Source organism: Hippopotamus amphibius, chromosome 9, assembly GCF_030028045.1.
Source record: "Hippopotamus amphibius kiboko isolate mHipAmp2 chromosome 9, mHipAmp2.hap2, whole genome shotgun sequence".
NCBI classification, from domain to species: domain Eukaryota; kingdom Metazoa; phylum Chordata; class Mammalia; order Artiodactyla; family Hippopotamidae; genus Hippopotamus; species Hippopotamus amphibius.
The window spans coordinates 61,528,504-61,781,227 of NC_080194.1; the positions used below are offsets into that span (position 1 = coordinate 61,528,504).

At 36.3% G+C, this 252,724-nt stretch overlaps 2 protein-coding genes across 3 annotated transcripts; both read left to right on the top strand.

The window, feature by feature from the left end:
• The first annotated feature begins 84,262 nt into the window (after positions 1 to 84,262).
• On the top strand, positions 84,263 to 239,694 carry NOX4 (NADPH oxidase 4). Of its 2 annotated transcripts, XM_057750659.1 has the most exons (18): positions 84,263 to 84,415; positions 85,120 to 85,215; positions 107,172 to 107,282; positions 108,850 to 108,934; positions 113,204 to 113,301; positions 116,691 to 116,718; positions 124,080 to 124,152; positions 126,055 to 126,135; positions 142,173 to 142,386; positions 146,060 to 146,224; positions 146,347 to 146,409; positions 161,658 to 161,718; positions 187,192 to 187,273; positions 220,740 to 220,859; positions 222,413 to 222,521; positions 226,500 to 226,568; positions 227,957 to 228,057; positions 237,480 to 239,694. In XM_057750659.1, the coding sequence occupies exons 1-18, from the start codon at positions 84,359 to 84,361 to the stop codon at positions 237,598 to 237,600; spliced, it is 1,734 nt and encodes a 577-aa protein (XP_057606642.1). In that variant the 5' UTR covers positions 84,263 to 84,358; the 3' UTR covers positions 237,601 to 239,694. The 2 variants fall into 2 exon arrangements, with proteins under 2 accessions (XP_057606642.1, XP_057606643.1); XM_057750660.1 differs by lacking the exon at positions 220,740 to 220,859 and having other exon boundaries at positions 84,331 to 84,415.
• LOC130860152 (RNA-binding protein FUS-like) lies at positions 143,228 to 144,961 on the top strand. Its single transcript, XM_057748017.1, is given in 3 exon segments — positions 143,228 to 143,238; positions 143,284 to 144,359; positions 144,362 to 144,961. Coding segments are annotated over 3 exon segments (1,587 nt in total). The 3' UTR covers positions 144,862 to 144,961.
• Positions 239,695 to 252,724: the final 13,030 nt, after the last annotated feature.

Consider the following 252,724-nt stretch of genomic DNA (forward strand, 5'->3'; position numbering starts at 1 on the left):
AATATATCTGATATATTCCAGAAATGTAAATTACCCACAGTTTTCTAGTATCTGATGTATTTTTAGCAGGTATTTCTTCAGTAAGCTCCTTGGATGGAATGAATAAAATAATAACAGCATTGGTTTTCCACACAAAAGTTTGGAATATTCCCTTCAGACACAAAAGTATTTTTTTCTCATTCTCCCTTGTAAGAAATCCACCATAGTAGTGAGGATGAGTGTTTCTTTTAAGGGCTTATTACATACATTCTGAGAAGTCAAAAGAGAAAGGACAGTTTACAAAACAAACTGTACTACGATTTGCATAACAATCTGTACTAAATTATAGTGTGCAACACACATAAGCCCAAATCGATTTAACAACACCATAGTCAGATGCATGTTCCAAAATAAGACCACCAATGAATTGGCTTACCCTGTCTCTGAACGCATATATTTCAAAGAGAAGACCACTGATGATCAGTAATTTGCCTTGTTTATAAATTCTGACCAATCCCTGCCCAGACCAGGCTTACTAACTTCTGCTCTAAAACTGCTACCTCTATCTCCTTCTCTCCTAAATCCTATAAGTACCTTTCTCTAAAATTTCCCTCCTGAGAACTACGGATACTCTTGCTAATGTTGTGCTCAGCAAGCTTAATAAATTCAGCTTTGAGTGATCAACAGGTATCCCTGGTGATCTTTATATGGGGGGCTGTATCGTTCATACGCAGTGGCATTGTTTTCCACATCATCAGTTGCGATACCCACACTGTGCTCATTGCTCGTAGAATTTAAATCCTGAAAACGGGAAATGTAATATTTAATCCCCTCCTATTGGGGAAGGCATCTGAGAAGAGATGAAGACCAGGGACTTATTCTTGTTCAAACTCCATATTCTTTTACTGAGGTCAATTAAAACCAGATGGTAACCAATCCTTTTAAGTAATGACCCTGGTTCTACAGAAATTTAAAAGAGCCGCAAAAAACAATGACGTACTCATGTGCTCTCCACAAGCAAGCAGTAGCCGCTGTTGTTGTTTCTTAGAGCATGCTCCCAAGATTGGAACAAACGAGAAATGTGCAGAGACCACATAAACGGGGCCCAGAATAGCTACGCAAGCAGTTTGCAACTTGATTTGATCAGCACGTAAAATCTTCCTGCTGTGAATTACTATCCTTTTCAATATAAATAACATGCCACCTCCATCATGACTTGTGGGGTTGGGCTACATGTCTGTTAGGTCCTTTCCAAACTCAAGTCCACTTGAGGTCAAAAAAATTGCAAAGTAGGTAAACTTTGACTTTAATGATTATTCAGCTCATCTCTTTTTCCCCCCACTCTCTTCACATTGATTATGTTTTGCTACTCTTCACCACTGTTCACTGATGTTCTTAGAGTTTTCCCATTGTCCTCATTTATCCAGGATCTTTATTTTAAGCCCGCATCCAAGAGCGAAACATCATTCTTATTCATGTGATTTTATCTCCTGTGTAGGAACTAAAACAATCAGAATGAAGTTTTAATAGTCGAAGGTTATAACTCTAAGGTATAATTGATTTTATCATGATATTCCTGAAAGAAACAATCACTGGATCACGTAATGGATGTTGGTATTCCATGTATCATCTCTATAGCAGTGACCTACTTTTCATCTGCATCAGGTCAGCCCTGTGCAATAGTATTTTCTAATTTACATGATGAGCACATCAAGGACTCCATCAAACATTATGTCTTTCAATCTATTCCCCAGCAGGTATTTGCCAGCCATCATATTAAAAAACTGCCCATAAAATTAACTGACTTATAATGAACATAATTATGTGCTGAACTATGTATTTTACATGTATTCTCCCTCATAAATTCAAGCAACTGGGAGAGAACAGATTTACAGCCCCCGTTTTCCAGGTTTTAAGAGGTTAAGTAAATTGCTCAATATCACACATTTAGTAAGTGTTAGACTTTGCTCTCAAGAAGCTTTCAATCTGGCTGAATAAATAACAGTAGTGGTGGAACAGTTACACAATAACATGAGAACAAAAGACATGCCACAAGACAGTACCTTATTAAATGCTCCCTAACCAAGTTGTGAAATCTAAATTTCCTGAATTTAAAGAAAGGAGAGATCATGATGAAATGGACTCATCTTCCTAAAGGAGGTGGATAATTACACTGGATTTCTAAATATGTACAATGGCAGAATGTTTTGTGAGGACAGAAGTTGTGGCAAGTAGAGGAATAGCACATTCTTGAAAGAACAATAATTTGGATTATCAAATTACCAAGTTAGTTTTCAATAGCTAGTGAAATCATGATTGTGCATGGAGTAGCTATTAAAATAAAGAATAAATAGCTATTAGTGTTAAGGGAAGTGAGAAGTGTAATTTGCAGCCACACTATCCCTTCTCTCCCGGAGCCACTTGGAGCTATAAAGAGATTGGCAACTCAGGTTTATTCTAGTGGAATTTATTTGTACCTGCCCTAAGAGTTACAAGAGCTGTATTGTTAAATAGAGAAAATTTAGAAGGATAGCCTGGCAGCTTCCAAACATCAAGCAGAATCATTTGTTTATGAATTTGTCAATTTGTTTATTGATTGCTTTTTTCAGTCTTTTGAGAGGTAACAAAATGGAAATATGTACAGTTGGGAGTGCAAGAAAGAAAACTAAATAAATATATGACTATATGTGGATATGGTAAATGAGAAAGAAACTGGTATTTATAAGTGGATCGCAGACTGTGGATCATGAACTGTGCTAAGTTTTTTTCTTAATTTTTTTTAATCCTCACAACAACTGTAAGAAGTTGGTGTTATTTACTTTTTTTTTTTTCCCCAGAGGGGGAAGCTGAGCTTTAGGAAAGTTTAATACCTAGCTGAAAGTCATATAGTTACGATGTAATAAAGTCTTTATTTTAGCCAGATCTCATTGATTTCTAAGTGCATGCATTCTCATCAAATGAACCTCATCAATAAACAAAAACTCAAAATTTTAGTGAGCAAGCATCCTTAGGAAATTTAATAAGCAAAATATTCAGATAATAATTCAATTAGTGTTTCAGTTATATGTTGCTATGTAACATACTACCCAGTATTTAGTGGCTGAAAACAACAACTTTTAATTACTTTTCATTATTCTGTGTTAACTGGCCTCAGCTGGGTGGTTCTTCAGCCATACTATACCAGATGTCAGCTGGTTCTGCAGTCATCTGGAGGTACTGCTGGGCTAGAATGTCCAAGACAGTTCACTCAAATGGCTGCATTTGATGCTGGTTGTTGTCTTGGGTCTCAGATGAAGATGGGGCTATGGACCACACTATCATGATTCTCTCTCACTCGGCCTTTCCACATGGCTTGGACTTCTCACAGCATGGTAGCTGAGTTCCAAGAGGGAGCATCCAAGTGCTCAACAGTATCAGCTGTAGATCTCTTTAGGTTTAGTCTTGATATTAAAACAGGGTTTCTACTGCCAGATCCTAATGGTCACAACAAGTTATTGGGTCAGCCTAAACTCAAGAGGTAGGGAAAGAAATTCCACCTCTCAAAAACAGTGGCAAGGGATTTGGGGGCACTTTTAATCAACTACAACTAAATTGACTGTTGTGATAATGGAAGTGGGACCCCTCTGCAACTAAATGTCTTTAGTTAATTTTCTGTGTGTATGTATATTCAACCCTTAATATTATGATTTTTACTCTGTGGGGGTAGGAGCACTGCACCTGCTTTCACAGCACTGTATTTATTCTTCATGCTCAATAAATGCAGTTGATTTGCCCGCAGATTCAACTGATGCAGACTGTTGTAAAATAAACACTGCTCAAAAGAGGTCTCCCACATATATATACTACCAACTGTAAAATAGATAGTCAGTGGGAAGTTGTTGTATAATAAAGGGAGTCCAACTCGAGGATGGAAGATGCCTTAGAGGACTGGGGCGGGGAGGGTGGGGGGGACTTGAGGGGGGGGGAGTCAAGGAAGGGAGGGAATATGAGGATATGTGTATAAAAACAGATGATTGAACTTGGTGTACCCCCAAAAAATAATTTAAAAAAAGAAAAAAAAAGAGGTCTCCCTCCCATCCTAAGCAAAAGTAAACAGAATGAAATCAGTCAACCATTTTATTTCACAAAGATCACTGTCGAGTTATTTCAAGCAACAGTCTTTTAGTTAGTATCTTCTGTGCAGAAATCTTCAGCCTAAACCCAGGTGAAAAGTTTTATTCCTCATTGACCTATCTCAGGGACAGGCAACCACTTGCTGAAGAAGCAAGTTCTTATTATTAATTAGTAATTCATTATTGCATGGTTGCAAAGGAACCTTATGACCTCTCGAGACTTAAAATGGGCACAGTCATCAATGTTTCTGTAATTTCAGAATAAGAAACAATTTTAGTCTAAAGTGTGTGATTTCTGGAATGTATTTCCAGATACTTTTTTAACAACATTTTTGAAAGCCATGTTAAAAATAAAACTTTTGGCTACTTTTAGCCTAAAATGATTACTTTTCCCAAATATTGACACTTAAGCAGTGTTTACTACAGTATTAACATTTGTTATATTTTACTATAAACAAATTTAATTGAATCAGAAAAGGTCAAGCAACAAAAGTTTAAACTCAATTCTTTCAATCTTAACAAGATTGTAACAATGGAAAAATTTTGTTAAATGTGGTATATGTTTGGCAGGGTAAAAGCGAATGATTGTTTATTCACTACTGAGAAAATAACTAATTGTAATCATGTGGAATCATAAGATAGGAATAGGAAGCATGAGAGTAGATACAAGAAGTAACAAGGAAAGCATTTGTTATGCTTTTTCATAAGTCAGAAAGCAAGTTGCAATGAGAAAAATAAAGTTACTGATGATTGTGTTTTAATATTAAAAATCATCATAAAGTATACTGAAAATGTAGCTATCTGTTCTTATGTCTTCAAAATCTAAAAGTAATACACATCCAGGGACTTCCCTGGTGGTCCAGTGGGTAAGACTCCGCACTCCCAACGCAGGGGGCCTGGGTTCGATCCCTGGTTGGGGAACTAGATCCTGAATTCATGCCACAACTAAGAGTTCACATGCCACAACTAAGAGTTCACATGCCGCAACTAAGACCCAGAGCAGACTAAATAAATAAATAAATATTTAAAAAATTAAATAAATAAATAAAAGTAATGGATATCCCCCCCAAAAAAAACCCTAATAGGAGAGTTATTTATATTGATATACATATATAGGAATATTTGGTACAAATCAATATAAACGTATTATACTATTTGATAAAGTTGGACACATAAAAATAGTTTTAACTGCTTAACTATTCAACTAATTATTAACTGATTTGTCTCCAAAATTCCAGCGAAGTTGTTGCTATGACACTAATCCAATGGTTCTATTGGTTCTTGCTCTATTTGACATTTCTTTTTCTTTCCCACCTCTCTTATTCTCCTCGCTTGGTTTAATATTTATTTAATTTATTTTTTATGGCTCCATTGGGTCTTTTTTTTTTTTTTTTATTGGCTGTGTTGGGTCTTCGTTGCTGCACATGGGCTTTAGTTGCGGCTAGCAAGTTGCGGCTACTCTTCGTCGCGATGTGCAGGATTCTCATTGTGATGGCTTCTTTTGTTGGGGAGCACGGGCTCTAAGGTGTGCGGGCTTCAGTAGTTTTGGTGCATGGGCTCAGTAGTTGTGGCTCGTGAGCTCTAGAGTGCAGGCTCAGTAGTTGTGGCACATGGGCTTAGTTGCTCCACAGCACGTGGGATCTTCCCAGAGCAGGGCTCGAACCCGTGTCCCCTGCGTTGGCAGGCAGATTCTTAACCACTGCACCACCAGGGAAGTCCCTCCTGGATTTGTTTTTAAGTATTTTATTGATATGAGAATTTAATTCATAAATTATTTCATTCCTATTCTTCCAAACATATTATAATCTAATTGTAGAGGTTACGACCTACATAGTGACATATTGAGAGGAAACTCTGTATCATAGCATGGGAAAAGTGTGGGCTCCCTGGTCATAATGAGCTGGAGCTGAATATCAGCTGAGTGATTTACTAGCTGTATAAAGTTGGCGATTGATTTAATCTTTCTGAGTCTCAATTTCCTCATATGTAAAATTGAGAAAATAATTCTTATCTTTCTGGGTTATTTCCTGAGTGGCAAGTAATATATGTAAAGTTCCTGATTCATAATAAATGATCTTCAAATAGTAATTCTTGCTTGGATCTCTTTTTTCTAAATCCTTTATCTGAGCCTTTCCCAGCACTCTCTTTTTTTCAGTAAGATATGTAAGTGGCTTAAGAAAATTGGCTCATACAATAGATTTTTAAAAAATCTAATTTTCTCATATATCTTGTGACTTAATCTTCTAAATCTAAATCTGTCTTATATAGCGTCACTCAGAATTAAATAAATAAGAATAGATTGTCAAAGCTATAAAATTATTTTTATATGATTTAAATTTAAATTATTTAAATTTATCCTTCTCGTCAGTCAAACTTTCTCCCCTTGGCAACAAAGTTGACTGCAAGTAATTGCTATGTTTTATATATTACAACTTGACCCCTAGAAAGAGTTACTAACTCTTGCTATATCTAGTTCTAAGTCAAAACATTTCAGAGAAGGGAATCATTTGGTTAGCTTGGATCATGTACCCAAAACTGGACCAATGATTGTGACCAAAGATACAGTTGTGTATGAACATGGAGAATTCATAGACTTATAGACTGTTGGAACTACAAGGCATATTAAACATTACTTTTCAATGACTTTATTTTATAGATTAGTCAACTGTGAGAGCAAATGTTTGGAGAATTGCCCAAGTGACAAAACCTAGATTGAAATAAGAATCCAGTGGTTTTCTGATTACTTAAAGGTATTAAGGGGACAATGAAAATAGATAAGGAGGAAAGAAAGAGGAAAGACAGAAAAGGACAGGAGAGGAGGAGGAAGATGGGGGCAGAAGGAAAAAAATTTGGGGGGGAGGAAAAGAAAGGAAAGAGCAGCTGTGATCATACTGATGGAAGCAGTGGGGGAAGAGGTTTATAATATACGTGCCTGAACATGGAGAATTCATAGACTTACAGACTGGCAAGCAGAGCCATATTTGCCCTTTACATCTACCTGCACATATAGGCAATGAACAATGCTTTATGTGGTGTGTATAACAAGTAGAATTAATAAATGTTTCCATTTGGTTGCAATTGTCATATCCGTGCCTATTTTTTTCTCAGTTTTGCAGTGTATGTGCTTCTCCATTTTAACCTTTCATTCATCTTCTCTTTTATCTTAATACAGACCTGTAGGTTGCTGCTCATAAAATTGGTTTTTGGGTGAATAAAGCTCTTGTAGTGTCACAAAGGGAAAAAAATTATTTGGTTCTGCCCAGTTTGGGAAGTCAGTGTAAAGTATAACACTTATTACAATACACTTCAATTCCTTAGCAGGCACTTAGCGTCATCAGAAATGTAAATTTCAGTTATTGCTAGCAGTATCTTTAATGACTCCTTGGTATACCAGGTAATTACTTGAATTATTGAAGCACTGCCATAGAAACACTATGTTTTGGGCTTCCCTGGTGCGCAGTGGTTATGAATCCACCTGCTAATGCAGGAGACACGGGTTCAAGCCCTGGTCCGGGAAGATTCCACATGCTGTGGAGCAACTAAGCCTGTGTGCCACAACTACTGAGCCTGCACTCTAGAGCCCAGGAGCCACAGCTAATGAGCCCACGCACCGCAATTACTGAAGCTTGGGTGCCTGGAGCTCACGCTCCCCAACAAGAGAAGCCATGGCAATGAGAAGCCTGCGCACGTCAACGAAGAGTAGCCCCCACTCTCCACAACTACAGAAAGCCCATGTGCGGTAACAAAGACCCAACACAGCCAATACATTAAAAAATAAAATAAATAAAATAAATAAATCTATTAAAAAAAAGAAACACTAGGTTCTGTCTTCACCAAGGCTTACCTCTAAACGTACGGACCTCTGAGGTAGTACTATTTATGTATTGTGGTATTTTTCTTGGAGCTATTTGAGTATGGTGAATGATTTATTTAATAAAATTGACTTCTTGCCTACTAAGTCCAAGGCAGATATTTAAAAGTGCAAAGAAAAATAAAATAACTCGACATTTTATAGTAGCATACTAAATATTTGGGAAGCAACTTCTGGCATAACATAAAAAAGTTGAAAAAAATGACATTCTTAAAGTCATCAGATAGCTAAGAAAGTAATAATTGTAGCATCAATCTCTGAAAGAAAACAGAAATCCAGAGAGAAACCTGGCTTTTTGAATTGCTTCTGCTCTGTGGGCATTTGCCAATCCAAAATAGGTGTCTGACAGGTTGAGCAGTGCTTTCGTAAGGCTTCAGGGTCTATAGAGAATTAAGTTGGAAGCCAGTGTTACCAAATAAGGTGGCCCTGATAAATCCCCTGTGATTGGGGTTGGAATCAGAGGGGATACACTTTATGTCCAAGGATGTATCAGAAGTAAAACAGCTAGTTTGAATCATTTGGGTGGCCAAGAAAATTTCAGTTTCTGAAACTTGGTAAAGCAACAGCAATGGTAAAATATACAGGTAAATCTAAGTGAATATTGAATGTATAAAATAATAATATATTATGTCATGGGGATTAAAATATACACAAAATAAATGAAAAAATGCATGTAAGTTAAAGGGGAAGTGTTCTAAGGTGCTTGCATTGTCTGGGAAAAGAGTAACTATCAATTAACTCAAGTACATGTTATAAGTAAAACTACTAAAGTATACTAAAATAGATAAATAGAATTAATTTAGGGGGAAATAGAGAATAAACTTAATTCAAAAGATGTCCAGAAAAGACAGAAAAAATTATAAGACTAGGTAGGACAAATAGAAAATTCAGAGCAAGACTGTAGATTTAAACCTAAATATAAAAAAATACTGAATGTAAATAGACTATGTAACTAAGAGACAATTGTTATCTGCCTGGATAAAAAACAAAACTCAATTTTATACAGTTCAAAAGAGATACATGTAAAAAAATACAGATACGTTGAATGGGAAAAGATAAGTAAAACATATAAAAGGCTTGATTTCATTGGCATGTATAAAACATAACAACAGAATAACACACAAAATGAAATTCTGCAGAAGGCGCATTATTTTTACCCCCACAAGGAGCACTTAACAGCAATTAACTATATACTGGCAATAAAGCATACTCATCAAATTCAAAGGATTGAATTCATACGGACATGTTTTTTGGCCACAGTTTATATAAGCTAGAGATCCTTAGCAAAAACAAATTAAAATAAGCAGTAAAACAAAATGAAAATGTTTAAAGCTTTAAAAAATTCCCATATATACAGAAATTAAGCAATACACTCCCAAACAACTCATGGGACTAAAACTAAATCAAAGTAGAAACAAGAAAATATTTTTAATGACCTTATAATGAAACTACGATACATTATACTGTGGCATATAGCTAAAGCAGTGTCTACAGACAATTTTATAGCTTTGAGTGTGTGTTTCAGAAAATAGAAAAGATTGATAAAACAATGAGCTAATTATTCCTCCTCAATACATTAGAAAAGTAACCAAAAGTTTAAAGAAAAGAAGGTATGTAGTAATAAAGATGAGCAGAAATTATTGAAACAAGAAAAATATATAATAAAGAAAACAAACAAAATGAAAAGATAGTTATTTACAAAGACTAATAAATTGATAAAATCTAAGTGAGACTGAAGGAAAAAAGAAAAAGCACCAATAATCAAAATCAGGGGTGAAAAGTTATCATTAATACTATTCTGCAGACCTAAAAAGATAAGGGAAGATTCTTGAACAACTTTATGACAAACATTTCAAAATTTAGATGATAGGCACAAATTCTTTTAAAAGATACAGCATTCCAAACTGACACAAGGAAAAAAATGAAAAAAAAATCCTCATGGTTTTATATTTATTAAAGCAATCCAATCCATAATTAAATAACCTTCCTACTTAGTGCAAGAACAAACTGAAAATGGAACAGAAGAGAGAGTCCAGAAATATAACATCACCTGATGTTTCAAAAAGTAATACTGTGCTATAGTAGAAAAAGATGGTCTTCAGAATAAGTGGTGCTGGATCAATTTGATAGCCATTTGGGTGAAAAATTCTTATCTTGGGGTTATCTCACACCATATACAAAATTTTTTTCTAGTTAGAAGATTGAAAAGTGGAGGTAAGCCATATGTGGTCTAGGCCATGGTCTGAAGGTTTGTGTCCCCCCAAATTCATGTTGAAATCTTAATGCTTTATGTGATGGCATTATAATGTTGTGCATTTAGAAGATGATTAGTTCTTAAAGGTGGAGCCCTCATGAATGGGATTAGTGCTTTTGTAAAAGAGATCCCACAGATATCCCTAGTTCCTTCCACCATTAAAGGATAAAACCACAAGTCTGAGACCCAGAAGAGGGCCCACACCTGACCGTGCTGGCATCCTGATCTCCAGAATTGTGAGAAATAAATTTCTGTTGTTTATAAGCTGTGCAGCCAGTGGTATTTTGTTATAGCAACCCAAGTAAACTAAGACAATATCCACAGGCAATTAAAAATATGAAAAGATGCTTAATCTCATTAAGCAGCATGAAAATGCAAATTTAAATCACCATGAGATAATGCTCTGCACCTGCCAGAATAGGTACACTGAATACTCCCCAGCAATGAGAATTAACAGTGTACAGTTACATGCAAAAATATGGAGTAATCTCATGATCATAATTAAGCAAAGATGCTGGACCAAAAAAAAAAAAATGAAGAGTATGGAATCTGTGATTAAATTATATAAAATTAAAGCAAAACTAATCTACGCTTTTAGAGGTCAGGATAAGGATTAACTCTCCATCCCCTCTAGTGTAAGGTAGTGTCTGGAGGGAGTATTGAGCTATACACATTGGGCTGAACTTTTTGTACATGTATGTGTATATATATGTATATATATATATATATATATTACAAATATGTTGATTTAATAAAAGCTTATGAGCTAGAAAAGAGATTCTATTTTGATATTGATATTGATAATAAAAATAACAGCAGCACTAGGTATATGCTACCACTGTTTAAGCATTTTAAACCCATTATCTCATTGAAGTTTTCCAATAACACTTTTTTAAGTCTATTTCTCCATTCTATTGCAGTAAATAGAATGCAATCTATCTTAAATCTTGGTGACTTATAACAAGGAATTTTATAAGACTTTTTTGGAGAAGTTTTAGTTCACAGAAAAATTGTGAGGAAAGTACAGATATTTTCCTTATAACCCTTGCCCCCCCCCCCCCCCCCCGAAACATGCATAGCTTCCTCTACTATCAGCATCACTCACCAGTGTGGTGCATTTTTTTTTTTTTTTTTTTTACTAAGGATGAATGTACATTGACACATCATTATCACCCAAAGTTCATATTTTACCTTACAGTTCATTCATGATGTTCTCCATTCTATGGACTTAGACAAATGTATAATGACATGTATTCATCCTTGTACTATTGTACAGAGTATTTTCACTGTTTTAAAAATCCTCATGCTTCACTTGTTCCTCCCCTTCTGTTCCTCAACCCTGGCAACCACTGATCTTTCTACTGCCTCCAGAGTTTTCTTTCTCCAGAATGTCATATACTTGATGTCATATGTACATATATATATTTTTAAAGGCTTTATATATTTTTTAGAATAGTTTTAGGTTCACAGCAATTAAGTGGAAGGCACAATGACTTCCCACACACCTCCTGCCCTGACACATCCACTGCCTCCCCCATTAGCAACATTCCTCTTCAAAGTGGTACAGTTGTTACCATTGATAAATCCGCATTGATACACAATAGTCATCCAAAGACCACAGTTTCCATTAGTGTTCACTCTTGGTGTTGCATGTCCCTTGGATTTAATTAATTTGCTAATGCAGCTCCAGAATTCAGAGAAATATTTTACCTACTAGATTATTGGTTTATTATAAAAGGATATAACTCCGAAACAGCCAGATGGAAGAGATTCATGAGGCAAGATACGTGGGAAAGGGCATAGAGCTTCCTTGCCCTCTCCAGTGTGCCACTCTCTCCACATCTCCACGTGCTCACCAACCAAAAAGCTCTCTGAACCCTGTCATTTGGGGATGTCATGGAGGCTTCATTACATAGCCAAGATTGATTAAATCATTGGTCATTGCCAATTCATTCAACCTTCAGAGGTGGAGTGGGAGAGGTGGTTGGGACTGAAAGTTTCAACCCTTTTTTTTTTTCCAACCCTTTTTAATTAAACCCAAGGAGAGAGATGTGAAAACCTCTGATCTATAGCTAATTAGTCAGAAGTACAGGTAACAACCTGGTCTTGCAATTGGCAGCTGAAGGGGGTGGGGGAGGATCCTGTAGGATTGAATCCTTAACCTGTTGAATGTGATGCTGTCTCCAGGCAGATAGTGTCAGAATTGAGTTGAATTTTCAGCAATCCTGCTGGTGTGGGATTTCACTTTTCCCCCACAAACACACACTTATGGAATTGGGTCCAGAAACCCAAAAAGAATGGGTGATAAGAAATATGGGTTGCAGGCTATGTAAAACTTTATACAGGAAAGGGCCCACTATGTAAGCTGAGAGTGAAAACAAGAAAACTAACTCAAAAAGTTTCTCATTTGAAATTGGTCAGCAATCCCAAATTACCAAACACCTTAGGTAATGAATGTTGGAAGGCAGGATCAAGATGGTGAAGTAGGAAGGCCCTGAACATACATTATCCCATGGCCACACCAACATTACTACTTACAGAGTAACTACCTATGAGAATGACCTAGAGACTAGCAGAAAAGATTTTCTACCACTAAAGATATAAAGAAGGAGCCACAACAAGGTGAGTAGGAGGGGTGTAGATGTGGTCTGGTCAGTACCCACACCCTGGGGCCAGTGGCCCAAAAATGAGAGTGATATCAACCTCAGAGTTCCTTTCTGAGGAATGGAGGGTCCAAGCCCCATAGTGAGCTCCTCCAGCTCAGGGCTCTACCCTTGGAAGAGGAGCCACCAGAACATCTAGCTTTGACAACAGGGGGCTTACATTTGGAAGAGCCAGATGGTTATAGGAAACAGATTCTGCTCTTAAAGGGTGCACACAAAATCACACACTCCAAGTCTCAACACAGAGGCAGTAGTTTGAAAGTTGCCTAGGTCAGACATGCTTGCTGATCTTGGAGCCCCTCCTGGAGAGGTAGGAGGCAGCTGAAACTCCCCTGGGGGAGATGCTCATGGCATTCATTTTTATGTTCTTCATCTACCACCTTGGCACTGGCACTGGAAAGCACTATTTTGGAACCCTCCCACTAGCCTATTAGCACCAAGGGGCTAGCCTGCCCAAGACTGGGATGTGGGAAGAAATAGAATATATTAACAGACCAATTACTAATAAGGAAATTGAATCAGTAATTTAAAAATCTCCCAACAAACAAAAGTCCAGGAACAGACAGCTTCACGGGTAAATTCCGCCAAACATTTACAGAAGAGTTAATACCTATCTTTCCTAAAGTATTCCCAAAAATTGATGAGGAAGGCATGATTCTGTACTCATTCCAGGAGGCCAGCATCATCTTGATACCAAAGCCAGACAAAGATATCCCCCCAAAGAAATTATAAGCCAATATCACTGTTGAACATGGATGCAAAAATCCTCAACAAAATATTAGCCAAACAAATTAAACAACACACTAAAAGGATCATACACTATGATCAAATGGGATTTACCCCAGGGATGGAAGTATGGCTTAATGTCCACAAATAAATTAGTGTTAACCACATTAATAAAAAACTGTTGACAAAATTCAACATCCATTTATGATAAAAACTCAATAAAGTGGGTATAGAGGGAACACACCTCAACATAATAAAGACCATTTATGATAAGCCCACAGCTAACCTCATACTCAAAGGTGAAAATTTGAAAATATTTCCTCTAAGATCAGAACAAGACAAAGATGCTTATTCTCTCCATTTTTATTCAACATAGTGTTAGAAGTCCTAACCACAGCAATCAGACAAGAAAAAGAAATAAAAGAAATCCAAATTGAAAAGGAAGAAATGAAACTGTCACTGTTTGCAGATGACATGATACCATATATAGAAAATTCTAAAGATGACACCAAAAAATTATTAGAACTCATTAATAAATTCAGTAAAGTTGCAGGTACAAAATTAATATACAGAAATCTGTTGCATTTCTATACACTAACAATGAACTGTAAGAAAGAGAATTTAAGAAAACAATTTCATTTACAACTGCATCAAAAAGAATAAAATATCTAGGAAAGGAATAAATCTAACTAAGGAGTTACAAGACCTGTATTCAGAAAGCTATAAGACAATGATGGAAGAAATTGAAGATGACATAAACAAATGGAAAAATGTATAATCGTCATGGATTGGAAGACTTAATATTGTTAAAATGACCATACTACCCAAGGCAATATACAGATTCAATGTCTTTCCTGATCACATACCAATCACATGCTTCACTGAACTAGAACAAATAATTCTCAAATTTGTATGGAAACTCAAAAGACCCTTGAATAGACAAAACGATCTTGAGAAAGAAGAACAAAGCTACAGGTATCATGCACCCTGATTTCAAACTATACTACAAAGCTATAGTCATCAAAACAGTGTGGTATTGACACAAAAACAGAAATATAGATTGGTGGAACAAGATAGAAAGTCCAGAGATAAACCCATGCACCTATGGTCACCTAATCTATGACAAAGGAGTCAAGAATATACAATGGGAAAAAGCTTCTTCAATGAATGGTATTGGGACAACTGGACAGCTATGTACAAAAGAATCAAACTGGACTGCTTCCTCAGACCATGCACAAAATAAATACAAAATGTATGAAAACTTAAATGTAAGATCTGAAGCCATAAAACTTTTAGAAGAAAAAAGGCAATATGCTCTTTGACATTGGTCTTTGTAATATTTTTTGAATATGTCTCTCCAGGTAAGGGAAACAAATGCAAAAATAAACAAATGGACTATGTCAAACTAAAAAGCTTTTGCACAATGAAGGAAACCATCAACAAAATGAAAAGGGAGTCTACTGTACCAGAGAAAACATTTTCAATTAATGTGCAAAAGAACTCATACATCTCAACATGAAAAAAAAAAAAAAAAAACTTGATATATAACGGGCAGAAGTCCTGAATAGACATTTTCCCAAAGAAGACATACAGATGGCCAACAGGCACATAAAAAGATGCTAAACATCACTAATTATCAGGGAAATGCAAATCAAAATATTGGCTTACACATGTCAGAATGGCTATTATCAAAAAGACAACAAATAACAAGTGTTGGCAGCGATGTGGAGAAAAGGGAACCCTGGTGCACTATTAGTGGGAATGTAAATTGGTGAAGTCACTATGGGAAACAACATTGAGATTCCTCAAAAAATCTAAACAGAACTACCATATGATCCAGCAATTCCACTCCTAGGTATTTATCTGAAGAAAACACTAATTCAAAAAGATATATATATCCCTATGTTTGTTACAGCATTATTTACAATAGTCAAGATCTGGAAGCAACCTAAGTGACCATCAATTGACTGGTTAAAGAAGAAGTGGTATATATGTGTATATATAAAGGAATATTACTCTGCCATAAAAAAACCTGAAATCTTGTCATTTGCAAAAACATGGATTGATCTAGAGGGTAATTAGGCTAAGTGAAATAAATCAAACAGAGAAAGACAAATATCTAGTGTCGACTTATATGTGGAATATAAAAAACAAAGGACATGAGCAAACATAACTAAACAGAAACAGAACCGTAAATGTAGAGAACAAACAGGTTTTGCCAGAAGGCAAGGGGTGCAGGGAGGAGTGAAACAGGTAAGGAAGATTCAGAGGTGCAAACTTCCAGTTGCAAAATAAATGAGTCATGGGTGTGAAATGTACAGTGTGGTGAATATAGTCAGTAATTATGTAACATCTTTGAATGGTAACAGATTGTAGCTAGACGTATCATGATGATCATTTTGAATGTATAGAAATATTGAATCACTATGTTGTGTAATAGGAACTAACATAGTTGTTGGCTAACTATACTTCAAAAGCAAATGAAGAAAAAAGCCATTGAAAAAGATAAGATTTTTGATTACCAGAGGAAGGGGGGAGAGGGAATTGGATGAAGACAGTCAAAAGATACAAATTTCCAGTTATAAAATAAGTATTAGGGATTTAATATACAACATGATAAATATAATTAACACCGCTGTATGTTATATGTGAAAGTTGTTAAGAGAGTAAATCCTGAGAGTTCTCATCACAAGGGAAAATTTTTTTCTATTTATTTAATTATTTTATCTATATGAGATGATGGATGTTTACTAAACTTACATGGTAATCATTTCATGATACATGTAAGTCAAATCTTAATGTGTACACCTTAAACTTGTACAGGGCTGTATGTCAATTATATCTCAATAAAACTGGAAGAAAAAAAGGAAATGGAATGGCAAAAATATACACAAGAGAGATCAAATGAGGTTGGAGTTGAGATTTAGAGGGAGAGATAGTGATGAAGTTGGAGTATGTCAATCTCTCACAGAGTCATTGCTCAAGCTCAGAACCTAGAAGCCAGGGCAAAACTCAGAGTGGCATGAAATCTCCCTCCCACACACAAACTATCTCTCCCATTTTCCTAAAGAGTAGAGACTTCTGGTAATTTAACAGGCAGGTATTTTAGGTTGTTACCAAAGACATCAAAAGCTAAACAAAATTAAGGTAAATCATTTGACTTTACACAGCACATCTTTACACTGACAGCCTCCTTTCATTCTTTTGTCTTCATAAAGCCTTTTCCTTAATCTCATCCAGATCCCTAGTTTCTACTATTCTCCCAGAATACCAACCTTTTCATGGCCTTTCTCTTTTCCCTACTCCACCTTGATTGTGGCTCCACAATTAACTATTTGAATGAAATTCTTGCTATTGTTGAATCTGTTGTTTGGTTTTCATTTCTCCTCACTGCTTCTCTAAAAAAATTTCAACTAAAGTTGAGTCTAACAAGTTATCTATTCCAGTATTTATAAAGAATAATGACCAATTCAAGATTGGAATTTAGGTTTTGAGTCCCAGTCCAGAGCTCTTTCCATTAAAGTGAACTTTTATTTTTCAATTGAGTTTGCTCACAAATGAATTTGATATGTGGCTTCTTATACTTTTTTTCTTATGGAAACCAATGGATTGGAAGGCAGTGTGCTGATGTGTGACTTCAAGTTGGTTATTGGAAGTCCATCATAGGAGCACTGTCACCTTCTGCCAAGGCAAGCACACTGCCTCTAGCTAAGCAATCTTCCTTATGAAAACATCTATGGGTTGCATGAAGGTGAATTAAACTAATCTGCAAACCTGGGAATTACAGTGTTGAGGTCTTGATTAAATTTGCACAACCTCCTCCATCCATAAATGTATTTATTACATGTAAAGACATAAAATTAGGCAGTAGCCGAAAAGTCAATTTATTACCTCTTCTTTCGTGTTAGAGCAAGGAATGAATAACCAATTCAATGCAACAATTTTTGCAACCAGTAAGGAGTTAATTTCTTTGAAAATTAATTGTCTTTCGAGGAATTAATTTCTCTTTGTGGTTATCTTTATGGCTCTGGAGTTTCAGCTCCAATGTTCAAGCACATATGAAAGTCTGCCAAGTTTATCTCATGTCTCTAACTGGTAGAATGCAAGTGTAGCATGTAGGCACACTGAACTTCAAAATGGTCCTCTTTGTTTCTTCACAGTGATCTTTGCTACAAACCAGAGGTCTAACTGCTTATCTATTCATTGTAATTAGTTTTCAATTTCTAGCCCTTCACTTCATTTCATGCCTTCATTACTTCTAAGATGATTCTTCTCTAGATTCTTCTCAAAGTTATTGTCAGTGGTGTATTCATTACTCATTTCTTTGACTAGAAGTCATTAGTGCCTTCCTATCTATACCTGACTGACTCAAGATTAACGCTTTTACTTCATATGCTACTTAGATGGCCCTGGACTTATTTCTCTATTCATTCATTTATGCAAAAAGTATGTAGGAACCATGCTAGCTGAAAACAGAATACGGAAAATAAAACATGGGAACACTTTAGAAAAGATTATGATCTTATAATAGAGGCAGGATCATAAACAAATAAATTAAACATAGGTGAAAAGTTCCATAATAGCACTAATGCCACAAGATTATGTATGAAGGAGTAGTCTATTCTACAGGGGATATCGGGAAGGGCTTCATAAAAGAATTCAACTTTGAGCTGGGCCTTAATAGATGCTAAGGAGCAAACCATAGTTTCATGTGGTTAACTCTTAGACTTCATGAAGGTAAAAAAAGGGGTTAGAAATTGAGACCAAGATTTTATGAATTTTATTAGTGATATTAAATACTTTAGACTGGAGGTAACAGGATCAAACCAATAGATTTTAATCAAAGAGGAGAGAAATATGGACAGATTATTCATGTTAGCATTGGTGGGTGGGATAGATAGGAATAGGCCCAGAATATAGATAGGGAGATTTATTAGCTATAAAGGAAAACAGTCCAGAATCTCTGCAGGTTAGAACTAAATAGAAAATGAGCTTTGGTTTCCAGGGAGATCGTTTTCTACTTGGAGTTGTCTTACTTCAGTTACTGCTGCTACTACCAGGCTGGCTTCTCTGTTCTTAATTCCTTACCCCAGACACAGACAAAGATCTTTTCCCCTTTTCCTTTCTTCACAACAGCTGAGATAATATGGAACTTTCAAAGAGTCTTTGCTAAATACGAAGAAATAGTCTATACCCAAATTAGCATACTCTTGGGCTTTGGAGTTCTATTCTACCTGCTGTCTTGAGATATCTTTATTACCCCAGAGGACAAAAACAAATTGACAACCCCTTAGGCCTGATTTTTTTTTTATAACTTACTCTTTTGTAGGTGAAGGAATTTACTGAGAAATGGCACATGAAAGAAATACAGAACATGAAAACATATTTGTAGAAGAGGAAGAAACAATACCACTGAGGAGCAACTATACCCGAAACACCACTGCCACTGTCATTTGGCATTTGTGATGCTAGAAGCTCCAGAAGCTCCATGCTTCCCTCAAAGAATATTTCCCTCCACCATATCTCTTTTTAGAAGATTAAATGTCCTACATGCTACCACTTCACGTTGCTTATATATACAGGTGATGAATTCCTAGGACAGAGTAGTCAGTGGTGGAATCAGTAAGAGGTTGGAGAGAAGGAAATTACTAATGAGGCTATTTTCATGATTTGCGTGTGAAGTCAGTAAAGTCCTAAGCTCCTGAACTTGGCTAGTGATAATGCAAAAGGAAAAGAGAAGAGGGAAGGAGAGGGAGGAGGGAAGAGCGAATAGTTGGATATAAGAATGTCATCAGGGGGCTTCCTAGATGGCACAGTGCTTAAGAATCTGCCTGCCAATGCAGGGGACATGGGTTCAAGCCCTGGTCCAGGAATATCCCACATGCTGCGGAGCAAACTAAGCCCATGCGCTACAGCTACTGAGCCTGCGCTCTAGAGCCCACAAGCCACAACTATTGAGCCCATGTGCCACAACTACTGAAGCCTGCAAGCCTAGAGCCTGTGCTCCGCAACAAGAGAAGCTACCACAATGAGAAGCCCTCGCACTACAATGAAAAGCAGCCCCCTCTCTCTGCAACTAGAGAAAGCCCGCACACAGCAACAAAGACCCATCACAGTAAATAAATAAATAATAAATAAATAAAAGAATTTCATTAGGATTTCTTGATTAGCTGAGTGCTTGAGTGGGTAAAGAAGGAGAAGGCTGGGGAAGAGGGGTGGATTGCCTACAATAGCCTTTTATTCTTCTAAGATTTTATATGAATTGTTCTTAGAAACACCTTTCTAAGTTCTCTGCCCCAGCCACTGGAATTTTACATTCTGCTTCCCACATGAAAGCTGCTGTGGAATTTAGGCATGGAAAAGTTTCCTAGGGTCCCATTCTTTCCTTTGAGTCTTTCTAATTTCCCCCAAGCCACAACTGTTTTTTTATTTTTCAGTTACTTATCTCATGCACACTTACATCAGTATTGCTATTGTTTTCACCAGACTGTATAAAAAGAAATCTTTTCAGTTAATTGAACATTAAGAATATTTATCACACAAGTGACTATAGCTGCTTATTAATTAATGTCTTTGATGAAGGTGTTCTAATGGCTAGAGGTTTTTGGAAGTGACTCTTTTTTCTCAATCACACTCACCCTGTTGCTGTTTCTCTAACAAAATAGGCATTGCCTCAGTTCATCTTGTTCCTGACCACTTTATGCAAAATAACAAAGGCCACAGCTCACCCTCCTGCCACTCTAGATCCTGCTTTGTCCTGATGTTTTTTTCCAATAGCACTTATCACCATTCTTTATAGTTACTTATTTGTCTGTTTATAATCAGTCTCTCCCACTACAATGTAAGCTCCACAAAGATAAGGATTTTGCTTTGTTCACTGTTGTACCTTTCCAGCACCAAGGACAGTGTCTGGTACAGCATAAATAGACAGTTATTAACCAAGTGAAGAAAGAATATATCTATAAAACTTATGCTGTACAGCAGAGATTGGCACAATATTGCAGATCAACTATACCTCAATAAAAATTAAAAATGAGAAAGAATATATCTATAAAACATAGAGGAAAGAATTTCATATGAAGAAACTGAAGCCAAGAGAAATTAATCAACGTAATGAACATAACATGAGTCACATTAGCAAAGGTTACTATCATTATTTTAGCTCCATTTTGAAGAACCTGTGTTTTGACCATCCTCATTAGCTCCAATCATCACAGCAATGCTGCAAGAGGGATATCCGGGAGAGTTACATAGATTGTACTAACGGGTAGAGGAATAACTTTCTGACAAAATAGTAATTTGTTATATTCGGACAGAATCCATGCTTCCTCGCTATTTACCTGCTGGGTTGCACTCTGTCTGCCTGTGTCCCTTTGCTTCCTTCAGTCTTCTGCTTGCATACTGGAGCAGCACAGAATGTCATTGTGGCTTTGCCTATTGATTAAAAGTATGTTAATTCTTTATGAAATGGTCATAAGAGGTGTTGAGGGTAGGCTAGAACAAATTATAAAAGATAGGTAGTATGTTAGTTTCCTAGGGATACTGTAACAAGGTACCACAAACTAGGTGACTTAAAACAACAGAAATTTATTGCCTCATAATCCTGGAGAATAGAAATCAAATGTGTCAAAATCAAAGGTCCAAAATCAGTATATTGAGGGCCACACTCCACCTGAAACTGTAGGAGAGAATCCTTCCTTGTCTCTTCCTAGCTTCTGTTGGTGGCAGTCAATCCTTGACATTCCTTAGCTTGCAATTACAGCACTCCAATCTCAGTCTCTGTGATCACATTGTATTCTCCCTATGTCTTTATCATCATGTGGCCGTCATCTCTGTAGGTAAATGTGTCCAAATCTCCCTTTCCTATATAGACACCATTTATATTGAATTACGGCCCATCCTAATTGACTTTATCTTAATTTGATTACATGCAGACTCTACTTCCAAATAATGTCATATTCACAGATACCAGGTGTTGGGACTCCAGCATATATTTTGGGGGAACACAATTCAACCCATAGCAGGTGGGGAGCATGAGCATGGTAGGATTGCTAGTAATGGGCTTAATACATTGAGCTCTTTCTCAGTTCAGACACTTTGTGTATCGCCTCCTGTGTCTGCAATTACTTTTGAGCCCACTCTTTGCTCACCTTCCAATTGTGTGCTTAAGCCAGCTCACACCAACTCGTGAGAGATACTTGGTAAATTTTCAGAAGTCAATTCCTAAAAACAGCAATTATTAAATATTAAATTATATAAATTAGCTGTAAATGTACAATTAATTAAATTTAAAACGGAGGCAATAAATTCTCAAAACTGATAATTTTCTAATTATTTTACTACATTTGACTATTATCTATGTTTTTTAGGTGATTTACATCTATTATATCTGTGTATTAGAAACATAAAATAACAATGTTCACATTTCTTCCAAAGTCCACATTCAGTGACATCAACTTAGTAGTTTGGAATTGGCCACAGTGGGAGTATTTATACCACAGAAAGCTATTAACTCTACAAATCAGGGCTTCTGTTTCCCATGGAAAGTCAGCTGTTAAACACTTACTGGCTATCAGTAAATCCTATAATTCCTATACTTCCTGTAGGCCTCGTCTTCATTTTCTCAGACTGGCTTTCCATAGCATTCAAGTTACACTCCTTCCTTCCATTATTCCCACTTTCTTAGTTCCTTTTTCTATTCCTTATTTGTTATTGTGTGTATGATATATACCTAGGTGAGGGGTTCCTAGAATGTAGTAAATTTATTCTAATCATAGAATCTGGAAATAGATGAAAGGAATGTAAATTAGCCCATGACATGAAAACCTAGTTGCCATGTGTCCCTGGGAATCCTTGGGTGACCTCAATGCAAGAAGCTGCATGAAACGAAGATGGGGTAATCATATGCATTAGAACAATAAATACCTTCTCCAAAAGGATAGGTCAACACACCTGAGGTGCTCTTGGGCTCCTACTGAACCCAGGTGATAATGTAGGGACAGCAGAGGAGGTAGGCATTATTGCTGGCTTCCAGGTAAGTACTTACTAAGTACCTACTTGCAGGTAGTGTCACCTTTGTTTAGGGAGCAATTCATTCCAAACAAGACTTAGTTACCGAAAACCCAGCCTCAGAAAGTGTGATAGAATGTAAAGAGCAGGAGCGTTGAAAGTAGAAGCACTAAGAAGTTAAAATCAGCTCTGCATTCACTAAGCGGCCTTCAGAAATTTACCTAATCTCTTCACAGCTTAATTTCCTTATCTCTTTTTTTTTTAATTTTATTTATTTATTTATTATTTTTTTGGGGGTACACCAAGTTCAATCATCTGTTTTTATACACATATCCCCGTATTCCCTCCCTTCCTTGACTCCCCCCCGCCTCGAGTCCCCCCCACCCTCCCCACCCCAGTCCTCTAAGGCATCTTACATCCTCAAGTTGGACTCCTTTTGTTATACAACAACTTCCCACTGACTATCTATTTCACAGTTGGTAGTATATATATGTCTGTGCTACTCTCTCGCTTCGTCTCAGCTTCCCCTTCGCCCCCCGCCCCCTCCCAAACCTCGAGTTCTCCAGTCCATTCTCTGTATCTGCTTCCTTGTTCTTGTCACTGAGTTCATCAGTACCATTTTTAGATTCCATATATATGAGTTAGCATACAATATTTGTCTTTCTCTTTCTGACTAACTTCACTCTGTATGACAGACTGTAGTTCTAACCACCTCATTACATATAGCTCCATCTCATCCCTTTTTATAGCTGAGTAATATTCCATTGTATATATATGCCACATCTTCTTTATCCATTCATTTGTTGATGGGCATTTAGGTTGCTTCCATGAAAAGGGAACTCTCCTGCACTGTTGGTGGAAATGTAAGTTGGTACAGCCACTATGGAAAACAATTTGGAGGTTCCTTAAAAAACTACAAATAGAACTACCATATGATCCAGTCATCCCACTCCTGGGCATATACCCAAAGAAAACCATAATCCCAAAAGAAACTTGTACCATAATGTTTATTGCAGCACTGTTTATAATTTCCTTATCTCTTAATTGAGAGTAACCGGACAAACCTCATGGGGAGGCAGAGTCACTGCTAACATTTAAGGAAGTTTTCTGTGAATTAGTAAATGGCAACCCACTCTGAGCTGATGCACTGCCTCTGGCTTGGCAGGGAGATGGTCCTTTCTCGTAACGAAATAGGTATCTCTTCCTTCTAGTAGTCACAGTCAGAGTACGAGACTACTAACTCCAGATACAGGAAGCAGACTGCACAACCATTCATCATAGTCCTGGGGTTGAAGTAAAGATTAAGCAAGATCGTATATTACCCTGAGCTTTGTCTGAAACAGAAAGCTGTCCCACCCCCAACAGTCCCTCCTCCCCTTTGTCCCTCTCCTACCTCCCCATGGCAAGTATCAAATAGGATTTTCAAGTCAGATTTCCTGGCCCTTAGAGACAGAAACGTCAGCCCTTTTCCTCTACAAAAGTCTCTGCTTCGGAACCTGAACTGGATAATTGAGAGTCACATACCCTGCTCTCATATAGGTTCCCCCTCCCCGAAGGAATAATTCCAAATTGTTCTTTCCTTTCAGGGGTATCCCAGATAGATACTGTGGGAGACTAAGTTCAAGTAACATAAAATACTACCTTTCTGCATGTGCCAGTAAACCTGGTCAGTCCCAGCTGTAGATAAAAAAACGAGTAAAACCTATCTTTTTCTTGTTCCTTAAATTGTGTCAGTACCTGGCAGTTGTTTATGTTTAAAGAGTCAACAGAAGGCAGGCAAGGGACCAGGGAACATGATAAGTGTTTAAAGGATGCGATTTACTACTCAGAGATGTGTCAGTGATGTAGCATGAATTAAAAGCAAGAAGTCTTCCAGGAGAAAAGATTTCTATAGAGACGTAATTAATTAACCTGGCTTGGGTCTCTTCTTTCCCAGAGAAGTAGTTGTCAGTGAAGGGCTTCCAACACTGCCCTGGCTGTAATTGGTATTCAAGTTCATGCTGCAAAGTCATTTTCACTTAAGAATTCTAGCAGTCACCACTGAAAAATTCATAGGTTAGGCTTTTGTATTGCCACACACCTTGGAACTGATCCTTAGAATTAAGAAGCAATTACAGCCCACAATTATTTTAAACATTTGTTTTCAGAAATGAATTTTTCCCATATTTGTCAGAATTGGCTCAGAGTTCTTTTCCAATTTAATCTTTGTTAGCAGCATGAAAAACTGTTAAATGTTCAGGCATAAGCAAGTCATTACTCCATATCTGAACTCTAGAGAGCTCCTGGTTGTCATGGTAATGTGACTGCACGTGTGAAGTTAGCATTGGCAACCTCACATTTTCATTAAAATATCATGCACATTTGCATGAACTCCTGCCCAGAGCATTGTTACTGTGTTTGATTCCTCCCCCACCCCCACTGTCCCATAATGGTGCCAAGAGATTTCATATTTCAAAGCCAAGCTTGCTAGAGTTCACTGCATTTATTATTGATCTGTCTCGGATGGAAGTTGAGCTGTAATGAAAGCTCAACATATATGAATAGAGAGCTGACTAGATATATATATAGTTTATCCTGTCAATCCTACTCTTCCCCTGAACCCTGTTTTTTCAGTGAATTTTTTAAATTAATTTCTTTATCTTGCCTTCCCCTATACTGGAATGTCTTCCTTCAAATTTCTCCCTCTGGACTTGTAATGTTGCTATTGCTCTTGAAGATGTAGGTTCCTTTTCTGTTGTCAATCCCCCACCCCCATGCCTCCCTCCAAGGACCTCCATCATGTTCCTTTTGGCTTAGGGCTAGACTCATACTTATTCATCCATTTGATCATTTTGTTTTATTCAGTTGATAAATTTTTATTCTATATTTACTATATGGTAGGCTAAGTGCTGGATCCAAGGTACACAAGGGCAATAATTAGTTAATAAGAAATATAAGCTTTTACTAACTGTCCTGTTCTTGATCAAATAATCTGTATATTTCAGAAATGACAGCACCTTCACAAAGGTTTTTAGCACAGAAAATTTTTGTTGAGTCCCACAGATTATCAAATACCATGAGTTTACTTTTTGTTCCCATGTTATTATTTAAACATTCTTTTGTTGAGCTAGTCTTGAATAAATAAACCACCACTAGGAAGTGTCAGAGCAGCATTAGTATGGCAATATGCAGATTATAAAACTTATTAAATATTATGTAATGCATATCTACTCCCCCTACTTATACGCGCATACGCGCACACACACACACACACACACACACTCACACACTAAAGCTAAGACAAGGCTACTTATCAATAATTGAAACATTTCACTTTGGAGAATCTTAAAGAACTTCTATTTGATGTCTCACTGTACTTCTGTATGTACCTCTGTTCATCTGGTTCCTTATACTTGGCATGTTTTTCCCATCCCCAATTTCCATAGAGCACTTGGGGAATACCTTGTCTTTTAAAATTCTATTAAGTATCACTTCTTCTCTGAAGAGTTTTATAACAATAATAGGAAATAAAAGGATAATAAATAACACTGAAAGCATTTTTAGAACTCTAGAGGTAAATTTCAGCACATACACACATACATATATGTATATGATGTATTAATATAAAGAATGTATTGGGTGTAAAATGTATTTGTTGTCATGGTTTATGTTTAAAACAAGTCTGACAATGCAGTGTTGTACAATACATGTAGAGCCTTTCACAAGTTACTAACACATAGGAAGAGAACAGGGTTTGCTACAAAAATCATAACAGGAGAGTTTCAAGCATGGGCTGATTAATGGTGTGAAATACAGCAGAGTTACAAAAGAGGATGAAATCAGAGAGGAGGTTATTGTTTTAAAAATAATTAATTTGTAAAAAATCAAAGGTGATCTACAAAACATAACTTTGCAAATATCTATTGTTAAAAACATATGCAGTAACAATGCTTTCTAGTGCCAAATGCTAGTAAAAAATATAAAGAAAAACTACAGGTGGAAAGAAACAGACAAGGTGATTTCTACACAGAAATTACAATAAATAACGAACAGCGGCTCTATCCTTGTAAGTTTGTTCTTTAAAAGGAAGTAAACTACTTACATTATGTATTTAATGTAAGATAAAAACAGTCTTGGAACTTGGGACACATGAAACCTTTATGAGACTCTTTTTTTTTTTTTTTTTTTTTTGTGCTGTCTGATACAGATTGATACTTTGGTTGAATTCCCAGTGGGGCAAGTGATTCTGGAGAAAAGCTTTATGGTTTCTCCAGCAGGTGTCTGCAGGCTACAAACACAACAATGGCTTCCAATTCACTGTGTATCTCTGCTGCAGCTACATTTCCACCCACATTTTCATAAGAATACTGGAGTTTGGTGAAGATTCTTGAGCTGCTCAAGTAAAATTAGTCTCCAAGTGTCTGGAAGGGGTGGAATGGGAGGACAAAGCAGGAGAATTTGCGTAGGTGGACAGAGAAATCAAATACTTCACTCTTTCTTACAACATTAGAGGGAAGGCCTCACTGTGAGGGTCCCAGTGCACCTTCCTTGTGCCCCCAGTACGCTGATCTCTTCTCTACATACTCCGGATATTCTTTTTTTGCTACTAAATTCCACCTGTTTCCATTTTCTCTAGAATCAGTCATGCTTTCCTACAAAAATTATCTATAATGAGTCCCCCTCTGCCTCATCTTGCAAAATTATCAACTCCAGAAGTTAAATTTCTAAGCTTTTTCTCTGTTTAGTTATTTATACTCTGTGGGAGGGTAACCATGTCTCTTTGTTCATAACTCCCCCACCCCTGTCCTGTGGAGATAAGGTGATGAGAAAGACCCATATATTCTTGGTCCCATACATAAAGGGTACAGAGAAATAATGGGAATTTTTTGCTGCATACTATAGTTGTACTCACCCAGCTGTGACTGTCAATGATGGCTGTGTATTAAGATTGCCTGGGAAGCTTTAGACAATACCCATGTCTAAGCCCATCTCAAACCAATTAAATTGGAGTGTGGGTTCCAAATATCATTTGTTTGTCCGTTACATCATTTTGTTTCTAAGCTGCTCAGGTCATTCTAATGTGCAACCAAATTTGACAACCATTGTCCTAGACAGTGCTTCTCTACCTTTAACATGTGTGTGAATCATCTGCAGATCATGTCAAAGTGCAGATCCTGATTCAGTAGTTCTGGAGCAAGACCTGAAGATTCTGCATTTCTAACAAGCATCCAAGAGATGTGGATACTGTTGGTCGAGGAATCACACTTTGAACAGCAAGGCCCTAGGATGTTTAAAAGTAATCACTAGGTGTGACAAATATATACAATGGAATATGACTCAGCCATAAAAATGAATGAAATTGAGTTATTTGCAGTGAGGTGGATGAATCTATAGTCTGTCTTACAGAGCAAAGTAAGCCAGAAAGAGAAAAACAAATACCGTATGCTAACATATGTATGGAATCTAAAGAAATGGTACTGATGAACCCAGTGACAGAGCAAGAATAAAGATGCAGATGTAGAGAACAGACTTGAGGACATGGGGTGGGGGTGGCAAAGGGGTACCTGGGACAAAGTGAGAGAGTAGCATTGACATATACACACCACCAAATGTAAAATAGATAGCTAGTGGGAAGCTGCTGCATAACACAGGGAGATCAACTCGATGATTGGTGATGACTTAGAGGGCTAGGATAGGGAGGGTGGCAGGGAGTCACAGGAGGGAAGGGATATGCGGATATATGTATAAATACACCTGATTCACTTTGTTGTACAGCAAAAACTGGCACACCGTTTCAAAAAAACAAAAACTGGCACAACAGAGTAAAGCTATTATATTCCAATAAAGAGCTTAAAAAATTAAAAAATAAATAAATAAAACTAATCACAGCTCACTTAAATTGTCTTCTGAATATGTCCTTCCCTACTCAAACTCCAAGCAGGAGAAGTTATTATTCGTTGAGCGTGACCTGGTTTTAGATACTGAAAAATAAATGCTAGAAAATAAAGAGCATCTCACCATGTCAGAAAATTGACCTCATCTCTCCTCTCCTGCTTACTGTGGTTCATCCAAACAATTAAGTTCAGTTAACTAAATTAACAATATTTGTTGCCTTCCCGTAGTTCTGTGGAATAACATAGGGCATTAGGAATGCTTTCTGTGTGTTCCACAAAGAGCAAATCTAGTAAAAAGCATCCTAGATTAGGACTTGGGAAACTGGATTCTAGCCTCAATTCTGCTGAACTCTCCTAATGAAGCTTTTGGTTTTTCTAAGTTTCTAATATTTATCTTAATTTCTCATTATGACTTCTTTGAGGGTCATCAAGCCCACTGGAGTAGATCAAAGGAGGCTTTTAGAGGAGGTGATTCCTTAGAGCAGGTAAATCCATAAAATGAATTGGAGTTAGCCAGAAAGTGAAGCAAGAGGACAGAATGAAAGAACACATAAACGTTCAAAGGTAAAGAGACAGAGAAAAAGCATTACAATTTCCACAAGGAGTTTGGTATGGTTGGAATGTAGCGGGTGTTTAATGAAGGGATGAGACATGAGGCTGCAAAGAGGAGGGCCAGCTCATTAAATGCCAATAATTTTGAACAGCCATTACAGACTTAGTCTCTCAGAAACTTTGCTCTATGCTTTATATACATTATTTCATTTCACCCCCACACAAACTCCACAAGATGCAAGTACTGAAAAAAATTCATGAAATGGCTTAGAAAACATCAGAAACTGAAAAGATTATGTAACTTGACTTAGATCCTGTAGCTAATACATGATAGAGTCGTCTTTACCTCTCTCTTGAATCCATGCTCAAATCCATGCAATCAGCTTGAATTGAGAGTCAAAGACAAATTTTAAACACAGAAAAAATAGATAATTTTTTCATTTCTGAAAGATGATCCCAGCGGTGTGTAGGATAGATTAAAGAGGATAAAAATGGAGGCTTGGAGACTGATTAGGATTCTTTCTCTGAGTTGTTCTAGTATCATGAGTTTATCAATATCATTTGAGAGCTGAGATTGTCTTATTTTTCTTTTGATTACCAGCACTCAACACAGTGCCTGGAATAGAGTAGATATTTATTGAAGAAATAAATGATTACTATTATAATTATGTAAAAGAGAATTTATGAATGCCTAAAGTAAGACAGTGACAGTGGGATTAGAAATGGAATGGATGAAAGAGCTAGGTAAATAAATTTCTGCCAGTCAAATAAATTGATGTTACTTTTAATAGCAAAAATGTTTGAAATTCAAAGGGCTTTTCTAATACTTTTAATTCAAAGGACAGACTCAGTGATGCATATATCAGATGCCACTGGAAGACCAAAGAGGAAATAAGGGGGTACAGGAGTCTACGGGTGCTCCTTACACGATTCCATGAAGGCAGCCTTGACCCTAAGGTCAAGTAGGTGGGTACAGATTAGGAAATGTGGTGTGAACTCTGATTCTCAAGTAGAAGATTGGTTTCAAGTCTCTTTTTTGCAGGAGTAGGGATATGACATTGGTTAAATCAGAGCCTCTGATTTTTCGTAATGATATTGGAGTAGTGCTGCAGGGAATAGAAAAAATACTAATGATGCTAGTCCTTTTAAAACAGTATTTTTGCTATCTAAATCTGAGTAACGATTAGCTTGTGTCTGGTGCGAGAGCAACATTGTTTCAACTGTATTTGTAACTGAGTTTTAACATGTAAGTCTGATGAATTTTGTCATTTGTAAATTTCCCTATTGTGGCAATTTGGAGTTATTAAGACTCCATATAGGTCTATTACAAAAGCTATTGGAACATTATTTATACATTTTGTGTATTTAAATTTTTCTATAATGACTATAAATTATTTTTATAATCTACAGAGAGTCAAGATTGTCATTTTTGAAATCTCTGAAATTATATTTGCTAATCATTTTTATGTAGGAGTTGCAGCGGAGGAGAAATCCATAAATTGAAAGCAAGAAGAATCATTTTTAGTGCTTTAATAGGTAGATTGCCAAATTTAGACTCTGAACATAATTTTCCAAAGGTTTCTAAACTGGACAGAAGCAGCCTCATTTCCACAATGGTAGTCCAAGCAAGATGTACACAGAACTAAGTGCACGGCACCTGAAATGATGACCTTTTGCTGAAAAATCATTTGGAACAGCATTTGTTTTCAATAACTGTCATGTTAGGTACAGACAGAAATAGGACAAAAATGAAAGCTATTTTAGGTTTCTTCCATTCAACTTACAGACCACAACAGCAAGAGCACAAATCTAAATATAAAAGTTTATGAGACTTTGCTATGTAAATATCCTGTTAGAACACACCACACATTTGGACTGGGTGATATTGCTCTCAAGCTCTGGGTATTTCAGTTAATTCAGTAATTGAGTAGGGTCATAGGATGTATATTTTCTTTTCTGGCAAATTTCAAAGCATCATAAAATTATAGGCTTTAAAAGAGAGTTTAAGGACAATGTGCCTTTAAAATAAGATAGATATGAATACAAATTCAAGTTCTAAATCTAGCTGGGTGATCTAAAGCAAACTACTTAACCACTCTCAGCCACATATTGCCTTCACTGCAAAGTCAGGGTAGTTATACACACCTAACAGCATTTTGTAAAGATTAAAACTGACTGGGTATGTAAAGAATCATTTCTTCTAAAACTCCTTAGGTGTGCAACACACAGTTCCTCAATGCAAGAATCCCAGACAGATGGTCATCTAGAGTCCGTTTGAATGCTGTGTGTATATTACTCCACAAAGCTGCCTATTCCATTTTTAAACACTTCCTTTACTTTGTGATTTCTCTTTGGTCATTTTGTTAAAGTGTGCCGACCCTCTGACCTGCCTAATAGTTTTTAGTTCTGCATTTGCCTGATTTTGCATATAAGAAGTTGCTTTGACACTATTCTGAAGAAGGAAAAAGCTAAAAGGTATTAGTCCTTCCCCTCACAGAGTTTACAGTCTAGGCAAGAAGGACAGGCAATGCATAAACACATAAAATGGGAGGAGAGACCAGGAAGATGTAACCTAAGCGAGGGTGTGAGTAATAAACTCTCGAAGAAAAGTTAAGCAGAGACCTAAAGGAAGAATAAAACAGCTTTAACACAGTAAATATTAACTTAACAAATATTTGTTTAATATTAACATTAGAGCTTAACAAATATTTGTTGAAATGCATTGAGATACACTTAATCAAATCATTGCTTATGCCTGGGCCAGAAATTTTAGAAACATAGTCTTAATGTTACGGAACAGTCTGCAGTATTAGAAAAATGGCACTTCTGATGACTTTTTTATTTTGAAAATAATGCATCTATAAATTTATAAATGAAAGCACAGAAATATATAAGATGAAAAGGAATAGGTTTCCCTTCTCCTTTCCTCTCCAGCCACACTCTCTGGAGGCAATGACATTTAAGCATTTCTAATTTTATTTCTCTTAGTGATCATCTCTATTATTATTAATAAAATGTTGATAATTCTATTGCTTGATCTATTAATTCAGATAATGTCTATTTACTTTACACAATGGGAAGTGAGTTGTTAACTCATGCTGCCGTCTTATATTTAACAGTTATAATTGTATTACTATATATCATCATTCTTCAACTGCTTATATAAATTCTTATAACATACTAAATCCTATCTCCTATTCAGTGTTTTTCACAGCTTTGTGGAGGCACATTGACAAAAAATGTGTATATTTAAGCTATACAGTTTGATGTTTGGTATACACATACATTGTACAACACTTATCACTATCAAGTTAATAAACATATCCATCACTTCACATAGATATCATTTTCTTATATTTTCTTTTTTTGTGTGTGATGATCTATCTTTTTAGCAAATTTCAAGTATGCTATACAATATTGTTAAGTATAGTCACATTGCTGTATATTAGATCACCAGAATGCCATCTATTTCACCCCTATTAAATAATAAGCCACAGGGATGTAATATACAGCATGAAGAATATGGTCATATAATAACTATGTATGGGGACAGATGGTTGCTACATTTATTGTGGTGATCATTTCATAATATATGCAAATATCAAATCATTAAGTAACACACCTGAAATTAACATAATATTGCACATCAACTACATTTCAATTAAAAAATTAAATTCACTTATGATAAACTGGAGGAGAAAACAGGAAATATGCCTATTTTTAGTACAATTCCTTATATAATAGAATATATGTAAGGGTGTTTATAAGCATTGTATAATAACACAATTAAAGGGATATTTTCCCTGAAAATATGAGTATGCTTTTTAAAATGACATCTTATTACATATTTTAACCCCCAATATGAAAAAATCAAATAATATATTCAGTAGGTCATAATGTTTGCATAACATCACTCTAGAACATTGTAAAAATAAAGCAACTCCCAGTTTTGACTAAGGACGTTGGCTGACATTTTACTTCCAACATGTTACATTCTGTTTTTATATTTTTAAACAATGGCAAAAATTCAGAATATGAAGGGCCAAGCTGCTCTTGTTGGCTCTGGATATGCCTTGCTTTTTTGGGTTTCAGTCAAATATTCGACACCAGTTCAGTTTACTTTTTGATTGTTAATTTCAGAAGTAGACATAATCCCATTTATGTAGTTTACATGTACATCTCCAAGTTCTTCAAGATCTATGTCATTGTGTGCAAAATGACACCCCCTTGCACAACACACCCTTCTCATTGGTAATGGTGATGGTATGGAAGAAAGAACAGGTTTTAAGTCAGACGGTCTGGATTTGAGTTCTTGCTTTATAACCTTTTAATCTTAGGCAATTGACTTAAACTCTCCCAGTCTTCTTTCCTTTAGGGAAAAATGGGGATGATAATACCCATCCTATGCCAGCTATAGGATCTAGCAAATCCTAATCATAACCATAAGCTGAGTCATGATGATAATCCTAATGAGGAGGAGGAAGAAAAAGCAGTAGCTATTGAAGAAGGAGGAATAGTAGCAGCAAATAGTGCTAATAGGGCTAGAAGTAATGTGAATAGTATTTGCAGTAACGTTTATTGAATTGCTTTTAATGTGTCAGGTATTAAAGTATTAGAATGTCAAAATCGATTTAATCCTTGGAGCAATCCTATAACCCTAGATCTTTAGGTAACTGTTGTGGGAGTGGAAAGAGGAGGCAAGGGAGAGAGATCGTGAATTATTATGAAACTGCAGAGGTAGAGAAGGACCAGATCAAGAAAAACTGCTGAGAACACTGGACTTTATTGAGTGTGTGACAGGGTTCTGTCCAAGGTGGTTAAGCAGGACAGTAATGTGATTAGATAGATAATCTCCCGAGCAGCTTGAATGCAATTTAGTCAAGTTTTCCAGATAAGAAAAAGTTCAGGTCTGAACTAAGAGACTGTGAGGTGTTCCTTCACACTCAGTACTTTCATCTTTGAAAATTAATCTTCCTCCATGGCTGGAATAAATATGCTCTTCTTTTTTTCTATAGATTTTTCAATGTCTTTTTTAGAAAAAAATTATCTGTAATATATTATGATGTAGTATGGCTATAATTTTTTATGTGGCTCCTATCTAGTTTCTAAAAAATTTGTTGAAGTTGTTAATTGTCTCTTTAAATACTGTAATATTTAGTTAAAAGTTTCTTTAAATTCTGTCTTATCCATCTCTTTATCTTCAGATATTATTAGCACAGTGTCTACACCTGGAAGAGAGAGAGAGAGAGAGGGAGAGAGAAAGAGGGAAGTGAAAGAAAAAATACAAAGGAAAGGAGGAAAGGCTGATCATGATAATAATGTACCTTAAGGATCTGATGAAGATTTGTGTTATAACATCTGGTGTTTCATCGTTATTCAGATCCTTTTTGAGAGCAGTAGAAAAAAAAAATCACTTCTCCCTCCTTTAGTGGATAAACTACTGCTGATTATTGGACAATTATTTGGTTTTGGGATCACTACAAAGTCAGTAAGAACCCTCTTGGAGAACTTATGTGTCTCTTGACTCAGGCATTTAGGTGAAAGGCAGCTGAAGAGCAAATAGTCAAAAAACTAAAACACCAAATTGTGTAGGAGAATGAGTAACAATAAAATTTGGTAACACAAACTATGATTATAATTCTATTTGTAACATCTGTGTTCATTTAAAAAATGTCTCAAAGACAGTAGAAAAATGCTAACATTTCTCATTGTAGCGTGCTGAGATTGAATAATTCTTGTATTTGCTAACTTTTCCCCCTGCAGTGTGTTCACATTACTTTGATAAAGAAAAATGTAACAAAAATTAAAAAATTCTAGGACTGAAAGATCAAACTAGTGTAAATAGAGCTCTATTTAAGTCACTTTTCAGTTTTATAAAATTAGACTCTAAATTCAACACATTCAAGTTGGGAAGGAGTTAAAATCAAAGACCGTACATAGAGACCTCTCTCTCAGAATTAATAGTTACCAGCTACTCCTATGTACAAGCAGGCATAATGCAAACACTTCTATGAGCAAAATATAGTGGGACTGAGCAGGAAAATCAAAAAGGATAGAAGCATACTTAAAGAAAATCCAGTAAGGACAGCAAAACCTGCCAAAACATCACGCCCCAAAGGTTCACCTAGCTCATTTCCAGGACAGATTCCTGGACACCCAACCTAATGGGTAAAATTATTCAAAAAAGCAGAATCTGAGAGAACTCTGAGACTATTGTAAGTTAACTTCTTTTTTAAACAAGATTTTCACTAACTCAGAGAATTAGATCTATCCCCAGGGAGAAAGCTCTGGAAAGAGCTGAACAGAGAAACCTGAACTAAGTCCTATGGGATGGGATATAGGACAAAACAAGATTCTATGGGAAATCTGACTATTATGAGAATGCACCACATCGATGTGGTGTGGAGATGGCAGTCATTTGTTGAAAAGGAGGGGCAGTGGAAAGGGAGATGGGGAGAGGAAGGAGAAAAATCAAGATCATAGACTGTGCCAGTACAGATAAAGAAGAATCAAAAAAACACTAAATCAGAAAAATAAGGTCTATGCTTACGCCCAGAAGAAAAGCCGTTCTTCAGAATGGTTAGGAAAGAGTCTTCCTGTCTAATCTAATCACAGAGCAGCGTCACTGAGAGTGAACATGACCAATGTGTTTTTGGAGAATTAAGAAAAGGATAAAAACAGAAGTTGAGACTTAGAGTACTTGAGAAAGTAGAATTAAATCTGCTCTTTTTGTAAGAAAGACTTTGTTCTATTTGTCCTCCCAACATAGTTGGGCAGCTGGAGACAAGACAGACACTGTGAGGTGAGTCAGGTGATACAATCAGACATCACCGTGGGGGCCTATGTTGGGAAAGGGTGTGGATAGTGGTGAGAAAAAGAACCTGGAATGATCAAAAGGAAGGAGTTAAGGCAAGCTGTCTAGAATTAACAACCTTTACAGCAAACAATAGTCAGGAATCTGTGCAGGAAAGTGGTTCCTGAGTCTACATGCAGGAATTTGTAACCCGGGGGCTTGTGTTCAGAGATGGGGCTCTGGTTCTTGGAGTACAGTTAGTCAAGATAATTAACATTCATTGTTATAACAAAGAATTCCTGAATCTTAACCCCTTAATGGAAAATAATTTTATTTCTCACTCACAGTGAACTTGTTGGAAACAGATCTAACAGCTCTCCTGAGCAGCTTTTCTCCAAATAATGATTCAGGGAACTGGGGAACCAGGTAATTTTCTCTGAATTTCCAGTCTAAGTGAGATATTCCTACCTGTGTCACCTTAGCACAAGGGCCTTCCTTTTATTGTTACACCAGCCTGCCCTGTTGTATCTCTGTAGAGATTTCTCCCACTAGACTGTGAACCCTTAAAAGCAACAACTATATCTTTAGTTTGTGTTTCAGGTAATCAAAGATATTTGAGGGGGAAAAAAAGAAAGGAAGGAAGAGAAAAGAAAGGAAGGAAAAGAAGGAAAACTCTGTTTTAATGGAAGATCATATAACAATTACATAGAAAATCAACTTAAGGAATTCACGTAGATGTTAATGACACATTAGCAATAGGGTAATAAGGTTGGAACTGTGACAAGTAATAGAAAAATACCATTTATTGAGTGCCTACTATTTGTCAGACGTGTTTAGCACTTCACATGTTTGTTTCTAATCCATACAACCATAATTTGAGATCTATCGTATTATCTCCATTTTAAAAAATCTAAGGTTTAGTGAGACTAAGTAGCTTTACCAAAATCGCTCAGGCAGCTGGCATCTTGGATTCACATTCTGGTCTGATCTACCCAAAGTTTGTGTGAGTCTTAATGCTGATTCTTTTGAATTAATGCTCTAGGGATCTTAAAATCAGTGTTGCCTAGGAACAGGTTTGGTCCTCAGTATATGGGTGGGGCCAAATGTGTGGCTTCAGGGGTCTGATAAAGAAATGCAGAGTTAGAGATTTACCCAGATCTTTGTAAGGAAAAACTTAAGCCCCTGGGGCAACTTGATCTTTGAGGTCAGTGAAATTTTGCCTGTTTATCCTCTTGATGAAAATCAACTCTGGCACATTTGGTATTAGAACTGTTGGATTGCAATAAAGAAAGGCAACTGGAGCTAACTTAAGCAAAACAGGATAATAAATTATAGTAGAACAAAACCCGTCATAGAACCCAAGAGGAAGAGTGCAGCTGGGCCGCAGGAAAAATTGGGATTTGGTTCTGGAAATAGAAAATATTGAAAGCCCTGGCAGCAATCTCTCTATCTTGCTTCTACTTCTCTTTGTACATATATTTCTTCTTTTTCTCTACACTTTGGCATCCTCGGCTTCCCAGTCTACAAAGCTGCACATGTTGCTTCTTAATTTTACTTCTTGGTCACTAATTTCACTTCTTTGTCATTAATTTCAAAAAGCCAGAGAAGAGACCCCAATTAGCTCAACTTGTATCAGGTGTCTAGTCATGAACCAATAAACTCTGAACAAGAAGGAGAGAAGTGGTATATATGAAGTAATGAAGTAAATGGCAGTCTAAAAGAAACAGTTTTCTAAAAGAACCAGTACAGAATAAATATGAATGTGTGTATTGTAGAGGAAATGAGAGGAAGGCAGTTAAGGGGTCTTTGTGTGCTAGAATGACATTCTGAAGGGTCTACCTCATGGACCATGCCTATAGCCTGTGGATGAAAAGAATATGGGATTTGGAGCCAAGCAGATCTAAATTTGAGTATTATCTCAACAACTCATGTGACTTTGCATAGATCATTTTAACTCTATATTTTTTATTTATAATATTGAGTTTATAACTCACATTTTCATATTACTGTGATGTTTGACAAGAGTATGTGAAACAACTAGCATAGAGTGGGTGCTAAAGACTATTTGCTGTTGTTAGTTCTTCTGCTATATTTTTATTTCTTTTGTGTGTTCTGTCTATATGAAAGTGAGCTCCATCCTCCACAAAAAAGATAGGTTTTATAATAACTTCAAAATCCAAGAAAATGGGAGCCATTGTGCTATAAATATTATCCCCACAGGTTTCTTTATCATGTCCAATATTTGTACATTGTATCTAATTTGGTAAACAACTCTGATTTATTTTCCAGTCCTGGATATATTTACCAGTGAAAGATTTCCAGCATGTCATTGAAAAAATGAAAGCATTAAACTGTCTGCAGACAGGATATTAGAGTTTGTATATTCCCTCTTGTCACAGTTTATCTTTTATAAAGTGATTGGTGGTTGATATTTTGTGTTCTGTTCTTTTGATAGCCTCTTCAAGAATCTTGAGTTTCTAAACATCTCAGGAGATACTCTGGAATTAACATGCAATAAAGTATCTAAACATCTATTAACAAATAATCCTTAGCTTCAGGGCTGTTTAGGATCTGTTCCCAGGTATTTTACCTGCTTAAATGTTTTCTAATATTATTGTTTATTTGATATATTGAAGAATCATATATCTGATCTGCTTTCCCTGATTTCCCCAATGCATTTTTTTTTTTCTTCCATCTCTTGCACTGACATTTTGGTTTTAGTTAACTTGATTATGGTTGTAAATTGAATATACTTGTACTTTCCTGTTCCTACCTTAAAGCCATCCTCACCACAAAGTCACTTAAAAAAAAAGCTACTTCCAAAAATCCTTGAAAAGAATGTACGTCTTTACTAAGGGTCTCTTGAGGACACTGAGAAAGGGGTTAGATGGTACATCAAACACAAAACTTTCAAAAGCACGGTAATAAATGCCATACGTATATTTTTTTCAATAGTATGAAGATAAAGATATCAGTCTCTCAAATATGTATGTGTGTGTATATATACATATATAAAACATCATAGAGAGAGACCAAAATTCATGGAAACAAGCTCAATGTCATATAATTAGGAAATAGCAAGATAGGATTCCAACTCAGGTCTGTATGATTCAAAACTCCATGTTCTTAATCACTATATATAGTTCACATTCACATTCAAATATGAAAAGGTGTAGAAAATATTTACTGCCTTTAAATTTTACTCTAGAGATTCCCTTACAAAAGAAATTCCTTTCCCCAAACACCTTGATCAACTCTGGAGACATCAGGAGGGCCTAAGTACTCAGTTGACTGCAACTGAGGCTTCAAAGAGGAAGAAATATATCATGTGCTGAATATTTCTATTTGGAAGAAATTTTCACACACACCAGCTTCTGGCTTCATGTATTTCAAACTTTTTTTTCTCCCTACTATGCACATTGCTACCAAATTTAGAGTAAGATCACATCATAGTCCCTTTGACCCTGTACCTTCAGGTCACAAAGTTGAGTATATTGGCACATATTCCTACAACAGGAAAGGCTACAATAAATAAACTATAAATGAAAGTTAACTATAAAGGTATTTACCACTAAGTTCCAACCATATGAATCCTCAACTCAGTGTTGCCTTAGTTGGCTAGAAGACATTGATGAAAGAAATTGAAGACGACATAAACAAATGGAAAGATATACTGTACTCATGGATTGGAAGAATTAATACTCTTAGAATGATCATGCTATCCAAGGCAATCTACAGATTCAATGCAATGGCTATCAAAATACCAATGTCATTTTTCACAGAACTAGAACAAATAATTCTAAAATTTGCATGGTAAAACAAAAGACCCCGAATAGCCAAAATAATCTTGAGAAAAAGAACAAAGCTAGAGGTAACATAATCCTTCATTTCAGACTATTCTACAAAGCTATAGTAAAGAAAACAATATGGTACTGACACAAATACAGACACACAGATCAATGGAACAGAATAGGAAGTCCAGAAATAAACTCATGCTTGTATGCTCAGTTAATCTGCAACAAAGTAAGCAAGAATATACAATGGGGAAAAGACAACCTCTTCAATATATGGTGCTGGGAAAACTTGACAGCTACATGTGGATGATTCAAACTGGGCTTCTTTGTCTCACTATACACAAAAATAAACTCAAAATGGGTTAAAGTCTTAAGTATAAGACTTGAAACTATAAAACTTTTGGAATAAAACATAGGCAATACACTCTTTAACATCAGTCTTTGCAAGATAATTTTTTTAGATCTGTCTCCTCAGGCCAGGGGTTAAAAACAAAAATAAATGGGACTACATCAAACTCAAAAGCTTTTGTACAGTGAAGAAATCTATTAACGAAAGAAAAAGGCAGCCTACTAAATAGGAGAATATATTTGCAAATGATATATCTGATAAGGGGTTAATATCCAAAATATACAAAGAAATCATACAAGTCAACGTCAAAAAACTAACAACCCAATCAAAACATGAGTGGAAGACCTGAATAGACATTTTGTAAAGAAAACATAAAGATGGGCTATGGACACATGAAAAGATACTTAACTTCACTAATTATCAGGGAAATGCAAATCAAAACCACAATGAGATATTACCTCATACCTTTTAGAATGGGTATCATCAGAAAAACAACAAATAACAAGTATTAGTGAGGATGTGGATGAAAATTTACAATCCCACCCTTGTGCATTCTTGGTAGGACTGTACATTGTTACAGCCACTGTAGAAAACAGTGTGTCTATTCCTCAAAAAGTTAAAAGTAGAACTCCCACATGATCCAAAAGTTTCACTTCTGGATATTTAACAACCCCCCAAAAACCTAATAAGTTGAGAAGACATATGTACCCCTATGTTCATTGAAGCATTATTTACAGTAGCCAAGACATGGAAATAACCTAAGTGTAGAAGATGTGGGATACACACACACACACACACACACACACACTAGAATATTACTTAGTTGTAAGAAAAAAAAAATCCAATCCTGCCATTTGTGATAACATGGATGGATCTAGAGGGTATTATGCTAAGCGAAATTAGTCATACAGAGAAAGACAAATATGTCTGATCTCACTTATATATGCAATCTAAAGAATAAAAGGAATAAACAAACAAAACAAAATGAAAACAGACTCACAGATACATATAACAAATGGGTTGCCAGAAGGAAGAGAATTGTGGGGGGGGGGGAGGCAAAAGTGGTGAAGAGGTGTAAGAGGTACAAACCTCAGTTATAAAATAAATAAGTCATGGGTATGTAATTTACAGCATAAGGAATAGGACCAATAATATTGTAATAACTCTGTATGGGAACAGATGGTTACTAGAGTTATTGTGGCAATCATTTCATGATGTATGCAAATGTTAAATCATTCTGTAGCATACCTGAGACTAACATAATATTGTATGTCAACTATACTTCAATTTTTAAAAATTAGAAAATCAAAAAGTTAAAAATAAAATTTCAATAGCATTACTAAAAAATGTTAATTTTCTCCAAATTGATCCAATGGTTCAACTAGGTCACAATTACAATTGTAGCAAGATTTTTTGCAGAGAAATTGACAAGCAGATTTTAAAATTTATGTGAAAATTCAAATGATCCACATCAGTCAAAATTTTTTAAAAGAAAAAACAAAGCTGAAGGATTTATACAACTTGATTTCAAGACTTACAACTGTGTATTAGTCAAAACACTGTGACTTCAATAGAAAATAATATACAGTATCCAAAATAGGCTGACATATGTATGGTATATTTTGGACAAAGATGCCAATATAATTGAATGGCGAAAGAGAATATTTTAAGTAAATGGTGCTAGAATAACTGAATATTTCTGTGGGAAAAAAAATGAACATTAATCTTCACCATATACCACACAGAAAAGATCAAATTGAAATGGATTTTATACATGAATATGAAGTCTAAGATATAAAATTTATAGAAGGATATGTAAGAATAATTCTTGAAATCTTATAAGTATATCTTTCCTAGCAAACAAAAATTATAAGTCCCGAAATAATTGATAAATTTAACTAACAAAATATAAAACTTTTGCTCCTCAAAGACACTGTTAATGAAAAGAAAGTACAAATTATAAGAAAAATATATTGAGGGAGAAAAAGATGGCGGCGAAGTAGAGAGACGTGGAGTGCATCCCTCTCCACAGATGCATTGGGAATGCACGGAAGGACGCAGTCATTCCCACGCAGAACCAGCTGAACACCAGCAGACGGCCTCGGACACCAGAAAGGGCTGCGGGCAGCCCGACATAGCCGGTAGGGAGGCATCTACGAGGGCTCAAAGAGGGTGAAGCGGCGGAGCTGTGGCAGACGGGAGGGAGTGAGAAACATTCGGAGGGTCCGCAGCGCAGCTCAGCGTTCCCGGACCAAGACATCGATCCGCGGCTGAACGGAGGGTCCAGGAGCGGGAGCGTGGGAACCGGAGAGCTGGTTCAGGGTGAGAAACATTGTTGCCGGTGGGGTGACGGACCGAGAGGACAGGAGGGAGGAGGTCCGCAGAGAGGAGTGCCGGTCCCTGAGAGCTGCCCGGCCATGATGGCAGCTGGAGGCTGCAGGCTCCCGGGCGGGGGGGAGGAGCCACGCGCATAGCCTCTCCCTCTCTTTCGGTGCCTCTGCAACAGGCAGTGGAGAGACACCCGGTGCTCAGGGATAACAAGCACCCTCAGGCGCTCGGGCGGGGCTAGATTAAAACTCCTTGCAACGCCAGCAGCAGGGAGGCTGCCGAGAGAAAAAAAAACCAGCATCAAAAAGAAAAAACCCCGAGAGAGGCCCAACTCTAAGACTTTCTGTGTACGCCTGAGCCACCAGCGCCCTCTGCAACAGGCACCTCCAAGCCTGACTGAAACAACAGTGCGCCACTGCTCACTCACTCCCAGGAGAAGGAGCCACTATTGTACCCTCTCCCTCCCCACACACCGACGCTTACAGACGAACAATAAAGGAACCTCTGCTGGTCACAGAATAACGCAAAAAAAAAAAAAAAACCCAAGGCAAGGAGAAGGACACTTACAGCTGAGACGCTAAGGAAACAGAAATAGTAGTATCAATACCTATTGAACTGGTCCATTCTGGGATCAGTTCTGGATTTTTTTTCTTTTTTTCTTTCTCCCTCTCTCTCTCTTTTTTTTTTTTTTTTTTTTGATTTATTAAATACGATCTTAGCCCTAAGGGATCTACAAGTTTTACAACATAATTTTTTAAGGATATTTTTTATTCTTTTTTTTTTTTTTTTTTTTGCCTTTTTATATACTTCTATATCTAGCTAAGTTTTTGGTAGTACGGACAATGTATCTTCCATACTTTCCTTTCATCCCTTTCTTTTATACACTTCTATTCCTTTCTTTTTCTTTGCATATTTCCAACCACATTACGCTCTTCTGTTCCCCTTTCTTCCAGCCATTTTAAGTGTATTTTATCTTAACATACTTATAAGCAACACTATCGGTCTGCTCAGACTCCTTGCTCTATTCTCCAGATGATGCACTGCCTTGGTATTAATATTAGGCTTTTGTCTTTATCTTAGTTCTTAGTACAGTTGTCTAATTACATTCTGAGAATCTCCATTCTCTCTGGTGGTACTCCAGCTCATTTCTATATCTGATCCTAGCTTACAAAATCTCCCTGGATTGATGTTTGTATGTGTAGGGTGTTATTTGTTGTTTGTTTGCTTTTGCTTTTGTCTCTGATTTGTTCTGTTTCAGTTGTCAATTTCTGCTGGGTTTCTCTTTGAATATCTGATAGCACACTGGGGTTCTGTCAGGTCTTTCTAGAGCCTTATGTCCTAACGGATTCAATAATTGTGTGTCTTATACATGTATGTGTTTCCTAGACTGAATATTCGTCTAATCCAATACTTGGACATTAGTCTGAGGCTTGGACAGTCTTCTATAAACACCTCTATCACCAGGACAAGCAACCCCAAAAGCTTGGACAACCATGAGGAAACAAAGAAACCCCATGCAGGCAAAAGAGCAGGAAAAAAACCCACAAGACCAAATAAATGAGGAGGAAATAGGAAAAATGCCTGAAAAAAGAATTCAGAGTAATGATAGTAAAAATGATACAAAACCTTGATAACAAAATAGAGAAAGTACAAGAAACAGTTCATAAGAACTCAGAAAAACAAACAGCAATGGATAACAAAATAACTGAAATTAAAAATACTCTAGATGCTATAACCAGCAGAATGACTGAGGCAGAAGAACGAATAAGTGAGTTGGAAGATAGAATGGGAGAAATAAACGCCACAGAGCAGGAAAAAGAAAAAAAAATAAAAAGACTAGAAGACAGCCTCAGAGACCTCAGTGATAACCTTAAATGTACCAACATTCGAATTATAGGCATCCCAGAAGAAGAAGAAAACAAGAAAGGGTCTGAGAAAATATTTGAAGAGGTTCTAGTGGAAAACTTCCCCAACATGGGAAAGGAAATAATTCACCAAGTCCAAGAAGCACAGAGAGTCCCATACAGAATAAACCCAAGGAGAAATACACCAAGACACATATCAATCAAACTAACGACAATTAAACACAAAGAAAAAATATTAAAAGCAGCAAGAGAAAAGCAACAAACAACATATAAGGGAAAACCCATCAGGATAACAGCTGACCTTGCTACAGAAACTCTTCAGGCCAGAAGGGAATGGCAGGATATCCTGAAAGTCCTGAAAGAGAGAAACCTACAGCCAAGAATACTCTGCCCAGCCAGAATCTCATTCAGATTCCATGGAGAAATCAAAAGCTTTCCAGACAAGCAAAAGTTAAGAGAATTCAGCACCACCAAACCAGCCTTACAACAAGTGCTAAAGGAACTTCTCTAAGTAGGAAACACAAGAAAAGGAAAACACCTACAAATACAAACCCAAAACAATTAAGAAAATGGTAATTGGAACACACATGTCAATAATCACCTTAAATGTAAATGGATTAAATGCTCCAACCAAAAGACACAGACTGGCTGAATGGATACAAAAACAAGACCCTTCTATATGCTGCCTACAAGAAACCCACTTCAGACCAAGGGATACGTATAGACTGAAAGTGAAGGGATGGAAAAAGATATTCCATGCAAATGGAAGTCAAAAGAAAGCTGGAGTAGCAATACTCATATCAGACAAATTAGACTTGAAAGTAAAGACTATTAAAAGAGACAAGGAAGGGCACTACATAATGATCAAGGGATCCATCCAAGAAGAACATATCACAATGGTAAATATCTATGCCCCCAATATAGGAGCACCTCAATACATAAGGCAAATGCTAACAGTTATAAAAGGGGACATCGACAGTAACACAATAATAGTGGGAGACTTGAACACCCCACTTACATCAATGGACAGATCATCCAAACAGAAAATCAATAAAGACACACAAGCTTTAAATGACACATTAGACCATCTCGACTTAATTGATGTTTATAGGACATTCCATCCAAAAACGACAGACTACACTTTCTTCTCAAGTGCACACGGAACATTTTCCAGGAGAGATCACATCTTGGGTCACAAATCAAACCTCAGCAAATTCAAGAAAATTGAAATCATATCAAGCATCTTCTCAGACCACAACGCCATGAGACTAGATATCAATTACAGGAAAAAAACTGCAAAAAATACAAACACATAGAGGCTAAACAATTCACTCTTAAACAACCAAGACATCATTACAGAAATCAAAGAGGAAATCAAAAAATATCTAGAAACAAATGACAACGAAAACACAACAACCCAAAACCTATGGGACGCAGCAAAAGCAGTTCTAAGAGGGAAGTTTATAGCAATACAGTCCTACCTTAAGAAACAAGAAAATGATCGAATAAACAACCTAACCTTACACCTCAAACAACTAGAGAAAGAAGAACAAAGAAACCCCAAAGTGAGCAGAAGGAAAGAAATCATAAAGATCAGAGCAGAAATAAATGAAAAGGAAAGGAAAGAAACCATAAGAAAAATAAATGAAACTAAAAGCTGGTTCTCTGAGAAGATTAACAAAATTGATAAACCATTAGCCAGACTCATCAAGAAAAAAAGGGAGAAGATGCAAATCAACAGAATTAGAAATGAAAAAGGACAAGTCACAACGGACACCTCAGAAATACAAAACATCATGAGAGACTACTACAAGCAACTATATGCCAATCAACTGGATAACCTGGAAGAAATGGATACATTCTTGGAAAAATACAATCTTCCAAGACTGAACCAGGAAGAAATAGAAACCATGAACAGACCAATCACAAGTACAGAAATTGAGGCAGTGATTAAAAATCTCCCAACACACAAAAGCCCAGGACCAGATGGATTCACAGGCGAATTCTATCAAACATTTCGGGAAGAGTTAACACCTATCCTTCTCAAACTCTTCCAAAATATTGCAGAAGGCGGAGCACTCCCAAACTCATTCTACGAGGCTACCATCACCCTGATACCAAAACCAGACAAAGATGTCACAAAAAAAGAAAACTACAGACCAATATCACTGATGAATATAGATGCAAAAATCCTCAACAAAATACTAGCTAACAGACTGCAACAGCACATTAAAAAAATCATACACCACGATCAAGTGGGGTTTATCCCTGGGATGCAAGGATTCTTCAATATATGCAAATCAATCAATGTGATACATCATATCAACAAATTGAAGGATAAAAACCATATGATCATTTCAATAGATGCAGAAAAAGCTTTTGACAAAGTTCAACATCCATTTATGATAAAAGCTCTCCAGAAAATGGGCATAGAAGGAAATTACCTCAACATCATAAAAGCCATATATGACAAACCAAAAGCCAACATTGTTCTCAATGGAGAAAAACTGGAAGAATTCCCTCTAAGAACAGGAACAAGACAAGGGTGTCCACTCTCACCACTGTTATTCAACATAGTTTTGGAAGTTTTAGCCACAGCAATCAGAGAAGAAAAAGAAATTAAAGGAATCCAAATTGGAAAAGAAGAAGTAAAATTGTCACTCTTTGCAGATGACATGATATTATATATCGAAAACCCTAAAGACTCTACCAGAAAACTGCTAGCACTCATTGATGAGTTTAGTAAAGTAGCAGGATACAAAATTAATGCACAGAAATCTCTTGCATTCCTATACACTAACAACGGAAGAGCAGAAAGAGAAATGAAGGAAACTCTCCCATTCACCATTGCAACAAAGAGAATAAAATACCTAGGAATAAACCTGCCTAAGGAGGCAAAAGATCTGTATGCAGAAAACTTTAAGACATTGATGAAAGAAATCAAAGATGACACAAACAGATGGAGGGACATACCATGTTCCTGGATTGGAAGAATCAACATCGTGAAAATGACTGTACTACCCAAAGCAATTTACAGATTCAATGCAATCCCGATCAAATTACCAATGGCATTTTTCACAGAACAAGAGCAAGAAATCTTACGATTTGTATGGAAACGCAAAAGACCCTGAATAGCCAAAGCAATCTTGAGAAGGAAAAATGGAGTTGGTGGAATCAGGCTTCCTGACTTCAAACTATACTACAAGGCCATAGTGATCAAGACAGTATGGTACTGGCACAAAAATAGAAAGGATGATCAATGGAATAGAATAGAGAACTCAGAAGTAAGCCCAAACACATATGGGCACCTTATCTTTGACAAAGGAGGCACGAGTATACAATGGAAAAAAGACAGCCTCTTCAATAAGTGGTGCTGGGAAAATTGGACAGCAACGTGTAAAAGAATGAAATTAGAACACTTCCTAACACCATACACAAAAATAAACTCCAAATGGATTAAAGATCTAAATGTAAGGCCAGACACTATAAAACTCCTAGAGGAAAACATAGGCAGAACACTCTTTGACATACATCAAAGCAACATCCTTTTTGACCCACCTCCTAGAATCATGGAAATAAAATCAAGAATAAACGAATGGGACCTCATGAAACTTAAAAGCTTTTGCACAGCAAAAGAAACCATAAACAAGACTAAAAGGCAACCCTCAGAATGGGAAAAAATAATTGCCTATGAAACAACGGACAAAGGATTAACCTCCAAAATATACAAGCAGCTCATGCAGCTTCATACCAAAAAAGCAAATAACCCAATCCACAAATGGGCAGAAGACCTAAATAGACATTTCTCCAAAGAAGACATACAGATGGCCAACAAACACATGAAAAGATGCTCAACATCACTAATCATCAGAGAAATGCAAGTCAAAGCCACAATGAGGTATCACCTCACACCAATCAGATTGGCCATCATCACAAAATCTGGAAACAACAAATGTTGGAGGGTGTGGAGAAAAGGGAACTCTCCTGCACTGTTGGTGGGACTGTAAGTTGGTACAGCCACTATGGAAAACAGTTTGGAGGTTCCTTCAAAAACTACAAATAGAACTACCATATGATCCAGTCATCCCACTGCTGGGCATATACCCAAAGAAAACCATAATCCCAAAAGAAACTTGTACCATAATGTTTATTGCAGCACTCTTTACAATAGCCAGGACATGGAAGCAACCTAAATGCCCATCAACAAATGAATGGATACAGAAGATGTGGCATATATATACAATGGAATATTACTCAGCTATAAAAAGGGATGAGATGGAGCTATATGTAATGAGGTGGATAGAACTACAATCTGTCATACATAGTGAAGTAAGTCAGAAAGAGAAGGACAAATATTGTATGCTAACTCACATATACGGAATCTAAAAATGGTACTGATGAACTCAGTGACAAGAACAAGGAAGCAGATACAGAGAATGGACTGGAGAACTCGAGGTATGGAAGGGGGCGGGGGGTGAAGGGGAAACTGAGAAGAAGCGAGAGAGTAGCACAGACATATATATACTACCAACTGTAAAAGAGTCAGTGGGAAGTTGTTGTATAACAAAGGGAGTCCAACTCGAGGATGGAAGATGCCTTAGAGGACTGGGGCAGGGAGGGTGGCGTCAAGGAAGCGAGGGAATATGGGGATATGTGTATAAAAAGAGTTGATTGAACCTGGTGTACCCCCCAAAAAAAAATAATTAAAAAAAAAAAAAAAGAAAAATATATTATAGAACTTATATCTGATGAAGGACTTTTATCCACAATACATGAAGAACTCTTTCAACACATTAAGACAAACAACACAATATAAAAATGGGCAAAATATTTTTTTAAAGCTCTTTATTGGAATATAATTGCTTTACACTGTTGTGCCAATTTTTGAGGTACACCAAAGTGAATCAACTGTATTTATACATATATCCCCATATCCCCAACCTCCCGTGACTCCCTCCCACCCTCCCTATCTCTGTATCCTGACCCTCTAAGTCATTACCCATCATCGAGTTTATCTCCTTATGCTATGCAAGAACTTCCCACGAGCTATCTATTTTACATTTGGTAGCGTATATATGTCAATGCTACTCTCTCACTTCGTCCCAGCTTCCCCTTCACCCCTCCCCCATCCCACATACACATAATTTATTTAAGCTCGTTATAAATGATGCTAATATAAAGACATGAAACTCTGAGTGAGGTCTTCCTCTTACCCAAGAGCACAAGTTCCAGAGATATCTAGTTTAATTTTCTTAAAAGACTGTTTTTTGTTTTTCCCACTTTCTGGGTAACTGGCTGTTGAGAAGTTACCCTGTAATAAACTGTAGATAAACCACTACGGATTGAATCTATTTTCCTTAGTAGTTATTATTGTTACATTCAAGAAAATTAGAAGTTTACTTTTATTTTGTGGAAAACATTTTAAAATCCTTAAATCAATTTCTTAAGTATTTTTAATGGTTCTCATTCAAAAGCTCTAATAATTTTCATATCATCTTTTAGCATTTTTCAAACATTTTCATCCCCCATTTTATTTGTAAGATTTAAACCGTTCTTTTACATCTGGAATGTATGTTTGTGTTTGCTGATGAGCAAGATACATGTTTTGGAATATAATTCCTAAATATTTTGTTTTGGTGGGGTTACAAGTAATGAAATGTTATTAAATGCTAGACCTTTGGGGGAATCAATAGTATGTTTCTTTTTAAGTCAGTAAATGTTTATCAAGCACTGACATGGCTGTACATATTTTCACATGTAGCAAGGGGGAAAATAAGGCTTTTTACCAAATTTTTTCCCTCAAATCCTCAGGGCAGCAACTGTAGGGTATAAGTATTTTTGTCTACCCAGAATCACCCTTCTATTAGAGCTACCCTTCCCTCAACACTTCCCAGTTCTAAAGACACCATCAGTCACAAGGCACTGTCTGTAGTAATCCTGTTCCTTACTTTAGGATTTGGTAAGTGACATTTTTGGCCAATGCTTGGCTCTGGAAATTTTGGCTTAATAAATCTCTTCTTTCTGGAATGCTTCTCCTTCTCTCTTGAATATCAGCTGATATACCACAGCTTCTTTAAAGATGTCCTTGATTTCTTTAGTTGGAGGAAATTTCTACTTTTAAAATGATAAAAATTTGTATAGGTCATTCTTTATGTCACTTTTTACTTTTTATCAAATGCTTCATTTATCTACATTTTATCTTCTGTTCAAAACCACAATCACCTTGAAACTAGGGTGTTTTTGTTGTTGTTGTTTTGCATCTGCAATTCTCTGCATAGAACATAGCACAATTTCATATAGAAGATATCATCTACCTTGAAAAACTTTCCCTAATTTCCTGAAAAACAAATGAAGTGATTTTCTTTTGTGCTTTCACAGTACTTTGCATTTATTCAAATCATAGCACTTCTCATATGCTTCAAAATATTTTCTTATAATTTAATTGAAGACTTGAAATGTGTTGATTATCATTTTATGCCCACAGCCTAACTCAGTACCTAGAAACATAACAGACAGTAAGTATTTATTGAATTAATGAATAAGTGTAATGGAGTGTTATCCTGTGTTAGGACTACAAGTTATTCTTTGCCACCTTGTAATTTAAAAAATTTTACTCAAATACTCATCTTTTTGGTAAAGTTTCAGATCATAATCACAGGTGGATCTTTAAGTGGAAAATTATTTGAATAACAAATTAGGAATAAAAAGCAGAATATGTATTAGGTGCCATCTTGTTGAGCCTCCTTGATTAGCCAATGAAAGCACAGAAGCCCTGCAGTTTAGTGAAATGTTCCATGTCACACAGTTCATTAAGGACAGATCTTCTCATTTCCTTTTTCATTTCTTCCTTTATCACACCATACAGCTTTTTGTTTATTATTGGATTATCCAATTTGGCAAAAATACTGGGCAGGGATTTCAGGTGTTTTTTTCTTAGTGGTGGGAACACTACTGTGAACTTGTGTGTGTTACCAGAGTGTCAAAGGGATAGAGTTAACCCAGACCAAAACATCTTTGACATGATCTTGCAAGGAACACAAAGATGGCTACTGCAGATCTTTTTAAAACAATATATATGAGAATCACTAAGACAGAATCTCAAAATAATCATATTATTTTAGTTTGGGTAGCTACTAGTTCTGATTATGTTTTCTTCTGATTTTACTGTTTATATCATCGGCAAGTAACATTTTTGCCCCCAACTCCTCATCCTACTAATTTTCCATAATCATAAGAATTTTGATAATTGAATTCCTGTGATTATTTTCTATAGCTTTGCAGAAAACATTTCCAAATTTTACTGGTATGAATTATGATCTGTTCCTATTAAAACACAAGGAGTTTATTCTTATTAAATGCTTGTCTCTTCCCCAAAGACCTGTTTTCTTTTTTCTTATTTCCATTCTTTACTTATTTATTCCTAACTGAAAACTCCTAAGTATGTCTCAATTTCCATGTTAATTTTCTTCCAATGTTAAAGACAAATCTTAGCTCTATTTAGCCAGTTCATTTAATCTTTATTATTTGGGGATTTTAAATGCAATGTGATTTAAATTCAAAAGCTTCTATACCATTGATGTTTGTTGGAATTGCTTCATTGAGGCTAGAGATAATTTTAACTTCAAGCTTCACAAATAGTTTGCCAGTGATTTTATATTATTCACTCAGTCAATATATATTCAGCACCTATTATGTTCTAGCCACTGTGCTGGGTGCTGGTCATACAGTGGTGCACAAAACAAATATAATGCTAATTCTTTTCTGCTTATATTGTCATGAAAACTATATATATATATATATATATATATATATATGTATATATATAGTGAAGTAAGTATAAGGGAGATAAGCACTAAAAAAAAGGTACAAGTGCTTTCAAAGCACACAAAGGAAGTAAGAGAAGGATTACCTTTAATCCTGTAATTACAGGTAATGTTTAACCAGACATCAATATGTTGATGTGGTCAATCAAAAAACTTGAAAATTTGATGAACAACTGGAGTTGTACTTAGCAAATACATAAAATTTATAAACTGGGTCAAATATTAAAAATTATTTAAATTCTTAGACATTACAAAGAACAAAAGCTAATGGAGCTTACTTTAGAAAAACTACAACTGAAAAAGGACAAGAAAGGCAGGTTTCTGGTAGAGGGCATTCCCCAACTCATACACAAATATTTGTAGCAGTTTTTTTCATTCTGACCAAAACTTAGAAGCAAACCAAATGTCTGTTAACAGGTAATGCATGAAAAATGTTATGTTATTCCCATACAATGGAGTAAAAACAACAAAAACAAATGAACTATTGGTACATGAAGGAGCACTGATGAATTTCAAAAATAGTATGCTGGTTCAAAGACTAGGAACAAAAGGAAATATGCTGCATGATTAAATATGTATGACACCTTAGAACAGGCAAAAATGATATATAGATGTATTCAAGAAACGCAAGTTTGGTTTATCATATGGAAATCAGTCAATGTAATAAACACATCGCTCTAATAGAATAAAGAACAAAAGCCATATGACACATCACAATAGACACGGAAAAAGCATTTGACAAAATTCATCACCTCATCATGATAAAACAAAACACAACAAAAAACAAAGCAATTTATCAAAAGTTTAGAGATAAAGGGAACTGCCTTAATCTGACTAAGGGCACCTATGAAAAAACTCAAGTTAACAGCAAGTAAAAGACTGAATGTTCTCCCTCTGAGATCGAGACTATGACAAGGTTGCCTTGTCTTGCCACCTTTGATAAACATTGCACTACATTTTCTAATCAGGGGAAAAAACAAACCAAAAAATACAATAAAAGGCATACAAATTGTAACAGAAGAAGGAACATTATTTCTTTTTGCAGATTATGTGGCCATGCATATAGGAAATCCTAAGGAATGCACATAAAAACTAATAGAGCCAATAAATGAGTTCAGGAAGTTTGCAGGATAAAGTATCACTATATAAATATCAATTAAAATTCCATAAACTAGCAATGAATAATCTGAAAATGAAATGAAGAAATCAATTCCCTTTACAATAGCATCATAAAAATAAAATGCTTAGAAGCACATCTGTACACTAAAAATTATAAAACACTGTTGAAAGAAATCAAGGAAAATCTAAATAAATAGAAAGATATTCCTGCTCATGCATCAGAAGACAATATTTTTAAGAAGACAATATTCTCCAAATTGACTTACTGATTTTATGTGACCTGTATCAAAATCTCAGCTGGCTTTTTTGCAGAAATCGATAAGCTGATCATAAAATTCATATAGCAATGCAAGGGACCTATTACAGTCAAGACAATTTTGGAAAGGAACAAAACCAGGGGGCTCACACTTCCTGAATTTAAATCAAGATAGTGTGGTACTGCCATAAGGACAGACATATAGATAAGTTGACTAGAAGTGAGAGCCTGGAAATAAATTTATAGGCAGTTGATTTTTAACAAGGATCCCAAGAAAAATTAATGGGGAAAGAATATTCTTTTCAAGAAATAGTGTGAAGACACCTGACTATCCACACACAAAAGAATGAAGTTGGTCCTCTTGTTTATACCATATAGAAAATTTAATTTGAATGAACCATAGACCTAAATCTAAGGGTTTAAGGTTATAAAATCTCTTTGAAAAGAGTAAATCTCAATGACCTTGAGTTAGACAATGGTTTTGTAGACATGACACCAAAATCACAGTGGTAAACATACATCCGTATGTACATGCAAACATACATACATACACACACATACATAAACGTACATATATACATAAATTGAACTATATCAAGTTAAAAACAAATGATCCCATCATGAAAGCACAAAGGCAGTCCATAGAAAATATCTGATAAGGGACTGATGTCCAGAATATATAAAGAACTTGTACAACTCAGTAATAAAAAGACAACTAACTCAATTAAAAATGGGCAAAGGTTTGAATAGATATTTTTCCAAAGAAAATATAGAAATGACCAAGAATCACACGCAGAGATACTCAACATTATTATACATTAAAAAAATGCAAATGGGATTTCACATTCAGTTGGTTGACTATAATAAAAAAGACGGATAACAATGTGTTGGCAAGGATGTGGAAAATTGGAATCTTCATACCTTGTTGGTGGGAATGAAAGTGATGTAGTCAGTTTGGAAATAGCTATAGCAGTTACTCAAAATATTAAACATAGAGTTATTATATTACCCAGGTACCACTATAGGTATCTATCATTAATTTTTGGAAATTCACAGTCATTAATGTTTCAAATATTTCTTCTGCTCTTTTCTCCTTTTTTCTCCTTCTAGCATTCCCATTACGTGTGTGTCACACAATTGTAATTGTCCCACAAGTCTTGGATATTCTGTTCTGTCTTTTCCACTCTTTTTTTTTTTCTCTTTGCATTTCAGGTTGGAAGTCTCTATTAACACTTCTTCAAGCTAATTGATTTTCTATTTCTCTGGGAGTGTTTCAAAAAGGCAACATTCCCCTTCCCCCTGCTAGAAGTATGAGGAAGGATTTTCCTTCATTGTTAGAACTTCGCAAGCCTTCTGGAGGTAAAATTTATCCAAATGTGGGGATTCCCTTTAAGACTAGGACCTCTTGAAGTTTTTAACTTTCAAACTTGTCCAAACTGAGCCTCTAGCAATTTATCAATTACGATTTAGGTTTGGTACCTAACTGTACCTGGTACCAGTTCCCAAAGGTTTTAGCTCATGGATTTCTGCTCCACTAAATTGTGATTCTCTATATCTGCATGTCTGTCCCTCCAAATTCGGAGTTAGTCGTTTCCTCTGAGACCTCAATTCTCCAGTGGATCCAAAAGAGTTGTTAATTTTTTGTTTGTTCAGCATTTTTCTTGTTGTGTGGAGGGAAGTGACAACTTCCAAACTCCTTACATGATGGACAGGAAACTGTAAGTCCCACTCTGAGTATTATACCCTGAGAGAAACAAAATATATATGAATGTTCATAGCAGTATTATTCATAATAGTCAAAAAGTGGAAACACCTCAAACGTCAACAAATAATGAATGGATAAATAAAATGTGATATATCTATACAGTAAAATACTTCACAATAAAAAGGAATGGAGTACTGATACATATAACAACATGGATGAATTTTCATTTATAGTAAGTGAAATAAGCCTGTCCCCAAAGACATACATTATATGATTGCATTTAGACGAAACGTGCAGAGTAGGTAAAAAGTAAACTAGTGTTTGTTGAGGCCTGGGGGTGGGGAGGCTAGGGGGAAAGTGTAAAGACAGAGACTAACTGCTGATAGGTATGGAATTTCTTTTTGAAGTGATAAAAATGTCCTAAAGATAGACTGTTATAATTGTGGCACAACTGTGTGAACATGGTAAAGACATTGAATTGCATGCTTTAAACAGCTGAATTTACAGAGTGTGTATTACATTCAATAAATATGTAAAATTTAAAAAGTGAAAAAGTAAAATCATCTTAATGGTTTCCCAGAACCAGGAGCAGAGGAGGATGGACTGCAAAAAGACATGAGGAAACTTATGAGGGTGCTATTAATATCCTGGAACTATTGTCCTGGAAATATCTTGATTGTGGTGATGGTTCTGTGGGTGTATGCATTTACCAAACTCATTGAACTGTACCATTAAGTGAGTGGATGCAGCTTATTGAACATAAATTATATCCCAATAAATTTAATTTTTAAAAAACCTTTTGAGTAGCAGAAAAAAATTGAACATATTGACAGAAACACAGATTTATATCATGGCATATTTATTCAGTGGTCTTGGGTAGATTACTTACCCACCTTGTGCTTGTTTTCTCCTCTGTAAAATAGGAATACTAATATATACCTCATAGATTTGTTCTGATGATTAAATAAAATAGAATTTTAAAAGTGCCTCATTTATTTTATCTCAAATAGGAGGACTTACAAATTGTATTTTTTTCGCTAAGAATGTCAATTTGTATTTCAGGACAATTTATTTTTAATCAGCATTCAAGTTATTGCAAAAATTAAGAACTTTAATCAGGTACTTTGTATGATGATGGATGTTAGCGTGACTTATTGTGGTGATCATTTCCTAACATATACAAATATTGAATCATATGTTGTACACCCGAAACTAATATAATGTTAAATGTCAATTATATCACAATAAAAAAAACCTAGAGGTTCTAACTTAAAATGAACTGCTTTAATAACTGAAAACACATGGAATTTCCCTGTCTGCCGCCATAAACTTTGTATTCTTCAGAAAATATGTAATTGAGTTACGGAAGCCTTAGACATGACTTGACAGTGATATTCTTACCAAGAAGTTTTTCAGTTTCCCATATGCAATGACTAATGACTTTCTTAATGAAAACGATCATACTGAAACTTCACAGCCAAGTTTGAATAGCATTAATACAAATCGTTATATTGATGGTTTTCATAAAGGCTCCAGCTTCTTGGAAAAGGAAAGTAATGAGAAATTTTGTCTGGTATTTTTATAGTTGATTAATATGTGGTACCACCTACACCTTATATATCACCAAATTATCAGCCTATACCTTGTGATCGGTCATTTGTATACACTGCAGGGAATGCTGCAAGGATCTAGGATTTCTTGAACCAACCCTCTGAAAATTATAGTTTTTGTGATCCAAATGACCTGTGAATAATCAATATCACCTAAAGGCATATAATATTACCTGCCACTATGCTCCTTAAACCTTACTCTAATGAAGCAGTTCTTAACATTTTTGGCTTAGAAACTGAGACAAGGAAGCCATGGACTTTCTCTCTAGTAAAATGTACTTAGACACATTCGAAATTTTCATTCAGAATTTCAGGAGGTTTATGGACTTTATGAAACTAATCCATGCCCCTCTAGGTTAAAAAAATCCTGTCAGAAAGAAATTTGACCATTTATTTTCTCTAAAGATAGCCCTTAGTTGGACAAAATACCTGCTCTGCAGTCTTAAATCTATTGGCCTATAAATATGTAATTATCCAGAACCTAAATAGGGGTTTATAATGTCTGAAAAGTCTGCATTTCTTTTGCAGCCTATTTTTTTTTATTCAGCCGACTGCATTGCAAAAAACTGTTTTGCTTATGTTTGAAAAATTATAAGCAGATCCCTTAACTTTGGTGGCATGTCATTGTAAAGTCTCACTGGCTAGAGAGCTTTTCATTGTTTTGAATTTTTGTTTTGTGTTTTGTTTTCAATGAGATTTGAAGTGATGTTTCCTGGGGGACCCGGTGAGTTAAGACAAAGCTCTTTTGGAATTTCTTTCATGAGTATGATAATATGATAACAAAGAGTTTAACAAATATTCCTCCAAAAATTTCAGTAAATTCATTTATTCAACATATTTTCAGTGCCAAGCATGTTCCGGACACTCTGCTAGATGCTGGTCATGTAGTGGTGCACAAGTCAGGACAGAGCCCTACCCTGAAGATACTTGTAACCTGCTGTATAGCACAGGGAACTATACTCAATATTTTGTAATAACCTAAAAGGGAAAGGAATCTGATGGTACTTGCATATCTGTGGTGCTTAAACACGGACCAGAACTGCAAGTGGGATTAGTGGGAAGAATCACAGAATGATTTAGGAACACAGGGTAGGTTAGGAAAGGATGCACTGGTCAAGGGGTGTTTAACTTAAGATTGAAATGAACATATTGGTTTAATCAAGAAAAAATAATACAATATATGATGAAGTCCTACAACATCTCAAGCAAAAATTTTTTTAGAAAAGTGCTCTGTTGAGCTCAGGGTCAAGCTCAGCAGTACAAACACCTACTAATAATATAATCTCCAAACAAAGAAGATCGATGGTCTTAGTGAGAAGGTGTTCCTTTAATACATTTATGAGTTCAGTAAACTGTGATGATCTTAAGAGAAGTAGGGTCTGTTTGGAAACAAGTCTGAGGTATGTGTGGACCCCATGAAAAATCTGGAGAGTGGTTCTTCTCTTTGGAAAACTTTACTTTGTCCAAATAAACGCAAGCCTCTGAGAATACGAATCCTGGAGAATACTTTAAGTGGTTCTAAATCCTCAAATGTGCTTCAGAGAAGCAATTTTAGGAAGGCTCTACTCCAGCTTCAAAGTTAATCAAATTCAGTATTATTTGAGAGAGGACTAAGACTGTCTTCTGATAACACAGGTGTTTGTAAACAGGATCCTATCTTTGTCATCATGTTTGCAATTAGACAGCCTGAAAAGGACTAACGTTAAACAATAACCCTTATTTATGAAGTTTATACCAGAAAAACCTTCCCTAAATGCTGCACTAAAAGGCGATGTGGACTCCAAAAGAGCCTTGGTACCATTGCTGTACACTAACATAACACAAATAGTTATTTCTAGAAAAAATGATGCAATGGCAAATAATTTAAAAATGTTTATCTGGGACCAGTGAAGCAGCAGCAGAAGGACTGTATTAAAATTAGAAGAGACTTTATCTACCCTGAGATACTGAAGAGAGTGACTACAAACCCAAAGAAAGGCAATCACTTATAGATGTCTTTTAGGAGTGAACAAAGTTTAAATCCTGGGGTAGAATTTTTATAAGTTAAGCACTTTCTGGGTCCAAGTCAGTATTTCTCAAATAACATGCATACATAGCATGCAAACTAGAAGCATATTACTGCTAAGATGGAAAAATGAGCCTTTTTCAGAAAAATGATCAAACATTTCAGGTTTATGGAATGTTCTTATTTTTTCATTTTCTCTGAATTTTTCTTAAATTGTTGGTGTCTGCTATTATGTATCAACACTATACTCAAGTATAAAACATCTGATTCAATGCAAAATTACACAGGTTGATAGCAATTAAAAATATAATCTTTCATGTTCTTTTGTAGGAAGTACTACGACTTTGGGGCACTCTCCCATCTGTACAATGTTGAGAAGCATTGATGTAGAGGTGTACTTGTCTCAGTCTATCACACTCATAGGCAAAATGCGATCTCAGGATCATGGAAGAACATTTCGTAGCCTTCATTTTTGCCTAGGGTAAGTTTACCTCTGTTTAGCCTAGGCAAATAGAAGCTACATCCTGGGATATTTTTCATTTCTCAACAGCAAACATACGCTTCTTTGCTCTACATGATTTATAAGGAATGTTCCTTGTCTTCTTCCCTTAAATATTTCAAATGGTCATTCTGTGTAGAATCTTTTTTAAAAAATTTTTTTTCTTTAGATCTTTATTGGAATATAATTGCTTTACAATATTTTGCTAGTTTCCGCTGTACACCAAAATGAATCAGCTGTATTTATACATATATCCCATATCTCCTCCCGCTGGAGCCTTCCTCCCACCCTCCCCATCCCAACCCTCTAGGACATCACCAAGCATCAAACTGATCTCCCTGTGCTATACAGCAGCTCTCCACTAACCTTCTGTTTTACATTTGGTATTGTATATATGTCAATGCTACTCTCTCACTTTGTCCCAGCTTCCCCTTCCCTGCTGTATCCTCAAGTTTGTTCTCTACATCTGTGTCTTTATTCTTGCCCTGACACTAGATTCATCAGAACTGTTTCTATAGATTCCATATATATGCATCAGCATAGAGTATTTATTTTTCTCTTTCTGACTTACTTCATTCCGTATGACAGACTCTAGGTCCATCCACCTCACTACAAATAAGTCAATTTCATTCCTTTTATGGCTGAGTAATATTCCATTGTATATATGTGCCACATCTTCTTTATCCATTCATCTGTTGATGGACAGTTAGGTTGTTTCAGTGTCTTGGCTATTGTAAATAGTGCTGCAGTGAACATTGGGGTACCTGTGTCTTTTTGAATGATGGTTTTCTCAGGGTATATGCCAAGTAGTGGGATTGCTGGGTCATATGGTAACTCTATTTTTAGTTTTTTAAGGAACCTGCATACTGTTCTCCATAGTGGCTGTATCAATTTACACTCCAACCAACAGTGCAGGAGGGTTCCCTATTCTCCACACCCTCTCCAGCATTCATTGCTTCTAGATTTTTTGATGATGGCCATTCAGACCGGTGTGAGGTGATATCTCATTGTGGCTTTGATTTGCATTTCTCTTTGATTAATGCTGTTGAGCATCTTTTCATGTGTTTATTGGCCATCCATATGTCTTCTTTGGAGAAAGGAGGGCGCCTCCTAGGATAAACCCAAGGGTGTGATCACTTTGGCAAGCCTGGCCATCTCTGTCCATGCTAGAGGTCCAATAGGTGCATTGCAGGTGGCTCTTCTGATTAAACCAAGACCTATATCTTCCAAAGGATCCACAGGTTCCTAGGAAGAAAGCAGGAAGCTGTCCCTCTAATACTCTATAGATTCTAATTATCTCTGTTACAGGAGGTTGTACACATTTCTAATACCAGTGACCCCCATGTCATGTCTTTGGTTTATGAGACTTAGCAGAGTCTGGCATAATGGAGGTAGAGAATTGTGAGTCAACATTGTGAATCTATATACAGAGTGACATCAGAGAAGGGCAGTTGGTTGAAGTCAGGAGACACTGACACATCCATGGGTTAGTTCCCCCTCAATCCTTGAATAACTGTATGCCTTTGGGCAGGTTACTGAAACTTGCTAAGTCTAAAATGGTTCACTTTCTGTCCCAGGGATTTCTTTCTCCATGCTTTCAAGGCTGACTCTGACCAATACATTATTTCTTCAGATACAGTTGTAAAATTTAGTTTACATTCAATAAGAAACAAAGTTCCAAAGGTCATGATGGTTCTCCTGGGTGGTTTTTACACACTTCTATCCTGAATTGTTATATACTTGTTTTACATTTGCTACTCTTTTCCCTAGGGGGTAAATTCTCCATGTCCCACCCCATTTTTATCTCCATCTAATGTAAGTTAGGTCTCCTAGATAGGCAGAGCTAACACTAGGCAGAAGGATTTGTCTTGCTTTGTCATTCCAGGCAATTGCTGCTTCTACAAGAACGATTACAAATGGCAGTTGGGGTTGAGCTAGGCAGGCAGCCCACACAGGCCCCTGACATTATGTGACACTGACCTTTTGTTCCTTTGTAGTCAATTTTTATTCAAGATTGAGACTATTTTCAATTAATTGTGTTAGTTAATGTCTAAGAGACACTATCTGTTATATTAGTAATCAAGATATATTGTGTCTTTTGTACTTCCATTATCTTTTGGCCATGTAATTCTGTTGGAAGAAAGAAAGTAATTAGGTTTGCTCAGAATGATTTATTCTTTACAAATATATTCTGCTTATTGTTTCTGATTCTATTACTTTTTTTTTGAGGAGCAGAATCATGTCATTCATCATTTAAAAAAATAAAAGCAGTATGAGAGACATATTTTCATAAAGTCCTCAGTGACATCATGATATGAATTTGAATCTGAATTATGCTTCTTGAACAATATGAAAACACTAAATTTTTCCTCTGTGCTGGATCTTTCTGTCTGGGAGTTTGTATAGTATGGTAGAAACCCTGTGCAGTCATACAATCCTGGGTTTAAATAACAACAATGTGACTGTTGCTTTCTGAATTTGGCTAGTGGCTTAACATTTTAAAGCCTCAGTTTTTCTATCTATAAAATAGGGTAATGTCCTATAGATATCTATTAAATCAAGCTGGTTTATTGCATCATTTAAAGCTTGTGTTTCCTTATTAATTTTCTGTCTGGATGATCTGCCCATTGGTGTAAGTGGGGTGTTAAAGTCTCCCACTATTATTGTGTTACTGTTGATTTCCTCTTCCATAGTTGTTAGCATTTCCCTTATGTATTGAGGTGCTCCTATATTGGGTGCATATATACTTATACTTGTTATCTCTTCTTCTTGGATTGATCCCTTGATCTTTATGTAGTGTCCTTTCTTGTCTCTTGTAACATTTTTTATTTTAAAGTCTATTTTATCTAAGTATCACTACTCCACCTTTCTTTTAATTTACATTTGCATGGAATATCTTTTTCCATCCCCTTACTTTCAGTCTGTATGAATCCCTAGGTCTGAAGTGTGTCTCTTGCAGACAGCATATATATGGGTCTTGTTTTTGTATCCATTCAGCCAGTCTGTTTCTTTTGGTTGCAGCATTTAGTCCATTTATATTCAAGGTAATTATCGAGATGTATGTTCCTATTAACATTTTCTTATTTGTTTTGTTTTTGTAGGTCCTTTTCTTCTCCTATGTTTCCTACTTAGAAAAGTTCCTTTACCATTTGTTGTAGGGCTGGTTTGGTGGTGCTGAATTCTCTTAGCTGTTGCTTGTCTGTAAAGCTTTTGGTTTCTCTGTTGAATCTGAATGAGATCCTTGCTGGGTAGAGTATTCTTGGTTGTAGGTTCTCCCCTGTCAACACTTTAAATATATCATGCCACTCCATTCTGGCCTGCAGAGTTTCTGCTGAGAAATCAGCTGTTAACCTGACTGGAGTTCCCTTGTATGTTATTTTTTATTTTTTCCTTGTTGCTTTTAATAACTTTTCTCTGTCTTTAATTTTTGTCAGTTTGACTACAGTGTGTCTTGGCGTGTTTCTCCTTGGGTTTATCCTGCCTGGGACTCTCTGTGCTTCCTGCACTTGGGTAGCTATTTCCTTTCCCATGTTAGGAAAGTTTTCAACTATAACCTCTTCCAATATTTTCTCGGGTCCTTTCTCTCTCTCTTCTCCTTCTGGGATACCCTATAAATGCAAATGTTGGTGCATTTAACATTGTCCCAGAGGGCTCTTAGGCTGTCTTCAGTTCTTTTCATTCTTTTTCTTTATTCTTTTCCACAGCAGTGATTTTCACCATTCTATCTTTCAGGTAACTTATTCGCCCTTCTGCCTCACTTAATCTGCTATTGGTTCCTTCTAGTGTATTTTTCATTTCAGTTATTGTGTTGCATATCTCTGTTTGTTTGCTCTTTAATTCTTCTAGGTCTTTGGTAAACTTTTTGATCTTTGCATCCAGTCTTTTTTCAAAGTTCTAGATCATCTTCACCATCATTATTCTGAATTCTTTTCCTGGAAGGGTGCCTATATCCTTTTCATTTAGTTGTTTTTCTGGGGTTTTATCTTGTCCCTTCATTTAGTGCAAAGTCCTCTGCCTTTTCATTTTCGCTATCTTTCTGTGGCTGTGTTTTTCAATTCCACAAGACGAAATACTGCTGATACTGCTTGACTCTGCTGTCTGCCCTCTTGTGGAGGAAGCTGTCTAGGAGGCTCGTGTGTGCTTCCTGATGGGAGGGACTGATGGTGGGTTTGGCTGGGTGGGTGGAGCTCAGTAAAACTTTAATCTGCTTGTCTACCAATGGGTGGGGCTCTGTTCCCACCTTGTTGGTTGTTTGGCCTGAGGCGACCCAGCACTGGAGCTTACAGGCTCTTTGGTGGGGCTAATGGCAGACTCTGAGAGGTCTCATGCCAATAAGCAGTTCCCAAAACCCCTGCCACCAGTGCCCCTGTTTCCTCAGTAGCCACAGCTGCCCCCCACCTCTGCAGGCAACCCTCCAACACCAGCAGGTAGGTCTGGTTCAGTCTCCTTTGGGGTCACTGCTACTTCCCCTGGGTCCTGGTGAGCACACTATTTTTTGTGTGCCCTCCAAGAGTGGAGTCTCTGTTTCCCCCAGTCCTGTGGAGGTCCTGCAATCAAATCCCACTGGCTTTCAACGTCTGATTCTCTGGGGATTCCTCCTCCTGTTGCTGGACCCCCAGGTTGGGAAGCCTCATATGGGGCTCAGAATCCTCACTTTAGTGGGTGGACTTCTGTGGTATAAGTGTTCTCCAGTTTGTGAGTCACCTACCCAGCATTAATGGGATTTGAATTTAATGCAATTGAGCTCCTCCTACCATCTCATTGCAGCTTCTCCTTTGTCTCTGAATGTCTTTTTTGGTGAGTTCCAGTGTCTTTCTTTCGATGATTGCTCAGCAGTTAGTTGTAATTCCGGTGCTCTTGCAGGAGGTAGTGAGTGCACGTCCTCCTACTCCGCCATCTTGAACCGTCCCCACATATGTTCTTAATGGCATCTAGAATGGTGAATCATTTCCAAGAGGTTTTCAAGTTACTTTGCTCATATCCATCAGAGGAATCACTATCTATGACAGCCATAGCCTTATGTAATGTAAGTCTAAAATAACAGGAATTGAAGGTCCAAACTACTCCTTGATGCATGAGCTGCAGCACAGATGTTGTGTTAGCAGGCATGAAAACAACATTAATCTTATTGTCCATCTCCATCAGAGCTCTGGATGATCAGGTGCATTGTCAATGAGCAGTAACATTTTGAAAGGAATCTTTTTTTTCTGAGCAGTAGGTCTTAACAGAGGCTTAAAATATGCAGTAAACCATGTTGTAAACAGATGTGCTGTCATCCATGCTTTGTTGTTTCATTTATAGAGCACAGCAGACTAGATTTATCATAATTCTTGAGGGTCCTAAGATTTTCAGCATAGTAAATGAATACTTCCTTCAACTTTAAGTCACCTAACAGGAGAGTCAGTCTGTCCTTTGAAGCTTTAAAGCCAGGCACCGACTTTTTCTCTCTAGCTATGAAAGTCCTATATGGCATTTTCTTCCAATGGAAGGTTGTTTCATCTACATTGACAATCTGTTGTCATTAGCACTTACTGCTTCACCTTGCACTTTGATGTTATGGAGATGAATTCTTTCCTTAATCCTTACGAACTAATAACCTCTGCCTTCTTCAGATTTTTCTTCTGCAGCTTCCTCACCTTTCTCAGCCTTCATAGAATTGAAGAGTTAGAGCCTTGCTCTGGATTAGGCTTTGGCTTAAGGGAATGTTCTGGCTGGCTTGATCTTTTATTCAGACTACTAAAACTTTCTGCATATCAGCAGTAAGACTATTGTGTTTTCTCATGATTTGCATGTTCACTAGAATAGCATTTTTAATTTCCTTCAAGAACATTTCCTTTGCTATCACAACTTGGCTAGTTGGTTCAAAAAGCCTAGCTTTAGGCCTATCTTGGCTTTGACATGCCTTCCTCCCTAAGCTTAATTATTTATAGGTTTTGGTTTAATGAGTGATGTGCAACTCTTCCTTTTACTTGAACATTTAGAGGTCATTGTAGAGTGATTAATTGGCCTAATTTCAATATTTTTGTGTCTCAGAACATAGGGATGCCCAAGAAGAGAGGAAAATATTCAGGAATGGCCTGTCAGTGGAACAGTCAGAACACACACAACTTTTATTGATAATTTTTGCCATCTTGTATGGGCATGGTTCATATTCCTCAAAACAATTACAATCACAGATCACCATAACAAAAACCACATCAAACTGTTATCATTATTATTCTTGTTTTTGTTATGGTGATTTGCATATGTTACAAACTCCACACTATAATTTTCATGTTTTTGTTCAAAGTATCAACTTATGTTTTAAGGAGATTTAAATAATATGAAAAAATTTTATATACTTACCCACAGAGTTCTCATTTGCAGTGATTATTATTCTTTTGCATAGACTTATATTTCTATCTGGTATCATTTTCCTTCTGCCTGAAGGCCTCCATTAACATTTACTGTGATGTGGGTTGGTAGTGATAAAGTCTTTCAGCTTTTGGGTATCTGAGAAGGTAACTATTCCAAATTCATATATGAAAGGTTTATCTGCTAGATATAGACTTGCATGCCTGGGTATTTTATATTAGATGCTAGACATTGTATTTTACCTTATTTGATGTTGGACAGTTTTATATTCCTAAACATATTCTTGAGGATTTTTTTCAAGGTCACAGTTAAGTTACATGGAAAGAGTGATCCTTTTGAAGATTGATTTTTGTCTTGTTTTGTGGAGCAAAATGGCATTTAACCTAAGGCTAATCCACAACTGATCCTTATGTGTACTCTACTCAAAATCTTCTGAATATTTTCCAGGCTGAATGGTGGGAAGAGGCACTATTCCTGGCTCTGTTGGATCAGTGGATATTGTTCCCTTTTATCTGTTTGTAGTTCTTTTCCCATTCTCAGGTGGTTTCTTCACATGGCATACACTGATGAATACTCAAGGGTGCCTCTGAAGATTTCTGTAATTCTCTATTTGTGCATCTTCTCTTCTATGTGAAACCCCTTGGTCTCCCAGACTCTCAGTTTCATCCTGTCAGTTCAAGAAGTCTCTTGGGCTCCATCTATGTCCTCACTCCCCACACCTCAACCTAGAAAACTCTCCGAAGGGAATGGCTGAGACAATCATAGGATAGACCTTGCATTGTTTGCCATTTTTAGGGATCACTATCCTTCATCACCTCATGTCCAGTATCTTGAAAGCATTGTCTCATATATTTTATCTGGTTTTTCAGTTGGCTCAGCAGGAAAGCTAAATCTATTCCTTGTTTCACCATCTTGACTGGAAGCAAATGTCCAATTAACTGTATTTTAATATTTTTACATTAATTACAAATGGTGACCCTATTTGTAGAACTGCTATCAGTCAAGTTTTTGTTGCACTTACTAGTAAATTATCCAGTTTCAAGATCCCTCTGCTTTCCCAACATTACACTTCCATCAAATAACACAACATGCTCACTCTCTTCACTGAATATTCCCTCCAGTTTCCTAACTAGGTGAACTCTAGCCATATTAACATGCTAAACCTGAGACCTCTCCCATGCTGCCCTCTCTTTCTGGAATATCCTGAATTCAAATTTTCACTAACTAAATTCTACTTAGTCTCAGCTTAAATATAGGGTTTTTAGAGAGACCTTTCCTGACCCTTTCTTCCTATTATTCCCATATTATTCTTGATCAAGCATTTTCATTTTTATTAGGATCTATGCCGTTTCTAATTTTATTTTTGTTTGTTTACTCATTTAACAATTACCTGTCTCATTTGAGTTTAATCTTTTTCTACCCAGTGATTTTTTTTGTCTTCCCCCCTTGTGGGAGGACAGACATTAACAATTTCTAATGTAAAAAGCAGCATGAAGGAAAAAATTAAGGTCATACAGGAGTTTATAATGAGGGGACATAATCTTCCCATGTTAGGCTTTTCTGAGAGAGTAGTAGGTAATCTAAAAGACCTAAAAGATGAGCAACAGCTAGTAGAGAGTGACTGAGGAAAGGAAGAAGGAAATCCTATACTTAGCCTGAGGAAAAGATGCTTGTTGTGGAAGCAAGGGGCATAGAAGGAAAGGTGATATGTAATATTTCTACCTTGTTATATTTGAATGGTTGCCATGTCAAAGAGGAATTATTCATAGTCTCTATTGCTTTGAAGTTCAGAGACAAGACAAAGGAATTAAGATAATAACTAAAGTTAGGGGATTTTGACACAATATCAGGAAGATCTTTCTAATGTCTGGAAATGTCCAAACCAACTGTCTTTAAAATGTAACAAATTCTCTGAAATTGGAGGTGTTCAAATATTGTATGATCATTACTTAAAGGTATAGATAAGCATAGTTTTGCAGTAGTTCCAAATGTAATATTCTAATCACAAGTACCCTAAAATATAATTTATGCTAGGGCTTAGACTAGCAGTTGAATTTATTCATTCATTTATTTTACAATTATATAATAAATACCTCCTAGACACCAAGTATTGTCCTAGGTACTAAGTGAACAAAGGAGTTTAAAATAAGTCTGGTCCCCATTCTTAAACTTGTAATCTAGGAAGTATCAGTCCAGATATAATAGGACGGCTTCACTTTTAATATTCCTCATTTGAGCACTGTTTTGAAACATCTTTGTGTTGCTCAGAGTGGCTAGTATAAAGCTTTCCTTGAATGGAAGAAGAGTTTATGAATGAATACTGGAGTTGACTCTCTCTCACATGTCTGTTCTTTTGTCTGGACCTTTTCTTTACAACTCCTTTTACCTTACTAACTGGTACTTACCCTGTAAGACTCAGCTCACATGTCACCTCCTTCATAAAGTATTCACTGAACAACTGTCAATACTCTTGGCAGATACTTTAGTGTTTTCTCCTCCTTGGTCAGTGTGTTTCCAGGACAAATGGTCATCCTGAGCAGGATGATTTGGCATCATTTCAAAATGAGCTCTAAATTTTTGTTAAACTTTTGTTTAAGGCTAGGAGAGACTGAGCACTTCATGAGGCAAGAGTAGAGACAGAAGATCCTCCTCTTATCCAGTGGCGTTCTTTTCCATTTCATTGCCACCCTTACTATATCTACCAACTGGGCATTTATACCACTCAACATTGCTCTAAGTAGAAAAATTCTAATTCTGTAATCCTCTGACCACAATCTCCAATTGTTTTGGAGATTAGCTTCCTAATTTTTTTTCTTAAATAAATTTATTTATTTATTTATTTATTTATTGGTTGCTTTGGGTCTTCATTGCTGCACAGGGGCTTTCCCTAGTTGTGGCAAGTGGGGGCTACTCCTCATTGTGGTGTGCAGGCTCCTCATTTTGGTGGCTTCTCTTGTTGCAGAGCACTGGCTCTAGGCACAGGCTTCAGTAGTTGTGGCACATGGGTTCAATAGTTGTGACTCATTGGCTGTAGAGCGCAGGCTCAATAGTTGTGACACACGGGCTTAGTTGCTCCATGGCATGTGGGATATTCCAGGAGCAGGGCTTGAACCCATGTCCCCTGCATTGGCAGGCAGATTCTTAACCACTGTGCCACCTAGGAAGTCCCCTAATTATTTATATCTCTTCTGCTATTAAGAATTCTACAGTATCCAGTTAATTGTCCTACTTTTTACTTATCCATCAGCCTCCCTCTCTTCACTTATATACATAGCATACATTCTTTAGTCCCATTTCAAGCACCTTTGCCATCTCTATATTTCCTTGCCCCTTTGCCCAGAAAAAAAATCACATTTGAGTTAATACAATTCTCTTCCTGGGTTAATGGCTCCATGTTCCTGAAATTCATTTAACTTCAATTGCACAGCAAAGCAGAGAGATTAATTCATGACTACCTATTTTAACTGTCTCAACAGGGACTGGCAGTATTCCTGTGTTTCTCTCATTAGCTGTCTCTCCTACTTTCTAAACCTACTATTTTAAACCTTTAAACTTGTCCTTTTCAAACTTCTGATCTCTTCCCTCACTTCCAGCAATTTCAGCAGGTAAAACTTTTTCTATTTTGCAGAAAAAAAATGGAAGCCATTATAGGGAGACCACTTCAACTTCCTATTTCCAACTTTATAAATCTTTCTGTGTCTTTACCATCTTTTCCTCTTTTCCTTCTGTTAAAGGATATATCCTTCCCCTAATTAAACTCTACCTGCGTTATTGATATCATACTCTTCTATTTTTTTAGGAACATTTTCTATCAACTAGCTTCTTAATCTCTTCTCTTTTTTTTTTGTACTATCTGCCTTCTATTGGATCCTTTACATTGTCGTTTAAACATATCCTCCCATCATTAAGAAAATAATCCCTGAATTTTATCACCCCTTTCAGCTACTGTCCAATCTCTCTTCATTCCTTCATAGCCAAATATCTCAAAAAGTATCCATCTCCATTTATCTTCAATTAATTTCTCAGTCCACTCACTTTTGTTTTTTACTACCCAAACCAGACTACTCTGCTAAGCACTCCAATGATCCCTGTGTAGATACCTTCAGTTCTCACTTTATTTGACTTTTTTGCAGCTCTTCATTTAATTGACTGTATACTATTTCTAGAAGTACCATCTTACTTTGGCTTCTTGAAACTAAGTGCTTCTCTTCTACCTTTACCCCCACCAACTTCTGCTACCTCTCTTATTATTTCTCCACTTCCTTGGTTTTTCTTCCTCTTTTCTATGAGTCTTTTTTTTAATTTATTTTTTATTTTTATCTTTATTGGAGTATCATTGCTTTACAGTATTGTGTTAGTTTCTGCTGTACAACAAAGTGAATCATCTATATGTATACATATATCCCCGTATCCCCTCCCTCTTGAGCCTCCCTCCCAACCTCCCTATCCCACCCATTTAAGTCTTCACAGAGCATCAAGCTGATCTCCCTGTGCTCTGTAACAGCTTCCCACTAGCTATCTATTTTACATTTGGTAGTGTGTATATGTTAATGCCACTCTCTCTCTACGTCCCAGCTTCCCCTCTCCCCTGCTCCCTCCGTTGTCCTCAAGTCCATTCTCTATGTCTGCATCTCTATTCCTGCTATGAGTCTTATGTTAAATATCCTCTGTGCTCTGCCATGGGCTTTTTCCCATTCCCTTTCCCTCTCTCTTCTCCTCTCTTCTCTTGTTATGCTTTCTTCCTTGAAAATTTAATCCACTCTCATCATTTTAAACACCATATATGTGTTAACTGCTAACTTTACAATACATAAAACAATGTGTATTATATACCCCCAAAATGTCTATTAACATTTAGACCTCTGTATCCAAATGCTATTCAACATTTTCTTTAAGTATAGCATAGGCAGCACAGACTCGTTATTCCAAACTGAAATCCTAATTCCTCCCTTCTCCACAGTGACCATTTCTCTGGTGCAATCTAGTTTATGTTATGCAAATCTGCTGGCTGCTGAAAGCTGAGAATATAGTACGACCTTTGAAATCTCATGCTTCTTCAATACCAATATCCAAATTAATCACAATTTTGGTAGTTCCTGGCTTCTAAATATATCAAAAATCTATTAATTTAATTCCATTTAAATTATAAACCCTGTTAAATTCCTCATCATCTCTCACTTATCTGCTACAGTAGCCTCTGATCTGACCTTCTCGTATCCAAAACTGCCACCTCCAATATTCCTCACTGATAGAGTAATGTTTTAAAAGCAAAACCGATCACATTACATCCTTACTTAAAACCCTTCTATCTCTTTCTGTATGTCTTTGTAGTATCCAAAAGTCATAATATGCCTGTTTTTAAGATTCCAAGTGACCTGACCTTGCCACCATCTCCAATCTCATTTTGTACCACCTTTGCTTTCACTCTATTTGCTCCAGCAACACTGGCTTACTTTCAGTAACTTAATTGGATGGAGAACTCTCATCCACCCCAGGGAATTTGCTCACGCTGTTTCTTCTGTCTGTACTTCCCCTCTGATCGCTCTCCTTCTTGCCTGGCTATTATCCGTCAGGTATCAGCTTAAATATTTCTTAACCTGAGAAGGCTCCCTAGCACTCTAGACTAGAGTAAGTTTGTTTATTTTATATCTTACAGTATTGTCTACCTTTCTCCATAGAACTTCCCACAAGTGCAATTAATTAGTTAGTGTTATAATTATGTATATATTTTTCTTTCCACTTGACTGTAAGCTCCAGAAAGACAGAGATCATGTGTATCTTGGTCCTTTATCTTCAGCTTTGATATAACATGGTATCTAACACAAAATATATTAATATATGTTGGAGGAGTTTTTAATGTTATGGGATAGATAGGGAAATTTATTGAATCAAAAAAACTGTAGATTCAGAAAATACCTTAGTAATCATCTAGCCCATCCTGCCAATCTTATATATTAAGAATATAAAGCTTGGAAAGGTTAAATTACTCATCCAAAGTCTTCTAACTGCAAATTCGCTGCTCTGTCCAATGTATTAGACAGTCTTCCTAACATAACATTTTCAGTTTCACGATCTATTTTTTTACTTACTGAGAAAAACAATACCACATCTAATACTAATGAGCTTGAAGGAGGAAATACAATTTGATAATAATCACAAAAATGAGTGCACTTTTCCTTCCACTGTGTTCAATATTGTGGCCCAGTTATCTTATTCCAGTATTCTCCACACATATTCCTTATTTATAGTCTGTTAGAGAACATATTAATGAGTATTGCCACTCAGATAATTATCACAAGTTGAATTGGATGCTTTTCTTGTTTGAATTAAGTCTGTGTGGGAGAGGTTATTTGAGGACTTATTTCTGTGTGACCTGATAATATTTTGGAATATTGAACTCTAGTGTGCAATTTGCCACTGAAAATTTGGCTGGGAGGGGGTTTGTAAAAATATAAGAAGGAAGTTTTAAATCTTCTGCTAACAAACACATCTTCACAATTATCAAATACTTAGCGTATTGTTGTTGTTCTAAATTTGCTGTTAAAATAAATGATTAGAATTTTATAGGACAAATAAGTAAGGATCAAGGGCATTTTTCATTTAGATAGGAGAGACACGGTAAGTAATATAATTCAATTCAAATCTAACACAGGCTAGACACTAAGGAAACGACTGCAATTAACAGGTACAGGAGGCAGAATTAACATTAAAAAGCTGTTTGAATCATACAACCATTCTTACTTTGCTACTGTCATTATGTGAATTATTTAATTAATAAATGAAAAAAAAGTGTGTTATAATGTCAAGCAATGGGATAAATATTAGGAATAGGAAGATTACAATGTAGTCCCTTATTTATCAATAAATTAAAATGTAATGGGAACACTTAGAATGTTAATATGGCTGTGTTTCTCAACATCAAAAATATTCCTCCACTATCAATCCATATTTTTACAATCCAATTATAACACTTAGGGTATAGACTCAGCTACTGCAACAAAAAACTCTAAAAATACAGTGAATTCATCAAGGTAGTAATTTTTTTTCTCTCACATATAGAGTCCTTGCAATCTTGGCTAGCAAGGATTTTGCTCCAGGAGGTCATTCAGGGGCCCAGTTTCTCCTGTTGGGTTATTCAACGATCTCTTAGAGTGTGGTCCTCATTCTCCTGGTGAAAAACAGTTCATTGGCCCATTTTGTTCTAATTCTGTGAAAGGGGAAAGGGAGAGGAAATGAAATGGAAGTGATTTTCTATTTAGTGAATGTGACTAGAGTTTTAATACATTACTTCTAAGAACATCAAATTGTCCAGAACTTAGTCACATGCCCTTTCCTACCTCAAAGGTAAGCTGGGAAATGTAGTCTCTTGCTGGACAGTTCAATGTTTGGATAAAAGCCTGGAGGTTCTGTTATTAAGCGGACTAGGGGAAACTGAATGCCCATGGACTATTAGCAGTCTCTGTCTCAGTTTTCTCTTTTAGGTACCCAGGTATCTGTGCATTCTCATCTTTCCTCACACACATACTCAAACCCTCTACAAGGGAGCCCACCTAAAATCCTATCTAGTAACTGCATGCAGGACCATAGGTAGTCTTTTGTATCAGGTTCTGGAAATGGCTCCTTTTAATCTGATAACCCATCAACTAAACACAACTTTTATGTCTTCTCTAACTCCACTATACAATGATAGGATAGGAACAGGATAACTGAAATAAAAACACCCCAGTTGTGATATCCTGAGAAGGACCACAACATCACTTATGGAAATTGCAGCCAAGAACACACACAAAGGAATATTATTCAGCCATAAAAAAGAATGAAATTCTGACGTATACTACAAAGTGAATGACCATTGCTAAGGTTGAATTATGCTAAGTGATGCTGTGAAAGAATTATGCTCAGTGAAATAAGGCAGACACACAAAGACTATTATTGTATGAGAGAAAGGAAGTAGAATGGTTGTTACCAGGTTCAGAGAGAAAGGAAGTAGAATGGTTGTTACCAGGTTCTAGGGAGAGGGGAATGGAGAGTTCTTGTTTAGTAGGTACAGAATTTCAGTTTGGGAAGATGAAAAAGTTCTGGAGATGGATGGTGGTAATGGTTGCACAACAATGTGAAGGTACTTAATGCCACTGAGTTGTACATTTAAGGATGGTTAAAATGGTACATTTGTGTTATGTATATTTTCCCACAGTTAATTTTTTAATTAAAAAGGGAAGAAAGAAAATCATCTTTTCAGAAATGGAAAGCTCACAGTAGTTTTTGTCCACAGCAGATGTTAAATTATCCTGAGCAGGAACTGTGAAAGCTTCTTGCAGATGGAGTGGGTTCCTTGGTTAATTCATCTGCCAGCCCTGAAGTGGCTCCTCTGCTCATTGACACCTGTAGCTTTGCTTGTGTGGGGTGGGGAGGTTTTTCCCTGTCCGCTGTCTATATCAGAAGGCAGCAAGAAAGAGTGTGCTCCACTTGGGGCAACTTTAAGAGACTGAGTATTGTGTTAGAATTTTAACAATCATAGGCTCTTATACACCAGGCTTATGGTTTCTTTGGTAATAAAACTCCCTCAAAACCTTAGTAGAGAAATGAAAACACTAACTCAAAAAGATTTCTGCACACTCAAATTCATAGCAGCATTGTTTACAACAGCCAAGATATGGAAACAACCTAAGTGTCCGTTGACAGATGACTGGATAAAGAAGTTGTGGTATATAGATACAATGAAATATTATTCAGCCATAAAAAACCAAGGAAATCCTGCCATTTGACATAACGTGGATGAATCCTGAGGATGTTATGCTAGGTCAGAGAGAGAAAAACAAATACTGTATGATCTCATTTATACATGAAATCTAAACAAAACCAAAACACACACACAAAACAAACTAATAGAAAACCCATGGGTTGGGGCGGGGGCGGGTGGCAGGGAGGAGGAGGAGTGGGCGTTGGCTGAAGGTAGTTAAAAGGTACAAACTTCCAGTTTTAAGATAAAATAAGTACTAGAGATATAAGTATGGCATGATAAATATTATTAAAACTATATGTATGTTATTTATGAAAGTTGTTAGAGTAAATCCTAAGGGTTCTCATCACACACACACAAATTTGTTTTGCTTTTTCTTTGTTTGTTTGTTTGTTTGTTTATTATTTTTTGGGGGTACTGCTTTTTCTTTTTATTGTATCCATATGAGATGAGGGATGCTAATAAACTTATTGCAGTAATTGTTTCAAAATATACAGTAGTAAAACCATTATGCTATACACCTTAAACTTATACAGTGATGCGTGTCAATTATATCTCAATAAAACTGGAAAAACACAACAAAATCTTAGTAGGCTTTTTGTTTTTAGACAGTTCCATGTGGATTAGCCATCCTCAAAGACATCTTTTGGACAAATTTCTATAGAGCCTACAGACACTTTTTAAAAATTTTATTGTCTCCTTTGCTCTGCACAGCTCTCTTTCACTTAACTTAATGTCAACCACCCTAATGCTATCTGAAACTAAAATCTTGGCAAGTTGGTTGGAAAGTTAATACTCTTAAACTGATCTTTGCCCTTTGGCTGGCTCTGATGAAAATGCTATATCATGCTCTTTGTGGAATAGAGGCAGTTGACTTATCCAACCTTGTAAGGTCCCAAATTAATGGCATTTTATTCCATTAAAGTGCAGGTCAAGGGTAGAAAGACTCTCCATTAGTAGAGCTGTATGCCCTTTCATCTCCATTTGCAAATGGGCCATTTCTTGTCTAACTTTATCACATGTCTTCTATAGCACTTTGCTAGAAATTCCAAGTAGCAGCCAACATGCACCAAAATTTTGACATTTTTTTAACCTATTCCTCTAGAGCTGCAAGCTTGGTAGTAATGTGGTCTGTTTCCAAGTTAGCATCTATTTTTGAAAGGCATAACAAAAGGCACTTCTTTCTAGCCTGACTATCTCTTCACCTGCAACACTATTTGCTAAACTAATGCCCCATATTTTGATTTTTATGATAATGGTATCCCACTTCCAAGAGCCAATTTCTACAATCAAAGTGTGCAAGCTAAGCAGATGTAACTTACAGTGTGTCAGAATTTTATTTCTTTCTCTCACAACAATCAAGAAGCAAGCTATAGAGCTTCCCTGGTGGCACAGTGGTTAAGAATCTGCCTGCCAATGTAGGGGACACAGGTTCGAGCTCTGGTCTGGGAAGATTCCACATGCTGCAGAGCAACTAAGCCCATGCATCACGACTACTGAGCCCATGTGCCACAACTACTGAAGCCAGCGTGCCTAGAGCCTGAGCTCCGCAACAAGAGAAGCCACTGCAATGAGAAGCCTGCATACGGCAACAAAGAGTAGCCCCCGCTCACTACAACTAAAGAAAGTTCGTGTGCAGCAGTGAAGACCCAACGCAGCCAAAAATTAAAAAAGAACAAAGGAAACAAATAAATGTTCCCTTAATTAAAAAAAAAAAAAAAGAGCTTTAAAAAAAAGAAGAAGAAGCAAGCTATATAGGCAGGCAGCTGTGACTCACCTACAAGGTAATCCAGCTTCTTAATATCTTATTTCTTTTATTGTTCAAAGTATTTTATGTTTGAAGTGTATTTCCAGCTGCGGGAAAGAGGAAAAAAGAAAGTGGAGTGAAAACAATTGCATTTGTGATAGGGATGTACACATCCCTTCTGCTTGCGTCCCATTTGCAGAAACATACTACCTACTACTGAATGCAAGAGAGGCTGAGATGTGTAATTGCTAGCTGGATGGGTTTGATCCAGCTGAAAATCAGGGCGATTTATTATGAAAATGAAGAGAATAGTGGAAGATTTGCAGACTCTGCCACTCCAATGAAATCCCATTGATATGGAAGTATTTGGGTAGCAAATAATTGCATCACAGTTCAATAACTGAACATATGTAAATAATTGAACATATGTAAATCTGAACTAAGGACTATGAAAGACTAGTGAAGGCATAGTGATGCCTTCAGGGGGAATTTAATTCCAAAGAGGCTCCAGATAAAGAATTGATAGAATGTGGAGAAAAAGGGAAAAGGAATTAAGGAAGCAAATCTTTCCTCTTCACCAAAAGTTTCAATTGTAGAGCATGAATCTGGAACTCCAAGAAGTCAGATCATTTTGCTTTTTAACATTTGGTCACACACAATATTTTTCCAAGATACCGATTACTTCTAATCAGCTAGGCTATACATAATTTAAGTTGCTTTGTCGGTATAAGCAAGAGTGAGTCAGTAGGTGACCATGAGAATAAGAACAAGAAATGTTTTTGAAATTTCCAGCCTCAGATTCTTGAAGAGTAGCAAAAGAGTTTGTCTGAAGGTTAAATTCCGTGTTGTTGAGGAGAAAGAAAAGACAAAAATCAATTTTTTTTCTTTCATGTTCCTCAACTTGTTTTCTGCCAAGTCTAGCATAAAACCTTTGCTACTGTTGAATGAAAAAAAAATGCACAACCTAAAAGTTAGGAATTCTGTTTTATTCGGCAGATTTTCTGAGGACTTAAGCCTAGAAGACATCTCTCAGATCTACTCTAAAGAAGTAAGGGAGGAGCCAGGATATGTAGTGATATATAGGAATTCACTCACACACACACACACACACACACACACACACACACACACACACACCCCAGGTAGTTGACCATCAAAAGACTACTGCTAATTAAAGAAAACCAGACATCTCAAGTTAATGAACTTAGTGCTTTTCTATGTATGGGAAGATGCAAGAGTCTGGGCTCATTGAAATCATTACTTTGATATGCACCCTAACTATCTAGGGACTGTATCCTGCTTTTCTCCATCCTGAATCCCCTCAAGGTGCACAGTGGCTACTGGCTTGATGGCCACAACGTCCTTTGTTTACTGACATGGCAGGCAACACTTTTCATCCACACTACACTCTGGGCAAATAGAATAAAATTTTGTGAGTGCTGATTTTCCATTTGGAAAATAACCTAAAGTGTTATTGCATGCTAGAGTTTCATTCATTCATTCATTCACTACATATATTTTGAGCTCTTACCATACACCAGGGTTAAGGCAATAAAGAAAAATTTTCTGTCTTCAAAGTGCTCACAGTTTAGTTGGAGAAACAACCGAGAAAATACATCAACAAATTCAGCCTGATAACTACCCTGAGAGAGGGCTACACACAGTGGACACAGGCTCATAAACAAGAGGTTCCTGATCCCACTGGGAAGAATCCATGTGAGCCTCTAAAAAGGAAGGATACTCATCTTGAGTTTGGAAACTAAATGAGTATCCTGGCATGCCAGGATGCAAGAACAGCACGCACACATAGATGAGACTGTGAGAAGAGAGGATATGTTTGGGAAGAGAAAGATTTAGAGAAGTATGAAATCCCATGTCAGTGTACAAAAGGAAATAGTGTGTAAAGATTATTGGAAGAGAAGCTGGGAAACTTATTTTTCTCCGGGCTTTCATTTCTTTCACTCAAAATAATTACTGAGCACCTACTCATGTTTCAAACCTTGTACTTGGCTCCAGGGAAATAAGAATGATGAAAAACAGAAATGTGTTTACCTTTGGTGAGTTCACATTTTATGAGAGAGATAGACATTAATCAAATAAACTCATGAAAAAATATATAAATACAGGCTATCAGGCTGTGCAATGGCCCAGTGGTACAGGGGTTGAGGGGGGCAGGGTGGGAGGCTGGTGAGCTCAAAGGGCTGGGAAAAGAGTGCCAACCTCCTCTCTAACAAATTAAGTGGAGGTTATAATGCTCTCCAAAGCCTTTCCTATTCTGAGGTTTTTTATGACTTTAAAACTCATTTTATTTAACATGGATTGCAATAGTTATAGCTTAAGATTTTTATGATATGTTTAGAAAGTGAAGTGAGACTAGGAAAGAAGTCCAATCTTATTTCCTCAACATTTCAAAGCTGTTTGAGGATGCAACCAGAAACACGGAAGCAGGTGTAGTTCGCCTCCTGGGACACCTCTATTTAAAGACGTAAGAACAATAAAATCAGGCAAGCATCCAGGAATTATTGTTAATGGCTGCATTCAGGAAATGCCACACAATAAAAAGACAAATAACGTAAATAATAGACAAGACAATCTTCTGAGAATGTGCACTGTCTTAGCAGCATGCTGGTAAGTTCCTACACACCTGAGATTATTGGGGAGAGTTGCCAACCATGGCTTCATTTGGGGTCTAAAGTTTCACAGCTCAGAACGCATGGAAATTCTACTTCAGCAATGACTAAATGGTGTAGAGGAAGGAGCATGGGTATTGGCTTCTGGGAATCTACTGCTTAATGCCTCAGAAACCTTAGGCACATTTGTTACTGACCATGTGTTTCAATTTCCTCATGTATAAGATTAGGATGAAGTTAAGAATGGACCTACTTATTTTACAGAATAGATTTGAGGATTAAATAATGAAAAATAATCAGAGGGGAGAGAGAGAGAGGGAGAAAGAGAGAGGAGGAGAATGTGATAAGTTTCCATAGAAGCTGAAGGTTATCAGTATTTCTTACAGTTATTTTTGTGTTAAAAGTAATTTTTCTTTAATGACTATGACAATGGTATTTTTGTTTGCTTTTCATTTTAAAAATTGTCCTTACTTGCAATAAAAAATTGCATAGTCTGTGTTGGTTTCCATTTATTTTTGGTTTTTGAAATTTTATCCATTTGTGACATTCAGAAGTTTGGAAAAGGGTTCTATGTAGGGCAATTCTGAACAAAAGTTTATTATTATTCAGTTTTGTTCAACAAACTTTTACTGAGCCTCTTCAGTCTGGTGTTCTTAAATTGCCTTCACATTAGCAAGCCTTATTTGCCAACAAAGTATCTGATCCTTGAGGGCTTAGGAAGCTCTCCAGGTTCTTCAGTATTTCTCAGGGAATTGACCCAGCTGTGTGAGTGCACGGTAGACATTCCTAAAGGCTTGGATCAGAAGATGGTCTACACTTGTTTTTGTGTAGAAATGACAATGAGTCACACTGTCTGGAACTTGTCCCCAGACTTGTGAATGTTAAGCCTTTGGGCCATTTCTTGCTGGTTCCCTGGGGGGGAGGGGGAGGCTTCTTCCTTGCCAAGGGTCCCAGGGATAACGTGTAGCTTCCTTTTCTCTTTAATAAGGCTGTCAGTTATTCACATCTTTAGGATTCTTTTGCCCACTTTACCGGTTACACTGCATACTGGAACAGAAGTTTCCTACTTTCTTCTTTACGTTTGTAAGAAAAATACACAGGCTCTTTTCCATTTTTGAGTTTAATACTAATGACTCCTGATAATCAGATATAGGATACCTGAAATATTAAACTCAGTCAAGTCACAGAGGTTAAGAAAACTTACTGAGTTCTATCTGGCATGATTCCTGGTCTATAATCGTTGACATCTTGACAGAAAAGCTAAGTAGGAGTTCTAACTTTTATGTCTTAAGGTGAATTTCCTCAAAAATTCTTCTCTCAGGCTGCCATATCTAATCGGGGAAAGAAAATTAACATCGATTAAATTACTTTAGGTGCTAGAGTAGGCTGAATAATGACCACCCAGATACATTGTGCCCTAATCCCAGGAACCGGTAAATATTACTTCTTATATAAGGCAAAAGAGTTTTGTAGATATAATTAAGAATCTTAATGTGTAGTGATTATCTTGGATTACCTGTTGGGCCCTAAATACAATCACAGGAGCCCTTACAAGAGAGAGGCAGAGGGTGTTTTGACGTACACGCAATGGAGGAGGAGACGACGCCACGTGATCACTGAGGCAGAGAGTGGAGTGACGCAGCCAGAAATCAAGATGCGCCAGCAGCCAGCAGAATCGGGAACAGGCAAGGAACAGATTCTCCCCAAGACTGTCTGAAGGGATTACGGCCCGGTCAATGCCTTGATTTTGACCCAATCTTCTGATTTCGGACTTCTGACCCCCATAACTGTGAGAGGATAAATTTCTGTTGTTCGAATCCACTAAATTTGTGATAGTTTGTTACCACAACCCCAGGAAGCTAATATAGGTGCCCCTTTGTCCCAGCTGCATATCCTATGACGTGCGGTGTAGGTGACACCCATGGCAAGAGTCCTGGCCCCATTGGTTATTTTCTGGTAGTTAATTATCAAGCTAAGCAGAAACTTTTCTTACATCATTGGAAAGTTACACCTGAGCAACTGGAATTTGAGAGAGGCGCAAAAAGAAGGATAATATACTTAACGACTATTCATTCATTGATCAAACATTCTGAAGTTCCTGCTATGTAACAATCTTTGTCCAAAGTCCTGGAATAAAAACTGAATAAGACAAGATCCCTGTCCTTGAGGAGATCAGTTGATGAGGGAAATTAGACACACACACACACACATACATACAACTAAAATAATAGGTGGAAAATAGAGTAATGATCATGTGTCTGGAGTATTATAAACACACTGAAGAATGCACAGACTACGGGATGAGTCTGTGTGAGCATAGAGGCAGGGGGACCAGGGAAAGCTTCATGGCAAAGGTGTGACTCTGAGCTGACACGTAAAGGAGCCGACTAATAAAGCAGATCAAAGGGGGAAACTTTTATCAATTTTCCCCCATGGATTTCATATTTGAAGGGACACTGTCTAGCAAAAAAGAAAGCTTCTGTATTTATTAATTAATAAATAATAGACCAAGAATATCTCTAACTGCCAGAGTTTATAATCAATGTAGGATGATCACTACTGTTTTACCATTATTTCAGCCAAAAGCAAAGGTATTTGTCATTTGATTTTTTTCCAGGTAAAAGTGTGATTTTGTTGTTGTTGTTGTTATGATTTTTGGAATACTAATACAGCTACAGGATTTTCTCTTCATTACTTTCAAGGACAGCCTTCCTTATCTTGGGAAAGATAGTATCAACTTGCACTAACCAATCTGGCCTAGAAAAAATTATATTGAAAAGAACCGCATTAATAAGAGTTCCTGCACAACATGGCGATAGCTCTGTCCCCTGGGGATAGCTTGCAGTATTGTTTCCTTGTAAGGCAACATAACAGTTAAGACCTAGTCCCCTTTTACAGAACTCCTATAAAAGAATAGTGATAAATATAATAACCAATGTTTGTGTAACATTCTATCATGGTATGAAAGAGTTTCAGAAAAGTATCTGATTATGGATTTTTTTGAACTGTAAGCAAAATCCTGTTTTGTCATCTCAAACAGGTTTCTCTTCTCTTTTAATTTATTGTTTTTCATCCTTATTGTGATGTTCTTATTCTTCCAGTTAACATAATGTTTTCCCAGCTTTGTTGAAATATAAATGACATGTAACATTGTCTAAGTTTAAAGTGTACATCGTGTTGATTTGATCCACTTATATGTAGGGAAATGATTGTCATCCAAGCTTTAGCTAATACTTCTATCACATCACATAGCTACCATTTTTTTGTGTGTGTGGAGAGAACAGTTAAGATCTATTCTCTAAGCAGCTTTCAAGTATATAATGCAATACGGTTAACTATAATCACCATGCTGCATATTAGATCTCCCAAAACTATTCACCTTATAACTGGAAGTTTGTACCTTTAAACCAACGTCTGCCCATTGTCCCCACCCCCTCAGGCAAGTTTCTTAATCTCTTTTAGCTTCAGTTTCCTCAACTCAGAAGTAAGGGCACTGACATCCACATGGAGAGCTATTATGGGAATGAAGTGAGACTTTGTATATGAAGGACCCAGGACAATGGCTGACAAAGTAAGTACATAATAAGAGCTGGATCCATTATTTTTGTCTTTTTTTCTTCTGGAAGTATATAAACTTTTAAAAAAAATTGTCTTGTATTCTACTGTTCTTCAGTTGCTTCACTCCTCTCAACTCATGACAAGAACCAAACCATTCTGCCAGAATCTCCCTACCTCCAATCGATTGAAACGGTGGCTGGAGGATGGTTTCTTGAGGGTGGAACTTGAGGAATATCAGTGTGTCCCAGAATATGACCTGCCTCCAGTGGTGACACCCCTCGGGTTCTCCCTGTGCTCTTTTTCTGGTCCTACAGGTATCACATGGTCAATAAAAACAGGGTGTTATTTATAAATAATATGCTCCCTAGCCCCAGAAAGATTTGAGGCAGTTTTCAGGATTAGATCATGCATGAAAAAGGAAAGTTGTATGTCAAAGAAATGACAGCACTATTAAAGCACTTTGTGAATTATAACTGGGATTTGGGATGGATTTATTCATGTTTTGAACTGGAGGGGGTTGCAGTCATTAATCAGATCATGAAATTAATTGAGATAAGTACATTGCATGTAGCAAAGGAAGTATGATTTTATGAAATTTTAATTTTAGTTATATATTATAGCACTTGTTGTAAAATGCATTTTGCTAAAATAAAACGAGAGTTTGAAAGTCATGAGATTAGGCTACTAGTGGTTTACTTTTTCTGCCACTTATTAGTTGTTAGAGTTGAGGAAGTTCCTGATTTAACAAACCCTTATCCAACACTTACTTTGCATCAGTCATTCTTTCATACGCATGAGTTTTTGTTTCTTCTCTAATACTGATATGTTGCAGTGTAGTATAGGTAGCCCGTGAAAATTCCACTTTAATCACCCTTCACCGGGCCTCTGGTACAAGTCTGAGAGGATTCTTATTACTTAACAGACCCTGATACCAGGTAGTAAAACGCACATTTCTAAATACAGTGAATCTGAGCTTCCCTAAAGCCCCTGAAAATTATGTCAGTTTTAATCATTAGCTCCCCTGGACTCTTTATTCAGAAGTTTCTTAAAAGTTTTGCATCCATGGGCTTCCTAGGTGGCGTAGTGGTTGAGAATCCGCCTGCCAATGCAGGGGACACTGGTTCAATCCTTGCTCCCGGAAGATCCCACATGCCGCGGAGCAACTAAGCCCGTGAGCCACAACTATTGAGCCCACGTGCTGCAACTACTGAAGCCCACGTGCCTAGAGCTTGAGCTCTGCAACAAGATGAAGCCACGGCAACCAGGAGCCCGCGCACCCGCAATGAAGAGTAGCCCCTACTCACCGCAACTAAAAAGAAAGCCCGTGCACAGCAAAAAAAGACCCAACACAGACAATAAAATAATAAATACATAAATAAATAAAAAAAATAAAAGTTGTCAGTGGTTTAAAAAAAAAAAGTTTTGCACCAGTGGGGTAGGAAGGGGGACAAAAAGGGAGGTTTGAGGTAAGGGCTGTGACGGGGGCGTTTGTTTGGGGGTGGGATGAATTGCTGAGGGTGGGCGCGAGAAGGGGGACGCCGGTACACAAAAGACTATTTCCGGCTCAAATTTCCTTACCAAGGCTCTCTGAGAGGAAACTTTTGGGAGGGAAACGACCATTCCAAAAGGACTAGGTGTGTGTGACTGTGTGCGCGTGTATGTGTGTCCAAGGGGGCAGCGAGGGTCCCCACTCTATATCTGAGTACCAATCTACACCTCTTGGTGGGTCTTTCGGAGCGGGGCAGGCCGGGCTGAGGCTGCGGGGGGACGCCTCCCAGATCCCAGCCCAGGACATCCTGCACCGCGGCAGCCACAACAACAGGCTCGCCCCCAGACAAAGGGGCCGGCGCGGCGGGGCGGACTCGCGCAGCCGGGGAGCGCGCGCTCGGAGCGGGGGTCCTGGCTGCCGAGGGCGCCGCGCAGACCCTGCGCGGGGCCGGGTCGGCGGCGCCCGGAAGACCCGGCTCCGGGGCGCACACCCCGCCCGGGCTGGCGCGGCGCCGGCTCCGGGCTTCCACTCAGTCTTTGACCCTCCGTCCCCACCCGGCCCCCCCGCAGTCCGCACCACGGGAACCGCTGCCCCGGCGGCCGCCGCTGCTTGTCGGACCGGCGGGCGGAGAGCGCGGCGCGGCGGGGCCGGCGGCATGGCTGTGTCCTGGAGGAGCTGGCTGGCCAACGAAGGGGTTAAACACCTCTGCCTGGTAGGATGGCGGGCGAGGCTCTCCAGGCGTTTTGTCTCGGGGGCAGCGATTCTGATTCATTCTCTGAGCGAGCGCGGGTGGGAAGCTGGAAGTTTTGTCTCTAACGCAGACATTCTCAACTAACAAAAACTTTCTGCCGGGAATACCTAGAGATAATAACCATCCCCTCCCTCCCTTCCTCCAAATGCTGGGGAACTTTCCTACACTTTGATAGGAGAGCGGATGTGGAGGAAGGGAGAAGCGCTCACTGCTAGTGAATACAGGCTTTTCCTTAACCCTTGAAACATGTTTATCCCCTTAGCTCTTTTCCCAGATCGCTTCTGTTGGATTTTACTTTATACAGCCAAGTCCTATTTTTGCATTATCTGTTGTTCATACAATTGATATTTTTGAAGTTTAACAACATACAACGCTTGGGACTTGGTGATGTCGCTCATGTCTTAGTCTCATTTTGTCCTGCAGGGGATATCTGCGAAGACCTGTTTGCGTCCCAAATGCTTAATCTCAGGTGTGCAGGGGCTGAGTGAGGTCAGATAGGTTTTCCTCTGAGGAGTTTTCAGCTTGCAGGTCAATTGAGAATGCTTTTTTGTAAATGGCTAATTGAGGTTCCATTGAAAGTATTGTGTCCAACGAATGTATGCGTACTTGAGGTTTCCATTCATCAGGGAATTTGTTTTTTCTCTCTCTCCCTTCGTATGATTTAGCTTATCTGGCTCTCCCTGAACGTCCTGCTTTTCTGGAAAGCATTCCTGCTGTATAACCAAGGGCCAGAGTATCACTACCTCCACCAGATGTTGGGGGTAAGTGGAACTTGGGCAACGTGTGGAATGGGTTTTACGTGGGCAGATGATGCTACCAGGCTTGGTCAATTTTTCCATCATTAAAGAAACATTGGGTGGGTTGTTCACTTAAGAAGCATTTGTTATTCTCTAAAGTGGTCAAGTTTTCATGAGTTATCATTTACACTGGTCCAGATTAAAATGATTGACTCTTTTAAGACCCAAAGATAGTATCTTCTAAAGTGAACGGTTAGGCTAGTGGTACCTGAGAAAAGTTGTTATTGCTTGCCAGCTGCAAAGTGCCCTGAGGATAGCCTTCACTAGGAGGACCAACCAACAGCAGACTTAGTTTTCACTAATCAAGACTTCAGTCTGCTCATAAGCTTATCCGGAGAATTTCCACACTGTTTCCTTTTACTGTCGGTTCTCACAAAGTGTGTGTGTCTAAGGCAGTTATTCATCCTGGGCATTTCTTAGCTGCTTGCCCTAGGTTAGTGGCTGATTCGTGTTCCAGTGTTCTGGTCTAATAGGAGAACAATATTGTGCAAAACTTTGTTCTGATTTATCTCATGTTGATATTTTTCTTTTCTCTGTTCCCTGACGTTTCTGTTCTCGTTGTTTCTCTCCTTCCCCTTCCTACTTGTCTCCTGAACAAAAGGCAGTGGCACTGAGGTCATCTTATTTTGTATAAGGAGACAGCTTTTTCTAAGCGACAAGCAAAAAGTATAAAACATACTGAAGAGTCTTAGGGCATCTGAAAAAGCAGATTTTGTCATTCCTTTTCATTGGGGAAGAAAATACATTCTAAATAGGAGATGCATCATTTCCTTTTTCATGGTTTAATGACTATTCAAAATTATGATTAGTTCAGATGAATTCAGTGGAACCAGCCTTCCATTTCCTGCTTTGTAGTTACAGATCTCATTTATCTTTAAACCTCAATTCCTGTAGTAGTGTTTGGCAATAAATTGCCATAAATTGAGGCCGAATTAATTGATTTATATTTCATTTTATACAGTAAGGTACTATCTTCATTGTCTGTTGTTCACACAGTTGATACTTTTAAAGTTTAACAACTATTTTGTTAAAGCATTTTTTTAGAGTTTTAAAGTTCACTGTAAAATTGAGGGGAAGGCACAGAGATTTCCCATATGTTCTCCTATATGCAGGCATCCATTATCAACATCCTCTACCAGAGTGATACATTTGTTACAATTTGATGAACCTACATTGATACATTATAATCACCCAACATCTGTATTTTCAACTAATAGATTGATAAAAATAGTCTTAAAGATTAAATTCATTTTATTGTAAATTCCTGTCTGAACATTTCTTTCTTTCTTCCAACCAACCTTCCATCCAGCCCAGAAAACTGTCATGAAACCTTTACTTTTCAAATGGGCATATAGAAAGTAACACCTCCCCTTTGTCCTCAAGTTGTTTACAATCTAAAGGAAACTCCAGTAAGTAAATACTTAAAATTCAATAAACAAGTTAAGAAGATGTTTTCTCTAAGAAACACATGAAGGTTTACTGGCCTATCATGTTATTTTGTTTCCTAGAAATTCCCCCTTAGGTGTAAATTAGCAAACATGAGGTTTTTCAGTGGGACATGTATCTGACTTATTATATAACTTGATGAACAACTTGGAGAAAACTCTTGAGAGTTACGATGGAATTTGTCTTCAAAAATGGTAAATGTTGATCAGGACGTAGTTATAATAATATAAACTCTAAGCCTAGACGACTTTGAAAGCCATAATTGAACTTTGGATTTCAGATCTATGACATAGTATAAGCTGAAATGATAACTTATTTAAAAATTATGTTGGCAACCAACAAGTTAATTTTTTGTGAGTTTGGATGCTGTGTAGCAACTTCAAATTTATTTTGGTGACAAATCAGATATGAAGAATACACATGCACGTGTGTGCGTGCACACACACACACACACACATAACCCAGCTAATTAAAAAAATATGTTTCACCTCTCTCTACCTCATCCCACTTTAGTGGTTTTGTTTGAGTAATATGACAGTCTAGTGAGGTTCAATGGTGAGGCCTGCAGAACAGCTGGTACATAGTAGGGGCTCAATAAATATTGATCAGATGAATGAAGACAAAAATAATAAAAGGACTAAATGGAAGACAGTGAGTAAAAAGTGCAAGAGGCAGACTGAAGAAGAGAAGGGTCATTGTAAATTAGTTTTCATGGAAACATAAGAATGATCGTAGTAATTTGAGCCTTAACCCATGTAGTCAGGAGTCAACATTTTATGAAGAGTCACTTTGGAAAGAAACAGCTTTTCTTCTTGGCATCATGAAGAAAGAAGAAAGGACTTCTAAACGTCTCACTTTTCAGTAATCACCTATATGAATTTTCTAGTCATTAATTTACCTATACTATTTGGAATACATATCATCCATCCTTTTAGTGAAAAAGGAATTCTGTCTGTAGTTTGACTATTTGCTTAATGAAGGAGCATTTAATTTTGTCTTAGGCTTATCCTTTCTAACCTTTGATGATTATGGTATTTTTTTCGTAGTAAAAAGCATCTGCAGGCATTTTTCAAATTGTAGAGAAATACAGCGTAATAATGAGATATAATTAATTTTAAAATAAATCTTGCATGTTCCCAACTTTTACATGTTTAATGACTGTATATGATGAACTTACTGCCTTACAGCAGTTTTTCTTAGAGCCTACCAAACACTCACAAGAACATGGTCCTACCATGATAGAACTGTAGAAATCCTGAAAAGGACATAGGTAATTCTGATATGATAAGTCTCTTTTAGGTAAATTTTAAGTTCATAAAAATCACCATGGTATTTCTGGAAATGAATTTGATTGTTACCACTTTAAAACACAAATGGAAACAGTACTTCAATTTATTGAACATTTTGATAATAGCCTTTAGTCCAAGGTTGCTGTTATTCATCTGTAAAATGTAAGGTAATAATAAAGTTGGACTAGTATTATAGGAAGACAGGGTCCACAGGGTATAGCTCATTTGCAGAAAGACATAGACATTGAGAATCAGTAAATTCTTTGTAGTGGTCTGAAATCTCTGCTTTCTATTGAAATATGATTTATTCAGCTGTTTATACTGATGATATACTAGTCACTTTACAAATATAGTGTTTAAGCTAGGAAACTATTCTTTGCATTTGCACCTGGGGAGGTATAGGCTGAGGAATCTGAATGAATGATTTCCTCAAGTATCTTTGGATGGTCAGTGTCAAAGCTAGGATTTGAATGCAGTGCTGTCTGGCCTTTTGCTTTTTCCTCATACTACACAAATTTTCTAAACAATTTCACTGGCCCATCTCAGATACTTATGTCACTGGTTAGTATTACTCTTTATCAGTGCTGCCCAGTAGATATATAATGTGTTATATGTAATTTAAAATTTTCCAGTAGTACTTCAAAAAAGTAAGAAGCCAGTGGCATTAACTTTAGCAAGATATTTTATGTAAAATAATATATCCAAAGTGTTGTAATAGATTGAAACATTTGACATGTGGTCAGTATTTTTTAAATGATTAATGAGATATTTTACATTATTTTTGCCTATTTGAAATATAGTATGTGTTTTACACTTATGTACATCATAATTCAGTCACTAAATTTTCGTCGGAAATACTTGGCCCATGTTTAAATTTCATAAAATTTTACAGATGAAAAAGTGGATTCACGTGTTGGCTGTCAGGGAGACTTTCCTACCTTCATGGCCAAATGCACTTATGAATTCGCTTTAAGGCGAACAGCTAGTCACCAGTCAGCCCAATAAAAAGACATCAGGATGTGGGTAGTCCTCTTGCTTCCTCTCTCCTGAACAGGAGTTAATATTGGGTAGGAAGTTGTGCACTCTAGTTATTGGCATGTGATGATAAAAATATCTCTGACTTCTCCCTAATCTTCTGAGCTTCCTGGGGGTGGGAGCCTTTGAGAATGAAGGTAAAAGTATTTAAGTCTCAGAACTGGAGTATCCATTTTTATTACTAGTAGGCTAGGTCACTGTTCTCAGACCAAAATTAAGGGTTAAAAAAAAATTACATAAGAACTGATAGGGAAAAGAAGATCTTAACTGCTGGAAGATAAAATAATGTTGGGATTTAATATGTCTTACTAGGAGTTTTCGTCAGAATTGTTTTTTCCCAGACTGGTCTGATCCAGGCCTTGAGGCAGCATGGTCACGGCTGGTTTATGCCTGAGTTAATGTGCTAATCAGACTGGGTACTTCCTAGGAGATGTTTAATTATGACATGCTGTGAGTGCTGGAATCTTAAAATTAGCTGAGGGAAAAAATGTCTTTTGAGGAAAGCCAAAACAAACACACAAGCAAACACACCAATGACTTTCTTCACCTTCCCATAATGATGTTTCAGATAAAAGACTCTATTGATTACTTAAGATGAAACCTGCCTTTGCTTTATTTATTTTCAAGGAATGGAAATGTATTTAGTACTTTAATAACAAGTGCTAACGTGTTGTGACAGACTCTGAGAAATTTCGTTTCCTAAATTTTTTGAAATGTTGGGGCAATTTAACTCAGAATAGTATTTATAGAAGCCTTCATATTCATGTTCATCTATTTCTGAGTTCTATTTCTGGCATTTTAACAATTAAAGGATATAATTTCATCTATATAAACGTTTTAATTTGAGAAGAGAATGCAGTTTATGGTACTAGATTCAATGTGTCTTCGTTTTATGTATTTTTCCCCAAAGCTAACATTTGTGTATGGATCGTTCAGTTTCAACCTAGCTTTTCTCATGGTTCCATGATGAGAATTTAATTTATTTTTGCTTCATCTAACAATTATTATTTTAGATCTGCAGCATGGTCATGAAGATTTTTTTTTTCTTGTTTTTTAAACTCTTATTGAGATACCTAATGTCGACTGGAAGGAAGTTGTGAGCATTGAGGCTTTTTCTAGTCTTACAGTGATGATCCTTCTTTGGTCAATCATTATCCTTCAAGTGATTCAGAAACATTAACAACTTACCCTCTCAAGAGTCCTAGGAGTTGTATCATAGTTAACATTTTTCAGAGACAGAAATCTGATGTCATGTGAGTTTCTTAAGGTCGGAGATTGGAGTCCCTGGGAAAACGGACCTAGGATTTTAAGTCAGTGTTGGTTTTACAGCTGGCCTAGGCAGCTTTAATTCTGCTGAGAAGGAGTATATGCCTCCTGTCAATTTCAGAAAAGGCTTGATCATTAACTCTTTCCTTTTATTGCACAGAATATTGTGGTTTCAATTCAGAGGATACTTTTAAATAAGTTGGTTTTTGTTTGTTTACTTGTGTTTATTCTTAACATTCTGCTAACTGAAAACAGTTTACTTATCTATTGACAGGTAAAATGAGTTACATTAAATTGATGCAATCATTATGTACTTAATACATTTACAATAGATACTCATATAATTTTAGACTGGAAAGAGAGCTTTGAAATCTTTACTTAGATTTCTTCCTCATTTTCCCAAATAGAAAAACAAGGTGGAAGTGATTTGCTGGTAATCACCCCCTCAGGGGCTTGGTCACCATCCTGGTTCATTCCTGCTCTCAGTCCAATATCCAGCCCATTATAATTAACAGCTCTGTAGATATATGCAAGACCCATTTAACCCCATACTTTGTAGACCACTCGTTTTTCATCTTATGTGAAATGATATTCAAAGATGTTTAGCAATTTAACAAGTTATGGAAAATTATTGATTTTCACCCAAGATAGCATATATTTCCAGCATTATGGTTGCTTTAGACTTGTTTTAGACAAATTGTTAAGGATTATGAGATTTATTTTTATTTTTTTCTGATTCCACGATGTTTGGCAGAATTTTAGCACAATGTTTAATCTCTTTGTTATATTCAGCTAAATGCCCCACTGTATAATTCTCTTTTATCAATACCATCCAAAACAGCATAGAATTGGAATTTGGAATTAATTTCAAACCTACTTCCTTCATTTCATTATTAATAATGTCAATAGCAGATTACATTTATTGAGGACTATGTACCAGGCATTAGTCTAAGAGCTTTGCTTGGATTAATTTATTTAATCTTTTCATCCATCCTATGGAGTAGGTATTTCTAATTTTTAATTTTGCAGCTAAGAATTGAATTAGAGAAGTTCTCTAACTTGCTAGTGAGTGACACAGCCAGATCTCTAGCCCACACATCCTGACTCTAGAATTTGTACTCTTAACCATTGGGCTCTTCTGCCTCTAAGCAATATTAGTATTACTGTAGGCTGAACCATATGGAATTGCCATTTTGATAAAACAAAAATAATCATATATCAGCCATTGTATGTAATTCAACCTAATAACAACTATAACCATTTGTTAAGCACATATTGTGTACCAGACACAGTCAGTTCTTTGCTCTTTTCTATTATAATCTCATTTAATCCTTACATATTTAACGTAATCCTTATATTAACCCTGGAGGATTGGAATGATCACTTTTTACACAATTGAGAAACAAATCTGAGTGGTTAGGTAACTTCCCCCAGGTCACACAGCTAACAGCTGGAGAATTTGAGCCCACATTTTTTCTCATACTAAAGACCACACTTTCAATCACGCTGCTCCTCCAGGGAAGTTCTGAGACACAGAGGGTTAGAGCCTGGACTGTTCTACTCTTGTCTAAGGTTCTTATGCATCCCACCACAGTGGCTCTGGGTCAGACTGTTTGTATGTTTTTGTATTAATAAGTAAAGGTAAGAAGATACTGTACAGATAGCTCATAAACCTGAAGCAGACTTGTACACCTCAGCCTAACTGATTCCTACTGCATTAATCTGCTCAGGTTTCCATAACAAAGGACCACAGACTGGATGGCTTTAACAACAGAAATTTATTTCCTCACAGTTCTGGAGGCTGTATGCTTTCTCGTAGGGAACACCCAGCCTGGGGGAATGAAGCTTGCAGAACTGCAGATTGTTATAGGTACCTTAGGTGTTGTTCTAGTTCATTTATCTCATTTGATAGATGGAATTAGTAGGGAAATGCCTTCTTTATGGACTCAGTGGAAAGTTGAATTGGACAGTAGGTCTTCTGACTCTGGTCAGTGTTTCTAGTGCATCCTGCTAAGCACTGTGTCGATCATAAAACTGATTGGAAAAGCACCTAGGTAATTCTGCAGAGGAAAAGCAATCCTCCTTAATTCTTTATTCACAAGATCGTAAGTTTGGAGCTATATGGATATGAGTTTGAATCCTGGCTCAGGCATTTATCTCCCTTTATGATTTTGGCAAATGACTTCCCTGAGACTAAGTTTAAGTCATCTATAAAGTTAAACTTAAACCTTCCTCTTAGGTTAGTTGTGAAGATTCCATGAGAAAATGCAAGTGAAATTTTTAGCAATTGGTGCATATGTGCTTAGCAAAGGATAGCATCGCTGTAAATATTAAGTAATATTATTTAGCAATAATGGTATTCATACTATTAATAACAGTAAATAGTAATATATATTTTTATCAATAAAAATATTAAAAGGAATTCAGAGAAATATAAAGATGGAAGGAACCTGCTGAGTGTATGACAGATGGCCTTTAAGACAGAGAGACTTTTCCTTTCCTTTGACTGACCTCTGGCTGCCCCGCCCCCCCCCCCCCCCCCATCCTTCTGGGTGAAGGAAGGCTATCCGTTGCTGTTTATAATTGGCACAAAATTTGTAGCAGCTTGGTTAGGATTACTGAGTGGAATTTCATCTTGAGGTAGAACATATTTTATTTAGAAAAGCTTTATTAATCTTCGTTGAACTTTGGAGTCTTCAGCAGATAAACAAGGGAAATAATGCCTGTCTCACAAGATTACTGTGACCCTTAAAGAAAATTAAAAGAAATAGTAACAATAATAGCTAGTGCTGGCATTCACGGGAACGTCCTCATGGGCCAGACATGATAAATCCTGTATACATTCAGTGTCAGAGTCCTGACTAATCGACAAGGGAGGTTCTGTTACAAAAGAGGACGCTAAAGCACAGAAATTGTAAATAATTTGCTCGTGGATTAAAGTACCTTTCACAAAGCCTTTTATGTAATAAGAGTTCCAAAAATGCCAGCTTTCCTTTTCTTCCCTTTCCTCTCATCCTTCATATTCACATACAGCAATTCACTTCACTGTTCTGTCCTCCCATTAAAACATGATGAAATGGTCCTACTTATCTCAGGGTGTTGTACTGAGGATTAGGTATGACTTCACAGCTAGGGAACTACTTTGAAGAATTGAAAGCATCACAGATATAAAAAATAATGGTTATTATTACATATTGTTTCTGTCCCCTATTCATTCCTCCCAGCTTTTGAGGCCCCTGCCATTGGTATTCTAACAGAGCTCCTCTGGGAGTCATAAAGGACAATTTGCACAAAGAAATGAGAAGATTTCATTTCATGACAGAAAAGTGACAAGTGGCCCTTAACATCTAAAATGCTTTACATTTACAGTATTGATTATTGAAGTGGAATCCTAAAGGACTATGGCATGTTGTAATTAATAACTGCCAAGGCATGAATGAAGAGTGAAACTTTAGTGTAAGAGTAAATTACCTAGATATGGAGTGAGCCTACCTTACTTCTTTGTATCCATGTCTTGATGCAGCTTTGTGATGTGATAAAAGTCGATGTAATAAATAGTTAGTTTTGTGAAATATAGTTTCTTTTCGGTTCTGGCAATGGGATTAAAGAAAAAGTAGATAGATTAAGAAGAAAATGATGTTTCCATGATCAATAGAATTTGCATTTTTAGAAATTGGAAAATTGAATTTGACAGTGGCTCCTATCTATGGATAAATGAATCTAACATGTATATTTTCTAGGGAAAAGTTGCATGCTTTGATGATTTTCATGGATTTGGAAACTGTTAAATGTCTCCAGACACATATCAAAAGTATCAGAGGTCTGATATAGTTTAAGGCAAGAAGAGATGAATGATGTACACAAAGTGAAAGCATCTAATATATCTGAGATTTTTTTAAAAAATGGGTACATCAACACCAAGATAAATTTAAGAAATGATCTATGGTGAATGCCTTTCTGACTATAGTTGTTTTCCCTATGATAGTATTATCAATAGCTGATTTCAGATTTCAAGTAATTTTCTTTAATATAATCTTAGAAACTCTGGTCCATTGGAAGGATCTGCAGTGGTAATAATCCAAACAAGTTTCTCCCCTCCTCCCTCCCCCAACCACTGCACTATACTTTTGGTGCTCTTTGTTGATGTCCTTTCCGCCAGTATACCTTCTGTAACGTGCCTTCCAATCAGCATTTTATCCTGAGTGAACTCCCTGTCACGCCACCTCTTATAGGAACATGGATTTCAAGGAGGCCCCAAGAAGAGACAGTTGTGGAGCAAGAAAATAAGAACTGTGTATTGAAAATACTGATGAGATAGGGTGATGAGAGTTTTTACCTCTCACTGATTTTCCTTGGCCATGTTGCTTTAGCTAAGTTACTTTGAGCCTTTGAGCTTTGTTAATTCTGTTGGTTTGAAAAGCACAGGCTCCAAAGCACATTTGTAAAGTGCTTAGAGTTATGCAAACAAACGTGAAGATACATTTTTCTTTTCTTTTTTTCCCATAGCTCAGAATATGTAAAGGGAAAACCAAGCAAATATCATCAGTGGTCTATACTAATGGATTCCAACTGGGGAAAAAAATGACTCATTGAACCACAAGAATGTAGAGCTTCAGTAAGAAAGTTCTTCTGCCACTTGAGAAATGGCATTTGTTGTTCCTCATTCTCTATATTACATTTGTTACCTACAATAGAATTTTCTGGAGTTTGGGCCTTGGCTTGGATTACCTAGAACCCATCATTGAACTATTCAGCTATTTTGATCTTGTACATTTTTTTAAATGCAAAAGAGGGAAGAATGAGTCAAATGAAAATCTTGAAAAAGTTTATTATCCTGGATCATAGTGGATCTACAAGGTTTGTTTAATTTTGGTTTGCCTGAAGAAAACTAGTCTTAGACTTGTACTGGTTTTAAAAGCTTCAGTGTGTCATGCTTAAAGAAGGAAATATACTTTGTTCAACCCACAGATTTTATATATATGAAATTTAATTTGTTACAGTCTTATGTGACATTCATTCTAATTCTTATTAAAACCAGGTGCCTGCTATTGCCTCTTCCTAAGCATGGAGCAACTATTAGCTTAAATTTCAAATAAATTAATATCTGTAAAAATTTCAGAGTATCAGTGGCAACAATATACTGTATTGAAAAGAACAGGGATTTTGTGGACAAATTGCCCTGAGTTGAAATCTTGACTTTACCTCTCAATAGCTGTATCTTTATTGAAATCTTCAAAGCCTTAGTTTCCTCAGTATTAAATTGAGAATTGTATTATTAAATTGAACTACATGAAAATTCCAATATTGAAATATTTTGACTTATAAAAATGGCAGTTTGGCATAGTTTAACCTAATTACTCTCTTTTAGGATTTTTATTATTATTGTTATTATTATTATTATTATTTTGAGGAGAGGATTAAGTAAGATGAGAAAGAAATGAGTGTGAAGACCACAGCTTGTGTTACTTCCCTTCTTTCTAATGGCAAGTTATACTAGACAAATTCATGACACTGCTAGACTCATTTCTTTCAGGAAATGCTGTTGAAGCTAAGAATGTTTTGATATTGAAGTATATTTGTGAATGTTTGCTGATGACTAAAAGTTTCCAGTAACTAGGAGAAGTTAATGCCTAATTTTGTGCAATGTATAAATTCTGAAGTATTTAAAAAGATAGTTTGCAAATTATAGTACACATTTTTTCTTCATTATGGTTTCAAAAATATTTAAGCTCACAATTAATTGCTTTTCAATTGGCAGTAGTTTTCAAATTTTAGCCCCAAATTCTTTGGCCTTTTATAAACTTTTCATCAAGCAAACCAAAGATTGAGGTTCATGTGAAGAGGACAAATTTTATAGAACACTAGCAGTGAATCCTCTCTGTAAAAACAAAGGATTTAGAGAACTATGTTTCTGATGTTAGGTACAGAGTGTTTAAACATATACCTCAGTTCACAGCACACTGTCTTCATGGGTCTGTGCAAGGCCCCTGTTTGCTTCCTTTTTTTTTTTTTTTTTTTTTTAGCTCTTTTTTGGAATATAATTGTTTGGCACTGTTGTGCCAGTTTTTGAGGTACACCAAAGTGAATCAGCTGTATTTATACATATATCTCCATATCCCCTCTCTCCCATGACACCCTCCCACCCTCCTTATCCCAGCCCTTGAAGTCATCACCCATCATCCAGTTGATCTCCCTGTGTTATGCAGCAACTTCCCACTAGCTATCTGTTTTACATTTGGTAGTGTATATATGTCAACGCTACTCTCTCACTGCCTCCCAGCTTCCTCTTTGCCCCGCCCCGCCCTCCCATCCTCAAGTCTGTTGTCTACATCTGCATCTTTATTCTTGCCCTGTCACTGGGTTCATCAGTACTGCTTTCTTAGATTCCATATATATGAGTTAGCATCCTGTTTGCTTTCTTCATCATTTATTTGTCTACTAATTTATTAATCACTCCCCCAGTGTTGGTGACTTTTCCTCTCAACATTGGCAACTTTTTCTCCCAATGTTGGCAACTTTTTAAATAATATGTGTACATATTGAATGATACAAAATTAGAAACTTCTCCACTTCTAAGAGATAACCAACTGTATGTATAAAATCTATGTCAATTTCTATATCTATATTTGTGCCAGTATATGTAAACATTTATATACATGCATATTATTAATTCAAAAGTATATCACAGATATTATTTCATTTCCATTACACAAGTTTAATTTATTTTATTTTTGATGGCTACATTATCCCATAATATGTATGATAATATTTTTTATATTTCTCCACTGTTGGTCTTTTAGTTCTGTTCTTTGTATCACAGATTGTACTGCAGTGAGTATCTTAGAAATTTACCCTTGGTTTCCTATTTGTTTGCTCTTTTACTTTTTTAAGAAAGTCCAAGATGTGATATTTTGATCTTGCTTGATGTTAGTTTTTTAGGGAAAAAAGATTAAACTTTATTTACATTTTCTCTCTTATACCAATATATCATCTTATATTTTATTTCATGTGTTGTTTTACGAGCAGATGAACCAGTGTGGCTACTGTAAGTTGACCAATTAAACACTGAAGAGTTTGTCAGAAGAGTCTGATGCTTAAATATGTGTGCATCAGGAAGTCTTAGTAAATGATCTGTAACAAATGATCCATTCATTTAGTCCAGCTTTACTTTACCTACTCTGTTAGGTATTTGGGCCATTCTTACTCTTAGAATTGATAACTTCTTGGAGACAGTGTGTGTGTGTATATATATATTTTTTTCTTTTTTTTTTTGAAGAAAGACTAGAAGAAAGTCAACTTGATTCAGACTTGGAAGTTATGGTTAAAAGATGCTGAGTTAGCTAAAATTGCTAGTATTTCAAAGACAAAGACAGAACTTAAACACACTTTTATACATTCAGTTAAAAATGTTATTAACTAACAGGATTGAATTTGGTAGTTGTACAATAGATATGTTTAAGTAGGTTATGCTTGACAGACATGCAAGAAAAATCTTAATATTGAATCTTATATTTAATATATGTCATTATGGATAGTCTGATTAAAATTCTAACCAAGTGAATGGGTACCATTGCTACGAGTATTGTTTCCTTCCAAAAATTACTCCTTATGCTCAGGTTACTAGTATATCTGTTTTGGCTTCTAAATTTTAGGAGGAATATTGAGAAATTGAAAATGGTGGGAGGATGAGGAAGAAAGATACAAGAATGATTGTTTCTGATGAAGAGTAGCTAAGAGGTGACTGAATACTCAGTAATTGTGACCAGATATGCTGGACCTGTGATGCAGGAGAAACAAGGCCTTTCTCAGCTTTTCTAGCAACCAGTCTCTGCAAATACATTTCACTCCTGCTTGTGCCTGTGCCTGGATCATTCCTGTAGCAGGAGGAAAATGTAAGAATGACGTACAGTCAAATGCTCTCTAACTCTTGAGAGTAGGTCCTTGTTGTTGGGCCTCAGAAAGGAGTAGAGGAAAAGGGATAGGTGTGAATATCCACAGGAACGTCATAGGTGAATTTTTAAAATTCCATTTTAATTATGGTTTTCAGCTGAAGAGGTCAGATAATTTTTACTTCATATGTTTTTACCTTTTAGAACAGTTCCATGATGGAAAGTGGAGGACATTTTTACTACTGTTCTGTTAAATTCTTCAATGTTAGGTTTTGGAGACAAGTGAGCTTGGTAGAGGTCACAGGTGTTAGCTGTGGTAAAAATTTCATACCTTAATCCCACTGCTGGGCGTATACCCAGAGAAAGCCATAATTCAAAAAGACACATGCACTCCAGTGTTCATTGCAGCACTATTTACAACAGCCAGGACATGGAAGCAACCTAAATGTCCATCAAAAGATGAATGGATAAAGAAGATGTGGTACATATACACAATGGAATATTACTCAGCTGTAAAAAGCAATGAAACTGGGACATTTGTAGAGACATGGATGGACCTAGAGACTGTCATACAGAGTGAAGTGAATCAGAAAGAGAAAAACAAATATCGTATGTTAAGACATATATGCGGAATATAGAAAAATGGTACAAATCAACTGGTTTGCAAGGCAGAAATAGAGACCCAGATATAGAGAACAAACATATGGACACCAAGTGGGGAAAGCGGGGAGTGTTGGGGGGGAATGAATTGGGCGATTGGGATACCAAATAGTACAATCTAAATATATGCAGCTTATTGTATGTTAACTGTATCTCAATAAAAGTTCTTAAAAAAACATAAAAGAAAAATTTCATACCTTTTAATCTGGTGACTATTCACTAGACAGCATTGCCTTTAGAAACCCTTGAAAGTGTTCATATGCAGTTCTGACTGCCATTTATGTTGAACTTTAACTTTTCCAGATAGACAAATCGTCTAGAAGTGAATCTGTTCTGCTCTCTGAGCTTTTGGCACAGGAAAGACAAGGTAGACAAAATCAGGACAGAACGATCATGTATCAATCTTGCTTTCTTCTCTCTGTTACAGAGAGAGTAGATTTCTAAGTAAAGACCACATTCCCACTGAAAACAGAAGAAAGTTCATTTCTAGGAAGGGTATAATGAAGGATGATGACATATAAAAGGAAAGATTTGAGTTAAGCATAAGGATATCTGGATAAAGTATCAGTATGGATACTATACTTTTGGTGGTCCCTTTAGTTATATGGAAAAAAAAATTCCCCAGCTTCCTTCTTTTGAACCCATAGCTTCTTTTAGAGACAATGTTTAAAAAAAAAAAAAAAGCAGTTTATAGATGGAAAGAAAGGTCAACTTGAGTCAAAAATTACATCATAGTTAAAAGTCTCAAAAAAAAAAAGTCTCCAGGGCAATTAGTTGACAGAAACCAGCTAGGATCATTTGGAATGAATTAGTTTTTTATTATGGCATGAAGGGACATTCATGAACTTTTGGATATACCCCAAGAGCACCAAACTGGTCATTTATATTGGGATATTTTTAAGAAATAATTACTCCAATTATTATTAACTGCTTTCTGGTTGCTCATGACATGTTATTCCTTGTTGCCATATGTAACCTTATCATAATATGTAACGTAATCCACTTTTGTAGTAGCCCTTTATTGAAACATTTTTTTTATTTTAAGTGCAGTCTTGCTCCCATGAAATATTTATCATATTCTAAATTCATATTGCTATCATAATATATTAATAGTACAAACTAAATATTTAAATTAGAACCACAGTTTTGAGTTACAGATGTAGGAAAAATAAGTTGTTCTGATTTTCTTCCATGGACCCATTTGGTTACTATAAAGACAATAAAAAATGCCTACCATTGCCTTGGAAATCATATAGACTTCTTTATGGGGTTGTCACTTGCTTATGTATTTGTCTCATGACTACTTTCTTTGGCTTCCACTGCTAAAGGAATATTTTCCTGAAGGAGTATTTTTTTGAAATAATTTTCTTCAGTATTGTTCATGCATTTTCAAGGTTCCCAAGGATAAGAGGCAGTGTTGGGCTTTTCCACTTAGTGTGCTGCCGGGTAAAGATATGATAAATAGGTAAGCCACTAAGATGTAATGAGTTAAGTGTTCCAAAGGAGGTATGGTGAAAGGCAAAAGGGAAACTTTGAGAAAGAGGCTCCAAATTTTTCAGAATATGTGAAAGAGGGGAAAATTTGGAGGTATAAATGAGGATACTGTTGGGGTTGTGGGCCCTAGCAAGGCCTAAGAGAGAAAATGACCCTTGGGCAGCGACTTGAAGAATAGTAAAGAGTTCATGTGGTAGTTAGCATGGAAGTGGTTGGAAGAGGTGGAATGCCACCACAAATAGAAGGAATGGCCACAGCATGAGCAGTGAAAGCTTGGAAATAGCTGGTCTGAATAATGCATCCAGGAGCTGCACTGAGCCATGTAACACAAACGTATAGCTGAGTGGCCTTTTGGTATCATCAGTTTGCTTATTTACAGGTTTCTCATACAAGCTGGATCAAAAAGAAGGTTGGACTACATGACCTATACAGTGTCATCAGAAAGTTACAGTGGCCCTGAGGGTTTTCTTCAAATTGGGTGTTGCTCCGTTCTACAGAGTAGATCCCAGTCTCGAGAATGGTGGGTGTTGGGGAAGTGGGGGCAGAGTTAGTATCTTGGTAAGTGTGGTTTGTTGGAGAGAGCTGAGTTCTGATCCTGGATGTGAACTACATCTCTTGGGTAATCACTTTTGGTTTTGATTTCTGCAACTAGACCTAGTTTGTGGATGGCCAGGGACCAGCATAATGGTAATAGCTTCTGTTAATGCTTACTATATGCTGGGTACTGCACTTAGTATATATATGTTTCAGTTAATACAGTTACCCTTTGGGCAGATTATTTTTACTTTTTCATTTCATAGATGAGAAAAATGAGACAGAACAGGTAAGAAAATTACATAAGGGTTACACAACTAGTAAAAGTGCTTCAGACTCAGGTTTGTCTGACTTCAAAGTGGATTCTAAAACAGTGATTGCCAAATCTGGTTGTACCTCCTGACGGCCCCACTCCAGATCTAAGGAATCAGAATTTCAGGAAGTACAACAGAGATATGTTTATTTTTAAATAGTCCATCAAGTGATTTCAGTGTATAGTTATCAATAGATGAGGGAAATCTTAGATAAAGATTAATAGAAAATGACAGGAAAACCTACTGGTTGGATAAGAGGCTAAGAAATGGAAAGAGTAAGAAAGTATTATGGTTTGGAAAGAGCTATACAAGGCATCTGAATCCACACATCTGTTCTGGGGGGTGACCTGTTCTATTCTGTTCTGTTCTGTTCTGTTCTATTCTGTTCTGTTCTTAGGGAAGTAACAGAAAGCATAAAGGGAGGCTTGGGTTCTAGTCCTTGTGTCTTTATGAACTAGCAGTGCAAGTATAGGCAAAAAGATTGGCCTGAATGATATGTAAGCCCGTGAAAGAGCTAAGTTCTCTGATTATAAAATATATGAGAATTAGGTGTTGTGTAAGCTTCATTTGGTTTGATTAAAAACATTTCCTTGGAGGAAAAGAGTCAATAAAGTTGACCTTAATGAGTACAAATTTACATAATTTTTGACAAACACAAAATACCAAGTCAGAATATAAAAAATCTTAATAAACCTCTGTGATAATATTTATTGTTATTTTTTTCCTGGAAGTGACTAATTGTTGACTCACCAAGAGTAGCTAGAAAAATGGCCAGTTATTAAAGCTTACTGTTAATTCTACTCTGGCCTTTTCAAATCCCTTTGAACACGAGTTTTGCATGGATATTTACATGTAGAATGTCATTTTATATTTCCCTAAAATTGCTGAGAAAATTCACAGTTGAGAGCAAAATGTTCATTTGAAAGTTAATTTACCAGAAAAGGTAGTTTGCAAGTCCTCTCCAGAGTCAACTATTTCAACAGAATTTTGTTAGAGATTAATAACTTTGTCAAGAACTTGGATGAACATGGGGAAAACATGAATGTAAAAGTTTCAGCTAAGGCAAAATTGGGAAGGAAAAATATCAAAATACAGCATTCACACCCACTATAATATAATGGGCTAACACCAATAAATTCTTACATTTATGCATCTGCTCTGTCACACTTCTGTTTCTTTTTCTTTTTTCTTTTTTTCACTGTAGGATAGAGGGGTTGTTACTTGATAGCAATTCATGTGAGAAAATTGTTGTAAACACAAGATGAGCCGTTGTGCAACATAGCTGCCCCACAACATAACACGGTCTTAGAATCAGCAGACTGTGTCCTTAGTGAGGGAGAGCATGGTCTTAAGTACTATATTCTGGTGAATTGGAAAAGGTCACTGAGATGGTGAGGGAGTCTTAAATTTATGTCAAGAATTTTAGAGGCATAAAGAATTGTGTTTAGGCTGAAGAAAACAAGATTGAGCTAGGAAACCATCCTACTTTTATCTTCAGTTTTTTAATGTCTATTTTAAGAATATTGTTATCCAGAATAGCCGGGTGGGTAGAAGTTATAGAGACACAGATTTCATGTAAGTGTAAGAAAACAAAATAGAAGTTTTTGACAGTAGAACAGTCTGCTGTCTCTGGACACATTCAACAGAGGATGGGTTACCTTTGGTCAGGGCTGTCGTAGAAGAGGTTAGACACTGGGTGGATAGCAAGATGTGGGTTAGACCCTTCTAGTTCTCCAATTTTCGATGTATGTTTTAGGAAATTATTTAGCAAAATAAGTTTATTGATGAATGAAATATTTCAATGAAACTGAATCCCTTCTATATGTAAGGCACAGATATAATTACCGTAAAAGGTAGTTCCTGTCTCAAATAAAATTTCACTTTTGTGATGATTAACTACACAAAGTACTATTGTTGCCCAAATTACATCCTTCCAGTTTGTTCTCCACGCTTCATTCAGAGTTATCATTACCAAATACTAATCTCTTCTTACCACCTCCCTGCTCAAAATACAATGCTCTGCATTGATTTTTAGGATAAAGACACACAATCTTAATATGACCTACAAAGTCCAGCAAGATCTAGCTTTCCCTGCTTTCTCCAGTTTTATGTTGTACCATCCACCATTTCCAATCCAACCAAATTGTCCTACTATTAATTTCTCATGTATACACCATGCTCACATTTGTCATATATCAGTTATGCTGTTTTTTTCTGCATAAATGTCCTTCTCATTCCTAGATGACTTCTGCTTACCCTCCAGATCTCAGTTCACTTTTCACTTAGTCAAGGAAGCCTTCCTGACCTTCCTATTTAGATCACATTTCCTGTTACACGTGCTCATACTGTGTATTTTTCATTCACAGCATAGGTCACTGTGTTTTGGTTGCAATTTACATTTGATTATTTGGTTAGTATCTGTTTCCCCTACTGCAATATAACATCCTAAGGAAGACGGCATTTTTTGTTTTTAGTTTACTATTGAACTCCTGGTGCCTTGTGATATGTGCATGTCATAATAAATATATAATATCTTGAATGACTAATGTAAGTGGAATAGATAATATTTACTATGGAAGTACAGAAGAGACCATTTAGAGAAGGGATGTGATATGGTGACCCTAATCAATAAGTTAATTTTATATAGTGCTTGCACTTTTTAGACCAGTTTTACTTTTCACAAAATTCATGAAAGCTAGGATTATTATATCATATCATGTTAATTTTATGGATAAAAAAATTTTATCCCTCAACTTTATGGATAAGGACAGTTAACTAGCCCAAGAAGAATAGTTATTAGGTAATGGGTTTAAGACTAAAAACAAACAAACGTGTTTGAGATTTTAGGGAAATGACCATGCACTTGTTATACCCAGTTATTACATTCTTTTATAACTTGCTTCAAATGGCATACTTTCTTATAGGATTGTCTTAGTTCAGGCTGCTACAACAAAATACCATAGACTGGGTGACTTAAACAACAAGCATTTATTTCTCTCGATTTTGGAGGCTGGGAAGTCCAAGATCAAGGTGCTAGCAGATTTGATGTTGAGAGCCGTTTCCCTGGTTTGCAAATGGCCGCCTTCTTGCTGTAATCTTACATGGAAGAGAGAGAGAGCTCTGGTCTCTTCCTAATAAGGGCACTAATCCCATCATGGGGCTCTACTCTCATGATCTTATCTAAACCTACTTACCTCCCAAAGGCTTCACCTCCAAATACCATCACAGGGTTTCAACATATGAATTTGGGGAACATAAATATTCAGGCCATAGCAAGGATCAGGTGATGTATTATTTATGTATACTCATCTGAAATATATTCATAGCTTAAAAAATTACACATGGAATTTTCAATTTATTATGTTTGAGACCTTCACAGGTAAGATTTGAACTGTGAAAGTAATGCTGCCATCTAGTGATAACTGACCCGAATGAGACTGGAAAACCAGAGTAGCAGGTTGAGCTCTCTAGGAACCTTAGAACATGTCACCCACATAGAATGGGCTGGGCACATAACTTAGGCAGTCATTTCTTTTTAGTGGACATTTGAAGTAGGTGATTCTTATGAAGGTCATGAATTAATAGTGACTAAATATAAAACAAATCTTAGCTGTGGAATATTACCCATGTAATAAGTAGATAATATAGTTTCCTATGATTGTGCCACCTAACTGAGATCTGTCTCCATTTCCTTACTCTCTTGACTGCTTCTGAATGAGGGAGTTTTGTACTCTGATAACTTAATAAAAAGAATTTTCCGTCGTGATTTAAAGAGCTAGGTATATTCAGGAACAAATATATATGAGGAAATGAGTCCTTGGTAAAATTTCCAGTTAGATTTTGCAGCATCATAAGGAAGAAGTGGAATGCCAAAATAAACTCCATTCATCCTAAGGGGACACTTAAAGCCACTTTGAATTAAATTACTTTGTGAGTTAATGCAAACACAGCAATAAAACACTTCTGGACATGTGATAAATGGTTAGAAAATGCAAAAATGTAAGAATTCTCTTTAAAGCACTAAACCACATAGATAATTTGGATAATTTATTTGTATCTATTAAGTCATGGATGTATATGGTAGATTTTAACTGATACATTTTAAGTGAGTTATTGTCCTAGTACATTAAAATTGCAGATAAAATTATAATCTAAAATCCCTTGAGCTAAAATTTTCTTATCATATGGAAATACCAGATCAAAAAGAGATAAGTTATTCTTTCTCTGGAAGCCTAAACAGTGAAACCTGTCACTGTGAAATGATAATGATTTTGCTTATTGAGGTGAGAAAATTATGTTTAACATTTTTTTTAGATAGTCCAGAGAGGATTAGTTGTATTGGTCCCCTGACTGGTATACTCACTGAACTGTATTCCTGTGGTGTTCAACTCATGGTGTAGAAATAGACTAACTGGAAATATTAATTACTTTTTATATAATTCAGTGAAAATTATGGCCTTCCTGACATGACTTATTACCTTGTCTCCCCTTCAGGAATAATATTTCATAAGCTGACAATAAATACTGTGTAACAGAGTTGCTATTTTGCCAGGAGTTAAGTTGGGAATCTCAGGGGCATAAACAATTTTAAGATAAGAAAAGCATCTGACTTACACCTATTTCTTAGTTGCTAGTCTTAATAAAGTAGTTTTATGTTTATCTCAGGACAAGTGCACAGATATGACCCCATCTCTTGTTTTTGTGTGATACACTATTCATATGAAAAAAGTGAATCATACCAGACAACAGCAGATGTCGATCTAGCAAGAACTTTATCTAAAATTAGTTGCCAAAATGTACTGGATTGTATCAAAGGGGACTGATTCTTTGAAAAATATGTTGTACAGTGTGGTTATGATCAGCTTTGTGTGAGGCACAGCTGATCTGGGATCTCTCTTGGTTTTGGATCAGGGAAGAACTTTTTCCCAAAAATTTATTTTATTTATTTTATTTCTTTATTTTGTTAGTTGATTTACAATGTTGTGTTAATTTCTTCTGTAGAGCAAAGTGATTCATTTATGCATATATGTTATACATATATATGTATTCTTTTTCATATTCTTTTCCACTATTGTTTATTAAAGGATATTAATATAGTTCCCTGTGCTATGGCAGTAGGACCTTGTTGTTTATCCATTCTACATATAATAGTTTGCATCTGCTAGTCCCAAACTCCAGTCCATCCCTCCCCCACTCCCCTCTGCCTTGGCAACCACGAGTCTGTTTCTCTATGTCAGTGAGTCTCTGTTTCGTAGATAAGTTCACTTGTGTCATATTTTAGATTCCACATATAAGTGATATCATATGGTATTTGTCTTCCTCTTTCTGACTTACTTTACTTAGTGTGATAATCTCTAGGTCCATCCGTGTTGATACAAATGACATTATTTCTTTCTTTTTTATGGTTGAGCAGTATTCCATTGTATATGTGTACCACATCTTCTTTTATGGGTCAGGGAAGAACTTTAGAGGAGGAGTGCTTAAGAGGAACCCTGAAAGATGGGTAGAGTCAGTAAAGTGACAAGCTTAAAGGCAGGTGCTAGCGTGAAAGGGAGTTGTACAGAGGCTCAAAGTGCTCTAGAGAGAGCACGAATGAAAAATTTTGTTTGAAATTTTGGTACATTATCAGTGAACAAAGGATTCAACACTGCATCTGTGTGGAGATACAGGATATACTGAAGCTTTCCAGGGCTCTTAATACCCAGAACAGTATAGTGGGGGTTGAATAAGAAATTGACCCGGCACTGAAACAACGTAGTCAGGTGATTAGAACACTAGTTAGAACACTAGTTAGAACACTAGTAGATATGAGAGGAGGCTATTTTATGGCAGTGCAAAACAGAAAGAGACCGGTTTCTCTTTTGATGAGAGAGAAAGTGGAGGAGCCCTGAAGGAATTGGCATTTGCCATGATCCTATGGGGTGAGGTCTACAGCATGTTTGTAGTTTACTTTTGTTCTTGACTGTGTTTTGACCCTTGCCTTATTTGTTCAGCTAGGATTGTGTCTAAGCAGAGCCTCTGCATCTGTTCTTAACCTCAACTGCAGCCTTATCCTCTTACCCATGTGCCGGACAATCTTGGCTTACCTTCGAGGATCCCAGAAGGTAAGAAAAAAAATCCTAGTCACCGATTCCAGCATAAAAATCAAGTGTAAAAGTGTCATGTTAGTCCAGCTTAGTTTTCATGGTCTGACTTTCTGCTGGAGTGGTGTCTTCAAAGATGGTAGTAAAGACCACGTCACTTGTCAAGGTGATCAGTGAGCTATTCTACAACAGTAGATAAGGGCGGTGGAGAATAGAAAGAGTATCAGGCACTGTGCTAACATATATATTGATAGAATTCACATATATTCTTGTGAACCCTCACATGATTCTGTGGCTATTGCAGATGAAGAACCTGAAGCATGGGGAGTTTAAGTACCTTGACCAAGACCTTGAGACTGGTGAATGATAGAGCTGAGGTCAGCCCCAGTTCTGAGCTCTCTCCACTCTACTATTCCTCTTGGAGATCATGTAGTTTTATTTAATTAAATTCAGATGAGCTAACTAGAGCCCTGTGGACTTTGATTAATACACAGGATGACTGCTAGTGTTGGTGGCAGTTTCTTTCTTAAAACACATACCTGTTTCGAGCCGTGTAAAAGGCTTGAAATAGATTTCTTGATTATGATGTGATTTCATGTATGATATTTAGTGTAACAAAGGATTTAAAAAAAGAGAAAAGCCCTTTGAAAGTTAAATTTCAACTGCAATTGTTTTTGTCTTCTCATCCACGTGTGCGTGCGTGTGTTATTTAAGTATGTATTTATTCCTTTCTTTATTAGTATATTTAGGTACTGCTGGATCGATACTGATCTTTTAAAAGGAGTTGTTAACATGAGGTCATTTTGATGTTCTGTGAAGTTCATGTGAGCAGATTTACTGCAGTAAAACTTCTCAACCTTTTTATGTAATTATATTTAGAAACCCTTTCCTTTTAATGCAGTAATTTGTGAAAATAACTCTTTCCGTAGGTTGCCAACTATTGTGAAATGCTAGGTTTTGATCCCTGTGGCTGGCCATTGGCTTGGTGTGAAGAGAGAGAAGATAAATGGCAGCAAATGATAGCGCCACATAAGTCTCTCAGTATTTAATGTCTTAAAGAATTGTCCCCCAGTGTGAAACATAGGTATTCAAAGATGCTTGACATTTTATTTTTGTATAAGATCAAGCAGGCATTTAAACCTGTAGATGAAATTGCTTCTTTTAAAAATAATCTTATTTTTTGACCACAAAAGGAAATCATATATATTGTAAAATTAAAACATTCCAGAAATATGCAAAGTAATCAGTGAAGGGTCCCCTTAATGTTACTCTGCCAGAACAACCACTGTTTGAGATAAATGCCTGCAAATATGTTAACATATGTAATGCTGATAATTTTAAACAATATAGGATCATAGTGTAGTTTATGTTGTAACTTTTTTACCTAACAATATATCTTACATATCTTTCCTTATCAATGATAAGCCTTCTCACATTCTCTTTAATGATTTGAATGTTCCATTGACTAGATATATCATTCTTCATCTCACCAGTTTTTAATTGATAGGCCTCTGCCATATTTCCAAAGCTTTGTGCATTTATCTTATTTGCTGCATCATTTTTCTCATATTAAATTATTTTTATTTAGGTTCCAAGCAGGAGAACCAGAAGATTGTTGGATAAAAGCAGAACATTCCATATAACCTGTGGTGTGACTATCTGTATTTTCTCAGGTGAGAAAACCAAAAGATGTTCAATATTGTGTTAGAATAGCACGTTTTATGAATGGTATTTTTATCATTTATGGTTTTCTTATTATATAGTTTAATTTTCTCTTCCATGTGTCTAAAGAGACTTCTCTAGTGGTACTTCAGAAAATGGATGTGTCATATATGTGTGTGTGTGTGTGTGTGTGTGTATTTTTTTTTGCCACTAAGCTGGTAATGATTGTTTTCTAAAAGTAAGTAATTTCATTTAGAAACATTAGAAGGTAATTAAAAGTTTTTAGCCTCTAAAAGTAATGATATTTTAGAAGTTTAAATGCATGAAAATTAGAATGTGAAATGTGCACTCATAGAATCTGATTCTATTAAAATTATATTAGTTAAGTGTTTCTTTGATATTAATACTTGGGCAGAAAAGCAAATGTCAAAATTTGTGGAAATTTATCCTGCTCAATTCCAAGTTAAAATATACAGTGAGAATCTTTTGGTTTTTAAGAGTCATTTTAAAATTAATTTTTATCCTGAGCATTTATTTGACACTTCAGATTTTTGAAACAGAAAGTAATAAACATATTAAGTACGTGGACTCCAGAGATGAATTGTAGAGGCTCTATCCCCAACTGCCCTTCTGTCTTACCGAGTAACATAATCTCTGATCTTCGATTTATTGTTAACTGTGAAATTGATTGACAGCAGCACCTATCTCACGGTTTTAAGACTAAAATGAGAGTATGCATGTGAAGTTCTTAGGATAGAATTAGTTATTATAATTTATAACCTCAGGGGTAAATTATCTTAGTGGCATAGTACCTGACATTCTCATCTGTTCATTATTTGATAGGATATAGGTGTTTTGATACTGGGGACATTTGGTCTGGATATTTGAGTATGGCCATTTTTATTTATTTATTTATTTATTTATTGGCTGTGTTGGGTCTTCGTTGCTGCACACGGGCTTTCTCTAGTTGCAGTGAGCGGGAGCTACTCTTCATTGTGGTGTGCGGGCTCCTAATTGCTGTGGCTTCTCTTGTCGCAGAGCACAGGCTCTAGGCGCGCAGGCTTCAGTAGTTGCGGCACACGGGGTCAATAGTTTTGGCTCATGGGCTCTAGAATGCAGGCTCAGTAGTTGTGGTGCACAGGCTTAGTTGCTGTGCAGCATGTGGAATCTTCCTGGAGCAGGGCTCGAACCTGTGTCCCCTGCATTGGCAGGAGGATTCTTAACCACTGCGCCACCTAGGAAGTCCATGTATGGCCGTTTTGAATCAGGACTGTTTTAGTATAGCTATTACCAGAAATCATTAAGCTTTCAGCTTTTTAAAAATTGTCTAGTATTGTTGAAACAAGCATCTTCCCAGTGTTTTGTCCCTGAACAACTTCCCGTTGGTTGTTCCCACCCTGGAGGTGAGAGAAGGGGAGAGGCACAGGGATGTGCTGAAGACTCCAGTATAGCTAAAGGCTGGGGATGGAATAAGAGTCCAGGATGAGATGAGGACCAAGGGTGTGCTCAGTGTTAGGGTTGGGTTAGAGCTAGAGAGAGTGAAAGGTCAGAAATGGGGGAGGATCAGGAAACTGTGGTACATTCATGACTTGATTTGTTCTAAACTGCAGTTGTGTCCACATATTCTGTTCATTTGGAGAACAGCCAAGAGACTGAGATAGTATAGAGTATTGCCACGAATGAGCATGTGTTCCAGAGGGTTTGCATTCTGCCACTCGTTAGGGCTGACCATAGCCAAGTTACCTTTCTTACCCTTAGTTTTCTTGTCTGTAAAGCAGGCATGATTCTACATATCCCATTGTTTTGTTATGAGAATTAAATAAGGAAACCCGTGCAAAGTGCATTGCCTTCTCTCTGCTGCCTAAGATTAGAATTCTTTTAACTTAAAAAGCCTTTTAAGGAAAATGAATGTATCCTTTAAAGATGTATCTCAAACAGCTGTTACCTAGGACTTCTTTTCAGGAGAATTCAGAAAGAATGGCAATTCTTCTGAGGATGCCTTGGCACTTTTGAGCCATAAAATATGTAGTTTACCTATAAATCTATCATTTAAAATGAAGGGATTTTTTTTCCTATAGATTTTAGAAGTGCTGAAGCTATAGGACAGTTTTGTTTCGATAATGTTTTATACCTGTACCATAGTTGAGTCTCACCTAGACACCCTTTGTTTATTTCTTTGGAATTCTCTCCCTACTTGTTAGTGATAGTTAACCCACTTTCAGTTTCCTATCATTTGTTTATGGGACCCTTTTCCCTCCTCTGATTTGGTCACTGGCAGGAGTTTATAAGTCCTTTAAATAACTTTTAGGTTATTTAGCATTCTACTTTTTCTCTCTCTCTTTCATTTGTGTTTGTAATTCAAAACTCTTGGCCTATCTACATACATTGCGTATGCTAGGTTGGAGGGGTTGTAGAGTTTTCTAGTTTCCAGGCCATGTCTTCTTTTGAATCACAAAACTCCATTTATCAGTATAAACTGTAATGGTTTCCTAAGCAATTTCAGTTCATTTATCTCATTAAGTCTCTTATTTCTGTCATCACCATTTTACAGAGAAGTAAACTGAGGCATTAGTAGGCAAGCAAGGTGGCCAAGAAAACAGATTTTCTAACTAATTAAATGTTGTTCTTTCTAGTACTTTATAATGTGCTGTTAATTTTAACCTTATTTCACCTACAAGGAAAGATTGGGAAGGGAGGAGGGTATTACAGTTCTGTGCAAAAGCTCATTTGCTTCTTCCTTGTCTAGCTTCTCAAGATAATTTTCTTTTCTGTGACCATGCCAAAATGAATTTGTCTTCAACTCTCTAGTAATTTCCTAACAGTTTTACCTTTGGTATAAGCTCTGAGCCAGTGGACTGCTCGTTACTGTACTATTGTAGGTAAGTTATTAAACGGTGATTATTATCTTCCTGAGTTTTTGTCCTATGAAGTGGTTACCAGCACGTTTGCTATTGGGTTTAAACACTGTGACTTCAATCAGTGGATTGTGAAAAATGTTAACTGGTTAAAAGCCTTTTCATGGGCCTATATTTTAGGCTGAGTGTCGGTGAAGTACATAAGATATAGGTTTGGAGCTATGGGAGAGGCAAAAGATGTGGAAGATCTAAAACACAGCAGTTCCCTCTTATCTATGGGGGATACTTTCTAAAACCTTCCCTGCCAGTGGATGCTTGAAACTGAGGATAGTACTGAATCCTATATATACTGTTTTTTCTTATACAAACATACCTATGATAAAGTTTAATTTATAAATTAGGGACAGTTAGAGATTAACCATAATTACTAATGATAAACTATAACAATTGTAACAATATACTCTAATAAAAGTTACATGAATGTGGTTCCTGTTCTCTCTCAAAGTATCTTATTGTACAAATTTAATGCCTTTTCCATCTTAACTAAACATGCACTGTGTCTGGTAACTTCTGCAGTTTGGGGTGTGACAGCAAAGTGAGCACTAATTTCTTTTTCCCTTCCCAATTCCCAGATAGACAATTCACTCTTACCATGGATCTTAGCAACCTCAGCATATAAAATTTTTTTCCTTTCTTTATTGAGTCAAGAACTTTCACTTAAAGCAAGTGCTTTATAGCTTCCCTTGGCATATCTGAATTTCCAGCTTCACTACTCTTGCAGTTTGGGACCATTATTAAGTAAAACAAGGGCAACTAGATCACAAGCACTGTGATACCTTAGACGGTTGATCTGATAACCAAGCCAGTTACTAAGTGACCAACGGGTGGGATGTGCTGGACAGAGGGATGATTCATGTCCCGGGTGGGGTGGAGTGGGCTGGAGATTTTATCACACTCAGAACAGCATGAGATGTAAAACTTATAAACTGTGTATTTCTGGAATTTTCTGTGTCTTGTTTTCAGACCACAGTTGACTGCAGGTAACTGAAACTGCAGAAAGTGAAACAGTGAATAAGGGGGTGTTACTGTATTCAGGAGCTACTTAAATGAATAAATAAATTCCTATGTTACTATATACATACATGTGTGTGCATATGTGCCAGCATGTGTGTATGTGTGTTTCTACATCTTACTTACTAGTGTTATTTTATTGCAGCCTTTGAAAATCCTGTTTCTTTACATGATTTCTCATACTAAAACTGTCTATAATTAAGATTCCTTGTGCTTTTAAAACTTTCCTTTTAATTGAATATTTTGTTGTGCATAGAGCTGTCAAAGTGTGACCCTGTGTTTACTTAAGGAGAGGAACTGACTCCCCTTTATAGAGCATATCTGAAAATCTCACTGACTGGTGTGATTCTGTAGGTGTGCACGTGGCTGCCCACCTGGTGAATGCCCTCAACTTCTCTGTGAACTACCGTGAGGATTTCGTTGAGCTGAATGCAGCAAGATACCGAGATGAGGTGGGTGGTCTCTGTCTTCTCATTTTCCTTTCACTTGTCGTGAGATGACTAATGAGGGTCTGTGATTTTCACAGAAAATTTGTACCTTGCTGCTCCTTTTGAGTGCTTTTAAAATGTACTTGTCAAGTTGAATTTTATTCCTTTGCAGTAGAAAATATAGATAATTACTATTTCACAGTCTCTCCTGCCGAAAATGAAAGTTCGGAAAGTGTCTACTTTTTATACTCTTCAGTGTTCAGATGGTTGCCATTCAGACCTGCCTTCTGCCTCCCAACAGCTTTTGTCTAATTCCTCTCACTCAGTGGAGACTGTTGACAGTGCCATTACAGGGTAAAAATCCTTCAGTAACTCATACTGTGCTTGGGGGAAAAAGGGCAGAAAAGAAGGTTGTCTATTTGAGGATCTTGGACCATCAACTGATTTGACTTAAAAATATTATTGTTTTAATGCTTTACTCTGTTTTATTTTGTTTTTAATCCTTAAAATAGGTGACTATGAGCTGAATTCTGTAGTGGGCAGCATCTCACTTAGGGGTGCATTTCTCCATGTGAAGCTGTGCTTGAAATGAAATTATATGTGCAGGGTGCCAGGCTGGACCAACGAGCAGCACATGCGCAGCCCTGGTTAGGTCTTTGTTGCTCGGCATCCTCATGGTGTCCTCAGGCTGCCTTTGATTCCCAAAGACAAGACTGCATCAACACGGGAGTGTTCAGGGTCCCGTGTGATCAGAACTCCACCCTGTTCTGCTCAGTCTAGTAGTGACCTAATAGATTGTTCTCCATCTTCCTCACTCCATCTTCCCCTTGCATATCACCAGAGTTCTCTAGGTTAGTACTGCTGTGACCATGTGCTTGACCTTCCTCCCAAAACAAAACAAGGTCAAAGTAATAACAAATAAACGCAGACGTAAATCACGAAACCAAAATAGCAAGCAGCTCTGGATAAATCCCTTAACTATACCAGTATCCTTTAAAACACCAATGTGAGTTTATGGATTTGGGTTAGGGTCAGGCACTAATATTTTTAAAAAGCTCGCCAGGTGATTGTAGAGTGCACCTAGCATTAAGAACCATGGAAAAGTCCAGCTTCTTAGCAGGCCAGTGGAAGCCCTTCACATGCGATGATTTCAGATCAGACCTCCCTGTCTCCCTGTCTCCACCTCTCCCTGCCTCCCATCACTTCCCCCATTCCTCTGTCCTCCTCTGCCCAAATCACATGCGGTTACTTGCATCTTACTCCCGCCATGCAGTTTCTTTTTTTATCTCTTGCTTTTTTGCTTCTCTCTTTTGCTTTATAATTCATATGTCTTCAATAACTATAATAATCTTATCATTTTATTATAATATACTTTTGCTTAATATTCTGTTTTAGTCATTTTAAGATTTCTAGTTATTAAATTTATTTCACTTTAAGAGAGATATAGGCTCAATGTAAAACATTTTAAAACTCCCAAGTAAATGAAAAGTGAAAGCTCCTTTTTCAAAAATAACTTCAGTTAATGATTTTATGTTTTCTTATAAGATATTTGGAATGGTATTTTATGATATATATTCTTCAGCGATTTGTAAATATATGTATTGTGGCTTGCTGTATCAGAGAGTATACATCTACCTCATCCTCTTCATATGAATATACCGTAATTTATTTTTAGCCTTTTCCTTATTCACAGATGTTTAGTTTGATTCCAAGTTTTTGTTATGAACTGCATGCCAATAAATTTATTTTTTTGTACAATTCTGCTAGGAAGATTCATGGCAGCAGAATTTTGGTTTCAAAGGTATGCACATTTTTAGTTTTGATGGACAAATTATCTTCCAAAAAAGCTTTGCCAGTTGATACCAATTTTATCAGAATGCTTATTTTCACACATCACTAGTTTTTAAAAAAAGGTTGCCACTCTGATGATTGAAGAATGGTAACTCATTTCAATTTACATTTTTCTCCCTCCCTCCCTTCCTTCCTTCCTTTCCTCCTTCATATCTTCCTTTTTTCCCTTCCTCTCTTCTTTGTTTTAATAAATATTTTTGAGGACCTAGTAGGTACCAGGCCATATGCTAGAAGAAAATGAAAAAATACACACACACACACACACACACACACACACACACACACACAGATATCACATACATAAAGAGTTATGTATATAATTCTGTGAATTGTCTTTGAAAAAGATGAGTTTATGCCATGCACCTTATTGTTCTGCTTTGTGCTTTCAGTCTGTCTTCTCCACCTCTCCAGTGACCGCCCCCCCCAGCCTTTAGTTTGTAATGGCGGTGCCTCCCTGATGGCCTGGCTCAGTTGGCCTCATCTTGTCATCTGTGACTCAGTCTCTTACTCTTATGTTCCATCTTCATCCCCTGGCAATATTAATTGTTCCATTTTCTGAGTTTCCATCCTTATTTATTCATATTTCTGGTATTACCACTTTGTTCAGCCCATCTTGTATTTTTATTAGTGGTTTACATACTAGGTTACTCTAGATTAGTCTTTGGTCATGTTTCTAACATCAGTGGTAGAAATCATTTGACCTAAGCTGGTTGAGGAGCTATTCTTGGGCAAATGGTCCTTATTTAAGACCCCTGAAATTATATCATATAAATGGCTTCCTAATTTGTATATAGCCTTGCCTGACCCCAGATTCAGTGGCGGGAAGAGGAAAGAAGTTTAGAAAATATAGGTACCATTAGGATAAAAAATTAACCCACATTCTACTGGGAATTGATCTAAGTTTTCCAGAGACAGAAAGGGAGGTGACTTCAATCCGTTATACCACAAGGATGTAGCTTAAAGGAAATATTACAATAACAATAATAATGTTTTGTATTTCTGAGTAGCAGGAACTTGTCTTCCTTATTTGAATATTATCACTACTTTTCACAGTAGCATTTGAAACATTTTAGTTCTCAGTTAGTATTCTCTGCACTGAATTTACACAGTACAACTCCCCTCTCCCCCACATATTTTGCCATTTTTGATTCTCACTGTCTTGACGCTTGGTAGGTGCATTTTGGCAATTGTGGTAGACAGAGTATACATTAATGTTTCCACATTACAGCTAAAGATATTGAGTCCCCAAATGGTCAAAGGGTGGGCTTCAGGCCACTGCCACTAGCTTATAATTGGCCATTAGGATGAAAGTCTAGGCCTTCTGACTCCTCATCCAATATTCTTCCTTTTTCAGATGGATAAATTTCTTGGAATTGGAATTTGTATGTACTGTAATCTCTGACATCTTAAAAATATTATGAAACTCAATTGAGTCTTATTTCCATTGGGAAAATAGTATCTTACGTCCCTAATATGTGGCTCTTATCTCTCACAGACTCCTTCCGGAATTTTATGTTATCAGTGTTTTATTTTTCAGTCAACTTTTTTTCTCTTTTTCTCAGGATCCTAGAAAACTTCTCTTCACAACTGGTAAGTTGTTATTCATTGTTGCTTCTGAAGATTCAGGAAAATCTTTGCAAATAAGCATCATCAAATTATACAGCATTTAGTTATATGCTAAAATATAACATGGAAAATTTGCATATCAGAACAAACAATTAGGAGTTCAAGCATAAAGTTGCAGTGAAAACAGAGGGACAGGGCAAACAGTCAGGGTTCAAATGAATGAAGAGTAAAAGTAAGCAAATGCATTTGCCTTTCATGTGTTCTTTCAATGAAAGTAACATAATTCTTGAGGGCCTACTATGTGCCCACTGCTAGGGCAAATACTATTGGAGATAATACATTTGGACTAGATCTCTGTCCTCAAGGTGCTGGAAAGAAACACTAAACACTCTGAGTGTCAGCATAGTTCTTATAATTCAGTAATTTAGTAGGATATTTTATGATCTTAAAACCTATTAAAAACAAAGGAGAAACAGTCATTAAAATAACTTATCTTTCTTGAAATGTGTCTCCTTTCTCATTTGTAATTTATTTTTCCTTCTCAAACATATTGTCCATGAAATCTCAGTCTAGACTCTTCATTTGTTAAGGCACATTTGAATATCTCAAAATTTTGCCTGGAGTTAGTACAGCTCACTATTTTTTTCTCTCTCTCAACTTTACATTTATAATAATGAAAAGGAAACTGTATTTGAGGGATTTTTAGCATGTATTTCAGGGACAAGGACAATTGTGTAGTGGAGATAGTCTATTTTAAAGGCTTGGCTGTACTACCTTAATAAGGATGAGAATTGCATACAGGGCTGAAGCGTGGCTTTGTCAAATGCATTGTTTATCTTTTGTATCAATTTTATGGTGAAAATAATAATTCAGGTGTTTTCCCCCTGCATGTCACAACTACATATTTAGATTTAGAATATACATATATTTTCTGCCTATCGATATATGATATTTGCATTTACAAAGTACTCATTTCACAGTTTTCTCTTTAGGAACATAATTTAGTTTTGTTTACAGCTTTCCTCATTGAAAACATGTTTTTTTTTTTAAGTCTTAAGAATTGGATAAGAAATAGAAGGGAGAAGAAGCAGAAGAACAAAACCTTACATATTTTTTGGCTCATATAAATCAATTTAAGAGAAATAAACAAGAACTTTGTTTTAATATTATCTTGTACAGCATAGAGTATTGTTAAAGCCTTGGAACATTTGAGATACTTAAACAAGTTTAATTTATAAAGATACAAGAAGATTTCTTATATGATGAAGATATTACATTAAAAAACTTAGTAAAATTAATACTTCTTTATAAGTAGGTGATCTTTCCACCTAGCATGAAATGCCATCATCCTATGTTCTTTCCCAGAAGTTCCCATGAGTATGTTGGGCTAAGTAAAGATGAAACTTAAAAACACAAATTCCTAATTCCAGCCTAGAGAGAGTCCCAGTTGGGGCCTGGCAATATGTTTTATTAATCTTCCCAGTACTGTTCTGCCCTTTAGTGAGCATCTCATTAGACTCTTGAGCATAACTTCTCACACTACCTACCTCTTCCCTACTCTCTTACTCTCTTTTTTTCACCAGTTCAACTCTTGCTCATCCTTTAAGTCTCAGTTGACAAGCCCATCATGCACAGATTTCTCCCTAATTTCACTAGTAGAGCTGGTCTCTTCTTGACCTGGATCTCTAAAGATATATAGTGAAAACACTATGAATAATTTATTTCCTTGCATATACTGTAGAAAAATTTATTACCTTACATATACTGTGTTTTCCACTTGAAAGTGAGCTTCTCCAGGGTGGAACAGGAATGCCCATAGGGCATGCAGAGAAAATATTTTGTGTGATGTTTCTGTCAATACAAACAACTTGAATTATGCAAAATCAGCATGTCGGCATCACTTTGGTGCCCCAGTTCCATAAAATTTCACGAAAGAAATACTGTGCCTACCATCAGGAGCCATCTCCTTCTCAGGGGTAAAGATCCCCCTTAAGTATGAGTCTAGAGCTCCTCAGACAACTGGTTGACCCCACTGAATAGTAGCAGGTGAGAGAGCAAAGCAGAATCTAAGGATGGTAATGGGACGGGTGACACTGTTTTCTATGAATTCACTTAGTCCAACTTTGTGTTATGAATATATCTCTGACTAAATCTATTTCACAGCTATCTTTGAATATTATCAGGTACAGCACCTAGGAAGAATAAAGTTGCTGATGAAGGAATGCATGAATGTTTTTAGAAGTTCTGGTGATGAAGGATATTTTCTATTACCTGATAAAGTTCTTGAATTTTAGGTTGTTACATAGTATCTTCTCTGTCTCTGTCTTTAAAAGTTTTTCCCTGTAACTTAGGCATAAGAAATAAGGTTGTCTTGTAGAAAATAAAGCCTGTGGCAGCACAAGTGACATAAAATATGGTATTTAGACTCACTAAATAAGAAATGTTAAAAACATTCCAATTAAGAATTTATAAAATGTGTAATAGATCAAAATTCTTCAAACATTTTGTAATGCTTACTATATATCTCCAAATTTGGTAGTACTTTGTATGATGAGAATAAAATGCACAATATCTAATTTTAATTAGAAAAACCCTCATAAACAAATATAATTATGTCTCCAATTATGTTGGTAAAAACAGGATAGTGAATACAATATGGTGTATTTCTGACTACATCTGGGAGTGGATGAAAATGATCTTTCGGGTTCATCTAGAAATGGCAACATAGTACAATCATTCATTTTAAGGGCTATTAATTAATTAACCTAATATGCATAGATGAAAACCAGTAAGAGTAAACGTAACAAGCCTATTTTTTCCTAGGGAAACAAGTATAGGTTTTGCTTTGTAACTTGAAGACTGGAAGTTCACAGTGTGCTTCACTTCGGCGAGTAACTTTGCCCAGTGAGCTTAGACTAGCCCAATAATTTCTAACCTGTGCTTCCTGACTCTTGGAATATGTGTGGGAAATAGAGGCTAATATATTGGGACTTGTGAACTGTCATTCAAGGCTCGGTTAGGATGGCCTTTGATGTACTTTGAAAATACTCTATGCTTAGCACTCTTTTGTTGCAATTGCCAGCTTATGCTGTCTCTCACACTGGACTGGGATTTCTTTTAGAGCAGGATTCATTTTTTCCTCTAGCACTTAACAGTACAATACAGATGTCTAGAAAATATTCACCAAATGGATAAAAGTCATTTGCTTTTAAACTCTATTACTTTTTACATAGATATTCTTTACAACATTCCAGATAATTGGTTGGCCAACCTCTGTTTGTTTAATTCCAGTAACAGAAAACCATAGCTTTTTTTTTCTTAACTGAAGTGTAATTTACAATGTTGTGTTAGTTTCAAGTGTTCAGTGAAGTGATTCAGTTATGCATGTATATATAGGTATATTCTTTTTCAGATTCTTTTCCATTATAGGTTATTGCAAGATTTTGAGTATAGTTCCCTGTGGTATACAATAGGTCCTTGTTGTTTACCTATTTTATTCAGTATATGCGTGTGTATATGTTGAGCTCAAACCCCTAATTTATCTCCCCACCAATATCCGCTTTGGTTTTTAAGTTACCCACTTTACCTTTTTTTTTTTTTTTGACCACTGTAATTGCAGTTTTTTTCATTGCTAATTATAAGTCAGTTTTTCTTCTTCATTGCTCTGAACTCCATTACCCTACAAATTACAAACCCTGTTCCTTTTGTACTTCTGGGAGGTAGAAAGGAAAAATGAAATCTTTAGATAAAAAAGATAATTTAATAAATCTGAAAGAACCTTAAAAAGCATTTAATTGATGCTCCTTAGTTTACAGATGAGATTCAGTGAGATTGGGGGTTGTCCTGAGGGACAGTAAGAGAACTGCAATCCCAGAATGTACATACATACCCCAGGCTGCCTGGGCCCTCTACTGCGTGTTGAATTCGAATGACTGAGATCAACTCTTTCACCCTCTCTAAGCCTTTCCAGTGTGCTTTCCATGTTCTGCTCTAAAAGGAGTGCTCTGGTTAAATGTTTGAGGAAGTATCTGTTCAAATTTAAACTGGTTTCTTGACTTCAGTACTTCCCAGAAGCTTTACATTAATGTGCCCTGTGATTCTTCAAGGAATGGTTATAACATTTTTGAGTAATATAAATTAATACCTCAAGGAATTAATGTTCAATTAATACCTTTGGAAATTATACCTTTATTTTAAACATACTCCATTTTTTCAGGTGTCTTGATCAAGCGATTTGCAGACATTCCGTAACAAATCTTGGCGTGTTCAGGACTGCTTAGGAAACCTTGTGTGTAGACACAGTAGGCATTCATGAAGCCTCAATGAAATTACTGGAAAGGCCCCTCTAACCACAAATTTCACATTTTAGTGTAATTAGTTGAAGCCAGAGAGACAGACCTCCTCCTTTTTTCCCCTTCTTTAGATTTATTGAGTTATGATTGAAGTACTCTAAATTATACATATATAAAGCATGTTATTTGATTGGTTTTGATAGAGGTATACACATGTGAAACTGTGATCAATATCAGGATAAAAAATATGTCCATCATTCTAAAAAGTTTTTTATGCCCCTTTATAATGCATCCCACTCTCTACCCCCTCCTAGCTGTGGATCTGCTTTCTATCACTAAAGAATACTTTCAATTTTCTAGAATGTTGTATAAAAGAAATCATAGCACTTATGTTCTTTCAGGTTTTTTTGTGAGGGGGAGGGGAGTCCGGCTTTTTTCACTAAGTCTAATCATTTTGTGTTTCATCTGTGTTGTCATATGTGCATAGGTATGTATCAAAAGTTCATGGTTTTTTTTAAGCTGCTGGTTAATTTTCCAGGTACAGATAGACAATTATTTATCCATTCATCTGCTGATGGGAATCTGAATTGTTTACAGGCCTTGAGTATTAAAAATAAAGTGGTTATGTACATTTTTGAAAAAGTTTGGGGTGCATATATATTTGTGTTTTGGGGGGATAAATTCTTGGGAGTGGAAAGGCTTGGTTATTTTGTAGGCATGCTATTCTTTTTATTTTTTAATAAATTTATTTATTTATTTATCTATCTATCTATCAATCTATTTATTTATTGGCTGCATTGAATCTTCATTGCTGCATGCAGGCTTTCTGTAGTTGCGGCGAGTGGCTACTCTTCCTTGTGGTGTGTGGGCTTCTCATTCCGGTGTTCTCTTGCTGCAGAGCATGGGCTCTAGGCACATGGCTCCAGTAGTTGTGGTACACAGGCTCAATAGCTGTGGCTCACGGGCTCTAGAGTGCAGGCTTAGTAGTTGTGGTGCTCGGGCTTAGTTTCTCCGCGGCATGTGGGATCTTCCTGGACCAAGGATCGAACCTGTGTCCCCTGCATTGGCAGGTGGATTATTAACCACTGTGCCACCAGGGAAGTCCCCATGCTATCTTTTTTGGGTAGTAGTTTTCTGTGCTATTAGTCCTTTCGTGTGAACTAGTGTAGTTATCTTGCTCTTCTGTTACCCCTGGGAGTAAGTACTCACGTGGGGCAATGGGAAAGATGATGGGAAAAGGAGTCTTCTATGAAAGAAGTGTAGAGAAGAGATGATTTGGATTAGGCACATCAGGGAAAGGCAAGTTTTGTTAGGCTTCCCAATCTGTGCATTAGGAAGAGTGAAAAGGAGCATGTCCTCAAGTATTAAGTTCCGAAGACCAACCCCCTTATTTCTCATGTGGCCCTTTACTAGTGTAAACTTGTTTCTACTATACTGGGATTTCTAATGTTATTTTCCAACGATTCTAAGCCCTCTGTGATCCTAGCAATGCATGTCAGTGTTGCTCCTATATCGTCTCCAGCTTGTTTGCTTCTGCTGGTGGCTTACCCTTATGCGCCTTCTGTTTCATAGGTGGTTCCTTGTCAAGAAGAAGAGTGGAGGGATGTCTATACTTTTGGAGACAGAATTGTTTCAATACCTTTTCTACAAAGATTTAAGATGGAATCTCTCAGCTAGGTCATTTAGTACTTGTTGCTTGTATGATTGTAGGAGTAAATAAAGGTAATTTATAAACAGAATATTTTATTTGGTAGTAATAAGATAATAAGAAATGAGTCTGTTGTGATTTTTACTCTTTGATAAAGCATATTATCTATTCATTTTGGACGTGTTCTATGAGCTAACACTAGATGTGTAGCAATCTACTATGTCAGTATTAATTTTAAAAATTGACATGTTTGCACACTTTCTTTTTTAAAAATGAGTGTTATGTAATATCAGACGCACTGATTTCAAAATGCTTTCCATTTTAAGGGGAAGCATGTTTGCAAGTGTTCTTAAAAAATCAGCACTGTAACTTTTTTCTTCACATTCACCATTTTTTGTTCTACACTCGAAGCTGTGGTTTTTAGAAAGGCTCAGGTTCTGTTTATTTTTCTTCTTGTAAATTATCCTAGGTAGTGAAGCTCCAAAGAAATTATTTGACACTGAAACTGAAGGAACTACTAGCTCCATAAATGGGGAGGTGAGAGTAAGGAGGGCTTAGTATTATGGTGGAGAAACCCAGAACGATAAGGATGTTGAATGTCAGCTCTGTCCTGTTGCGTTAATTATTGACATTTGCTATAGTACTGTCAGCTTAAAAAAAAAAAAAAGCACAACGTGAGAGTTGCAAGTTAAGTTTTATCTGGGGCAAAATGAGGATTGCAGTCCAGGAGACAGCATCCCGGATAGCTCTGAGAAACTGTTCCAAAGAGGCAGAGGGGAAGATCAGTAAATATGTGGTTTTGGTGAAAGGGAAAAACATGCAATCAAGCACATATCGTTTACAGAAGGTTTCTGCTAGTCTCGTGCAGGTTACTGCTAGTCACGAGGAGCAGACGTCACCATGAAGGATTTTAGTGTTTTTCTGGATATGAGGAGATACAAGAATTGGGCTCATAAAGTTGGCCCCTGAAAATATCTGACTATGTAAAGGCCTGTTCTGCTAGTTTTTCCCAGAGCACAGAATGCCTCATTTCAGCTCTCCACCCTGAACACCTTTCGGGGGGGCACTGGCAGTCAGCACCTACGCAGCCCATGATTTAATCTTTGTAGAGGGAGATGGCATGTGCCAATGGCGAGTGCCAGTTGCAGTTGACAGTATGTACCTGTAAAAGCATGCACATATTCACCATTCTGAATGGACTATTTGAAAATACCGAAACGGGCTCTTCTGTTAAAGGTGGAGAAGACTCTGCTTTGTCCTAAGTACCTTGAAACTAATGCTAATTCAAGAAAGGCTTTTTTTGAGAGGGAACGTACAAGGAAACATACGGTTTGAACTGGGCTTCCTACAAATCAGCCCAGTACTTTGAATTTTAAGGTTATAGTCATTTGTACTTTTTTTCCTCAGTCTGATAAGTTAAAACATACTCATGTGCATTTTTATAGTTCCTGGCCTGACAGGGGTGTGCATGGTCTTGGTACTGTTCCTGATGATGACAGCTTCCACGTATGCGATACGGTGAGTCTCAGAGCCATTATTTTGATGTTTCTTGGTCAGATTATTTAGATTTCCTTAAGATTATCTTCATTTTCACATGTATAACATGTCTTGATTAACCTGAATGTTTAGGTAATGCAATATTCTGGTTACTGGACTGATCTGTGTAACGAAGAGTGAAGTAGAGGCATTTCTGTGTATCATTTCCTGTCTTTGAAAAATCTTTTTCTTTCAGTCAAATATTCTAGGTTGTAAGGAATTGTGTATGGAGACTTCCCAAGTACATGTTCCAAGGTGGAATAAAAGGGAGTGGAATGGCTTACTAAACATTAAAATGATTATACTTCAGTAACTTAAAACAGGATAAGGAATTACTATATTGTACACCAGAAACTAATACAATGTTGTAAGTCACCTATACATCAATGAAAAAAGAAAAAAATCAAACAGAATAGAACTTACTTGCAAAAATGACCAAGTAAGTCCAAGTTTATCATTGGACTAAGTGACAGTTGATAGAAAGCCCTGTAAAAGACTTTGCTGTAAGAACCTGCTAAATAACAAAGGTGCCATTACAAACTTATGAGGAAAATAAGGCTTAAGTGAAATAAATTCTAGATAAATTACAGAGTTAACTGTAAAAAATTATACCACTAAAGATTTAGAAGAAACTTTAAGTGGATATTTATGAGCTCTCATTACAGACAAGGAAAAATATAGGAAATATTTGGCTACCTAAAAATATGAAAACTAAAATTCCCGAATGTCAATGTACATTATAAAAATTGAAAAGTAAACATACTATTGGAAAAATCTGAATAGTTTAACCCACAACAATTGAGAAATATGCTATAGAAATGGGTAATTATTATAAACAGATAAGTCACGGAAGAATTCAAAGTGAGTAACACACAAATGAAGTAATACCCAGTTTCACTTATGCAAAATACTGAAGATGTACAAAGAGGTGTCTGGGTTTGGGAAAACAGGCACTCCTAAACTATGATTGGGTTCGTAATTGATAAATGTTTCAGAGAGCAGTGGGCAGTGTGTATGAAAAGCCTTACAAAATGTGTGTCCTCTGATGTCATAGATCCACTTCTAGAAATATAGATTCAAAAAGAATCAGATCTGTGCAAAAAGACATATGTTACAAGGATGTTAATGATCTTGTTTATGATAGCAAAAACTGTGACTATTGGCTGTTGCCTAAATTGGGTGTTCTAAATTTTCTAGAGGTTGTATCAGAATCATCTAAGCTTTTACGATTACCTGCCCTCCACCTCCAAGTTTCTAATATGTGAATATCTACCCAGATATATGAAATAAAATAACTGTTAGGCTTTTTACTTTTCTCAAACATTCTATGTTGTGTTTATTATACCCCTTCCTGTTCAGACTCTTTATCCTCCCCCAGGGCAATAACACAAGGTGTTACTTTAAAGTTATACACTGTCCAGGAAAATAATATAAAAATTTAATGAGCATTTATTTAATTTATCACCATTTGAGTTTCCTTTGAACTACTCTCCAAATATATACTGGGATAGAAATATTGGTTTTTTTTAGAAATCATTTGAAAATTGAGAATATTGGTAGAAAGGACAGCAAAAGTACATATTAGCAGACTATTGCCTGTACCTTCGTCTTACATCGTAATAACTTTAATATAAATACCTGATTTTAATTCTTCCTATGTATCTTTATTTGAAATGCAAAGAACCTTCAAAATGGTAACATGTTACTTATAATTTTTGTCAGTTCTCTCTGCAGTGGTATGTTAATACTTTGATATTAATAGATATATCTCAGATGTACTCATATTTTAACTTTCAATTGTGACATGTATTTGAAAGGATGCATGATTTTTTTAATGAAATAGAATGTAAAGTGGAATTGAAATTAAGTTATTTGTTTTTTCAGAGTTTCTAACTATGACATCTTCTGGTATACTCATAATCTCTTCTTTGTCTTCTACATGCTGCTGATGTTACATGTATCAGGGTAAGTTTAAAAAAATATTTTTTAAAACTGTGTGTATCTAAAAATGGGGTAATGAAAAATAAATCTATAGAAGGTTTCATAGGAAATGGTAAAATTATTTGATTACTTGGAATTGAAGGTAGTGTTAAGAGTGGAATAAATAGTTCTGTTTTTGACATAACATGTTTTATTGAAACTAGTATAAAAGTATATTAAAATGGAAAGACAGGGTTACTTCTCCTACAGTGTTGTAGTTTTTAAAGCCCCCTATAGTTATATGCTGATAAGCTCTAAAAGAAAATGAGTGAGAACTGAAAAACTTCAAGATATTTAGTGTTTGAATTTTCAGGAATTTTTTATATCTTGCTGCTGCAGAGTTTGCAACAATGGAGTTACCAGTTTTTAGTTTACAAAGCCCTAGGGGCACTAATATTTGCAGAGAAAGCCAAAGATTTACAAGGACCAAAGACAAGGATCTGTCAAAAACATAAAAAAATCACAAAGGAAAAAGAGAGAGCATCTCAAGTTATTACAAAGAATATACTCCAGATACTCTGAAAAGTATGTGGGCCCAGGCACCATACTCAAACGTATGGTGCTTAAAATAATCCATTAGGTTAGAGGAAGGAAATAATATATGAGCATGAGTCAAAAATCATCCGCCCTCTGGCTGTAGAATTTATTTTAATTAATTTTTAGAAAAGACAAATACATCATTTTTGACATAATCTCCTTGCTTTTCAATACACTTTGTCCATCTGTCAACAAGCTTTCATATTCCCTCATTAAAAAATGTTTTACAAACATTGTATGCTAACTCATACATATGGAACCTAAAAAAATGGTACTGATGAACCCAGTGACAAGGTAAGAATAAAGATGCAGATGTAGAGAACGGACTTGAGGACACGGGGGGTGAAGGGGAGGCTGGGATGAAGTGAGAGAGTAGCACTGACATGTATATACTACCAAATGTAAAATAGATAGTGGGAAGTTGCTGCATAACACAGGGAGATCAACTGGATGATGGGTGATGACTTAGAGGGGTGGGATAGGGAGGGTGGGAGTTAGTCACGGGAGGGAGGGGATATGTCTATAAATACAGTTGATTCACTTTGGTGTACAGCAAAAACTGGCACAACAGAGTAAAGCAATTATATTCCAATAAAGAGCTTAAAAAATAAAAATAAAAAAGAATTAAAAAATATTTTAGGCTGAGCTGCGAGCCGTGATTGCACCATTGTCTTCACTTCATCAGAAGTGAATCTTCATCCTTGTAGGGCTGCTTTCAGGGGACCAAACAGGTGAAAGTCCAATGGAGCAAGATCAGGACTATAGGGAGGATGCTTTAACACCTCAAAATGAAGTTTTAGCAGAGTGTCGACAGTGTGGGCAGAAGTATGCGCACGTGCATTGTCATGCAAGATCACAACAGCCTTGGATAGCAGTCCTCTGCGTTTAATCTGGTTTAGGCTTCAGCTGTTCAATAAGCATCTCACTGTAAAGAGCACTGTTGAATTGTTGAAACTTTTTCCTGATAATGTTCTAGCACTGTCCCTTGAGAATCTCAGAAAATTGTAAGCATCAATTTTCCAGCTGATGGTTGACTTTTGAATGTTTTCTTGGTTGGCGATTGAGGATATTTCCATTCTATACTCTGCCATTTACTCTCAGGCTCGTAGTGATGAATCCATGTCTCGTCATCAGTAATGATTCTCTTTAAGAAACTTTCACCTTTCTCAGAGTGTCAGTCCAAATTTTGTTTGCAGATATCCAAACGCTTCTGTTTATGCTCTTCCGTGAGTTTTTTCGGTACCCATCTTGCACAAACTTTTTGAAACCTAAGTCTGTTGTGGATTACTTCATTTTGAGGTGTTAAAGCATCCTCCCTATAGTCCTGATCTTGCTCCATCGGAGTTTAACCTGTCTCGTCTCCTGAAAGCAGCCCTACAAGGATGGAGATTCACTTCTGATGAAGAAGTGAAGACAGTGGTGCATTCATGGCTCGCAGCTCAGCCTAAAACATTTTTTAATGAGGGAATACGAAAGCTTGTTGACAGATGGACAAAGTGTATTGTAAAACAAGGAGATTATGTTGAAAAATGATGTATTTGTCTTTTCTAAAAGTTAATTAAAGTAAATTCTACAGCCAGAGTGTGGCTAATTTTTGACCCACCCTTGTATTTTTGTGGATGCATATGTCCACATGATCACCAGAGTGGACTTGTGATGTTGTTTTGACATACACTAATAGGATGCAATAGGCCATTGTCTGGCATCAGGTTCACTTGGTTTAGTAGACAGATACAGGACAGGAAACATAGAGTGTCAATAGGATAATGTCAGGTGCTTCTTCAGTGGAAGTCTCTTTAGATGTTCAGGAACCATTTACCACCTCTCTCCCTTACCTCCCATGTGGTAACACGGTTTTAAGATGAGGAGACCATATGGATACACAAGGACTACCTTGCCTTGGGTAAAGCTCTTGCTTCACAGGAACCAGCCTCTTGGTACAGTCCAGGTCTCTTCAAGGGATGCCCTCAGTTGCTAGAACACACTGCTTCAGGAAGCTAAGGTCACTCAGGACCCTCCTGGTCCAGATGCGTTCTGTCATAAACAATGCTGGCTGATAACACAGCTGTTATTCCCCATTTATCTTAACCCAGAATGTCCAGATCTGCTCTTAATTTTTTCTTCAGAATGTTTTATAATGTACTTTGTCAGTACAGTAAGTCATGTACATAAGTTATATATTTATTTCAAGGTGCGTGTTCAAAATGTTTTTCCCTTGGTTTTGGAGGCTGCTGGTTTAGACGTTAGTATTATATGGATCTCTCTCATGTGTCCTGGTTCAACTTGTTCTGTACCATAGTTCTCGAACATATTGTAGAGCACTAGAGGCATGGCCACACATATCCCGGCTTCCAGCTATCCATGCCTGCCACACAGGGAAGAGGGCCACAGTCAGTGGAACTTCTGGGTTCTGTTCTTTCCCCTTTGTGGGGCTAACACATTTTGGAGAGCATTAGGACACTGAGAAAACCCTTGGTAGAGAAAATCTGCTTTATATTCTGTTCCTTAAATGGCTTGTTTGCCTGTCCAGGGCTATTATCATAAACATGGACCATGAGTAAATAGATGTGCTACTAATGATAATAATAATTTAAAACATTTACATAATGCTTACTATATGCCAAGCATAAGTTCAAATGATTTAGGTGCTTTATTTTATTAAAGGATTATAGTTTTATAAGGATAAATAATATTGTTAAACCCCTTTACAGCTGGGAAAACAGATTTAGAGAGAGTACATAACTTGCTGAAGTTTACTTAACTGACGTATCCTGGATTCAAATCCAGGCATTCTGACTCAAAAACTCATATTGTAGTACTGTTTTTTGGAGAGTTCAGTACTTCCAAGAATTTGGTCTTAAGTTTTTTTTAAAAGGTTAATATCTTAATTTAGCTGGAATTGTTCTCTCTTCCTCTCTCTTTCTCTCTAGCTATAACAGATGAGAGAAAAATGTAATAATTTGTTAGTATGATTAGTTATGTATTCTTTTGCCTTTATGTTGTACTAAATTAAAATTGAAAAAATCTGTGTCTTCGTAATTCAAAACAGTCATTTTTCAAAGGTTCAGGAGTTCAGACAGACTTCTGAAGTTGAGAGTATTAAGAGATTTCTCCATTTTTTTGGAAGTAAAAGAAGGTATATTTAAGTTTTGATTTTACTTTTGAAGAATAGGGATCATAAACAGAAAGTGACTTCATATAAAGAAATAACCAAAGGCATCTACAGAATGAGTTATATATAATCAATTAGACTAACTGAATTAATAGTTCTTTACATATTATCAAAAGATGTGAAGAAAAGTATTCTAATACTGAAATAAGTGTTTTGCAACAAATATACAATATTCTAATCATTCTATAGTGCACATTTTTGTACAGTTTACCTTTTTAAAATTGAAGTATAATTGGCAAATGAAATTGCGTATATTTAAAGTGTACAGGTGAATTAACACATCTTTCGCTTCACAGTTACCTCATTTTCTTATGGTGTGAGCATTTGAGATCAACTCTCAGTAAATTTCAAGTATACAATACAATATTATTTACTGTAGTCATTGTGCTGTATGCTAGATCCTTAGAACTTACTCATCTTGTAACTAAAAGTTTGTAACTCTATGAAGTTTAATTTTTAATAAAGCTACATATATTATGTTTCTGGTGTGGGAAAAATTACTACCGATAAATCTTACAGCTTCCTCAAAATGGAACATTTCTCAAAATGCTCTTTTTTATTTCTAAAGGATCTATCTATAAGTGAATATATTGAAGCTATTATTTGTACCAATTTGAGGACTTAGATATATCCTTATTTACGAAATACCTTGATAATTTCATTCTCTAACTTTTGATTGTACAAGTAAAACGCAGCTATTCAAAACAAGCTTCTTGAACTTATATTAAGATTTCTGTTAAATAGTATGGTTTAGGTTTGAACAGAAAATCACTATTTATTGGTCAGTTGTTTCTTTCTCCATCAACATGGTAAGCACTATAATAAGGTATAGAAGAACAATATAATATATGATCCTTAGTCTCCCAGCATTAGTACTTAGTTTGACATTGTAAAAAAAAAAAAATCGGTTGAAAGAGCTAGAGGCAATTTTAAACTGCATATTTTATTTTCCAGGATTCTGGTAGCCCAGAAAATTGAAGGATCAATGTAGGCTAGAAATTTTAGAAAATTTTTGACTTCAACAGTGAAGCAATTTGAAATTGTTAACTGGTTTCCTTACATAAGCAGACTTTTGTAGTAAGGAGAAGCAATTGCTTCATATGATTTTCTAAGTTCAATTTTATTTTTATAGAATCTCAAATTTTGAAGGACGCTCAAAGATGGTTTTGACCGAGATTCTCTGAGTCTCCCTACAGTATATCTACGTAAATATCTAATTCTGAAAAGCCCATCCTGTTTTTGAAAAAGCTCTTATTTTCACAAAGTTATTTCTCTTTTGAAACAGAATCTATTTTACTTAATTTCTATCCAATAATTTAAAAGTCTGTGACTCTGGAGGCCATGGAAATTGAGTTCTCTAAATTCTGTTCCTCTGTTACTTTCTCCTTTGAATAAATTAATAGTTAATATTCATTAAGTACTTATCTTTCTAATGGTTGATTTCATTAAATCCTCCCAACTACTCTGGTAAAATATGCTGTTTTATTATTATTATTATTACCATCATCATTATTCCTTTTGTCCAGGTGAGAGAACAGAGGCACTGAGAGCTGAACTAACTTGCTGAAAGTCATGCCTAGTAAATGGAAGAGCTTGGGTTTGAACCCTGGTGTCAAATTCCAGAGCCCACATCCCTAAACCACTAAATCAAGCTGGCTGCAATTTGGCATGGCTCCCCTGTATCCCTTTTAAAGCTGGAAACCAAAATTAAATACGGTGCTCTTGGGGTATGCCATCTATATTGGCAAAGCGGAAGTCTTACCTTCTTTGTTGAAAATATTACACTCAGTATTATTTCGGATCCAATTATCTTGTTCCACGATTATGCATGCATTTAGCTTAACCTAGTTTTCATTCCTATTACCTATGTTTTAGATTTTTTTCATTATTTCAGTATTTATAAGCAATTCTATTGTATGGCACCACAAAAAAACACATTTCATATACACTAAAGTCATATTTTTTTATCAGTGTTCAAATAGATCTTTTAAGTACATTAATTTTTTTTCCCTAGGAGGTCAGTGTAACATGGCAATTAGGAGCTACATCTCTTAATAGCTGTGTGACCTTGCCAGATAATTTGTCCTTTCTTTTTTATCTATTTTATGGGATTAATAATAGAATATCTATATCATAGGGTTGTCTCAGGTTTAAATAAGTGAATGGCAGCAACGTTGGCAGAATATAGATATACTCAATAAATGTTAGCAGGAAAAAAATTTATACTGGTACTAATACTAATAGCTGCGTAAGGAAGAAACTCCGCATTTAATTTGTTGAAGAATCATTTTTTTGATAAAGACACTGCACTTTTGAAGAGTCCAGAATTTCCTATCAGCAAAGTAAATTGATGAACATATAATGAAAACTGCTTACCAGATCAAGAGACTATTCCTTGAAAGGGCAACAATTTTTATAATGTGTCAGGTCTCAAAGATTCAGTTGATTTTAACGATAAAAGTTTATTTTGGGACTTTCAAGACAAGCCTTCTCCTGAGGAATTTTTTTTTTTTCTGATTTTTAATACACCTTTCTAGGAGGTTGCTATTTGTACACGGTATTAAAGATATTTCATTTCAGAAGACATTCAGAAAAAGTTTTTAAAAGCCAAAAATATTTCCTCTTTCCAGACATGAATGTAACTAGATGTTTCTTTCTTCATTTTCATTTGAAAAACTCATCAAGAGGAGAGATTCTGCCATTCTCACTTACTGATAAAAGGGATATTGGAGGGAAAAGCAATTATGAATGTCAGCGTCTCAGGCCAGAGCCTAACCCTACTCCTTTGAAAGGCCTGTGGAGGGAATGCATTGTAAATGAAATTTGGCACCCTAGCCTCTCAATTTTAAGGCAGTCAACACCCCACTGGCTTTAGCTCTCAGAAGTGTTGCGTGGGTAGTAATTGTATTTTATTTTCTATTTACATAAGAGGAAATATAATGTGAGAATTCTGGAAAAGAAAGGGGGAGGGTCCTTCTCAAATGTATGGATGGCAGTGAGAGCCAAACAATAGTAAATAACTGAGCCAGCTGGACTTCCCAGACCATATTTTATTACATAAGTGAGACCTGGATTATTCTTTTAAACAGAGCTTTCTGCTATTTAGGACTGCTTGTTGGCAATAGTTCATTGTAGAGCATGATTTATATTCTGCTTGAATCGTTTTTTTTTTCCAGAGGATTTAAAAGGAATGGTTTTCTATGTGCATGTTTCTGAAAACATTTGTTCTTTAAACCTGAGGAACACAGTGAGCAGCCTTTGTCAACAGTGACAATGAACCAGAGGCATTATCAGCTTCATAGGAACTGAAACTCAAGAAGTTAACCCACGGTAGACAAATGCTTGTGAGATTAGGCTTACTGTGTTGATTTATCTTCCCCCTACTATGCTCTTGGGAGGAGGAAATACTGTTGGGGGATGAGGTATTTATGATAGTTAAGTATTAGAAGTTGCTGATTCCCAAGAATCTTCTCTTTTAGAAGTACTTGTTCTGAGGGCTCTTTTCACCCGCACTGATGTGGAAGGAGAGGCTTGTGGGATTTTCCTACTGGGGAGAGGCACCTGCTCTTCGTAGAATGTCAACTGGGAACTTGGTGAAGCCAAGGGAAAGGAAGGCCCAGAAGCTGCATATTAAGCCAAAAGTACAGAATATTAAACGCTGTATAAAACCTTAGGCGAAAGGGAGAAAGTCAGGCTATAGCTAGAGTTGTAGTTGAATATAGAAAATTCCAGTGTTCTCTGCAGCCTACCCCCATCATGCATCTGTGAGTTACAGTATGAAAGAGAAAAGAAAACATAGCAGAGTGATATATCCTAGGTACATTATAGTGTTTTTGAGGGTACGACTATTTCTTTCTCATCATTATCAGTGGAAGTCCTTTTACAAGTCATCATTCACTCACTATTTGCTAGATTTCGTGGAAGTGTATTAATTGGCTTTTAGCTGGGAATGTGTTGTCCTTCTAGGCCCTTCCAATTTTCCTCAGATATTAAGGTATTGCAGATAACAATAAAAATAATCTGTGTATTTGTTTAAATGTAACTTGGATTTCCATTTTGAGCCTGTCAGTTATGTTTAGTGTTATCTAGGTAATAAGTTACTATGGCAACTAGAGTATCAATTCCTGTGCCAGAGGAATTAACTTTTGTCTTGTCTATTTTGGTTGTATTGTAGACTGGCATATTTTTGTTGGAGATTTTTGTGTGCTTCTGTGGCTAAAAATTCTTTGGGTCATGGAGGAAAAATTTTCATTTCTTTTTATTTATCTTTTTTTCACTTCTTGGTTTTTTAATTTTTCACTTAAAATATACAGGGTGAATACAATTCCTGAGGAATTAAGTCTTTGTTATATGGAATCCAAAGTTCCCTCCCATAATATTTATATATTTTTCATATGTTAATAAATATAATGTTGTATACAACTATGATCTTTAGACATGTATGTGTTTTTTCCCATTTCTAATTTCCCATTCATAGGGTTAATTTTACTCTTATGTAAAAAATGATTTTTCTATGTAATAATTCCTGACTAAAGTCTTATGATTTATTTACTTTTGCTGATATTTTATCCTGAAAGCCAGGCAGGGGTGGGAATTGAGATCATGGGGTATTTTCTCCCATAAGGATGCCATATATATAGATAGAGATATAGTATATATGAAGCATTTTCATGTAAATGAATTAATTGATGCTATAAGCTATACTTATTAGTGAATTTTTAATCTTCTAAACTGTGAGTTTACTTTCTCCCCACTTTGAGGATAGAAATAGTGAGCTTCAGACCAAATACCTTTCTCACATAATTTTATCTTCAGTTTTTCTCCTGGGACATTATTTATAATAATGGCTCTGGCTGGAGGTACAGGGTGAGAAAGTTGGGGAGGAAGGAGAAGGAACTAGGGCTAAATTTATGTAAGAAATATCTTCAGTACATCAGTGTTTTCCTGAAATGTGGAATAATCCTTTTATCTGCCACTGCCCTTTCAGTAAAGCCTGAAAGCAGAGTAAATAGTAACAAATATTGAATGCTTACATATTTTTTCCTTCCCAAGAGATCAAAGTCCTTTCCTTTATATACCTGTGAAGTACAGAGTAACAGGCACTATCTCTCTCTTTCAGTTGAGAAAACTTATTAAAATGACCTACTTTACTTCACACACTTAGGGAAGTTTTGGATCTTGATCCTATGCTCTTAGACTCCAAGGCTTTGTTTTGCCATCTGTGTAGTGTCTGTGGCAGGGTACTTAATTGCAGGGTTCACTGCAAAATGAAAATGTGGGGTCCCTTGATAAAAAATTATTAAGCATTTCAAGATGATGGCAACAGAGTATTGAACCAATTACAATGCCATTCTGACATCAGGGTCCCATGAAACCACACAGGTCACACACCCATGATGTTGGCCCTGTCTGTTTTGCCCGTCGTACCTTGGGCATCCCCACCAGCAAGACCTAGATACCATACGTACTCTGATCAAGCTGCAGGATGCGAGTACACTCAGGTATCCATAGCAAGAGCCCAGCAAAGAATGCAGAGGCAAGTATCTGTCAAGAATCTGGCTAGACCAGACACAAGTTGGGAGTGAGAATAGAGGCTTTGGTTGGATGGGTATCCAGATGCTTAGGGTTTTCCTAAGGCATGCTAGATCCTTAGCTAAGGAAAGCACTCTATTTCTAGATGCTGCTAACAGATAGGCTTGACTCTCTTGATGACTTGTCTACTTAGGTCAGGATGGGCTTAGGTTCAGGGAAGGGCTGAGATCTTAGGTTGGACTTCGCAGTACTCAAGGGTGAAGAGGGATGCTATAAGTTGTAGACTGATTTAATGCTATTCCCTGCAAAGTTGAAGGTACACACATGGTTTATTTTACTAAATGCAATTTGCTAAAGTCTAGATATCTTTATTGAGTTCAAACTAACTTCTGTGTTTGTTAAAACCAGATGACTCCTCAATAGTGTATTTCAATAATAACCACAACAAAAAATTGTTTATATACTTCTAGACATTTATTAATGCATTCAATGAATATTTATTTAACACTTATTACAGATCGTAGGCACTGGTCTAGACAGCAGAAAAATAGAGGCACAGGACAAATCTTTGACCTTAAGTAGTGTATATTCTAGTGGATTCCACAGAATCCAGTGAATTCCAGTGGGTTTTGCAATATTGAATTTGGATGTATTTTCTTAAGCTCTTTTTTTGTACTTGAAGCAAAGTAAAAAGAATGGTCAGAAACAAGTTGTTATATTTTTTCTGTAAGGAAAAGAAACATTTTGTATGTTATAGAATACTAGGTAAAAAATAGATTTCTCGTGGGACAAGGATTTTTTTCTCTACTTAAAAAAGGATTAAAATCACCACAAACATAAAGTTCTCATAAGCGACACTGCATTTCTTAGAAATCTGTAACATGCAATTAAAGTAGAGATGATTTTGTGATTCTCATTTTGTCAGGCATGGTGTTTTGTAATATTTAACTTTTGCCATAAAATGTTCTTATGATTTCTATGTTTTAACTTGCTAGGATTTATATTATTTTCTATGACTTTGTCACAGCCAGGCATTAAAAAAGTAGTAGTATAACTATAATGCCTCTTGAGGAAAAAAGGAAAAAAAGAAAGAAACCTTTTTTGTGGAAATACTGTTGAGTATTGAAAACCTATCTTGAAATCCTTATGAGTGCAAAAACAATAGTGTCCACAACCGTGTATTTTGGCATACCATAAAATCCTTGATTTCTCATGGTTGAAGAACACTAGACATTCCAGAGATACTTCAAAATCTCTCTTTTAGAGCATAGTGTGCTAGAGTAATACCTTCTGCCAAGAGGAAATTTCAATTCATAAACCTAAGGAGAAAGACACTTGGCTTTTTAAGATAGACACTGATGGTTTGGCTTTTGGGTTTGTTCTCCAGATTGGAGCCAGCACACTTGAGCACGAGGTTAAGGTCAATATGGCAAGCTGGCCTCATTACACTGCTTGGAATCTTGTTGATAATAGTCAATTAAATACTTACGAAAGAAACTGAACAGATTTGGTGCCAGTCTCTTCATCAGCTTGGCCAGAAAATGGTGTACCCATGGGAAAATTCACTGGAAGCCAAGGTGATGTAGAAACAAGAAGTAGATATTGGTGGGAGACAATTCTCTGTGGATTTCTCATGTCTCTGAGTATCTCACAAGCAGAGGCGCTGTCTTTTTCCTAACAATCTTTTCAAGAGTATTTATAGAACAAATAGTCTTGAAGATGGAGTAATGTTTCTCTGAGAATAGAGGGCAGGTTTATTTACTATCCAGGATAATAAAGATACAGTCTCCCTCTGGGAAAGGCTTGCTCCCAATATAAAATATTCAGGTTTCCTAAACTGCGGAATCCTCTCCTGTCATGTACTCCCTGGATGTGCAGGCATCATCTAGCCATGTTTATATTGTGGCCTCGGGTCTGTGGCTCAGAAAAATGGAGCAAATGCTACTGTTATGAGTAATAAAGTCTTTTGTTTCTGATCCCAGAGTCTCTTCTGCCGGTACCCATGAAACTGTGGTAGGCTGACTTGTCAGTTTGCAAGCAGAGTAAAACTTCAGACTTCAAACCCTTCATTGTTCTTGCTACTGTACAATAACCAAAAAAAAGACGAATTTAATTGTATAGGTGTTATACCTCATTAAAAAATATTTAACAGAGAAAAAAAAGAACATAGTGCCATGTACCTAAAAAAATTAATAATGTGTTCCTATTCCCACATAGTCTGTGTGCCTCCTTCCCCTACCCCTACCACAGCACTGTCTTAACTCGGCAAGACTCTGCTTGCCATTCGCTAACATCTTTTTTTTTATTTTATTATTTTAACTTTCAAATGATTTTTCACTTAATTACGAAAGATACAATATAAGAGTGTTCCCTTTATTTTAACTTTTAGATGTGCTTGCTATATCCAAACAAATTTTGTAGTTATTATCTGCTTTGAAAATCAATTCACTAGAAATACATTGAAGACTTACTACATGCAAGAAACTTGCTGGCGGGCTGATGAGATTTGGCAGTTAGTATGGTTATGAGGGGGATATATAAATGTACAAGGTATTATCCCTTCTACTAATTTGGGATTAAACAATGTGCTTTTGTTCATCCTACTCCCTCTTGTTGGAGTACCATTTCCCTAGCCTCTAACATTGGAATCTCCACATCCTTCAGTTGTTTCCCCCATGAAGCCCTTTCCACAATGTCGTAATGAGCTCGTCATCTCTACCTACTCTCCAGAGGTCACTATACATCTATACAGCATTAATCATTTTGTTTTTTTGTTGTTATTTTTGCTTTCATGTCTAATTATACCCATTAAAGTTGCGCTATTCAATTTAGAGTAATTGAAATGAAATAATATGAACAATTCCATTTTTTGCCTGCACTACCACATTTCAATTGCTCAATAGCCACATGTGGCCCATGGCTGGACAGCACAGATTTAGACCATTTCCTCCACCACAGAAAGTTCTGTTTTATAGGAGTGCAGTAAATGTTAAGCTTCTTAGAGACAGAGGCCGTATCATTTAAATTAAGTGTCAGAACTTAAACGATAATAAATGTGAAGTAGGTATATCTCAGTGGTGATGTGGGGCAAGGACGAAGAGCAGGATTCTTCGGCAGAGAGAGCCGTGCGTTATTTAAAGTGTTCCTTAAAGTGGACTGTGTTGTATTTGAGAATATTGCATTAAACTCAAAAGAAGGACAAGTATATTATGAATGCTGAAATAAATATAGGTACTAGGGATTCAAAGAAATCATAAAGACCACACATAATATTGAACTCAGTTTTTAAAAATGTGGTCACAATGAAATAATTGGATTAAAAAGATATCTGATTTTTATCTATCAATCCAATATCTTTAATATCTAATGTACATTCCTATTCAAAATTCTTCAGAGTGAAATTATTTTATGGATGTGAAACACAATTTTTAAAGAAATATTATATTCTAAGGTTGTATATTCTAAGAAGTTCTGCACTAGTACCAAAGAATGAACATTTCTATTTTTCACTAGTACAGTGAAAAAGTAAGTTATTGCATTTAATTGAACTTGAAAAATAACAAAATTATTGGTTTGGTAGAAATATGCTACCTCCTTTTCAGATATATAACCATGTAGTGTCATAAAATTTATTCCTTGCACACATTGGCCTTCAATTTCAGAATATTGTTCACAAGTAGAATGGAGATTCTGCAGGGGAAGGAGGCCTGGTACACGGGAAGGAGCGTGGCCTTGATAGTCTGACTTGGCCACTGACTGACAGTGTGGTCTTGGGCAGGTTACTTAACAGTTGCCAAATGTTTTCACTCATTCTAAGATGAGGCCACTGATATTTACCACACAAATGTATTATGAAGTTTGTGGAAATAGATATTGAAGCATCAAGCACCTGTCTGACATGTCCTATCTCTCCTTCCAATACAAAGTTCAAAACCTGCCAGTGTCCTTCATTTTGAACCCATCAGTTCTTTACCGCCTAATTAAGCCAGAACCCCCCACAATTCTGTGCTTGATTTTTTTCTGATGAATGATATTTTTTGTTTGTTATCATTGTTAGCCTGTAGATTTTTTCTCTCTCATCCATGTTTTTACAATGGCAACAATAACAATCTGAGACAAACACTTTAATGGGCATGGGCAGAGGTAACCTGTGCCATTAAGCTTGAGAATAGCTTAAAATAACATAAAACTCTCAAAATTAAAAGGGATTTTAGGATATTATGTGCTACTTTATATACCAAGAATGGCCTCATTGTATATTTGATTGCGCTGGTCTGAAGATTTGCATGGTAACAGCATTTATCATCCGAAGGACCATTAGCAGGTCCTTCTGGGGGAGTGATGTACACCTGAAAGCTGTTATGACTTCGGAGAAGGAATAAACAACATTTCTTTGCCTGATATTAAGCAGCCCCTGCGCACACACACACACACACACACACACACACACACACACACTCTATCTGACCTAATTTCCAGGCTTTTGTTAGTTTTGAATCCCTTTCCTTGATGTCTACTTCTTTAACCAACTGATTTGCTTTGCATGATATAGGTTTTTGGAGTGAGGGAGCTCAGGTTTCTAAATCCCATGCTTTGACTACTACTTAATTAATCTCTGACCTAAACAATAGTCTTGGGTTTCTCATCTGTGTAATGGGAATAAAAACACCTTCTATGTTATTTTCTTTTGAAGTTCAAGTGGAAAATAGATGTTTATAAAATTCCTGACTTACTTTCTTAAACATTGATCTTCTCCTTCCTTACCTATTTCAAAAGTATGTTGTGACGATCCAATGATCCAATGAACTAACATGCTGTATAGTAGGAGGTGAAGAGTATAGAATTTGAGTCAAAATCTTGACTCTGCTACTTATCAGCTTTGTGACCCTAGGTGTTACCTAATTTATTAAAATAGTTTCTTAATTTGTAAAATGGGGATAATAATTCCTATTTCATGTAGTTGTTATGAGGATAAGGTGAAATGTATATAAATTTCTCTGGACTGGACCTCGTGTCTACTACTAGATCACTGTATTCAAATTATTATTTGTGGTCTGAGTTATGTTTAGCTTCTCCAAAGATATATTCTGAACTGGACTTTAAGTTTCTGGAGGGTTAGGGGCCAGATTTGATTACTTTTTTTGAACTCTGCAGCACCTCCTAAGACAGTGCCAGTTGTGTTATGCCAGTGTTTGTTTAACTTATGGCCAATAGAAAAAAATGCTTGCGATTTTTTCACCTGTCTGTCATTGCCCTCGGGATGGTTAATGGGAGCAACAGTTTTGGGTAACTCATTACTTGTAATCGAAGCTGCATCAAATTAATGGATTTTCCAAGGATAACATCATAACAATTGTATTCAGTATTATATTACTAGAACTCTGTAAAGGATCATGTACTTGGCTCACATTTATATAATATCCATCCATTTATTGCATACCTAGGCCATATCTATTGCATTACTTTAAAAGACTGTGTGTGTGTCCTACCATGGATGTTATGTAATACAGCCTACTACTTAGATGCTCCTGACATGTACCATGTGCTCGCTAATGACTTCATAATGACTAGTTATAGGGAAGAAAGTAAAATAAAATGAAGAGAGAAAGGGAGTTGAACATAAGCAAAAGTAGAAAAAGGGAGAATGATCAGGTTGAGTAGATGGTACATTCCACCAAAGACTGCTTTGGGCATTGCTTTCCTAACTTTCATGTATTGAATCTATTTATTATCATTATTTTTGTTATAGTTTTTGTTGTTTTAACATATTATCTTTGTAAAGTCATTTGTAAAATTATTATAGCTGTGGTGTACTTAAAGATGTACTTTTTCAGTGTACTAAAATTAATTATTTGGGAACAAAAAGGGTAATTTAAAAACACCCTCTAGCCAACCAGGAAAAATAATTTTGGAAACGAAAGTTTTAATATCTTCAAAATTAAAATAAACATTTTCAGTGCTTTTCAAAATCTTACTGTTTTCTTCAAGATTTACTTATGTGAAAAAAAAATTTCTATGTAATCTGTGGTTTGATGCACTAACCTTTGTGAGGTAGCTCTTAACTCCTTATGATAAGAAATACAGAACACAGAAAGCTGGAGCCTTATCTTAAATCTCACAAAATATGAAACAATCAGAATGGGATTTTAGGGTTTTAAGTTCTCTTTCCTGATTCATTCTTTTGAGCCTTTTATGTGGTCCTATTTATGGAGAATTGAAAAGTAAACAGGTTTAGGGTCTGATTGCTGTGCATTAATTGTTTTCAGACCATAGGAGATGCAAGCTTCCAGTTCCTGTTATTATGTTTGTTTAACATTTCTCTGTAAATCAGCAAAGCTTGTTTTTATCTAGTCTCAGCCAAATCAAATATGATCCCTGTACTTTTCCATTTGTGTTTGAAATTATAGTGAAAGTACTCATCATTACAGTGTTTATTGAAGTGAAAACTTGTATGTAATTGTATGAATGCCTAATAGACTTGAAGTAAAGGCTGTCAAATTCAAGAATGTTGGGAAGATTGCATGTGTCTTCCCTACCATATATTTGTCTCATATTTTGGTGGTGGGGGGGGAGGGGACTCAATTTTTTTATTTAGTTCCATAGTAGAGAATTTATTAAAAATTTTAGGGTTTCTCAATTGCTCTTAAGTAAGATATATGAGAAGCACTTTGGGGGATAAATGCTATGTAAAGTGAACAAGAAATAAAGGTTATTTTCTTGTACTGTGCCCTCTGATTTCAATCTCCTTTTCTTCTCCTTGTTTTTATTTTTTTAATTTTAGAGGGCTGCTGAAGTATCAGACTAATTTAGATACCCACCCTCCTGGCTGCATCAATCTTAATGGAACTCACTACCAGAATATTCACTTACCAGAGTACCTCTCAGATTTTCATAAATCTTTCCCTGGAGGATTTTCAAAACCAGAAGAATTTACCCGGAATACATTTGTGAAGATTTGTATGGAAGAGCCCAGGTTCCAAGCTAATTTTCCACAGGTCAGATTAATTCTATATCTTTACTGGTCTCTGCAAAATCCATGTTCCCATAGCAATTGATCAACATTGTATTTAAACATGTTTTTGAAGGTAATAAAGCAATTATTCTTGCAGAAGAGAATGTTTCAGGACATTTCAATAGCAAGTTAGTACCTATTGTTCCATTGTAGGCAACTGACAGTTCAGTGAGAAAGCCCTATGATATTAGAGAATATAGAAAATTCCTGCTTAACTACTAATCATATGATCTTTGCATACTGTGGCACTGGTGCTTGCCATAAGAAAGGTGGCAAAGATATTTTCCTTATCCATTGAGGAAAAATAGGTTGAATAAGAAAACCAATAGTGAAAGAACTAGTACTACTACTAATAATTATTATAGTATGGTATAAAATTATGCTACAGTATTATATATAATATCATAAATACTAAGTTGTAAAATCAATTTATTGAATGCTTGATATCATCTGCTAGGAACTGTGCTGAAATATATAATTTTTTAATATTCACAATAACTCTTTGAAGCAATTACTATCTTCCTTAATTTTCTCATGAGGAAATTGTGGCTTAAATACATAAAATACCTTGACCAAACTCTACAGACTAACCTGTGGGAGGAGTAGAGTGCAAAACCAGGTTGTTGATATGCTCTTAGAAAACTTCTTCCGCAGATACCCAGCTAGCAGTTTGCTAAGGGTCCTAATCTTCCCTTGTGGCCATGGGAACTGCCCACGTGTTTATTACGCCCTGTACTCTTTGTTTATAGCAAGTGGAAGTCAGGGAATAGTGATGTTGAATGTTTTACGAGAAAGAAAGGGGAGTCAAAAGGTAGAGTTTGTAGATGACTTTGGAGTGAGTGTGTTAGTCCTGTGTTTATTATTAAGAATAATCCTCTAGTCCTCGAGGCGTCGGTGCTCTGTGGTGTTGGAACTTTGTTGCTTGTCGGCCTGTGCGCGTGTGCGCGGACGTGGCCTCAAAGGACTATAGCCAACAAGCGACCCAAAGCTATGGGGCCTACCCAACCCAGCCTGGGCAGGGCTATTCCCAGCAGAGCAGTCAGCCCTATGGACAGCAGAGTTACAGTGGCTACGGCCAGTCAACGGACACTTCAGCCTATGGCCAGAGCAGCTATGGTAGTTCTTATGGACAGACCCAGAACACAGGCTACGGCACGCAGTCAACTCCCCAGGGGTGTGGCTCAGCTGGTGGCTGTGGCAGTAGCCAGAGTTCTCAGTCGTCTTATGGGCAGCAGTCCTCGTACCCTGGCTATGGCCAGCAGCCAGCTCCTAGCAGCACCTCGGGGAGCTATGGTAGCGGTTCTCAGAGCAGCGGCTGTGGGCAGCCCCAGAGTGGGGGCCATGGCCAGCACTCTGGCTGTGGTGGACAGCGGCAGAGCTATAATCCCCCTCAGGGCTGCGGGCAGCAGAACCAGTACGACAGTGGCAGCGGAGGGGGTGGAGGCGGTGGTGGAGGTAGCTATGGCCAAGATCAGTCCTCCATGAGTGGCAATCAGGACCAGAGTGGCGGCGGCTCCGGGGGAGGCCAGCAGGACCGTGGCGGCCGTGGCCAGGGCGGCGGTGGTGGTGGTTACAACCGCAGCAGTGGTGGCTGTGAACCCAGAGGTCGTGGAGGTGGCCGTGGAGGCAGAGGCAGCATGGGCGGAAGTGACCGTGGTGGCTTCAATAAATTTGGTGGCCCTCGGGACCAAGCATCACGTCATGACCCTGAACAGGATAACTCAGACCACAACACCATCTTCGTGCAGGGCCTCAGCGAGAATGTGACAATTGAGTCTGTAGCTGATTACTTCAAGCAGATTGGTATCATTAAGACAAATAAGAAAACGGGACAGCCCATGGTTAATCTGTACACAGACAGGGAAACGGGCAAGCTGAAGGGAGAGGCAACAGTATCATTTGATGACCCACCTTCTGCTAAAGCAGCTATTGACTGGTTTGATGGTAAAGAATTCTCTGGAATCCTATCAAGGTTTCATTTGCTACTCCGCGAGCAGACTTCAATCGGGGTGGTGGCAATGGTCGTGGAGGCCGAGGGCGAGGAGGACCCACGGGCCGTGGAGGCTGTGGAGGTGGTGGCAGTGGTGGCGGTGGCCGAGGAGGATTCCCCAGTGGCGGTGGTGGCGGTGGAGGACAGCAGCGAGCGGGGGACTGGAAGTGTCCTAATCCTACCCGTGGGAACATGAACTTCTCTTGGAGGAATGAATGCAGCCAGTGTAAGGCTCCTAAACCAGGTGGCCCAGGAGGGGGACCAGGAGGCTCTCATATGGGGGGTAACTACGGAGATGATCGTCGTGGTGGCAGAGGAGGCTATGATCGGGGTGGCTACCGAGGCCGAGGAGGGGACCGTGGGGGCTTCCGAGGGGGCCGGGGTGGTGGGGACAGAGGTGGCTTTGGCCCTGGCAAGATGGACTCCAGGGGTGAGCACAGACAGGATCGCAGGGAGAGGCCATATTAGCCTGGCTCTTGAGGTTCTGGAGCAGCTTTCTTCCTGTACCCAGTGTTACCCTCATTATTTTGTAACCTTCCAACTTCTGATCACCCATGGGTTTTTTGTGTTGGACTGTGTAATTGTAACCATACCTCTGGTTCCCATTAAAAACCATCATTTTAGTTAAAAAAAATAATAATAATCCTCTAGGTTTCTATTAAATTTTACAATCTTCACAGCTTTTCTGGGCTTCACATAATGCTATATATTAGGGAGGGCTGGTATTGTGACTCCCATTTTACTTGTGTGGGACCTGATGCTCAAACGGTAAGTGACTGTCCCAGAGTTGCAGAGCTTGTCCTGTGATGCTTACTCTTCACACAATTTTTAACTAATAGTGAGGAAGAGGCATGATCTTCATGGAAGAAGGAAGTCCTGGAATAACTCGGTATATAAGGTTTAAAAAAATGGCCATGAAAATAAGTTTGGGTTGAGGACCTCCAGGTGTTGAGGGAGATAGAGTGAACAGTTGTAGGAGAAAGGGTTGGCCACACAGGCTATGCAGTTATCCTGGGATCAGGGCTGTCCCTCCAGCACAGATGCAAAATTGTCATGGTTTCCAAATTCTAAATATTATCTTCTGTTCATATGATATTATGTAAAAGTAACTTGTAAATGACACACATAGTTTACCCAAATTTAAAAATATGTTCATATGCATATTTTACATTGGGTATACATTTTATATATATACATTATGCATATACATTGTATGTGTTAATATCTAGGGTTCTCATTTTTTTTAACAAACATTGGACTGGTACATTTTTTTCTAAAATCATCTTCATATTTATTTGAGCTTTTACTTCCTGTTCTCTCTTTAGAGAAAGATATTGTATATATAAACACATATTTCTTGTGTACACAGAAGGATATATGAAACAATGTATGCTTACTTGTTAATGGTAGTTACACCCTTGGTAATTGCTTGAGGATAGGGCCTTGATATTACTTTCCCTTTTATTTTATACTTTACTCTTGTTTAAGTTGCAGTGAGCATCTGTTGTTTTTCACTCATTTTTCTTTACACTTTGTTTTTAAAATATAGATTAAAATATTATTACTGCATTTTTACTGTAATGTGTCAAAGAAGCAGTTGGGCAGGATATAAAGATTCATATAATACAAGTATTTCTTAAAGTGTATTTCAAAAATTCTCCATTAGACCTGGCTTTGGATTTCTGGACCTTTGTGCCTGTATTGTGCTGAAAGGCTTTATAGGTGTATTCGGAGCAATAAGCCAGTCACCATCATCTCAGTCATAAGTCATCCCTCAGATGTCATGGAGATCCGAATGGTCAAAGAAAATTTTAAAGCAAGACCTGGCCAGGTGAGTCAGTGTCCAGCAACTTTTAAAACACCCTTTATCTTTATATATTTTTTAAAAATTAGCATCATTAGAATATTTAAACTTCTTTCTTGGTCATTTAAAAATTGTTTGTTGCTTTTTAGTATATCATTCTACATTGTCCCAGTGTGTCTGCATTAGAAAACCATCCATTTACTCTCACAATGGTAAGAAACTTGTTTTTTGTTTTTTTAATTTTTAGAATGAAATGTGTCTTTTTCTTTTTGTGTGTGTGTGTACTCCATCTCATTCTAACAATCATTCAAGGCTGTCACAATATCCTTAATGTTTAAGTAAGCCATCTTTTTACAAAGCAATATAATTATCTATTCAGAAACTTTGTCACTATTTATTATTACAGCTTTATACTTCAGGAAGTAGTATATTTAATTTATTAAACCTTGTTGATTCAAAATGCAGAAAATTTCCTAAATATTTGGACTCTTCCTTTTATGAAGTATGTACCAAAGTATAATATGTGCATAATTTTCTTTAGAGAGATTAAATTTGCAGAAAATGAAAGTACTCTGGATTGAGGTAGAAGCATAAGGAAATGTTTAGAAAAGAAAAAGCCCAGTGTAATTGGCACCCAGGCTGTGTATGGAGAAGGGAAAGAAAAATAAAGTCATAAAAATAAAATGGAATAAATAATGAGGGGAAATCTAGCTAAATTAATGGCATCATCAAATATTGTTAGTCCATTGTTTAACATTATTTTTTTGTATTATGCAAATGGCATGAGCCCATTATAAAAAAGTAAACAATCACAAGTGTATAAGATTACATCATAACTTTTCATTTCCCTACTCCCCAGTCCTTATCTTGGGTAGCAATTCTTTAAAAAGAAAGAAAAAATTTTTGCTTGATTTGCTCCAAATTTTGCATTCTGTTTGTATGTAGCAAATTTATTTAATTATTTTTAATTTTTAATTTTTCTTCCAGTTTTATTGAGATATAATTAACATAGAGCACTGTGTAAGTTTAAGGTGTACAGCATAATGATTTAGCTTACATACGTCATGAAGTGATTAGCACAATAAGTTTAGTGAGCATTCATCATCTCATAGGGATACACAATTTAAGAAAGTAAATATTTTTTCCTTGTGGTAAGAACTCTTAGGATTTACTCTCTTACAATTTTCATATGTAATGTATAGCAGTGTCAATTATATTTATCATGTTGTATATTACATCCCCAGTACTTATTTATCTTATAACTGAAAGTGTGTACCTTTTGACTGCCTTCATCCAATTCCCCTCTTCCCGTACCTCATCCCGGTTCATCTGGTAACCACAAATCTGATCTCTTTTTCTGTGAATTTGTGGGTTTATTTATTTTGGAAGTATAACTGACCTACAGCATTATGTTATTTCCTGTTACCCAACATACATGTTTCTATGCATTTTAAAATGATCCCCATAGTAAGTCTAGTTACCATCTGTTGTCATACTTAGATATATCAACCACAGAGAAGAGAAGGGTTTTTTTTTTTCCCACAAAAATATTTTTCAACATACACAAAGGTAGAGAGGAGAGTGTAATGAACTCCCACATTCCCATCATGCAGCTTCAACAAAAACAGAGAAGGTTGTTTACATTTTAGTATATATTCTGTCATTGAAAACTTTTATGCTCTTTCAAAACGGAAAATCCAAGGGCTTTTCACCTGTGGTACACACTGAGTAGACACTTCTAGATTTAGTCTCTTTCAGTTGTCTTAGAACCTTTTTACAGGGCAAAGTAGAAGTTTAAAAAAAGTGTTGTGCAGAATCTGAAGGGCTTTAAGCATTTGCTTTGTGTGGCCCGATCTGCTTCCTTTAAGCTGATTAGGTGAGAGCTGTGATAACCCTGTAGCTGGCTTGAGGCACAGATGGGAAGAAAAGAAAAGAGAAAGAAGTGAATGTAGGGAACAAGCAGAAGAGCAGGAACTAGAAGTAAGAGAGAGAGCTGAGAAAGGGAGAACAAATTATGTGTGAAGTAAAAAGTAGTAAATATTTATACAAAGGGCATGAACTTTAGAATTCAGTCCCAACTTGGTCACTTATTAGTTCTGTCTGTGAGTGGGTCTCTGCTGAGATCTTTGCATGTTGATGAGAGATCTCATGGTGAGATCTTTGCACATCAACTCCCAAATAATAGTGTTTGGGTACGAATCAAAAGAAAAGATAGGGATAGCAGTCTAAAGATAAAACAAGTTAAAATGATAGAAGAATTTTCTCAGGTACTTTACATTTTGCCATGTGAATGAAGGATTATTACACTTTCCCCCCCATGGAATCCTAAGGTGTGAGAATAGGAACAACAATACATTATTCTTGGAGAAAGAATATTAGTTTAAGCGACTACTTTGAGAAATAAGATGTATTTGTCTGGGTGGGGAGATGGTAGAGCTTCTCTTCACCTCAGTGAAGCTCTATTAGGTATACAGTTCTGCTGAGTCTCCTTATGAGCAGCTTTCTATAGCAAAGAACCATCACCCTAATCCTAGAGGAGATGTGGTAAGTCCTCAGCAGCAGGCCTCTGTGTCCAGTGCGGGTTTGTTTCAGAAGATTCGGGTTCAGAGTGTGTTGGATGGAGGCAAAGAGGTTGGATGCCTGGGATTCTGTGTCCAATAGAGTTTTTCTTCTCTCTTACTTTCTTCAATTAAGAAAAGATTTCTTCCTTATTCCTTCTGCTTCTTCCAGGGCACTTCTTTAGTTCTCTTAAAAGGACATGGTTATCTGAAAATTCTCTAAGAAAAACAAAACAAAACAAAAAGACCTAAAATAATTTGGAAAATAGTGCTTAGTATATATCTCTATATATACTTTAGTGTACATAAAATAATGTATATCCCATTAAATTTTATTCACCCATTTATTTAACCCTTTTCTACCTTCTCACTTTTAGATCTTTGTGTAAACTAATCTCTTTGCCCTGAGAACCAACCACTTCTTCCACTTATTCACTCTCCAAATACCACATGTTCTCTTGACCTTTTCCCCTTATAAGACCCTGTATATTCTCTTCAACAATTAGTGCCATTGTTTAATGGCTGTCTTCCTCTAGAACATAAGCTCCAGGAGCCCTTTCAAAGATACATTCATAGCACGGTGTCTGGTACACAGAGTAACCCGATGTATACCTGTTGAAAGAGTGAAAAACACTTAATATAATATATAATTATTTTTTGGTACGTACCTTGAGAAATACTTCATAGGTGGGTTGTCTTTTTCTCCCATCTCTTACTTGGAAGGCAAAGCCAGAGAGAAGGAAAAGCTAGAGGGTTTAAGGAGAAAGAGGAGATGCAATGGCTGGCGTGGCTCTCAGTGAAAGAGCAGACTTCCCGCCAGGTTCTGAGTCTAATCTTCAAGGTTCTGATGACTGTTTCTCTTTAGCTGAGAAGAGGAGTGGGAAATGTACTTACAGCGAAGGTAGATGGGGGAAGAACCACCAAAGACAAAGGGAAACAGTTTACTGAGAACATCTGTTTAGAGACAGCAGGTCACTTTTCACCTCCACTGCCCCATTCTCAGGGCTGACAATGGAAAATTACGTGTTCCTAATTTCTGTTGCTTATTTGACAAATGCTATCAGTATTTCTTAGGTTTGCCTAGCAACCTGTAGGTCAAAATGGATCTTGACTTTGCATGTTTAGGTTTCGTATTTACATTTATCCTTATTTTAAACATCATTTTTTGTATGTTTTGATTATGCCCTATTAAATCTCAATTAAAAGTTTGTTTTAAAAAGAATTATATCTCAAATATTTTAAATTGCAACAATAGTTGTCTTCCAGAAGAAATTTTAAGGCAAAGGAAGATTCTTTTCATCAGGCCATCTGTGTAGCATGTACTCTGTGTAGGCTTAGGAAGTGGTTGGTAACCCTCCCAGATTTGGGGAGACTACTAGCTGCCTCACTCATACCATCCTCCATGGGAGTCTCTGTTTTCATAAGAGGGAAAGAGGTGAATTGTACTGCTGCCTGGAAATGAATTTGAGTAAAGGAAAAACATTTCTAAGCTAAATTTTACATTATGCTATTATGTTAATTTACTGTCTTTTCCTGCCATTTCCTTCTTTTTGGCACTTACATGTAAAGTTCATGCTTTTCAAGTGCTTTCACTGGATAGTTCCCTTAAGGGTTCCTTTGAGACAAAACAAAGCAAAACAAAGTGACTTCCCATATGCTAGTTCCCACTAAAATTTTATACACACCCCAGCTTTCTCAAGGATAATAGTACCTACTAATTAAATGCCTAAGAGGTTCCTTCATAAACTTTGAAAATATTATATTATTTAATCCTACTATATTCCTATGAGATGTATATTGTTAACTCTATATAATACAGAAAATAACGTGACTTAGAAATATTAAATACCACACAACTAATTAGTGACACAGGTGAGATAGAATCACAGACCTGCCTGCCTGAAGGGTGTGTTGTCAGCTATTCTGCCTTGTCTCTCTCCTGTCTCACCACCCGGCCATGTTCAGGGCGTTCATATTTTTAAAACTGCTATTGCTTTTGGACAGACTTGTTGGAGTCAACAAAAAAGAATTACCATTTAAAAAAGAAATTTACTGAAACTATAAAAATGTATTTTCAAGAGAAATATGCAATTGAAAGTTTTGTATTGCCCACACTACTAAGCTCTTCAAATATTGTGGAGAGCTGAAAGTCAAATTCCCCTGCTAGAAAAGTCTAATACTTATTTTAATATACTGAGCCAGTATAAGGAAAAATCAAATCTATAAAATATACACTGATCACAAATTCAGTAGCTTGAATTTCAACTCATTTTTTTAAAATGGAGATTAAGCTTTTATAACTGAGAATACAAAAAAAAATGTTGGTGCAAAGATAAGGTACAACAGCACTGTGATATTTTCATAATTTCAGTCAAGGTAAAGCTAGTGTTGAGTACTGATTTAATTAGAAACTCAGAGGTTGAAGTTTTCATGACTTAAAGGGCTTCAGCATTTCTTATACTTGACAATGACTTTGCTACACATGGAAGCCATGCTAATTTGGTGGGTTTTCCCAGAAAATTGTGATTGTTTTCTGCTGTAGCACTTGCATTCTCTCAGGGTGCAAACAGCAGGAACGTTTGCTGACAGTGGTTGATAGAGATCAGAACGCATTGTGCAGTATTAGACCATAGATTTTGGAATCTTGAACAGCTGGGATTGGAGACCCTGGATCCCCCACTTGTTAGTACTGTGGCCTTGGAAAAGATAATTAACACGCTTACCTTTGGTTTACTTCTTTGTAAAACGTGGATAATAGTAACTTCTCTATGAAGCTCTGAATATGAATTTAAAAAGACTTAGGTGCTAAGCATGGTGCTTGGCACACAGTAAGTTCTCAGAAGTTGGTGTTCTTTTTTTTTTTACTCCAATCCCACAATTTTTTTTTTTTAAATTATTGGAATATAGCTGATTTACAATATTGTGTTAGTTTCAGGTGTATAGCAAAGTGAATTAGTTACACACACACACATCTCCACTCTTTTATTTAGATTCTTTTCCCATATAGGCCATTACAGAGTACTGAGTAGAGTTCCCTGTGCTGTACAGTAGGTCCTTATTAGTTATCTATTTTATATCTAGTAGTGTGTATATGTCATTCCCAATCTCCCAATTTATCCCTACCCCTTCTTATCCCCTGGTAACCAGAAGTTTGTTTTCTACATCTGTGACTCTCCTTCTGTTTATAACTAAGTTTATTCGTACCCCGTTTTTTTAGATTCCACTTGTAAGCTATATCATATAATATCTGTCTTGTGGTTTTTATTTCCAATAATGACTGGACAATCAAAACAGGATTAAACTGAGTTTTTTTCTTCCTTCTCCAGTGTGGAATAACTAACTAAGCTCTGGCCACAGTCTGGTTTAGAAACAGTCATTTGGGGGACTGATGACTTGCCTCTTGTGGTTTACTAGCCCTTAGGATGAAGGATGTTTCAGGTTGGGTTTCCAGGGAAACAGACTGGGAGTAGAGATTTGCATGCCAGAGGTTTGTTGGTTAGTATGCTCAGATCAACACCTGGTAAGGAGTGAGGGACTAAGGAGGCAAGGCAGAAGTTCAGCTGTGATACAGTCTCCACAGAGGCCTCAGCAGCTCACACAGGGGCTCTGCAGCTAAAATCATAGTTCAGAGTTGCCCTGTCTTGACATCAGGAGGACAAATCTTTGTACTCCCAAATTGTAGTTATTGGATTTGCACTTAGATATGGGTGGGGAAGCAAGTCTTCTGTGGATGGCAGTTCCTGGGGAGGGTCTCAGAAGTGAGCTTTCAGCTGGCAATACTTTCAGCAGCCGGGAGATTGGGGAAATGACTGTTTTAATCCTAAAAATTGACAGAAGGGAGAAGGGAAGAACAGTGCACCACAGTTTCCACTACACGTAAACTTAGATGTACTTAAATGTATATATTTATATGTACATTTAATGTATGTATTTATATACATTTATATACTTATAAATATATAAAAGGTATATTAAATATAGCTTTTGTAAGAATTCTATTTTTAAAGCTTAAACTTGAGACACATATAAATTATAATAGTTTATCTAAAGATATTGAACTTTAAAAATTTGTAGTCCAAACAGCAGATTTACTTTTCTTTGGCTGTTGTGAGGGAAGGAAGTATCTAAAGCATAAATGGTTTGAAGGATCAAGGAAATGAAAGTAACACAACTGATGACAAAGTTGGAACCAAAATTCAAGTTTTCTGATTCTTCTCCTTCTTAAACCTTTATTGGCTTAAAACCTGAATAGATTTTTCATTTTGTTTTTTGATTATGTAGTTGATCTCTTAAAATGTTTTCTAGTTGTGCTCTGTAATTACCAAAGTTTGAATTTTCTGCCAAAACAAATGTATTAAGGTATGCTCTCATCTAATTTGACATGTAAATCACAGATGATTTTAAAAAGCCCAAACTTCAGAAAGCATGAAACCTACTGCTTACTACAGAATGTAACAGCTCTTAGTATTTAACTGAGGTAGATATTAATTATGTTTATTAAAATTTTATGTGGATTGTCAAATAAAGAATGCAGAATCTGCTTTTTTATGGTAGTAATTGATTGAAGTTTGCATAAATATCTGTATCCTTTCATTATTATTTGTATTCAGAAAAACACGTGCTTTCCTGACATCTGTATTCTAAGTTGTATGATTCATTATTTTTAAGCTTGGATAACCTGATTTCACAGATTTTTCCATGAGTCACAGGAAAGTCCAGTTGTTAGTTTGTTATTGTCTGTACTTTTACATAGCATGCCTGCAGTTGCCATCATTTTTCTGCTTTTTGTTTTTCATCTCTCAACCAGTCGCTTTGGGAATATTCTTTCCAGTTTTCAGTGAAAACCAGACAGGAATGGCCATGGATTTCTTAAGACTGGCATACTATTTTTGATATTACTTATTTAATTCCATGGGTTTAAATATAACCAGGAAGTCTGCATCAGTTGTTTTGATCTTGGGTCTTGATCTCATCTATTTAACTCTTAAAAATTGCTTTTCTCTAGGGTTTCACAAATCTTTTGTTTGGACAGTTTAAAAACTCAGCTGGGATAGATGATAGATTAGCAAGGCAACAATGTGTCTTAACCATAAGCAGGCACAGTGGTGGAAATTGCTCCAGGAGGTCACTAATGTTCAGGGCATCTGAATTCTCTGAAGATTAGACATTATCTAACTGCTCTAGTTTGACTTTTTTCCAGGGAAAAAGAAAATATTCCTTCAGTGCCTAATGTGAGCCTGCATGATATATATGAACTAAATAGGTCCATGTATTCAGAGCTAAACTGTTGTTTAATTTTTTTTATAAATTTATTTATTTATTTTATTTTTATTTATTGGCTGTTTTGGGTGTTTGTTACTGTGCACGGGCTTTCTTTAGTTGTGGCGAGCAGGGGCTACTCTTCATTGTGGTGTGCAGGCTTCTCATTGCAGTGGCTTCTCTTGTTAGGGAGCACAGGCTCTAGGCATGCAGGCTACAGTAGTTGCAGCACGTTGGCTCATGAGTTGTGACTCACGGACTCCAGAGCGCAGGCTCAGTAGTTGTGGCACACGGGCTTAGTTGCACCATGTCATGTGGGATCTTCCTGGACCAGGGATTGAACCCATGTCCTCTGCGTTGGCAGGTAGATTCTTAACCACAGTGCTACCAGGGAAGCCCCTGTTGTTTAATAGTAAACTTGATTTATTCAATTGGTATTTTTGGATGCCTCCTTTTACGTCGGTACCAAAGAGAAAATGATCAACAAAAGCTCCTTTCTTGATTTAACATCTCCTTTCAGCTACTGCCCCATTTCTCAGTTCTTCCTTTCCTCTTATTCTCTTAAATCCACCAACTTTTGCCCATACCACTCTACTTAAACATTTCTAAGGTCATTGACCATGTTGTTGCTAGGTCCAAGGGTTATTTCCCAGTCCTCCATTGGCTTGACCTCGCAGCACCATTTGGGACAGCTGATCACTTGCTTTATTGACACCCTGCATTCATTTTGCTTCCAGGACATCTCCTCACCTGGCTTGTCTCTTAAGTTTTTGGGTATTTTTACACGGTCTTTCTTTCATTGCTGTTCCTCGTCATCCCACGACCTCTAAATATCAGATCACTCCAGTGTCTATTCCTTGAACTACTTTTCCTCTCCAGCTAATTTCTCTCATGATCTTATCCAGTCCTATTGATGTACCTGTATGCTATCATCTCCCAAATGTATATTTCCAGCCCAGGCCCCAACTCTGAAATTCAGGATCCTATATCTGATTGCCTACCAGGAACTTCCACTTGGATGTCTAATGGATATCTTAAATCAATATGTCTAAAATTGAACTAATCTTCCGCCTTCCAACCTATTCCACCCACCATCTTCTCACACTTCAGTTAATGCCAGCCCAGTTGTCCAGGTTGCTCAGGCTGAAAACCTGGACATCCTTCTTGACTTTTATCATTTTTTAGAAATATGGCCAAAAATCCAAACACAGATTTTCTTAGCTCTACCTCCAAAGTATATTCACCATTTCCACTGCTGCCACCCTGATCCAGTCTACTACCATCCGAATAGCCTCCTGACTGCTCTCCATCTACCTGCCCTTATTCGCCTACCATTTAATCTTAATAAGCAGCCAAGGTGATTATTTTGAAATGAAAATCAGATCATGTCATTTTCCTGTTAAAAAACCAGGCAGTTTTCACCTTAATTTATACTTGATATCTGTTGACTTGTATCTGTGAGAGATTGTGTGTGTGTGTGTGTGTGTGTGTGTGTGTGGAGAAGGGAGGTCAGAGGTCAGTGTGTCTGCAATTGACTAAGGAAAAGGAAGGATGGTAGGAAATAATGTCAGAGAAGTCATGAGGAGTCAGATTATGTAGGGTTTATATGACACTGCAAGGACTTTGGTTTTCACTTTGAGTGAGGAAGGAGCCATTGGAGGGCTCTAGGTAGAAGAAGTTTTTAACAAGAGCACTCTGGCTGCTATGTTAAGGTTAGATGAAGAGAGGAAGGAGCAGAGCAGAGAGACCAGTTAGGAGGCTGTTGTGGTCATCCAGCTGGAGTATGATGATACTTGGATCAGAGTGGTGACAGTGGAGCTAGTGAGAAGTATCAGGTTCTTCATATTTGAAAGAGTTAGCAGAATTTCTGGATAGACTGGGTATGGAATATGAAGGAAATACAAGAGTTAAGAGGGGTTTTTTTGTTTGTTTTTGTTTTGTTTTTCTTTTTGTTTTTTTGGTGTGAGCGACTAGAGCTGCATTAACTGAGATAGGGAGGGCTGTGGAGAGAGCAGGTTCTGATGAGAATTTGTAGAGCTCAGTTTGGGATATGTATATGTGATATGGCGCTTAGTCTACTTTTATTAAATATTTCTTGAGCAAATGAATGGTATCTCAGCCCTACTTTCCACCATACAGGTTATTCCTGTATCTTGAGCCCTTTTTGTCCCACCTCTGCTTGTCCTATTGTGTTTGGGTTTGTGGGGGTGTAGTTACCTGGCTTGTGCTTGGGGTGAAGGAATCTGGGGGTCAAGTTATCTCATATACAGACATGAACACATTTCTTCTCTTTTTTAAAATTATAAGTCCAACCTTAGCTTTCTTCTGTTGTCTCTGAGACCTGAGTTTTCCCAATGTTGTGTGAGAAGGTTGGGCTTCTTCTCAAGGTGATCACCTTTTGGAAGGTTGTGCGGTTTCAGCTTTGAAATTTTTTTCAGTCAGTTCCCATCTCATCTGCATTTCATCTTTCAAAATATGTTGACACCTCTCCATTGTTGTTAATTCCCCGTGTTACCTTTGACACTGTCATCTGTATTTTTATATTCCTAAATTGTTATTTTAGTGTTTTGGTTTCTTTTTTGAGGGAGTTGAGATAAATGCACATAGTCCATTGATGTTAGCAAAAATCTCATTTAATAAACACTGATTTTTTTCATTCAAGTAAACCAGTAAATGTTGAAATGCTATGTTTGTCAGAATGATTAGAGTCACGGTGTTGCACTAATCGTGATGGATTTTGTGCTCCTGGCTCATTATCTCCTGTCTTACTTTTAGAACAATCCTCATTTGTGAAGTCACATGAGTCCTAGTATAGTCTCTGAAACTTTTTAATACTCAATACATATTTATTGAATGTTTGAGTAAATTGTAGAAGAATTGCTTATTGTTGAAGTCCTTATTCATTCTCAGGTTAATTCTCCAGTATTTTATTAACTGATACTTGAATGCATACCCACTAAGGGTAAGACACTATGGAATATATGATAATGATTTAGAAATAGTTCTTGATCTCAAGACACTTATAGTATATTAATACTGGAAAAATTATACAAGATTAAAGAGGTAAACTGTAATAAAGAGCATCAAAGTCAAGTAATTTGGAATTTCAGAGAAGTGAGGGATTTTTGTAGCATGGGAAATCAAGATTTCTTCATGAAAGTGGTATATTTGAGATTGGCCTTAAAGAATTGCTGGTGTCCAACATGAGAAATGGGAATAAAGCCATTCACAATGAGTAGACTAGTAAGTGGGAAAATGAAGAGACAGAAAAATGTGTTGTTTGCTTAGCTGGATTAGAGTGAATCAAAGAGGAACAATGGAATATAAATTTGGAAAGGATTTGGAGTAAATGTGGACTGTAGGAAAGAATGTGCATGTTTTCCCATAAGAGGACATAAAAGTCTAATCAATTGGAGAATGCTGTGATCAGACTTTTTCTTTGGTAATATTATTTGAAAGGACTTGAAAATTGATTGACTGCTGTCAGGAAGAGAAATACCTGGTATTACTCTGAGATTTGAACCTTTGTTCTGGTAGGATGTAGGTTCCATGTCCAAACCTAGGGGAATTGGAAGGAGAAGATAATTTGGGAAAGACGATAACAGCAATTTTAGATATATTACATTTATAGTGAATTTCAAGTGGAAATTATCTAGCAGGCATAGAAAATGTGAAACTAGAGCTTTGGAAAAGAGGTTTAAAAATAAAGACCTGACAGTAAGGATTAAAGAACATCATATTCTGTGATCATTACCTCTGGTTTAAAAAAATTGTTGCTTTGAAGATTTAATATTTAATATAGTAACATCCATTTTAGACTTATTTTTATTTATTGTTGCAAAACTCAATTGAAAAAGAAACACATGGCTTTTAAATTTATTTTCCATGTTGAATAAATCCTTGTGCAGTGACATCATTTTTACATTGTGTTCTCAAATGTAAGATGATTATGTAATATCTGTTTATATTTTTGTGGGACTGTTATAAAATCATTAGCCATTTGAGCACATTAAAAACCTGATGCCATTTTGAACAAAAAATTTGAAGGAAAAAGTTGTTTTTCTCCAGGATATCGAAGTATACATTCCTCCAGGTCTGTTGCAAATTCCGTCACTTTATTTTCTTCTCCTTTAACTAGGTGATGAGTATTCTGCTATTTACATTAAGGTCAGCATCAGCCAAACTCCATTCTCTTCATCTAGGAAACTTAAGTGAGACCAAAGTAAGACTCAGCAATGTTTTAATGTTTATTATTTTAAATTAAACTTTTAAAGTATTTAAAATTATAAACATTAAAAGGCCTAATAATAAATTTTAAAAATAGATGAGTATGAAATGAGTTATTTTCTCTGTCTTCAATTTTACTTCCCAGAAATTAATGTTCTTAACCATGTATTATATATTCTCATCAATGTATTTTCATGTATAGAGGAAAAACCTAATATCTGTTTTAATTTTAGTAATGTGAACTTTGCTACATGTCCTGCCATGTTTTTAACTGAAAAATTGTCATTAGTATATTTTTAATGTTCCAAGAGAAACAAGTTAGCCATAGATATGAATACTTTATTTCTTCCCTTTGAGAAGTTTCCTAAACACTTTTAAAAAGATAGTGAAACAACATTAAAGAATCACTAGACTGTGCTTTAGACAATATTAATGAATATGAACATTATTTGTGCAAAGGTACTAAAATGTGATTCTAAGATTTTCAGTCACTGTTTCAAACCACACATGCTGAAGTCATTCTGTGTGCTATTCTGTGCAGGCCCCCTTCAAATTTAGGGTGATATGATAGGACAAAGACTCTGTTAAAATCTGTCTTCTTAATTCTTAGCTAGTTTGAGAAAGTATCAGTAGTTTATAAAGGCATCACTCCCAAGAGTTTGAAGGAAACGATATTGTGTTTTATCTGTTCACAACTAGAGCAGCCTTAGAAGCTATCCTGATACATTTGGCCAGCACTTAGAAGAAGGAGGATTATAGGCTCCTACAAGACCCGAGGGAATGTTAAACATCACGTGTCATTATCTTTTACAGTGTCTGCACTGAAAGAATAGAACAGAGATATGAATATTTGGCATAATGTACATTTTCTTTTAGAATACATTATGAGCTTAAATCAAGCCAGATGCACACTCAGACATACATACAAAGACTAACTTTGTTGCTCCCTGTTCTAGCTTCTTGGCTTAGATCTTCTTTTCATAACCTAAGATTTAGTTCACAACAAGGGAGACATCAAGAGACATGGGAACAACCAGATTGGTAGCTTGGAACTCTGTTAAGATTCTTGCTTTCTGGCAGCTACAACTTTTACAGCATAGAAGCTCTGGCCAGCGTTAGGTATTTATAGTACGAAGTAAAAGTGATGGGTGGCTTTTACATATCACATTATCTTATTTGGAGATTTACTGATGACAAAACTGATCTTGGAGTTATTGAAAACTAGAATGTAAATTAAATGAACAGTCAGAATTATAAATGAAGTAATATTTTAATAGTATTAACAATATTTAAATAATATAATTTTTATATTATGTTCATTTATTTCAATATTTTAAACTACTGTTAGTAGTAATAATCCTGTTAGAAACATGGATTGTGGAATAGTGGTTTGAAAATTCCATGTTACAATAATCTCAACCTGAACATATGCTTTTTAGTTTATGATTTGTCCTGAACAAATGATTCATAGCTAACCTTTATATTTAGTGTTTTCACTGACCTCCAAGCTACTTTTCTTCTTTGATGAGTTCTTTGTGTATCTCCATGGTGTCTTCACCTTCCTTTATTTCTTTTCCTTAGAGCATCGCTGTGTGACCTATGTTAATTTGTCAACATAGTGAGCTTGAGGATCTTCAACTTGCTTCATATAACCCATTCTCTATCACAAGGCCTTCTGAGCCACGACATAGTCTTTCATCTGTGCTTTAACTTCAGCCCATATTTCTCCTTAATTCACATTGTTGTACATTGATTCTACTTGTCTTCAACGAATCCGTTTTTCCCTCCTACTCCATTTGACTTCTCATGCAGTCCTTAGCCATTTTCCATATCTTTGCTTTAGTGGAGACAGTGGCCTCCCATAGTTAAGAACTGTGTCATCAGGCAGACCCAGACCCAAACTCTGTCATGTCTTTTTACTAGTTGTATGATCTTGGGAAAGTTGATATTGTTTTTTTCCTTTTTTAAAAATTTTTATTGGAGTATAGTTGATTTAAAATGTTATGTTTGGGCTTCCTAGGTGGCGCAGTGGTTAAGAATCCGCCTGCCAATGCAGAGGTCATGGGTTCAATCCTAGCTCCAGGAAGATCCCACATGCCGCGGAGCAACTAAGCCCGTGTGCCAAAAAAAAAATGTTATGTTAGTTTCTGCTGTACAGCAAGTGAATCAGTTATACACACACACACACACACACACACACACACACACACATCCACTCTTTTTAAAATTCTTTTCCCATAAAGCTCATTACAAGTTAATATTTGTTTAAGTCTCCGTTACTCAATTTCCTTAAGTATAGAAGGCAACTCACCAGGGTTATTGTGAGCTTTTAGAAATGAGGCACTTAGCACTGCCCTTGACACATGATATTCAGTGAACACTGGGTGGTCACATGCAGATGCTCCCTTACCCATGACCCTTATGCTAGATGTATTTTCAGAATTTCCAGGGTTTTAAAAGGTATGCATATTTAATATATTACATAAGATCTCTAGCAGGATATGAGACAGCGTTCTTAAATAAATGGATATTTCTATAGGAAAATACTTCTTTATGAACTTTTATACAGAACTATTAACTTCCCATCATTACCTTCCTGTCAGTTCAGGTCAGATAGTACCACCAAATGGTATATAAAAAATGGGTTATAAAAAAAAACTCATTTTTGAGAATTTTTAAATTTTAGAATTATGGAAAAGGATTGAGATTCTGTAAAATAAAGGGAGATACTTCATTTTCTTATTGTGAACTAAAAATTATTCTCTAATTTTTACTACGTGGCTGTTTTCTATACTTCCTAAACATGGGACCACAAATAATTTTTCTTACCTCCAATATCACAGCTCACTCCCCTCCTTGGGTACCCTTGACACTTTACTCCAGATTTTTTCTGAGAATTAAGGGAGGAAATGAAATAAAACCCTTTCAGTAGGAGTTTCTTCATTGGATACAGAAAATTCAGGTCACATTGATAGTTACTTTTTTCATTTCCCTGGAATTTGTTAGGATGTGAAGTGTATAATAATATCTGCAAAGAAAAATACACTAAAATCATTAGTCTCTGTTTCTTCCTTTGTGGTTAAAAGCTGGGTCCTCTTAAATATTTTTACTCAAAAGATATTTAAGCAAGATTTGTAGTTAGATGTAATATACTAGGAGTTTTAGGCTATACGTATTTTTTTGTTTTATATAAATACATATGGGCTTTTATAGAAATGTATATTGTCTTATCGACTGGTTGGCATTGCCTTTTTTCTACCACTAATGAGGATCTGTATAGATTTTTTTAGTCCATTCCTTTCTATTTTCTATTGATTTTGGAGATTTGCTATGAGAATAAAAGTAGTCATTGAATCATACTCTGGTAATACATAATTATTATTCAGAATTGATTCCAGTATTTATTTATTTTTTAGTGTCCTACTGAAACCAAAGCAACATTTGGGGTCCACCTTAAAATAGTAGGAGACTGGACAGGTATGTAGAACATAGAGTTTTAAAATATATACTTTGGAAATAATGGGTCATACAATAATTTTAACATTTAAGTAGTGGAACGACCAGCATGTATAGAAATGTGTATGTGTTCTCAAATTGTTGTTCTCTTTTCCTTCTTTGCTTGTACAGTTTTGACATTCATGTGTTTTGTTTTTCCTTGTGAGATGCATTTTTGGAATTGTAATACCTTGGATAGCAGTAATTGTTAATAGTGTGTTGTTCATGTGATTGGAAATCATAGATTTCTACCTGCTTGTCAGATATACTGGCAATAGTGGGAACGCTGAAATGTGTCTTTTAGAAAATGTGATTTTAAAATTAGTGGTTGGTTTTACTTTCAAAATAATAGACATCTGGAATTGTGATTGCACAAATCTTCCAGTTCTTGCATGACCTTTTGTGTGGTATTATCTGTATGTATAACAACTCTACAACATCTTTTGAATAGTGGTCATTTATAATAGCAGTCCTATTGGTGCTATTTTACTTTTTTATTGATAATTTTTTTATTATCTAAAAGGTGCATTGTATTGAGTAAATAAAAGAAACATTATTCACCCTTACATTCCCTTTGCCCAACAGAGTGACTGAAAAGTGAGTGCTCAGTAAATATTAACTTGTTAGCAGGTTGTTTATTTTGGTTACTCAAAGGAAAGGATGCAAATGTAAATAAAAAATAATTTTTAATTGACTGCTAAACTAGGAGTTGGTTTGTGAAAACTATGCAGAACCAGATAAACACAGATTCAGTGTAATCTTGGGCAATAAGAGAAGCTTCACAGAGAAGAAACAATTTGAGCTGAACCTTGAAAATCAGGCAAATGAAGAAAGAAGAAGTTCATTTAAGTGAAATCCACAGCACTGTCAAAAATCAGGGAAGGTAATGGCTAAACCTTATTTGAGAAGGGTGAGTCAGCCAGCCTAGCAGAACCAAAGATATTGTTCTGGGAGCAGTATGGAAAAACCATTTAGGGTTAGTGTGGTGAAGATTTTGGATGCCTTGTTAGAACAACTTAGAAATGTTAGGGAACCTTTGAAGAATTTGAAGCATCATGGTGAAAATGGTATTGATAACTTGCTGGTTGACTAGATTAGGATCAAGGGAAGACTTATTGGTACTAGAAGGCAGAAAAGAAGGAGTCAGTGGAGGAATGAGGATGGAAACTGGGGACTAGAAGGAGTGTATTTGCAAGTGCCACTTAAGAAGTTAGTATTGGAAAGGGGGAACTAATTATTGTGAAATTTAGGAAAGGACAAGATGTTATGTAACAGGGAAGAGATATTTTAGAAAGGACAATTGAAAGAGCTTATATTATACAGTTAAAAATAATAATGTGCATAAAATTATTTGTCTGTAGAAATAGCAGTCAGCTTGGAATTGGAGCCGAGAAGAAAGTGCGTTAAATATGCAACGTAGGACTTAATGGATAAACGATGAAACTAATCCAAAGATCTTTGAGCAGTGATGACCTATTTGGAATCATGAAAAATCAGGCTTAAATTCATATTACTCATTTGATAGTTTTCAAAAGATATCATGGTAGTCCACTGTTAGAAGAATACTGGTGTAGTATAGAAATGGTAATTCTCATAAGCCCAGAACTAGTTGATATAATCAAAATTGTTTTGCACTGTTTGGAAAATAAAGAATGAGTAAAGTTCTTCTCTGGTAAAAATCCCAATACAGTAAGAATTAACTTCAGTAATGAATGGTAATTGATAGAATTCTATATCTGAAGGGAAACAAGCACAATTAAGTCATAATTTAATTCATCAGGGTAAGAAGAAAGTTCATGGCTTATTACTAACTACTGTTACTGAGTTTCTTCATAAAGTTATTTTCTATTGTCAGTAGCTCATTAATATAAATCATTATCTCATCATTTATTCTAATCTTCTCTATTAGGAACACAATAGCTTTAATTTTATCCTTTTTTTTTAATGGACAGTGCCATTGAGGGAGAAACAAGATCATTCTCTTCAGAGAGTTCAGTTCCAGTTAGATGCTTTTCAATTAATAGACTTTCTTGGTTGCTGACTTTAAGTGTGTTGATTTGGAAAAAAATGTCAGGCATTCATGCAGAGAACCACTAAATAATTCTGCCACTATCGATCAATTTAGTTCAAGAAAATGTTTTAGCTGTCTTAAAAAACAAGGAATTATAATTTTGGAAGGAAAAATGGGAATATCATAGCTGAAATCAAGGATTATTGGTTTTTTATTCTAAAAAAATTTTATTATTACTACTCAGTATTAAGAGCAGTAAGTATAGAAAATACCAAAGAGATGCTTAAAAAGTTGAATATCAGAGGTTTACTTTTCTAAACTGACTGAGAGAGATTTTGCTGTGACTGTTTCTTTCCTGGGCGGGTCTAAAGAACAGGTTTAATACTACCCCATGGGTCTAATCCAATCAACTACACCCAGCTGTAGTGTACCCAAGAAGCAAATGAAGCAGCTATATAGCACTGGACAAGGAGGCATCAAAGTTTCGTATTTGTTGTCTAGCTTTTTATTTTAACCAGGCCTCTAGTTGCATCTCCTAAGTGTGTAAAAGACTCACTAAGTTGAAAAGAATCTTCAAAGCTTTTAAATGCCACAATTCAGATTTTTCCTTGAAATGATGATGGTAGACTGAATTATCCAAGCAGATTTCTCTTTGAATTGAATTAATATTTTGTTGCTTTCCTAGAATCAGTCATGCTTCCCAATTTCAAACATATGGTCACATTTTGATTGCCAGTTGGCTTGATTATCATTCTAACAGTCCGAAATGTCTTGTTACTTTCTTCATTAGATATCATTACTACTAAGTAATGTCTAAGAGGTTACACCTCGGTTATTGTAATGGTTTAAATAGCAGGTTACTCTAGAGAGGTTTGAGTTTTATTATAAAACATTATATACCTAATATCCACATGTAATTAACCTAAAAATATTGTCATTGTTCCATTCAATAATTAATGGATTGACAATCATTGTCTAAGCATGCGACAAAAGGCCAATTGTATATGTCACATAATAGTTTTTCCTTGCATCTTGGTTATCAGTTCCCATTTTGTCTAAAGATATGATTAACTTCAGGATTAAAAGTGGGAAAACAGGGCCATATAACATCATGGATTTGCCTTGATCACATAATACACTAACACTTACACTCCAGGTAATCTTAGATAGAGCTCTAGTTAGAGACGGGGCCAAAAAAGTGGTGATAATTGTCTATCTCTGTTTACTTCTATGTCACTGTATTAGCCAGGCATGTTTCATGCTTCATCTAGCTGATTGTTTTTGAAAAGATTAAGACAGAATATATGTGATGTATTCTAAGTATTTTTTTTTCACTTGGGGGAGCTTCTTGGCAAATTAAGACTACTCTAAATTATAATACTGTCATTTTATAATGACATGTTCTGGAACAATTATGACATCTACCTTGCACTGTATATATCTGTGAGTGGCTTTTGATTGTTGCAAAAAAGAAAAGCAATAAAAGTACTCCTATTGAAGGACATGCCAAACGAACAGATCTATAGTGACTAGAAATCCACTTCTTGTTGTTGTTGTTTCTATGACTAGCAAATTATAATGGTTAGCCATTTTTGGAAGACAGCATTTAAAATATTTGTAATTTTTGCTAATAATCAAATATTTATTAAACATATACTCTATGCCAGATGCTGCACTAGTCTTTGGAGATACAGCATTAATCAAAACAGACAAGGTCCTTGCTCTCACAGAGACTGTGTTCTAGTCAGTAGACACCTCAAAGAAACAAAAAAAGCAAATCAATACATAATGTGCTAGTGATAAGTGCTATGAAGAGAAATAAAGAAAGCTAAGGGAGTAAGAATGATGAAGGGTGATAGTGCTATTTTAGACAGGGTATTTAGTTATGGACTTTCTGAATAGACATTTAAGTAGATGAGGAAATAAATCAGGTGAATTTCAGGAAGAAGTGTGTTTAGGCTTGGGAAACAGGAAATGCAAAGTCCCTGAGGTGGGGATAACTTTGGATATTCAGGGAATGGCAAGGATCCCAGTGGGACTGGATTACAGTCAGTAAAGGGGGATAGTAGTGGGAAATGAAATCAGAGGTGAGGTGGGGGATCAGACTCTATGGGCTACAGGAGGACTTGGATTTTAATCTGATTGAGATAAAAGGCATGATTTTGACGTCTACATCTGAATGATTATCCATTTTGTTCTAATCTTACTAGCTAGTGTTTGGCAAGCCAAGGTTATTTTTTTTCCAAAAAAAAAAAAAATGACTGAGTTTAGGAAGAAGGAAAAGGTGATACTTCTGAGCATTGTATGAAACAGGTCAAAACAGATAAACAAAAAAATAGGTCAGACTTTTTTGGTGGAGGGGGAGGTGTCTCATCATTTTGAGATGCTTCAGTGGTGGTTCTGTCCTCTGCCATGTGGCCCTGGTTTATGGGGTCTGGTGGTCTCACCTATACCCGATGTCCCTCCAGCTCGTATGGATGGCAGTAGCTTCCTGCTACTCTCTGGATTTCTCCCTCGTCTTTATTATGGTTCCCAGTTCTCACCTGAGTCACTAGTTTCCTATATCAAATTCCTTCCATTTAGATTACATAGAACCCTTCCTGGTTTTGGCTGGACCCAGACTATTATAGGAGGTCAGCAAATCCTCACTGAACAGAGCACTGAATCACTGAGAGGAGTGATATATGGGAGAGGTAAGAGGAAGTGTAAAAGCCACGAAGCAGTCAAATGTTTGTGTTTAAGGACCTGTAAAAAGTTCAGTGTTCCTGGAACTGAGAAAATGGAAATGTTATACAGAATATAGGGTCTTGAGACGTGGATGGATTTTGAAGGTATATCTGACAGGTTTTGTGGATGCATTGGAGGTAAGGTGTAAAAAAGTTAGGAATCATAGATAACTCCAAGGTTTTTAGTTTCAGTGAGTGGACAGTGCTGCTGCTTATTTGAGTTAAAGAACACTGTGGCATATTGGGCGGACAAGAGTAGACATTCTATGTTCAGTTTTGTACATTTTAAATTTGAGACGTCTCAGCTGGAGATCTAAACTTGGGAATCATTAGTATCTTCATGGAGTTAAATCCTTGAAGCTGGACAGGATCATCTAGGGCAGTAATTCTCAATCGTGTAAGATTCAACACCTTGTTTTATAGCATTTTATATGCCCACTTTACGTTCTTAAAATGCAATTTACAGGTATTATGTACATAAATGATTTATAAAAAAAATCAGTATAGTGTTCTAACCTCAGTGTAAAGGAGCTATGTAAATAATTTATAGTAAATAATTTATATTCAATATTTAAATTTTTAGGCATGACTACACTAGAAATCATAATGAAATAGGTGACTTGTATCGACGTACAAAATGATCATGAATAAGAGAGTTCTAAATGCAGGCTCCCAATGAAAGTCAAATACTATGAGCCCCAGTTTCTTTATAATGTGTTTTTCCAAAATGGTGAACATTTTTTGCTTTAGTTCTAGACACAACAGAGCACAATATTATTTTATAGGGTGGTTGCAATCCTAGAAATTCCAGTGCATATTTAAATCATGCAAAAACTTTGCATTTTTATAAGTATAAATGTTTTTCATTTACATGAATGTCCAGAAAGTCATTTGAAAAGCATGCAGAGAGTGAGACGATTTCTTGTTGCACAGTATGCTTTGCAAATTACGGGATGTCTGCTGTCTCTGACCTCTACTCTCTAAATGTCAGTAACTTCTCATCATCATTGTAAAAACCAAATTGCCTCTACAAGTTCTCAAAACTGCCCCTAAGAGGTGGTATTCTTCCATCAAGAAGAGATAGTATTCCATCAAGAGCAACTAGTTTAAGAAATTTGTATAGATAGAGAAGAAATCTAACAGAGGATTGAGCCGTGAGAAACTTCAACATGTCGTGCTCAGCAAAAGTGACTAAGAAGGAGTGGCCACTGAGGTAAGAGGGGAATCAGACAAGTCTGAATCCTGGACATCACAGGACAGTGTTTCAAAAAAGAGGAATGGGCCAGTTGAAACAAATGCTGCTGAAAAGCAGAGCAAAATGATACTGAGTTAATGACCTTAGGAATCGCGTTTTTAGTGGAGTGCTGGGAACAGAAGCCTGATTAGGTGGGTTCAAGAGAGAATAATAGTAAGAGAAGAATTGGAGATGGTACGTGTAGACAAATCCAGTGTGTTGGGGCCAGCTTCTGTGAGCTCATTGGGTTATTGGGAGCTTCTTTTCCAACTCTACGTTCAGTGAAGTCAAATTTAATAGCTTTAAATCATCCACAATGTAAATATTCATTCCATAGAAAATGACAAACACCATAAAGTAGGGATTAAAAATAATTTTTTAAAGGCCTAGTTATTAAATATTTGCCAAAATACAACTGGATAAATTCTGAGGAGTTTGGATATAAAATGAAGTTAAGAAATAGGGCAGTAGTTGAAGTGGGGGAGAATATAGTGACAAAGCAGATATAAGTTTAGAGTACATATAAAGTAAATATATGCATGTATTTTTATACATTTATATATACACTTATATTTATGAACTATTATATTTATATATGAGGGCAATATGAATAACAAGATTGAAGTAGAGATGGAAGAAATAATAATGCTAGAGAGAGGGTATAATTATAGGAAAAAAGTCCATGAGTCTCCTAAGGGATTCCAGAAGGACTGGATTCCAATGTACACGTGGAGGAGTTGACTTCAGATAAGGCAGCTGGGCAGTTCATGCTTTAATAGGAAGACAGAGAGATGATTAGAGAGCAAGGCTACTGATTGGTTAGTGGACTTGGAGTGAGAGGAATGTGATTTCTCTTCTGATTCCTTCTGTGTTCTTGGTGAAATAAATAGTAAGGTTATCACTGAAAATGAGGAAGGGGGGAAGCACTTTGAATTTTGAGAAGGAAGAAAGTGTAATGTATCATTTGAAATAGTAAACTGAGGAGTGAAGCATAATGGCCCTTCTGAGTTGTGCCAAGAGGCCTACTGAGATATGTGGTCCAAAATTTAAAGTGAGACAAGTCAGAATAATTGTGAGTTTTTTTCCAGGCATGGTCCACTTCTTCGGATTAGCTATTGAGCAGTTAGAGAGTTGGATTTAACCAGCTTTGGTCCACTCCTGATTCAATTTCACTATAGCTGTCACCTCCAATCCATTCTCTGCACCATAACCATAGAAACTTCAAAGCATGAATCCAATTAAATCCCTGCTTTTGCTTCAGACACATTAATAGCTTCCTGTTGCTCCTAGGATAAAGTGAAATATCCTTAGAGTGGCCTAGAAGGGGCCTTCCTGCTCTGTCTCTGACCTACCTCTCATCTTGATTCAATTTTTTTCTGCTCTGAACAAGAGCACCGTTGGCTTTTCTGTTCCTCTTGTTTCCCTTGCTACCTCCCACCCTATATATATCCTGATGCATATGTCTGCAATACTCTCCACCACCCCTACCCACGTAGGTACCTAGTATTTTTAAATCATAGTTCAGGAGCCGCTTCCTGTGAGCAGCCTTCTACCTACCTCAGTTTTGGGTGTTGTTTCTTACATGCTGCCATCACTATATTTCTTTTCTGGGGAGGACTTATCTCCATTGATAACTGCATATTCAAAGTGTGATCATTGATGTAGCAAGAAGAAGTTTTCAACATTATACTATAAGCATTATCATGGTAGGCACCTGTATCTCTTTCTGCTCACCATTGTACTCAAGGGCCCATTAAATTGATTGTTCCTAGTAAATGTAAATATTTGATAAGTAAAGAGAGGAAAGGAGGGAGAGAGGGAGGAACGAAGGAAGGAAAGAAGGAAGGAAGGAAGTTGGGAAGGAGGAGGGAGGGAAGGCAGGAAGGAAGGGGAGAAAGCAGGTAGCCAAGCAGAAAGGTGTATCCTCTGCTTCATGTAAAATCACCAGCAGGTGGGGCAGGTGTCAGATACATAAATGTAATACTGTCCACCAAAATGGAGGATGTAGATGCATTGGGAGGGAGATCTGGAAGGCTTTCTGGGCCAAAGGGAGTATAATGGAAAATAGAACTTGTCTAGAGTAGGAGATTGTTCCAGGGAAAATGTTAGCTTAAATAATAGCTCAGAGGGATGAATTATCATGGAAAGTCAGAAAAATGTCATGCTATTGGAAGGCAGGCTGGGATAGTATCCAGAGCTCATATCATGGAGGAGCTTGTAGGAATTACTAAGAAGCTTGGTCTTTTTCCCTAAAGATGCTGGTGAAAAATTGAAGGGTTTTAAAAAAGAACTGAAATCAAATTTATACTTTGTTTGGGTTACCCTGCTAGCATTATACAGATTGGAAAGAAGAAAGACCAGGTAGAAACAAAGACACCAAATTAAATATCTGTCATAGTGTCAGGAAACTGAGGAGATAAAAATTTCCGTGGAGGGAATAATGTATGATGACCAAATAAGTAGGACTGAATAGTAACTGTGGGAGGGCGTTATTGCTAACCTTATAAAAATCATCTTTTTGGGAAAATGCAGAGAAGCAGTTTGGGGATGGTAGAGGTTACTATGAATTACTGAGTAAAGTGAAGACCAGTAAGTAGAGAAAATTAGTGTACAAAGAGAAGCTCATAGCAAATGGGCCTATTTCTAAATTCTTCCTATTTCTAAATTGCCCCCAAACTCTAAGAGGGATTGAATTTATATTGATCTGGCTTTTTATTACCAGTGGGAAATGAATAGCAAATACATACGCAATTACTTATCTATCTATGTAAATGTGGGCAGGATAAGGATTAACATATTATGTCCTAATGTATGTATTATTTGTATAATGAAACACTGTAACTCTCGCCTCATGTGAGTCTATGTGGAAATCATTGAGGACAACTAATTAGTTAATTTAATGGAATTTAACATAACTCATTTGCTATCATAGTATAATAAATCATTCAATAAATTTGAGGTGTGGTTAAATTCTGTATTTCATAGTCTCACAATTCAAAGAAATTTTTCTTTTAGGGAAATGAGAGATTTGTATTACCATTTAAATGCCCATCTGTTCTCAGGAGAGAGGATAAATTGTTTTCCCCTTGGTTTCTCAGTTTATGAACATGAAATCAATGCTGTCATTTTTTAGTAGATGACAGCTCACATAATGCCACAGAAAATACAGAGATTGCTTAGGAAATGATTGGAATTCACCACTCATTAAGTTTTATTCTAGTTCAGTCATTTTACAACCCCAAATATAGGGAAAACACAAAATTTTGTTTTTTTATTCAATAAAAATGTTACTTTTTATTTTTGAAAATAAGCAAATTATACAATTTCTGGACCTGGAAGTAGAATTATTATAGCAAAGTGGTTTATTTGCATGGATTGTTATGTTTTTATTATGAACTGTTTTGTCCTAAATTTGAATTCTCTGTTATCTGCTATTTTCTGCTTGATTTTACTATATGATATTAAAGAAAGTAAGAACAGTGAGGAATTTTCTTGGTAACATATTTTCTTAAGCAATGTCCAAATGTGATAATAATGTACTGGGTGGTCCAGAAGGAATATGTCATTTTGCCAAGCTAGTCTGGTGATAATGGACTAAATAATTTCAAAGCCAAAAAGACAAGGATTTTATGCCATTATCATTATCATGAGGAACATTTTCAAGTACTCATATGTTTGATGCAATTGCTAAGCACTTTATAAGGGAAGCTAAATAAATATAGTTCCTATTTTCTGAACAAATTGTAATTTTTAAAGCAAAATTCTAACTTAATGGATTATAATCATGCCGACAGTGTTCTTTAAGGTCATCCAAATGAACACATCTGAGACATTAAGTATGTTAATACCAAAGGAAGATACTTATCTTCCATGGATTCAAAGGCAATTGAGTAGGGAACTTTGGGAATAGAGTCTAGTAAAAATGCTATTGCTCTTATTATGATTTCTGAACTTTAACAAAGGAGGAAGGTGGGATTTCATAAACAAATATAAGTAAAATGGGGAAACTAAATTCTTCCATGAAAAGAGATTTTGAGAAAATTTGGAGGTGACATATTATGGACCTGGAATGCTAGGGAACACCAAGAAATATACCTTGAATAGATAATAGAGTAAGTAAAGAATAGTTAAAATGGTCTGTGGCAGAGTGATAAAGTGTTTAAAAACAGAAGGTGATCTTATTTTTTATTGGCATTGTATTGAGAAACTAGTAAAATGTCTTGAGATGTAGCTACCAACATAATGAAGAAAAGGAAAGGAGAGAAGGTCCACATAGAAAACTTGCATAGCCCAATGTTTTCAATAACAATACCTAGCAGAAAGTTTTGCCTCTGATTGGAGCAAATAAGGAGATATGTTTTTTTATTCCTTTTTTTTTTAAGAACTTTTATTGAGATACAGTTAACAGACAATAAACAGCATATATTTAGAGTGTACAATTTGGTATCCCAATCTCCCAATTCATTCCCCCCCAACCCTCCCCGCTTTCCCCACTTGGTGTCCCTATGTTTGTTCTCTATATCTGTGTCTCTATTTCTGCCTTGCATTTCCTCTTTCATAGTTGTTAGCATTTGCCTTATGTATTGAGGTGCTCCTATATTGGGTGCGTATATATTTGTAATTGTTATCTCCTCTTCTTGGATTGATCCCTTGATCTTTATGTAATGTCCTTTCTTGTCTCTTGTAACATTTTTTATTTTAAAGTCTATTTTATCTGATATGACTATTGCTACTCCAGCTTTCTTTTGATTTTCATTTTCATGGAATATCTTTTTTTCATCCCCTCACTTTCAGTCTGCACATGTCCCTAGGTGTGAAGTGGGTCTCTCGGAGACAGCATACATATGGGTCTTGTTTTTGTATCCATTCAGCCAGTCTGTGTCTTTTGGTTGATGCATTTAGTCCATTTACATTCAAGGTAATTATCGAGATGTATGTTCCTATTACCATTTTCTTAATTGTTTTGTTTTTGTTTTTGTAGGTCCTTTTCTTCTCTTCTGTTTCCCGCTTAGAGAAGTTCCTTTAGCATTTGTTGTAGGGCTGGTTTGGTGGTGCTGAATTCTCTTAGCTGTTGCTTGTCTGTAAAGCTTTTGATATCTCCATTGAATCTGAATGAGATCCTTGCTGGAGAGAGTATTCTTGGTTGTAGGTTCTTCCCTTTCATCACTTTAAATATATCATGCCACTCCCTTCTGGCTTGCAGAGTTTCTGCTGAGAAATCAGCTGTTAACCTGACTGGAGTTCCCTTGTATGTTATTTGTCATTTTTCCCTTGTTGCTTTTAATAACATTTCTCTGTCTTTAATTTTTGTCAATTTGACTACAGTGTGTCTTGACATGTTTCTCCTTGGGTTTATCCTGCCTGGGACTCTCTATGCTTCCTGCACTTGGGTAGCTATTTCCTTTCCCATGTTAGGGAAGTTTTCAACTATAATCTCTTCCAATATTTTCTCAGGTCCTTTCTCTCTCGCGTCTCCTTCTGGGACCCCTATAATGCGAATGTTGGTGCATTTAACATTGTCCCAGAGGTCTCTTAGGCTGTCTTCAGTTCTTTTCATTCTTTTTTCTTTATTCTTTTCCACATCAGTGATTATCACCATTCTGTCTTCCAGGTTACTTATTCACCCTTCTGCCTCAGTTAATCTGCTATTGGTTCCTTCTAGTGTATATTTCATTTCAGTTATTGTGTTGCATATCTGTTTGTTTGCTCTTTAATTCTTCTAGGTCTTTGGTAAACTTTTCGATCTTTGCATCCAGTCTTTTTTTCAAAGTCCTGGATCATCTTCACCATCATTATTCTGAATTCTTTTTCTGGAAGGGTGCCTATCTCCTCTTCATTTAGTTGTTTTTCTGGGGTTTTATCCTGTCCCTTCATCTGGTACAAAGTCCTCTGCTTTTTCATTTTCTCTTTCTGTGGCTGTGGTTTTCAGTTCCACAAGATGAAATACTGCTGATACTGCTTGATACTCCTGTCTGCCCTCCTGTGGAGGAAGCTGTCTAGGAGGCTCATGTGTGCTTCCTAATGGGAGGGACTGATGGTGGGTAGGGCTGGGTGGGTGGAGCTCAGTAAAACTTGAATCTGCTTGTCTGCCAATGGGTGGGGCGGTGTTCCCACCCTGTTGATTGTTTGGCCTGAGGCAACCCAGCCCTGGAGCCTACAGGCTCTTTGGTGAGGCTTATGGTGGACTCTGGGAGGGCACACGCCAATGAGCACTTCCCAGAACCCCTGCTGCCAGTGCCCCTGTCTCCTCGATGAGCCACAGCTGCCCCCCACCTCTGCAGGCAACCCTCCAACACCAGCAGGTAGGTCTGGTTCAGTCTCCTGTGGAGTCACTGCTCCTTCCCCCTGGGTCCTGGTGAGCACACTTTTTTGTGTGCCCTTCGAGAGTGGAGTCTCTGTTTCCCCCAGTTCTGTGGAGGTCCTGCAATCATATCCTGCTGGCTTTCAGAGTCTGATTCTCTGGGGATTCCTCCTCCCATTGCTGGGCTTCCAGGTTGGGAAGCCTAACATGGGGCTCAGAACCCTCACTTTAGTGGGTGGACTTCTGTGGTATAAGTGTTCTCCAGTTTGTGAGTCACCTCCCCAGCATTTATGGGATTTGATTTTACCATGATTGCACCCCTCCTACCGTCTCACTGTGGCTTCTCCTTTGTCTCTGGATGTGGGGTGTCTTTTTTGGTGAGTTCTAGTATCTTTCTGTTGATGATTCTTCAGCAGTTTGTTGTAATTCCAGTGCTCTTGTAAGAGGGAGTGAGCGCATGTCCTTCTCAGAAAATACATTTTAAGAGTTAGACTGTCCTTCAGGAATAGTCAAGTGACTTGTCATCCTTTTTCCACCAGCTCCTTCTTCTCATTTGCGATGTATTCCTCTTATATTTTCACAATAACAATGAAAACCTTTTGTTGCTGCTAGAATGGTGAATTATTCAGTGGTGGTTTGGAATATTATGTCCTTGCTGGTTAAGATATAGTACTTAACCATACAGACTTTCAGAGTTGTAAGCGAGCATAGTGGAAAAGACAACCAGGGTTAAGATGCAAACCCAATAGAAATGGCAATTTATCTTTATCTTTTTTTTTTTTTTTTTAGTTCTGGGAATGAATTTATGTACATAAAGACTACTATTGTTGCTTTTTCCAAAGAGCGGAAACAGAGAAAAGATTTTCCTAATCATCTTTTAAAAAATGTTCTTAATTGTTATTTATTACATATTATGTTTACTTGTTTATTTAGCTAAAGGAGTTGGCCTTTATAATGTAAACTTCTAACAAAAAAATTTCCTAAGCCTATCAAAGGAATCCATTTGGTGTTTACCATTTTTTCCATATTAAGATGAAGTCACAGAGGAAAAAAAAATGATATAACTTCAATGAGAACTGAGAATCAAGTGATATGAAGAAAATTAAAGACTTTTTTTTAAAAAGAATAGCATAGTTAAGAAGGACATGCAGTTTTTCTAGATGTAAAGGCAATATATTTAAAACTCTTAATTCTTCCCAAAATAATTTACAGCCTTAACATAATTTCAATTAAAATCAGAATTCAAGATAAAAAATCATATTAATTATTTGAAGAAAATTAAAAATGAGTAACAAGAAAATCTAGGAAAATTTGAATAACAAGATAGGACTGGCTCTATTAAAACATGTTATAAAGTGAAATAAACTTTACAAACAAGCTAAGAATTTACAAGGCTAAATAATATGGCTAGGAACATGAAGCTATTAAGTAGATGAGTTGAGATTTGAACTCAGGCTCATCTTATGCTAAAGCATGTGCTAATTTATAATTTACTACACTGCCTCCTATAAAGTTCAAGTAGTTTAAGCACTGTGGCACTAGAGCAAAAGCGTTAAGAAATATATTAACAAAGGAAAATAGCCTAGAAACAGACCCTATAATACATGAAAACACATATGATATAATAAATGAAGCTCCATAAATCAATATGAAGTGTTAGTTTGTAAACAGTTAAGCATTTGACACTTAGCTATCACTCTTTACTTCTGATGACCAAAAATTACTTCCATATAGGTTAAGTACTTTAACATAAAAAAGTTAATCTGTAAAGGCATCAGAAGAAAGTATAGAAATTAAACTCTCCATATGAAAAGCCATTCTACTGTGGAATAATTCACAGAGAAAAGTAAGTAGATTTAACTACATAAAAATTTTTAAATCATGCCAAAAAATTAAAGGAAATTGAACTACAAAAATCCATTTATAGCAAATACACACTACCTTCAGTATGTGGAGAGCTCCTTTAATTCAATAAGAAATAAGCTGAAGGAAGAGATGAATAAACTATGTGAACAGAGCAAATCATAATAATATTTAAATAAACATTAATTAGAATATCTATAATATTATATTTTACCTATCAATTAACAAAGATTTTCTTTATTAATAATGTCTGTTGCTGGGGAGGGTGCAAAGTATTGACATTTTACTCTCAAGGATATACAATTAGGATTCTTTAAGAGTATGCAACTTACCCTGCCATAGGAAATCAGAAAATTTACATGGGCATGGTGAGGTACATTTCAGCTGGAATATAGAGGTTAAAATAGGAACTTTCTAGGCAGAAAAGGGCACTGTAGGAAGAAAGAACACATTGCTATAAAAGGCATGATGTCATAGCAAACAATAAGATGTGAATGCAGATGAGCTTAGAATTCATAGAAATATTAGATGATAAGGCTGCAGAGATACGTAGCAGCCAGTTATTTAAAGAATATTGCACACCAAGCCAAACAAATTAGACTTCATTCTATAGTCCACAGGAGATTAAGAATCTCTGCTTCAGTACCTAACCTTATTACGCTGAAAAAAAAAAATTATTACTGGTAGGCATAGTTTTCGAAGGCCTCTTCAAGGAATGGGAATCTGAGTTGGCCCAGAAATCTTGGACAGGGTTTAATTAAAGGAAGGTATAGCAGTCCTGGCATCAGGAATGCACATGTGAAAAAAAAAAACGGAGAGATGAGGGAAAACCCAAATTTGTCCAATAAAACAACCTAATGAAGGAAAATGAATTCATATGTTTGTTTTTTGCCTGTCTCTAATCCATTATTCGTAGACTTGATCTTTGATCAGGAGGTCCTGTATTTAAGAACAGAGAAGACTCCCACTGCAAGGTTGGTTTTGTTAGGTTTCAAACGACCATATATTTCACGCTGTTAACTTTGTTTGCCCAGGGTTTAGGTTAGAACTTTATAAAAACATTAAAAAAAAACCCTTCAGTTTCTTTGGATCTTGGATAAAATTGCATATTTCTTCTTGAATATGCACCCAGGGGGTATTGAGTTTGTGCAGAAAGCAGAACTGAATTAGTATCAAGCTGAGCCTTGATCACTTTGAGGTGTTTCTTTTGTTGAATGCCAACGTTGTCAAAAAAGTGCATTTGCTATGACAAATGAAAAGAAAACATTTTCCTTAAGAAGTAGACTATGGAAAGCTTAGTAGCAATAATGTGTACATCTAAAAATGCCTCTGTTACTTGTTTTCACTTTCCTTGAACTTCTGTTCTTTTTGTTTTTTTTTTTTTCACCCTGTCAATTTTTGTAGTTTAGCCTCAGTGACAATAGAAGAGAATTCATATTTTATAAAAAAGCCATTTATAGACATTGATTCATTGATGTATTTAGAGGCCAACAAGTCTGTTTGCAGTTCTTTCAAAAGCTGCTTTGATGTTTTTTTTTTAATAGTATGTTTAACAAGTAAGAACTAGAGTAATGAATATTAAAGGAATAGACTTTTATCACTGGGCTTGCTCTGAAAATGAAAGCATCCATTAAGTAGTTTTACTTTGTGTAATATTGCATTGCCTACCTCCAGACCTTACACTGTTGAAAGTACCAGGAGTGGAGGCACGCAGATTATATATGACCCTGCTGCGTTTTTCTCTTCTAATATAATCCTTAGGCAAGCAGGAAATAAGGGTGAGAGGAGGGGAGAAAAGAGAGTACAGTATTTTCTCTCCCAAGAATGAGGCAATATAATGCAGTGGAAAGAACACTTGACTGTGAGTTTTGGAGGTTTGTTTTTGTTTCTGTTTTTTGTTTGTTTGTTTTGTTTTGTTTTTTTAAATCTCTTTGGCTCTTGCTAGCCATATGGCTCTGGGCCAGTCAATCAGCCAGTATGGTTTTTCGTTTCCTCACCTACAACGTGTTGCATTGATATAATTTTCTCATTTCCCAGCTCATTGCTGATGTAAAGCTGTATAATTCTTTTCAGAGAAATATATTCTAATATGTGGATAATTTAATTCCACATAGGGTAGAAATGATAACAGATTAATTGAGGGATAGTTGAAAAAATCTCACAGGGAATATAGTAGAGGATAAATGCCAAATATGGGATTTTTATGTTTGTTTTCTTTCTAGCTCCTATTAGGATTCATATTCATTTATTAGCTCTGGTTGTATACATTGTGTTCTATGTTCTTATCTTCTGAGTTACAAGTGTGGACTTGTTTTCTCCCCCACTTGAATAAGACAAGTATAAGATTCTGGTTTCTTGTATTCCTTTGACATTGGCCTTAATATTTGTGGGGAAGGTGGTTTTATATAACCAGAGCATGCAGATGATTGTTTTTTCTTCTAAAACTGCAGTCCATTTCCATTTGAATTTTATCAACAGAAGATTTGCCTATATCTTTAATAGGAAAATATTCTTGCTCTGCAACTAAATTTTCTGATTTATCTAAAACAGTATTAATTTGAATGCCTTTGATGTTGCTTTGAAAGCAATATTTTAAATAGCAACTATTGTTATTCAATACTGAGTTACCATGGTAATAAAGAACATTCACTTGATTTAAACTTTTCAGAAAAGGAAAATTTATACTCTGTATCATTCTAGTTGGTTTGGATGTACTTCTCTCTAAATTTGCCCTTTAATCCTCTTTTTTTGAAGTAATTTGCTTCTCCTAAGATTAGTGTACATATTTCTTTTCCTAAGGAAAATGAAACAGCAAATTTTGACAAACCATTAATTTCTTTGCATCCCCATGCGAATAGCTTTTCTTTCCCTCTTTAAGTAATTTTGTAATTACATTCTAAATTCCTTTTCAAGCAGATAGGGGAGGAAAACTTTTTCCTTCTTCCCATCTGGATTCTTTGGCTGGCCTAATATTTAAACTGACCTAAGCCAGATTAACAAGAAAAAAAATTTAATTTCGTATGTATGGGAACCCCAAAGCGATGAGGCTCCCTGGTAGTCAGGCAGTTGAGGCTCTATGCCAGACTGAGCTAAGGAGAAGCGGGTAGGGGTCTTCACAGAGGAGGAAGACAATTCACAGGAAGATGGGAAGAGCGAATGTTTGGTAAATAACTGTTTTCCAAGCCAGGCAGATGTCTTTCTGGTGTAAAAAGTTACCTCTGGTAATACCTCTCTTCCTGTTAAGGCCGCTTATCTAAATTCTTTTAGGTAGTTAAGGGGGCGGTAAAAAGCTCTTCTTGAGTCTGTTGGGCCTTGATTGTCTTCAGCTTGAGATAATCTACATACCGAAGTGGCACATTCTGGGGCGGCCTGCCCTGAGCCCCCTCATGGCTGTAATTACACCGCAGTTCTTTTGTTGTCCTGGCATTTCCTTGTGATAAACAGGGCTGCCCTTGAGAATTAGAATTTGTTTTGTTCGTAGTGTATGACAAATAATAGGTACTTAATGGAAGTTTGTTGAGTGAGTGAATAAATGAATAAAGGATGCTTTAACTGCTTATGCAGAAGACATCAAAAATGTTACCAAAAGTATTCACAAGGACTTCTGTTTGGTTTATTTCATGTTTTTATAAAACCTCCCTGCCTCTTCTACTTTTTATTAGTGATGTATCCAGGCAAAGTTGTTGGTTTATTCTCCTGAACTGTTAGAGTATGCATTTATCATTTATTTGCAGTGTACATCTCTGTTGATAATTTATATGTCTTCCTTACTAGACCTTTAGTTTATTGAGAACCTAACTTGTTTCCTGAGTTTTAGTACATGATCATAAATGTTTGCTGCAAAAATAATTTTTAGGTATGCAAATTTTGTCTGCATATTTAAAAAGTACTTCCTAAATATTATGGGGAAAATTAATTTGTACCTTCTCTTTTAAGCAGCATGTGTGTATCTGTATGTGCAAGCACGCACACTGTTTCTGCGTCAGTGTTATGTCTTCCTCAGGAAGTAGAGGAGTGGCTAATGTTACAAAAACTGTACTGTAGCGAGTATGAATGACAGGTATCCTTGAAGGCATGTGTGTGTGATAGTATACACATCTATCTTTTAAAAAATTAATACTCTTATATAAGTTCTCTTCAAAATACAAACAAGATACAGATAAAATAAAAGTTAATGCCTTTTAAACTTCCATCTCAAATCCTTCACCATATTTATTCTTGACTCTATGGTATATATGCTTATAGACTTCCTAGATACAGTGTAGATAAAGTTATCCAACACTTTAGAGAGATTGGAAAGCTGGAGAGAACTTATTATATATGATGGCTGTCAACATCTTAACTAAATGCCTGTGAAGGATTCTTTCACTACAGCTTTGAGAAATACATTTGTGATAGGCATTCTAGAACCTTTGAAAAGCTCTATGGTGACAGTTTGCAGGCTGAGAATGACAAGCGAGAGAAACTATCACTGGGCTTCTTGAACTCAGTGGAGATGATGAGGTCCCTGAGAGGCAGAGGTTAAGAGGCAGCACCTAACTGATCAAGTCAAGCTGGGTGTGGTTACCATTACGGGCAGCATGTCTGGAACAGTGATCAGAATGGACTGACCTGTTGAGATCTTTGGTGTTGACTAACTGACCATGGTGTTCTTAGGACTCAAGTAGATGGACAACCTAGTAGATTCTTGCTTGATTTGTACAAATGAAAAGAAAGCTCAGTGATTGGCACATAGAGGCATAACCTGAATCATCTCAGTAGAGTCACAGCCCTCATCCAGTTCCTAGATCTGAGTCAGTTTATAGATTCTGAACACGTATAATAAAGGGACAGTCAAGTCCCTTTGAGGAAAAAAACCCTACTACATGTCAAAAACTAAACTGTAAAATAATCCTCTTACCCTGTAGCCATTTGGCAGGGTGTTTGGAGCCATTTGGCAGGGTGACTGCTCATGGGTGAAAGAGAAGTATTCAGCTTGGGGGGAACTAAACATTGACTCTATGGTGACACCATTTTCTGAGGAACCAAAACCTTAGTACAGTAGACCAGTAAGATCTAATAGAAAGTTAATAGAGTTTTGGCTTTAGGCTGTATTGTCATAGGCACAGTGGGTCTTTGAATCCACCCTAATTCCAGAATGCATGAATTGAGTAAGTATGCTTAACCACTGTCAGAATCCCCTTATCAATATAATCTCCTTTCCCCCCCCTCCTTTGTATTAGTTTTGTTTCTTAGTTTACTCTTGGTGTTTTGTACTTTTAGGTTAAAAGGAACATTTCTCATGTCTTATTAGTCCTAAATTTACCTCTTCATCCATGCCCTTGTTTCTTCTTTAACCCCAATAGGTAGACCCCATTCTTTTGTATTTGTATAAAAATTGTTAAAGCTTATATGTTTGAACACCTCACCCCCAGGCCCTAACTCATGAACCAGAACATGGACTTGACCAGCTTACTTTCTTCTGTATAATTTCCTTTCCAAAGAGAAAGATGTCTTTAGGAACTATTGATATTATTGGGTTTTTGTGATACATTGAAGGAGGTGGATAGAATAATAACTAGAGAAGTGAGAGAGAAGTTTCATTGAAAGGGATTAAGTTTCATTTAAAAAAAAAAAAAAGCAAGCAAGAAGAACAGGAAGTTGGTGTAGAAAGGAAAGTTAGGAGAGAAAAAAAAAAATGAAACAAGTACCTATTCTTCCTAACATGAAAATACAAGCTAGAGACCTTTGGGGGAAAAACTTTGCCTTGCAGTAGAGAATGTTGAGATCGTGCAAGGAGAGTAAGGGAGTTTAAGATGTTTGTGGACACTTAGAATATACTCTCTTCTCACTCCTACTCACCCTCGCATGTATTGATGGTCAGATTTTGAGCAATTCTATAAAATTAGAACAGCCTTATTATCTTTTGATGAATAGTTTGACACTATGCACAAAGACCAAGTCACCTGGATCCCAGTTACAATCAAGTTACATTTTTTTCATGACATTGATTACCTAACTGCATCTTCTACATATGTGTGTTAAATTATCATCATTGGACAGAGTTTTCATAAAATAGTGAATAACTTTTGAAGTATATGCTGATTCGTTATCAATAGATTTGAGTGTTTTCATGTGTTCAGTGACATTGTTTTGGCTTCCAGGGTGGATGGCAAAATGCAAACATTTTGTTCAAGTTACATGTTCTTTACCAACTTTCCTGAAAAAGACAAATTTAGTATTTACTTTTAAGTTAATCATTATCTTTTCTTAGCTTTTATTGTTGAAATGAGTTATTACATTTCATGATAAAGGACAAAACCAGTATAAGTGTGTTTAGGCTACTCTATACATTAGAGTGTTTAACCTCTATTTCCTATACATTTTCATATCAACCTAAATTATAATTTTCTACATTTCCCACTGACATTGTCACCTGAGAGCTTGATGGCTGTGTGCATCTTATGGATTGCAGCAGGGGGCATGGTGCAACTGGCTAGTATACCATGTGACCTGAAAGGCCACTTGTTTGTTTCTCCTATCATCAGCCCAGATTAGATGGTATTACTTGTCCCAAGGTGTGTGTGTCTGAGGGCATTTCTGAGAGCAATTCATCTTAACAATGAGCATCTGTATTGCAGTGAGGGTATTAGTTATGTTATCTCTGGAAGCAGCTGGAAAGGAAATGACTTATTCTGACTTAACTCTATGTACATGCATCTCGCCCAGTACTAACCAAGTACATGGCAGAAGCTCTAAGTACAAAGTGGAGGTCTGTCAAGCTCACCTATTGCAGGTTGGCTTTACCAGAAACTGACTCTGAGAAGTAATTTGTGAATGTAAAATGCTTATTAGGGATCTATACCTGTGAAGGGAAGAGGAGGGCAGTGAGATTGGGTAGAGGAAAAAAGTTGAATCACCTTGTAGTGTCTATGAAGCCTCAGCCAAAGTGGTGGGAAGGTCCGGAGCAGATATTATCCATCAGATTTGCCTGTGTACAGCTAAACTACCCCTGCCTTGTTCGGTCACTGGATTTGAGCTCTTCTGGGAAAGGCATTTCCCCGGCACCTGAGGCAGACTCTGATGTAACCAACAGCTGGAGGCTACCTGCTGACTGTGCTTTTTTCTTTTTTTCTTCCTTTTTATTATAGTGGTAGGGAGAAGACTTTATTTTTTCTCATTCCAGGAATATATATGCATACTGTTTTTTGTTATGCAAGTTTTTATTGCATTTGTTACATTCTGCATGTTGGGGAAGGTGGCAAGTTGCCTGTTTTCCACAAAAGGGAAAATAAAGAATTTGAGTCATGGTAAATGTACAAAAAAGTTTAAATTAGAATTGGAAAGAGTATTTTATTTTTCTCATCTTCATTTTCAAATAAATAAGTATATTGTCTCACAATTGGTTGTCCAGGGAACCCAAATTACTGTAATTGTGTGCAGAATGTCAGCCAGGTCTGGTAGCCTCAGAATCCTTTTGTTGATTGAATGAGGGAAAGAAAGGGTGGGTGAAAGGCTACAAAAACTTGTGTTAATTAAGATATATCCCCCACTGGTAGAAAATTGTGGTCAGACATTATCACATCATTAGTCAGCTCATCAAAATATCACTTTGCTGAAAATCCTCTGCTTCTTTTCAGTGGCTTTAATGAAATTCTTCTAAGAAGCCTTGTGAAAGGACTGAGCTCTAGTTTTTGGGTAACTGCCATTTTCTTAAGAAATAGATTTTGGGCCTACTGAGAAAGCAGATCAGCTGGTCTGACATTTTACTCTAAGAAAAGAAGTATTATTTTACAATTTTTGCTACTTAACAAAGGAAATATCAATTTATTTTGTTCTTTTTCTTAGCATCAGATAAAGGATAGGATACTAATTAGTTGAAATTTAGGAGACTGAATTAGGGTTAATGTAAGCATTAGAAACAATTTTTCATTTACTTGGACTTTTCTAAGGACAATTTTTATCATTTATTTTTATCCTCATAAAGAAAAAACAAGCAATCATTATACACTTTTATGGGAAAAAGTTAATTGTTCTCATTTAGGAATTTATAAATATGGCATAAAAATAGAAATTTTAAAAAGGACAGTTTTAAGGTACTGTGTATATTTCCTGTTTGTGTATATGTGAACTTTTTCTCTTTTAATTTTTATTTATTTATTTATTTATTTATTTATTTATTGGCTGTGTTGGATCTTCATTGCTGTGCGCGGGCTTTCTCTAGTTGCGGTGAGTGAGGGCTACTCTTTGTTGTGTGTGCAGGCTCATCATTGCCATGGCTTCTCTTGTTGCGGAACATGGGCTCTAGGCATGTGGGCTTCAGTAGTTGCAGCATGTGGGCTCAATAGTTGTGACTCACGGGCTTAGTTGCTCCGTGGCATGTGGGATCTTCCTGGAGCAGGGATCGAACCTGTGTCCCCTGCAGTGGCAGGCGGATTCTTAACCACTGCGCCACCTAGGAAGCCCTATGTGAACGTTTTTTTGACAGTCGTGATAGCTACTCAAGAGTCTTCATGTTCACTCGGTATTCCTTGCGTTTATGATACTCAGATTAAAGGTTGCTCCAGATGTAGGAATGTTAATTAAAGATTTCATAGTTTGGGTAGCTTTATAAATGATCCCTTATGTGCTACCTTTGCTGTGTGTGTAGGGGGGTGGTTTTTTGTTTGTTTTTTATTCGTTTGTTTTTTAGTCCTATTGATGTAATGTCATTTCCAGAGATTTTCTTCCAGATTTACAATTAAATGGGTTTTGTGATTATATAAACAAGGATAATCTATAGCTGTATTATATTATGATTGTTTTTTATTAATAATTATGATTTTTCTTTTCATTTAAATCACTTTGGGAATCATTCAGTAAAACTTTAACCTATATTATTCTTTAGCACCCAAGGACACACCATATTTAATGGTTTGAATAGTTCTTTACTTGATGTGTAAAGTTCATGTTTGCTGTTGGGTTTTGGTTTTATTTTTCAAGACCCATTTTAGGAAAGGTGCAAATGGAGGGCAAAAGAAGGAAAAAGAGAAACACTGAAAAATACTCATTTAATGGAATGCTACATAAATTGGGAAGTAGACTGAAAAGCAGGGGTCATGTCATCAGAAAAATTTACTAGTCATTTCATTGAAATAAACATTAATTTTGTTGATGAAAAATAACAGCATATCAGTTAATAATAGAATTTAATTTCAAAAAGTATGAACTCAAATTAAGGATTAAGTGTGCCTAAAGGAGAAAAAATAACGTATGTTTTCTTGGATCTGTGGACTGTAGGGTACAGCCACCTCTGAATTTTCTTAACTCCAAGTGTATTGTAAGAACTATCAGAGTGGTGAAAACAAAATGTAGAGTAGAGGTCAAACATCTGATTTGATGTATTTCAATAAATATGAAGATAAAATCCACATCCTGCTTCTCAACCATACTTGGTAACCACTGTGCTCATAAATGTTTAACATCTAGCTATTCAGTAGCCTAGAAACAGTGATTGTCATCAAGTGTAGATTTTCAGTATTTTGTGGAAATTGCTCACCTTCAGTTAGTGACGGATTTACTGCAATGCAGAGTTTCAGCTTTGTACTCTGTCTCAGCCTGATGGTGTGACTCTGTCAAGGCTAGAGGACAGGTCCTCTGGCTTTTTATGGTTGATCGATGACCAGTGGGGCTCTTCTAAAATGCACTGAGATTAACCTTGGCAAACAGTTTTCTGTATCCAGTAAAAATGGAAATTGGAAATAGTCTTTCAATGAATATTTATCTAGCACCTTAATATGTATCAGATAGTGTTCTGTATCCTGGTGGCACAATACCTGTCTACTAGGAGGAGGGGAAGGGGTGGGTAGACAAATGTGTATAACAATAAAAATGTAATATGATTGATAGATTCCATGAGAGTGTAAGCACAGGGTGTACTAGGAGTACCCAGTAGGGCCATCCATTCCAGATTTGGCAGGAAGAGAGAAAATAAGAGGAAGGCTCAAGGAAGGCTTCCCTAGGGATGACTCAGAGATAATGACTGTCTAATGCTGGAAATGTGGGATCAGTATTAGAGTGAGAGATTACTATATCAATGCAGATAGCTTTTCGTTATATTTCTAAGGTAGAACTGAGGATTCTTCCTTTCTCTACACTCCTTTCTTCCCTTCTTTTTTCTGTTTCCTGTCTCCCTTCCTTCCTCCCTGTCTCTTCCTCTTCCTCTTTCTTTTCCTCCTTTTCTCCTTTCTTTCATTATGAATTCATGAGCACAGAATTGTATTAATCAAATTCTTGGTTCATGTCCATCATTGGACAGTTCCTGGCTCTCATTCATTCATTCATTCATTCACTGATTTATGATGCTATAATGAATACATAGGACATTATTCACACTTTCTTACACCTAGCTTTTTGCTTTTCTCCTGTTTCATCCTCTCATTCCTCCTAAAAGGTAACCATTATCCCAAATTGTGTATTATCATCCCTTTTTTCACTGGTTTGCTTTGTTTCATATGTAACATACTCAGACAACACATTGCTTAGTTAGTTTTTAACTCAACCAAAAATAATACCCTATATGTAAGCTGCTGGCATTATTTTTTCACTCAACATCATACTATGTTTTTGTTTGTAGCTGAATTCATTGTTTCACTTCAAGGAATATTCCATCGTGTGAATTTTCCATTCTCCTGTGCTTAGGCAATTGAGCTGTTTCCATTTATGTTGTTCTGAACAGTGTTGCTATAAATATCTTTTTCTTGCTTCCTGAGACATATTTGAAAGTTTCTGTAGAGTATATACCTCGGAAATGAAATATTGGCTCATAGGATATGCAAAAGTTGAAACTTAAAAGGTAGTACTGAATTGTTTTTCAAAGCTATTGCACCAACTTGCATTTCCACCAGAAATATATGAGCTTATGTTGATGCAATCCTAACCTTTGGTCTTTGTGGAGTTAATTTCTGTCAATTATGCCACATAATGCGAATGCTATCTTATGGTGTGTGGTTTTAATTCTCATTTCCCAGGTTACTAATGAGTTTGTGCATCTCTTGGTATCTTTATTGGTCATATATGTTTCCTCGAACGTTTCAATTATAAGATTTTAGTATTAGTTTATACCAATGAATACATGCTATTTTTATGTATGCAGTTATTATGATATTTTAATTAGAAAAATATGCATAATCACTAAAGTGAAATAAAAACCTATTTTAGTAGTACATAACATGGTGGGTAAATTTCTAGTACAATATATGCAGTCAAAATAGTTAACAAATTAAAAGAATAGGAAATAATTCTATTTTGAAATTATGTTGTGACTTTTTTCATAGCTTAATGTTTATTTTTCTTCTGCCAGAACGATTTCGAGATTTACTACTTCCACCATCTAGTCAAGACTCCGAGATTCTACCCTTCGTTCAGTCTGGAAATTATCCCAAGTAAGGAATAGGAGTTCGCTGGGTATTGTGAAAGGAATGGGGGGAATGATGGGCGAGATTTGGGAGGTCAAAGACAAAATGTTAGCTTTTTTAGGATTTCTGGAAAAGCTTGAATAACGTAACCTAACTAACTAGGGCCTCTCCTGCACTATAATGTCTCAGGCTCTTCCCAGCTGGGTCAGAGAAAAAAACCTGCTACACGTGTATCCCAGCTGTGGCTGGGAGCTGTTGCCAAGTGCAGACTATAAGGTATCTGCATCAGTATCTGGTTGTGCTTCTTTTTGCTTGATGATGTATCAACAGGTCAGATACTTTTGGATAATCCCTCATCTGGTTTCTGTATCAACAGGGTCAGATACTTTGTGGATAATCCCTCACCTGGTTTCCTGTTTTCTATCCTTTAAATGTAAGGATTTATTCATATTTAATAAGTTGGTTTCAAAATAACTACATGCTAGATATGATTTTAACAATTTCTTTATATTCTTCTTTACCATATTGATAATTCTTTCTTAAATGCGGCAGACTTTTTCTTAGATGCCACAAATATATTTATTGGTTGAAGCAATGGGCCTCATCTTCTCAGAGAATAAGGAAGTACCAGATTTTTATTAGGTATCCTCTTCCCTAAAAGCTGATGTATACTGGTGTCTTGATCCTTCCTGTGAAGCTTGGAGTACCCTCTACTTTCCAAGTAATCTGACTCTTTTTACCAGTTAGTATGCAACAGGCTAAAAAATAAGTAAACTATTATCTGAAATAGAAAAAAAAAAAAGGTCACCAACTTAAAAACTTGGAGCTTGGTTTACATATATTTAATCAAAACTCATCACGATGCTAAATGATTCATTCTTTAATCGGTTTGGCAGTTTATTCAAGTATTTACTGAACTTCACCTTCTGGAATAATTTTTTCCCTGATTACTTAGCTATGATAATATTTACTTAATTCTGATCATGAAATAAATATAGAATCTGAATTGTCTGTTCATTGTTTCAGATATTAATCCAGGTTTAATCTCTAGTAATAATCTTTCAATCTTCTCCCAGCACACACAGGGACATACATGTGCCTGGACAAGCCTGATGTGGGTACATTACTCTTCACGTTCATGTTGGCAGGGAGCATGGAGATGCATGAAGAGATCCATGCACGTCTATCAGTATTTTTGCCCACAGCTGCTATTTGCAGGGGCCAATGATGCTTGCTTTTCTGCCTTTTAGGCTTACTGTCTGCCTGGCACCATTGCTTCAGGAAGGGACTCACAGTGGTTTCTCAGCTGGTAATCTGTATGTGGCTGTTTTCCCTAGGTTTCCTTAGATACATCGTTTTACATGTCTCCTTGTTCTTAGATTACTTTTCTGGTAGTGATGTGATCCGTTGTAATATTTAACAGATGTCATGTGACAGTCCTTTGTCAGTGTCTAACCCTGGGAGTAGATATTCTTTTTGACGTGTGTAGATTAAAAGAATAAATATCATCCATTGATGCCCCACACACTGTATTAAGGCAGTTAAGAGTGCAGACTCTGAAGCAGATTGCCTTACCTGCTGACTCGGTGATCTGGGCGACCTAATCCTCTGTGCCTCAGTTCATTCCACCTGTGTGAAAGGAGGAAGATAGTAATATTTACCACCAAGCGTGATACAAAGATTAAATTAAATAATAAAAAATATTTTGAACTGAGCTTGACACATAGTAAATACTGCATTTTAGCTGCAGATGTTATTTATTGCTATTCATTTAAAATTGCATATAGAATTAACTCGATTTACGTTTCCAAACACTGTAAGAAATAGGTTGTTCATTTATCTAGCTTTTATGTCAAGATACTTTCATCAATCCACCCTTATTAATATTTAGGGAAGTACTATTTGAATAATTTAGTATTTCTAAATTACTGCTAGATGCTGATGTGAGGCACTGCTTAGGTGATCACTTACTATCTTTATAAGCTTCAGTTTTTTGAACTAGCAAGTGAAAACATGCTAATTAAAGGTTTCTGGGTCTGAAAACATTTATATAAAAATTCTGGATTAAATACAATTAGTTTATTTAAATTACAGATATTAAGCATTTTTATCTTCCCATAGTTGATTTAATGTCTAGTTTGGCAGAATTTTAGATTTGGAGATGCTGGAGGACAGAGGAGGGATAATATAAATCTGATTGTGCTGTGCCTAGGGAGTGTTGAGTTACTCCAAGGAAGGGCATAGGAGCAAAAACTCTGGGCGTGTGAACAATGCCCACATAAGGAATGTTGGGGGAGAAGAAGAGAAAGTTGCGGTAGGGGCCAATTAGTAGATATAAATGGGCAGGGAATCTGTGTATGTCTAGACCTAATTTAAACTAATTTTGTATTATTCATGGTTTTTAATACTCTCATTTGTTCTCTCATTTATATTCACTCTCATTTATTCATTATTGAAGCTAACTAAAAGTCAAGGAATTTGTAATTTTATGACACACAAAAATTTTTTTAAAAAAGCTGAAAGTTAAATCAAACCATTAGTATTTGTTGCTTTTATCCACAATGAGGTATACCTATTTACATTAAGATTTTTCTGACGTCTTTACTGACTCATTGAATATAGGCGCCATTAATGAAAGATGCATTTTAAAAGCTAAAATATGGACTAAGAAGTGACTTATTTGCCCAATACTATGTGGTGTCACAGAGTGATATTTACAGAGGATAATCTAGCTGACTTTCTTTAAGTGAGCCTCACTTTACATTGGTTAATATAGGCTGATGAGTGGACTGTGGTAATTTGGATTGGGGGTGGGTCCTCAAGTGAGCGTAGTGTCCCTTTTATCTTATCAAGAGATACCTAACAGATAATGAAACATGGAAAAAGGTGTTCTTTATTTAGGGAAAAAAATTTGTGAAGAGAAATGGACTAGTTCTTAAAATGTGTGTGTACCTGTGTTTTTTTTTTGTTTTTTTTTGTTTTTTTAAAAGTTTTTATTGAAGTATAGTTGATGTACAATATTACAGAAGTTACATGTGAACAATATGGTGATACACAGTTTTTAAAGGTTATACTCTATTTAGTTATTCTAAAATATTGGTCATATTCCCTGTGTTGTATAATATATAGTTGAAGCTTATTTATACATAATGCTTTGTACCTCTTAATTCTCTACATCTGTATTGCCCCTTCCTCCTCCTCTCTCCCCGCTGGTAACCACTGATTTGTTCTCAGGTGGCTTCTTCTTATACCTGAATTGTTAATGAGGAGAAAGCCATCTGAGAAAGATGCACTTACTGATACTTCAACTTTCCTGTTCTTTTTTAAACTATTTACTTTGTCCTGCTGACTCCTTTTGCCCCTCTCCACAGAGCAGATATTTTTTTTGAACTTCCACATGATGAGTGTAAAACTCTGGTTTCCAGCCCTTGGACATCCAGATAGTGCATTCAAGCCAGGGGCCTGAGAAGGGAAACTGTCAACTGCTGTTAGTCCTTTAGAGCTCCTGGCTCCATGAGAATACCTGTAGTATAGTTCCTTAAAAATCATATAGTGTTATAATTTTCGTTTCACAACAAACTTATAATTCAGTATTTTCTTACTAAATCATTTTACATTTCACCTGGCATTTTATGGTTAACCATTTATATTTAAGAAGAGCATGAAAGTTGTCTTATGGAGCTGAAGGATTCACATTCTATATTGCCTTTCCAGAGGGTCAAATTAGTAATGGTTAAAAGTGACTCTGAAAAAGCTATAAGCTCATTAGAAAGAGGTGTCTGGTATTTTTAATATTTTTATTTCTTACATATATATTTTATATTTTTACTATAGCTTTTTAAAAATAGAATGGGCAAGTTGTGAATTAGCAAGCCTCCCCCTTTCCTTTGCCAGAGCACTTGGAGCAGAAGCTAGATTAAAAACTTATTTGTAGAGTGATGATAGTGTATCATCACTTTGGGGAGTAAAAGGGAGCACTATTAATAATTATGCTGGAATAACAGCTAGCAATAAACTGACAGTCTGGGCAAAAAAGGCAAATGGTCAAGCCTACATGTTGATGATGTCATAGAGGAGAGTCCTGCTTTATGGGGGAATTTGGTTTAGGTGATCTCTATGGTACATGCCAACTTAATTACATAAACCTATTTGATGCACAATTATTTCCCTATAGTTTTTTTTGTTTTTTGTTTTTTATTATTTTTTTGGGGATACACCAAGTTCAATCAACTGTTTTTATACACATATCCCCATATTCCCTCCCTTCCTTGACTCCACCCCACCTTGAGTCCTCCCCACCCTCCCCGCCCCAGTCCTCTAAGGTATCTTCCATCCTCAAGTTGGACTCCCTTTGTTATACAACTTCCCACTGACTATCTGTTTTACAGTTGGTAGTATATATATGTCTGTGCTACTCTCTCGCTTTGTCTCAGCTTCCCCTTCACCCCCCGCCCCCTCCCAAACCTCGAGTTCTCCAGTCCATTCTCTGTATCTGCATCCTTGTTCTTGTCACTGAGTTCATCAGTACCATTTTTAGATTCCGTATATGTGAGTTACCATACAATATTTCTCTTTTTCTTTCTGACTTACTTCACTCTGTAGGACAGACTGTAGTTCTATCCACCTCATTACATATAGCTCCATCTCATCCCTTTTTATAGCTGAGTAATATTCCATTGTGTATATATGCCACATCTTCTGTATCCATTCATTTGTTGATGGGCGTTTAGGTTGCTTCCATGTCCTGGCTATTGTAAATAGTGCTGCAATAAACATTATGGTACATGTTTCTTTTGGGATTATGGTTTTCTTTGGGTATATGCCCAGGAGTGGGATGACTGGATCATATGGTAGTTCTATTTGTAGTTTTTTAAGGAACCTCCAAATTGTTTTCCATAGTGGCTGTACCAACTTACAGTCCCACCAACAGTGCAGGAGAGTTCCCTTTTCTCCACACCCTCTCCAACATTTGTTGTTTCCAGATTTTGTGATGATGGCCATTCTGATCAGTGTGAGGTGATACCTCATTGTGGCTTTGACTTGCATTTCTCTGATGATGAGTGATGTTGAGCATCTTTTCATGTGTTTGTTGGCCATCTGTATGTCTTCTTTGGAGAAATGTCTATTTAGGTCTTCTGCCCATTTGTGGATTGGGTCATTTGCTTTTTTGGTATTAAGCTTCATGAGCTGCTTGTATATTTTGGAGGTTAATCCTTTGTCCGTTGTTTCATAGGCAATTATTTTTTCCCATTCTGAGGGTTGCCTTTTAGTCTTGTTTATGGTTTCTTTTGCTGTGCAAAAGCTTTTAAGTTTCATGAGGTCCCATTTGTTTATTCTTGATTTTATTTCCATGATTCTAGGAGGTGGGTCAAAAAGGATCTTGTTTTGATGTATGTCATAGAGTGTTTTGCCTATGTTTTCCTCTAGGAGTTTTATAGTGTCTGGCCTTACACGTAGGTCTTTAATCCATTTGGAGTTTATTTTTGTGTATGGTGTTAGCAAGTGTTCTAATTTCATTCTTTTACATGTTGCTGTCCAATTTTCCCAGCAACACTTATTGAAGAGGCTGTCTTTTTTCCATTGTATACTCGTGCCTCCTTTGTCAAAGATAAGGTGCCCATATGTGTTTGGGCTTACTTCTGAGTTCTCTGTTCTATTCCATTGATCTTCCTTTCTGTTTTTGTGCCAGTACCATACTGTCTTGATCACTATGGCCTTGTAGTATAGTTTGAAGTCAGGAAGCCTGATTTCACCAACTCCATTTTTCCTTCTCAAGATTGCTTTGGCTATTCGGGGTCTTTTGTGTTTCCATACAAATCGTAAGATTTCTTGCTCTAGTTCTGTGAAAAATGCCATTGGTAATTTGATCGGGATAGCATTGAATCTGTAAATTGCTTTGGGTAGTACAGTCATTTTCACGATGTTGATTCTTCCAATCCAGGAACATGGTATGTCCCTCCATCGGTTTGTGTTGTCTTTGATTTCTTTCATCAATGTCTTAAAGTTTTCTGCATACAGATCTTTTGCCTCCTTAGGCAGGTTTATTCCTAGGTATTTGATTCTTTTGGTTGCAATGGTGAATGGGAGAGTTTCCTTAATTTCTCTTTCTGCTCTTCCATTGTTAGTGTACAGGAATGCAAGAGATTTCTGTGCATTAATTTTGTATCCTGCTACTTTACTAAACTCATGAATTAGTGCTAGCAGTTTTCTGGTAGAGTCTTTAGGGTTTTCTATATATACTATCGTGTCAAAGGCAGAGAGTGACAATTTTCCTTCTGCTTTTCCAGTTTGGATTCCTTTTATTTCTTTTTCTTCTCTGATGGCTGTGGCTAAAACTTCCAAAACTATGTTGAATAATAGTGGTGAGAGTGGACACCCTTGTCTTGTTCCTGTTCTTAGAGGGAATTCTTCCAGTTTTTCCCCATTGAGAATGATGTTGGCTTTTGGTTTCTCATAGATGGCTTTTATTATATTGAGGTAATATCCTTCTATGCCCATTTTCTGGAGAGCTTTTATCATAAATGGATGTTGAACTTTGTCAAAACCTTTTCCTGCATCTATTGAGATGATCATATGGTTTTTATCCTTCAATTTGTTGCTATGACGTATCATGTTGATTGATTTGCGTATATTGAAGAATCCTTGCATCCCAGGGATAAACCCCACTTGATCATGGTGTATGATTTTTTGAATGTGCTGTTGCAGTCTGTTAGCTAGTATTTTGTTGAGGATTTTTGCATCTATATTCATCAGTGATATTGGTCTATAATTTTCTTTTTTTGTGACATCTTTGCCTGGTTTTGGTATCAGGGTGATGGTGGCCTCATAGAATGAGTTTGGGAGTGTTCCGCCTTCTGCTATAATTTGGAAGAGTTTGAGAAGGATAGGTGTTAGCTCTTCTCAAAATGTTTGATAGAATTCACCCATGAATCCATCTGGCCCTGGGCTTTTGTTTGTTGGGAGATTTTTAATCACTGCCTCAATTTCTTTACTTGTGATTGGTCTGTTCATATTTTCTATTTCTTCCTGGTTCAGTCTTGGAAGATTGTATTTTTCTAAGACTGTATCCATTTCTTCCAGGTTATCCAATTGATTGGCATATAGTTGCTTGTAGTAGTCTCTCATGATCTTTTGTATTTCTGAGGTGTCTGTTGTTACTTCTCCTTTTTCATTTCTAATTCTGTTGATTTGCATCGTCTCCCTTTTTTTCTTGATGAGTCTGGCTAATGGTTTATCAATTTTGTTAATCTTCTCAAAGAACCAGCTTTTAGTTTTATTAATTTTTGCTATGGTTTCCTTTCTTTCTTTTTCATTTATTTCTGCTCTGATCTTTATGATTTCTTTCCTTCTGCTCACTTTGGGGTTTCTTTGTTCTTCTTTCTCTAGTTGTTTGAGGTGTAAGGTTAGGCTGTTTATTCGATATTTTTCCTGTTTCTTAAGGTAGGACGGTAGTGCTATAAACTTCCCTCTTAGAACTGATTTTGCTGCGTCCCAAAGGTTTTGGGTTGTTGTGTTTTCATTGTCATTTGTATCTAGGTATTTTTTTATTTCCTCTTTGATTTCTTCAGTGATTCCTTGGTTGTTTAAGAGTGAATTGTTTAGCCTCTATGTGTTTGTATTTTTTGCAGTTTTTTTCCTGTAATTGATATCTAGTCTCATGGTGTTGTGGTCTGAGAAGATGCTTGATATGATTTCAATTTTCTTGAATTTGCTGAGGTTTGATTTGTGACCCAAGATGTGATCTATCCTGGAAAATGTTCTGTGTGCACTTGAGAAGAAAGTGTAGTCTGTCGTTTTTGGATGGAATGTCCTATAAATATCAATTAAGTCAAGATGGTCTAATGTATCATTTAAAGCTTGTGTGTCTTTGTTTATTTTCTGTTTAGATGATCTGTCCATTGACGTAAGTGGGGTGTTCAAGTCTCCCTCTATTATTGTGTTACTGGCGATGTCCCCTTTTATAGCTGTTCACATTTGCCTTATGTATTGAGGTGCTCCTATATTGGGGGCATAGATATTTACCATTGTGATATGTTCTTCTTGGATGGATCCCTTGATCATTATGTAGTGTCCTTCCTTGTCTCTTTTAATAGCCTTTACTTTCAAGTCTCATGTGTCTGATATGACTATTGCTACTCCAGCTTTATTTTGACTTCCATTTGCATGGAATATCTTTTTCCATCCCTTTACTTGCAGTCTCTATGTATCCCTTGGTCTGAAGTGGGTTTCTTGTAGGCAGCATATAGAAGGGTCTTGTTTTTGGATCCATTCAGCCAGTCTGTGTCTTTTGGTTGGAGCTTTTAATTCATTTACATTTAAGGTGATTATTGACATGTGTGTTCCTACTACCATTTTCTTAATTGTTTTGGGTTTGTGTTTGTAGGTGTTTTCCTTTTCTTGTGTGTCCTACTTAGAGAAGTTCCTTTAGCACTTGTTGTAAGGCTGGTTTGGTGGTGCTGAATTCTCTTAACTTTTGCTTGTCTGGAAAGCTTTTGCTTTCTCCATTGAATCTAAATGAGGTTTTTGCTGGGTAGAGTATTCTTGGCTGTAGGTTTCTCTCTTTCAGGACTTTCAGTATATCCTGCCATTCCCTTCTGGCCTGAAGAGTTTCTGTAGCAAGGTCAGCTGTTATCCTTATGGGTTTTCCCTTATATGTTGTTTGTTGCTTTTCTCTTGCTGCTTTTAATATTTTTTCTTTGTGTTTAAGTGTCGTTAGTTTGATTAATATATGCCTTGGTGTATTTCTCCTTGGGTTTATTCTATGGGACTGTCTGTGCTTCTTGGACTTGGTTAATTATTTCCTTTCCCATGTTGGGAAGTTTTCCACTATAACCTCTTCAAATATTTTCTCAGACCCTTTCTTGTTTTCTTCTTCTTCTGGGATGCCTATAATTCGAATGTTGGTACGCTTAATGTTATCACTGAGGTCTCTGAGACTGTCTTCTAATCTTTTTATTCTTTTTTCTTTTTCCTGCTCTGTGGCAGTTATTTCCCTCATTCTATCTTCCAGCTCACTTATTCGTTCTTCTGCCTCAGTCATTCTGCTGGTTATAGCATCTAGAGTATTTTTAATTTCAGTTATTTTGTTATCCATTGCTGTTTGTTTTTCTGAGTTCTTATGAACTGTTTCTTGTACTTTCTCTATTTTGTTATTGAGATTTTGTATCATTTTTACTATCATTACTCTGAATTCTTTTTCAGGCATTTTTCCTATTTCCTCCTCATTTATTTGGTCTTGTGGGATTTTTTCCTGCTCCTTTGCCTGCATGGTGTTTCTTTGTTTCCTCATGGTTGTCCAAACTTTTGGGGTTGCTTGTCCTGGCGATAGAGGTGTTTATAGAAGACTGTCCAAGCCTCAGACTAATGTCCAAGTTTTGTATTAAACAAATACTAAGTCTAGGAAACACATACATGTATAAGACACACAATTACTGAATCCATTAGAACATAAGGCTCTGGAAAGACCTGACAGAAGAACCCCAGTGTGCTATCAGATATTCAAAGAGAAACCCAACTGAAATTGACAACTGAAACAGAACAAATCAGAGACAAAAGCAAAAGCAAACAAACAAACAAATAACACCTTACACATACAAACACTAATCCAGGGAGATTTTGTAAGTTAGGATCAAATATGAAAAAAGCCAGAGTACCACCAGAGAGCATGGAGATTCTCAGAATGAAATTAGACAACTCTACTAAGAACCAAGATAAAGACAAAAACCTAATATTAAATACCAAGGCGGTGTGTCATCTGGAGAATAGAGCAAGGAGTCTGAGCAGACCGATAGTGTTGCTTATAAGTATGTTAATATAAAATAAACTTAAAATGGCTGGAAGAAAGGGGAACAGAAGAGCGTAATGTGGTTAGAAATATGCAAATAAAAAGAAAGGAATAGAAATGTATGAAAGATAGGGATGAAAGGAAAGTATGAGAGATATATTGTCCGTACTACCAAAAACTTAGCTAGATATAGAAGTATATAAAAAGGAAAAAAAAAAAAAAGAATAAAAAATATCATTAAAAAATTATGTCATAAAACTTGTAGATCCCTTAGGGCTAAGATCGTATTTAATAAAGAAAAAAAAAAAAAAAAGAGAGAGAGAGAGAAAGAAAAAAAAAAATCCAGAACTGATCCCAGAATGGACCAGTTCAATAGGAATTGATAATAACATTTCTGTTTCCTTAGAGTCTCAGCTGTAAGTGTCCTTCTCCTCACCTTGGGTTTTTTTGCATTATTCTGTGACCAGCAGAGGTTCCTTTATTGTTCGACTGTAAGCATTGGTGTCTGGGGAGGGAGAGGGTACAATAGTGGCTCCTTCCCCTGGGAGTGAGTGAGCAGTGGCTCACTGTTGTTTCAGTCGGGCTTGGAGGTGCCTGTTGCAGAGGGCGCTGGTGGCTCAGGCGTAAACAGAAAGTCTTAGAGTTGGGCCTCTCCCGAGTTTTTTGTTGTTGTTGTTGTTGTTTTTTGTTTTGTTTTTCTCGGCAGCCTCCCTGCTGCCTGCGATCCAAGGGGTTTTAATCTAGCCCCGCCCGAGTGCCTGAGAGTACTTGTTATCCCTGAGCGTCTTAGGTGGCCCACGGAGCGTCTCTCCACTGCCCCCTGCAGGCGCCGAAAGAGAAAGAGAAGCTATGCGCACGGCTCCTCCCCCCACCCGTGAGCCTGCAGCCTCAAGCCGCCATCATGGCCGGGCAGCTCTCAGGGGTAGGCACTCCTCGCTGTGGACCTCTTCCCTCCTGTCCTCTCAGTCCGTCACTTTACTGGCAACAATGTTTCTCACCCTGAACCGGCTCTCCAGTTCCCACGCTCCTGCTCCCGGACCCTCTGTTCAGCTGTGGATCGACGTCTCGGTCCGGGAACGCTGAGCTGCGGTGCGGACCCTCCGTGTGTTTCTCACTCCCTCCTGTCTGCCACAGCTCCACCGCTTCACCCTCTTTGAGCCATCGTAGATGCCTCCCTACCGGTTATGTCAGGCTCCTTGCGGTCCTTTCTGGTGTCCGAGGCCGTCTGCTGGTGTTCAGCTGGTTCTCTGTGGGAATTACTGGGTCTTTTGGTGCATTCCCAATGCATCTGTGGAGAGGGATGCATTCCACGTTCCTCTACTTCGCTGCCCTGTACGTGTGTTTTTTAAGGGAAAGCCATTTTTAAAAAAACGTTACCTGCAATGATGCTGGGGAACATTGTTCTAAAATATAATAATGCTAATTAGTCACATTCTTACATTCATGAACTTGAATTTGACCCATTGCCAAAGTGGGGCACATCCATTCTCAACAGAATGTCATAGAAGACGCTGCATCATGAGAATTCTCAGAGCAGGAATAGATGTGTCAGAAATAGATGAGTGAAAAGAAGAAAATGAATGCATACTTAATACAAAATAAATGTTGATTCATAGGGTAGAGGAAAGAAATGGAGATAATGAAGCTTAAGTTTTGTTGCTCATTTCTTAGCTGGCATCATTGTTATTAACTTTCAAGGGTTTAGGTTTATAATGTATTTAAAATAGTGGGTAGCTATAAATATTCTTATCCTTGTAAATGGCTTGGGGATGTAAAATGGTTGAGGACATTTGGCATAATTTTACTTGCAAATGATTTGCAACCATTTTGACAATTAGGCCAGCAAAACATATTCCAATGGCTCTGAAAGTTTAATCATGATATGTATAAAAATACTGTAAAAACAGGAATAAAATGTCACATATCTCTATTTGATTCTCATAAAGATAAAATTCTCTGGAATGCTTCCTATCAGAACTGTTTAGAGAGGGGAATACTATTTATGACAAAATTCAGAGCTCTTTCTTTTTGGCTTGGTTTGCCACCAAAAGACAACCTAGATTATTTGGACAATAAAAGCAATGTCTTGACCCAATGTCATTTCTAATGGGCTGCTTAAAAATGGCTTAAAACAGTGATATTGAGTAATATACTTAAATTGCAGAGCCTCAGATGACCTTTCCAGATGTCATCTATTCTCCAAGTTGTCTTCTACATGCCAGGATTGTGTTATGTGCTTTATATGCCTTATTTCATTTAATCTTTATCAGTCCCCTATGAGTTAGGTAGGACCATATCCCGAGTTTAACAGATTTTACAGATTAAGGGACTAAAATTTAAAAGGGTTAAGTGACTTACCCAAAGTCACATGGCAGAGCTGGTCTGCAACCCAGGTCTGTTTGGCCCCCAGATTATACCTAATTGTACTATAGTGCCGCTCATTTATTCGTCTATCCATTTTTCCATTCTTCAAATATTTATTGAAAAATTACATGCACCAGAAGCAGTCATAATTACTGAAAATACAAAAATGATTAGGACATAGTATATGGCTTTGAGGGACCTAGAGTCCAGTGAGGGAAAAGCAGAATCAGAGTTTAATGGAGAAATTAATTATAGCAATATAAGTCCTATAAATTATAAAGAAGTACACTAAATTCAATGAGAGAAGAGAAGATAAAGTGCCTTCCTCTCTAGGCAATGCATGTAAAGTTTAATTTTCCCTTTGGGTAAAATCTTGACAAGTGCTATGGAACCAGATGAGGAGGCTTTGTAGGTGGAACAAAGAGCCTAACAGCATATGGGACCGTGAACGTGGGTGGTTCATTGAGAGATCCTATTTCATATTCAGGAGGGAAGTGATAAAGGATCAATCCTGTCATAACAGTAATAGGGAAAAGCAGATAGATGTGTGAGGACGTAAGGAGGCACAATCAGCAGGATGGGATGACTACTGGACAAAAAGAAGAGGGGGAAAAAAATGAAAAGGATGGGGGGAGGGGAGGGAAGAAGAAGGACTTCAGGGAAGGAATTCAAGCTTTTTCACTTGCATCACATCCTGGCTTACTGTCCCCATGACTGAGAACAAGTGGCAGGTCTCACTGAGCATGATTTTTTTCCCTCTATTTCAAATACAATATTAACACTATAGGAAAAACTCCCTGTTTCTCCTTTACTCTCACTTACAATAGTTCTAACATCAGATGCGTGGGAGATTTTCCTGCACCAGCCAATTCTTTGATACCAGCTGGGTGTCTGGCAATTCAATTCAATTCTGGCACTAACCAGAGTTAGTTGCAGACCTACAGGTTAAGGGCTCAGTCCCATAAGATTGCTCACTACCACTTCAGATGCCAATCACAAGTAGTAGGTCCCCAAGTTACCCACAACTTCTGCCCAAATTAGCAACAAAGCTGGGTTTCCATGACCCCTTCCTTGGATTCTGTCCTTTGCTCACAGAACTCAGGGAAACATGTGTGGATTTATTATACAATAAAGGATATGAAGAAGCATACAGATGAGCAGCCAGATAGAGAGATACATAGGGTGAGGTCTGGAAGGGTCCTGAGTGCAGGAGATTCTGTCGCCATAGAGTTGGGGTGCACCACCCCCTTGGCATGTAGATGTGTTCACCAACCTTAGGAGCTCTCTAAATCCCTACAATGGAGGCTTCATCACAGAGGCATGGTCAGTTATTAACTTCATTTCCAGCTCCTCTCCCCTCTCCAGAGAACAGCGAGGTGGAGCTGAAAGTTCCAAGCTTCTAATCATGGCCTGGTGTTTCTGGTGACCAGCCACATCCTGGAGCCCACCAAGAGTTGTCTCATTAGAACAAGAGACATTCCTAGAACCAGGAAATTCCAAGAACACAGGAACTCTGTATCAGATGCTCCTATCATTGAGGAAATTACAAAGGTCCTAGGAGTTCTGTGTCAGGAATAAGAGTCAAAGACTAAACACTAGAATAAAAGATTCTCCTAGTACCCATGTGTACAAGAGTTTTAGGATCTCTGTGTCAGGAGCTAGAGATGGATGGGTAGATAGACAGATCGGTAGATAGGTATAGATAGGTGATAGATAGATAGATAGATAGACAGATAGATAGATATAGAGATATAGAGATATAGATACGGATACTTCAAGTACCTTCCTTCTATTGTTGCTTTGAGGAACACACAGTGTCTGGCATAATTCTACTTTGTAAAGCTTCGTGATTGTTAAATAAAATGATGTAGAGCACCTGGCCTTTTGCAAATGTGATTTCTCATCACTATCCCCATTCCTAGCTCTATTCTACCTTCCCCAGAGCTATGCCTCACCTCAGGGCAGCGGGGTGAGGCTCTACCCCATGGTCTGCTTTAGTGTCTTCATTCCAGTCTAGATCCTGCCAGAACAGACATGTTCTGCCCAGCAATGATGGCTGTGGGTGATGGGATCTGTTTGCAGAGTGATTAATCAGGAAGAAGCTCTTTCTGTTGTGTGCCTGCTTATGATGGGCGCACAGCTGTTCTAGTAGTTTGCACAATCACAGCTGTTCATAACATTCTTCATAATATACATAATACTAAAGGACTGCTGTCTCTCATTTTCTCATCCCTAAACTTAGGTTTTCTTTTATATAGTAGATGATATTCCAACACTTGGCTGGCAGGAAATCTAAAAAATATTGATATTCTGTCTAGAGTGTGGAATGCAGCAATAAGGATTCTTAATTCTTGAATATTTTCAAATCTAGGCAAGCACGACATCAAAATTAAGCTGATCTCTCCATAGATAGTAGGTCCCAGCACCTGGCCTGGGATTTACAAGTAAAAACCCTGCCATCAGGACTGCAAAAGCAAGGTGGACTACCAAAAAAAAAAAAAAAAACCCCAAAAACACCAAACAATCCTAGAAAAACTGAGGCAGTACTGAAATCCTGAAGATTCTGCTCAGACATATGATATATATCAAGGAACTCTGTTAGTGCAAGACTAATGAACAAGGAATAAGGATGCCTCAGTGCTGAGTAAGAGAATAACTCATTCTTGACTCAAAAAAGTGGTTCAAGGATGGGGACAAGATGAGCCTTTTAGCTAGGAGGTCAGGCAGCTGAAATCTTAGAACAAGCTGAGGAAGTAACTTTCTAGGAGATTAAGTTAAACACGTTAGATTCTCCATCTAGTGCCTTTGAGCACTTGCTTTGTTCTGCCTCATCCTACATTCTCAGCTGTCATACATGTTCTCAGATATCAGTTGTTTTTAGGTTATTATTTTTTTATTTTTTGTTTGTTTTTGACTCAGAAATTGTCTATCAGTTGAGAGAGAAAGTGGCCTGAAGTTCTTCCTTTGTTAAAAATCTTAAAATCCTATCTTAACATCCTTGGATAGAAACAACCTCCTTTTTGCAGAAGTTGATGTATAGCTCCTCAACAGTATTCTCTGCTCTAAAAGAGTGAGATGTTATCAGGGTTAAACCATGATTTTAGAAACAGTTTAGGAACCTATAGTGTAAATGAATATTTAAAAAGCAGTTAAAATTAATCAATTCATAGTGGTTATGGTAGTATAATGTTGATAATATGCTTGTTTTATGGGAATTTCTTGCTGAAGAATTTTTCTCCTTGCTGCTCCTAAATTAATTAACAGTTTCTGTTTGGAAAACCTTGATTGAATGATTCAGAACTCCAAGAAACTGATATCCAGCAAAGCAGTTTTTCAAACAATGTTGCTTTTATTTATGTATGAGATTGCATTAGGTATTAATCACTCATTAATTAGAGATTTCTTAGTCCTCTACTGGTGAAATTTCCTTCTTTAACTTGTTCCTAAAGTCTAAACAATGTGGACCACTGCACACCAACTCTCACCAAGTCTTAACTTAAATGTTAAGGGCCTGCCCCGTCACTGTATTTAAAATCCCCACCTGTACCAGTTCACTCTCTATCCTCCTTACCTGCTCTACTAGCACCATTGATGTCACGTGGGGTATTGTTAGAAATGCAAGTTCTCAGACTTTACCCCAGACTTACTGACCCAGAAAATCTGGGGGTGGAGGCCAGCACTCTGTGTTTTAGCAAACCCTCCAAACAATTCTGATGCACTTTAAACATTTGAGGACCATTAGAAAAAGAAAGATTTCAGAGACTTTCTCAAGCTTTTTAACTCCCTCCCACTTCTTGTTATTTTTATTGATATGATTACTTCCTGGGAATGGAATAGTCTAAAACTGCAACTATCCTCTCCAGGGAAACAGTGAATCACGTTCACCTTTTTCCCAGGAAAAAAACTGATATATGAAGGATGGCTCCAAACTCTTCCATCCTGCGAAGCAGGCTTTTCCAGGAGTTCCTTGACACAATGTGCCCTTTTCATGTTTTGTTTTGCCTTTGTGTATTTTCCCTGACCAAAATAATTTATAATTGACTGTCATCATTAATATGTGATCATTACAAAGATAAGCTTTGGAGTCACTCTTGCAAGAAATTTAGTAACAGTCTTCTTAATAGAACGTGGCCTTGAGGAAATTACTTAACATTTTTGAGTTTTGGTTCCTACTCCAGTAAAAGGGAGATTATACCTTCCTCTGAAGGGTGTGGTGTGGATTAGGAGTAAGGTGTATATAAAACATGTAGGTAGGCCCTGGTTTAAATTAAATGTTCAATGAGGAGTATCTATTATTATGATACCTTACTTTAGGTTTTAGGAGGTAAGGGTCTCAGATAGTTTTTGATTTTTTTTAATTAGAATAACTTTTAAAGTAAATGCTAATCAGATGAAGATAACAAAGGCAAATAACTTTCCAAAAATGTACATTTGCATCAGCATTAAATGTGTGTAAATTATAACTCTTTGTTATTAATAATGATAGCTAATATTTATCACAGGCTTACTATGTCCAGGCACTATATTAAAAGTTTTGTCAAGTGTATTTGCATTCGGCTACAGAAAACAGAAACATAGCTAACAATGATGAGGGCTTATTTTTCTCATGTGACAAGAAGTACCAAGATAAGTGGTGGCTTATGTTGATTCAGGGTCAGCATATTACAGCTGAGGTGTCTGCAACTCCTGTCCCCTTTCCTTCTCTTGATTGCAAGATGCCTCTTTCAGCTTCAGCCATTGTATTCTCTCTCCAGACAGAAGAAAGAAGAGCAGAGGGCATGAAAGGTGCAGGCAAGCTGAGTCAGCATCCTCCTTTTCAAGGAACTTCTCAGAAGCCCAACCCCAAATGTCTTACATCTTATTAGCCTAAAATGGGTCTTATGTCTTTTTAAGAAAGGATGGGAAATGTCGTCTTTTTTTTTTAAGTGGATACGTGACTGTAATGCCACTACCAGTTGGGAATGAGGAAGGGAAAATAGATAAAGGAGAGACAACCAGTGGTCTTTACCTTGCCTGCATTATCTCATTTAATCCTTACAATAACCAGTGAGGTGAGTGTTATTTGTATCACTTTCTATTTACAAAGAGTATAATTGAGGTACAAAGTGATATAGGTAACTTGCTCAAGGTTACACAGCTACTAGCTGGTGAAGCCATGATTTAAACTCAGTTCAGAGCTACATTCTAATTTACTATGTTACTATATATTAAACACATGGTTTTATTCATTTTCTTAAATTTTCTATAATAACTCTTTTAAGTTGCATTTTCCCTCCTACCTGGATTTTAAAAGGATAATTTTTGCTGTTAAAATCTGTGTACTGAAAGTAATTGCTGTGAAAGTTTTGAGAACAGAAAATTTTACCCTACTGTGGGCATTCTCCCCTCTAGAGAATGAATGAAGTCGCAAGTGTATTAAGTCTTTAAATTAAAGTTAAAGGCAAATAAACGTGTTGAGCATATTTTATTCTTTCAGTACTTCTTTCAACCAAAATTTTTTAGTGCCTGTTATATGTCAGCAACTGAGCTAAACAATTTTACCACAGCGTCCTGATTTTCCTGGGTTTATGGTTTAATAGTAAAACCCAAGGAGGCAATTTGGTGATTCCCAGACAACAGGGCTAGCTGTACTTATAAAAATATGTTTTATTTTTATGGTGTTTTATTGTTTTCAAAGCACTTGCATGTATAGTATTTTATTTGTTACACCCATGTATTCTATGAGTTTATCTTACTTATATAATTTTCCTCTTGTTTATTAAAAGCCTCTCATCAATCAAAGAGTAAGCATAGACGCTAGAATGATAGAAACATAGCAGTGGAGTGATTATTTCTTTCTGTCTGAAAAATGTTGCAGCTGGTAAATTGTGTCCCAACTGAAATCCAACATTCTGGGGTTCTGTTATTCCAGAATCACCTAGGGAAGAGAAAAATGATGGCAGAAGAAGGTGAGACAAAACATAAAAATCCGTATACTCACAAAATATAATATTACACTTAATTCCCAAAGGCTAACTTTATAGGTTGAGATTTTGTTGATGGTATTTCTGAACTCTTACTTTCTTGGATTATATTTTTAAATATAGTTCTATGTCATTGTTTTGGTTTGGTTTGGTTTTCAGAGTCTACAGTTAAATATATATATATGTATATATTTGACATTACTTGCCTGTCTTCCTTTTCAACCACTTTTTTTTTTCATGTTGGTATTTAGTGATCATTTTTCTACAATAGTTATTCTCTGTCTCCTGGTAATGCTGATATGAATTATGTGTCATTTTATTTGCATTCCATATTGATCATACAATTTTGGCGAAGAGTCACATTCAGGTAGCAGACATTACCCTCCAGATCTTGAAAGAACTACATCATCACTTTCTATAAAGTTTTGAAGAAAATAATATTCACAGAATACAAAAGAAAAATAGAGGGAAAATCTCACTTTATTAATATTAACTGAGTTCTCTGTAAACATACACTAGAACAATGTTTCTCAGAATTTAATGTGCTTACAAGCCACCCAGAGACCTTAATTCTGATTCAGTAAGTCTGAGGTTGAATCTAAGACTCTGTCTTTCTAACAAGTTCTCATGTAAAGTTGATGCTGTTGGTCCAAGAACCACACTTTGAATGGAAACATACCACGTATTAGTCAAAGCCTAAAGAAGGGCTTTTCATTCCTTTCAAGGTGAAATTTTATCACATCTGTCCCCAGGGAAGAGCGAAGTGCTCAGCACACTGAACAGAAAAGAAGAGAGTAGAATAAAGAAGTCTCTCACCTCATGGTCACCTATCTTTGATAACAAGGGAAAATCTGAAAGCACACCCGAACAGCTGAATTATCAGTGATTAGTAACAACATATCTATAACCATGTTTCTTCCTTAAAGTCGGTTTTATCTCAACTAACTGTTAACTACACATATTTTGCTTATCAATCAATTTCCCTCATATATCTTTATTCTTTAACTTTCAACGTTTTTGTACCCTTATGTTTTAGGTGAATCTCTTAAAAGACCCATGACTTTATTTTAGTCTGACAGTCTTTCCCTTGAGCTGAAGATGATAGTTCATTTACATTGAATTACATTCTGCAGCATTATCTTGTTCTCATTATTTGTCCCACGTTTTCTGTTTCTTCCCCTACCCTCTCTCTCTCTCTTTTTTTTTTCTGGCTGTGAAGATAAGATGTGTAATAATGATAGAAGCCATAGTCTATTTCTTAATTGAATTGAGTTCTCTACACTAATGGAAAAGAAATGGCAAAACAAAATATAGCATAAATGAATTAGAGGTTTAAGAGTTTATTTAAGCTAAAAATAGCCAGCAACTAAGCCAACAAGCTATACACCTTGCTTTCAGCAGGAGAATAAGTTGCCATGTGGAAAAAAGAGGAGAGCTAGGAAAAAGACGGAATGATTTGTTTGAGAAAAAGAAATTATAAAATATTTGTACCAAAAGGCAGATAAGTGGACAGAAAATAAAAAGATTCACTATCATCTTAATAAATAATATTTCAAATTAAATACAATTTAAAAAATAGCACTCTGTTGGAAAGGCTAATTTAGTATAAAAGTCTAATCTAAAGATCTAAACTCAATCTTAAAGTGTTTAACTGAATATATTCCCTCTAAAAGCTTTCAGAGGTAGTTTTATTTTAGTATGGCTTGCAGCTGGTTTTAAGTATATGTTGGAATGGGGTATGAAATTTGGCTAGGTATTTTACTTGAAAATTCACTAGGAGTTGGTCAGCTTATAAGTCATGTTTTCAGTTAACTACCTAGTGTGTGAACAGTTTGAAGAGTTTGGTGGCTTTTCTTTTATATTATTTGAACTAGTTTTTGCTTATTAATAAACATTTCAAGTTGCATATTAGCAGATCAAGCCTACGTCAGCCAGTACAAAGAAATGAAATCAAAGGGCAAAAAAAATTCTCCTTAACTTTCTATAGGAACTAAGTCAAATCTATATGTTTATGTTTGTGTATGTGTGTATTTAAGAGTGAAAAATAAACATAATATAGCATACGAGATGCTCAATAATAATCTTACTAGTATAGAAAGCCTAAAAATCTAAGCACACACACATTACTAATTTTAATACTGTCTGATATGGTAGGAAATGAAATAATTGCTTGGGTTCATAAGCCATAAGGAATGTCCTATCTAGATGAGTAAGTGAAGTGAGTGCTAAAGCTCCTATTTGCCCTTAACACCATATCTATTTATCCCCCAAAGGTTAGAGCTGGTTTTAACAGGCCATATGTGTGGTGGACAAGAGATAAGTCCTGGGCTCTGAGGAGGGTTGGAGAGCAAATGAGAGACCCCTGCAAATGGCCCAGACTCTTCGAGTACAGTGTCCTCAGTGGATAGAGATTAAATAGTCTGCTCTGCAGAAGGAGGTAGTGGAGATAAATGACTTCTTTTGTCCTTGATTCTGAGAGGAATTGGAAAAGAAATCTCCCCTGATATTTAGTAACCACAAGCTCCATCTCACTTGGGTTGGAACAGTGAATTCATGATATGCATACAGCCCAATAAACACAGAGAGGAAAAATTAAAGTGATTCCAGATTCATGACATCATCTTGTGGCCTGGAAGAGGAAAATGGAAATCCTCTTTTGGGGAAACACATTTTAATCCTCAAAGGATTCCTATATGTGAGGAAACAAATCATGTTAGTAAAATTGTATATTTAAAAACTATAAAGCAGGACTTCCCTGGTGGCGCAGTGGTTAAGAACCTGCCTGCCGAGAGATCTCAAGATGGCGGCGAAATAGAGAGACGTGGAGTGCATCCCTCTCCACAGTTGCATTGGGAATGCACGGAAGGACGCAGTCATTCCCACAGAGAACCAGCTGAACACCAGCAGACGGCCTCGGACACCAGAAAGGGCAGCGGGGAGCCCGACATAGCCGGTAGGGAGGCATCTACGAGGGCTCAAAGAGGGTGAAGCGGCGGAGCTGTGGCAGACGGGAGGGAGTGAGAAACATACAGACGGTCCGCAGCGCAGCTCAGCGTTCCCGGACCGAGACATCGATCCACGGCTGAACGGAGGGTCCAGGAGCGGGAGCGTGGGAACCGGAGAGCTGGTTCAGGGGGAGAAACATTGTTGCCGGTAGGGTCACGGACCGAGAGCACAGGAGGGAAGAGGTCCGCGGAGAGCAGTGCCTGTCCCTGAGAGCTGCCCGGCCATGATGGCGGCTGGAGGCTGCAGGCTCCCGGGCGCGGGGGAGGAGCCGCGCGCATAGCCTCTCCCTCTCTTTCGGCGCCTCTGCAACAGGCAGTGGAGAGACGCCCTGCGGGCCACCTAAGGCACTCAGGGATAACAAGCACCCTCAGGCACTCGGGCGGGGCTAGATTAAAACTCCTTGCAACGCCAGCAGCAGGGAGGCTGCCGAGAGAAAAAAAAACAAAAAACAGCATCAAAAAGAAAAAACCCCGAGAGAGGCCCAACTCTAAGACTTTCTGTGTACGCCTGAGCCACCAGCGCCCTCTGCAACAGGCACCTCCAAGCCTGACTGAAACAACAGTGCGCCACTGCTCACTCACTCCCAGGAGAAGGAGCCACTATTGTACCCTCTCCCTCCCCACACACCGAGGCTTACAGACGAACAATAAAGGAACCTCTGCTGGTCACAGAATAACGCAAAAAAAAAAAACCCAAGGCAAGGAGAAGGACACTTACAGCTGAGACACTAAGGAAACAGAAATAGTAGTATCAATACCTATTGAACTGGTCCATTCTGGGATCAGTTCTGGATTTTTTTTTTTTTTTTTTTCTTTCTCTCTCTCTCTTTTTTTTTTTTTTTTTTTTGATTTATTAAATACGATCTTAGCCCTAAGGGATCTACAAGTTTTATAACATAATTTTTTAAGGATATTTTTTATTCTTTTTTTTTTTTTTTTTTTTTTTTGCCTTTTTATATACTTCTATATCTAGCTAAGTTTTTGGTAGTACGGACAAAATATCTTTCATACTTTCCTTTCATCCCTTTCTTTTATACACTTCTATTCCTTTCTTTTTCTTTGCATATTTCCAACCACATTACGCTCTTCTGTTCCCCTTTCTTCCAGCCATTTTAAGTGTATTTTATCTTAACATACTTATAAGCAACACTATCGGTCTGCTCAGACTCCTTGCTCTATTCTCCAGATGATGCACTGCCTTGGTATTAATATTAGGCTTTTGTCTTTATCTTAGTTCTTAGTACAGTTGTCTAATTACATTCTGAGAATCTCCATTCTCTCTGGTGGTACTCTGGCTCTTTTCTATATTTGATCCTAGCTTACAAAATCTCCCTGGATTGATGTTTGTATGTGTAAGGTGTTATTTGTTGTTTGTTTGCTTTTGCTTTTGTCTCTGATTTGTTCTGTTTCAGTTGTCAATTTCTGCTGGGTTTCTCTTTGAATATCTTATAGCACACTGGGGTTCTGTCAGATATTTCTAGAGCCTTATGTCCTAACGGATTCAATAATTGTGTGTCTTATACATGTATGTGTTTCCTAGACTGAATATTCATTTAATCCAATACTTGGACATTAGTCTGAGGCTTGGACAGTCTTCTATAAACACCTCTATCACCAGGACAAGCAACCCCAAAAGCTTGGACAACCATGAGGAAACAAAGAAACACCATGCAGGCAAAGGAGCAGGAAAAAAACCCACAAGACCAAATAAATGAGGAGGAAATAGGAAAAATGCCTGAAAAAGAATTCAGAGTAATGATAGTAAAAATGATACAAAATCTCGATAACAAAATAGAGAAAGTACAAGAAACAGTTCATAAGAACTCAGAAAAACAAACAGCAATGGATAACAAAATAACTGAAATTAAAAATACTCTAGATGCTATAACCAGCAGAATGACTGAGGCAGAAGAACGAATAAGTGAGTTGGAAGATAGAATGGGAGAAATAAACGCCACAGAGCAGGAAAAAGATAAAAAAATAAAAAGACTAGAAGACAGCCTCAGAGACCTCAGTGATAACATGAAGCGTACCAACATTCGAATTATAGGCATCCCAGAAGAAGAAGAAAACAAGAAAGGGTCTGAGAAAATATTTGAAGAGGTTATAGTGGAAAACTTCCCCAACATGGGAAAGGAAATAATTAACCAAATCCAAGAAGCACAGAGAGTCCCATACAGAATAAACCCAAGGAGAAATACACCAAGACACATATTAATCAAACTAACGACAATTAAACACAAAGAAAAAATATTAAAAGCAGCAAGAGAAAAGCAACAAACAACATATAAGGGAAAACCCATCAGGATAACAGCTGACCTTTCTACAGAAACTCTGCAGGCCAGAAGGGAATGGCAGGATATACTGAAAGTCCTGAAAGAGAGAAACCTACAGCCAAGAATACTCTACCCAGCAAGAATCTCAGATTTGAGGGAGAATTCAAAAGCTTTCCAGACAAGCAAAAGTTAAGAGAATTCAGCACCACCAAACCAGCCTTACAACAAGTGCTAAAGGAACTTCTCTAAGTAGGAAACACAAGAAAAGGAAAACACCTACAAATACAAACCCAAAACAATTAAGAAAATGGTAATTGGAACACACATGTCAATAATCACTTTAAATGTCAATGGATTAAATGCTCCAACCAAAAGACACAGACTGGCTGAATGGATACAAAAACAAGACCCTTCTATATGCTGCCTACAAGAAACCCACTTCAGACCAAGGGATACATATAGACTGAAAGTGAAGGGATGGAAAAAGATATTCCATGCAAATGGAAGTCAAAAGAAAGCTGGAGTAGCAATACTCATATCAGACAAATTAGGCTTGAAAGTAAAGACTATTAAAAGAGACAAGGAAGGGCACTACATAATGATCAAGGGATCCATCCAAGAAGAACATATCACAATGGTAAATATCTATGCCCCCAATATAGGAGCACCTCAATACATAAGGCAAATGCTAACAGCTATAAAAGGGGACATCGACAGGAACACAATTATAGTGGGAGACTTGAACACCCCACTTACATCAATGGACAGATCATCCAAACAGAAAATAAATAAAGACACACAAGCTTTAAATGACACATTAGACCATCTCGACTTAATTGATATTTATAGGACATTCCATCCAAAAACGACAGACTACACTTTCTTCCCAAGTGCACACGGAACATTTTCCAGGATAGATCACATCTTGGGTCACAAATCAAACCTCAGCAATTTCAAGAAAATTGAAATCATATCAAGCATCTTCTCAGACCACAACGCCATGAGACTAGATATCAATTACAGGAAAAAAACTGCAAAAAATACAAACACATGGAGGCTAAACAATTCACTCTTAAACAACCAAGGAATCACTACAGAAATCAAAGAGGAAATCAAAAAATATTTAGAAACAAATGACAACGAAAACACAACAACCCAAAACCTATGGGACGCAGCAAAAGCAGTTCTAAGAGGGAAGTTTATAGCAATACAGTCCTACCTTAAGAAACAAGAAAATGATCCAATAAACAACCTAACCTTACACCTCAAACAACTAGAGAAAGAAGAACAAAGAAACCCCAAAGTGAGCAGAAGGAAAGAAATCGTAAAGATCAGAGCAGAAATAAATGAAAAAGAAAGGAAAGAAACCATAGCAAAAATAAATAAAACTAAAAGCTGGTTCTTTGAGAAGATTAACAAAATTGATAAACCATTAGCCAGACTCATCAAGAAAAAAAGGGAGAAGATGCAAATCAACAGACTTAGAAATGAAAAAGGAGAAGTCACAACGGACACCTCAGAAATACAAAAGATCATGAGAGACTACTACAAGCAACTATATGCCAATCAATTGGATAACCTGGAAGAAATGGATACATTCTTAGAAAAATACAATCTTCCAAGACTGAACCAGGAAGAAATGGAAACCATGAACAGACCAATCACAAGTAAAGAAATTGAGGCAGTGATTAAAAATCTCCCAACACACAAAAGCCCAGGACCAGATGGATTCACAGGCGAATTCTATCAAACATTTCGAGAAGAGTTAACACCTATCCTTCTCAAACTCTTCCAAAATATTGCAGAAGGCGGAGCACTCCCAAACTCATTCTACGAGGCTACCATCACCCTGATACCAAAACCAGGCAAAGATGTCACAAAAAAAGAAAACTACAGACCAATATCACTGATGAATATAGATGCAAAAATCCTCAACAAAATACTAGCTAACAGACTGCAACAGCACATTAAAAAAATCATACACCACGATCAAGTGGGGTTTATCCCTGGGATGCAAGGATTCTTCAATATACGCAAATCAATCAACGTGATACATCATATCAACAAATTGAAGGATAAAAACCATATGATCATTTCAATAGATGCAGAAAAAGCTTTTGACAAAGTTCAACATCCATTTATGATAAAAGCTCTCCAGAAAATGGGCATAGAAGGAAATTACCTCAACATCATAAAAGCCATATATGACAAACCAAAAGCCAACATTGTTCTCAATGGAGAAAAACTGGAAGAATTCCCTCTAAGAACAGGAACAAGACAAGGGTGTCCACTCTCACCACTGTTATTCAACATAGTTTTGGAAGTGTTAGCCACAGCAATCAGAGAAGAAAAAGAAATTAAAGGAATCCAAATTGGAAAAGAAGAAGTAAAATTGTCACTCTTTGCAGATGACATGATATTATATATCGAAAACCCGAAAGACTCTACCAGAAAACTGCTAGCACTCATTGATGAGTTTAGTAAAGTAGCAGGATACAAAATTAATGCACAGAAATCTCTTGCATTCCTATACACTAACAATGGAAGAGCAGAAAGAGAAATTAAGGAAACTCTCCCATTCACCATTGCAACAAAAAGAATAAAATACCTAGGAATAAACCTGCCTAAGGAGGCAAAAGATCTGTATGCAGAAAACTTTAAGACATTGATGAAAGAAATCAAAGATGACACAAACCGATGGAGGGACATACCATGTTCCTGGATTGGAAGAATCAACATCGTGAAAATGACTGTACTACCCAAAGCAATTTACAGATTTAATGCAATCCCGATCAAATTACCAATGGCATTTTTCACAGAACTAGAGCAAGAAATCTTACGATTTGTATGGAAACGCAAAAGACCCCGAATAGCCAAAGCAATCTTAAGAAGGAAAAATGGAGTTGGTGGAATCAGGCTTCCTGACTTCAAACTATACTACAAGGCCATAGTGATCAAGACAGTATGGTACTGGCACAAAAATAGAAAGGAAGATCAATGGAATAGAATAGAGAACTCAGAAGTAAGCCCAAACACATATGGGCACCTTATCTTTGACAAAGGAGGCACGAGTATACAATGGAAAAAAGACAGCCTCTTCAATAAGTGGTGCTGGGAAAATTGGACAGCAACATGTAAAAGAATGAAATTAGAACACTTCCTAACACCATACACAAAAATCAACTCCAAATGGATTAAAGACCTACATGTAAGGCCAGACACTATAAAACTCCTAGAGGAAAACATAGGCAGAACACTCTTTGACATACATCAAAGCAACATCCTTTTTGACCCACCTCCTAGAATCATGGAAATAAAATCAAGAATAAACGAATGGGACCTCATGAAACTTAAAAGCTTTTGCACAGCAAAAGAAACCATAAACAAGACTAAAAGGCAACCCTCAGAATGGGAAAAAATAATTGCCTATGAAACAACGGACAAAGGATTAACCTCCAAAATATACAAGCAGCTCATGCAGCTTCATACCAAAAAAGCAAATAACCCAATCCACAAATGGGCAGAAGACCTAAATAGACATTTCTCCAAAGAAGACATACAGATGGCCAACAAACACATGAAAAGATGCTCAACATCACTCATCATCAGAGAAATGCAAGTCAAAGCCACAATGAGGTATCACCTCACACCAATCAGAATGGCCATCATCACAAAGTCTGGAAACAACAAATGTTGGAGAGGGTGTGGAGAAAAGGGAACTCTCCTGCACTGTTGGTGGGACTGTAAGTTGGTACAGCCACTATGGAAAACAATTTGGAGGTTCCTTAAAAAACTACAAATAGAACTACCGTATGATCCAGTAATCCCACTCCTGGGCATATACCCAAAGAAAACCATAATCCCAAAAGAAACTTGTACCATCATGTTTATTGCAGCACTCTTTACAATAGCCAGGACATGGAAGCAACCTAAATGCCCATCAACAAATGAATGGATACAGAAGATGTGGCATATATATACAATGGAATATTACTCAGCTATCAAAAGGGATGAGATGGAGCTATATGTAATGAGGTGGATAGAACTACAATCTGTCATACAGAGTGAAGTAAGTCAGAAAGAGAAGGACAAATATTGTATGCTAACTCACATATACGGAATCTAAAAATGGTACTGATGAACTCAGTGACAAGAACAAGGAAGCAGATACAGAGAATGGACTGGAGAACTCGAGGTATGGGAGGGGGCGGGGGGTGAAGGGGAAACTGAGACGAAGCGAGAGAGTAGCACAGACATATATATACTACCAACTGTAAAATAGTCAGTGGGAAGTTGTTGTATAACAAAGGGAGTCCAACTCGAGGATGGAAGATGCCTTAGAGGACTGGGGCAGGGAGGGTGGGGGGGACTCGAGGTGGGGGCGTCAAGGAAGGGAGGGAATATGGGGATATGTGTATAAAAACAGTTGATTGAACCTGGTGTACCCCCAAAAAAATAAAATAAAATAATAAAAAAAAAAAAAAAAAAAAAAAAAAGAACCTGCCTGCCAATTCAGGGGACATAGGTTTGATCCCTGGTCTGGGAATATCCCACATACTACAGAGCAATAATCCCGTGGGCCACAACTACTGAACCCACATGCCACAACTATTGAGCCCATGTGCTGCAACTACTGAAGCCTGTGCGCCTAGAGCCCGTGCTCCACAAGAGAAGCCACTGCAATGAGAAACCTGTGCACCACATCGAAGAGTAGCCCCCACTCACTGCAGCTAGAGAAAGCCCATGTGCAGCAATGAAGACCCAATGCAGCCAAAATAAATACATAAGTAAATAAAACTAAAATAGATATATATAAAATGAAAATAAAAAGTGTAAAACAAATGTTTAATATGTCTGAAGAAATAAAAGAGTATTAAAGTAACAATTAAGAGACAAGGGCCAATCAAATTTCTTATGACACTTTTGAAAAAGCCAGTAGAGCTTCTAGAAGTGAGAGATACAATATCACAAACTTGAGCAGTTTTTCGCAGCATGGAGAGAATAAATGAATTGTCAGATAGAACTGAAAATTATTCAGAATGCAACACAGAGACAAAGATATGGAAAATATGAAAGAAAGGTTGAGATATGGTAGATGGAGTGAGAAGTTCACGCATTCCTTTACATTAGAGTTTCAAAAGGAAAAAAAAAACAAGTGAAGGAGATGTACTATGTGAAGAAATAATAGCCCAAATTCAGGGATATCAATAAATCTCAAGCAACATAATAAAAAGAAATTCACCCTAGGAAAAATCGTAATTTACTTAGAGAAAGGTAAAAGCAGACACAACACAACAGAAAAGTAGTCAAGAAAAGAAAGAGGAGGGGAAGAAACAAACAGTTGGACAAAGAATACAAGGTGATGTTGTGGTAAGTAATTCAGCATCATTGAACTAAATTCTGCAGTTCGAAGGAAAAGGCTGTCCGACTAGAATAAGGAAATGAAATAGGGCAATAAGCTGTTTTCAAGAGATTTGCTCAGAACATAAAGGTAAAGACAGCCTGAAAAGTTAAAGAAGTGAAGAATACAGCAGAGAAATTCTAACCAAAGAAATATTGTTTCAGATAAAATAGACTTTAAGGTAAAAATATTTTCAGACATAAGAAGAGTTAATAGTCAATGAAAAAAATGTTCAGTTGATTATTTCTCTGGTTGAAAGAATTAGAATGAACTTCTTTTTTTAGGAAGATAGTTTTGGTTTGTTTGGTTTCGTAAACAGAAATGGAGCTCATTCTGGTGGTCGGTATAAACCACTTATTAGATGTTGTGGCCTTGAGGAAATATTTAAACTTCTAGAACCTCAGCTTCCTAATCGGTGAAGTAGAAAATACCATTTAACTCTTGTTTAATAATTACAACTATTTCATCAAAAGCATGTAGCACTGTGCCAATCACATAGCTCTATTGACGCCAGAAGAGTGAAGGAAAAGACTGTTTGTTTTACACTGTAGTATCTTTACATAAACAGCAAGATTAGGCCTAAAAATTTATTTTGGTTAGAAAAATAATCCTTGGGTTGCCTCATTTATTCAAAGATAGCTATTTTCTTATTTAAAAAAAACCCTCACCGCCCCAGAGGCTTGTTAAATTCTGAAATTTCATTAAAAATAACATTTCCTTTGACAGCAACCCAGATAGAATATGTGAAGGAATGCCCATTTTTGCCAAACACAGGATTGATCTGAGATCAGATCAGAACTTTAGAGATGTGTTTTGTAATCTTTAAAACACTGTAAAGTTGTTCAGTGTTATTATCCATTTAATGCCGATTAAAAAAATATTATTTATTTTTACCTTTATACACGGCCTTCTCACAGCCTTTTCTTTCATTGGGTACAGCTAATAGTCACAAGATCTTTTAGGCTAGCGTATCACATCCTTTGTTTATTCTTGTAAAATATATTTATTGAATGAAGTCTATTTTCTAATGCAAAATTTTAATTCCTGAGAAACTAGCATATTTCAAAATGTATAATTAAACAGTAATTTTATGGTCACAGAGAAATTGGGGACAGAGAATTCCAGAATCATAACAGCAAAGCTATTCAACCTCCCCACTCCTCACCCTCCCCACTCCTCACCCTCCCCACTCCTCACCCTCACCCCTTGCTATAATCTCCGTAATAAAAATGTTTTGTTTTTTTAACTTTTAAGTGCATGGCTATAAAACTTGTAAACACCACTGAACAATTCTAACATTTGACCCCATCTTGCTTTTGCTGAGAATAATCGTCTCCTTTTCCTATCACTGCAAAGACTATTGTCAACTGGAGAGGGGGAGAAAACGTACAACGTAAGAGCTGGGAGTCGAGTTTATTCTGTATCTTACTGAGGAATGTAGCCCAGAAGACAGACAGCCTTTTAGATAGCTCTGAAGAACTGTTCGGAGGTAGGGGTGGAGGCCAGTGTACGTGGGATTTCTGCAAAGGGGTACGTGCAGTCAAGCACACATTTTAGCAGAAGGTTGCTGCTAGCCACGAGGAACAGATATGCCAGTGAATGACTTTAGTGCTTTTCCAAGTGTGGGAAGATGCAAGAATCCAGGTTCATAAAAAATTTCTCCTGAAATATTTCTAACTATATGAAGGCCTTTTTTTGCCTGTTTTCCCAGAGCACAGAGCCCCTCATTTTGATGTTGGCCCTGAACTCCTTTCAGGGTGTACTGTAGGTCAGCGACCGCAGTGGCTAGTGACTTTTCTTGTAGAACTGGATGGTGGGCAACTTTCTTTGTTTTACGCTATCACTGGCAAAGGTATACATTCTTTTCACTTCTTTCATCACCTATCTGATGGAGCACACGGCTGCTCAAACAAAGCAGCTGTGTGGCAACGGTGCCCTTCCTTTCCTGCTTACGCACAAACAGGGTTAGTTCCAGATAATTCTCACATATAACCAATGGCTGTCACCAAAGCACATCTTATTTCCAGGCAGAAAGTTGTATTTAGATCTGTGACTGAGATGCAAAACCTGACAGATTCTCTTTACAGACTAGACCCTGGTCTATCGTTCTTCACCTCTCACTCTTCCTCACACCTTGTTCCCCACCCTCACCCCAGGATTCCATCTAGGAGGCATGGAACTTCAGACCGGTCATGGCACCTTGTGGTCTTAAGTTCCTCGTTTGTTGAATGGGGATAATGATACTGTACCCACATTATAAACTGTTGAGATTATAATATGTGAAAAGTACAAAGCCTTGTGTGCATGTAATGTGGATATATAATATGCTTAAATTGTGTGTTATACTTCTCAAATTGTGCCTTATTTCCTACTTGTGTGTGTTTTGGTCTCAGCCACTTGCCTCTTTATAACCCCCTTGAAGACTGAAATTGCAATTACTCAATTACTCATCTCTTTCTATTTTTTTCCTCTTGTTTTCTTATGTCTGTCTCTTTTTTTTTTTTTTTTTTACTGTGCCTTACTCAGAGTAGAATTACATAAGAGCACATTAATTTCCCCCCCATTTATTTAATCTCCTTCAAACCAAATTCCTGTCTACATTTCTCATCTCACACTGACTTAGTTCATTTCTTGTACTGATGCTGGACTTTCCGAGAGCCTGATGGTACACTGATACCATTAAAATAAAGCATGTCTGATGTTTGTGGCCATTTACAATTCTTAGTAGGCTCTTTTTGTGTTATCACATCTGATTGGTACTTTTTTAGATGAAGAAAATCAGAGTTAGGACAAGCAACATGTCTGTGATCCCAATGCTAGTAAGTGGCTAGAACCCTAAGTTCTTGTTTTCTTGCCCAAAGTTATTTCAGAAAACCAGGGAGTAGTTATTTAGGATGTAGGGAGGGTGTGTGTGGGAATGTGTGGGTTGGAAAACAGACAAGTAGGAAAGAGGTAATTTCATGTAATGAAATTACTTCTCTCTCTATTCTTTGCTGGTTAAATAAAATGTCCTTGTGTTTGCTATTCCTTTTAGGAAGTGTTGAGGATGAAAAATAATTTTCTCTTTACCCTTCTAGGTTCTTGGCTGACACTCCCCTGTAATAAGAGACAGATTAACAGGATTAACAATAAAGATATTTATATCATAAAGCTGACACAAATTTTCTTTTTGGACAGTTACTATTTTTTAAGGAAAAAAAAAATTTTATAAAAGGAAAAAAACTTTAAAATAGCAATGTTTTACATATATGGGTCTCTTTTTTTAACATAAAGATACCTAGAACTAGGCAGTCCATAGAGAGTATGGCAATTTTATAGTCATCAAAGATAAGTGTTTAGACCATCAAGTCAACATTTCAGGCACCCGGAAGGAGAAAAGAAGGGGACAAGGATAGAGATGCAACTTTTAACTGAGACAGCTTCCTTCAAGGAACCTTCCAATTTTTCTAATTGCACTTTCATTTATGGCACATTAGGCAGAATATAGTCGCACAGCCAAAATAGATGCAAAGCAGTGTGGGGAATGTATTTTGGCTGGGCACTTTGCTTCCCTGAAAAACATTAATGTTTTGTTACTAAGCACGCATGAGACCTAAATGTCCATCAACAGAGGAATGGATAAAGAAGAAGTGGTGTGTGTGTGTGTGTGTGTGTGTGTGTATGTGTGTGTATACATACATATATATATATATATATATATAAAATGGAATATTACTCAACCATAAAAAGAATGAAATAATGCCATTTATAGCAACATGGATGGACTAGAGATTATCATACTAAGTAAGCCAGACAAAGACAAATATCATATGATACTGCTTTATGTGGAATCTAAAAAAAGTGATACAAATGAACTTATTTACAAAACAGAAATAGGCCCACAGACATAGAAAACAAACTTATGGTTACCAAAGGAGAAGTGAGGAAGGGATACATTAGGAATTTAGGATTAATATATACACACTTCTGTATATAGAGCAGGTAACCAACAAGGACTTACTATATGCCCCAGGGAACTATACTCAATATTTTGTGATAACCTATAAAGGAAAATCATCTGAAAAAGAATAGATATATGTATATGTATAACTGAATCACCCTGCTGTACACCAGAAACTACCACAACAGGAAGAATATTGAGTGAACAATTAGCAAGTTTCATTGTAGTTAAGGATTTCACACACATACACATGCACGCATGTGCACACACACACGTGCATTTGAATATACAATCACAAGTAGAGTAATTAGACATTCCTTTGAGATTCTTCTCTGGCTATTTCTATGCTAATAAACCTAACCAGGGCAAGAAGAGGAACAGGGTTAGTTTCTTTTCTGTTCACATGGTAAAGATTTCAGGAAATATTTCTGCTACTGGCTTTACCATGGAGAATAACATTGAATTTAGACATAGTAAAACGAGATATTTTAATTTGGTCCAATATAGTAATAAAATAGATCACTTTAAATGAATGTTTCCTTCAAAATAGGCATGCTTTGAAACAGATGTACTTGTTTTAATGTTGACAGTTCACTAGCAACATTTCTTGTTCCTTCAAGCTCATCACTATGAGAAACAATGAAATGAGGCCCAAGCCATCACAAAGCCTAGACACTAGATTTAACATGTTTGCCACACATTATAGACATTTAATTTCACTCATTTTCATTCTTTCCACCGTTGTCTGCCTCCTCCACAGGCTATACATTGATGGTCCCTTTGGAAGTCCATTTGAAGAATCACTGAACTATGAGGTTAGCTTCTGCGTGGCTGGAGGCATTGGAGTAACTCCTTTTGCGTCAATACTCAACACTCTGCTGTATGTCATTTTGATACATTATATTAGTCTAAATAGAGAACTGTCCATATTTCAGACATCTCTCTTTCAGTAAGAAGTAATTCCTTACAGACTTCTTTTACTTACTGTTCAGGGAACTCCATTTACTGATTAATAAGGGGAATGATAGAGTGATTCTGAATACGTGGTCTATAGCTTTCAGCATGTTCTCTTGTAAAATAATGTCAGTATCACAATTATACATTCCTCTGTCGTTTTCCTCTATTAAAGTCATTCCACCAGCCTCTACTTCTTTACTTTCTCATCAGGAGTAAGTAGCATTACTAATTCATTTAGTCAACAACATTTTTGAGCTCTTATGTGCCAGTTTATCTTGTAGTTACTGGTAATGCAGCAATGACTGAAGAGAGTCCCTGCCCTTAAAAAGTTTACATTCCGATGGGGCAGGTAGAAGATAAACCAGTGAAAAATTCATAAATAACATTATTTCAGAAATTATTAGAACTATGGTGAAGAGGAGAGAGATTAGTGGGGTATAGAAATAAAGGGCCAGGGTTATTTTAGAAGTATGGTCAGGGAAAGCCTTTCTGAGGAGATGACAAATAAGCACATCATTCCTTGGTCTGTTACTCAGCAAATTTACAACAGACTGAAGAATAAAAATTTCTAAAGTAAGACTGCTTAACCAGGATATACTTATTCAATTACTTTAGTTCTAGAATTATAAGCAAAAATTAATTGACAGTAATTGTCATGAAACCACAAGCAAAATTTATTCCATTCACTTTTCAAGAAAACACAATTTGCATTAAAAGTCCATTTTATATAAAATACTAAAAAGGAAATAATAAGTTGAAGTGGTGTTTGAATGATATTTTATTTCAATTTTAAATACTTTGATATAAATTTGGGACTTTTGGAGGTTCTTAGAAAAATAACTATATTCCAAACCAGAAATTATTTGTTCCTGAAAACGTATTGTAAGTTATTTGGGCCCCTAAAGTTTAGAAAAAGGACAAATATTTTCTTAACCTCAAGCCTACTTCATAATTCTAAGGAGGAATCCAGACTTGGAATTGTGAGTTGCTGGAATGCATTACATAGTAGGTGATTGTGAAATCTCTTTCTTTAATGATTATTAAGAAGGGGATAAACAACCAACTTTCTGGAATGGTTTTGGCTCATTTTGCCTGGAAGCCAGGGCAAGAGGACCATTGGAGCCCTGTTGAGTGATAGAATTCACTGCAAATAGAGAACTTTTTTTTTCTGAGATGCAGAGCTGATGTTACTCTGATCTGGGAGTTTAGTTTATTACCTTCAGATGGAAATGGGTGATATGGATATAATACCCACAAGCATGAACACTTAAATTCATGGAGTATATCATATCTTTGAGTCAGTACATTGCGTTTTAAATAAACTTGGGAGTTAAAGTAAGTGGTATGTCAGATGCTAGAATGTAAATGACTGTTTTTTCTTTGGGTTGCTTACTAATGAGAAGCAAAATTTCAAGGATATAGAGATTCTTAATTTTTTGCCATCATAATCACTATCATGTTATTTTAATTTTAAAGGGATGACTGGAAACCATACAAGCTTAGAAGACTATATTTTATTTGGGTGTGCAGAGACATCCAATCCTTCCGTTGGTTTGCAGACTTACTCTGTGTGTTGTATAACAAGGTAAAATTAGGTTTGTTTTTACTTTTGCAGCTTTTTTAATGTAAAAATAGCTATTTTATTTTAAATTATAAAAGTATTAAGTGTTCCCTATAGAATAAACCAGAAAATACGCATATAATATTGTGGAGGGGAAAAAAATCCCTTAAACTTAAAAAAAAAAAAACCCCATAGAGGTAAAATCTGTTAATAATTTGGTATCCATCTTTTCTGATATTGGTATCTGTGAATTTCTGTGTATATTTAGGACATGTTTTAACATAGAAATGTATGCATATGGCTAGTGATGTATGAATATGGGAAGGTGAATGCATATGAGATTGTGACAGAGGACAGATGGAGGAAAGCTTCAACAGGAAATTTCTTACACCTTTCATCCTTTGTTCTAATAGCTTTTATCTCTTATCTCCACCTTCAGTATTCCAGGTTGGATCATCAGCGGACTTTTGGCACAGTATACAGAATTTCAGAAACCCCAAATTCTAGGTTTTATTCCTTACAGAGATGAAAGCAGGCATTTTCATCTATCCTACGTGTAACCTTTTACTTATCTGTTATTATATCTATCTTTGTTTTTCAAATTATTCAAGTAATACACATATGCATCTTTACTATAAATTTTTCTAATAATCCACATGAAGCAAAATCCCCACCCAATCTATGTAAACAGATGTAACTGGCAAGCATTCTATAAATTCTGTCATGCTATTTGTATTGTTCTGCAAATTGCTTTTTATAAACTTACTATCTAACCAGACATAAAAGGACAACTATTGTGTGATTCCCTTTATGCAGGGGACCTAGAGTAGTCTAATTCATAGAGACAAAAAGTAGCATGGTGATTGCCAGAGGTTTCCAGGAAGGGCAAATGGGGAGTTACTGTTTAATGGACACAGAGTTTCAGTTTGGAAGGATGAAAAAGTTCTGGAAATGGATTGGTGGTGATGGTTGCACAATAATGTGAGTGTATTTAATGCTAATCAACTGTATACTGGAAAATGGTTAAAATGATCGATCTTATGCTATGTATATTTTACCACAATAAAAAGAAGTGCAGACTCCAGGGACTCACCAAGGGCCTGCTAAATCAGGAGAAAAAAAAAAGGGGGGAGAGATGAGAAGCCATTGAAAGGATCTGAGCATATTTATATGATTGTAGATCATCTTGAGGGTATGTGTGAAAATACCAAGCCTCAGGGTACTGCAGTTTCTAGAGGAGCAGAAGATGAGTAATAAGTCAATAAAGGAGACTGGTCAGAGTGGCCAGTGAAGTAGTAGGAAACCAAGAGGTAGTTCTGTCCTTGAGGTTAAGGGAGGAAAATCTTTCAAGCAGAGCATCTTCACCACTGTCAAATGTGTAAGTATTTTTTCCAGGTTAATGCCTGAGATTGGACTTCCTGAATTCGAGTCTCTGAGGATTTTGGGAATTTATTTAAATGTTTAATATATACTGACAAAATGTCCCCCAAGCAGGCTAAAATAATTTACATTGCCACCAAAGAATATAAGAGAAATTTATTCCAAACATTATATTACCAATCTTTTAAATTTCTATCCATCTCTTAAACAGTGAGATCTCACTGTATTTTTCCCTGAACGCTAGTGAAATTCAACTTCTCTTCCTATGCTTATCAACCACTTGTATTACTTCTTGGATTTCCTAATTCTTCCTTTGCCTGTTTTTCTAGTTTAAAAAAAAATTTGAACTGATATGGAGCCTATACTTCTTTTAATAAAAGGCTATAATTGGATCCAAGATGTGGAAAGGTACATTTGAATAATAGATGCTTTGTAAGGCAAGTAGCAGGGCAGGAAAGGAATAAAGGAAAGAAAAAAAATATAAGTGGCCGGACATTCAAAGTAGTTGAATCTTAAGATTTCTTCTCAAGTTTTTTGGTGAATATGCTTTACCTTTAGGATTCCATAGAACAAATAATATAAAAGCTTAAAACTGGTGTAAACAATGTGGTGATGGTTACCTTGTACACACATCTCTGCATACTTGTTTTGATTTTTCACATCAAGAGCATGAACACTGGTTCTTTAATTGTGCCCCTGAGGGTTAAAAAGAAAAATCTTTTATTATTTTCTGTGTTTGCCACTGAGTTACCAAGTTCAGCGTGTGTGTGTGTGTGTGTGTGTGTGTGTGTGTGTGTGTGTGTTTCTTTAGTAGATACTATTGCTTGTTTTCAGTGAAGGATAAGTTATAATGGAGACATTGAAATCATTAAATACATTATTTAAATCTGCTTGCTTCTTTCTGGAGGCTATGGGCACTAAACACCAGTTATTGATGCAGGAGTTATTGGGGTGATCTCAGAGCAGTATCCTGGTAGCTCTTTAAAACAAAAATCAATGCAAATCATGTGTTTTGTGAGATGCTATCCATTACTGGCACATGGAAACTCCTCAGTGTCCTCACAATTAAAATTCATAAACCCTGATTCAATTCCTAAAGGGCCTTAAAATGACTTTAGTGTTTGGATGTAACTTGAGGCAGCTGTGGTGTGGAATTTAATGATTATATTTTAAGAATATTATGGGTGCTGAAAATTACCACTGTCCTTTCAAAGTAAAACATGTTTTTATTGGGATTTTATAAGTTAGAGTTGCCACCTGTCAGAAAATGTATAATTTTAGATCTGGAAGAAACCTGTAAGATAATGTCATTCAACCCTATAACCGTCCTGATGAAGAAACTGAGGCCTTTATAAATTGAATAACTCCCTAGAAGTCTCAAGGTCAGACAGTGATGGCAATAGAAACAAGTCTCTCAGTCATCTGCCAGGTGCCCTTATGATTATAATGGGTGCCAGAGGAGTGATGTAACCTCACTTAATCACTTCCTACTTGCAAAATGACTTCTTTTGCATTCCCGAACCTTCTATTTAGAAATCATTTAAAAATCATTACTTTCACACTCTGTAGAAATAGTGCTTGAAATCAATTGATCCTTTTGCTACAATGAGGTCCAGCAAAGCCATACCATCTCCAGCAAACCTACTGTGCCCACTGATGCTCAAGAAATAGTTTGGCTATTGAAGAAGTGCTGGTCTCTTCTAAGCCTTTCCGTGGGTTCTACACATCAGATGCTCATCCCCTTGTCCAGAGTGCACCATGGTTATTGTGTTCTTCCTTCTCTTCTATTTTTGATTCCTTTTCCATATCTTTTAGCATCTCCTTATTTCAGGATAGTGAAAGGAGGCCTGAGAGGAATAGTATTTCTTTAAATGTAGATTTCAGAAGTCAGGATTCAGTCCGAGTAAGGCCAGAGTCGTTAGCAGATTCATTTTTGCCTTCTGGTAAAGGGAAGCATATGGGGACAAAACGCTTTACCCCCTTTGCTAAATTCGTTTTTCTTCAGATGTTTTTCTTTGTCAGTTTATTTTTCAAGGTATCAAAACGTTTGAGAGCTTTTCCAGACTATTTTATTTTGGCAGGTATATTTCCTGCCTCATACATTTTTGTACAAGGGAAAACAGTGCTGAGTAGGAAGAAGGTAGGAACTGGAACCAGGTTTTGTTTGTTTTTGTTTGTTTTGTTTTGTGTGATTCCTAGCATGCCTATTAAGTATCACTTTTTTTACTTTTAAAGAAATCATATTCTTTCTGAAAGTGAACTCGAGTAAAATTTAGAGGATCTTGGGGAATAAAATGAGAAATAATTGGGAAGGATTTAGGGGAATATTAGTGTAGCATTTAGCATGTTTGATTTTGTATCTATGAAGGTAACAGAGAACTAATCCCATCCACTACCTCCATCATAACTAATTAAACCAACAGGTGGCATGTTATTAATTTTAGAATCTGACATGTATGTGGTACATATATATGTATGTATGTATGTATGTACATTTGCTCATAGATGTTGGCTGTGATAAGACAATACATCTTAAATCGTAGAATCACATATGTTAGGATAGAAGAGAGTCTGTGTATACAGAACAAATTTTAATGTCTGTTTACTTTTATGTCCTCTCAGTTTTGGCAAGAGAACAGACCTGACTATGTCAACATCCAGCTGTACCTCAGTCAGACAGATGGGATACAGGTATGTGATTGGATGTTATTGTAAATTAAACAAGTGCCTTGAGAATAGAAGATTTACTATAGGGGCTGTGCTAGAAGAAAATTTCTGCAGGTGGTTTGAAGAGACATTTCCCAGAGCGAAGCCTCTTTTGGAATGTGTCCGGCAAACTCATGGCTTGTCCTTGAAGTCAGCCGTATTCTGCCTTTCACTTGTCCTCACGGGGAGCTGGAGCAGACCTTTGAGTTCCTCTCTCTGCTTTTCACAGTCACCTCATCTAGAGATGAGAACATATGTGAACAGTCTTGTGATTGCATTCATCTAGGGGAGGCTTTATGTGGCGAGAGAAGATAAGGTCATACACAATTAAGCTTGTTTCTCTTCAAGGGAAACTACATAAAGTAATAGCCATCATGCATTATTTACTTCACTGCTAGGCGCTGTGCTGAGCATTTCATATACATTATCTCATGTACTTCCAACAGACTCAAGAGGTAAATGATATTGCAATCCCATATCACAGATGAAGAAACTGTTTACAAACAACACTGAAGAGCTGAATAACCGTATAAACGTGGACATGAAATGGTTTCACAAGTTTTACTATAGTATTTTCCATCATACATTTTCTATAATACTTTGAATACAAAATATGAAAGCTTGTCAGTTACTTCAAAACTCATCTAAGCCTATTTTCTAGTCAGATTTCTACCCTACTTGGTATATAAAAACATTTTATTTTATGTTCTCATGAAGAAAGTCATTATTCCTCATGGTTTCGCTGTAATTAAGGTATGGAGCATAAATTATATCTGGTTCTCAGTTTGTCTGCCCGGGACTCAAGACACTTTCTTCTCTCTTCTCACTTCACTCTCTTTATCACCAATTCAGATCTAATACTCTGTTAATTGCAAACACCAGTCCATTAGAAGTTGTTTCTTGATAGATCCCAAATTTGGAGCTTTCTGTTTTAGGCTATTATATCCAGGATCATTTCCCTAAATTTATGGTGACAATTTGTAGTATTTTACTCATATAATGAGCCAAATATGATAACTTTGCAGTACAAAAATGCTTCAATAAAGCTTATATACTGTGCCTTTTTTGAGAGTAGGCAATTAGAATGCGTTCTTTAATGCTGCAGTTGCTTAAAAATGAAGCAACTAACTGAAGTCTAGGAAAATCAGCTATTTGTAATACTGGCATTCAAGAAGATAATGGATTTTAAAGGGAAAGAGGGAGGAAATGAAGCTTCTAAATGACTGTGCTTAATAGGTTGCCATTTGATACTTATATTCTTTATATCACAGCAATTTGGTAGAAAGCCATAGAACCAGCAAAGATGATGTTAGAGAAACGGGTTATTTGTCCAACTCCATGTCATATAAAATATAGTGTTTTCTTTTTGGCAGAAGATAATTGGAGAAAAATATCAAGCACTGAATTCAAGACTTTTTATTGGACGTCCTCAGTGGAAACTTCTGTTCGATGAAATAGCAAAATGTAATAGAGGGTAAGTGCTATTCCTCAAAAAATTTGACATGTGGCTAATGATCAAATTAAAATATTCCCAAATCATCATATGAAGTTTTTAAAGATTACTTAGTAATGGGTTTACAAATTACAGAGTCACTTAAACACTCAGTTATCACTACCAAGGGGGAAAGCAAGGCAGGGACCACCTCAAGTATCTGTAATGCCAAATAATTAAAATTTGGCTTAAAAATAGTATATAAAGTATTCATGAACTAGACTCTTCTAGCTACTTTTAAATTTGTATAAATCCATATTATAAAGGGTGTTCATTCCCATAGCATAAATCAGGTAATCATTGGTAAAGTTTTTTTTAAATCACATTAGTAAACAAGGGAGCTCTTCAGGTAGTTCTGACAGTGAATGCACTTAAAAATCAGATTTTTGGTACCTTTTTACCAGAATGAATACATTTTAAAAAACTGTTAGTTTTTAAAACTCTTTAATATGTAGTCTGTAAATAAGAAATATTTCTAAACATATTTTTTCTTTGAAGCTGTAATTCTATAAAGAATTCCAGCATTATGGGCTATATATCTTTGATCCAAAGATATTAGTATTGAAGGAAAGCATTAATTTAAGGGAAAGACTAGGGAGCCCATTTGTCTTCTGTAAAATTATCATATCATGGTGTAGGGCAATGGTCTATAAGAATTTTAAAAGTCTTTGGAAAACCATATACCCACTCACACATTTTAAAGTTGGCATCGAAAAAGTTTCATCATAAGTTTAAATAGTTCCAAAGGCTGTAATTTCTAACATACTGCAGATATTGACATTTTAAAATTAATGTAACTCTTCTAAACATATCTGCTGGAATCTAAATACCAACTCATATATTTGTATCTTTTATAGCTCTCATTATCAGCTAGAAATTTTACATCACTTTTTTGTCTAGTTGAACTTGTATTTCTATCCTGTTTAACTTGCAGAATTTTGCCAAAATTCAATATAATTTTACACTTGAACTAATCCTACCTTTGTTGCTAAACTAAATACACTTCTGCAATAAGAATGTATATAAATTGAAGATTTAATTTTTAAAATTTCCTGTAACTCTAAAGCACCAGTGATCATTTTTCTCTTCTAGATTGAGTTATCATTACAATTATTAGCATATAGTTGATTAATTTATAGTTTTAAAAGTATGTTTTGATAAATATAAAAAGGATATTTAATTGTAAACTAACGAGGCCGCTTATTAGATGGAGAGTTTTTTTAAAGCCCCGATTTATAAATTCATGGATGAATATGATCTATTGAAATAATCACAGGTTCACCATGGCATTTGGCTTCGTCTTCAGAGATTTTGTTTTAGGAATCATGGTGTGAAGCCACAGAAGCAACATCTAAAAAGGAATATAGTGACCCATGTAATTCAGATTGCAGCCATATGTGAAAGCACTTCTATATTTCCTTCCCTTGATGAAGTAATTTTGGGTTAAAGAGGAAAGCATTATTTAGAAAGCAGAGGTCCTTTGTAATATTCGGGTCCCTAGTTTAAGACAAAAGTCAACCCACTTTTGGTTATATTTCTTTCCCCAAAATCATCCACCTTAGATGTAATCATCTTGCTGTACTCACCTGGGTCTTGCTATGCACCACAGATGCCTTCCTCCCTAATGACATTTAATTGACTTCTGACAAGCATTCTTTTGTTAGTTTTCACAGTATAGTGCTGAAAACTTTGATAGTTCTTTTCTTTGTTTTGCTTGTTTGGTTTTGTTCAATTCTGAAACCAAACCCCCAAACAGTAGAGGATCATTTGCAAGAAATTACATTGAGATTTTTGGTTTCTTTGGTTAGTTCTCAAGAGAGAACGTTCATTTTCTTTAAACAGCAAAGCTTATCTAAGAAGAGCAAATGTGCACCATCTACTGTTGACATTTTGTACGACACTTTCATTTTGTGTATTTGCTCTGGACAGGCACCTAAGATGCATTATTTTTTGAAGGATTTTTCTATAGCATGGCTAGGAAAAGAATCTTAAGGGTTCATTAACTGGAAAAAGGCACTATTTAAATAGAAGACTTCATTTTAGATGTAAAATTTTGGTTAACTTCATGTACATAAATTGTTGAGAGAATATAAAGAGATAAAAATAGAGAAGAGAGGCATAGAAATTTGCACACATGTATGAGAGTGATCTCTTTCTTGTATGTCTTTTTAAAAATTATTTATTATACCTGGGATCCAGTTTTCTATTATTTATAGTAAAAGTGTAAATCATACCTTAACTTAGTTGAATATATGCATCATGGGAAGGGAAAAATAAAGAATAAACTTTATGTGGCCTTTGGAGTAGGGAAAACTGTTCTGGGATTGGGTGAAATGTCTGAGACATATCTATGTTTTACTGCCTCATGGTGTTTTAAAAACAAAACAGATTAAGGATGCCTAGGTTTGGTCTCTTACATTTGCTCCTGTGTCCCTGGATTAAGTCACTCAAGCCTTCTGAATCTGTAACATAAGGAGTGAATAATCTCTAAAGAGTGAATAAGCTCTCATTATATGAGATAACACACTTTAAAAAAAATGCATGGAAAAACGAGTATTGGTATAATAGGAAAATATTCACAAGTATGTTGAACATTTATGGAACTAGTTGCCAACATCTGCCCCCAAACAACATTCTCTACAAAGATCTCCTAGAGTTAAACTAGTTAATAATGGGAGACAAAAATGTAAGAAAAAAAGAAAGATCATATACAGTGCTTTAAAAATAATGATTTTATTATGAAGTATTTAAGACAAGACTTTAGGAAATCTGCAAAATTTGAAAGTCTAACTCTATATTTGCTCTATGAAAGCCAATAAAGAAAATAATGATATCTTATTGTCATAATGCAGTGCTGACAGAGACTATATACAAACAGACAAAATGTCTTATTCTCTTTTCACCTTAATGAAAACTACACTGTGGCTTGTTTGTTTTTGTTTTGTTTTGGTGGTATAAATTCAGTAATTCTGTTTTGTTCAAGTAATCCATTGTGTCTAGCTCTGGTTTTAATAGTAAGCTAAATTTTATTAAGCATAAGAATTTATTTTCATACTTTATTATTTTCTGTCTTCTGCTCACTTTGGGTTTAATCAACTCTTCTTTTACTAGTTGCTTAAGGTGGAACCATAGGTCACTGATTTTAGATCTTGGTTCTTTTATAATAAAAGTGTTTAATACTATGAATTTCCCTCTATACACCATTTTAGCTACATACCACAAATTTTGATATGTTTTTATCTTCATTTTTATATAGGTCAAGATATTTTAAAATTTTCCATGTGAATTCTTTTTTGACCCATTGTTTATTTAGAAGTATGCTATTTAATTTCAAATATAGGGGTATTGTTCTTTATTTCTAGTTCAAATAGGTTTTAAGAAAACATACTCCTTGTTATTTCAATCCTCAAAATTTATTGAGGCATGTTTTACTGCCCAGAATATGGTTCGTCTTGGTGAATGTTCCGCATGCACTCAAAAAGAATTTGTATTCCATTGTTTTTGAGTAAAATACCCTATAAATACTGTTCCAGTTGATTGATAGTGGTATTTAAGTTTTCAGTAAACTTACTGATTTTCTGTCTACTTGTCCTATCAATTTCCAAGAAAGAGTGTTGAAATCATTAACTATATTTCTAAATTTATGTGTCCTTACAGTTCTGTCAGGTTTTGATACATGTATATTGAAGTTTTGTAGTTCTAGGGTTTAGTTGTAGTGTTTAAACTATTTACATCTTATTACATTTCATTAATTACAAAATAAATTACATTTATCATTACATAGATTAGAAATATTGTTCATTTTTCCAGCTTTATTGAGAAATAATAGACATACAATATTGTATACAATGTAACAATTAGATAGGTATATGTTGCAAAATGACTACCATAAAGTTAATTAACATATCTATCACCTCACATAATTACAAATTTTGTGTTTGTGTGATGAGAACTTTTAGGATCTACTATCTTCCCAACTTTCAAATATGCAGTAAGTATTGCTAACTATAGTCACTATGCTGTCCATTACATCCTAAAACTTATTCGTCTTGTAACTATAAGTTTGTAACCTTTTGTCAGCCTTCACTCATCCCCTACCTCCCCCACGTGTCTCTGGCAACCTCCAATCTGCTCTGTTTCTATAAGTTTGGGATTTTTAGATTCCACATATGAATCAGATGATACAATATTTGTCTTTCTTTGTCTGATTTATTTCACTAATCATGATGTCCCCAAGGTTCATCCGTGTTGTTGCAAATAGCAGGATTTTCTTCTTTTTTATAGCTGAATAATATTTCAGTGTGTGTGTGTGTGTGTGTATCAGGTCACATCACATTTTCTTTGTCCATTCATCCATGTATGGATACTAAGGTTGTTTCCATGTCTTGACTATTCTAGATAATGCTGCAATAAACATAAGGGTGCAGATAACACTTCAAGAAAGTGATTTCGTTTCTTATGGGTATATACATAGTAGAGGGATTCTTTTATCATATGATAATTTTATTTTTAATTCTTTGAGAAACCTCCATACTATTTTCCATACTGGTTATACCAATTTACATTCCCACCAGTAGTGTACAAGGGTTTCTTTTTCTCCACATCCTCGCCAATGTGTACCTCTTGTAAAAAATGTCCATTCAGTTGTTCTGCCTATTTTTTACCTGTGTTGTTGGTTTTTTTGATATTGAGTTTTATGAGCTGTTTATATATTTTGAATATTAACCCCTTATCAGTGATATCATTTGCAGTTATTTTCTCCCATTCAGTAGGTTGTCTTTTCATTTCGTTGATGGTATCCTGCTGTGCCAGAGCTTTGAACTTTAATTAGGTCCCATTTATTTTTACTTTTGTTTCCTTTGCTTTAGGATACAGATCCAAAAACACATTGCTATGATTTATATCAAAGAATGTTCTGCTTATTTTTTCTTCTAGGAGTTTTATGGTTTATAGTCTTATATTTAGGTCTTTAATCTAAGATTCTTTTTGTATGTAGTGTGAGAAAAGGCTCTAATTTCATTCTTTTTACATTAACTGTACAGTCTTCCCAGCACCACAGACCAAATTCAACAATTCATTAAAAGGAATATACACCATCATCAAATGGGATTTGTTTGAGGGATGCAAGGATGGTTCAATATCTTTATATCAACCAGTGTGATACACTGCATTAACAAACTGAAGAGTAAAAATCATATGATCATCTCAATAGATGCAGGAAAAGCTTTTAACAAAATTCAACATATATTTATGATGAGAACTCTCCAAAAAGTGGGTACAGAGGGAACATACCTCAACATAATAAAGGCCCTATATGATAAGCCCAAAACTAATATCTTACTCAATGGTGAAAAGCTGAAAGCATTTCCTCTTATTGGATTATTATTATTATTTATTTTTTGCTAGTGAGTTATATGAATTTCTTATATATTTTACATATTAACCCCTTATCAGATATGTAATTTGCAAATATGTTCTCCCATTCCCTAGATAGCCATTTCATTTTGTTGATCATTTCTTTTGCTATGCAGAAGCTTTTTAATTTGATGTAGTCCCACTTGTTTATTTTTGCTTTTGGTGTCAGTTTCATGATATTATTGCCAAAACCACTGTCAAAGAACTCTTTCCTCTGTGTTTTCTTCTGATTTGATGGTTTAAGGTCTTATATTCAAGTCTTTATTTCCTTTAGAGTTAATTTTTGGGAGAAGTATGAGATAGGGTGCAGTTCTATTCTTTCGCGTGTGAATATCCAGTTTTCCCAACATCATGTATTGAAGAGACTATCTTTTCCTCATTGTGTTTTCTTGGCTCCCATGGATTGAGTTACAGTCCAACAGTTTACCGTTGCTCTCTATTTATCTCATTTGTTCTTTTCTTTTTTCTTACTTCATTTACTTTCTTTTCAATTGAGTATTTTTTTATGATTCCTTTTTTTTTCTCCTATAGTGGCATATTAGCCATCCCTCTCTGTTTGATGCTAGTTATTTCTTCAAGGAATTCGTTCCCAAACTGCAATCCTTAGACTAGCATCACCTGGCAACTTGTTGGAAAACCAAATTTTTAGAACTGTATCCAAGATCTGCTGAATCAGAGGACCTAGGAATAGGGCCTTGCTATCTGTGGTCTGTGAAGTGCCTTGGGTGATGCTGATGAAGTTGAAATTGCAGAAGCATAGCTCTAGGTTTACAGTGTACACCATTAGCTTATCACAGTGTACTTCAAATAATGTTATTACCACTTCATGTACTTCCATTCCCCCTGCATCTCTTTGGCTGTTGTTCTTATTCATCTTTCTTCTACATATGCTATAAACTCCATAATGTATTGTTATGACTTTTGTTTTAAATATCAATTATGTTTTAAAGAGAGTAAAAATCAGACAAAATATACAGTGTATTTATTCACAGATTCACCATTTTGATGTCCTTCATAGCTTTGGGTAGAGTCACATTTCTATCTGATTTCATTCTCCTTCCAGAAAAATTCCCTTTATATACTTTATAGTGTTAGTTTGCTGGTGATGGATTCCCTCACCTTTTGTTAGAAAAGTTTATATTCCATCTTCAGTTTTGAAAGTTATTTTTGTTTGGTATAGAATTTGCTTGATATAGAATAGTTGACTTTTTTTTTGTCTTTCAGCACTTTGAAGATTTCACTTCATTGCCTGCAGACTTACATAGTTTGTGACAAGAAGTCTATCCATCATCTTCTGTTTATTATGTGTAATGTGGCTCCCTCCCCCATTGGCTGCTTTTGTGTTGTTCTCTTTGTAACTGGTTTTCAGAGTTTTATTATAAGTTGCCTTATATTGTTCTGTGTGCGTGTGTGTGTGTGTATGTGCATATTCTCCTTGGATTTCATCGAATTATTGAATCTATTGTTTGTTTTCATCAAATTTGTAAAAATTTTGGCAGTTACTTCTTCAAATATTTTTTTTCTCTTTCCCTTCTGTCTTCTCTCATGTTGAGGCTATGATTACATGTATGAAAGACTGGTTGGTATTGTCCCACAGGACTTTGAGGCCCTATTCACTTTTCTGCCCAATTTTTGTTCTCTGTGTGCTTCCATTTGGATATATTCTACTGCTATATCTTCAAGTCTACTTATCTTTTCTTCTTCAGTGCCTATTCTTCTGTTAACCCACCAGTATACTTATCATTTTAAATATTGCATTTAATCTCTAGCATTTCCTTTTAGGTCTTTAAAAGATCTTTTTTCCTTTCTCATCATGTTGGTGTTTATCTTTGAACATATGAAGCGTGTTTCCTATCACTGTTTCAATGACCGTATTTTTGTCATTCTTGCCCTGTTTCTATTGACTTGATCTTTCTTCTTGTATTAATTTGCTAGGGCTTCCATACTAAAATCCCACAGGCTCTATGGATGAAGCAATAGAAGTTTATTTTGTCACTATTCTGAAGGCTAGAAGTCTAAGATTAAGATGCTGACAGGGCTGATTTCCTCTGAGATCTTTCTCCTTGCCTTGCAGATGACCACCCTCTTGCTGCCTCTTCACATGGTCAGTCTTTTATCTGTGCATGTGCATCTCTAGTGTCTCTTTAATTCCCATAACACTTCAAGTTATAGTTCATAATTTCTTGCTATGTACGTTCCTGGTAACTTTTTATTAAATGTTGTATACTTTGAAGTTTTGATGTCAGATGCCAAATTTTTATTCATTCTTTTCAATATTGTTGGACTTGTTTCTGGCATACAGTTTGTTACTTGGGTTCAGTTTGATCTTTTCAAAGGTTGCTTTTAAGCTTTGTTAGTATGAGCCCAGAGCAGCCTCCAAAGGCTAATTTTCCAACATCCTCACTACCCCTTGTAAATAAGGTAATACCTGTTTGAGTACACTATCCATTGCCAATGTACTATATATAGATCTTTCCATTTTGGCTCATGGGAATATGAATTGTTGGCAACCTTTTATAAACTCAGAGTGTTTGGCCTACTGCTCTATGGTAGTTCTTTACCCAGGTTCACATGGTTTGCTCACACACACGAGGAGATTAGTATCCAGCCAAAGACTTGAGGATACTCCACTGCAAATCTCCAGAGCTTCTTTCTTTTGATGTCTCCTCCCTTCCATACTCTGCACCATAAATTCTAGCTGCTCTGGCCTTTGTGAACTACATTCTTCTCTCTTTAATTCAGTAAGACCACCAGTCGCTGCATGAGTTTCCCTCTTCTGTGCTACAGCTTCTAAATTGCCTTCAGGCAACAAGCAGAGATAGTTGTTGGGCTCACAGTTCTGTGCTGCCTGTACAGTATCTGGAAATAACTGTTTCATATATTATTTGTTTTGTCCTATTTTTTTAATGCAAGAGGGTAAATCTAGTCCTTATTACTCCATCATGGCTGCAAGTAAAAGTTTATTTTGCAGTTCTTTATTTAATTTTTGAAGGTGAAAAGCTTTCATAAAACTATTTTTTCAGTATTTATTATAAATTTTGGTACCCATTTAAATGGATTCACTGTCTTTTTTTCAGCAAGTTATTCTCAGATAATGAATATATACTGTATTTGACCAAGATGTGATAAAAAATTATCAATCATTTTGATATCCTAGGAAGAATTCAATGCAAATCAACAAACTTTGGAGGAAATCAATGTGAAATAGTAGTCATTTTGTGGAATTTATTTATTCTATTTGTTAGGGTTATGTATAATTTATCTACTAAAATTTTATGTTAGCAAGTAATGAAATCTGCTTGGCATTTGTTGCAATTATTGTGGCACATAAATAAAAAAGAAAATGTATCCAGATTAATATGCCTTTTGTTTTAATGTAGATGTAATTTAGTCACTTAAAATTATCCTTTCAAATTGGTAATAGCTTTCCTTTCTTTTGTCTTATTCACCACTTCCCATGAAAATCCATGGGAGAGTGTAAAGCAATTATATTCCAATAAAGAGCTTTAAAAAAATAAATAAAAGAAAAGAAAAGAAAAAAAGAAAAAAAAAAGAAAATCCATGGCATCTTTAAGGGAAAAATGTCTGTAAAACATTTAGTATGAGAAGAACTGATATGGTCCAGGGTGGATGGAAATTTATTCATATGTCAAATGTGGAGCAGCTGACATCTATCAATTGCTGCTCTTGACTTGGTTTCTGCCCTCATCAATGACATGCTGACTGCTCACTCTGTCTGATAATAAGCAAATATGTGGTCATAGTTGTATTGTTTGAATGATCTCGATTTCTAGTATGAAAAGCATAAGGTAAGTAAAATATCTTTCTCGTGGCCACTTAAATTTGGTAACAATTGGAAAATTATTTGTATGCAAAGCAGCAAGAAATTAACTTTGTTAACAACTTAAACATGTTACTAAAACATACTTCTTGTCATGTTCTGCCTAATTTTTCACCTGATTTTTTATTTTCTCCCTTCGTTTTTCCAGGAAAACGGTTGGTGTTTTTTGCTGTGGACCCAATTCAATTTCTAAGACTCTTCATAAACTGAGTAATCAAAACAATTCATATGGGACAAGATTTGAGTACAATAAAGAATCTTTCAGCTGAAAACCTTTGAGATGAACAAGGACTCTAAAGAAGGAATGAGTGCAATGTCTAAGACTTTGAAATGCAGCTGAATCAAACAGCTGTGTCATGCCAAAGAGTAGCAAGGTTTTCTTATTTATGATTATTTAAAATGGAAATGCAGAGAATGTGGCAAGATGACAGGTCACATTACATGTTTAATCTGGAAACCAAAGAGGCCCTGAAGAATATTTGATGTGATTATTCACTTTTCACTGCTCAAATTAAAAGAAAACTATTAGACGCACACTGTTGATTTTTATGGCAGATTCAAGAACTCCCTAGTGAGGAGTTGCACTTTCTCACTGTGAGGCTGATAGCTTTGGTCCTCTTTAAATTGTTTTTGGTTGAAAAAATGCAAGATTGAACAAAATTAAAAATTCATTGAAACTCAGATTACATTTTCTATGTGAGTAAAAATAGAGCAGCTTTGATTTAGAAAAGCTCCAGGCAGATATATTAGATGTCTGAAAATACAGCACAGGACTCTGTATTGATACGGGTACTTTGTGTCAATATCTAATCTTGCTCACTACTGATGCTAATACCTCTACTTGATATCTGGAGACTTTTTGCTCAATGAATCTTTTGCAGATGTTGATATAATATCTATTTTTATGTTTTTCTTTCTTCTTTGTTCCTTTGTCTAGGGAAGTCTGCCCTCCCTTGGCATGATTTAGACACAGTGATTTAATCGGTCCTTTCCATTCCCAATTTATTTAATCTATTACTATTACATTTTAATGAGGAAAATATCATTACTGTAAATTATAAAGGGACATACAGACTAATAACTTTTTTCCTTTTTCAGCATTTTGGCCTCTATTATTTTTATTTACTTTTTTTTCCCAGCGCAGTTTATCATAGCCTCTTAAGGTGCTTTGTTTAGTTTGCACTTTAAAGACCAAAGGGTGTTGTGTCTGCCACTGGTCACTGAGATATAAGTTCTCTCTCTTTTGTCACACGTTGGTTTATGCTGGAGACATTGAAAGTGTAGTCAAAGCCCTGAATAGGAAACCTGTATTTTACTCTTTATACGGGAGGGAATTCTTTATTTGGTTATTGAAATTTAAGTTCAGGATCAAGAATATTTTTGTTGCACTGTCTGGTATTCTGGGTCTCGATAAAGAATTATTGAGTTTAAAGTCACTGTTGGGACTGTGCTGTGTGAGCCTATCAGTCTGTGCTCCCTGGCCATTATATTCTCAGCTCAGAGAATATAATTCATTACCTTAAGAATTAAGGCATTTTTACAATTTAATGATTTTCTTTTGTAGACATCTATCAATTGCTATCACATATAGCACATTGCTGAAATCAGCAGTGTAGCTTGTCTTGCCTTTATTAAAATTTTGCATGATATAACATAACACGATAGATGCTACTTTCATTTTTTTGCTCTGATTCACCAATAGCAATCAAGCATGTTAAACCATCTAGCATTAAATGCTCATGAACATATTACTTACAGCTATTTCTTCCTCTCCTTGGAACTCTTTCTTCTCTGTCTCTGGAAGGAAAGTGAGTCAGAAAAAGATATGGGAAATGTGCAATGTTCCTGCAGATTTAGCTCTGAAGGCATGTTTAATAACCAGTACATCTTGGCAACACTTTCTAAAATAAAAATAATTTTCATAAAAACACACAACAGAAAGAAACTGGTAAAAAGAAACTTGAGTCAGTACAGGCTTGATATGCATTACTCTTTACTAATTATAATTTATGTGATTATATTAATACATCTCATATCAGTATAACTGGTCGAAGACTTTTCAAGAAGAATGATCTTTCCAAGTAGGTCTGCTATACCAGATGAGCTTCTTTGTCTATTTTAAATTCTAGTGGATGTTCAAACATTGAGTGTTAAACCTAGGTAATTTTTGCTTCTGTAAGTAGGAATGACACTAGGACTTCATCATGCGTGTATACAAGAGTTTTGTTTTGTTTTGAGGGATTCTTTCTCTTCAGCTAATTCTTGTCAGCCCAATCTTAAAACAGTAATTTTAATGGCAATAAATGTTAAAATTGAAATGGTATCCTTGAAATCTCTATAAGCTTACTTTACATTTGCAACAAATAAAGCAGGCAGTTTCTTTGCAAAATGACACAAGTTTAAGAAACGTAATTGATTTGAATGTGTACTAGCATGAGGAGCCCTGGGGATTTCGGTTCTGGTGCTGTTGATGGCACTGGCTAATGATGTGACTGTGGCAAATTCCTCCTCACTCTAGTATGAAGATTTCTCATTTGGACTAGATCAATCGTTATTAGTCTTTTTTAATCATGTATCTTTTTGAGAACCTTATTAAAATGAATATTATGACACCTACAAATATTACATATAATTTGATGGGGCCACAATCACCAAAAGCAAGGACTCCTTTTTAAGAACCTCTGAACAAAATAATCATCATTATAGGTTTTTTTTTAACATACCTTTCTGTTCTCTGATTTTTTTGGGTGAAACTATCAATTTTTTATAGGATTATGCTAAGAAATGAACTATGTGGGCAAAGGAAAGGAAATTCTCTTTATATGCCCCAAAACAAAGAATCCAGTGGAATCTTCCATTCAGTTTTTAGTCTTTCTTTTGGGTCTCTTGCTTTATGTAAGGGAATGCTACGATTTTTATGTAATAATAATACTAAACTCAGATTCACACACACACACCCCACACACACATACATTTAAGGGCTTGTTTTTTGGTTTCTTCTTTACTTTTTTTTTTGTTTTCTGTTTTTTAAATTCAAGTTAAAAGAAAAATGATTGATAGTTTTTTTATTTAGTGATTTTAAATGCCAGTTGGGTGATTGTGATAGTACAAGCACTTAAAACAAAGAAATAAAAGCAGTATAGACAAAGCATAGGCTGAAGTGATTTAATGCATATGTCCATGTTACTCATAACCCCCCAAAATCAGTGTTTACTTGGAGCATTCACAGCAAGTAATGGATTTAAATTAAAAGTCATTGTTAAAGAGGCTAGAAGTAAACAGGCCAGGGTTGTCATCAATAGATAATGTTGTTGGTGCTAAAAAAAAATGTACGTTATATTAAGGAGAAAACTTTTTATGTAAAAAAAAAAAAGTTTCTTTTTTTCTTAAGGATGGTAAACTCAGCTGAACAGTAATTTTCTAAACAAACCATGAGACACATTTTAAAGTGCTACTCATGATACATAGATTCCTTTTCTTGTGCTATCCAGGGTACTTTCATATCCAGTTATATTATAGAAACATAAAATGCTGAAGTCGGTATACTCTTATTTTACAGTTGAGGAATCCAAGGCCCAAAAGGAGATGGAAACTTGCTTCAAGTCACCCATTGAGTTTGTCACAGTGTGGAAACTGGAGTCCAGCTTTCCTAATTCCTGCTAATGAAAGGAATACTCCCCCTCCCTCTGACATGTGTCAATATATTTAAGAAGTCACATCTGTTTGAATCTCTATAAACTCTATTTAGTGCTAGGTGGAAAAAAGGTGTGTTAATTCCAGATTCGGATACAGAAAATCGGTCTCTTTCCCTATATATCTTCTGATTATAATTTGTTAGTCTTGAATGTTTTTCTTATTAGAACCTATTTCTAGATATCAGTTTTAAAATATGACAATTGTGGTAAAGGGATTATATGTTCTCCAGAAGTTTGTAGTGGAGAAATGCATAATAGTATAGTTTCTAGGAAATGCTAATATTGTAATTTTAAATTTAGATTCACAGATAAAAGTCATAACTTCATCAGCTTTCTAACCACCCAGGGAAATGTTGATATTAAATGACTATTGTTTTCTAATCACTTGACTATAACATGCTTCTTGTTCAGGAGAAAAGAGTCAGCTTTTTGTAAACTCTTGAGACAGGAAATAAATGAAATCAAGGATAATGAGATCGACATTTACTTCAACTACCACAGAACAATGAGAACTCGCCGTTTCCTTCTGTCTAAATCTCCCCTCCATTACCCCAACTTCTTTATTTCATTCTGTAGTATTCTCAAAGGACAGAGTTGCAAAAGCTAAGTAGATGAGGTTTTCCAAAGAAAAAGAAGCAGACTTCCAATACATAGCAAAGAAAAGTCCATTAAGGGAAAAGAGAAAAAAGGCCACGTGAATCATTTAAAATTAGCAGTTAACTCTGCTAAAGCAATGTTGTTTTAAAACTGACACCAGTAATTTTTCTTGAAGTGAATGTACAGAATTTTTATTTTCTCCTGTACAAAAGTTTGATATTCTTCTTTATAGAATCTAAAAATAGATTTTTTATTGTATTTTACACTGTTGGAAAAATCCCCAATCTTAACACTGCAATTTAAGAGTTTGGCAAGGGCAGGAAATGCCTCATAGGAGGATAAAAAAAAGGGAATGAAAGAAAGAAAAATGGTTTAACAGATCGGGACATGATAATGCTTTTTTTCATAACATAGATGCTCAAATGTGTGGCAAAACTAGATATTACTCTGGTTTGGGAAAATGTAAAGAATGTAGTGTTTGATTTGTTTTTAGGAATCCTTTCACATTTTCATTGCTCCTGGAATTATAGCAGAAGCTTTACTTTTGATCAGAATTATATTTGGCTTCTATAAGAATTAGAGCTTTGACGAGCTGCTGGTTGACCTGGAGACGACCCCAGTATTTAGATGAGAAGCAGCCCCACATAAATGCTCTAGTATATGTGGTAATAAAGAAAGGGAGGCTGCCATGCACTGCTTCAGCTTCATACACAGCACATTGACGCTCTGTCATTGCAAGGTCATATTTCTCAGTGCTTATCCTTCTACCCAGAGAATGATATCTTCCTAACAACACAGATGCTGAGAAAGACATTCTCTCTGCTGTATGAGAACAGTGTATCTGTTCATCTGTATCAGCTCATTCCTCTGAACCTAGTTATCATTTTAGGATGACTGTATAATTCATTTTCGTGGTGAGAAATATCCAAAAGACATAAAATGGAAGCCTTGCTTGCCTGCTTAAAAAAAAAATATGGCAGCCAATTCATTGGCTAGGCAGAAAGCAGTTAAATCTTCCAGGTTATCCTCTCCAGCTGAGCCTTGAGGAATGCAAAATACCTTACCACACGTGTTGGAACGTGACCTGGGTTGCACTCCATACTCAGTGGTTAGATGTGCTCACAGTTTATTCTACAGACTCCCAGGGACTATCCAGGTCAGCAACCAGCTCTTAAGTCAGCTTGGCATCTTTAATCATATAACTGCGTATCCACTCGGTACAATTACATCCATATTTAAAGATGGCGATTATCTGCTTACCAAATGGCATTATCAGGAAACTGTCTTTATGTTCTTCCCTTATCATTAAAATTTAATTTAAATTCAGAGTTGGGAAAAATAGAAATCACTTTAAAAAGTGATTAGCAGCAGTTCTGTTCTTCCCTGAGAATGCGCTAATTTCATCATTTTTTTCACCCACCTCCAATGTGTGGAAAGAACAGGATCCTGGGTTAGAAATGAGAAGACTTGTAGCTTTTATCTTTGAAAAGTATTTGACCATGTGCTTAAAAATAGGAATAATAGCTACCTCTGCTAAATTTACAGCGATGCAGTAGGGCAAGAATACGGGAGAGAGGAGGAAAGGGTGGTGAAAAGGGGTATGTTTCCCAGGCAAATCTTCCTTAATAGGTTTTTTGATAGCACAGTCAAAATAAAACACCACTCTAAAACAGTAAAAATACAGGCTTTTCTGAGTCACAGTCCATTGTAACTGAAAGGGTTAGTATTTGTATTTTCTGGGCAAGTAAAGGGGTACCCACAAACAAATCAGCACTGCTCTCTCTCTTTGTTCCTCTGAAGTCACCCAGTCACCCGTTTGTCCAGTATAACTGCCTTCTGAATTCTTCTTGACTATTTTTGGTCAGGCCCAGTGTGACTGGAGATAACTGTATTGATCTATGACAATTGAGCTAGGAATTGCTGGAGGGTGATATGTTACCTGCTTATTTAAGGTTTGATGGAGGAAAAAGCAGATGTTTTTGAGACATCCTACTGAATTAAAGCCAACGCCTTTATCTTAGAACTAGAAATAATTCTAAAAAAGAAAAAAACACTGCATTGTAGCTATTTTTTCCTGGATGGAGATAAAATGAATTTATCTTTTTCTTACTCTTAACCAAGATATTTCATATTATATATTTTCATCAAAGCTTACATTATTTGTTAGAAATTTGTATTTAAATTATGTATGTGCTTGTGTATATGACAGAAAATATTTTCCTGATGGATTGAAGGAAAAATTGCCTATATGAAAGTTACATTCTGCCACAGTGTGTAATGATACTTTCCAACTTTCATTTATAAGCATTCAATGGTGGCAGGTTCACAATTGGAGAAAGCATAATCCACTCATCACAATGTGAGACACTCAGCATTCTGGGTGTGGCATTTGATTCTTGTTGGGCTAAATAGAAGTGTGAGTTTACATGGTGCTGAAGGAAAAACTAACTCAGATTCAATACTTGTAAAAAATTGGAAAAATACACTTATTTTTATATGTAATTGTATTGTTATAAAGTTGTACATTTGTAGAAAACCATTGTTTTGCTAAACAAATAAAGGTTGGATAAAATTCCTTTCATTGTAAACTAATTACTCACCTTTGGCACTAATAACCAAGGATTTTTTCCAGGATTTTAGGTATGTTAGTGTTGTTTTCATCCTAATGAAAGATCAAATGATCACACTAGTTTTGCTTGTGACGATATTAAGCAAGTAATATTTAAGAAATGTTCCTTTGAAAAATTTTGAATGCGGTGTAACTCCAAGCTTCTTAACACTTTTGTAACTTTCAGTTCAGCAGGAAGTATAATTGGCAATTAAGGAATTCTCTAAATTTACTATGCTGGGTTTGGGATTTGGATTTTATTTTTGGTTTCTTTGTTTTTTTTGGATTATTCTCATAATTATGCTTATTAAAACATTGAAATATTTACACAATTTTAAGATGTCAAAACTATACATATTTCTCTTCATTAAAATAAATAAAATATAATGTGTTCATTATGAATTCTAAATGTTGTGTTTTCATACTTGATTATTGAGGATTTCTGGTTTACCTAAACATTGAGTATACTGTAAATATTTGCACCTATATAGAAACTTCTGCTTAAAGGATTTTGTTTTTTTGTTTCCAATATATCACCATCTCCCTTTTTTGAAATTTATGCATTACACAAAATAAAGAATAATAAAGTAATAACTCACAGGTATGTCTGATATTTACATAGGAGGAATATAAGCAGTTTGCTGTGTCTTAGACACCTGTGTTCCAGTACCATCTGAAAACTAGCTGTGTGATTTCCCCATCAGAAAAATGCAGACCAGAATTTTCTCTAAGATTTATTCCATTTCATGTTTCTCTGTTGGCTGTGAACCTACCATTTTAGAGTGGACAGAATGAGTAAAAATGCTTCAGTATGCATGATTATGGTCATATTTAGGTCCTAAGGTGTGCAAAATTGGAAAGCCTTCTTGCATCAGCAGGGTGAAAGGCTATTTGCTTCAAAGTAAAAGACATTATGCTATCTGCATCTCTAAATGTATGTTCTTGATATTAAATTATTATTCATTGTTTTCTTTAAAAGTCATTCAAGGGTCAAATCAGATGCCACAGTGCTCTAATTTATAGAGCTTTTAGGAGTGGTGACTTGTTTGTAGGGTTTAAGCAGGTTACTTCACTATGTGGTACTGCATTTTTCTCAGTCAATTCTTACCACATTACAATCCTTCAAGTGATTTATTTTCGGGGAGTCTGCTTTCCTGAGATGGTGTCTTGCCTCCTGTATTTTGCCAAGCGGTCATGCGTTCTGTAATGGGCATTCCAATAGGTCAAGTTCAAATGCATTTAAAAAGCAAGATTAGCAGTTATGTGTTTGCATTCCCCATGCTCTGTATTTGCTTTGTGTCACAATGGGGTCACAAGCGCATGTTTTAATAGCATTAGTGTTGTAAAATTACTCATCAGCAGCAGCCAGAAAAGATAACAAACACAAAAGATAATTGGGAAAAAAATGTTTTGGGTGGCGTGCAAATCGAGGAGACTTTGATGCAAACCTCAATTCCGAAGATTAAAAGTTCCTCTAAAATGCCTTCCCTTATTCATATTGATTACCTTGCTGTCAGGAATGTGTTTGCCAGAGCTCAGAAATATGAAAACGTGTGACAGTAAAAGTTGCTCATCAGACTTTTTATTAGGCAATGAAATATATAGGAAATCTTTTTAAGTGGCTTGTGTTGCAGAGACCCTGTTTGCAGCTTGGTGATAAATATATCATCAACTAGGAGATAGAAGCAAACATCCAAACCTGGTTTTGCATTTCAGATACAGACCCCAAGGTATTGTGTAAAAAAATTTTTTGACTCAGAGTGACTCTTAATTGTGACACATTTTCAACTCACCATATATGTATTTCAACAAGGTGATTTCTGAAATTAAATTCCAGGTTTGTTCTGACAGAAGACTTTGGTAGGAAGTTTTGATTAGCAAACAGATCGAGACTTCATGTTTTTAGAATAGCTATCTGCCTTGGGTTTCTTTAATCATGGTGGTGAGAAATGGTTGATTATTTATTTAAATCTCTAATAGGATACTTGGGAAAAAATGCATTTTGGTTTCCCAACACAGATGAAATAATATGTCTAGTAATGTGCTACAACAGTGTAAGCTCCATTAAGCTTTGCCTTTGGAGTAGTTGCCTGTACCCTTTAACCCTTATCTGTTAGTGACAGGAAGTGTGTCCCAAATTAGATTACCTGGCAGACCAGCCCTGGGAACCACAGCCATACTCTGAAGTTGTACTGCGACTACAGTTTCTCTTCTTGGTTGTCCATTCCTTACCTGTTTCCTTGAACCCAGCTTTAACCTGGAACCTGTATCAGGAATCCTGTATATATTTTTCTCCTGTTGGTTCCTCAGCTCAGCTATAGACCTTAGAACTTTGAGGTCCTATGCTTTACTCAGCATTGCCTAATTGTTTGGCTCCTTAGATGAAGCCAGGCTCTGCTTCTGTCTGTTTCCCATTCAGCTCCTGAATTAACCTATTATCCTCAGTTCCAAGTTATCCTTTGCCTCAGGACTTAGGCAAATCATCCATGCACTGGCCCTGCCTGACCACAGCCCTTCTGTGCTAGGGATTGCTGTGGCTGCCCATCACATACCAATGTACTACAGAAACAGGTGTCTTTGTGGCAGGCTTTTGGTAGTTTATTTACATAGGAAGTGATGCTGCAGGTACAATTGAGTCTTGCTTTTTCTCGTAGTTCTGTTCTATAAAGCTCACACACACACTGAATTAGTGAATATTGAACCATTGCTCCCAATTAGGTTCTTGTAAGCCTCTGATTACAATATCAACCAATCAATACATGACCTTGTTTATATGTGTTTCTGGTTAAAGATATCTTATTTAATTATGAGGGTGAGTCAAAAATTATACACACTCTGGCTGTAGAACTTATTTTAATTAACTTTTAGAAAAGACAAATACATCATTTTTCAACATAATCTCTTTGCTTTTCAATATACACTTTCTCCATCTCTCAACAAGCTTTCATATTTCCTCATTAAAAATGTTTTAGGCTGAGCTGTGAGCACCAAATGCACTGCTGTCTTCACTTCTTCATCAGAAATGAATCTTCGTCATCATAGGGCTGCTTTCAGGGGACCAAACAGGCGAAAGTCTGATGGAGCAAGATCAGGACTATAGGAAGGATGCTTTAACACCTCAAAACAAAGTTTTTGCAGAGTGTCAACAGTGTAGGCAGAAGTGTGCGGATGTGCACACCCTCAGACCACAAAAAACGAATCACTGCACGTTGCTCTTCTTTCATGCAAATCACAAGTGGGGCATCCATTTTTGCTCGCACCGCAGTTACAAATGAACTGATGTAACATGTTGACACATGCACAGCAGTAACTGGGGAGACAGTAGCCTTGAGCAGAGGGCACTGATAAGACAGTGCAGCCAACAGATGCTTTATTGTAACCGGAGTGCAGTTTTTGACACCCCCGTATATGGTTGATTCATTAATGTGGAATTCACAGCCAACAGCACTATAACTCATGCTTGAGTGAAGCTTGTCTAACACAAGTATATTCTCCATAAGGCACATCATGGATAGAGTGTGAAATTTTTATTGGCCCTGATTTATTAGTAGTAGATATGGTTATTCTGTGTAAAAAAGTGTGTATACACTTGTGTTCAGAAAAAGTTAACATACCAGGCCTGAGACTGCTGTTTTTCTCAGGAAGTCCTTCTTGCAGGATTGGCCATTAGTTGACATCTGGGAGCTTAGATTTATGGAGCATTTCCACCACACTAACTGCTAAGAGTGGCTCAGTGTAACTAAATTTTGTGCAATGAGGTTTACATTGAACACTTTCTTTCCGTCTGAGAGTCTGGAATTTTGATGAGTGCTAGATGGGGGATGCCTATGTGATCAACCCCCAATAAAAACTCGGACACTGAGTCTCGAATGAGTTTCTCTCGTTCATAACATTTCACAAAGGTTGTCACAACTTATTGCTGGAGGAATTATGTGTGTCTCATATGACTCTGCTGGGAGAAGACTCTTGGAATCTTGTGCCTGGTTTCCTCTGGACTTCATCCCACACACCTTTTCCCTTTGCTGATTTTGCTTTGTATGCTTTTGCTATAATAAATGTTAGCTCTAAGTGCAATTATATGCTGAGTCTCGAGAGTCCTCCATAAGAATTATCAAACCTAAGTCATACTGGGCTCCCCTGACACAACCTGCATGACTCATAGTACAGTTGGCTTTCTGTATCCACAGGTTTTGCATCTGAGGATTCAACTAACCAGATCCCTTTGATTCAAGGCTGGCTGAAACTGTGAATATGAATCCCACAGATCTGAAGGGCCCACTGTGTTCATTGTGCTATGTCATTATACATAGGGACATGAGCATCTACAGATTTTGGTATCCATGGGGGCTCTTGGAACCAATCTCCTGTGCAAACTGAGGGACCACTGTACCTTGTTCTCTCACTGTTCTTCTTTGTATCTGGGGAGGGAAGTGGATACAGGACCGTATACCATCTTTCAGCTCTCCCCTCCATTTCTTCTATTCCATTCATATGGCTGACGCCTTAAAGCAGGTTGCTGTCTTCTTTGTTGTGTCTCTTTTCTCTTTCCTTTCTTTTCTTCATTTGACAGACCAAGGCCAGTAAGTGCCCTAGATTTAGACTCATCCTTTACTAACAGTTGAAGGTTCCATTTGGGACTATTTCTTATGCCTCATGCACCAAACTAGCTTACCAGAGAACCCCAAATTGGGGTTAGACACTGGGCCAGTTACTAATACCACTTTATCTCTTCTTCTAATATTGTGTATTTTGTATACCTTTTATATAATAACTGACAAACAAAAACAAGGCGTACCTGACACAAGACAGAGGCAGGGCAGGATTCAAACCTTCTTTGATTCTCTTTTTAAAGTATCATTAAGAAAAACAAACTTTACTCCATCAGTAGTTCTTTATTACACTTCTGAAAACCACCACTTACCAGTTTTCCCACCAATATTTGGTTTACTTTAATACAGGAGAATGACTATACCTGAGACTGTGGTTTTAGAGTCAATACACAACACAGTGATGCTGATTTGATTGCGTATCAGGTGTTGTATTTTTACTATTATAATTTGTCAAGGAGCCTTTAGGTTTCTGTCAGGAGGAAGGCTGATGATTTGTTTCAGCTGACTTCATAGATTGGTGTCTTTCTGGACCTACAGAATTCCAGCATTGGCCATATTAAGCAGTAGTTAGAATTCCTTTTGAGACAAACACCCTGAATTTTAGAGTCTTACTGCTTAAGTTAAAATCCTGCCTCCACTAATATGAGCTCTGCTATGTTGGCCATTTTTAAAAAAAAAACTTTTAACAGCTTTAGTTTTCTTACCTGCAGAATGAGGGTTACATGAGTTAACAAATGTGAAGTATTTAGGGATACAAAGTAAGTACTCATAGCTATTAATGGCAATGATAATTTTAATAATTTCAGAGAGATAAGTATGAAAGTCTGGAATCAGTATGGTATGGCAGGCAGGTGTGAATTGGAAGTCGTAGTCCTACACTTTTACTAGTTTTGTGACCTTTGGGCAGGTCTATGTTCTTCGAGTTTTTTCCTTATTAAAATTGGGATAATATATCCATTTTCAGGGTATATGAGAACTAACCATTATAAAATAATAGTGTTTAGAATTATGTCTAGCATATAATAGATAAAGAGGTAACTATTATAATTATTATGGGAGAAATTAGGCCAACCTGAAGAAACAGGTAGTAGACCATGGATAATTCATTACTTTTTCTGTACTATGATCTTATTTATGAAATTGTGTTTTAAAATATTGCTCTGAGGTGATTGTATTTCCATTAAAATTTCATAATTATTCATCTGCTGTCCTGTAACCTTCATTAATTATTCATTTCTTCAATGAAGTGCACAATCTTAGGGTCTTAATCATCTTGTATTCTGGTTCTCAGCAAAATATCTGATTTTCAATAGGTTCTCAGTAACTGTTTGCTAAATTAAATCTAGTTCTCCTTGTGCTATTACAACTAAGGAGCATAACTAATAGGAAATACTGGGTACTGTTAGAAGTACTTATAAGCATAGAAAGAATCTTAAAATGGTTGTCCTCAAGAAGGAAAAATATTATAAAGGAAAACTAGAAGGAATTAGTTAAGAATTTATATGATCAAAAGATATTTTAGCACTTACTAATTATCTGACCAGCTGAGGAAAACCTAGTATCAGACTTCAAAACTTGAATACTAATTTTGATTAGTTTTCTCTGTTACTTATGCCACCAAGTCCTCTTAATTTTTCCTTTTTGGAATTTCTTGCATCTGTCCTTTTCTCTTCCTGTATCCACCATCTTAGTTGTAGATACAACCTCGACACCAGCTCATTGATTCACTGGCCAAAATATAGAATAGCATTAAATTTTAGACTGCTCACCTCTCATAATAGCAATGATTTTTCCATGTGTATTTGAAAACATTTTTATTAAAAAATTAATATCACTAGCTCTTGGCCTTCTTTTATACTTAATACCAATGGCTACATTCAAAATTTTGGGGGGCAGCAACTGAGATGTATCTCAATGAAAAGTTTCCAGGATGCTCATCCCAGTGATCTATAGTCATTTGAGGAGCACAAGAGTATTGTTTCCTTTTCCTTTGCTGGAAAAGATCTCTTATTATCAAAGGAAACAAATTCAACATTCTCAAACACACTCTTATCTGTCTTGCCTTCAAACCTTGATTCAAGATATACTAGTCATATGAATAACAAGAAAGATTAGCTTAAATGTATTTTCTTCACTGAACTTTTCTTGATGCTACCAACAAGATGCATACACATACATAACACACAATAACACACATGTGACAATAATCTATACCAACAAGGTGTATTAGAAACTACATGAGGACCTCCCTGGTGGTGCAGTGGTTAACAATCTGCCTGCCAATGCAGGGGACACAGGTTAGATCCCTGGTCTGGGAACATCCCACATGCCGCGAAGCAACTAAGCCCGTGCGTCACAACTACTGAGTCCACGTGCTGCAACTACTGAAGCCCATGCGCCTAGAGCCCGTGCTCCGCAACAAGAGAAGCCACGGCAATGAGAAGCCTGTGCACCACAATGAAGAGTAGTCCCTGCTCGCTGCAGCTATAAAAAGCCTGTGTGCAGCAACAAAGACCAACGCAGCCAATAAATAAAATAAGCAAATAAAATAAATTTTTTAAAAACCATAAAAAAAGGAAAGTACATGAACTTTGGAGTCAGATGTAGGTTTGGATCCCAACTTCTCACTAGCAGTATGACCTGGGGCATGCTACTTAGACTCTTGGCATTCTAACTTCCTTATCTTTCAAGGACAGTGAAGATAATACTAAACTCAGAATTTTAGTGACAGTGGAATGATATCAAATACATTAAAAACTGGATTCTGACATGTCATAAAACTCTACCTAAATATTAAGTCCATAAAATCTTTCAACTTCTTTAATTCTTCTCCAATGACTGTAAGCCAAATCTGCTATATTTTTAGAGTTCGTGTGTGTATTTCTTACATTTCTTCCTGGACTCTAAGCATCTGAAGGGCAGAACTTCTGTCTATTCACTTCTGTATCCCTACAAATTCAAGCCTAGGGATGCCTAATTCCAGCTCAAGCTTCATTCATTGCTTTCTATCAAGAATTATTCTGAACTAAACTTTTTAAATAAATTATTCCACTATTGTCTATCATTAATGGCCTTCTCATCATGATTTATCATGCCATGGAAGCTCTAATGGGAACGTTCACCATCTGCATCTAAGATCATTGTCACTAGCAGATTTATCACATCGTTAGGCTTTCAACTCCTGCCGAGGATTTTCTCTATAAGCATTTCTCTCTTCTCAGGGTCACTCTTTTCACCAACTTCAGCTCTCCATCTTCTTTTATTAGGAGTATTCCCTCATTTAATGCAACCGTGACTTTTTCCAGAACTATCGGCAGCCCTTAATTTTTGGAAGTCCTTGATATGCTGAGATGGAGCTGTTCTTATTATTTTCTAAGTGTAAACTCTATTTATTCTGTTTTTATTTTTCTCTATTTGCTAAAGTCTAACTTTTGTGAGTTGCGCTTTCATTCTCCTATTTACTATTCATCACTTGCTTACTAGCGGTCAGGCATTAGAAATATCATGTCTGAAAAACACTGCAGGCCTTGTCTTCATGGAGTTTATAGTTTAGTGGAGGAAAATACATTAAACTTTATGCACACAAATAGGTATATAATAAAAAGTGTGGTAAGTTTTATGAAAGGAAAGTAAAATACGTGATGAGAGATTATGAAAGAAAGATCTAAGTTAGATTGGGAAGGATGTTTGAAGAAAGTGGCATTTAAGAAGAGATCTAAAAATATGAGCAGAAATTTGGGGCAAGTGTGGAGTGAAGTCAAATGGAGGTCCTAAAATGGCAGAAAGAATCATACTTTTAATGAGCTAGAAACATGTTATATGGCTAGAGCACTGCAGGTAAGAAGCAGAATTGTATGAGATAGACTAGAAAGGATGGCAGGGG

Excerpts from the sequence above, each read along its gene's own strand:
- NOX4 (XM_057750659.1), top strand. The coding sequence starts at position 84,359 with ATGGCTGTGTCCTGGAGGAGCTGGCTGGCCAACGAAGGGGTTAAACAC. Across the intron at positions 85,216-107,171 it reads ACCTCCACCAGATGTTGGGG|CTAGGATTGTGTCTAAGCAG; the intron begins GTAAGTGGAACT and ends TTATTTGTTCAG. Across the intron at positions 220,860-222,412 it reads TCAATACTCAACACTCTGCT|GGATGACTGGAAACCATACA; the intron begins GTATGTCATTTT and ends TTAATTTTAAAG.